This window comes from Balaenoptera acutorostrata, chromosome 18 (genome assembly GCF_949987535.1).
Source record: "Balaenoptera acutorostrata chromosome 18, mBalAcu1.1, whole genome shotgun sequence".
Taxonomy (NCBI): Eukaryota; Metazoa; Chordata; class Mammalia; order Artiodactyla; family Balaenopteridae; genus Balaenoptera; species Balaenoptera acutorostrata.
The window spans coordinates 58,226,211-58,495,675 of NC_080081.1; the positions used below are offsets into that span (position 1 = coordinate 58,226,211).

The 269,465-nt window shown below is 44.1% G+C and overlaps 2 protein-coding genes and 1 long non-coding RNA gene across 7 annotated transcripts; 2 read left to right on the plus strand and 1 right to left on the minus strand.

The window, feature by feature from the left end:
* The first annotated feature begins 527 nt into the window (after positions 1 to 527).
* On the plus strand, positions 528 to 8,753 carry LOC130705635 (uncharacterized). 2 transcript variants are annotated; one of them, XR_009005970.1, is made up of 4 exons: positions 528 to 897; positions 1,308 to 1,429; positions 3,538 to 3,613; positions 8,630 to 8,753. It is a non-coding gene; the product is annotated as an uncharacterized LOC130705635 (long non-coding RNA). The 2 variants fall into 2 exon arrangements; XR_009005971.1 differs by lacking the exon at positions 8,630 to 8,753 and adding an exon at positions 3,705 to 3,921.
* Positions 8,754 to 17,085: 8,332 nt separating this feature from the next.
* Positions 17,086 to 201,814, minus strand: SMIM2 (small integral membrane protein 2). Its single transcript, XM_007187056.1, is given in 5 exon segments — positions 17,086 to 17,103; positions 17,512 to 17,615; positions 17,925 to 18,144; positions 18,146 to 18,179; positions 201,702 to 201,814. Coding segments are annotated over 5 exon segments (489 nt in total).
* A 22,809-nt stretch (positions 201,815 to 224,623) lies between these two features.
* On the plus strand, positions 224,624 to 250,712 carry SERP2 (stress associated endoplasmic reticulum protein family member 2). 4 transcript variants are annotated; one of them, XM_057532516.1, is made up of 4 exons: positions 224,624 to 224,848; positions 229,504 to 229,648; positions 243,403 to 243,807; positions 250,275 to 250,712. In XM_057532516.1, exons 1-2 carry the CDS (start codon positions 224,765 to 224,767, stop codon positions 229,624 to 229,626), a joined length of 207 nt encoding a protein of 68 aa, XP_057388499.1. In that variant the 5' UTR covers positions 224,624 to 224,764; the 3' UTR covers positions 229,627 to 229,648; positions 243,403 to 243,807; positions 250,275 to 250,712. The 4 variants fall into 4 exon arrangements, with proteins under 4 accessions (XP_057388499.1, XP_057388497.1, XP_057388498.1 ...); XM_057532514.1 differs by having other exon boundaries at positions 229,504 to 229,576; XM_057532515.1 differs by having other exon boundaries at positions 229,504 to 229,576; positions 243,566 to 243,807.
* Positions 250,713 to 269,465: the final 18,753 nt, after the last annotated feature.

Here is a 269,465-nt window from a genome sequence, read left to right on the forward strand (position 1 = left end):
CTCCTTGTTTAAAAAGCTATAAGTTGTTGGAGCGGAAATTTATACCCAGGCAATCTAGCTCTTGGAGTCACACACATTAATATTTGTCCTATATACAAGAGCTCTCTTTGATAATGAATACTTTTGTCACTATCTCCAAGGTGCTTTTAACTTTTTAAAACTCCCAAAAGGCAGGAGGTAAAAAGCAAAAACAATGCAGTGAGAGGAACCTACGTCCTGAATTGTGGAGAGACTATGTGCAGACTGATTATTAGAAACCCATGTGTGGGTGCTGTGTTTGGAATTGCATTTCAGCTGAGTCCTCTGGACTCTCACATCCTTCGGTGTCTCTGTGGACATGCCCACTGTGGAAAAATGGCTGAATGACCTGATTGGAATGGAATGCAGTGGTCATCTTAACCGACCACATAGATACCTGCCAGAAGAGGAATGCCTCACTTCCTCGTGATATCTTTGAAGACTTTCTGAGAAGGTGATAATATCATCCAGTTACCTCACAATCACAAGTCGTACTGCAGTGACTGCAAATCCTGTGTGTCTCATTCAACAGGTGTCACAGAACAAGGAAGGAGGTGGGAGCTGGTAGACCTGAGGGGACCAAGGACTCAAACTGAAGGTTAAATGCTGTAAGATGGGAGCAGAAATTTATATGCCTGGCAGACAAAAAGGGATAACATCTACAGGGAAAAGCTGGAGGCAGTTCTCCCTGGGAACCAGGTCAGAGTTCCTGCTAAAGTGACTTTGGCCTCTGTAGCTCTGGTGGCCTTGAACTATACAGCACACTTCCATACACAACGTCTGTTTATCTAGAGCAGTCCTGATTCTTGATCAAGAAAAATACCCAGGTTCTTGGGCTTCACCTTTCTTCTTCTGCCTTCTCTTCCTCCATCTTTCCAGGTAAGCTTGGGAAATATGGAGTGTGAGGAGGGAGTAGGGATAGTGCTGGGGGTTAGGACCCAAGTGTTCCCTCAACATCCAGAGATGATATTTTGAGTGACCAGAGAAAATGCAGCCTCCATCAAAGAGGGAAATACAGGGCAATTTTGGTAGAGAAATATTGGTTGTGAGATTCTAGTGGTGAACATACAGACATAGATGAGAGATAAGGCAAAAGGCTGGGAGCCAGTGATGCCATTTGCTTGGGAAATGGAGTAAAGCATGGTATGAGCAATAAAGTCTTAGGCAGAGGCTGTGGATTAGATGTTTCAGAGGACATCTGGGTGGGTGTTAGCCACATGGGACAGGGGCAGGGCAGTGGAGTTAAAGGCCCAGGAACAAATAATCAAAAAGTGTGACTCTCGTTCCAGAAAAGAAGAGGCTTCACCAAAAGCATTATCCCTCATCCCTCCATCCCAACCACCTGGAGAGTCTCATCATGATATAAGTAATATCCACTGTGCTGCTTAGTATTCATTCAGAGACATTTATTGTACGTACACTTTGTGTTGGGCTTTTGCTAATTGGCTATGAATGCTGACCTTTCATAAATGATCCTAAAAAAGATTATTTCTGCGCTGTGCTCCAAACATTTCTGATTTCAGGGAAAATGGAAGAAGCAGTGGGCTTAGAAGACACTCCTGAATAGCTTTGGAGACATAGGCCAGGGAGAAGATCCAGAATGAGATAAGGAAAACAGTCCTCTCTTTTGGAATCTGAAACATTTAAATGTAGACTTTGATGTTCACCTTGGCACCGTCATTAATGAGCGGATAAGCATTAGGTTGAGCCACATGAAGTACCGATATTCAATTGTTTTTGATGCACAGAAATGGTAGCTTCATATGACTGAATCTTACAGACTCCTGAGATAAATAAGATATACTAAGGGATGTTTAACTTACTTGATTGCAGGGGAAGAAATACTGAGGAATTTTGTCTAGGTCTTTGTAGGAGTGAGTACCTAATTGTAAACAATCCATTAAAAATAGTCTTGCAACAGTTCTATGACACAATTTCATTAATGTGATGCAGAAAGATATCACATTTTAATTGGATAAATGCTTGGATGTAAAGTAGAGCTAAAAGGTGTAAAATTGTTTTTCAGTTATTTTGGATGAGAAATTAAAGATGTTGCATAGTAAAAAAAAAAAAAAAGTCTTGCACTATCTCTAGCTAAAAACACGAGTTTTATTCATTTATTCATTCATTGTAAAAACAACAAAAATCATTGAGCATCTCCTATATCTCAGTCACTGTGCTAGAGACAGAATGAAATGATGGTCCCTGCCCTGTGGGCACACACAGAATAGGAGTAAAGGAGGGAAGATGATGCAGTGGATGGCGTTATGGGGACCAGTCCTGGGAGAATAGCAAAGCAGTGCAGAGGAGGAGCAATGAAGATTCCGGGGAGGGAGTGGTGTGATCTTAATCAAAGGGTTTGCTGTAGGAGAGAGAAATAATGATTAACCAAATGGTTAAGACAGGAAAGAACATTCCAGACAGAACTGGGGAGAGATGACCACATGATTTAAAGAAACAGGATGTGCTTAGAGTGAATTAAAATTTAGTAAATCTGGGCTTCCCTGGTGGCACAGTGGTTAAGAATCTGCCTGCCAATGCAGGGGACAAGGGTTCGAGCCCTTGTCTGGGAAGATCCCACATGCCGCGGAGCGACTAGGCCCATCAGCCACAATTGCTGAGCCTGCGCGTCTGGAGCCTGTGCTCCGCAACAAGAGAGGCCGCGATAGTGAGAGGCCCGCGCACCGCAATGAAGGGTGGCCCCCGCTTACCGCAACTAGAGGAAGCCCTCGCACAGAAACGAAGACCCAACACAGCCAAAACAAAAATAATAATAATAATAATAATAATAATAATAATAATAATAATAATAATAATTAAAGGTGCTAATAATTTAAAAAAAATTTGGTAAATCTACAGAGAGGCATTTCTCAAAGGGCTTTTAAGCATCAGAGAGTCAGAGAGCCTGTCATATTCTTGTTCATATACCCAGTGTTGAGTCCAAGGTAGTGCCTAGCACATAGTAGATGCTCAGGAGATGTTGAACTAAACTGACCTGGAAAAAAGCCTGAGATTGAAATTGATCGCATACTCAAAAGAACCTATCTTCTCCCCTATTCTTCTTAGTCCAAACTGATGGAAATTCAATGTTGCTTGAAATGTTATGCAAGACAACACGCACTTCAGCCTACCTCTGGAAAGAGATGTAGTTATGTAACCCTGTTAATCTGTTCATAAAGTAGATGTCAAAAGAATGTCTTGCCTTGGAAACTTTTTCAGTTCCTTATTTTGAATATGTATTATATACTCTGTATAGGCAAGGTGATATGCCAGGCCCAGGAACACAGTGGTGAATAAGACTATTAGCCCCTGCCTTCAAGGAACTTAATATTTAATAGATAAAACAGTTATTTAACTAATATTTTCTAATAATAATTGGGGTAAGTAAAATGGAAAGCCAATATTCAGATGCCATGGGAACATATAACTGGGGGCCTAGCCTAGACTGATGGGGGTTGGAAGGGTGCTCAGTATAAGCTTGTTTAAAGAATACACATTTAAGCTGAAATCATATGACAGGGAAGGAAGAGTGTTCCAAGAAGATGGAACAGCACGTGTGAGGACCATGAAGAAGGGGAGGCTGGCCTTCTAACAGGTATGAGTGTGTGACTATAACTCTAAATTGATAAAAACATCTCATATGATCCTTCTAAAGAGTAATTGTTTTGTCTGTCATTTTAATCCAGAAGATCCTAGTTCATAAGGAGGAAAACCACTTCATTCATTTGTTCAGCATATGTTAAATAATTTCCACGTACCTGAAACTGTGCCAAGTACTGAAAATTAAGGACAGAAAAACCTCATGAACCTCTAGACACTCACAGTCTCGTGAGGAAACAGATGAGCCCACACACCATTACAGTGCAGTGTGGTCGTTTCTGTGCTGGAGGTGTCATCTGCAGGACACAGGAGAGGTATGGTCATATTTGCCTTGGCGAGGCAGGGAGGGGTCTCAGACAAAGTAGCTTCTGAAGGATGAGGGCATTCCAGGAAGCAAGAGAGGCATTGGAGGAGACAGCATGATGTACTCAGGGAAGAGAAAGTCATGAGTCATACACAGGGCTGCTGGGAAGAAGAAGGAAATGTGAAAGGAGGTAAAGTTAGAAAGGTGGGCAGGGGTTAGATGTTGAAGCATCTTGGAAAGGACTTTTTATTTTATCCAGTAGTCAATGGGGAGAATTTTGAATAAGGAACCGGCATGATTGGTGGACTGGAATAGTTGCGACTCGAGGTAGGAGACCAGTAAGGTGGCAGTTGTCAATCAAGAGTCCAAGAAGAGATAAATGCCCAGGCCCCCTACCAGAGCCATATCAGGACCAGAGAGGAGGCGACAAAGGCGACAGAAGTGGGATGCTCAAGAGATACAACTGATGGGCTTTGAGAGTGACTGGAGCTGGGCACAGGAGAATAGGAGAGATGGGGGAATCTAGATCGACTCCAAGGCTTATAACTCAGGAAGCTAAGTGATAGGAGGCATCCAGAGAGACGAGGAGACTCCTTATTGTTCAGACCGCAGCACAGAATCACCAACAGAGCTGACTTATGAATAAGATGTTCGGGTTCTTGAATCACCAAATTTTTTGGAGTTTTAGGATTTTACATAGAGATTTTGCAAAGAGAACTCTGCAAAAACTAAAAAAAAAAGTCTCAAGAGGAATGAAGTCTTTATTTCTTAAGTCCCAGCCTCTCAAACACCTCCTCCTATCTCCCCCCAGTTGTAGAGCTGAAGCAACAATAGCCCCGGTGCATTGTGCCATTACCATGTATAGCCAAACAACTACATACCCACCAGAGAGCAATGAACATGGCCATAAAGGCACAGAGTAGTAATTGTTTTCCCATTAGCACCAGCCACACTAATATCAGCATAGAACAATTAACATTCCTAACCTCACGGTTAGGCTATAACCTCCACATGTCTTGCAGGAATAGATTGATGAATGGCTTAGGAGGAATAAGCAACAATAAGGCAGCTGTGCAGTGAGACCTCTGCATCCTGGCCATGCCTGTGGGAGATCAGCCATGCCATCAGGTGGAAAGGCAGTGGGAGAACTCAGTTTTGATTGCCACTGATCTAGCCAGTCCCCAGACAGAAAACATCTAATTCAGCTGCCCTTTCTTTGGGTCCCCAGGAAGGAAGCATTTGAGTGGGAAAAAAGCTATAGCAGTAATGACACAGCAGACAGAGTCCTTTGCATTTATATCTCTTTATTCTGTCCATCACTAGGCAACTATTCTTTGTGTTTAAAACTACACATCATTCTACATTGTAACACCTTATTCTCTGAAGTAACCACCTTGGTTTGCAGCGTGCTAGGGGATATCCATTCTATTTATTTCTGTTTAGGTCAATCACAATGAAGACCAAGTCATTTTGAACCAATAGCCTGATTTAGGAATCTCTTCTCTGTGTTCTTGTAGTATCATGTTATAGTGGACCATAAACTCCATCGCAATTGCATATTTGTCCATTTTTCCCTCCAGACTACGACATCCTGGAGGGTAGGTCCTATGTCTTGTCTATGTTTGTAGCCCAGCACCTAACACAGCTCTCAGCTACATGGACAGTATTCCATAATTGTTGGTTGGATGGATGGATGGATGGATGGATGGATGAGTGAATGTCTTCCCTGAAATTCAAGCTTTAGTGATTGAAAGTATGATTATTTGGTTTAAAGAACAGGCAACGCTAATTGAATAGACTTGGCCAGGAAGAATTAGGCAAAATGTAAGCTAAGGAGGACTCACTGCACCAGCCTAGAGAGGTCTGATATGGATGAGCCAGGTGCCAGCTGCAGAGGCAAGGCCATTTTTCTCTTCTGGCTAGGAACAGCATGTGGCAGAGACTCACCCGGGGATCCGAACAGCAGAATCACATGAGTGCAATGGCTCATTACTGCACAGGCAAAGAAGGGGCACTCTCTCCAAGTAAATGTTTATGTCTTACGTTGGGTTCCCTAGAAGCAGAGCCTGAGGCAAGGATTCTTGTCCAAGTGATTTTTTTAGTGAGGGCATGCTCTCAGGAGAAAGGGAGTGAGAGGAGCAGAAGAGGGCGGGGGAAATGCCAGTACGTGAGCTCAGCTGGAGACTAGCTGCAGCTTTATCACCGTGAGCTTTGGGGTTGGTCCCACCTTAAGGCAAGGAGGCTAACTCTTTGTCTCTCTATATGGGTCGGTCATTGGCTGTGGGCTATCCCTTGAAGGCAGGGAACCATATCTGCCTAGTGAGCAAAGATCTTGTTTTATTGGAGGGTGATTCTCTCCATGGGCAGCTGTGGGTCATTGGCGCTCAATGCCCAGAGGTGGTAGTTTTGCCATACACGCCATGGCTGGTAAAAGTAGTCTGGGCATGGCACCAACAGCATCTACTGGAAATGGATAGTGTGAAATAACGTGGATTATAGTAATCTCTCTCAGTTATTGAGCACCTACTATATGCCAAGTGCTGTGCTAAACGCTATATATATATAGAATATAAAATATAAAGTATAAAATATAAATATATACCTACGCTCATATAATCCTTGGAATATAGCTATTAGATAGGTAATATACTGCCATTTCCATTGGACTGATGAGGAAACTCAGAAAACACCATACTTCATGCTTAGAATATTTCCTTTCTGTGTCTGCATTTTTATGGGTAGAATCAGGATATTGCACATCCAACTGGCCTGAATTCCATGCATTCATTCAATTCATGAATCTCACCAATGCTTTGGAGCACCTATTACGTGCCATGACTAGGCTAGGCCCTAGGGACATATCAGTGAACTGATGGTCTTGAACCCTGCTCTCAAAGGGTAGGACTAAACCTCAGGCCCAGTTCCAATACCCATGTGACACAACTAAAAAATATTTTTGGACACCTGTTGTGTACATTCTGCTCCATTAGGCCTTAATCAAGAAAGAATCTCAACCCCAGGCCTCTATAACAATCCCCTTGAATTCCTCACATACAACATGCTACTAGATTAGAAAAATCAGTTTTCAAGATTATGTACAAACCAAGCATCCCTGTGCATGGAAGAGATTGAACTTGGTGAGCTCTAAATCCCCTTCCAGCTCTCGCATCCTGGGATTCCTTCTTCTGATTTACACCCTTTGTAGGGGACCGTGATGGTCAGCTTGACGTGTCAGCTTGGCCAGGCTATAGCCCAGTGATTCAAACACTAATCTAGGTGTCACTGGGGAGGTATTTTGTATACGTAATTAACATTTACTTGAATTGATTTAAAGTAAATATTATCTTTGATAATCTGGGTGGCCTTCATCCAGTCAGTTGAAAGGCCTTTAGAGCAAAACTGAAGTTGCCCTGAGGAGGAAGAGATTCCATCTGTGGACTGTAGCATCAGCTCCTATCTGAGAGTTTCCAGCCTGCTGCTGGCCTGCCTTACAGATTCCAGACTTGCCAGCTGCCCCCATAATCACTTAAGCCAGTTCCCTGAAATAATTCTACATGTGTGTGTGTGTATGTGTCTCTGTGTCTCTGTCTCTGTACACATGCACACACACACACACACACACATATACAATCCACTGGTTGTTTCTCTTGAGAACCCTAAATGACACAGGGACCCACCACGTCCTTTTTTTTCTTGTAATATTGTCTGGTGTGTATAGTCTTGCATCTTGCGTGTGTAGTTATGGCCCCCATTTAGATTACTAGTAGGCAGATGAAGCCTGTGCTTAAAGAACCAGTAAAATAAGAGCACAAAAACATGAGAAAAGTTCATCTTGAATTCACTTAACTTGTCCAGAATTTTGCAATCAGAAAATCCAGAACTTTTACACACATGTAATAAGCTCTGTGTTTTACACTATAGGTTTGTTTTTTTATTTTGACCTGTAAACGGGTGGGAGGGATCGTATCTTTTCATGTCAGAGCCTCTAAAGGTTTTCATGCAGCTCTGTATGTTCCCAAGTAGAATGTAAACTCCACGAGGTCAGAGGCCAAGTCCTAGTTTTTTTGTGACCCTATAGTACCTGTATGGTGCTTAACAGAGGCTCATAGATACAGGAGGTGTTGACTCAATCTATTTATTTTCCTTTTGTTTCATTTCTCCAGAATATGTTACCTTTGGGAAATGAGAAACAGGCTCAGAGAAATGTCGGTTGGTTGGTTGGTTTTTAGGCAAATCGATTTACCATCTCCAAGGGAGAGGCTGCTTCCTCAATATAGTTGGGAGATTTATGATCTGAAGAGCATTCCAGAGACTAGCCCTTCTCTTGTTTCTGTGTCGTTGGTAGGGAGCTGGGGGTCCAGATGACTGATGTGCATCAGGCTTTGCAAGCATTTTACAGAGATTAGTTTTCACAACAGCACAGGGGAAGGCTGCCCCAAGCCAGCAACAAGCACTGTTGGTTGTGGGAGGGATTACAAGGGACTGTTGCTGAGACTCAGAGTCTGGACTCTTTCGTGGACACAATCTGGAATAGCTGTGTGATGTGTAAACAGCAAGCGTCCAATAAATCTTTGATCATAGGTTGGCTGACTCTTGACCCTCGGATTATTTACACTCTTGGTGGAGAAAGTGAGGAGAGGTGCAGGTTCAGAGCAGAGCTCTTTTCAAGGCCACCTAGAGAGTACTTTCATTTATCACCTTTCACAGTAATGATCTGGAAACAACCATGGCAATTACCCCGGAGGCAGATGTTTGCGTGTATGGCGTCTGAGGATGCTGAGTCATCAGAGTTACACCAGGCAAATGAGCAGTTCTCTGGAGAAGGACAGACATTCACCGTTAGCCTGAGGTTGGTGAGTTCAGCACCAGGCGGAGGCTGCTTATTGCTACGAACGCCTGGCCTGAACCTTCGTCAATGTCCTGAACCTTCCTTTGGCTGTTGAACGATATTCAGACTCTTTCTTGAACACACCCTGGAATAGTGATGTGAAGTATAAACAGCAAGTGTCCAATAAATTTGTGTTCATAAGCTGGCTGAGACCTGAGCCCTGGATTACTAACACCCCCGATAGAGAAAGTAGGGAAAGATCCAAGTCCTCACACAGATAACTCTGGCTTCAGCTGAGAATTTATGAACTTGAAAAGAGAAAACGTAAATTAATTATTTAGATCATAAAGGAAGGACTTCAAGTTGAGTCCAACCCATGATGTGAAACTTCCATTAACCAGAGTGTGCGCCCTGGGGTCTCTCACCCCCAACCAAGGACAGAAAATATTGTACACCTGGACACTGCAGAAATAGAGGCAGATCTCAGGGCCCAAGAAAAATGTGGGGAAAGACTTCCAGAATAAGCAGATTAAGACAGTCAAATTATAAAACAGCTGTGTGTAGTTATGCCCCAAAAAGCACTGAAAAGAGGAAAGAAATGTGAGGGTGGAATACACCACATCTCATGTGTCTCTGAAAGCGTCTCTTCCAACCCCATTAATTCCACCACTTCCTCACTTGTCTCTGCTTCCTGCCTTCCCGCTTCCATCCACTCCCCTCCACACTGGCCAGTGACTCTCTTCCTGTCCTCTCCCCTCTTAAAGCGTTCAGTGTAAAAGCCCACATCCTTCACAGGACACTCAGAAGCTTCCTGAACTAGCCCCGGCCTCTCTCCAGCCACATCTGTCACTCCACCTCCCTCCCCCTATTCTTTGTTCACACAACTACTGCACGTTCCTTTAACTGCTCCCTGCTCTTCCGGCTTCCAGGCCTGAAATACCCTCAGCAAACCTTTCAGAAGCTCACCAACCCTGCCAGGTCCATTCAAATCTGGGTCCCGTCTCCTCAGGCTGAGTCCATCCATCCTTCCTTGATGCTTCCCCAATAATTCCCACTCTCCATGTGCCACTGTACTCTAATTACTTATCTAGTGTATTCATACTTTAATTCTCTCTAGCATATGAACTCCTCAAAGCCACAGGCAGGGGTTTATTCTTTTCTTTAAATTCTCGGTGCCTCATTTGGTACCTGTTACTTAATAGGTCCTCAATACATGGAGTTGGACAAATGAATTAAGTAATCAGTTAAGCCACTTAGATCTCTAGGCCTGATGTCCAGCTTGCACTCAGGTATTTCTCTCATGCATTCTTTATGCGCTGCTGCTCTGAGAATCTGTGCTCATTGCTATGTCCAACTCACACCACTGCCTCATAGTTCCATGTATTCCATATATTCACGGTGACTTCTGTGCATAATCTGTACTCATGTTGTAGGAAGTAAGCTTCCCAAAGACTGTAAAGCACCAAGCAATGAATATGGGATGGCTAATAAATACTATTTAATTATGTCAACAAGTTGTCCTATTTTCCTGCCATTCAGTTCTGTGCTTTGAAAAAAGAGAGACTCATACGCAGGGTCCAAGGCTGGTCTGAATTCCAGGGAAATCCACTTGTTAGTGGGGTCGGGACCTGCATGCACTTACTGCCTTCCTTCGGTTATTCTCCATCCGCTGCCGGATCATGGCCCCCAGATACACAAGGACCCCCCTTCCAGGCCCCGTTTGGGGAGGGGCTGATTAGTGATCTCCTGGAAATCAGGTACAGCCTTTGGGCCAAGAGAGAAGCCTCGCTGGGGCCAGTGCGGGGCAGGGAGCTGCTCTTCAGAATGGAATCATGCCTAAACTGAGGCATAATTTGGCTTAATTCAGCGTTCTGAGCAAACAATGACAAATGAGAGCTTTTCGTTGTTACTGTAGCTCCATGAGCAAGCTGAACTAAGCAGTTAGAGAATGATGATTGTCTACAATCAGAAGGGGAGAAGTGTCAGAACGAGGCCAGCAGAAGCAGTGACACGATAGATAATTTATTAGATGTTGAATGGCTGTTTTTCTCTGTCCAGGCCTTTGTGAGAGAAACATCCAAATGCCACAGGTACATCCCCAGGGAGGCTCAGGGTGGCAGGAGCCCAGGCTGTGGGGACATAATTGCCTTTTATCTGCTCTGACTTGGGCTTTATCAAATCCTCTGGCTTCCAGGGCATTCTGTAGCAGAAGCGCTCGTGGTGGGCCCACTTCTGCTGGAACTACCAGGGGCCTGAGAACCTGAGGGACCGCAGGCTTCCAGCCCACGCTCTTCCTCCCAGGCCTCGGGGCTTGTGCTGGCCACTCTTCTGATAAGCCCTGATCTGGCTTCTTGCTAAGTTCTTTGGGGGCTCCAGCCTTGTCTCTTTTCATCCCAGACTGGTTTTGGTCTGGGCTCTGTGCCCATGGGAGACTTGCAATGTTAATAATAAACAAGTAGTCACGGTAAATGTGACTTTTGCCCCCTTAGGGAAGTGTGGTGGGGCTTAAAGGCTTTTGTAGGACTCAGGACCCACTTGTCCATCTGTCCATCCGTCCATCCTTCCAGTAAAGCTCTGTTGCATTCAGTCTGCTTAGAGAACAGGGAGATTTTGCCCTGAGGTAGCTCACAGCAGAGAGGAAATTAGACCAGACACCACATAAGCACCATGAGGTGCTTAGAAGGTCAGAGATCATACCCCTCTACCGTTAGCTTGGAGGCCCTAAGGAGGCGTGGAGACACCCCACACTCCCCAGTGACCAAGCAGCAGTTGATCCATGGGGTTTCAGCTTCCCAGGAAGATTTGAATAAGTGAAACCTACTGTGGCCAGTGGTTGGTCATATAGAAGACACTCTGAAATCTTTGGTGACCAGCAAAAGCTGGCGGTTGTCAGAGACATTCAGGGCTCTCTATCCTTCCCCTGCCTTCCCTCACCCCCCATCCTTCTCTCCCTCTCTCTCTCTCTCTCTCTCTCTCTCACACACACACACACACACACCCCTTCCATTTGCCCCAGGCATATGCAGGTATTGCTGCTCTCTGACACACTAGGCTGTTTCATCCCTTTGTCTTCACGTTCTGTCTTCCAAGTGGTCTGCCTGGTGAGACCTCCTGGGTAGCCTCAGGACCTGCATATGTAGACACCTCTGCAGAAACCCCTGGGCGGTGTCAACCATCCCCCTCACTGCACCCTGTCCACACCTACTCCAGTGTGTGCGTGTGATCACAGGCCGACTAGTGAATACACGTGTGGAACACTCACTCATCCTTGCCTCCTTGGGACCCAGAAGGAATGCCATGAAATGTGTTGAAAAGGAATCAGTGTTGAATATTCAGGTATCTTCTTGTTAAAATATTCTTCTTTGTATCTCTCATATTCATTCATTCCCTGATTCAATTTCAGACATTTGTTGAGCACCTACTGTGTGCCAGGCACTTGGTTCAACCCAACTGTCATGGTCTCTTCCTTTAAGAATCTTCTAAGTATTCTTAAATTAACCTTGAGACTTGTGCAAATAGTGTGTGTTCAAGTCTTGAAGTGAGTTGGAGAAAAAAAAAATACCATCTTATATTTACACAAGTGATTTAGTATTTCATGAAGCATTTGAAAGTCCTTCGATGAAGACCTCTCGCGGTTGAGTAAGGAGGTTCACACTCATCCCTACTCCAGGGGACCGTGGGAGGCAACATGTTTCTAAAATCTGAGCGGTGTGTTTTCTGTGGAGCTAGCACGTGTTCACCAGCTCCTGATGCCACTTTGAAGCAGAGATGGGTGACAGATGGCATCGGTGCCACTCAGAGGCTTGTGGGTGGCACTCAGCCACTCCTCTGCATCACTATTATTTTGTGGACTCATTTTCTTCCTTTCCTGTCTTTCTCTCTCCCATCTCTCTCCTGCTCTCTGTCCCTTTCTCTCCCCTTTCCCTCTGTCTTGAAAATTTTTTTTTTAATTTTTTTATACAATTTTTAAAGGTTACTTTCCATTGGCAGTTACTACAAAATATTGGCTGTATTCCCTGTGTTGTACAACATATCCTTGTAGCCTATCTGATGACTTTATCATTCCGTACATATGTACCCTTAGGCATTGCTTAGTATCTGACACTTGGCGCTAAAAAGGCTTACGTCCCTTCGCTCCCAAGCTGAATCAAACCCCAACTCCTAAACGTGGGCTGGGGAGATTGGGGGTGGGGGGAGGGGATGGACAGAAATGGCCCAGCCTCTGTGTTCCTTCGGCTGTTAAGGACTCTGCTCCATACCAGACCCCCTGAGGTGAATGAACTCAGCCAGCAGCTCAGCCTGGGCTACAAACTAGGAAAAACCCAGGCAAGGGACGGCATTGCTTTGTCTGGTTTAAGCAAAAGAACTTGGAAGATACGCTCAGCTTTGTGCAGGTCAGACAAGGGCCTGGAAATGGAACCTGGGCTTTCTGCTTAGGGTTTCACACCGTTGCAAAGCCAGGCAATAGGAGCAGAAAGACAATGCTTGCTTTTTACCCAGTGCTTGCAGAAAAGCCCCCTTATCCCAGCATCAGCTTCCCCAAACCCTGCCAAGCGTACCGTGAATCTTGCCTGGCGCTGATTTATTACAGGAGAAGAGGAAAAGAAACAGCAGGCCCTAAATGTCAAGGTGAGGAGGAGGGTAGCCTGCGCAGAAAGGGAACGTAGAGTGTTCTCTGGGGTGTAGCACGTGACTGGGATCTCAGGCCTGGAGGGACCAGGAGCCAATTCAAGTGGGAGGTGTCGGGAATGCAAAGTCGGCTGTAGACTCAGCACATTAAAAATGTCAAGAACAAGGCAGGGAATAACACAAGGAAAAGAGTACCTTCTGTTTTGTGGGAGGCGGGTTACAGAATGTCAGAAGCGCACGTTTGCTTTCATGTGTCTGCTTGGTTGCAAGTCGAATCTGCTGTCTGCTGGAACCCAGGAGGACTGATGGGCAGATGGCATCCAGGAACCTGCTCCCGCCTCGGGGAGTGCTGGCTCTGCCTTCCCAGGCTCCCAAGATTTCCTCGGCCGCATTAAGAGGAATTTAGAGAGCAAGGCGATGCAGGCCTCCCCTGGGAAAGGGAGCATTTATGGTGCCGCTCACCAGGGCTTAAAGGAGTGAAGGAGTAGCTGAGGCCACACCTGCACGGAGTCCATGTCGTTGGCAAAACAGAAGATAAAACAGCAAAAAAAACCCTCCAGGCTTGCTTCAACTTGGCATCGTTTTTAAAGACACTGAGCTCAGTTCTCTATTTCTTACCCATGCAGCCCTGATGCAGGGCCTCCCCTGGATACACAGGAAAAAAGATTCTTCCAGCATGTAGAACTCCATCATTATTTGTACCAGAGCCACAGGCTTCCTGTCCGATGGCTGAAAAGGAGCAGTGCTCGCCAGGAAATGCACACTTGCCACTCTCAGCAGGAACCTGGCTGTGTTGAAAGCCCACCACGTACAAGGTGCTCCTGGGAGGCAGGAGTTAGTTAGGAAGCCACTGTCTTAGTTTTCATGCCTGAAACAGAAATCTGGTTGCACAGAGCTTATGGGAGAGGTGATCCCAAGAAACGCAGTGAGGGATGGGGGAAGCAAGACAGAGAGGGGAAAGCAAAAAGGGGGATGTTATGAACAGGCTGCTGCTGAGAGCATTGGGGTTCACTCCCACTGGGGTCCCTCTCAAAGACCCCATAGAAAACACCTCAATTGTCTTATCGAGGGGCAAGGAACCTGAGACATTTATGCCCAGCTCCATCCCCCACTGGTCTTAACCAATCCCCCACTGGTCTTAACCAATGCCAGAGGACCATTAGCTCTGGGGCTCTTCTGGGCCGCCCCAGCCCCACCCAGGGGCTCAGCAAATTCCTGTGGCCAGAGAAAGCCTGCAGGATGCAGAAGCTTGAAATAAGAAGCCACAGTGCGTCCGGAAGCTGCAGGTGACCTCGAAGGGGATCTGCTCCATCCACCTTCAACAGCCATTGTGGCAGACGGTAGTCACGGCTGTTCACCTGTGAACCCAGGCTTGTGTGTGTGTGACTGCATATGTGTGTGTGTGAGTGTGCATACACAAGTGCACACACAGATACTCGCAGCATTGCTCCCCTCCTCTCCCTCTCGGTTGCATTGCCCTCACTGCAGCCTCATAAGCAGCGAGCCCCCAGATGGTCTCAGCCCTGCCGAGCCACGCAGCCTCACCTTGCTGTACAAGCAAGTGGAAACAGCGCCTGCAGCCTCCTGGGCCCCAGACACACCAATGGAAACCCATGCCAGCTTCCAGCTCCTGCCCAGCTGGAAGGGCTAGCGCTTGCATCTGATGTTTTGCATAAGCCCTGCTGAAGTGCAGCATGGAGTAATGGAAAAAACTGGAGCAGATGTCAGGAATTTGAGGTTTCTCGTCTCACGTCCACCAGTAACTTGCTTAGTTGACTCTAAGGAAGTGAACTAAACTTTCTGGAACTTAGTTTCCCCATTGGTAAAATTGGAGTAATAACACCTGCCCTGTTTACCTCCAAGAGTTGTGGTCGGACTCAAAGGAGGCCACTGTCTTAGTTTTCGCACCTGAATCAGGGGTGGTACCTGGAAGCACCTTCAAACTTCAGATTGCTCTTGTTCAGCCTTGGCCTGATTACTTGATTTTAGCCCCTAAAGCAGGGGTCTTGTTGGATGACTCTCTTGGTCCAGGCAGACCAAGTCCAGGACTCGGCCACTCCTGGAGGCACTCTCCCCTGTCTGGGGACAGGCCGGGCAGGCTTGCTTGCTGCCTGCGTGGGGCCTGACCCCTACTGTCTCTAAGTTTAGTTCCATGTCCAACAACGGATTCCTGAATCACTATACAAAGTGACAGATGGGGCAACGCAACCTCCCCAAACCACGATGGGGACGAGGGAGAACAGCAGCTACTGTGCTTAGCATGTATCATTAAGTCTGACGCAGTGACAACAGAGAAGCAAATGTCAGTTGGACCTGACCCCTCCAGCTAAACCTGGGAATGCTTGTCAGTCGCTCAGGGAGGGCTGCCCCATGGGGTGAACACCACGCCAGGGCTGGAGAAACCGACTATTCAGGAAGAAGTCTTAAGGTTTATCTCACAAATATTGGGGACAAGGCTTGGGGCTGTAACAATGGTAACAAAGCACATTGTACTGTTCAGTGTGGGCCCCGCCAACGTGCTGGGGCAGTAATAGTGTGTGTGGCGGGAGCTTGCTGAGCCCTTCTACCCGGGCTCTGGAGGAAAAGCTCGTATCATCCTCCAGTTACGAACAATGAAAGCAGAGTGACTCTCTGCGACAGAAACATGCTGTTGGCGGTGGGGGGAGACTTGCGGGAGACTGTAAACAGTTCCCAGAATAAATCCCCACATAAATCCAAAGAATGCTCATGCGGAGAAGCTACCACTCCCACCCTCTTTTAAGCCAAATGATATCCTCCTGCCGGAACAGAGTTGTTCTTGGCACTTGGGAGTACATGTGAGGAGGGAATCAAAACACGACACCTGAGAAAGGAATCCATAAGGAATCTGCGGCCAGAGGCATGGTGAGAAGTAACAAAGAAAGATGAGTTGGTGGCAGGAACGAAGATTAACTGTACCCGGGAGATGGCATCTTGGCTCCTAGAGCAGGGATTGGGGCGGCCAGCACTCGGAGGCGCGGCTGGGTCAGCGAGCTGCAGAGACACGCGTGCCCTTCCTGCCCTCTGCCTTTGCTCTGAGGGCTCAGAGGAGGGTTCCTGCCCAGCTGCATGGCAGCCCCAGGGCAGGCTTCTGGAAGCTGAGGCCCCAGGCCCTGCTGCCTCCTTGTACCAGTTCTGGAAGGACATTCCATACCCAAATCAGTGAGGCTTCACCATGTGATGCAAAAGATCAACAGAGAAAGTAGTGAAACCTGGTGGAGAAAGTCCTCCCTTCCCTCCACCTTCAGTTACACAGAAACTGCCTCCGGGGACTTTGGCAAGTTTGACAAATGGCAGAAGAATCTGGAAGAATTGCTTTGCTGGCCAAGGGGAGTCGATGATTGGGCATAAACATGCTGCCATAGTTGTTTGTACAGTGGAGCTCTGCATGGCAGGCACAAGTGCCAGATTCCTTTCAACTCTTTCCGCATCTAATCCCCGCACACTCCTCGTGTCGATAGCATTCGGGTAAAGATGAAGTGCTCTGCCATGGCCAGAACAAATTCATCACCAACACTGTACGTTCCAGCTAAAGGCATCACTGTGTCCACATGAATCATCAGGCAGAGACGGCTACACTTGCCCGACTCGGAAACTCTTGACTCATGGAGCACTTGTACCGACTAATGCCCACTAGTTACGCAAGCACCTTCTCCAAGTGGCTCGAAGCAGTTTACGAGCTGCTGGCTCATTCTGCGTCCTGTCGCTTGGAGGGAAAACACAGGTGGGGAAAGAGGAAGGGTCGACATGATCATCTGCATTGTATATGGAGAAACTGAGGCTCAAGCCCTCAAGTGAAATGCCTAGACATGTATGAGTCAGACACTGCCCCTGGAGGAGCCAACATGAGCTGTCTGAATCCTAAGTGGATTATTTTCCTGCCCAACAATGTCATGCAGCTGTTCTGACACAGCCTCGGAACAGGCGAGCCAAAATGCAGGCTCACAGGATTTTATGTTTATAACCAATTCCCCACCCCTCACTCCGTCTCTGAGTCTTGCTCTATCTCTATTGGATTGACATTAGAGGCCTCCCAGCCCTCCTCTCCTCCTGACCTGCTCCCAGTTCTTACGGGCCCCTTATTCCTGACATTTACTCCGTCCTTAACTGTTACCTGATCCCCGATATCTCTTCCATGTTGAACCTCTACCATACCTTTCCCCGATCCATACACCTTGACGCCCGGAGGTAGGATTGGCAATAGGACAAAGCTCGGGGCTAGGGTGAAACTCAAAGGTGGAGTATAAAGTGCCCATTTTACTCATCATTTAATTAAAATTCTCTTTTATTGAAGTATAGTTGTTTTACAGTGTTATATTAGTTTCAGGTATACAAACATAGTGATTCAATATCTTTATAGATTACACTCCATTGAAAGTTATTATAAAATATTCCCTGTGCCGAAAAACTAACATTTATCAGCTTAATTTTTAGGCCAAATCGAAATATCCTCATGTCTAAATAGCCACAAAAAAAGTGGCTCTATTAAAATAGCTGCCTCCAGCGAACTGAGAGTTTGGATGTCACCTGCTTCTGGCACCTGACTTCGGGCCTCGATTGTGCAGCTTTGCCTTCTGCTTCGCTGTATGCCGAGGTGTGGTTAATCAGAAGAGGAGCTAGCACCAGGGCCTCTTTTAATCCTCTTGTTCCAAGTGAGGACTATGTAGGTGTCATAGATGAAACTCAACCGAAAGCCGAACAGGATGCTAATGGCATGGTCACGTGTCTCCACCTCCCCGGGAGGCAGCCTGGCTGGCATCAGTCCTCTCCCCAGCCTCTTTCCTGCCCCCACTCACCCATGAGCTCTTATTGGGTCAGAAATGCAATTCTTTGATGGTGCCAGACAGCCAGATGATGCTGGAACAAAGGAAAGAAGAAGCAAAAGCAGATTTCTAAATTAAGCACAAGCCTCGTTTATAAAAATAAATAGCCACAGCCTAGCAACATGCTCACAGCTCAGCTTCCCTCTGCGATGAAGCCTCTGTGGCTAGAGGCAGGGATGACACAGCCTTCAGGGGGCCCCAGGCCTGGCCCCTCCCCATGCATAGTACTCATCTGGAAAGTGCCGACAGTGGCACATTGAGCGCCTGGCCCAACCAAGTGCCAGGCTCCAAAGGAGCAGAGAGGATCCAGAGCTTCCAAACCTCAATGAGGTCCCTAAACACCTACAGACTCTTGGCAGTAAGAAACATACCCGAAATAATAGCAGGTGAAGTTCCTTGGGCTGCTCTATTGGAACAGAAGCTGCTCCTTGAGATCGGGTCTTCTGTGTTCACCACTGAATGCACAGCACCCAGCTTGGCACACAGTGAGCAGTCAGACACTGTGTAAGGGAAGACTGGATGGAGGTGTGAATGGATGGACGGAGGGATGCTGTCATCCCCTCATCCCTGCTTCCCAAACTCTCCACCCTAAATGGAGTGAAGTCCAGAATCTGAAGAGAACCATAATCCCCTGATTATGCCATGCACCAAAGAGGCAATGTTCCCTGGGCTGGATGTTTAAAGCTGAGTCAACAGCTGGGGTGAGCACCTGGGAGGCGGTTAAAGGGTGCAGGCTTTTACTGCCCCAGGTGCAGGTGGTGTGGCCATCACACATGGGGAGGGGCAGAGCACGTGAGAAGTGCCCTTGGTAACAACTGTCAGTGTTCCTGAACCTTCTTTTATTTTTAAGCAACATCAGCACCAAAGGCGAGGTATTGCTAAACAGAGAAGCCACAGGACAAAATAGTACACGAGTTTCCGGTCTTAGTCCTTTGGGAACAGAAAAAGTAGAGCCCACGTTGCCCTTTGAGGCTCCACAGGCCAACACATCAGAAATGGACCACAGCACAGAAGATTTAATCCCATCACCAACCCTCCCAAGTCATGAGATGATTAGGTAAAGCTGGGGTGATCCCAATACCATCCTCTGAATACTGAAAATTAAGTAATCCTCTGAATCCCACGAGGATCCTGGTGAGGTTGCAGGGGACAACCTTGACTCCTGGGAGCAGTTGCTTCTGCATACTCCTTAGTGACCAGAGCATGGTTGAAGACAGCATGTCAAAGCCATAAATCTCTGTCTCAGAACAGGGGCCTTGGGTTTAAAAGATCAGGGAAATTGGCCCACAATTCAGAAATCTGTCTTCTAACATCTTTGTCTGGCCTGGCCAGAAACAGTAAAACCACGTTCACGTCAGCGAGAAAAAGGTTCTTAATTAAATACAGATGTACAAGAATACATTACAGGTCTACTCGTGGGATAATAATCTATAGTGGACGGGCCATCTAAACAGCATCAAAAGTGGTACCGTAGCATCCCGCTTCACTTGACAGCACGCAGCAGAGAAGCATGAGTCCTCGCAGACTCCTAGATCATTTCAGTCCCACAGCCTCCCAGAACACCAAAGCCATGGTCCTGGAACAATCAGAATGAGGGAGCCCAGCAGTGACCAGATTGGAGATGTGACCACAAGGACACAACCCCAGCAGAGAGTAAGGACACAGACTGGTCAGGCTACCCTTGAATCTAGTGTATCTCTGGTGACCCGACAGTCATGGCATTCACAACCGCAGGCCTCTGCTCCGTCCTGTGTTCAGGGATCCCGAAGACTCCACACCCAGGGCTCCTACTTCTGAGATGGCTGCTCAGTGGTAAGACCCCACTGACCCCCATTCCCTATAGAGGTTACAGAGATTCATGGGAACAGAGTCCAAGACTCAGCTCTGTGACCTTAACTACTTGCAAACTCAGTTTTCTCACCTATAGAATGGAGAGAATAGAAACTCTGATGCCTGCCTCCCAAGATTGTGTGAAGATCAAATGCAACACTATTATGTTCAAATGCTTCTCAGTCTGCAAGCTATCGTTCTATGTGAAAATGTTTTCTCAACTGTGAAAGTCCATAATGAGAAGTTTGCTTCTGATGCGGGGAGTGAGACTTCCTTTGTCACAAACTTTCACGGAGCTGCCTGGATCTCGGTGTCCTAGGGCTTGATCCATCCTAGTCATAATGCTAATTTTTTGCAGAGCTCTCTGGCCTGTCCCCTTGGCTTCACATACCAAAGACTTCTAACGTGTGTGTGTGTGTGTGTGTGTGTGTGTGTGTATGTGCACGCGTGTGTGTTTGTAACTGCTTCTCTCCCCTTACAGTCCTTCAAAAAGTGCTAGAATTCTAGAACACACGAGGGACCATAGGGGCTTATGTAATCCATCCCTTCACTTTGCAAAGGGAGACATCAGGGCACAGAAAGGTTAAGTGCTTGTCCAAGGTCATGTTGTTACAGGTCATGCCCTGTCCTTGGCTCCTCTCCATACAGCACCTACAATCCAGTGGATCTTTGAGGGCCACATATCAAATCAGGTACTTCCCTCCCTCTGCTATAGCCGCTTTTCCCCCATTTTTGAGTTACTAACTATTACTTAAGCCAGGTGTGTTCTTTAGGATGTGGGGATGGGGAGCAGGAGCATGGTAGCCAGTTGAGGGCATGTGGTTATTAAAGAATGGCAGTTACAGGAACAGGTACATCTAATGATCTAGATGATGCCTCAGCGTAATAGATTAGTATTTTGCACTTGCCTTTTATTTTTGAAAGATATAGAATCATTTCCCTTTTTTAGTTATTTGTATTAATTTGCATTAAGGAAATGACCAATTACATCCAGGCAAAGCATAGATGCACCTAACATAAGTTTCTGTTGTTTTAGAAGCACATGGTATGAAGGGAACTAGGGTTCATTGATTGACACTTCCTCTACCATCTGCTCACCTTCCTCTCAGCAGATGACTTTACACCTGTGTAGTAAAAAATTAAGGCTATTTTGTGTGAAATCCTCCCCTGTCCCCTGTCTTCTCCATACCTACCCACCTGTGACAGCAGCTCTACCTGTTAGGTAGGCCTAGGGGGACCAGCCATCCCAGTTAGCCCAGGGCTGAGGGTCCCTGGGACATTCAGTGCTAAAACTGGAAATGTCCCAGGAAGACCAAGACAGAATGATTGCTCTCTTAAGCCTCACACTCCTTCCCCAGGGACCTTTCCAAACAGATAACAAATCCTTATTGAATGAATTGATAGCAGATAGTACCAAATTGCTGTGTAAAATTGAAAGTCAGGAAGAGAACTGAAATGAATGAATAAGTGACGTAAATGATTTGTTTTTAATGAAAAGATCCATGAATAATGAGCAGGGTAAGAACCAGGAGGAGGATGTCCTACCATCCAGGTGAGCAGAAGAGAAAAGTTTCATTAAAGGATTCATATAAAAATGGAGATTCCATTCATTAAAAGGAAAAAAGCTGATGGTAAGTTAGGGCAACATATTACATGAGAAATAGACCACAACAGTACTTCCCAACTGTTTTAACTTCATGGCACACATTTTTTAAAAATTATAATATTTGCAACATGGGGTAAACTGAAAAGAGGAGCTACTTGTGGCCAGAGGTGACCATCTAAGGGACCTCTAGACCACAGAAACTCCCCAGTCCCCTGAGGGCTGAGAGGGTCAGTATCACAGCTTTCACTGACCTCTTTGAACGGGATCAATGGCACTCTGGTCTAAACACACAGGTCTAGACTCTATTCCATTGCAAATCTGAAATCCACATTTTCCCTAGGTTTCTGGTGAAACTAGCAAAGCCTAGGTGGACAAACTCCCTCTGATGACCCAATGCTACAAAGCTTCCTCAAAGGGCATTTCCTGCAATGGGACGAGTTCCTGTTTATATTTCTGCTTCCTTGGTGCAGGTTTCCCCAGCATGTGCATAGGGTTGCAGGTTGAGCAGTGACCTAATGACTTTGAGCAGGAAGTAATCCTAGATCACATTCAGTCTGCATCCAATTGCTGACCTGAAATGAGTCTTATGAAAACATTAAAAAAAAAAAAAGATATTTCCAATGGTTTAAAAATTCAGAAATTTCTCATTGATAAATTCAGATAAACTTCTTGAAAAACGGAAAGATCTGACAGCTGAGGGCCACAATTCCCACCACAGTCACAATTATCTGAGAACTGAGGGCCTAGGTAGTGCAGTGGATAGAAATGTTGGTGGCCAGAGTTCAAATCCCATCCCTGCTACTTACAAGTAACCAAATTCACGAACTTAACCTCTCAAGTCTTGGCTTCTCATCTTTAAAGACAATGTTAAACTAATAGCAATTGTTTTTATGTACCAAAAATGCTTAAAACAGTGGCTAGCACATAATCTTTTTTTTTTCTTTTATAGCCACCTTTATTACATATTTTTTTAATGCAACACTTCTCTACATGCATTACAAAATGGCTATCACATCCATTTTCTTCTTTTTCCCATTATACATTTTTTGTTTTGATATAAACAGATTTTGAAACAATGAGGGCATGATAAATTATTTAACAAATTATCTAGGAACATCTAGTGATTCCTTTTTTTTTGAATTTTTGAATTTTATTTTATTTATTTATTTTATATAGCAGGTTCTTATTAGTCATCGATTTTATACATATTAGTGTACACATGTCAATCCCAATCTCCCAGTTCATCACACCGCCCTCCGCCCCCCTGCCGCTTTCCCCCATTGGTGTCCATACGTTTGTTCTCTATATGTCTGTCTCAATTTCTGCCCTGCAAACCAGTTCATCTGTACCATTCTTCTAGGTTCCACATATATGCGTTAATATACGATATTTGTTTTTCTCTTTCTGACTTCACTCTGTATGACAGTCTCTAGATCCATCCACGTCTCAACAAATGACCCAATTTCGTTCCTTTTTATGGCTGAGTAATATTCCATTGTATATATGTACCACTACTTCTTTATCCATTTGTCTGTCGATGGGCATTTAGGTTGCTTCCATGACCTGGCTATTGTAAATAGTGCTGCAATGAATATTGGGGTGCATGTGTCTTTTTGAATCATCATTGTCTCTGGGTATATATCCAGTAGTGGGATTGCTGGGTCATATGGTAATTCTATTTTTAGTTTTTTAAGGAACTTCCATACTGTTCTCCATAGTGGCTGTATCAATTTACATTCCCACCAACAGTGCAAGAGGGTTCCCTTTTCTCCACACCCTCTCCAGCATTTGTTGTTTGTAGATTTTCTGAGGATGCCCATTCTAACTGGTGTGAGGTGATACCTCATTGTAGTTTTGATTTGCATTTCTCTAATAATTAGTGATGTTGAGCAGCTTTTCATGTGCTTCTTGGCCATATGTATGTCTTCTTTGGAGAAATGTCTATTTAGGTCTTCTACCCAGTTTGGGATTGGGTTGTTTGTTTTTTTAATATTGAGCTTCATGGGCTGTTTATATATTTTGGAGATTAATCCTTTGTCCGTTGATTTGTTTGCAAATATTTTCTCCCATTCTGAGGGTTGTCTTTTCATCTTGTTTATGGTTTCCTTTGCTGTGCAAAACCTTTGAAGTTTCATTAGGTCCCATTTGTTTTTATTTCCATTACTCTAGGAGGTGGATCAGAAAAGAGCTTGCTGTGATTTATGTCAAAGAGTGTTCTTCCTATGTTTTCCTCTGAGAGATTTATAGTGTCCGGTCTTACATTTAGGTATCTAATCCATTTTGACTTTATTTTTGTGTATGGTGTTAGGGAGTGTTTCATTCTTTTACATGTTGCTGTCCAGTTTTCCCAGCACCACTTATTGAAGAGACTGTCTTTTCTCCATTGTATATCCTTGCCTCCTTTGTCATAGATTAGTTGACCATAGGTACGTGGGTTTATTTCTGGGCTTTCTATCTTGTTCCATTGATCTATGTTTCTGTTTTTGTGCCAGTACCATATTGTCTTGATTACTGTAGCTTTGTAGTATAGTCTGAAGTCAGGGAGTCTGATTCCTCCAGCTCCGCTTTTTTCCCTCAAGAGTGCTTTGGCTCTTCGGGGTCTTTTTTGTCTCTATACAAATTTTAAGATTCTTTTGTTCTAGTTTTGTGAAAAATGCCGTTGGTAATTTGATAGGGATTACATTGAATCTGTAGATTGCTTTGGGTAGTATAGTCTTTTTCACAGTATTGATTCTTCCAATCCAAGAACATGGTAAATCTCTCCATCTGTTGGTATCATCTTTAATTTCTTTCATCAGTGTCTTATAGTTTTCTGCATACAGGTCTTTTGTCTCCCTAGGTAGGTTTATTCCTAGGTATTTTATTCATTTTGTTGCAATGGTAAATGGGAGTGTTTCCTTAATTTCTCTTTCAGATTTTTCATCCTTAGTATATAGGAATGAAGAGATTTCTGTGCATTAATTTTGTATCGTGCTATTCTACCAAATTCATTGATTAGCTCTAGTAGTTTTCTGGTGGCATCTTTAGGATCCTTTATGTATAGTATCATGTCATCTACAAACAGTGACAATTTTACTTCTTCTTTTCCAACTTGTATTCCTTTTATTTCTTTTTCTTCTCTGATTGCTGTGGCTAGGACTTCCAAAACTATGTTGAATAATAATGGTGAGAGTGGACATCCTTGTCTCGTTCCTGATCTTAGAGGAAATGCTTTCAGTTTTTCACCATTGAGAATGATGTTTGCTGTGGGTTTGTCATATATGGCCTTTATTATGTTGAGGTAAGTTCCCTGTATTCCTACTTTCTGGAGAGTTTTTATCATAAATGGGTGTTGAATTTTGTCAAAAGCTTTTTTTGCATCTATTGGGATGATCATACGGTTTTTCTTCTTCAATTTGTTAATATGGTGTATCCCATTGATTGATTTGCGTATATTGAAGAATCCTTGCATCCCTGGGATAAATCCCACTTGATCGTGGTGTATGATCCTTTTAATGTGTTGTTGGATTCTGTTTGCTGGTATTTTGTTGAGGATTTTTGCATCTATATTCATCAGTGATATTGGTCTGTAATTTTCTCTTTTTTTTGTAATATCTTTGTCTGCTTTGGGTATCAGGGTGATGGTGGCCTCATAAAATGAGTTTGGGAGTGTTCCTTCCTCTGCAATTTTTTGGAAGAGTTTGAGAAGGATGGGTGTTAGCTCTTCTCTAAATGTTTGATAGAATTCACCTGTGAAGCCATCTGGTCCAGGACTTCTGTTTGTTGGAAGATTTTTAATCACAGTTTCAATTTCAATACCTGTGATTGGTCTGTTCATATTTTCTATTTCTTCCTGGTTCAGTCTTGGAAGGTTATACCTTTCTAGGAATTTGTCCATTTCTTCCAGTTTGTCCATTTTATTGGCATAGAGTTGCTTGTAGTAGTCTCTTAGGATGCTTTGTATTTCTGCGGAGTCTGTTGTAACTGTTTTCTCATTTCTAATTTTATTGATTTGAGTCCTCTCCCTCTTTTTCTTGATGAGTCTGGCTAATGGTTTCTCAATTTTGCTTATCTTCTCAAAGAATCAGCTTTTAGTTTTATTGATCTTTGCTATTGTTTTCTTTGTTTCTATTTCATTTATTTCTACTCTGATCTTTATGATTTCTTTCCTTCTGCTAACTTTGGGTTTTGTTCATTCTTCTTTCTCTAGTTCCTTTAGGTGTAAGGTTAGATTGTTTATTTGAGATTTTTCTTGTTTCTTGAGGTAGGCTTGTATAGCTATAAACTTCCCTCTTAGAACTGCTTTTGCTGCATCCCATAGGTTTTGGGTCATCGTGTCTTCACTGTCATTTGTCTCTAGGTATTTTTTGATTTCTTCAGTGTTCTCTTGGTTATTTAGTAATGTATTGTTTAGCCTCCATGTGTCTGTGTATTTTTCATTTTTTTCCCTGTAATTGATTTCTAATCTCATAGCGCTGTGGTCAGAAAAGATGCTTGATATGATTTCAATTTTCTGAAATTTCCCGAGGCTTGATTTGTGACCCAGATGTGATCTATCCTGGAGAATGTTCTGTGTGCACTTGAGAAGAAAGTAGCACATAATAATCATTCAATAAAGGTCAATGATTCTCCTTCCCACCCCCCTTACACAGGTAGCTTTACTAGTTTCCCTACCTTCCTGGCCCCATAATCATTACCGTTAATCTAAAAAATTCAATAAAATGAGTTTGGCAACTGTGGTGCTTCAGGTCACTAGATAACAACTCATGTCTACATCCTTTCCAGAGATGATTGTCCTCATCCCCAGTTTGACACCTGTCCCTTCTCCCTCTCTGAGCTTCTCACTCGTCTTGCTTGAGATCACATGAAACCCCACAGCTGGGCAGGGGACACACAGCTGCTCTGAGTCCTCCGACTTTCTAGACAGAAGAAATATGGTCCACCTAGTTGCTTCAAGGCATCTAGTCTTCTTTCTAATATCGAGTCTTTCCCAGCCAGTTTGCTCTCCAGGTCCCCCCAGCACATTATAAGGAGAAAATCTTTTGAGCAATTCAGTTAGCAATTAAATCAACCAGAAGACACGAATCCATAGGAAAATGAGGGGGTGATTTCCTCACAGACAGTTGTTTTTAATAAACCAATGTCTACTGCTAAGCAACCTTAATGATGCCTCTTCCACAAGTACAGCTAAATAGAATACTTTATTATTACCGTGGATTAAGTTGATGCTCTCATGAGTCAGAGGAAGGTACCAGAGAAAGTGTTACTCAGGCTGCAGATGAGTGTAAAACGCTGCCTAAGAAGCAAAATAGGAGCGGCATGCCTGGTCTGTGTTATTTAAGGCACATAGTTATTTTACTCACACTTTGGGTTTGACGCTTACTTGGGGAGTTAGCTGTAAAGAGCTGGATTGTTCATTCACGGCTGAGTGGATGGAGTCTTGGTGTGGGAGACAGTCTCCCTGGTTCTCTCAAGAAGACTAATAATTAAGGTTGCGGTTAGATCTTACACCAGACTAAGGGAGGTCCTGTGGAACTCCCTGGACGTGAGGAGAGTCTTTGAGGCAGATTAGATGTTGCAACTGTCAAATCCCACAGCACAGGCATTATGCCAAGGGTATGAGGTGAACTCCGAGCCAGCCAATAAGAGCAGTGGGAGAATGGTACCATTTCCAACTGCTCCCGTCTCCTGACTCTGTTTGCAGAGGTAGGGCATTGGCGAAGCCAGCTGCACAGTTCCTTTTGCAAAATTTAACACACTGGGTGGCTACCCCTCCCACTGCCCAAAGCATGGAAAAATCCTTTGGTGTAATTTCCTAAGCCTCTAAATATATATGTCCTTTAATACCTAAATGTGGCTATTTCCACAAAGCCAATCAGTTAAGGTAAAGAGCAACATTTGGAGGGAGGAATGTTTGGAGTGGGGAACGGGAATTTCCCAGAAAATTCAATATCTTCTTTATAACTTCTTCATCATCATCTTTTTGATACTGCAAAGAGTCAAACTAAATTTTCCTTTTGCCTCCAGTTAAATGAAACTATTAAGCTGCTGAAGGTGACACTGCAGGAAGTGTGCAGGTAACTACAAGAAGTGTGAAGGACTACCGCTTTGACTAATTTTTGTGTGTCCATCTTTGACCCTTTGCTCCCTCTTTCTTGTTACTAATCTCTAAAAACATGACCAAGACCTGAGGCTTCTCACACCAAATCTCCCTGTGTCTCTTCCTACTGCTGTGTCTCCTTCCAGGTCACTGTTTCCTCATACTTGGACCATGGAATAGCCTCTCAAGTAGAGGTGAGAAAAATTGAGAGGCTTGAAGAGAGAACTGTCTCAGGAACTCCACCATACTCTCCTTCCTGCTTGAGGGAGAAAAAAAAACAAAAACAAACATGGTACAAACTGGGTCATATAATTCTGAGTTAGTGTCAGAGTCATTGCAGGAAGCCATTTAACCTCACTTTGCTTTGAGGTTTCCATCTATAAAAACAAAGCATATGACTTGTTCCCTATTCATTACTCAGGACTGTACTGGGAAGATTTATGAACAAACTTTTGGAAAGCTCCTGAAGGAGTGAAGAAATCTGATCACTGTGTGTGTTCATCGTGAGGAAAGATCATTTGAAACTAGTAAGCCAACAACAGACTATTAGAAAGGAAAAGGTGGAAACAGCCACCACCTGGGAAAATGAAAGAACTCACCTCCAATCTGATGAAAACTGTGTGCAGTGAGGACCAGTAGAGGAAAGATGCAGTGGACACCAAGGGAAGCTGCAAGAAGCAGTGGAGATGAGAAAAGGATCAAAGCAGACACCGGGATTCAGGAGTTGACAAGCTATCTTGGGAAACCAAGCACACTACTGGGGAAAGCCAAAAATCCAAGATCTTCCCACATGATCCCTGCTTTGGAGATGTTGTATATCTTGTCGGTTACATAAGTATATACCGTTTTGAATATTCATCAAACTCTACACCTAATGTACAGTATATGTAAATTTTATCTTACTTTAAAAATCTATCTATCTAAGCCCATTCAAATCAATGAGTTCCCTGCTGTGCCCATGAGCAGCTATACTCCAATTACCAATTTTTATAACAACAGTTCTCATAATTATATTCAACAAGATGAATGTATGCAAATATGGATATTCATGTATATCATAATTGATACAGTTAGATTAAAACTGACTTTGTCATTCTCTAGTAACTGTAATTTCTGCACACTTATAACACACTGCTAATCATTCAAATGCCAAATGCCTTTGGAATTACCAAAAATAAAATTAAATTGTGTGCAGCAGACTTTTAGTGTTCAATATGTTTTACTGATTTCTAATTCATTAAAAATTGGTAAAGCATGTGTGGAAATGTGAAAATTCTGTTTATCAGAATATTGGTTTGCCCAAATGATACTATACTCTTACAAAACCTGATAATAGAGTTTACTATATGTATGATTTAGACTTTGGGGAAAAAATAGGTAATGACAGTTATAACTGAATTCATGAATTAGCTGTTGTTTGGTTTGCAGTTCTAACACAAAAGATAAATATTGCTTAACCCAGACTAGTGACTTACTGAGAATAATCAGTGTCTGAAAGGAGCCTGAAGCTGGGTTCTTGCTAAAGAAATATCACACTTTTGTAAATCACACATACTTGTGAAATTCAAGTTTGTGTATTTTCTTTCTAATAGAAACTTCAGATAAACAAAGAAAGAACTTATTTGAGAATAGGCAATAAATATAAGCCAATCAATTAATTTGCCGCCATTTCTTGTCAATATCAGCACAGGCTTGATCTTTAAAGGCAGTGAGGTGCAATCACCAAGTCATCTTCCTCATCATCATTATAGCATGGGTCCTCTGAGACTCTGAGATCTGCATGCAGGAAATTTATCCAGGACTGCCCTAGGGCATAATACCTGTAGGATAGCAGAAGAAACATGACTAGAAGGAAAAGTTGAACCCCACTGCAATGGCGACAAATATCTAAGCTGATCTCAGGAGAGACCCTGAAGATGAAAGGGGACTCTATTGATGACCCTTCTGGGGCAAAGGGGGCCAGAACTTGTATTCTCACATGAACCCGTCAATGAATATGGGACGCCCCAGAAAAGGGACATGACCTTGAGCAAGAGAGCTTCCTTTGGCTTACAGAGCTATTGGCAGCCAGGAAAATGAATGTCTCAGACCTGGGGGGGGAATCTGGTGTTGTATCACAACATCCACTACAATCTTCATGATATAAGTCTTTACTAAATGGCTGGCCATGTGCTAAGCTTTTTACACACATTTTCTAATTCTCACTGTAGTCCTGTGAGGGAGATAAATTATCACCCTTTTTTACAGTGGGGGAAACCAAGGCTTAGGAAAGCTAAGTAACTTGCCCCAAGATCACCCACCAACTGCTTAGCAGTACAACCTGTGTTCAAACACAGGCTACATGTCTCCAAAGTATTTGCACTTGACCAAAACCCTGGATGTAGAGTCAGGAGGCCAGGATCCCCTCAGTGACAAGCTGTGTAGGCTGTACCAAATGCAGCTCTGAATCTCTTCTTAACCTGCAGAGGGTACACATCTTTCTGAAACGTTCAGGGACCCGATAAGGCACCAGAAAGTGGGGGGCAAGGGGCAGATTGGTCAGGGCTAGCGGAATAACTCTCCTGTGGATGTGCTCTCCAGGGCTCGTGGTGTCCAACCATCGATTTGGAGGTATCTACAGGGGACGGTGAACTTGAGTGCCATTAAGGCCAGTTTCAGTATCCAAGGAGCTTTTGGGCAGTAGTGGTGCCTGCAGTCAGAGGGGTGGGAGGGCTGTAGTTCTGGGTTGTCCATTCACCCAGAAGCAGGACTCTAGGAAGTGGACAGGGGACAGGGAATTCAGCAACAGCGGAAAGATGTTACATGTCTCAGCTGACAGGCGCTGTTAGACTCCAGTCCGGCTGGACCAGTAATCCTTTATCATGGCTTCCAAGGCTAAGATGATGTTTACTTGCAGACATACTTCTCCCTCCACATCCATCTTTTTCTCCCACCTCCTGCTCTGCCCCGTTACAGTGAGTTGCTTTCTTTTTCTACAGCATGTACTCTGTGCCTTCTCAGCTTCAGGCTTCTGTCTAGAAGACCATTCTCCCTGGTTCCCTTTCTTTACCTGGTTAACTCCTACTCATCCCCCATGTGTCTACCAGGACTCTTCCAGGAAGCCTTCCTTGACCTCCCAAGACTGAGTAGGTGACCCTCCTGTGTTCTCCCAGAGCATCCTGTGTTGGGAGGATTATATAATGACCGGCACATAACAGCACTCTGCAAACAGTGGCCATTATTATTATTCTTCCTTGATGGCACCTATCATTCTGAATTGGAGACTGTGCATGCTTTGCCTGGGCCTAGGCCTTTACTCTGTCTCTACCACCTGCCACATTGCAGAGCATACAATAAATGCCTGATAAATAGTTGTTGAAACAATAAAAACCTCAGTTACACAACTGGGTAAACATAGGCAGGACAGCATGGGGGAGGGGGAAGGGAAGGAGGTGGCTAGGGCTCTCTTGCAATCTCCCAGAGACTGGCCCACAAAGCCAGGGCCAGTCTCTGCCAGGAAGTAGGTCTGAGCTTCCATCTACATTGGCTGTTGTGCTCAGGGTTGTGTAAGCAACGGGGAGGAATTCCTTTCTGGCTTCAGAGCCTGTAACTGAGAGGGCAGACAGGGATGGTCACATGGGCAGGACCGCTGTTCACAATGTGATTCCACCATTTTTTTTAAGAGACAGTGCAGCGTATGGAATATACATGGAATCTTGGGTCAGATACACCCTGCATTCAAATCCCTATTCCTTTACCTATGGCTATGAGGTAGCTTTAGGTAAGGGCAGAATCTTTGGGGCAAGACTTCCTGGATTTGAATTCTAGCTCCTCCACTTCCTCACTGTGTGACATTAGACATGTTACTTCACCTCTCTGTGCCTTGGTTTTCCTCATCTGTAAAACGGAAATAATAATTTCTCCTTCACAGGGTTATTATTAGGATTGAATGAGTTCATAATTGTAAAATTCTTAGAACAGGGTTTGGCGTATAGTAAGTACAATGTAAAGGTTTACCTGATCGTTCTGAGCCTCAATTTTCTCATCAGAAAAAAATGGATATATGTAGAACACTTGGTTCAGTGCCTGACATATGGCATACTCCCAGTAATTATTATTATTATTTCTATTACTATCACTTCCTTTGTAAGTGAAAGATACTTTCTTAGGGTGAGCTAAATTGAATAATAGAAACTTTCTTCCGGTGGATACTATTGGTCTCTACTGATGATTGAGCTCTTTCTGTGTGGTTCTGAGCCAGCGTCTTCCCCTGTGCCTTGTCTTCTTTCCCTAATGCTCTGAAAACCTTCCTCATAGACCCAAACACTCAAATGCATACCTACTTCTCTGATAAATGAGCAAAGGAGGGGTGTATTAATTTTCTTGGGCTGCCATACAAGGTACCACAAACTTGGTGGCTTAACACGACCGAAATTTATTCTCTCACAGCTTTGGAATCAGAAGTCTGAAACCAAGGTATTGGCAGGGCCACCTCCCTCTGAAAGCTCTGGTGGAGAATTCCTTGCCTCTTCCAGCTTCGGTGGCTCCAGGCATTCCTTGGCTTGTGGTGGCATCACTCCAATCTCTATATTTGTCTTCACATGGCCTTCTCCCTCTGTGCATCTCTGTCAAAATCTTCCTCTGCCTGTCTCTATTAAGGACACCTGTCATTGGATTTAGGGTTCACCCTAAATTCTGGAAGACCTCATCTTGAGATCCTTAACTTAATTATATCTGCAAAGATAATTTTTCCAAATAGGTTCACATTCACATGAGTTGGGAGGTGAACATATCTTTTGGGGCCACCTATTCAACCCACTAGAAGGAATAAAAGGGCCCTAACTGGTTCCAAATAGAATCCATCCCTTTACCTTGTTTGAACCTACATATATTTCCTTTTCCCTTTTCCTTTCCCCTGCACACCTGTTCCAGTCTCGTCCATACTTCTTTTATGGGATGTTCACAGCCAGAGGGGCAAGCAAGACATCCTGACCGACTAATCTGCTGCTTCCTGGCTCCACTCTGGTCCACGTCTGTACCTGCTTCCTACCTTAGGATTCACTGTCAGCCCGTTGTATACTTGAGCCCATGAAAGCTTATTCTGGTTGGCCCACTCAGTTGCCTTGCAGATAGCCGGGAGAGTTGGATGTCACCCTGGGACCTTGAGGTACCAGCTTGCCCCACCTGGCTCTTCACCAGGGTTGCCTTAGTCGCACATCAGATTTCATAGATGAGGCCAAAGCAGGAGACCCTGGTGAGCTGGAACAAGTAGGGGCAGTGGATCTGGGTGAGAGCAGGAATTATGTTTGCACTTGGACCAGGCAGATAGGCTCAGAGAAGGAATCTGGGTCAAAAGCTTGGCAGACTAGTAGGAAACATGAAGCCTGATACACAAATTAAATTGGAGACTAGCTCTTCATCTGCACAGTCCAGTTCTTGGTTCTCCAAAGTCTGATTGAGGTGGGTCTGTGACATGTGGCATATGTTGTAAGGGCCAACTAAACTTAATGTGTATTCATCGAGCATTTGCTGTCATGCCAGGATCTAGGGATACAGAGTTAGAACATAGCAGGTGACACATACACATAAAAAACTAATGTCATAAAATGTGATAACTATGTGCAAGTGTTGTAAGAGGTCCAGTTCTGCCTTGGGTTAGGGAACGGGTCATGATGGGGGCACAGAGGAGGTAATATCTGAGTGGGCTCTTAAAGAATTCAGTAAGGAGAGTGTGAAAGGACAGCCCAGAAAGTATACTATCCAGCTGACCAAGTGGGTGCCTCTTTCTCTCCTCTTGCGTTGTGTTGATCTCATCCAAAGCCTAGACCTTGCATAAAAAGAACCATCTTTTGCACAAGATGTATTTCTGATCGGCAATCTAAAGACAGATATCAAACGTGTTCTACAGATGGGTCGTGGCCCAGAGAAACAACCAACCAGAAGGGCCTCCAGTTGTCAGGAACTGGTTTGGTGGCTACTGGCTGGATAGCAGAGGCCCCACCTCCACACCTACTACTATCCACGCAGTGGGAAACTTTAGTGTATCAGCGTGTTTCAGTGATACATCACTATTGAGATTATCACGTGGCCTGTTTGGATGCCTTTCTTATGAAACTTTTTTTCTATTTATTTTACATATAGAATATGTTGTCTCTCAAACCCCAAGAAGCCATTTCTAATCGCAGTCTCTGATAAAAGGGAAGGAGGCTATTGCTCATTACTCCCTGTCCCATATTTTTTCAGAATTTAATGAATATCTCTTTGAACTTTCTTGGAGGTATCTTGTAACCCAACATCTTTATAATTAAGTGATATTTTAAAATTAGGAAATGGGGCATCTTCATGGAATATTAATTTTATCTAATTATTATTAAGTCACATTTAAGTAACCTAATTGGGTACATAGGTTTAAATGTTTCCCAATATTAAAACAAACATAGACATATTATTCAGCATTTAAAATATATATATATATGTTATATATGTATATATCATATATATCAGTGTTGAATATAAAATTCAAATAAATTTTAGAATCTAAAAGTTGACCTCAAAATAATGAGAGAAGCCAGACATGTGAATCCATTTATATGATATTCTGAAAAAGGCAAGATTATAGGGATAAAATTCATCTCAGTGCTTGCCAGGGGCTAGGAGTGGAAGAAAGAAATTATAGAGGAACACAAGGAAATTTGGAGATGATGAAAAATGTTCTACATCTTGATTGTGTTGGTGGTTACATGACTGTGTATACTTGTAAAAATTTAATTAACTATACAATTTTAAAGGGTGAATTTTACTTTATGTAAATTGTATCTCAATAAACCTGACTTTTTAGAAAAAAATCAGGTTACTTCAGGCTCCCTTTTCAGGCTAATTCACTGCTGCATCTACTCTTTCTTACTTGCTTTTGGGAATACCCGGATAGAAGAGTTTGAGAATTACCCATTTAACACCTCTTCTCTTTAAAAGAAGGAGTTTTGAGTATGATTCTGAGTAAGATGGATCCCAAGATCTTGAACAATTTAAACATGAGCAAGCATTTCAGGAGTAGGAGGTATAGGACAACTTCAAATGTATATAAAATACCAACATACCTACACACAATGTTTTAGAGATACGTAATCATTTATCTCAGTCTTCCTAAACTTCTTTACTTGTGAAATGCTCACTTGCTGCTCTATATCAATAAGGCAAGTCTATCAGTTTCTTGTAGTGCAAAGTACCACAGATTAGGTGGCTGAAACAAGGGAAATTTATTTTCTCACAGTTCTGGATGCTAGAAGTTTGAGACCAAGGTGTCTCGTCTTGGGTTGTAGAGGACCGTCTTCCTTGTGTCTTCACATTGTTTCCCTTCTCTGTGTGTCTGTGTCCTAATCTCCTCTTCTTATAAGGACACCAGTCATATTGGGTTAGGGCCCACCCTAATGACCTCATTTTAACTTGATTAACCCTTTAAAGACCCTATCTCCAAATACGGTCACCTTCTCAGGGGTTAGGACTGCAATATATGACTTTGGGTGGAACACAATTCAGTCCAGAACAGCATGCTTCCCACTCCTGACCTCTCCAGCCATATGACGTCTCCCAAGATGTACCTTCCTCCTTTATTTTTTTTCACCTTGGTTTCCTCCCTGCTCTGTCAACGTTTGCAAAAGGTGGCAGGAAACCCAAACACTCTGACACCCTTAGGTGCTCTAACACTGGACGCGGGCCCAGATGGAAAAGAGTGCCATTTAACGTGTTTGTTTTGTTTGGGTAAATCCTTTCCTCAGAAGGTTTCGTGGAGCTTCTTTGAACTCTCAAACTACATCCGGAATGCATCAGACATGTCGAACAGAAACTTAAGTACTTCCTACGGTGCACATAGCCTTGAACTTGTTGCCACCACGCATATAAATGGCGAGAAATGCTTGAATAGCAAACCTGCAGTAAGGCAACGATAGTGCAGTTTTTAACCCCAGCTTCTGCTGCTAGTGTGGATAATTAATGGTCAGACAAAAGTCAGATCCAAAAGTAATTAATCTCTGAGCAGTACAATCATTTCAAGCTGAAAAGATTCCTCTTCTCACTGAAAGGCAGGGAGACTTACTGAACTTCTGGCAGAAGGAGCATCAGTGCTGGCTCTGCTTCCTCTACCACAAGACGATGTTCCCAGGCAGCTCTTGGAGAACTGGGAGCAAGTCCAGTGGTCTTTGCGTGGTCTCATAGAGCAGCAAATGGAAGCATAAGTAGCTCAGACTCTCCGTATAAAAGCAGTTGATGCAAACTCTGTACTCTTAGGTTCAACTTTTATGCAGATAAGATACTGACAAGTCTTTACAATTAATACTGGGACTAGGGAGTGATGAGCCCTCAAGGTTGTGTGTGATGCGTGTATAAAGATCAGCGAATGACACAAGAGCAGGAAGATAAAACGCGAAGCGTACCTATAGATAAGAAAAAAGGCAGAAACAATTCCAGTTATAACATCATACGTCATAAGCGAGGAAACTGAGTGATAATCATGTATTGGCTGCCCTTTATTGAGTGCCTCTTCTTGTGCAAGGCCTGCGCTAGGTGCTCTGCATGGGCCCAGGCCTAGAACAGCACTGCCTTTGCCTCTTAAGATCCCTCGTTTGCAGATGAAGATAGTGAAGCTCTGTAACGTGCAGTAGATTAGAACCCAAGCACCACGTTCCCCCTGATGCTCAAGCCCATTCTCTTCTGCTCTCCGTTGTAACAGCCACTTTACTCATTAGTAGTTCATCGTACTGAGTCAACAGAACACGGAACGTACTTTTCTCCTAAGTGTGGTTTCAATTCTCAACTGATTGCTTCAAGTCTCTTCATAAAGTTCAAAGAAGCCATATACCAGTAGCTTCTGCTAAGAGGGTGATGCTTCAGACAGGGGAACGCAATTGATTTTTGCATTCAAGGCTCTGATGTCCGGAGAGGAGGGCCAACGTTATTAAAGAGAGCGGCTCACTTATTTGAAGGGGGTGAAGTTTGCCCCTTTCTGCTCAATTCACAGCAGTTGGGAAGGTGCGGTCCCTCCACGGGCGAAGTTGCTGTCCAGTGGAAGACAAGACAGGCTGGAGAACAAGTGCACAGATACATTTGACCACAATATCCGCCGAGCGATGAGGAGTTGGCTGTAATGCTTGGTGCAAATTAGCAAGGTTGATAGGAGCGGCCGGCAGGCATCCAGAAGGGAAGCCACCTGATGAAGGGAAGTGAGTAGAAGAGAAGAAGGGGCACTGGGGGATGGCAGCAGTGGCGGTTTTAAGTGCTGTTTGGCCCAAACACTTAACAGAGCACCTAAGCATGGGTGGGTAGAGCTAGGAAGGCTTTAGTCCCTGGGTTGGAGTCTGAAACTTCCAGCCACATCTGCCCTCACTCTGGTGCCTTGGCTTTTGAGTTTCCACAGGCTGTGACTCAAACCTGGTGTTTCCTTGGGTGGGGAAGGGGTAGAACAAATGACTAGGTCAGCAGGGAAAAAAAGGGATGACTGGCAACCGTTATCCCTGCAACCCTGGAGAAGGGGATCCTGCCTGCCTGGCCTTGACTTCTGCTCTGACTCATGCTGTGGCTGTCGCAGTGCCTCTGACTCACCCAGGCGAGAAGCCCAAGAACCAACATTGACACCTCCGACTCCCTCGGGCATCCTATCTGGTCTCCAACACGGAGGGATTTTACCCCCAGGCTATTTTTAGAACACATTCCCTTGCTTTGGGCCAGGCCCTCATCCTCCTAAACCAGTCTTCCTGCCTCCAGTCTACTCACTGGAACCCGTTCTCTGAACTCCCACCTGTATGATCTATCTAAGAAAGAAAACAATCCGATCATGCTCCTGTTTCCTTTTGCCAGAGCTGTGGTTCTCAGCTGGAGGCGCCTCTGAACTCCACAGACCCAGGAGCAAATTTACACATGTATGACACATGGCACAGGTTGTTAATGATGAACAAACGCTGCATCTCCACATATTCTCCCCTCCCCTGTAGTTAGATTGGGGCATGTGACTAGTTTTGTCCAATGATTGGTGAGCGAAAGTGACAAGGTCACTTCCAGGCGGAGATAGGGTGCCTCCTCCGTGCTCTCTCGTCCCCTGATGCGGGGACCTTGGAAGATAATGTTCTCAGGGGCTTTACTGCAACATGACGGGGGGCTACTGTATAGTGTAGACATAACTTTTATATGCACTGGACCTGACTTGAGCAGGAATAAACCTTCATGTCTTAAACCATGTCTCAAACCATTGGGATTTGGGGGGTTTGTCTAAGGCAGCAGCTAATGTTCTATATCCTTTCTCCGCAGTTTAATAACATGCTTTATCTCATGCTTATCCATTGCAAGTTATGGAGGTTGGATGACTTTTTTGAAATGGGAAACAAATTACTTCTTAATAATTGCAGGATTGGGGGAGGTTAAAAAGAAATCTATAAAGACACGATCCACTGGAAAGAAAGTATAAAAAGTGAGTCCTTAAGAGTGAATATTGGGGACAGCTGGCCTCCAGAATAAAGCCCAAACATGAAGCTCATGTCAAAGCAGAGAAGACATGAAAGTCTTTGTAGTTTTGTTGGCAATGGCTTCTTGTTGCCCTGTGTTGCGATCAGCTTGGACTTCATTATTCCGCAACTGCACATTGCCCTTCCATGTGACCTTGCCCTTGCAAACACTAGTCTGTCATCTTCAGCCTTTACAACTCTGCCCCATCCTTCAAGACCCAACTGAAATGTCACCATCTCCACTGAGCTCCCAGCTCCCTAAGCCATGACCTCAGTCACAACATCTCTTTCATGATATTGGGGTTTTATCTATGCATGTCTGCCTCTTCACTAAAACACGAACTTCTCCTGCACAAGTCGTGGTTCGTTTTCATCTCTGTGTCCCTGAACCCCTAGAATAGTGCCTGGCACACAAGAGGTGTTCACCAACTGCTTTGGGGTACCCTTCTAGACACTTCAGATGGGTTGGCCACATGTGGCAATGAATAAACTACATCGTTTTATTAAACTTCATAGATACTACGTTTTTTACGAATTGAAGGTTTGTGGCAACCCTGCACGGAGCAAGTCCATTGGTGCCGTTTTCCAATAGCACTCACTTTGTTTCTGTGTGTCACGTTTTGGTAATTCTCACAATATTTAAAACTTTTTCATTATTATTACATTTGTTATGGAGATCTGTGATTGGTGATCTCTCATGTTACTACTACGTCTCACTGAAGTCTCAGATGATGGTTAGCATTTTTTTAGCAATAAAGTAAATTAATTTAAATGATTATTTTAATTTAATGTATGTACATTGTTTTATAGACATAATGCTCTTGCACACTTAACAGACTACAGTATAGCCTAGACATAACTTTTATATGCACTGGGAAACCAAACAATTCACGTGACTTGCTTTATCACGATATTTGCTTTATTGCGGTCGTCTGGTTATCTCTGAGGTCTGCCTGTAGTGAAATTGTCTAGACCTTCACTTGTAAAATAATTCTATAGTTAAGAATAATCAGTGCCTCAGCACCAAGTTCTTGGCATATGTTCAAGGACTATAAGCCCTAAATTATATATGCTAGTGTGTAAACTGCCAATCAAACACCACCTTCCACAATGGAGGGACAAACATAACGAAACCTGAGTTTGGTAGAACCTAACAAAACTGCTCATGTTACTTCTTCATCTCTCCTTAACATGGAAAACCGTCACCTTTTCTACGTGTTCTATGCACATTTCAGCTCCTGCCCTCAGACAGTCAGGAGTACAGTTTCTTAAACAAATCTGGAGATTTGATAGCCTGACATAAGGTTGTCTAATGCAGACCCAGGTACCACCAGTCCCCTCACCTGCAGCCACAACAGACAATCTCAAGGACCACAAGGTCCCAACCATGAGTCTGGAGCCCACCTCACAACCCCACACCATCCCGAGAGCTTCTGCTAGTCAGTTGGAGCTGGCACTTGAAATGAATGATTCATATTCTAGGTTTTAGTTGTATAAAGTCAGGACCCCAATGCATAAACTGTTCTAAATCTTGTGTCTATCTCTGGGTCATTTATTTCTGGATGAAAGACAGTTGCCTGCCTTGCAGGATTTGTGTTCTTTATCTCTCTCTTTCTTTTTTTTTTCTCTAAACATACAAGGCAGAATACAAAATTCAACCATCATTTCTCAGTGAACTGAACATTAAACTACTATAAATTTTCAAGGCCTCCATGATCTGGTATCTCTTCCTCTCTCTTTTCCTGTTAAACAAAACCAGGCTGTGTATGGCATAGTCCCCTTAAGCTGTTTCCTCAATCTATAGGATTGTGCAAGATGCAACGTTTTGGTGAGTCACTAGGTGGCATCTACGGGAGGCACTTGGTGAAGTCTCCCTGAAAGCGCTTTTTTAGGGCACTCCACCGTTCTCCATGTTGGCTGCCATTGTCTGGTGGGCGTGTTGGAGTTAATCCATTGCCATCTGTCTTTATTTTGCTAACTTACTCAGTCGGACGCCACGCAATTGAGCTCTGCAAAGGTCGGCTCTCCAGTACAGCAATTACCAAGTCTTTCTAAACAACATCACCACACAGCATTCTTCCTGCCTTGAAGCATTCAGGCTCATTTTGCCTTGCTTTTGCTTATAGGGCTCTTCATCTTCAAAGATTAAGAAAAACTGGTCTGAACTCAAAGCCACAACAAGGCATGGCTCCTCTTTCCAAACTGAGAACATGCCAATCGACCTGTTCCTATTACATAAAAACCCCAGGCAGCGCAGCAGAGGACGTGGGCTGTGTCCGTACAGCCCACATCGGCACAACCACATCCTCCAGGATGCAGGTACTCAGAGTGCATTTTGTGGTCATTGATGATGTTATTTTCATATTTGAGGGGCTGGTAGGAGGGGTGAGGAGTGAAGCAGAGGAGAGGCAGAAAGAAAGGAGGAAAGAGAAGGGAGGGGAGAGTGAGCTGATATTTGAATGGCATTCTTCCATCGCTATTCCAAAAGAAGGATGAATTAATCATTTCAATGACCTAGAAGTGGTATTTGTCCTTCCATTGCTTGTTTATTCATTCATTCATTCATTCATAATGTATTGAAGACCTACTGTCTGTGTCAGGCACTATACTAGATGCTCCAGATATAGATGGGATCCACTCACCAAGAGTCACTGCCCTATTGGGGCTTATAATTTGCAGGGAGACAGATATTCATCAAGTAAACACAAGAGCGAGTGAGACAGTCGAGGTGTTGTACATGCACGTAATAGTGGCCCCCACCTAGACCGTGGTCAGAGTCATCTCTGAGACAGATGAAGATGAAGAGGGTTTTAAAATATCATTCTTCTTTCCACGCTCCCATGTGCTAAGTACTCTGCTTAGCAATTAGCACATGCTAGATTAGTATTTGGTGACCATATGGCAAGTTTTTACTGGGCATGGAGAGAGGAAGGTCCAGCAGAATGAGAAGCACAGTGAGAGCACAGCCCACTCCCTGATGAAGAGGCAAGAGATTTTCTTACACAAGCAGAGATTTCAGCTCTCCCTGTTCTGTTTACCAACCCCTGGATATGGCTTGTTTTTCCTTACAAATTACTTCCTCCGTAACCACTTGCTTTCGCCCTATTTCTCCACCAAAATTATATTAAAATCTTCTTCCATCTTCTATCTTTATTGAAGTCCATTTTGTTCAAAGTTTTAAAGTCCTGATCAAGCAAAAGTGAATTAAACATTAACCTGGTAGTTTACCCTGCTATCTTAAGGTAGTTCTTCAGATTTGATTCACACTCCGAGTTTTAAAAAATGTAAAGCAAAGAAGAGGCAAGAAAAAAGGAAATCTCCTACCATGTTTATTTGTCTTCTCCATTGTATTACTGTACTTTCAGGAGAAAGTACTATTTTATTCCACTCTACAGGGTTTCACCTATAAAGAAAGCAAAGGGAGTCCATATCCTGATGCATTGGCATACGAATCAAGCAAAGGCAGGCCTACTAATCTGTAGCTTTTAGGAACTGCAAGTTCCCTGAGTTTTGTTATAGGTGCTGGAATAGATGGACCTTGGTTGGAGTTTAATGTGGCCTCCCTGCTTACCAGTGCATTTGTGAATGACCCAGTCTAAAAGGACTTTATCTTGACAACCATACTTGTTTGTCATTAAATATTTGCGGTCTGAGTCCTTTAAGGTCATCTCTGGGAGAACTGCACCAACAGGTAGTTCGCAGACCAGTCCCAGCTGCAGCAATAACACAGGAAGACTTTGTTTTGCTTTGTCTCGGTTTTACCAAATTCCTCCTGGATGCTGACTCCAGGTTGGCAGGCAGCTGCCCTTCATGATGGCGGGGTTCTCCTGCGTGGGCACCAACCATAACCATCGGAAAGTTGGGGTGGGTGGGGCTGTCCTGGGAGAGTGGCTTGGTGTGTGGAGTGGCCATGAGTACGGCCACGTGCCCTTCTGCTGCCACCTCACTGGCATCTGCATACCCCGTGCACCTGGTGGGGTGGTGGGTGCAGAGGGCAATGGGGACTCCAGGGGAAGAAGAAACATTTCTGGAGCTGTGGGCAGACATTGGAGAGCCAGCCCTTTACAGTGGCTGCAGCAGTTACCATGGAAAACTCTGAGAAGGTTGCTGAAGGCCACTGGAAGCAGCCCTGGCGATGCTCTTCCTTTATTGACCTCTCATTACAGGCCACATAAGTGAGTGCTCATTCTTAAGACTTTCCCCTCTTCAGCTTATGTGACATGAACCCTGTTGTTTTTGCTCCTTTTACCCTGAGTAACCTCTGTTGGCCTCCTTTGTAGACACTTGTTTTACTCTCTCCATTTACTCATTAACCAGTGTCATAAAAGCCTTGGTTAGAACTCCTGCCTTCCTTCTCCTCTCTTTTCTGAGATGTTCCTCCATTTTCTTGGTTTGAGCTACAAGTTGTCTAGAGAAGATACAGCTGGGATTCAGCAAAGGCAGAGACAAAGCTAGCGTTTGTTGATATGTTGAGTTTTGCTATGACCTCGAAGGCCCTGATGCCAGGCATATAGGGTGCCTCAGTCCATCCTACAGTAACCCTGCAAGGGAGGTGTGGCATTCCCTTTTGTTCTTTTGTACATTCGTTCCTTTTGTCTGAAGATCTTTTTCTTCCTCCCTCCTCTCATCTTCCAAATTTCTACTCATTTTCAAAACCCAGTTAAATTACCATTTCCTCTGCGGCATCTCTCTTAACTCCCCAGGCCCCTTTAATCTCTTTGTCTCAATTCCATGGCCCTAACATCATCCTTCTGTTAGATCAGTTACCACATTACATGCACAGCACAATTTTCAAACTTCCCTACTCCCCAAAGTTGTCTTTGGGGTGCTAGAGAACAAGACGGGGTCCTATCTGGCTCGATATCCTAATATCACGATACCTAACACATAGGCAGGTGCTTAAGAAATATGCATTTATCGTCTGCTAGCTAGCCTTTGTTAGCTCCGTGCATCATCTCAAGCAACCCTCACAATAACCCTATGAGGTAGGTCATTATCCCCACTTCACAGATGAGGAGAGTGAGGTTTAGTGAAGTTGAGTAAATTGCTAAGATCCACACAGGCAGAATCGGGACATGAACCAATGGGAACTGAAGCCAGGGTCCACACTCTGCCACGCAGTCACTCCCTGGCTGTGGTGACACCTGCAGCTGTCGCTTGACGGTGAAGAGAGAGGAGCGCTCAGCAAGGGCACCGGCACAACCCAATGCTGAATAAAGCGTGCATGAGTTTATGAATTAATGGACAACAGAGCAAATGAATGAGTCCATGCCTATCTGTCTTTCATATGGTCCAGCCTAATTCCAGCCCATCCAACCTCCCCCGTTGCTCTGCCCTTTCTTCCCATAAATGAGCCTTCACTTCCTCCCTCCCCGGTTTCATACTGACTACCTGCAACACCTGCTTGGTGAGCCCCTCAGCCCACAGCCTCCTTCCTCCTCTGCCCCGACCCCAGCCATTCTACACACAACTCCTGAAAATTAATTCTCAAACCTTGTTGTTGGATGCACACTCAAGGATTGATTTCAGCTTCTGACCCACGGTTAAGTAAAACCGAGGTCCTCAAGGATGACTATAAGAGTCATTTCCCTTCATGTATCCATCATTTCAAAAATTAAATTTTATCTTATCGAAGTATAGTCGATTTACAAAATATCCATCATTTTAAACCAAGCAATTTCGTTTACTGCCCCTGGTCCACAATGTGCCTCCTTCGCTTCCAGATCTTTGCCCGAGCCATACTTCTGGGAATACAGAGATTAAAGCTTCAGTCTCTGAAGTTCACAGATTCGTGGAAAGACGGCTGAAAGAGCAATTACAAGGCACTATAATTGTGGGAGGCCGTTCAGAGGAAAGCCCGGTTGCTATGGAAGCACATAGGACATCCTCTCGCCACATCTGCAGTAATCCCATCTCTCAGCTCCCTCACGGGCTCCACTCACCTCTCCCAGGGCGCTTCCTATGCCTGCCCTTTCGCTTGGTCCCTCCAGGTCTTCCTCCTCTCGTTTGCAATCAGATTGTTCTACTTTTATCTGTACTTTTATTTTTAAAGATTGTTTTGATGTGGACCATTTTTAAGTCTTTATTGAATTTGTTACAATATTGCTTCTGTATTATGTTTTGGTTTTTTGGCCGCAAGGCATGTGGCATCTTAGCTCCCTGACCAAGGATTTAACCCACACCCCCTGCATTGGAAGGCGAAGTCTTAACCGCTGGACTGCCAGGGGAGTCCCTATCTGTACTTTTTGATTCATTCATCTGCAATATATATATATATATATATATTTCTTTGAACTTTGCCTCCTCAACTGATGAACTATAATGAGAGAGGCGAGGATAAAGGAAGGCAAGCCACAGGAAGGGGGGCTGCCTTCTCAGGGAGAACATCTCCCAGTGATGAAGAACAGTGTAAGTGAAAGGCATGGATGACTTCTGCTGCCTCACCCCAGCCGTCTCCTTTGGTGGTAGGGGGTGTGCCCTGGAGTGAAAGGGTCAAGATGTAACTCAACCCTGATCTACTAGACTTCCAGCAGCTTTTTGGGGACCCCCTAAAACGGCAGCTTGCAGATGACAGGCCGCTGTTTCCATACAGCTGAACTGATGGTGGAGGATATAAGACACGCCCTTGGAACTCTCAGAGAGGCTTGAGGGGTGAGGACTGAAAGAAGCCCCAAGGCCCCACGGGGGACACAGCTGAGCAAACAAAATTTGATCCTAGCGGTCGACAGCCTCATTTGTGTCCAAGGCTAATGAACCTGGGGAACATTCACACATACTCCAGTCGTGGCTCTGTAATGATTTACCAATCGACTAAGGGGAAACAGGCTCTCCACGAGACGATCCCAGGAAAAACAGAACAGCCAGCAAGGCTCAGCCTGGCCTGGCTGGCGCCACAAGCTTCCCCACCATCCTGCCAGGAAAACTCTGTCAGTCCAGCATCTGGATCCGAACCACTTGGTTGACATGGAAACATGTCAACAACATCTACGGGAATTCCCTGGTGATCCAGTGGTTAGGACTCCATGCTTGCCCTGTGGGGGGCACAGGTTCGATCCCTGGTCGGGGCACTAAGATCCCACAAGCTGCGCGGCGTGGCCAAAAAAGAAAAAATCTATGTTTCAGCTTTCTCGCTCTCAGGCCTGGCGTGTTCCTCTCTGGCTCCAACCCCCTTTGCCTCCAGCCTTCCAAAATCCCATTTCTCCACTTCAGTCACCTGTCCTTTGAACCAGCCAGTCATTGGGTTGAGGAAGTCTCTGCTTCCCTCCCAGTCCTGAGGAGTGGGTGCTGGGAGTTGGGCTGCGATGGTCACCTCGCCCGGCTCTGCCGTCCTCGGGGCTCAACGCCATCAGGCTTGGGAGCCTGGCAAAGCTCCCTTGCCACAGGTGATTTCATTTTATGTCAGCATTTTCACCGGCTGAGGGGGTGGCAGAGAGAAGAGAACCATGGAAAGAAAAGAACACACCACAAATCACTGAACTCAACAAAGCTTTGAAGTAAAGATGCAGAGATTTGGTAAAAATCCAGAAATCTAAATACTGGGCTGTGCTTATGATGTTTGCTTATGCGTAGACTTAAGCAAACAGATCCCCCATCTCCTTGACAACCAGAACACAAGCATGTTTTACCTGCATTATCTACTCTTTTTGCCGAAGCCAGGGCATAATTAATGGAGAAAAAAACCCCGAAAGCATAGGTGCTCGGTGAAAGAGTTCACGTCTCTTAGACAATGTTTGTCTCTCATTCCTCTCTGGCTGGGAGTTCACCTACACAAACTTATTAACATCTCACCTGTCGAATTGATCAGCCATGCCTTCTACTTGCTGGTGGAAAGCTAATATACCTTCGCCTCTCCCTATCAGTCAACACTATTTAGGGGACGGATAAGAAAATTTGCTTGAAAGGTTGTCTGGAAAGTTCTATTTATAGAGACACACCTAGGTGGCCACAGACACTATCTATAAATAGCCTCCTTTGTGTGGGAGGGGTAGGGCCATGTTGTCACCATCCTGAACAAAGAGGAGAGGGCTTCCTCCTCCTTGGGAGGACGGACCCCACACACATGTTTGCTCTCTTGGTATGCAAGGCAAGCCATGTCAGTTCCAGGGTGTTTGATGTGAACCGAACCCAGGGATTTGCCTAATAAATTGGACCATCTCAAGGATATGGGTGGCAACAGCCTCTAAATGCTTCCGGGTTCCAGGGGCACAGTCTCACGAGAGAAGCAGCAACCAAAATAAAGCAGTCAGCCCTGGGAAGATGGTATCTCAGCCCTCGAGTCTGGAATGCTCATTTCCCCATGACTGTTCTCACCACCACAGTCCCAAGGCCAGCGGGGAGGATGGTCAGGGCAGCAGGACAAAGTCCTGACTTCCTCCTGATTGGACATGAAGGGACCTAAAGGTGGCGTTTAGAGCAAGTCATCGCCTTGAGCACAGCACACGTTCACACATCTAGGCCTTATCTACCCAGCTGGAGTCTTCTCGGGGTGGAGGCAGCAGGGACAGGAGCCCAGTGGGCAGAGATGGAGGGAATAAATGTGAGTATAGGGTCCCCACTGTTCAAAACAAGTTTACAGCAAACATGATGAGAGGATGAAAGTGGATTGCTTTTCCTCCTTCTCTCCCTAGGCCAGGTCGTTTCAGGATAAGTTGGGAATCTGTGTGAAGAGGGGGAGGGGTTTGTGAACACCTGTATGTGAACACAGGGTGTGTGCACCACCCCACGTGGATCTGTATTAGAGTGAGTGCTGGTGCCTCTGGGCACGCACGTGGAAACTCATGTGATACTGCGAACAATACAAGCGCTACACATGTTAGCCTAACCACAGAACAGTTGCCAAACCCAACTCTGATGGGAAAAGCCATTATTTTCCAAGAGTCGACAAGTACCCTGTTCTCATTCCAGTTCACCCTCTGGGAATCACTTAGCATCAGTGGGGGAAAGGAGAAGCATGAAGTAATGAGATGGAATGAGCCAAGGAGGAGATCTACCAATTATCAAATTCAGCATCCTAATGGGACGGTCACTCAGTGTGGGAAAAAATAGGATCCATTAGGGATGAGTGCCCAGGTGGCCCTCTCAGAAAAGTGTTCTGCTGGCTTATGCCGAGAAGCAGGAAGGGGCAATGGAGGGGCTGGCTGTGTGGCCTGCCTCCAGCCCCACTGGGGTGGCTTCAAGTGCCGTGCAGGTGGATTCGTTGATGGATGTTTCTTGGAACCAGTAGCAGATTTATGGCAACTGATTACACAATCATAGCTGGCCTGGACAGAGCTCTTGTGCAATTACCAGAACCCTGAACTACTACTCCTAATTCACATAACAAACATTTTCCACCTTCTTAATGAGAAGAGCTAATGTTTATTGAAAAGCAAGCGTTGTTCTGAACTCTTCATATCTATTACCTTAATCTGCACAGACCCCTACAAAGTGGGTGTCATTGTCACCATTTCCATTTTACAGAAGAGGAAACTGAGGCATAGTGAGCTTAAATAACTTCCCCAAATTCTCTCAATGTATGCAAGTGGCAGGATTTGAACATAGGAAGCTTTATTCCAAATAAACGTATCTGCTTCCTACATTACTTTTGCACAAAGCACTACACAAGGCATCTGAAAGAGGCTCACAGAAATGGCATGCATGGTCCCTACCTTAAAGGAGTTTGTGGTCTGGGGGAGAGAGACAATGACATTGCCTTCTGACTTAAGCAAACTTGGCGATTTGGAAAACATCAGTTTCTTTTGGTAACTATTGGTAACCTCTTACGGTTAGAGGCACATGGGGAATTATAAATCCCCTCTCCCATAACCTCAGAAATGTTGGACTGAACCCCATCAGACAAACAAGCATGCATTGGCAAGCAAGTGCAAAAACAGGCATTCAAACTCACTCAGTGGTTTGGGAGAAGACCCACTATGGCCCTGGCAGTCGAGCAAGCATCGTGCATGAAAGGCTGGCACTGGGGCAGACACGGTGATGTTCTTAGGAGAGCACTGGGCAGTTCTGGTTCAGATCAGGCAACAGGGTCCCCCGTGAAATAGAGGACAGAGGACCAAGTGGCTGATGGCAGGCCTACATCTGCCAGTTTCTTATGTCTTGTTCATAAAAGGGCGGGTGACGAGTGGGGCCTGTACAATATTCCTAACCAACCACCAGTGTTGACACTATTCATTGTACCAAAGAAAAGATTTCACTAAAGATATGGTGAGTGCTAGATAACCCCTCTGCAGATGCTGACTCGTGATCGGGCACGTCATGTGCTGGTTAACCGTCCTAGAATGTTGCTTCCTGATTTGACAGATTATGTCCGGTGACCTCTGTGTCCAAAACCAGCATCCATTGAGTCATTTTGATCTAAGTCAGTATCTCTCAAATGGTACTGTGCTGTTCAAAAATAAAATAACCAAGAGAACATCCCATAATACAGGAAACATTGTAAGGACTTGAACACAAGGCCAAGCTCTTATATCAAAGGGTGATTTGGGGGGGACTATGCCTTATATTTATTTATTGTCATATAAAAAGCATGTACTGTGTGCATGACACGTAGCAGATGCTCAATAACTGTGTTTCCCTCCCTCACTATCTCATTTAATTCTCATAAAAAACGCTATAAGGAAGTTATTATAATTTTTGTTTTATAGATGATGAAACAAAAGATTAAAGAGTTTAAGTAACATGACTACAGGTGGCCACTCTGGGTTCACACTACAAAACCGATGCATTCCTGGTATCAGTACTGCCTCTGCAACACATATAACTGAGCTTTGCAGAATATTGTATTTACAAAGCACTTTCACGTGCCCTATTACACTGGATCTTCAGAACACTCCTGTGACATGAGAATTATTATTTTCTTCACTTCTAAGTGGAGGAAACAGGTAGTGGAATTACAGCAATTTCCCCAGGTTTTCTAAGGTGAATGAGTCCGCAGAATTTGAACCCGTGTCTTATGACGCCCGAACCTTTGCTCTGGGCTCCACACCATGTGACATCTCAGCGCAGAGCCCACAGCTGGCCAAAGGGCTGAATGTGAGCTGAACACCAGCGTGCTATTCATGGGCTCCCAGGATCCAGCTGGCTCATTGGTGTTCCAGAACTGCCCTCAAATCCCACCTCAGCAGCGTGGAGGGACCACTTGTGATGAGAGTGATACCCAACATTTTTGTGGCGTTTTATAGTTTATAAAGTACCTATCTCATATGTCCTAATTGTGAAGGAGGCACTCTACAAACAGAATAGCAAGGTGATCATATTTCTCAGGCTGGTAGGTAGGACCAGCCCTAATGTTATTCTTGGACGCTAGAATCAATTCCCACATCCCATAGAGGGCACTTTCCTAAGTGACACTCTGCGTTCTTATTGCTTCACTTAATCTCCTTGAGGCTACCTTGATCTTCTAGGTATACTTTTCTCAGGATCCTTTTAAAATAGATTTGCTGTATTAAGATTATAAAAATAGTATGTGACTTTTGTCACTAGTTTAGTATAAAAGAGCAAATTAGCATTAACAAGTAACCCACTTACCAAGATATGCTAATTTTACTATCTTTAGACATGTATATAATATATATTTATATGTATATATATATAATATTCCATTACATCTACCTGTATGTATGTACCATTATTTATGTATTAATGAACATTTGCTATTTGGATTGTCTTCAATGTCTAAACAACATTTCAATGAAAATTCTTGAATATCCATCTATGTATACTTGTCTAATTTTCTAGAAATGGAATTGCTGTTCATAAGAATGTACTTTTTAAAGGGTTTTAGTACATATTGACAAATGACCCTCCAGAGAACTGAACCAATTTATACTCTCACCAACAGAACATAAGATCCACCTTTCCCACGCCTCTGCCCACAGTGAGAATTAGCAAAATTTATTCTTTAACAAGCTGATAGGGGAAAACAATAACTTGGTTTTTCACTTTTCTTTCACTATTTGTGACGGTAAACGCCTTTTTAGCGGTTTATCAGTGAGATGATCATATAACTTACGGTGCAATTTAGAGTGTTTTGAGTGGAAAGGAGTGCTAACCAGAAGGGAAGCAAATGAAACTCATGTCACACTACTTACTGGCCATTGCATTTCTTAGTTTGAGAATCGCTTGCTTATAGCTTTTGCTTATTTTTCTATTATGTTGTCTGTTCTTAATGATTACCTGAAGATCATGTTACAGTAATAATATTAACACTTTGTAATTTATGTTAAATATATTTTCCCGGTATGTTGTTTATTTTTATTTTTAATTATAAATTAAATAATACATGAACATTGTTTTAGTTTGTTTCACATTTCTTTTTAATTGAAGTATGGTTTTTTCATTAAACTTTTTGAGACAGCTGTAGATTCACATGCAATTCTAAGAAGTAATATAGAGAAATACCCTTTACCCTTTACCCAGTTTCCTCCAATCATAGTACAATATCACAACCAGGATATCTGGCATCGAGACAGTCAAGTTATGGAACATTTCCATTATCACAAGGATCCCTCATGTTGCCCTTTTATAGCTATATCCCCACCCTCCCCATAATCCCTTGCAACTGCTAATCTATTCTACATTTCTGTAATTTTGTCATTTCAAAAGTATTACATAAATGGAATCACACAGTATATAACCTTTAGGGACTGGCTTTTTTCATTCAGCATAATTCTCTGGCGATTCATCCAGATTCTTGTGTGTATCGATAGTTTGTTCTGTCTTATTGTTGCTTGGTGTTCCAAGGTATGGCTGTATCACCGTTTGTTTAATCATTCACCCATTTAAGTACACCTGGGTTGCTTCCTATTTGGGGCTGTTACAAATAAAGCTGCGATAAACATTCATGTACAGCTTTTTGTGTAAACATAAGTCTTCATTGCTCTAGGATAAATTCCTAGAGATGCAATTCGTGCATCATTTGATGGTTGCGTGTTTCGTTTTTTAAGAAATTGACAAACTGTTTTCCATGGCTGTACCATTTTACAGTCCCACAGCAATGTATGAGTCATCCAGTTTCTCTACATTCTTGCCATCATTTGGTGTTGTCACTATTTTTTATTTTAGCCATTCTCATAGGTGAGTAGAAATATCTCATCACGGTTATAATTTTCATTTTCCTTATGACTAATGATGTTGAAAATTTTTTCATGTGCTTATTGATATTTGTATATTCTCCTTGGTGAAATGTCTCTTCATATGTTTTGCCCATTTTCTAACCAGACTGTTTATTTTGTTCACTTTTGGTTTTTGAGCATTCTTTGTATATACTAGATATTAGTCCTTTGTCAGATATGAGGTTTGTAAATATTTTCCCCCAATATGTACCTTGCCTTTTCTTCCTCTTAACAGAGTCTTTCACAGATCAAATTTTTAAAATTTCTAATTTATCAATTTTTCCTTTTATAGATTGTACTTTTATTGTCAAGTCTAATTAAACTCTTTGCCCTAGATCCTGAAAATATTCTATTGTTTTTTCTAGCAATTTTATAGTTATACATTTTACATGTTCATAATCCATTTTGAGTTAATTTTGTATGAAATGTGAGACTTAGGTTGAGTTTCATGTATTTGCCTATAGGTGTCCAATTACTCCAGAACCACAATCCTTCCTTTTTCTTTTCTTTTCTTTCCTTTTTTTTGGGGGGGAGGGCACTTTTTGTCAAAAACCAGTAGTGCATATTTGTGTGAGTCTATTTCTAGGCTCTTTGTTGTGTTCTACTGATCCATGTGTCTGTTCCCCCACCAATATCACACAATCTTGATTTCTGTAGCTATATAACGTCTTGAAATCCAGTAGACTGATTTCTTTCATTTCATTCTTATTTTTCAAAATTGTTTTAGCTATTCTAAATTCTTTTCCTTTCCATATAATTTTTAGAATAATCTTGTCTATGTCTACAGAAAATCTTGCTGAGATTTTTGATAGAATTGATCTAAACCTTAGAGTGGGTTGAATGGTATTTCCCCCAAAAGATATGTCCATGCCATGATCCCTGGAATGAATCAATGTGACCTTATTTGGAAAAAGGTTCTTTGCAGATGTAATGAAGTTAAGGATCTTGAGATGAGGAGACCATCCTGGATTATCCAGGTGGGACCTAAATTTAATGACAAGCGTCTTTGTAAGAGACACACAGAGGAGATAGATAGAAAAGGAGGATGCAATGTAACCACAGAGAAAGAGATTGGAGTGGCCACAAGCTGAAGAATGCCAACTACCACAAGACTCTCAATGAGGCAAAAAAACAGATCTTCCCTAAGGCCTCCAGAGGGAAAGCTGCCCTGCCAGCACCTTTCTTTCTAACTTCTGGCCTTCAGAAATGTGAGAGAATAAATTTCTGTTTTTTAAACCACAAAGTTTGTGGTAATTTTTTGCTGCAGACACAGGAAACCGATAGAAAGCTGTATATCAAAATATGTTACAAGGTTCTGGATCTTATTTAAACCTCCTGTTTTTAAGTGGCTTTTTCTGATACTGCTGTGGCAGGAGGTTGGGGTAGGGGAGAGAATGGACCACCGTGTAACTGCCGGGAGGAAGAGAAATCCAGGTTGCTGGTATTGATGGAAATAATCAGTAAACAATCTATAATAGGAATAGAAAAGTTTTATTCAAGCCAAAATAGCCCAGGAAACACAGATTCAAGAAGCACTCGAATTGTGTTTCACTGTATTACAAAATGCGGGAGGCTATGTAGGCAAAAGCTGCAAGGTTACAGTTAGTTACACGAGTTGTTTATCAAGGATCATAACTGGAGCTGCAAGAAGTAAGGGTGCTGTTAAACAGTAAGAATTGGTTGGGGTCCGAAATGGTTGCATAGTTATAAAGGGAGACCTAGAGACCATAAGGTTGCAGCTGGCAGCTGCTAGCAGACATTGTTTTGAGAACAATATCTCAAGGTGGTGTCCTTGAGTTTGATATAGTTAGAAAATTCAAGTTCTCAGTGATGCAGGAACATATCTGAACAACATCCACAATGTCCACCCGGCTCCATTTTGAATGCTCAAACCACAGTTACCCCATTTTGATTTTTTTTTTAAATAAATTTATTTATTTTCATTTTTTGCTGTGTTGGGTCTTCGTTTCTGTGCGAGGGCTTTCTCTAGTTGCGGCGAGCGGAGGCCACTCTTCATCGCGTTGCGCGGGCCTCTCACTGTCGCGGCCTCTCTTGTTGCGGAGCACAGGCTCCAGACGCGCAGGCTCAGTAGTTGTGGCTCACGGGCCCAGTTGCTCCGCGGCATGTGGGATCTTCCCAGACCAGGGCTCGAACCCGTGTCCCCTGCATTGGCAGGCAGATTCTCAACCAGTGCGCCACCAGGGAAGCCCCCATTTTAATTTTTTAAATACATTCTTTTCTTTAATGGTTAAAGCAACTGTACAATGCATGTTTGATAGGCCAAAAGACAGGCTGTTCTGGCTAGCATGAAGTTCAAGCCAAATCACATATAAGCCAGAACAATTCCTCATACTTCAATATGTGAAAATTTCTTCCGTCACTGGCTTCTTCATCTCCAAGTCTGGGCTGTATGAGGCAAAAAGAGAACTCAGGGAACTCATGACCATGTCATTTCTCAGGTCCCCAGGTGCCTAGCTGGTCTGTCTTCTTCTCTCTATCTTTCAGTAACATCTAATGTTTGTTTTAAATATAATGTCCAGGGACTTTAGTTGTCCCTGGTGAAGAAATAGGGAAAAGTACATCTACTCCATCTTGCTGGAAGCAGAAGTTTGTTTTATTTTAAATAGTAACTAACAGGACCTAAACAAAACATCTAAGCCTCTCACTCCTCACGCCTTACCCTCACTCCATTCTCCATAAATAACTAGTGGTTCTCCAAGTATCTCCCTAGTAATGATATATTTCAAAATAGAAGGCTCACACCCCCTCCCCCACTTTAAATTTTAATTTCAAGTAGGTATTTTTAATACTTACTTATAGAAGTAAATACTTCTATATTTAATTAGATCTCATTTAAAATATTCAAAAGGCATATAGTGAAAAATCTCCCTCCCATGCTTATTCCTCAGACACCCAGGTTTCTTCCTCCAGAAGTAACCAATGTTATCATTATTCTGAATATGCTTCCAGAGATATTTTAGTTGTATGTTATCAAATACATTATGCCTCTTGGAATCAAATGTATTATAATTCCCAATTATTGATTATTGATGTCCTTTTTCCCAGTAGGAGAATTATTCATCTCTGCCTATTATAATGCCTTTTTGTGGAAGGAATATACCTACATACCCTAAAGAGACTCAGCCATGTCCTTGCTTTAACCAGTGAAATGTGAGCAGCAGTCACGTATGCCAGTTCTAAGCAGACGGTTTAATGCCCTTGTGAGCTTCCACTCCCCTTTGGCTCTTCTCTGCCATGAGAACAGATGTCCCAGGGGCTACTCATTCCCCCTGAGTCTCATAATGAGACGTTTTGCAGTGCAGACACTCAGCAAACCGACAGCCACTGTATTCGTTATCTACTGCTGCATAACAAATTATCCTAAATTTCAGAAGTTATACGTCATTACTTCTCTAGTATTATATTGGTCACATAGACCAGTTCTTGGTGCCATGTGAGAGGGGACTACACAAGAGTGTGCAATCCAAGAGGCAAGGATCATCGGAAGCCATCTTGGAGACTGGCAGCCACAGCCATGAGATACAAGCAGAACAAGAACCATTGTTTTAGTTTTTAGCTGATACACTTATATGTCTTTATTTATAAACTTTTAACAGTTTTTTTCTTTTTACTTCCTATTCTAAAAGAAGAGTGAATACCTCTTCACTCTCTTTGCCTTTCTTACACTACTTCCCATTTCTTGAGTTTGGTTAGTTTTATTACTCTTTTTTAAGTTTTCTTGTTGATTATGTGTATAACTCTAAATTATGTACTTGTGTCTTATTCCACCAGCTTTCAACAGCACTGGTTTACTCCCCACTATATACGATTAAGAAATTTGTGCATTGGGACTTCCCTGGTGGTCCAGGGGTTGAGTCTGCCTTCCAATGCAGGGGGCTCAGGTTCGATCCCTGGTCTGGGAACTAAGATCCCACATGCCTCGGGGCAACTAAGCCCACACATCACAACTACTGAGCTTGCGTGCCTCAATGAGAGAGCCCTCGTGCTGCAACTACAGGGCCCATATGCTCTGGAGCCCACGTGCCACAACTAGAGAGAAGTCCGCATGCTGCAACGAAGAGCCCACGCACTGCAACAAAAAGATCCCACGTGCCACAACTAAGACCCAATGCGGGCAAAAAAAAAAAAAAAGAAAGAAAATGAAACAACCTTATTAAAAAAAAAAGAAATTGGTGCTTTTACATTCTTCTAACATCACCTCCCTCCAGACTTCTGTCAGTGATATCTTATTTTTACATTTTCAAGTTCCTCTTTTCCTCCTCAGATCTTTCTCTTCAAGCTGTGTTGTTATCCTAAGAATTTACTAAGCTCCATCTCCTCAGATCACAGGACCAATGAAAGGTCCCCGTATTCATCAGGAAAGCATAAAAATGATGGGCACTGAGAAGAGCAGTGGATTTGATGCTCTAAGGCTTGACTCTGAGGCGGAGGACTGATTGGAATCTAGAGAAACCCTGGCCTAAGGTCACATAATTTCTTTCAGATCCTTAACCAAGGCAGGAAGCATTCTCCCTCTGGGGCTGAATTCCCAAAGCTACACAGTCCAGGGGCATCAATCTTGGTGCTCATTCAAGGAGTGTCCCTGATCCAAAGAGGAGAGTTGAAGAGAGGGGAGGTGATAGAGCTTTTTGACAACAGAAGTCCTTTGTATCCTTCAGCACTGTCCTCATGATTTTTCCTGAATCTATCCAACCACCCAGGGTGTAGTTAATTTCTCTTCCCCAAGAGGTCAGTGTGGAGTATCCTGCTGAGTTCTGCCCTTGGCCCCTTGAGATTTGGGGGTGACAGGGGTAGAGTCTCCAAATACGATACAGGACAATCAGTTCAATTTCAATCTCAGATAAACGATGGATTTTTTAAAAATATAAGTACATTGCAAATATGGCATAGGACATACTTATACTAAACAATTATTTACCGTTTATTTGAAATTCAAATTTAACTGAGCATTCTGTGGTCTGACTTCTAAATCTTGAGACCCTGCACAGGTGGGGCTGAGCTCCTTCTTATCAGCGAGAACAGAAGCAGAACCAAGAGCTGCACATGGAAGCCTTGACCAAACCTACATGACCGTGAAGAACCCAAAAAGCCTGGCCATGCTAAGAGATGTGTCCTATAGAGAGACATCCACGTGGAAGTTTCTCAGAGTCTCCCTGGATAGCTTTATCTGCTGGTCCACAAATTACCTCATCTCCACACCACTCCACACCTATTTCTCAGCCTGTATATAGCTTGCATTCAATGTATTTGTACTTGTTTATACTTTTGTACATGCTCTCTCTTCCTCTAACAGATCCAAATTCGGTATTTACTGAATGTCAGCTCTGGGACAGCGCATCATGTTAGGTGCTTTCTCAGACTCCATCCCCTTATCTTCACGACAACCCCATGAGGGGAGTGTCATTTGTTACTATCATTGTTCCCATTTTCCAGATGTGGAAACAGATTCAAAGGGTCCAGGCCAGCCGAGAGACTCATCAAGGTGTTGCCTGAGGCTCCAGGACTAATAAGTGCCACGGCGAAGATTTAAGCTCCTTCCTAAAGATGAACTGCTCCCTGAGTGTCCCGGAGGCCTCTCGGATTTTCCAGCTTCACCCAAGTCCCCTACCACTCAATACTCCCATCAGTGGTCAGGTACCATCACCCCCCCCCCCCCCCCCCCGCTACTGGAACCCTTAAGAAAACAGAATCCCAGTAAAAGGAGAGAGGAGGGGACACTCTCTCCAGCAGGGTGAAGACATAAAGCTTCTGAAATTTACTATCAGGACCATGGAGATCAATAAGTTAGTCCATAGAAACAATGTTACAAAAGGTGGACAAATCCTACGGTTGTCTGAAGAAGCAAATGGGCTGTGATTTGCCAGCCCAAGAACTTAGCCTTTATGGTATAATTTATATTGGCAAATGCAATCTGAATTCAAGCCATTGATTTAGACATGAACTTGCACACCCATGCACACCTTGGAGACTGTGCTATCTACTGCGGGTGTGTGCATGTGTGTGCCCGGGGGTGCCCTGCTCTTGCGTTCCTGTAATTTCAGTGGGGGCAGAGATCACGTCTTTGGTGACTCATTGTTTCCCTGCAGCACTAGAGCATGGCTTTGGCCAGAGTTGAGCTTAATCCGTGCTTTTCGCCAGTGGGGAAAGCATTGAAACCCTCATTTATTTCTGTTTGTAGCGTTTGTGCAACTCAAGAGATTTGCAATCACTTACAATCATGATTAACTACTAGTTAACTGCAACCATTATTTTTCTTAATGGCATAAATGCCTATTAGCTTTCAGTTTTCCCTGTTGAGAAAACACGGAGAAAACAGCCTCCCAATTCTCTGAAAGAATCCAGAAAAGCGTGAAGAAAAGAAAACCATTTGGTAGTTACCAGCCCAGGGCCTAAAAATGTCAGCTGGCTTGGGTCAAGCTTCAGGACTTAGTTTCTGCTGTGAATTACAGAAATAACAGTGGTATTGTACCCCTTGGACCGAGACAATATTCAGTTTCAATCTGGTGGTTAGGAAAGAGGAACATCTTAGTCTGAAATCCTACCCATGAAAAGACCGAAGAGACGTTCCTTCAAAACAAAATAAAATATGTATTGTTTAGGCAAGTGTTATGGCTAGATGACATTTCAGTTCGAATCCTCCCTGCTTAATGCTTTCATTTCCTAGTCTGGAGGATGAAATCAGCTCTCCCATCCCACAGGTTCAGAAGAAATCTCCCCTTTGCAGGCTGAGATGCCATGTGCGGCTTTGGAAGGGAAACAAATCATGTTATTGTCGAGGCTATTATAGAGAACATCGTGCTCTCAGCCCTACTGGCTTGGCCATAGTCAAAAGAATCAAGCAAAGCTGTTGGCTATGAATTTCATCACTCTGACTTGCCCAGCTGAGACCTTCCCCACCCCTACCCCAATTCTACTCCCAATTCAAATGCCCCAGAATTTGTTCCAGGAACAAGTTAAAATTCCTGCTACTTTCAGACCTACAAACAATGCAAATCTTTTCTTTCCTTTTCTCTCTTTAAGAAAAGAAATTCTGGTTGCTGGAAGATCTGGTTGCTGGAATATCCAGCTCCAGAGGCAAAGGCCCCGAGGAGAAACGGGAAATGGAATGATCAGTTTGTGGGACTGGAGCGTATACATGAAGTATATGCCACTGAGCAAATGCCTAATTGCCTTCCAGGACACAGAGGCCCTAGGGTCCTATGCTTGGCGCTGACACCTGTCACAACTGCTGAGTGGACACAAGGGAGTTGGTCTACTCAATAAAGGCATTAGGGTCCTACCTGTTAATCTCTTGCCTAAGGGCCTGTGCATAGGCCCCTTATCCATTATACTATCAACTCCTGCCCCTCTGAGGCAGAATAGGATTGCAGTCTGTATGATATTGCTTATATGTGGAATCTAAAAAAATACAACAAACTAGTGAATATAACATAACAGAAGCAGACTCACAGATACTGTGTAGAGAACAAACTAGTGGTTACCAGTGGGAAAGGGGGGAGGGGAAATATAGAGATGGGGAAGTTGGAGGTACAAACTATTGGCTATAAGACAGGCTCAAGGATGTAATGTACAATACAGGGAATATAGCCAATGTTTTGTAATAAGTGTAAATGGAAAGTAACCTTTAAAAATTGTATAAAATTAAAAAAAAGATTTAAAGAATAGGATTGCAGTGGTTGTCCTGAGGAATTGGGAAAATACAAAGAATAATGTATTCTCTCAAATAATGTTATTTAAGAGTCCATTGGATTGAGGGTGGGGTGAGGAGGGGGAATGTTCTGGCACCTTTCGTTACTTTTGTTTTGAATGTGTGTGTGTGTTTAAGTGTGGAGGTTGAAGAGGAAGAGGCTGTTTTTTCCTTTTTGGAGTTTGTTTTATTACTAAAATTTTTCTTGCGAAAGTACCATCAGCTGGAACATTCTTTCTAGAAACCTCTAAAATAAAATATGAGTCAGTACAGGGTAAGAGAGACTTTTTAAAAAGCAATACCTTTGGAGGCCGAAATAATGAGATTTGAAGGCTTGCTCAGACTTGGTGTGTGTGATTTGAGGCAAGTGATTTCTTATCTCTGAGCCTTTCTTTCCACCCCACCTCTGGAAAATGGGTATGTTGTAATAAAGCCAACTTGACTGCATGGCTGTGAGCATAAAATAAAATAGAATATATAAAGTGCACAGCACAGTTTTACATACCAGTTACTGTCGTCTGTGCTTTGCCTAAAAGATGCATTTATTCCTCACTACTACCCTGAGAGGTAGATCCTAAAATTGTCCCCATCGTATGGAGAAGTGAGGCTTAGAAGGGCTCCGTGGGTCAAGTGGCAGAGACAGGATTTGAGCCCCACCAGCTCTTATCCGCTGCCCCCTGTACAGAGGCTGCAAGCTGAGTCCCAGGAGCCAGATCTAGCCTATGGGTGTGTTTTGTTTGGCTTATAGTATTTATAGAAAAATATTTAGCTTAGTTGTCAACACTTAAAAATTGGGAGATTTCACAATTCTGGATCCCTGGCTTCTCTTTCAAAATCTGCAGCTCTGGCCGTTCTGCCCCTGTGTTCCCACTTAACCATGTACGGTGGCGGCTGTCACTGGGGATGGTCCTGAGCTCTCGATGGTCCCCACCACTCCTCATCCTCACACATTCCGGCACCTGGAAGCATCTGAGGGCGTGTCCTCTCCCCCTGCCACCTTTTCTGTCCATCACCCTCACTATAGCCGACGAGTTGCTAGGCTACAGCCTGACAGCTGTATGTGGTTCCTTTGTGGAGTAAGTGCCCCTGTTCACTCTGATCTCCGTTGAGCTCATTCCTGCCTACTGCAGCTCCCAGGACAATGTCACTGACACATGAGTGTTCCAGATTCCTCCAGGGCTCCCCGACGCCTCTCCTTGCTCTAAGTCTGGAAAGACCCTGAAGCGTCCCTGCCTCTGAGCACACATCACCTCCTGGATTTGCCTTTTTCTTCCCTTAGCACTGCCATGAAACCACCTTAGCCCACGGTCTCCTCACCTCTGCCTTCCTGGGTTATTGCAGTAGCCCCTTACCTTGTGCCCCTGACTACCCTCCTACCCATTCAGCCCATTTCACAAAACAACGTCATATCCATTTTCAGCACATCTTTCTATTGTGATCAGGGTCGGCTTCGTGCAATTAACTACACAGGAGTCCACACTTGGTTTAATGCTCTTCTATGGCCATCTTGAAATTCTTCATGATTTTTGAATCAGAGGCCTGCATTTTTGTTTTGCACTGGGGTCCACAAATTATGTAGATAGTCCTATTCATGTTTCAAATTCAAGAAGCTTTAGTGACTCCTAACCTTAGCAGTATTTGCCAGCCTTTTTTAATCCATGGTACACGAAGAACATGCTAATATATGGATGCTGTAGTGGGCTGCTCTGAAGCCCCAGGTCCCAACCAGCCATTCTGGGGAGAACAGATGTCATGGCAAACTGTAATCCTTTCTCAGCACACAAAGATGCTGAGTTCACCTGCTGGGAAAATTCAGTCCTGCAGGAGAAGTTTCTATTAGTTCGCCTTAGTGCTCACCCAGCTTTATTTTTGGAACCCCAGCCTGCGATTAGGTCAATCTCTACTGCCTTCATGAGACTTTGCAAGTCAGGAAGGCAAACAAATATTGATAAAAAGGCCACTTTGAAGCACTGTGATAAGAGGTCTCATAGAAGAAGGGGGGGGGGATGCCTTAGTTTCCTGTGGCTGATGAAACAAATTGCCACAAACTTGGTGGCTTATTAGCAACAGAAGTTTCCTCTCTCACAGTTCTGGAGGCTAGAAGTCTGAAATCATGGTGTCAGCAGAGCCGTGCTTCCTCTGAAGGCTCGGGGGGAGAATCTTTCTTGCCTCTTCCAGCTTCTAGTGGCTCCAGGTGTTCCTCGGCTTGCGGCTGCATCACTCCAACCTTTGTCTCCTTCCTCACGTGGCCTTTTCCTCTTTTCTCTGTGTCTCTTATAAAGACATGTGTCATTGTATTTAAGGTCTACCTGGATAATCCAGAATGATCTCATCTCAAGATCCTTAAGTACATCTGCAAAGACACTTTTTTTCTGATGAAAGTATAACATTCACAGGTTCTGGGAATTAGGATGTGAGGGGCCATCATTCAACCCACTACAGAGGGTATATGACAGGGGCAGCTAACCCTGGGGAATTGGGGTGAGCTGCCTTAAAAAAAGTAAAGTTTAAGCTGAATAAGCCAGGAAAAGAAGAAAAGAAGGGGGTGACGGTGGTGAAAGTGTTTCTGGAAATAGCATGTGCAAAGATCCCAATACAAAGTTAAGCCTGCTGGATTCCTAGCACTAAATGAAGCTAAGTGTGTTTGCAGAGGAATGTACAAGGAGAATGGGTAGGAGAAGCAGCTGGAGAAGTAATCGAGGCCAAATCAAGATGAGCCTTGTAACTACAGAAAGTCATGTGAACCAGTGTAATGAGGAGGCCCTGAAAGGTTTTAAGCAATGGAAGGACATGATCAAATTTCAAGAGACGGCTATGGCTGTAATGTGGAGCGTGGTCTGCAGGCAGCCAAGACTGGACCAAGGGGAATGGTTAGGAAATGGTTACATAATTCAGGCAGTGAATGAAAAACTAGGATGGTGCAGAAGGGAAGGCAGATAAGTCAACAAATTCAAGAGGTTATTTGGGAGGCAGAATCAACAGATTTGGTGGCTGGTGGGATTTCAGTACAGAAGTCAAGGATGACACCCAGGCTTCTGGCTTCTGGTTCAGAAAGTGTCGCCATTGTTGATGTTGGGGCAGTTTGGGTGGACACAGTTGGAGGGGCAGTTTGGGTGGACACAGTTGGGGTGAGTTTGCAGTGTCTGTGGGACAGCGTATTAGAGCTTATTAGTGGACATTGAGTGGTCTGAAGCACAGCAGAGAGCCTGGGGCTAGAAATAGAGACTTGGGAACTGTCAGAATGTGGGTCGTATGTGAAGTCAGGGAGGGAATGCTCGCACTCAAGGGAAGGTGCAAAGTGAAAAGAAAATGGGGCCCAAGAACTCTCAGGAGCACTGATACTTACTCTGTGTGTTACCGATCAGGGTTCTTGGCCTTCCTTAATCAGTAGAAATTGATAAGATGCCAGACAAGAAATTCAGGTAAGGCTTTATTGGGGCCCCTGCTGCAGCAGAGGGGGAAGCAAAAACAAGCAACAGGTTCCCTTGCTCGCTCCCGGGGGGTGGAGGGTGGAGGGTGCATGAGCTTGTTCCTTATATGGCGTGAGGGTAGGGGTGTGTCCAGGGGTCGGGCCGGAGGCGTGGCCTAGGTATTTTGCCCACCCCTTTGGTGGTGTTGAGTGCAGGGGGCATGTGCAGTACCCTATTTTTGCTCCTGGCTCTTCAGAAGTGACAGTTGGGTTTTTTTTGGTCTTTTTGTATCTTGTTATCCATAATTTGCCCCAACCGTACATGCACACGGTTATTTTTTTGTACCTTATAGTTTCTTTGTATTCTGTTGCTTGAGGAGAGAAGACGTTTGTCCAGGCGCAAGCACAGCAGCAAAGGGTCCCAGGTCCCAGCCTGTCTCACATGGTCTGAGGACAAGGGCCTGTGGCAAATGGCAGACAACTCAGAGGGCAGTGACTACCAATATTTAGTTATGTGTAGTTTCTACAATATAATTCGAAATGTGCTGCCAGTTGTCTTCTTATGTCACTCATTTTATATTTTGCTGAACAATTCAAGCACAATATTGTTCTCCTTTCTCCTGTCTTGGTCCTAACTATTTCATATACCCAGGAACCAAGGCAAGGGTCCGGAACAGGGGGCCCATGTGGGAATAAGCCCCGAATGATTGGCTGGATATTATCTGTCCAAGGCTGAGTTACAAAACAAGAGGAGGGAATATTTCCCATCTCCTCTGATCCTTCACCAAAACCCATCATCCAGTGTCATCATCCACAGAATATTCTAAAAACATTATTTCTCTTAGAGTATAACCAATGTCCTCTAAGTTCAGGAGTATATTTTTTTGGCTCAAGTTATTTCCTTTCCCCTCCCCTGGGCTCCTTCCCAGCTAGTGAAATCCTATGTAACAACACTGCTCAATAGAAATTTCTGCAACAATGGAGACATTCTATGTCTGTGTTTTATAATATGGTAGTCACTTACTGAAGGTGGCTATTGAGTACTGGAATGTAGTTAGTGTGACTGAGGAACTGAACTTCTAATTTTATTTAATTTAAGCCATTTAAATGTAAATACCCACATGTGGCTAGTGGCTACCATATTGGACAGAATAACTCTACAACCTTTAGTGAATTCAAAATTCACTTCCTCAAGAGGCATTCCCTGAATCCCCCACCCATAGCCAGGCCTATCTCCCTACTATATGCTGTTTAGAAACTTGTACTTTCATAAAGCTAATGGAGATTATAATTTTGAATAATCATGTGTGTATTTGCTAGTCTGAAGTGTCTCCCAGGATAGAACAAGGTCTAGAAGGGCAGGGTCTATGTTTATCTCATTTACTACTGTATTTCCAGCACCTAGCAGAGTGTACAGTACTTGCTATTTGCTCAATAACTATATATGAAAAGAATTAATTAATGGGACTTCCCTGGTGGTGGAGTGGTTAAGAATCCACCTGCCAATGCAGGGGACACGGTTCAAGCCCTGCTCTGGGAAGATCCCACATACCGCGGAGCAACTAAGCCTGTGCACCACAACTACTGAGCCAGCACTCTAGAGCCCACGAGCCACAGCTACTGAGCCCACGCACCACAGCTACTGAACCCACGCACCACAACTACTGAAGCCTGCGCACCTAGAGCCTATGCTCTGCAACAGGAGAAGCCACCGCAATGAGAAGCCCGGGCACTGCAATAAAGAGTAACCCCAACTCGCCGCAACTAGAGAAAGCCCATGCGCAGCAATGAAGACCCAATGCAGCCAGAAATAAATAAAAAATAAATTGAAAAAAGAATAAATTAATGATCAAATGATTCACTAAAACATGTTATGGGATTATGTGCCAAATATATGTATATTAAACAATTGGGGGGATTGGTTCAAGATGGCAGAGTAGAAGGACGTGCACTCACTCCCTCTTGTGAGAACACTGCAGTCACAACTAACTGCTGAACAGTCATCGACAGGAAGACACTGGAACTCACAAAAAAGATACCCCATATCCAAAGACAAAGGATAAGCCACAATGAGATGGTAGGAGGGGCGCAATCACAATAAAATCAAATCCTATAACTGCTGGGTGGGTGACTCACAAACTGGAGAACACTTATACCACAGAAGTCCACTCACTGGAGTGAAGGTTCTGAGCCCCACATCAGGCTTTCCAACCTGGGGGTCTGGCAGTGGGACGAGGAATTCCTAGAGAATCAGACTTTGAAGGCTAGTGGGATTTGATTGCAGGACTTCAACAGGACTGGGGGAAACAGAGACTCCACTCTTGGAGGGCACACACAAAGTAGTGTGCACATTGGGACCCAGGGGAAGGAGCAGTGACCCCATAGGAGACTGAACCAGACCTACCTGCTAGTGTTGGAGGCTCTCCTGCAGAGGCGGGGGGTGGCTGTGTCTCACCGTGAGGACAAGGACACTGGCAGCAGAAGTTCTGGGAAGTACTCCTTGGAGTGAGCCCTCCCAGAGTCCGCCATTAGCCCCACCAAAGAGCCCAGGTAGGCTCCAGTGTTGGGTTGCCTCAGGCCAAACAACCAACAGGGAGGGAACCCAGCCCCACCCATCAACAGAGAAGAGGATTAAAGTTTTACTGAGCTCTGCCCACCAGAGCAACAGCCAGCTCTACCCACCACTAATCCCTCATATCAGGAAACTTGCACAAGCCTCTTAGATAGTCTAATCCACCAGAGGGCAGACAGCAGAAGCAAGAAGAACTACAATCCTGCAGGCTGTAGAACAAAAACCACATTCACAGAAAGATAGACAAGATGAAAAGGCAGAGAGCTATGTACCAGATGAAGGAACAAGATAAAACCCCAGAAAAACAACTAAATGAAGTGGAGATAGGCAACCTTCCAGAAAAAGAATTCAGAATAATGATAGTGAACATGATCTAGGACCCCGGAAAAAGAATGGAGGCAAAGATCGAGAAGATGCAAGAAATGTTTAACAAAGACCTAGAAGACTTAAAGAACAAACACCTAGAAGAATTAAAGAACAAACAAACAGAGATTAACAATACAATAACTGAAATGAAAAATACACTAGAAGGAATCAATAGCAGAATAACTGATGCAGAAGAATGGATAAGTGACCTGGAAGACAGAATGGTGGAATTCACTGCCATGGAACAGAATAAAGAAAAAAGAATGAAAAGAAATGAAGACAGCCTAAGAGACCTCTGGGACAACATTAAACGCAACAACATTCGCATTATAGGGGTCCCAGAAGGAGAAGAGAAAGAGAAAGGACCCGAGAAAATATTTGAAGAGATTGTAGTCGAAAACTTCACTGACATGGGAAAGGAAATAGCCACCCAAGTCCAGGAAGTGCAGAGAGTGCCAGGCAGGATAAACCCAAGGAGAAACACGCCGAGACACATAGTAATCAAATTGAGAAAAATTAAAGACAAAGAAAAATTATTGAAAGCAACAAGGGAAAAACGACAAATAACATACAAGGGAACTCCCATAAGGTTAACGGCTGATTTCTCAGCAGAAACTCTACAAGCCAGAAGGGAGTGGCATGATATATTTAAAGTGATGAAAGGGAAGAACATACAACCAAGATTACTCGACCCCACAAGGATCTCATTCAGATTCGATGGAGAAATCAAAAGCTTTACATACAAGCAAAAGCTAAGAGAACTCAGTACCACCAAACCAGCTCTACAACAAATGCTGAAGGAACTTCTCTAAGTGGGAAACACAAGAGAAGAAAAGGACCTACAAAAACAAACCCATAACAATTAAGAAAATGGTAATAGGAACATACCTATTGATAATTACCTTAAACGTGAATGGATTGAATGTTCCAACCAAAAGACACAGGCTCACTAAATGGATACAAAAACAAGACCCATATATATGCTGTCTACAAGAGACCACTTCAGACCTAGGGAAACATACAGACTGAAAGTGAGGGGATGGAAAAAGATATTCCATGCAAATGGAAATCAAAAGAAAGCTGGAGTAGCAATACTCATATCAGATAAAATAGACTTTAAAATAAAGAATGTTACAAGAGACAAGGAAGGACACTACATGATGATCAAGGGATCAATCCAAGAAGATATAACAATTATAAATATATATGCCCCCAACATAGGAACACCTCAATACATAAGGCAACTGCTAACAGCTATAAAAGAAGAAACTGACAATAACACAATAATAGTGGGGGACTTTAATGCCTCACTTACACCAATGAACAGATCATCCAGTCAGAAAATTAATAAGGAAACACAAGCTTTAGATGACACAATAGACCAGAGAGATTTAATTGATATTTATAGGACATGCCATCCAAAAACAGCAGATTACACTTTCTTCTCAAGTGCACACAGAACATTCTCCAGGATAGATCACATCTTGGGTCACAAATCAAGCCTCAGTAAATTTAAGAAAATTGAAATCATATCAAGCATCTTTTCGGACCACAGCACTATGAGATTAGAAATCAATTACAGGGGGAAAAAAACGTAAAAAATACAAACACATAGAGGCTAAACAATACACTACTTAATAACCAAGAGATCACTGAAGAAATCAAAGAGGAAATAAAAAAATACCTAGAGACAAATGACAATGAAGACACGATGATCCAAAACCTATGGGATGCAGCAAAAGCAGTTCTAAGAGGGAAGTTTATAGCAATACAAGCCTACCTCCAGAAACAAAGTTCAAATAAACAATCTAACCTTACACCTAAAGGAACTAGAGAAAGAAGAACAAACAAAACCCAAAGTTAGCAGAAGGAAAGAAATCATAAAGATCAGAGCAGAAATAAATGAAATAGAAACAAAGAAAACAATAGCAAAGATCAATAAAACTAAAAGCTGGTTCTTTGAGAAGATAAACAAAATTGATAACCCATTAGCCAGACTCATCAAGAAAAAGAGGAAGAGGACTCAATAAAATTAGAAATGAAAAAGGAGAAGTTACAACAGACACCACAGAATACAAAGCATCCTAAGTGACTACTACAAGCAACTCTATGCCAATAAATGGACAACCTGGAAGAAGTGGACAAATTCTTAGAAAGGTATAACCTTCCAAGACTGAACCAGGAAGAAATAGAAAATATGAACAGACCAATCACAAGTATTGAAATTGAAACTGTGATTAAAAATCTTCCAACAAACAAAAGTCCAGGACCAGATGGCTTCACAGGTGAATTCCATCAAACATTTAGAGAGGTGCTAACACCCATCCTTCTCAAACTCTTCCAAAAAATTGAAGAGGGAGGAGCACTCCCAAACTCATTCTATGAGGCCACCATCACCCTGATACCAAAACCAGACAAAGATACTCCAAAAAAAGAAAATTACAGACCAATATCACTGATGAATATAGATGCAAAAATCCTCAACAAAATAGTAGCAAACAGAATCCAACAACACATTAAAAGGATCATACACCATGATCAAGTGGGATTTATCCCAGGTATGCAGGGATTCTTCAATATATGCAAATCAATCAATGTGATACACCATATTAACAAATTGAAGGAGAAAATCCATATGATCATCTCAATACATGCAGAAAAAGCTTTTGAAAAAATTCAACACCTATTTATGATAAAAACTCTCCAGAAAATGGGCATAGAGGGAACCTACCTCAACATAATAATGGCCATATATGACAAACCCACAGCAAACATCATTCTCAATGGTGAAAAACTGAAAGCATTTCCTCTAAGATCAGGAACAAGACAAGGATGTCCACTCTCGCCACTATTATTCAACATAATTTTGGAAGTCCTAGCCATGGCAATCAGAGAAGAAAAAGAAATAAAGTAATACAAGGAAAAGAAGAAGTAAAACTGTCACTGTTTGCAGATGACATGATACTATGCATAGAAAATCCTTGAGATGCATGGGGGGTGGTGGTGGTGGAATGAATTGGGAGACTGGGATTGACATATATACATAATATGTATAAAATGGATAACTAATAAGAACCTGCTGTATAAATAAATAAAATTTAAAAATTCAATTAAAAAAAACAATTGGCTACAAATTACAATGATATATTAAATCATTCAAACCATATAATAGATAATTCTAGCAGACTAATAGCTCTGATCAACAGATATTGGGACCATCAAGGGAAGGACAAATTTGACATGCTCAGTTCAGTGTATTTAAAATTTGAGGTACTGGATCTTGTGTTTTATATTCCCTTATCTTATTGGTCATTAAAAATCCTGAAGGCTCTTCAACTCATGACAATATGCCGTATCTCCTCTCTCTTGCACCATGCAGTTCATAGAAAATCCATTCACACTTCTCACTAACATTTCTCAGTTTTCCCTGAATCTTATAACACTGCTCAGCCCCTCAAAGTTGCTCTCAATCCAGAGTTTGTCACGGTGCACTGGTCTCCACTCCCAGGTTTGCATTCTCTGTGTTTATTTAACATATTCCCAAAGCTCCTCATCCAGTTAATTTTTAAACAGGGACCATGTCAGGCACTGTGGTACCCCACCAAAGACCTCCCTCCAGACACCAAAATGCATGAGTCAGCACTCTTTGGATACATCCTTTCAATAGATAGGTAGCCCCTGCCTGGGACGGAGCTTGAGCCAGGTCAGAAGCTCTGGCGCCCTGGGAGCATCTGGGAGCTCCCTAGCAAGCTCCTTAATCATCTCCAGCTCTGGCTCCCTCAGCACGATTGCTTCCACCTTCTAACAAGTAAGTGGAATCTGGAAGGTTCTGTAGGCCCAGCTGAATCCAATTCCTAGACCCTGGGCGGACATAGGACCAGGGCCCTTGCCCAGTTTCAGTGCAAATCCATGAAGGGCAGTGTGTGAAAGGCATTCTATGTCAGAGCCAAGGGAAACGCTGAGACCCACTTGTCAGTAGAGTTGGGGTTCGGCAGAGCGGAAGAAGACAAATGAAGCTGAGATGGGGAAGCCCAAGGGAGGGGACATTAAAAGGGATGGTTGGGAGGGAGACTTTGGCAGTTCTTGATTTCTGCTGCCGTTATGATGGGCTTCTGGAAGGGCCTATAAGGGATGTGCTGCGATAAAGAGGAGTGCTAAGGAGGTGGCCCACAGTGGATTTGACCCAGAATAGACAAAACAGCGTTAATCTTTACCTCGAAACCATCTTATCAAATGCAGCAAGTGTGCTCTGCATAAAGATGAAAGGAATGGGTTTCAACCTAGATCACAGGGTCCCAGGCAGTGGACAGACAGCTCCCTGTCCGCCCCAAGGCCTTGTCGGGCAGCTCTTTGGGGTAGAAGTGACACCAGCACAGAGAGAAGTGGCACCACCAGCAGCCGCTGCCCTCCCTGGCCCACCTCCCTGGATCCTTCCCTGGCTTCCGGGCATGGCAAACAGTCCTCCAATGCCGAAAGGCCACTAACCCCCCTGCTCCACGTGATAGAAAAGCCACTCACACATTAATGTGCCTCATTTTCCCTACGTGTTACATCACTGCCACTTTCTTTTACTTTCTTCATAATCCTAGAAGTTACTAACAGATAGGAAATGAATAGCTTTCTGTTGGCTAATCCATAAGCAGCCTAATTTATTGTGAACTAGAGACAAACGGGAGAGTGTGCTCATCTCTCAGGGGTCTTGGTAGCAGATCAGGCGATGCCCAGAAGAGGGCGGAGCAGGCAGAAGGGGCGGGGCGTGCAGCATCTGATGGCGTCAGTGGGTTCAGATCGGCTGGAGCTGAGCGGCAAGGGAGCATTTGAAGTCAACGTGCAATGCCTGCACGGGTCTAGGACCGCCCGCAGCCCGTGCTGTCCTGTCGTGACACTTACAATTTCAGGAGTCATTCAGCTCAGGGGGCAGCACCCAGCCCGTGTGGTCCCCTCGCAGCCCACTGGCTAGGTTTACTCTGCCCAGTTTCACCTCAGAGGAAAACATTGATTTAACAGATATCAAACCTCAGGCCACTGAGAGATGTAAGGCAGTCAGGTTCTGAGGCCTCTGGGAAGCGTCTGCAGTGCCAAGTCGCCAAATGGTCCCAAAGGCTGAGTTTCAGCGATAAGCCCTTTCACCACTTACCGACAGCATGCCAGGTGCTGTCACAGAAACTGCCTCACTTAATCCTGTCTCCAAAATCTCCTTCCCTCCTCTCTCATCCTCACGGGCACCTGCTCTCGTTCAAGTCCTCACGATTCCTGGCTTTCAGATTCTCTAACAGTCTCTGACCTGGTTTCCCTGCCTCATCTACACAGAAGCGACCTTGTACATGTATGACTCTCATCAAGTCAGTCCCCTTCTTAAGGACTTCCTGGGTCCCTGGTGTCTCGGGGTAAGGTCTGCTCTCGGGCTCAGCGTTTAAGGCCCTGCACTGCTGCCCCTGGGCCTCCCCACCTTTACCCATCCAGAGTGGGCACACTGCCTCACCCCCCCTTGTGACAAAAGCCGCAAGGACCACCCTTCTCCATTGCTGCCGGACAGTCCTGATTCGTCCTTTGTGATCTCCAGCACCTCCCTTACTCCCTGAAGTCTTCCCTGACATCACCTGTCACAGGTGGTCTCCTCCATCCATGGGTGGGTGCTGGGGGCGCTCTACAGCCGGTACCTCTTCTCCTACTGCACTCGTCACGCTCCCATGTAAACATTTGTTTCCTTCATGGTCAATGGAAGGGATATTCCCCCCAGGGGGTGAGTTCTTGGAGCCGGGGAATTGGGGGGTTGGAAAAATCGTATTCTTTGTATTATAAAGCACAGATATGCATACATATTTATACAGTATATCTGTGGTGTTAACATTTCATGGTGGGAGAGTTAGGAACAATGTGTCTAAGAAGGCCCTTTAGAGGCCAATAATGAAAAATCGGTTGAGAAGTACTGAACTGATTTGGTCATACGTTTTTCTTACCAACTAGACTATGAATCTTTTGTGGGTCCCTGGAGCTGATGGAATGGTTGACACTCTATAGTGTTGGGAATAAATGCTGAATGTTGAAAACTGAATGCATGTATGCAAGAATGAATCCTCCCAATAATCTTGTGGGGTGGCATTACTGTCCCATTGGGGGAAGATACGGAAACAGGTGCTAAGTTCCCCTCCCCCTCCCCACTACCAAAGTTCCAGAGTGCTAAAGTAAAAACACTTTAAATTCAGGACTTCTAAAGTCCAAAGTTCTCTTACCTCACTTTAGTATAATTGATAGAATTTACACAAAAGCAGGAGAGTATGTTTTCTAATTTGCCTCCAACATTCAAGAATGTTCTGGTTGGGGGCTTCCCTGGTGGCACAGTGGTTGAGAATCTGCCTGCCAATGCAGGGGACACAGGTTCGAGCCCTGGTCTGGGAAGATCCCACATGCCGTGGAGCAGCTAGGCCCGTGAGCCACAACTACTGAGCCTGCGCGTCTGGAGCCTGTGCTGCGCAACAAGAGAGGCCACGACAGTGAGAGGCCCGCGCACTGCGATGAGGAGTGGCCCCCGCCTGCCGCAACTAGAGAAAGTCCTAGCACAGAAACGAAGACCCAACATAGCAATCAATCAATCAATCAATCCTTAAAAAAAAAAAAAAGAATGTTCTGGTTGGAATATCCTAAACCAATCCGAGTGCTCACGAATAACCTCGGAAAATGAAGCCCGTGGTCATGCAGACTGGAGCAAAGATGCCTCAGCACCCGGCTGGGTTTTGGTGGGAATGGTGACCTTTTTACTCAATTCACAACAAGGAGAATTTGAAGCATAACCAGGTATAGCCAAACCCACCCACTTAGCTTGTAACCCTGAACCTTGCAGTTAATTCAATTCAATTAAAATTTTTTTGGGAAGTCCAGCCTCAAGCCTCTCCTGTGTATCGAACTGAGCAGGGATGCTGGAATAAGAAAAGAATACACACAATTATAAATGCAAGATTCAACAAGATCATAGTCATGAGAGAGACTTCGGCAATTCCAAGCCAGGAGAGGAGCTACAATGGGGAGATAATGAGGATGTGAATATTATTAATAAAAATGCTTTCCTGGTTGAAAGCAAAGCAGCATCCGTGAAATGGTTTTATGAGTAAACTTGTTGAAGCAGGAGGAGCTGAGTAGCTCAAACCAGCTTATCCTTTTCAAGGTCAAGATGAGATTTAAAATCAGATTTATGGGTCTGTTTAATCAATCAAACTTTCCTCATTTTCCTCATTTTCCACCCCTAAGCTTATGAGCAGTGAGTAAAAATCCCTGATGAATGACAGTTCATCCTCCTAGGACAAAACCTTCTGCTTTTAAACATAAATACTTCTTAAAAACAGAAAAAATGTACTAATCATAAGTATACAGTTCAGTGAATTGGCACAGAAAGAACTTGTAACTACCATCCAGATGAAGAAATAGAACATCATTGCATCCTGAAAGCCCTCCTGGTTACCATAGATTAGTTTTGCCTCTTTTTGAACTTTCAAGAAATGCAATTATGGAATATATCCTTTTTGTGTATGACTTTGTCTGCTCAATAATACGTTCGTGAGATTCATTCAGATGGCTGCATGTAGCAATAGTTTGCTCATTCTCGTTGCTGAAAGAACTCCACTGTATACACATTTATCTACCCATTCTACTGTTGATGAACATTTGGGCTGTTTGGTGATTATGCACAGAGCGTATTATGACTCTTCTTCCTACATGTCTTTTGGTGAGCATATGTACTAATATATATACATAGGATGGAAGTGCTGGATCATGTGCTATATATACACTCAGATTTAGTAGATCCTGCTAAATAGATTTGAAAAGTGGTTGTGTCAGCTGTATCCTACCATTGTATAATAACAGCGTGCAAGAGTTCTGAATAGTCCAAATCCTCTCCAACACTTGGTATTCAATGTTCTTTTCATTTTAGCCTCTCTGGTCACTGTGCTTTTTTAAGCACATGTATTTATTTTGTATTGTCCTGATGACTCATGAAGTTAGGCATCTTTTCATGTTTATTAGCCATTTGGATTTCCTCTTTTGTAAACTACCTCTTTAGGTCTTTTGGACATTTTTCTGTTGAGATGTCCATCTTTTTTCTTATTAATTTGTAGGAGATCTTTACATATTTTGGATATAAGTCCTTTGTCAGATATATAATTTGCTGATATTTTCTTCCAACCCATGGTTTAATTTTTCCCTCTTTTAATGGTATATTGGATAAACAGAAATTCTCATTTTTACTGTTATCTAACTTATCAATTTTATTTTTAGTATGCCATAAAATTCATAAATGCTAATTATGAAATCTTTGCCTTTCTCATGCTCATGAAAATATTCTTCTGCATTAAAATATTTAGGCTTCCAATCCATAAGCATGGTCTATGCCTTCTTTTATTTAGATCTTTAATTTATCTGAGTAATGATCCATGGTTTTCAGTCTAAAGATTTTGCTCATCTTTTGTTAGATTCACATTCAACTTTGAGCAGATCTCAAGTACCTATGTTTCAAGTTGCAAGAGATATAAGAAAGAAAGTCTGAAATATGTGCCCTGACTTCAAAATGCTTTGGTACAGTTGTGGGACACAACTGCAGAAAAATAAATGGCTGAATATTAATGAAGTAGTAATTGTATGATAGAGGCAATGAGAAAATAGAGAGGCAAGCAACCAAAGTGGGCTGAAATTGTTGGCAGGGGTGCCTCACACAGGATGTAAGAAGATTTGAGATGAGCTTGGGAAGTGAATGGCATTTGTAGAATGGAGTGGAAGGAAGCATTCCAAGAGGGAAACTGGAATGAATGAAATCTTGAGGTTACCATGAACACAACACCTTAAGGGGCTAAGAGGACGCTGGCTGACAAAAGTGCTACACTCCGATTCATGAGTAGTGGGAGATAGGATGAAGTCTTGTGCTGCAAGGCCCCACAAACAAAAGAGGGAAGAGCCTCAGGTCCATTTTGGTAATGAAGTTTGGCATCCTGGCCCCTGGAAGTTAACTCAGCAAGTACTGAAACTTGTCTAACTGGCAACCATATGGCTGTCTTTAATTAAGAACTTCCTGATAGGAACTCCCATACTCTCACACTTGAACCAGATTACCTACCCAAGAAGGCCTCTAATCTAGAAATGAACTACCTCTTACAGAATGTATAATCCAAAGAGACTTTCATAGGAACCTAGAGCCCAGCCAAAAGGCTTAGATCCAGCACCTACCACCAGGTACATCTGAGAGGACTGCAGCTGTGAGACCAAGTAGGATAACTACTCAGTGCATAAACTCAGCAGCAACAGCCGGACTTCCTAGAAGAAATGGAACTGGAAGTGGGTATCACTGGTTGGGTTTTTGAGGCTCTATTTCCATCCTAACTGAGGCAAAGTTAAAACTAGCAGGCCCAGGGCAGCTCCAGAACACATGGAGTCAGGTCCTCAGGCCTCCTGGGAGCTACTGGAATGAGTAAGGCATGGAGCAGCCAGCACTGAGTTCAAATGATAAAATTCCTAATGGGACATGTGTATGCATTTTGCCAAGATTTATTCTAATTTTGGAAGTCAATTGGAAACTTCTGGACTTCATGTTCCATTTGGCTCTGGCAAAGCCCATCTCTGCATTGCTTTGTGTTTATTTTATCCTTCAAGATCAGAGCATAATTTACTCATAGCTAGATTTTTGTGTTTAGCACAAACCTCCATTTAGATAGAAAAATAAGCTGATTTTTTTTTTCTTATATGTCCCTAGGGGAGGAAAAAAAGAGGCACACAATGGAGAAAGTTTCCATTGAAAAAACATGCATACCAAATATAGAAAATTTACGCAAACAGAAGCACCCAGAGGAGAAATATTTTATAAACCCTAAAGTATGATGAGTCTCCAAATTCTCAGGAGTCTCTTACATTTAGGCAGGACGGCATCTTCCCTAGTACCTCCTCCTTATGAAAATTTCTTACCATATTTAAAAAAGTATTTTGAGAAGAAATATTATAACTTCCCTTGGCACTATGTCCTCAAACACCTACAATGAGAGTGTATCCCTATCGGTGCCCATTCCCCATCTTTATCTCATTTTTCATTTACTCTCAAATGAACTTCTTGGTCTTTACTGGTACAAAACTGAATTCCCCAGTATACTGGGGCCTACAATAAAACAAAAATTGAAAATAGCTGGGGATAAGGTTATATTAATCAAGACTCTTTCAGAAACTCAACATGAAATAAGATCACCCAAAAGGTGATATATTGGCTCATGTAATAAAGAGGCTTCTTACCTCTTGGTAAGAAAGGTCTCAGGGAAGAATTCTGATTGGCCCAGCTGAATCACCAGCCTAAGTCTGGACCAATTGCTGGCACTTGACTGGGCTTGACATAGCCAAGTGGCATGTGGTCATGGGAAGTGCATTTATTTCCAGAAGAAAGAAGGATTGTAGAAGGTCACTTAGGGAACATTATAAACTGACAAATGTGAAAGGAGCAAAAAAATGTTTTTACAGTGCCTCAGATCTAGTACATTAGGATTTTGGAGAAAGCATTATCTCTTTTAAAAAAAAGACAAATTTATCAACAGAAGAGGATGCCATCACCATTAGTGGTGCATTAGCACTGATTACCCATGAAACCCTCTCTAGAATTCATAGCTACTTTCACTGGGGATATCTTATGGGTATCAAGAAAGTAGTATAGCTTAATGGCTACGAGCATGAACTTTGGATTCTAACTGACTCAAGTTCAAATCCTCACAGGGTCAATTGTTAGCTTTGGTATTTGGGCAAGTTACTAAAAGTAAAACTGGTATAATAATGGAATTATTAGAATGGAATTATCCTTAAGCAAAATTGGTATAATCATGGAATTTACCTCTTGGGTTACTGTGAGGATTAAATGAAATGATAATGTGCTTGGTACAGTATCCAGCCCTTAGTTATAAAAATCACTAAATGTTTACTAGAGTTATTATTATTTTCACTACAACCTTCATAATAATTATTATTAACAAGAGTGCCCAGGAATTTCAAGGCTAGAGAGTTTTAGGAAAGTTGATAGTGATAATGTTCCATTCTATGATTCTCAAGTAAGAAATATCTCACTATACATACTCTCCATTGGTATCCAACCCCATCCTTTGCCTTAAGTCTCTTTAAAATCTCCCTCTTTCACCTTCCATAATTTCTCCTTTTATGCACTGAGGCATGAAACACTAAGGTACCTTGATAGAAAAAGCAAGAAAATGGTGCCCTTGATACTTGTTTTAACCTTTCCAAAGGAGACTTCACAGGTAATTGAAGTCCAGGAAACTGCAATCTTAGGAAGAATCTGTGCTCTGAGCAACAAAAGTTAACTCCTTGGAGAGATATCAAAGCAGATGACCAACTTCTGAAACCAGTTGGCAAAGTAATGAATAACCCCACTAGACTATGTTGCAAAGGAAGGAACTGTGAGGCCCTCTAGGAGAAATTGGAGTCTTTAAGATTGTCCTTCTACCTTCTTATGAATTCTATTATATCTTATTTTTCATAAAACTTTCCACGAAGGCTCCAGAAAGGTGGCCATCTCAACAGAGACTGGTTCCTTCCCTTCCACTGCAGCTGTAGTCTGTAGATTTAGGACAGAGTATTTTCAACCAAGGAAAAGAGTTTGAGACAGGGAAATAGGTTATTACCCTTTGAGTTTGACTTCCGTGCTCTAGTGAATGTCTATGGTAGCAATTAATCAGGATTTAAAGTCTTATTTTTTAAAATTAAAGGTTTCATAATATTTTTTCTTGCTAGTTATGACAACAGAGAGAACAACACCTTATGTTTACATAGGACTGGTCCTTGGAAAGTGCTACAAATAATGTCATTCTCTCTCCCACCAGAATTCCTGGTGGAAGCAACATATTTTCCTCACACCACTTTTATAGATTATATAGTCTGTTAGAAGCACTGTAGAGGCCAAAACTCAGGTTTTCTTTGGATTTGAAATGTAGTATTGGGTTTCCTTTCTATTAGGAAAACAACATTTCTACACAAAAATGGGTTTTTATGCATAGTGTTTGGGGTAATAGCCCTGGGAAAGAGCTCAGTTAAAATTTCTTACTTTTTGACACAGTAAAATCATCATTTTCCCATTTTCCTACAAACTTTTTATAGCCATAATGATAGCTTTTTATAGCTTTAATGATGGTGCAGTATCCCAACTATATTAAAGCTATTTGCTCATAGTAATGGTAAGTATTGCTCTCTGAAACTCTTACGTGTGTCCTGGACCACGATGTATTTTTGCCTGTGAGTTGCAGTCTTAAGTGTTTGGAAGGCATGTGTCTAATCCAACGTTACCTTATTTTCAGATGAGAAAAAACTAAGGCTCAGAGAAGTTGAATGCTTTACGTGGAGTCACACAGCTCATTAGCGGCATTGGAGAGACAGAAAGGTTGTCGTTTTTAGTTGCTTTTGTTTTTGTTTTTTGCTTATGGCATTATTCTAGTTGGACTGGTTAGAGTACCAAAGAAACCCCTAACTGTGCAGGAGTGGCTTTAACACAATAAACATTTATTTTACTCACAGGACAGTACAACATGGGTTTTCCTGGTCAGTGGGTGACGGATATTCTCCATGCAGAGGTTCAGGGATTCCGGCCTCTTTCATTTTGTGGCTTCACCATCCTCTAGGGTAGTGGTTTTCAACCAGAAGTGATTTTTGCCCCCGGAAGACATTTGGCAATATCTGGAGATATTTTTGATCGTCACTACTGGGGCGATACTACTGGCATCAGTGAGTAGAGGCCAGGAATTCTCTTAAACATCCTACAAGGCACAGGACAGATCCTGCAACAAAGAATTTTCTGGTCCAAAATGTCAATAGTGCCAAGGTTGAGAAATACTGCCCAAGAGACATATAATCTTTTGTAACTGGCCAGCTAAACAGGGAAGAGAAAGACTCAATAAGACACAGCTGCTCACTATTCTGTGACTCTGTTTCCTTGACCTGGGAACATTAATCACTGATTTCTTCCTAAATGTAAGAGGGGCAAAGAAATGAGTCCTGGTGGGCAGCTGCTTCCAGGAACAACTCTTCTTTGTTCATTTTTGATGAAAAACTGTCAACTTGTCACAGGTGGCAATGGCAAGATCTGAACTGTACGTTTGCCTGGCTGCTCGCAACACTGTTGAAGAATCAATAGGAGCTAATAAAACCAATAATATATAAATCCAGCCCCACCTTCTCCTTGGGCTCCATGTCTTCCATTCGTTGTCCTAGTCAACGTATCATTAGATATCGCAAGCACAACACAGCATGATTTTCCCACTAAAATTCTTTCTCATCTTCCCTTTTTCAGCAGTTGATGAAACCATCCTCCCCCTCACTTTCGTATATCCCCTTCCAATTGTTTAGCAAGTCTTCTCAGCTCTACCTCCAAGATATGTGCCTGCAAATATTACTGTAACAGAAGAGAACAAACCTGATTCCATATTGAATCTATTCCTTTAGCGCTAACCTTTGTGCTCTGCTGCCTGCGCGTAGTCATGTAGGCTCTGCACTATTTGTAAAAGAATATTTGCTATAGCCTGAAATATTACAGATAGCCCATTCTCAAGGCTCTGGCCTTTAAAGGTATGACACTTTCCCATTCACATAGAGGTAAAAAGTTGCAGAACAGAGGATAACATTTGCTTTGTTGGAGGTTTATAGGAACATTGTGACCAGACCTAGTGGACAGCTGCAAGAACGAAGATAGCAACAAGCGGCCACACCCCCTCCCCTTTTAGTATAAAAGAAGCCTGAATTCTAACTTGGGTAAGATGGTTCTTTGGGACACGAGTCCACCATCTTCTCGGCCTGCTGGTTTTCCAAATAGAGTTGCTATTCCTTGTCCCAACAGCCCATCTCGATTTACTGGCTGGTTGTGTGGCAAGCAATAGGAGCTTAGACTCGGTAACATTACCATGGGCCCGAACTACCACAAAAATCCCATTTTAATTGGCTTCTCTGCGACCTCTCTTATCTCACTATAGCCTGTGTATTCAAAGTAGTCTTTTTAAACTGTGAAGATTATTTCTGCACACCTGGTGCCAGCTCACTCTCTTGGGTACCTTGAAGCAGGCCCTACTGAGGGCCACGTGAAACCCATTTACTCCCCCACCATTGTTCATTGTTCTCCTGGGGTCTGTAGACCCCTCTCATCACTCTCATAGTTCCCTGAGCCCACTCCTGGCCCTGGTCTGGTGGCCTTTACATTCACCATAGTCGTTTTCTACATACCCTTCTAGGCTCACAGGGTAGAATTGTACAATGGGAATCTGTTTGTCTGAATGGATAGGCTAATTTGTCCAAATCCACGATCCTAACCATAGGCTACAAAGCTCATCACCACCTGGGCCATTTCCCCCTGATCTCATCCCCTGCCTTTCTCCACCTCCTCACTGCAGATACACTGGTGTACTCTCTGTCCCTCTAATGTGCCAGCTCCTCCTGGTCTTGGGGGCCTTCACGACTGGTGTTCCCTTTCCTTTCGGAACTCTTTTCCCAGATGCTTGCATACCTCCCTCTTTCTCACCATTCCAGTGCCGGTGTCACCTCTTCAAAAGTGAGCACACACGCGACACTGCCGTTGTCTCCCCCCCACACACACTTCTCTCTAAACCCATATCCCATCCTCCTGTTTCATTTTCTCAAGACTTATTGCTACTGGAGCTGATACAGAATATTCATTGGCTTATATACCATTTGTCCCCCCGCTAGAATGGAAGCTCCATGAGGGCAGGGGCTTTACCCGTCTTGTCCTCCACTGTATCCCCAGTTCTAGAAAAGTACCTGGCATGTAAGGCTATCAGTATATAGTCAATACACAGTCGTCGACCCAATTAATGAACAGGAGAATACTGAAGCCCTAGAAGACTAGGAGATGGAGAATATGAGGTTTTGCTCTAGCTCTGCGATGGGTCTCACCCGTTTCACGAGAGTCTCACAAGTCACTCTCCCTCCCCCATAAAACTGTTTTCTTATCCATAAAAAGAACCAACCACAAAGGCCTCCTACAAACACAGACAGGAAAATCCTCAGACTTAGCAAAGGATTCTCTCCAGGGCCAGCAGACCACTGTCCTTTGTGGGTCACTTCTGAAAGGTTTATGTACCCACAAGTGACCTCTGACATACTCTCCTTCCAGGCTACACACAGAATTGCCATCGCTAGGAAGAAGAGTTGGAGGACTAATGAGGAAAATTCCTTTATCATCATTATTTTTTGTCCTTCCTTTCCCACTCCCTTCTTAATCTCTCTTCCCTTTTTCTCTGGCACATTCAGGATGTCTTCTCACCTTCAGTAACAGCCAAGACTTCTCTGTGCTTTTGGAAACTATCATGGTCCAGAAACCAGATCCCCAGCCTAGAGCGTCCCTTGAAGGTTCCGGGGGCATCCCAGGCTGGCAACCTGGCCGCTTCCCTGGACCCATGTCAGGCTGACGTGCTGCTCAGCACCTGCGTGGCTGCCAGCAGCCTCACATTTCATGTCCTCTTGCCTCTCTTTTCACTGTGTTTTTGAGATTAATTTCTCCATTTCTCAATTCAGAGCTATTTATTAAGCACTGAACTGAGCTTTAAAATGGATACAAGCAGAGGCAGATTGACTGTGATGTTAATGAAGCTACAAGGTTCACGGTCACAGGAGTTCTGTAAAATTTGCAAAAGTAAAATATTTTAACTGAAATCAATTAAGACTATTTCTTCTGCTCTGACTTCTGCTTCACCACACTCACTCTTGTGCGGGTTGGCTTGGAGTGGCCAGAGCATTTGGGAATTCTGCTAAGGCAAAGGTGAGTTGGAGATCAATTTGGTTTGGATTTAACGGGATATATTTTTATGGTTCACAGTCACCTCTGCGTATTATGATTAAGTTCTTGCAAGTTACTGTGGTGTAGGAATTTCTTCTATAAATACTCCTGGAACCTATTGTGCCAACTCATCCATCATCGTGATGTGAAGGCACACAGCCAGGTGTTATATCATGATACAAATGTGCCGTGCAGAGTCTTGCCTGTGAAATCTGTGGAAAATGGAGAGTCACGGAGGTGTGAGATTATGGGAGCAGAAGCAGGTCTGTGGGAATCCCACCAATCATCAAACATGTAAAATTGTAAGCAGAGATTTCAATTCTCATGGATGTCTCATCAAAAAGGAAGTTCTCGTTGTGTCTGTAGGGCACAAACTTCTAGTAGTACTATAAATAGCAAGTGTGTCTCTCCCTGTGTGAGTTGATACGTTGTTTATACGTTCCAACTATTTAATTTAAAGTTGAAAAAAATGTTTTTGATCAACCGTGTTAAGAGGAAAGACTGAATTATCCTCCTATTGTTTTTCTATAAAATTATTGTCATGTGAAGAGATGATCAAATAGAGTGTAGGCAAAAAAAGGGTGGGGAAAACAGTATAATAGAGGTATGCCAGGCAGTTAGTTAATAAAAACAGCATGGGATTTTTCTGGATTTTTGTCCATGTTTGTGGTATTTGTCAGTATTTTTTAAATTATCATTTATTTTTATTTCTATCCTAATTCTGAATATTCAGTTTCCTTAAATGAGGCCCCCAGAGTTGCTAAGCTTCAAGTCCCAGGAAACTGGGCCAGCTCTTAGGTACCAGTACAGATGATGTGCTTCTGCTTATTCAGAAGCTTACGACAGACATTAAATGAGTCCCACGTAGAAAAAAATGGTAGGGAAAGAGGTGAAGAAATGATTAGAACACATTTGACACTCCCTCCATCTACTGATCCCCCCCCACGCCCCTCTTCGATCCAAAAAATAATCTCCAACAAATTGGACTGTTGACAATTATGCTCTTGAGGGAAGTGAAGGGGCTGAGTTGTGATGAAAAGTTGTAGGTCAAATTCCATAGCTCTCTGCCTGCGCCTTTGCCATCACTGTAGCAAAGAAAGCCAGCACGCATGACAGGTGCTCAGCGTGACTCTTGACCACGGTGTCGTCTCAGGAATAGTGCTGACAGGTCCTAAGAGGGGACCGCTGATCTTCCTGGGCCCTTCGCTCCAAGGGCTGAGGACAGCATGTTGGGGGGCTGGAGGACCCTGAGTGCAGTCCCGGTGGCACGTGAATGAACATTCTCTCTGGAAACCCCGCATCCTTCCTTCCTGCCCTGCTCAGACCACAGTGATTATTCAACTTGTTTCCAACCTTTCAGTGAACCTTAGACTTGGGTGAAACAATGTACGCCAGAATTTGAACTACAGATCGAGTCCCATGCCACCCACGCCCACCCTTCAATCCTCCACAGCGCTGTTTGCAAAGGATCCATCAAACGGAAGCAGCTCACTAACTGACCATTGACTGTGGTTGCCATCCCATAAAACAACATGAATCACATCCTGGTTTTCCTACAAAAATTAACCAGAAATGTAAAGGGATTAGAATCGGAACGGTATGTTCGGCAGCCAGCAATTAATCATTTACTACAGGGTGGGTGACCTTTTCATTGAAGGTAACAGATGTAATTAAACAGCCTCTTGCAGAGGGGTGTTGAAACTGAAATTCTCTAGCCCTGACTCAGGGCTGTTCCACCTGGTTCCAGGCCACTCCCAACCTGGTGGGGAGAGCAGCTTGCCTCTCGTAACAAATTCTGGGAAATCCCTGCCTCAGGCCTGCCTTGGAACCTGCTGCCAGTGTTTTCCTTTGTCACTTATTGTTTGCATGTTGGGCCAGGGAAGCCTGCAAGCAGGTACTTGAACTGGATGGAAGGAAAGCTGTAGGGATCAAATACTACGCTGGACCCCAGGGGCGGGGCAGAGGCCTAAAAAAAAAAAAAAAAAAGTGGCTGCAGCCGCTCTCTAAAGCTGTCATTATGGTCTTGCTGGAGCCCCTGGAATCTTGTTTCTTTCCTGTTTCAAATTTCTGGAGGTGTACCACCCAGGACAATTATTAAGGGCAATAATGTCACAGTGAGGTGGGCCAGCCTTATGTTTTATGTTTCATTTGGGCTGCACTATCGTCAGTATCCTAAAGTCCACAGCAAGTTTGGCTTTGCAAATGCCTTTTTATACGTAGATATCTTCAGAGCCCCTGCTTTTCGGAGCCACTGCCCCTGCATCTCCCTATTCCCAGGCTTCCCCGGTGAAACGAGAGACTTAAAGATGATCAGGTTAATGAGTCAGCTTAATTCAGACCCAATGTTTCTCTTAAGTCTAAAATCCTTTGAATCTGATGGGAGAGGAGAAGGAAGTGAAATGGGATAGTCTAAATAATTTGTAGTTAAAGGCAAGATTTATGTGGGGGATGACTACACAGAGCTTGGTTTTGAGTGTCTTTGGATCCTGGGAGCCAAATTCTCCCCCGACTGCACACGTGTGTCTCGCATGGCTGTGTGGGCACCAGGAGGTGGAGCCGTCTCCAGCCTCCCAGGGTGCAGGGAAGCCAAGCATACAGGGTCCCAAGAGACTGGGGCCTTGGCCCTGAGAGCCAGAGGAGGGTGAGGCTGTTGGCATACAAGGTAACTAGCACATGGCTCTTCACCATCAAAAGAAAGACTCTGTGATGGCGGGGGAAGAAGCAAAATAAGAGGAAGCCGAACAGGAATCACAGATTCTGATAACACCTCCGGAGGGGTCAGGCCTGGGGGACTCCAGGGTGCGCCTCAGACCCTTGTGTCTTGTCTGGCCCCTCCCTTTGCCAAACAGGCAGCCTGTAGAGTGGGACCCTTTGGGGGAGCCACAAGTAAGAATTAGATTCTACTTAGGTCCAGCCCGGCTAAAATTAATTCTGAGAAGTTCAAAGATGGGAGCAGGAGAAAATTGAAATTCTAGCATCCTTTGCCACACACACATACATACCACACACACACAGACAGGCAAATACACACACACACAAACTGCTTTATGAAGCCAGGGGCAAACTGAATTCATGGAACACACCAGTAACAGTACCTGCCACATAGTAGATGCTATAGAAGCACTGTTTGATTCCCTACTTTAACTATAAACACTTATTATTATTGCATCTTGACTTTGTTTTCAAAGAGCTGATTTGAACATTAAAAAGTAGCTAAGAGGCTTCCCTGGTGGCACAGTGGTTGAGAGTCTGCCTGCCAATGCAGGGGACACGGGTTCGAGCCCTGGTCTGGGAGGATCCCACATGCCGCGGAGCAACTAAGCCCGTGAGCCACAACCACTGAGCCTGCGCGTCTGGAGCCTGTGCTCTGCAACAAGAGAGGCCGCGATAGTGAGAGGCCCGCGCACTGCGGTGAAGAGTGGCCCCCACTTGCCGCAACTGGAGAAAGCCCTTGCACAGAGGCGAAGACCCAACACAGCCAAAAATAAATTAAAAAAAAAAAAAAAAAAGTAGCTAAGAAAATCACAGTCATATTCTTGTTTTTCTCAGTTACCACACCTGAGTAGGCAAAGCAATGAGCTAAAGGAGACCACCATGTACCTGAGGTTAGACCCTGGTGGGCGGGGCGGGGCAGGGGGTGGGGTGTCCGGTGGCAGGGCAGCTGCAGACAGGGCAGTGGGAGGCATGCCGAAGACAGGAATAAGCCTGGTTGACTGCTCCTATCCGAGGATTGCTGTTTGCCTGATTCTCCACGGAAGGGGAAAGAGCCAGAGAGATCTGAGACCCAGATCTGAACCACTCACCTGTGAACTACCTCACTGTGAAAATTACTGAGTTCCTCCAAGCCACTATTTCCTCTTTTACAAATGGATATGGTGAAACCACCTCCCGGGAAGAAAGAGAAGGCTAAGTGACTATGTGCTGGTCAGCTGGCTTCTGCTTCTCACAATATTGGAAGTGTTCCATTAACTGGAGTTTCTAATGAAGCAAAAGAGATTAGGAAAGAAAGCCAAATCCATACCATGGAATGACATCCTACCAATCTACTCACAGTTAACTTGAGCATAAATGAACACGTATATAATCAGTTACAATTAATATTCATACCTAACTAGAGACTAGATGGTCCTGCTGGTCTTTCTGGCCCCTTCTCAGTGAGGGATCTCAGGAGAATTTTATCCAGGTGGACCTAACCCAAAGAAATACCTGCCCTGGTGCTTTCTCTGCCCTAGTCCTTTTAGGACCCTCTTCCATCTTCATCACATGGCTATTTTAGTCTCTCGTCCGTCCTCATGTGTCCCACCAGTATCCAGCCCACACTCGTCTGCCGGGAACCATCCCTTCCATCTAAGACAAGTTTCCAATTGCAGCCAATTCTTAATGCTTTTAGTTCAGAGTTTAAGAATCATCACCTTTATCTCTATTACAATTGCTGGTCCAAAATCCATTTTCTCTTAGTAAAATGAGAATAATCTCATAGTGTTGTTAGAAAATACTTATTTTTACTCAGCAAATTCTTGCCACCTATATAGTAAAAATATTTTTAATGTTAGCTATCATCATCATCATTATTATCATCTTCATAATCCAATCGTGCTATTCTGAATTGGCCCCCAGAAGATGCCCTTCAAAATCACCTGCTGCAGTTTCTCTGTACATCAGAAGATGGGTCCTCTGAATCATCCTGACTTTTGGCAGGGAGAAGACAACTTTCAAGTGAGGTTTACAAACAAACAAAACAAAACAAAAACTAATTCCCTGATGATGCAAAAGTCATTTATTTCACGACTACTTCCTCAGTCCCACTTGAAACCTGTCCAAGTGTAGTTTTGTTGTTTATTTATTCAGTGCTACTCAGGTAGGAGCTTTTAGGGAGTTAATTTACCTCCGAGGGGCCAGCTTGGCATCTTTATCCTGCATTCATGATGGAACCGACACAATCTCGTTTTAACACGTTAACATTCTGCTTCTCTTTGGAATTACTTAAGTGCTAAGTTTAGGCAGCACATAGAGGGCCAGATTCAGTTTGTCCTTGGAAATGGAAACTGGTAGAAATCAACAGGGCTTCTGCGGATTGGGCAGCCTCAGAGTTGGTTTGTAAATAAACTACTGCCGGGATTGTGATGTTTGGGATCAAATCCCAGACCTGATTGCAACAATGTAAAGAAAGGGACACCCCCCTGGGTTGTAATGTGACTGGCCTGGCATGAGGCGGTGGGAGTGACTCTATGCGCAGGACAGAGCCGCTGTGCTCAGCAGATGGGGGGCTCCACCCACCAGGAAGAAGTGCGTTAAGAACAAGCAGAATCGTTTCCCGGATTCTGCGCTAGTCTGGTCAAGGTCTCCCCTGAGATTTTGCAGTTAGCTTTGTTTTGATTCTGTGCTCACTGAGAAACCTTCTGACTTTAGTCACCCCAGGCACCTTAATACCCAAAGGGGTGCCCTGGATCATGGAACTGAATTACTGGAATGGTAGCGCCTATCACTGTAGAGGAATACATGTGTTTTTGCAGCATAGAAATCAATTATCCATGAGTTCAGCATGATTCAGTCCCTTCAGGTCTGGAAAGGTCCCGGTAGACTTGAAAAACAGAGGTTCTGTATCAGAAAGCTGAGAAGCAAACTCTCAATGTTTTCTTAAATGCTGTTGTGCCTCAGTTTCCTCAACTGTAAAGCAGGGGAAAATAAGAGTACTTGCTTGGTATGGTTGCTGTGAGACTTCATGATGTAATAGATGTAAATTATATGCGTGTATGTATATGAAATGACTTAACATATGGAAGTACTGAGAATGGTGCCTTCTGGTCAGGGTGTCCCCAGAAGACCTCCCCCTCTTAGAGCACGCTGCTAGAAGCAGCCAGCTGATGCCTCGCTCTCACAGAATTTCTTACATGGTCTTCAGAGTACTTACCTCTTCCAGTCACTCCACTCAGAAAACTGGCAATTTCAAATAAAACTACACAGGCTCCATGGGTGTGTAACCTGTGTAGTTATATAGGAGGGCCTATGCTTGGCTTAACGCTTGACTGTTACCATCATGAAGTTCTTAATAACTTTTCAGAACGGGACTTCACATTTTAATTTTGCACTGGGCCCTGCAAATTATGTAGCCGATCTTAGCTCCAGGTGACCAAGGACGAGCCAAGTGGCCTGCATGAGCCTCTTCCTTTTCAAGTTACCTTATCCCTGTCCTATGGATGTTATGGAGATGATAGTGAGCGAGGTAGGGTGAATACAGACACAGACCCAGCCTTGACAGTGAGCAGAGTGGAGGCTTCTCAAGTGTGTAGTGACGTGTCCAGGCTACAGGCAATGAGTCCTCTCTCAGGGGGCTCAGGAGGCTCAAGGAAAACTAAAAGAGACTCTGGGCGTGCATCCCACCCCCATCACCACCACCCCCCAAGAAAAATAACAAATGCACTTCGTAATTCATTGTGAGATGACTTGAGTTACTCAGAGAGACAGAGAAATCAACCTGGCTTTCAGCACAGAGAGTACCCCCAGAGCAGCTGGCCACTGCTGGAAAAGTGGGGACACGATCATTTTGGTGGGGGCCTCCCAATGGAGACCACTAAGGCGGGGCAGGGGCGTGGGTGGCGGGAGGAGGAAATGACTGCTTCAGACAAGCAGCTGAAGCCAGGTAGCCTCGCAGGTGACGTCGTGTCAACCACAGGAAGCCCAGGGATACCCCCCAGTGAACCAGGAGCCGGCTGAGTGTCCCCACAAGATTCTCCCAGGAACTGCCTACTTGGGTGGGATTTTCACTAAATTCAGTAATGGGAGTTAGAGACAGCGTATTTTCAGGCAGTATTGGACACCGTCCCTCCTCTGAGTTTCCAAGATGGAGTGGTTCAAGGAAAAATGGAGAGTCTGCAAATAGTCCCATTTTTCTCGTACTTGTGCAATCTGTTCATGCAGTGAGTCTGACTTTGACACTGGAGGACAGGACCTGGTAGCCGTGAAATCACTTCTCCATTCCCAGGTTAGTTCCTATCGTCTTCTGGTTTCCCCACCTGTGGCTCTGAAGGACCATGTAATTTACCAACAGTCACCAGCAGCACAGATGAGTGGACAAGCTTTCTGAAATGCTGCCTCAAATCCCCTTGCAAAGAAATCCATCTAAATATCCCCGTGCTCAATAAGTTCTTTGAACACTGCGGCTCACTTCGTTCTGATTTTAGAATCTAGAAATGCAGCGCAAGACATTTCTAAGCTGGGAATCTTCCGTCCTGGGGCAGGAGAACAGCAGCAGCCCCAGAGAAAATAATTTTCAAGACTGCAGAGAAAACAATGGCTGGAAATATGTTTGTTTATTGCCAACTCTTCCCATAGCCACTTACATAAGAGCTCGTGCTGAGACAGGCTGTCCTGCCCAGACTCAGGATCAGGAATTATGCTCTTTGGGATGATGACAGAAACAATGTGGGAACCACAGGGCTAAGGCCAGTGACGCAGTCCAGGAAGGAAAACTGAGTGGTATGTGGCGATTAGTCTGCTCACAATGCCGGGATGGTTTCCTTGGGTGTTTTCAAGCTTGCGGGTGGTGGCACAGTCTGCAGGAGGGGAAAGGCTCTGTGAGCAAGATATGGCCAAAGAATAGTTTCTCGTTTTCCCGTTTTGAAGATAAAACAATGGACCGAACAGTGTGTGAGCTGAAGGGCAGAGTCAAAAGTTCGGGTATCTTCTGACCTTTCAGATCCATTCGGACTTTCTGAAAGCTACATAAATAAACACTGCATCCAAATCTGGGAGCACTTAAGAAGTTTAGACAACACTGTGTACATTTTGTTCAACTGTTTACTGCAAAAGAAAATTATATATAAAAAATATATATATAAAGCCATTCTTGACAAAATAAACATGGAAAACTAACTCTGCCAGAAAAAAAATGCAAAAGCCTTAGATTATGTTTAAGAGTCCAAAGGGACAAATTGCCCTCCCCCACGGTGATACTGAAAAGCAGATGTGACGGCCAAGTTGCAGACCTATAATCAAGCCTGAGAAGCGGTCATGAGGCAGTCTAAACTATCCTCAATAGCCTCCCTCTGAAGGATACGCCACAGCCTCTTTGTATAGACCGTTACAGGCTTTAAATATATATCAAAAATTTTTTCCCATATGTTTTAACTTAATGTGTAGTTTAAACATGGGCCCTTTCATCCTTGTTCCTTCCTTAATAGCCTTCATGAGTAATTGTCCACTTTGCTGCCTGCCATTCCTACCTGGGTGTGCATTTTTCTTCTACCAGACACACCTAATTCTTAGCGTCTGTCATCACGAATAAGGTTTCTGCTTGGTGCTTTGGAATGACAAGTTGAAACGAGCACAGACTAACACTCATAGGAGATATTCAATCAGCATCTTGTTGGTGGAGTCATGTTTCTCTCTCCTTACTTCAAGACTTTTCTCTTGCTTCCCTCCCCTTTCCCTTGGGCTTAACAGTGAACCTATTGAGTACTCTCTAAAGCTCTGATTTACACCAAACAAATAGTACCATTTCCATAAAGTAGAAAAACACTCCCTTTGGGAACCCAAGGTTGGCTTGAATCTATGTGAGTTTAGGGCTATGATTTATTTTAAGCAAGTTGACGTCCAAAAGGACCAAAGGGAGAGGGACCCCATGAATCACCCATGGATCCCATCTCACTGGGCTTCACACAAGAACCTTTATTTCTCACCTGCATGATTTTCCACTCTTTCTTTCTACTCATTCTTCCCCAAACCCTCATGGACACGTTGGACTCTGAGACGAATCATTTCTGATCTTTAGTTTACTTTCCAGAGTCTCTAAAAAACAGGAAAACTGAGAAAAGTCCTAAATGATTTAGGACTCATGGGTTACAGATGGAAGAAACACATCTTGAGCCAGTTTAAGCCTAAAAGAGAAATTTATTTGTTCATATAACCAAACCATAAAAAAGGATTGTTGGATTGAGGGACCTGAAAACACCCTGAGGATACTCACTCTCTCTTCTTTTCACTCCTGGATGATGCCATTTCCCCACATGAGCTTCTCCAGGAGGTGGAGATGTGGCCATGGGCAAATCTCACCTCCTCACAGCTCAGGATCTGAGCAGATGGGCATTTCCTCCCCCTCCTCCCATGGATTAGAAAACAATCCCTGAGTGATGATGCTGATTGGCCCAGCCACAATGACTAAGCAAGTGAGGTATGTGATTGGCTCTCCTGGGTCATGTGTCCCATGTGACCAGGAGACAGGGTCGGTTACCAAAAGAGGTGGAGGAAGGGTGCTAGGCAGATTAAACAACAGCCACTACAGCATATGAGGACAAGAGAGCTCTGTGAAACCAAATCCACTGGCAGATGACTCCTCCCTGGGCTCTTCCTCCCTTTCTCACAGTCCCATCAGTGAAGGTTAAATACTACACGTGGTCTAGGGAGGTGTCAGACTCTCCATGTGAAGACAGAACAACAGTCAACATCCTACCATCCTGATAGAAAAAAGATCAGGAGGGATAGTTTGCCTGATTTTCCCACCAACTCCAAGAATTAATTAGAAATAAAATTTGAGGTTCACAGAAAATCATAAACACAGAGAATTGGAGAATACCTAAGGGAATCTAGATGATTTTCTACCTCTGGCCAGAGCTCCACAAAGCAGAGTGATGGTGGGTGGTCAAAAGTCTTACAGAGGACTTTGCATTAGGTGTGAGGTCAGACAAGGAACCTCTTAAGGCCCTTTGTTTCGACTCTGAGAGGCCAGGAGTCTATGAAAACATCCTGACCCAAAATTCTTTGATTCCATCCTTAAATTGTCCAAGACATTCCCTTCCTTGCCTTACTCTTACTTACTGATTTTAATGACCAACAGGCCTTGAAGTCAGGGATTCCATCTACATGTCTCATGTAAACTCCCTCCTCTGGTAAATTAAGCCCACACCCTTGAAGCCTAGAAATTCTCCTTAGAAACTAGAGAGGTCTTCCCTTGGTTCTCATCCTGTTTTTGCCAACATTTGGAGGCTTCTTTTCTATAAATTCTGGCATTTTCCTTTCCTTTGTGTCTTGACTGAATTAACCAGATCACGGCTCAGAAGAGAAGCCTAATCTAGGATATCTTCAAACTAACTTTTTCTGGTCACAGAGAATTAGAGAAATTAAGAAAACAAGACAGAGAGTTGGCCTTTGTTCTCATTTCTCTGTTCCTTTCCTGGGGTTGGCAGAATAAGGACCTCCCCCAAAGATATTCACCTCCTAATCCAGGGAACGTGAGAATATCTTGCTTTACATGGCAAAGAGGTATTAAGGTTGCTATTAAACTGAACTTAGGATAGGAAGAGTATCCCGGTGGGCCCACTGTAACCACAAGGGTCCTTAATAGTGGAAGAGGGAGGCAGGAGAGGAGGCGGGAGTGATGCAGCGCAAGAAAGACTCAACACACCGTTGCTGGCTTGAAAGATGGATGAAAGGGCCCATGAGCCAAGGAATGCAGGCAACCTGTAGAAACTGGAAAAAGCAAGAAAACAGATTCTCCTTTGGAGCCTCCAGAAAGGAATGAAGCCGTGTAAACACTTGGATTTTAGCAGTGAGACTACTAAGCCCATGTCAGACTTCTGACCTACAGAACTGTAAGATAATAAATTTGTGTTGCCTAAGCCACTAAATGTGCGGTTCTTTGTTGAAGCCATAATAAGAAACCAATGCATTTCCTATTTCTTTCATGTGTGTCCTGAAATGGTAGGTTCTTTAGGATTCCAGCTGCTGGACTGTATAGAGACAGGTTAGTTTAGTGGACAAGGAGAACAGATTTGACTCTGTTATGACTTCACCTAGTGGCTTTGGGTAAACCAGTTTCCCTGGTCCTCAGTTTCCACATCTGGAAGATGAGGTAGTTTTACTAAACGATCACAAAAGCCTTTCTCCCGTTAAGTTCAGAGATTTGATATAATTGCCCTTTTCTTAATAGTGTAAAATGCTCCGGAAGCACCTGCCAACACCTGAGCTGTCCCCCAACCCCCAGCTATCTTCACTGCTCACAGCAGAGCTTTGGATACGGAGAGAAGGTCCATGTGATCACAGCTCTCTGGGGTCTCGTGCACAGTGAGTGAGGGCAGCAGTGGTCATAGCAGGCCCAGCAGCTGCCCAGTTTGCAATCTGCCCTCAGGCAGGAAATATGTAGTGCCAAGGAAGCACCGTTGGGGCTTAGGTGCTGGAATTCTCAAAACCCAAGTGGCCTCAGAAGTCCTGCTAACGGAGGGGAGACTTGTGTTGGTTTCGAAGGAGAGATGGGCTTTGGCTAAGGCTAGTCCATGCACCAGTAGTGGTGAGAGGAAAGGCCCAGAGTGAGCTGGGCATGGTGAATAGACCAGGCTGGTGGAGGGGGAGGTTTCATAGTTGGCATAAAGTCAGAAAGACATGTCAAAACCAAACAGTGGGGGCCTTGAAAAATTCCAGGACAAGGACACGAAGACTGAGAGACCTCCTTGAGGCCCTATTGCACTTTGTACCACACTGTATGCACAAAGTTTAGTACAGTATTGGGCTCAACACAATAGGTGCTCAATATTTGTTGCATGAATGAATGAAGCATCAACACTTTTTGAGCAGGACACTGCTATAACCCAAGATGAATTTAAGGACGATAAGTAGGACCTCACTATGCAAAACAGGTTGGAGGAGGTAGAGATGGAATGTCTGGATACCAGCCAAGAGTCTGACAAACTGATTCAGACACAAGGGCCAAGCTGGGCTGTTGGGTGGTGTGAACTGAACGGAGGAGACCAATGGGCCATTAGGACTTTCCCTAAACCATTCCAGCTGGGAGGATGTCATTTTCATTCACGCACATCTCCACGGAAGAAGCCCCACCACCTCATGAATAAGAACAATGTAACAGCCCAGACGGGCCAGCACGCACTGCACAAAATCCTCAGGCTACAATTTAAGCATCACTAACCCACATCATGTTTTCAGTGGAAATGACCACTAATCTCCTCACAATTATTCTCCCTGTAATCAAAGCTGGTTCTTAGTACACCCTTGCCTTCCCTAGACTCAACAACTCTAATTCCCCTAACTGCTTTCAGAGGTCCATTCACCGGATCTTCTAATTATTTATATTTTTTCTCGTCTGAGTCCTCTCCAATTTCCCTCTCCCTGAAGCCATTTACCTAAATCTTGCTTGAGTCTCACTCATCTGATGGGCCTGCTTTTCCTCTAAGTAGTTGACAAGAGGGAGACTTGCTCTCATGGGAGCATCACAGTTAAGTTCCAAGTCCAGCCAGCCAAGGACTCAGACTGTCCTTGCCTGGAGGATTTCCCACAGGAATCAGCAAGGAGCGCACCTCCAGACAGTGTCTGGCCTCAGATCCCGGGGCGGGGTGGGATCTCGCCATCCTCTTCCTCTTCATCGTCCTCCCTAAGCTTCCCTATCTTTGTATTAGCCGAAGTCCATGCTGGCGGGGACAGAAGTGTAATTGATGGCCTTGAGGGATATCAAAGTGCCATTGAGCAAACCCACAGCTCGACAGCCGCGCAGGTGCTTCCTGCAGCAGGGAGGGAAAGAAGTGTCTTTAGAAAGCCCTAAATAACTCTAGGCACGGATGTCAACTTGACAAATGACTCTTAAGAAACAGCCCCGTTGTTCTCTGTTGTGTGATTCATCCCAGGCAGTGCCGGGGTGGGCGGTGAGGCCCAGCCGTGAGTCCCACGTTGTCACTGGGGGCCACTCTTCGGCTCACTTCTCAGGAGGGATAGGAAAGCACTTGTATCGGTTCTCTTGGCCTCGGTCACTTTCACCTTGTTTTCCAGTGGTTTTATTTAGTGAATCCCGGATTTGTGCTGATTTGGTTTGAGGCGCATTCAGTGGAGAACGGGAACCGTGGGGTTGCTCTCTCTCAGCTTCCGGCCATCTCTCTCTCTTTGATGTTGGGACCCAGCGCTTCTTGCAATCAGAGTATCAGAGACCACAGCCTCCTCAGGACAAGACCCCCTTTCGTTTCCAAATCCTCAGTTCCTCAAAGAACTGGCTTGAGTGCTTGTCAAATGTTGCGTGGATGAGTGAAAAGATCCCAAGACCAAAAGGCATGATAGGTAGATTCTGGTCTTGACTCTAAGAATATGTAGCGGGGACCTTGGCCATGTGCTCAAGGTCTCTGAGCCTTCACATCTTCATCTGTAAAATGAGAAGGCAAGCTCTTAGTTACCCTCAAACTCAGACCTGCAGAGGCTGATTGGGGCTTGCACTTGGCTCAGGGGAACAAAGGCAAGGCAAACGTGAAGTAACGACAATTGTTTTGCACACCCAGCAGCAAGAGTAAACAACAGCATGTTGAAATCCAGGTAAAATGTGCATAATAATTTCAATTAGTAGGTAGGCCTGGAGGGCCTCTCCAATGATACTAAATGCAGGTATTGTAAGTAGCGAGTGGGCTGGTGTGTGGCCTTGGGCCTTTGCCCAACAAAACACAGCATGGTCAGCCCCCCTGAATTTATTGGGTGCTCTTTACCAAGGTGTCCCAGCCACCAGACTGTGACATGTACATCAATTCTTCGTCTTATGGTGTTTCTTCTGTGAAACCACACAGCAAACCCATTGTCTGGGGAAGGACGTCCCACCAACAGAGGCAATTTTGTGCATGTGAGTTGTGCAGAGGAGCCTACACAAGATGGGGTGGGTGGTTTGTAATGAGATCCTGGGTGTGCCCTAAGGAGACTGGCCAGTGTGTCCCGACACAGAGCCTGTGTCTCAAAGCGGTTATCATCTGATTGATTTCCCCAGGCCAGTAGATGTGCTCTGGGTTTTAATGCCCTTGGTTTCTATCAGTGACAGCTTTGTTAGTATTAACAGAAAGCAAGACAAATTCGTTTGAAATCAAGGACTCATAGATGCCTGAATATTCGTCTCTGAGTTGAAAATGGTTACAACCTTGAGAAAGAAGAGTTGAGTGAAATTGGCTTACTTATGGAAAGGCATTTTAGCAACTGGAATTAATGATCACAAAAGTTTTCAGAAGTTTTAATAACCCCAGTTTCCCCTGGGAGTCATTTTTGGTTCTTATATACAGATTGCTGTTGCCCCTGACCACCGAGGTGCTTGGGGCTGGTAGAAGTTGGTTAGTTAGGATTCTGGCTTACCCTTCATTTTGCCCTTCCTTTGTGTAAAGCATCTAGTTACTGTCACACCTCGTCTTGGCTTGGCTTAGGCAGGGGCTATGGTCTGAATGTGTCCCTGCCAAAATTCATATGTTGAAATCCTAAATCCCGAGGATGATGGTATTAGGAGGTAGGGCTTTGGGGAGGTGCTTAGGTCACAAGGGTGGAGCCCTCATGAATGGGATTAGTGTTCTTGTAAAAGAGACCCCACAGCACTCCCGAACCCCCTCCACCACATGAGGATGCAATGAGAAGTCTGCGACTCAGAAGAGAGCCTTCACGGGATCCTGCCCATGTTGGCACCTGATCTCGGATGGCCAGCCTCCAGAACTGTGAGCCATAAATATTTGTTGTTTATAAGCCACTCAATCTGTGGTATTTTGTCATAGCAGCCCGAACAGACTCAGACAGCAGGTCGGACAGGAAGGGGCTTTGTTTCAGCTGTGGATCTTTGCCAGAGTCTGGTATCCTCTGGGGGACAGACAGACCTTCCCGCAGAATTGAGAAAAATACAAGGAAAAAGAGATGCTCTTACACCAAGACGTCAACACCTGCACACACCTGCACAAATACATAGACACACACAAGTGCACACACGAGTGCGCCTCCATCACTTATTAGCTGGGGAGCCTGCTTAAGTTAATTAACCTTTTCTGAGCCTTGGTTTTCTTGTTTATGAAATGAGGAAAATAAAAGGATCAAATCATAGTGTCGTTGCTAGGATTAATAGAAATAATATCTGTAAAGCACTTAGCACAATGCCTGGAATATTCTAAGGGCTCAATAACTGATAGATAACAGTAATACTACTACTAATAAAAATCTCCTCTTTCCTAACACAAAATCTTCAGCCCCTCAGCACCCTGTAGAAAATCAGAGGTGATTTCGTTTGGGGTTTTCCGTAGGGTTCACTATGAAACAGAAGAACAATGTAAGTTAGAGGCTATCCATATCTATTGTTGCAAATAAGAATTCCTGGAATAGAAACCATCTACAGCTACCTAAGTTTGAGGGGACTTGCCTTCTCATTTTATAGATGAGGATATGGGGGCAGGGACATGGACACCCTGGCCTAAGTTTCTAAGACCCAAAACTAGCTATCATGACTCTTGGACTTGGGATCTTTTCACTTAGCCATTCATTGTTTGGCAAGCACTTAAATAAGCCAGTTCTTTGAGGAACCGGGCATAGGAAGAGGAAAGGCACCTCTGCCCTCAGGAGCTCACAGTCTTTGTTGCTATGATTGCTGGAAGCATGGGGAGCTGACATCAAAGGGAGAGCGACCTCCAGATGCTTAGAGAGAGCATCCACACGGTTCCCATCCTCTGCTGAATGCAGCTTAAACCAGATCAGCACAAATCCAGAAAAGCAACCTGCACTGTGCATAGGACTGAACCAAGGCATTCACACTGAGAGCTTGGCTTCAGGCCTTCGTCCCTTCTGAGTCCCTATGTGTCTCTCTGATTATAATGAAGTTTTTGCTCTATGGGGCAAAGAGTCTTAATTAGCAAGTGACCAAGAGTTTCATAATCTTAAAAAAGAGCCAATATTTCTCAAACACCCTCTCACTCATACCTGTTCGAGGGGAAACAAGAGAGAGGTCAATAACTGTTACTCTGGAACTCACAGTGTAAAATCAGTTTACTAAAACAAACTCCCACCACAAAGATCCAGCCGCCAGTCTAGAGGTGTGAATTTTCACGCCTGGGGCTTCTGAAGGTAAGGATGCCCTGCTGAACATGAGATCTGCAGCTTGGGAGTCACCCCCCCACCGTCTCAAACACCAGCTCCCTGGCCACAGGGATCTGTATTGGGTTTGTTCACTACTGCACCTCCAGTGCCTAGAAGAGTGGCCAGGCTTTGTAATGAATAAATAGTTATTGAAGAAATTTATTGAACGTATAAATATCTACTGAATGAGTTTGGGTGAGTTACTTGCCTCCTCTGTGCCCAGGTTCTTCATCTTGAAAAGGATATAGAATTGTTGTGAGAATGATTGGTTTCATCGTGTAAACCTCTTGAAAACAGTGCTGATTAATGTTAAATATTTCTGGGCATACGTCTTCCCATCAATGGTGCTTTTCCTATGTTCTCATAGAGGATTGTCAGATATTCAGCAATTTAACAGCTTTATCTTATAATTATTTCAGTCAAATGATGCTATCAGGAAAGTCCTGAAAGGTTGGGGTTGTTGGTGTTTGTTTATTGTTTGGCTTGATTTTTGTTGTTGTTGTTGTTAAAAAGTCAGATATGCACAGGGTGCCTTGGTTTTTTTTTTTTTTTTTTAAAGGATTTTCTTATTTATTTATTTATTTATTTATTTTTTTGGCTGTGTTGGGTCTTCGGTTCGTGCGAGGGCTTTCTCCAGTTGCGGCAAGCGGGGGCCACTCTTCATCGCGGTGCGGGGACCGCTCTTCATCGCGGTGCGCGGGCCTTTCTCTATCGCGGCCCCTCCCGTCGCGGGGCACAGGCTCCAGACGCGCAGGCTCAGCAATTGTGGCTCACGGGCCCAGCTGCTCCGTGGCATGTGGGATCTTCCCAGACCAGGGCTCGAACCCGTGTCCCCTGCATCAGCAGGCAGATTCTCAACCACTGCGCCACCAGGGAAGCCCGGTTTTTTTTTTTTTTTAATTTTATTATTATTTATTTATTTATTTATTTATTTATTTATTTATTTATTTATGGCTGTGTTGGGTCTTCGTTTCTGTGCGAGGGCTTTCTCTAGTTGTGGCAAGCGGGGGCCACTCTTCATCGTGGTGCGCGGGCCTCTCACTGTCACGGCCTCTCTTGTTGCGGAGCACAGGCTCCAGACGCACAGGCTCAGCAGTTGTGGCTCACGGACCCAGTCGCTCCGCGGCATGTGGGATCTTCCCAGACCAGGGTTCGAACCCGTGTCCCCTGCATTGGCAGGCAGATTCTCAACCACTGCGCCACCAAGGAAGCCCTGCCTTGGTTTTAATCCCATTATTTTACATGAAGTATGATATTGTGTTCAGATTCAGTTGTGATACCAAAGGAGCCAGTTACATTTGGACACTTGATCCCCTTCCTACAAAACGAGGACATGCCACCTCCTAGACACTAATGATCCCCTAGAAGCAAGCACTTCATGGAAAGAAGGCCTCCAAGAGCCTTCCAGATGGTGAACGGATCACACCAATCTCCTGAGGTCATAGATCAGGCCTCTCACCTACACCCCTCCAGAAACTTCAGCTCGGACACAAATGAAGTAAATATGGTCTAACTTTAATAAAAAACAAGCAAACAAATCCACCTGAAACTAACAAACATTGTAAATCAACTATACTTCAATTAAAAATTAACTTAAAAAAGAAAACAAACAAACAAGCAAAACAACTAGCAAAATGTGTGAATACCTTAAAACTAAGATATTGGAGCAACTTACGGACATGAGTTCATCAAGTCTTACAAAATAGTGTAAAGGCAAGTGGCATCATATTTATTTTATCAAAAAGAAGAATAGAAAAAGTAATTGAGAGCCAGAAATGGAATCCAGGCCCTGGCTCCTGGATCCCTGGCTGGGGTAACAGCACACCCACCCAAAGTTTCCTGTAAAAACCCAATACATTGAGAAAATAGTCATTCCCATATCCTACTGCTGAATAGTGCTATGGCTTGAGACATTGTGTTAATAATAATAAATATTTGCACATAGAGAAGTAAGCAGAAATGGTGTGGATTTTGGAGTCTGAAAGACTTAAATTTAAATACCAGCAGTGTGATCTTTAACAAATCACTTATGCAATCTGAGCAGCAGTTGTGTCCTCTGTAAAATAAGGTCAAGGAGAGCAACCCAGCAGCGTTGTTACAAAAGTGATAAACGATATCAGTGAGCTTCCAGCAGATTGCTTGTTTATAAACTGTGCTTAACAAAAGATGGTGATGACGATGGCATGGAGTTGATGATGCGGGTGATAATCTTCCCCGTTCAGAAAACACGGTCTCAAGCTAAACAAACACTTTGCCTTTCCCCCAGGAATGTGAGTACTTAAGAAAACTTGAGGCGCTAAGATTTTACAGCTTATCAGGTCAGCTTTTCAGAGGGACCAATGTATAGAAACTTAATTTGCTGTATTCACTTGACCATACCTTTAAATGGTCCAAACTGAATATTCCCATCTAAAACAGGGCTTTCCTTTCCCACCAGCTTGAGACCACAGACACACACATACACACACACAGACAACCCCCAGCAATTCATTTCTCATTTTGGTTTGGGATGGAGCCAGTTGGTAAAAGGGTTCGGAGCGTGTTTCTTGCCTCTTTGTTCTCAAGCATTTTCCGGGGCTTCCTGGCAGCTCTTGGGTCTGCAGCAAGGAGCAAAGCCCTCCAGGATTGCAAAACCAAGACAAATCCTGGACTCCGACCATTGCCTTGGGCTGGTGTAGAGCAGCTGAAAGCCTGTCCCCTCCCACCCCAAACTCCTGCCCAGAACTCTGAGCAAACGCAGGGCAGGAGGCAAGCATTTGGCCTCCTAGGGCTTGTTCTTACTGGTGTTGTTTTGGAGACGGCTGTGCGGCCTCTCGCCACACCCCACACAGGACCTTTCCCCTTGATACTGACTGGGAAAGACTGTGGAGGCTTGGTTGCCTGGTCTCCAACAAGCGTTTTCTTTGGGGGAATGCGCGCGCGCGTGTGTGTGTGTGTGTGTGTGTGTGTGAAACCCCTCATACTTGGTCTTCAATAATGCCACGTCTGATTATAGACACTGCAGATGTCCTGGTTCTGGGAGGCCCATGGGTGTCTTTCCAAACAGATGACCTAAGCACCAGTCCAGCCCCCAGGCCTGATCCACCTTCCCCAGCCCTCCCCACCCCCTGCCAGCATTGTACCCTTGAACGCACGTGGTGATGGATGTGTTAAAAGGCAATAAATACAACCCAGTGGTCCACAGTATCACCTTTAGCCTTTAGCCGACAAGCTCCAAATCTGGCTTTGCCATTTTGGGGAACCCTGTGACCTTGAGCCTCATGGGTAACCTCTCTTTGCCCCAGTTTCCTCAAATGTAAAGTAAGGATATTAACGCCTACTTTGCAGTGCTGATATGAAGATTCAATGAGATGGCAGGTGTAGAACCTGATTGTGAAATGCTGGTGCTCTGCGCTCCTTCTGCACACACCCAGTGGCTGGGGTTTGTCTCGGTGAGCTCCCAGCAACTCCCCCAAGAGTTTAGATGTAACAAGAGTGAATTAATATGGGTTTCTGTGGGAGTTGTGATTCCACTGGTACATTTTCAGCTTTGAGCACGGTGAGATTGATCCAATAATTAATCAATTAAAAACTGTATCCTAAATGCCAGGCATGGTTGAGGTGTTAAGTCTACAGAAATGAAAGTTGTAGACACAGGACAGGGAGAGAGGGAGATACGTTGCCCGGGTGTGGACAGCATTCAGGGTGATTGGAGTTGGAAAGATAAAGTGGCTGAAGCATCTGAGAAGGGGTGACCATGGAGAAGGGGCTTGAAGAATGAAGAGGGACTTACCCAGAAGAGAAAATGAGCAAGGGATTCTAGATGGAGTGAATATGCAAAGGTACAAAAAACAGCCAAGCAGACGCCATGTTTGGAGAAGTGTAACTAGTTCTCTGTGTTTGGAACACAATGGGGAGGAATTCTTCTGGAAAGACAGGATGGTGGTTGATCTATTCTGCTGCTGTGGCAGTCTGGCCTCAGCCACTCAGAGACCCACCAATGAGATGGTCCACTTGGTGTGTCACCCACCCTCAAAGCCTCCCTCACCCCCAGCTCCAGAGGCAAGAAGACAGTCATGGGGCAATGATCAAGTCTTAACTCGATGTAAATCATTCTCTCAGCTCCTGTTCTGCTATGTAAACTTCGAGTTCAGTTTCTTTACCTAAAAATGAAATTGGGGTGTTGGTGACTATTCTTCCTTTTGAAAGAACTTCATGCAAATCTCAGCTTCTCATCACCCACTGGTGATGAGAAAAATATTTGTGGGCATTGTTTAGCTAAGCGGCTGTTTAACCTACCCTTCTAGAAGATCATGTAAAGCCATTTGGTAGAAATCAATTCGACTTTTCACACGTGGTAATGAACATCTTGAGTGGATTTTTCCCACTGTCCTCGTGGCCCCATGTGATTTTTCCATGTCACGCTCTGCTCCCTTCTGTAGGCTGATCAGCTCTCGAATGTGAACGATTGCTTCCACTTCTGATTCCTCCGAGAAGGGATCTTGCATTACAGCTCAGCCCAGCCCTCGTCCCCCATCCTTCTCTCCCGAACCCCACCAAAAAAACAGAAACAAAAAAGAAAAACAGCAGCTGAAATCTATCAGAGCCTTAAGTGAAGAGTTGACGGAGCTATTACATCATATGACCCATCAACGAGAGTGGCCTGACACAGGTGGCTTCTCTCCATTCTGGTCCTAGAAAGACATTATCTATGTTCGGTCAGCAGTGAAATTCCCTTAGTGCCCAATCTGATCTCTGCACCTTCCAAAATCACATCTCGACTTCCTGAAGTCTTAGTAGCCCAGCAGTGTTTCCTACACAAGCTGGCTGAAAATTGCCCATCAGAAAGTCTTCAGGGCATTGAGGAATCCATGGAATTGAAATGACAATTCCACTCTTCACATAAGGAAACAGCCACAGTAAATACGCAGACATGTTTCAGGCCCAAAGACACTCCCAAGCAGAAAAGAAAAAAACATTTAGCACCCTTATTTACGGCCCAAGATCCTGGAGCTTCTTTCTCCAAGGCAACCTCAGAAATGCAGCACACGTAGAGTCTGCAAAGAATCCTGGTAAGTGGGTAGGTGGTGGGAAAAGATAACATAAGTTACAGGAAAATATTTTGAACTACATGTACAGGAATTTTTTTATCATCAAAGTGCCACTGACACCCTGGCAGTTTCACACCGAAACCTAGTCCTTCCACCAAGATAACAGTAAGAACGTTTTTCACATGAGAAAGTGAAAGGTTCAAGAAGAAAATGCCTTTTTAAATACTGACCAGCCGAAAGAGGTTTTTCCGCTTCCGATTCTCCAAACTTTCGCAAAAGTTCTCCCATACTTGAGTGGTTGCTTCCTGACTCATGATTGTCCTCCCTGCTTTTATTTAAGTAATTTATTAAACACCCACCCTGCTCTGGGAACCCACTATCACATAAACAATGGCATAGACAGCTCTTTAGAAAACAGACCCAGCCTGCCCTAAAGGGGAAAACGCAATGAAAAGAATTCAGACTAAACTGTTGTAGAAACAATGGTGCAACCAATTCGCTTTCTTCCATGGAATTTTCCTTGGCTTTGATGTCAGTGGACCCGACTCTAAACTCACTTCTGAGTAAAATGCACACATCTGGAACCCCAGGAAGGTTGGTGGAAAGAAAAAGTCTTTGAGATCCACATCTGGGTCAACTGCGGGGAAACAGGGGACAGCGCCCACAGGCAGCGATGTGGTCCTGCCGCTGACACGGAGCTGCAAGCCAGAGGTGACCATGAGAATACACGCCTCCTTCTAATAAGAAGACATCCTGGAGACAACCTGGGGAGTACCAAGAAATGGAGACTTGAACCAAGTCTACCTGGTTCTTAAAAATAAGGAGTAGGAAACCCGCTGCCCTGGGTTACACATAAGGCTGAGCCAACGACTGTGTCCCATGTCCCTCCTCCTGGAAATCCAGGGTGGGCCCTGACGCAGACACTGTGGATGGACCCCCAGGAGCCCTGTCCCATCCCCTGCCCCCTCGCTGCCTTCCACTGCAGAGGCCACAGCTTAGGGTTCCCTCTCCCTTGCAGCTAGACAGCCAGAGCACCCAGTTCTGGCCCATAGAATGAAGGAGAATATTCCTGGATGCGGCTTCCAGAATCAGTTTTCCTTTCCTGAGTGGAAGGGAGAGTCTTGGCCAGCAGGAGCCTACCGTTCTGCCTTCTTTCTGCCTTGAACCTGCCTCTTGAAGTGTGGGTGAGGGGAGCAGGCTGGTAAGACAGAGTCCTTGACTTGTGGGGTCTGACGCTCTCTCCAGGTCCCTAGTGCCAGGGCTGAGTTCAATTGGACGACCCCCAGCTGGTGTCTGAGAACGGCTTGGTATGGGGAAAAAAATCCCACTCTTTGGAACTGGGTACAGAATTTTAGATTCTCATTTTCCTCATTTGTGAGAACAAACCTGGGAAACCTCTGATGTCCCTTCCAGTGTTCAGATCGTTATGAGTCTATAATATGGGCATACTCCTGCCCTCCTGATAAGCCACACTTATTTCCAAAGCCCTGCTGAACTTATCTGCAGCTCCGACCCCATGGAGGCAGCAAGCTGGTGACCCAAAACATCTGCCCCTCCATCCTCCTTTCTGCCGGACAACACCTTCCCGGTGCACCGGGAGCTTGAGTCCCGGCATCTCAGGGAGGCTTGGGGAGAACTCCCAACCACTAGGGAAAGGGCTTGAGGGTGTGGTGGGATTGGTTTCCAAAGACGAGAAGTTTGAGTCCTTCCCCGACCACAAGTCATTTAGCTCCCCCGAGTCCAGGGTTCCTCTGTAAAAACGGGGACAACACTAAAATCTCCCTTATCCTACTTATGGCCAAGGTGACTGAAATCATGTGAGATAGGGTACCAGGAAATCACTTGTAAAATGGTAAACTTCTCATTAGCTAGGGCTCAGCAATGTTCAGAGAGGCCTAAGTAAGCAGCTGATTCTATGCCTGGCATGTCAAAAATTCACATGCAACTCATCACATGCAATGCAGAGACTCATTTCAAGGCAGGCCTATGGCACTCCACTATCTAAACTTTCTGGCCCATTCTTGTGAGGGCTCATCCTTTATTCAAACAAGTAAACAAAATCCAAAGGCAACAAAAAAACAACAAAGGGGCCAGGGGATGTGCAGGGGAATTTACCTCCTCCAAGTGCAGTTGTTTCAACACCTGCATGTTCCCTACCCACCACCTTCCAGCCAACCTCACGGACTCTGGTGCGATAGCATTTAAAAAAGAAAGAAAGAAAGAAAAATGCTGTGTCCTCATCAATTACCTTTCCAGTGTGGTTTGTGGTTCATCTGTTTCTTTAAATGGAGTGTATATCAATACAGGCACTGATGTCTGCACCCCCATCCAAGAATCAAATTGAAATTGCTTCAACTCAGGACTGCCCGCAGAGCCGTGTCCCATTCACTGCCCCATTCTTCAGTGTCCCATTCTGATCTCCTCTCTCCCTTGTTTGGCTGGGATCTCAGACTAAAAGGTGCTTTAGCTCCTGAGCCCCACAGGGCACCTACTGTTTGGATGTTGCAGCCTATGTCTGTTGGTTACAATTGTTCAATGCAACTGAGTAGTCCTTTCAGAAGCCAAAGGAAAGCTGGCCATTTCCCCCTGCAAAACACTGCTCTGTCTTCTTTCTGTTAGAAAGGCTGTGCCCAGGGAGAATATTAAAATGATTTCATGCTGCTGGCTTCCAATACTGAGCTTTTCACCTGGAAAATAGTCTAACAGTTGGAGGCAGGAAACGTGAATCCCACCTCTCTGAGGGCAGGCTCCTTGCATAGGGAGCCGGGAGCCGTAACCACACGGAGGCTGGCTAAGCTTACAGTGTTGGAAGGAAACCCTTCTGTGGGATATAGCTTGATATATAGTGGGGGGCGTTACTGCCCCCCACTCCCTCACGTGACCTTGCTCTCCGGCTGTGCCACCTTCTCAGACAGGACACAGCTCCTGCCCCACAGAGGAACCCACCGTCCTCCACCCACACGCCTGTGCTTATTCAGGTCGCCCCTTGTCGAACGTCTGTTGCCTAATAGGAAGCTTTGGTCCTAGCTGATTATGAACCCATTTCCCGGAGGGGCACATCGTGAGTAGGAGAAAATACACGTGGTGGTCAGTGCCCAGGCTCTACACCAACCGCCTGGATTCGATCTTAATTCTGCCTCTCACTATCTCTGGAATCTTAGACAAATTTACTTTCCTTGTTCATTGCTTCAGCTCTGAATGCACACGATGTTAGTACAGACCTCACTGAGCTGTTGTGAGGGGTTAGATGAGTTCATTTGTATTACGCACTTAGAGCTGTGCCAGGCATATAGGGAGCCCTCAATAAATGTCAGCTATTATTATTTTTTAAATGTGGAGAAAAGAGAAAACTACCATTTTTTGCGCACCCCTCTAGGTCGGGCATAGCGCTAAGCACTTTACATTCGTAATTTAATCCTCATAGTTACTCAAGGAGATGCAAATTATTATGTGCATTTTTACTGAGTGAGGAGGTTAAGAAACTCACCCAGGGCACAACTCAAGTGAGTAGTACCCCTGGGGTAGGATTTGAACCCAGGTCTGTCTGATGTGAAATCCTATGTGTAGGCCTGTGTGAAGAAGGCAGTATTGTTTCGAGAGGATTGTCGTTGAAGAATTCCTGCGGTGACCAGCAGCAAAGCAAACGGCAGAGAAGGGTACTTATGTGAGGGGCATCGACTGGGAGTTGTAAGAAGGCAGCTCAGTAACTAATGTAAGACAGGTAGCCTTTTTCTCAAATACACCCGAGGAAAGCATGGCAGACATCATACATTGGCCAACCCAGTTGCCCTTTCAGTCCCCTTCCCCTATCTCACAGAATCTCAATTTTACTAGAATGACAATGCATCCATCCCTAGGAGATGAATCATGGCCCTCTCATTCTCCTTTGCTAGATACTCACATTCCTGTTCTTCCTTATAGCCAGCTACCCAGTTCAGACCATGGGGATATAAGAAAACTTTTCTTGGGGGCTATAGGAAAAACTTTTCTTTCTAGAGCCTAATAAAGAGAAGGCCTTTTGCCCTTGCTGCTTCCTTTAAGCTTGGGATGCTCATGTGATATCTGGACTGCAGCAGCCATCTTAAGGCCATGAGGCAGGAGAACAAAAAGCCATAAACACTGAGGATGGCAAAGAAGGATGGAAAAAGCATAGAAGGATAACCAAGTAACTAAACAAACTCTGAGACCAGCTCCAGACTTCTTAAGTAAATAATAAATGTAATTATGAGTTCATTCACTCATAATATTTAATCAAGTATTCTGTTCCTAACTGAAACAGAAGGTAGCCTTCAAGGAAAGAAGCTAAAGCTTTGTCTGATCAGAATTAAAACGCCTCCATCTGCCCTCTCATGACATGTGGTCTTTACCTCATTCTGCCTGATGTTTTCAAGCCTAGCTGCTTGCATAATTTGCCTCTTCCCCTTTTCATAACCACTCCCACCCCCAATATCACCCATGATAAAGCTATTTGAAGGCAAGAAGTTTGAATAATTTTTTTTATCCACTGCCTCCTGCCCCCACCCTTACACTACTCTGTCCTGAATTGTCATGTCCATTGCAGGCAGAAAGACCAAAACACATGCACACACATGCACACACATGTGTACACGCACATACACATACACAGGACCATACATGTTCATCTATCTGAAGCAGGAATCAGTGGGCTACCAGTGCTGAACCCTTATTCAAGGTCTAAACATGCCAGAAAGAAGAGGGAGAGATGAAATTAAGTGGAAAGAGACCAAATGAAAGAAACTAAGAAGCAAAAGAAGTGGAAGAGAGAGAAAAGAAACCGACACAGTAGCTCAAGGGCTTGACATCAGTGAGATTTACTACACTAATATGCCAGGCTGCCTGCCGTAATTAGTTTCTGTAAAGCCATATCTCCTAGCTCAGATTCAATTAAATCATACAGTATTTATTTGAGAGCTTTCTTATTACGTGATGGGAGGGCTGGCAGGCCCCCAAGCTCAGCTAACACACCTGTCCTTTGCCTGGCACAATTTATGTGCCAGTCACATGGTTTTTGGGTGGTCACGCGGTGAGGGGACAAAGGGGTGAGTGTTTGTGCTGACAGAGATACAGAAAGATGCCACAGGAGACAGGTATGGCGCTGAATGATGTCATGCCCTTCATGACTTGAAAGGAAAACACGCACCAGAAATAGTTAACCCAGTGTTTGATCCTAACATTGGTTATTTTTAAATCCTTTTGTGTGGAGGAGGCAAAACCAGAGTGATGGTTTGTTTCTTAAAAATCATTTGTAAGAACAGACTCTCAGTTTGTTAGAGAAGATACTAATGGTATTGAAAAGAAAAGCATCTTATTCAGGAAACTCGTCTATTTCCTGGTCACTGTACAGAGGTGCTTTTGATGGAATGCACTTAATATGCCCCTCTCCATCGGCTTAGAATGAATGAACAGCCCTGCAAAATGCTCTCAGTGTAAGACACGTGCATGTGGGGAGGCTTCTGGGAGGAGCGGGGAGCGTTGGTCAGAATGAGAAAACAGTGATTTCTGCATGACAGCACGCCCAGCTGCAAGGGAAATTTCTTCCTCCTGAAACTGAAATCAATATTAAATTAAATCTGTGTGCTTCATCTCCACGGGTAACTTCCCAACCTCCTTTCTTGGCCAATCACGATCCTTTATCAATCCACTTGTGTGGCTTTTCTTTTTTCCTGTGTTTTCTGCCAGCAAAGTGCATGTTCCCCTAGGAGAAAAACAGCATAATGCATCAGCTGCTCCCTGTTACTAAAGAATTAGCAAGAAAATCATCTTTGAAAGCTAAGATCTGCAGGGAAGGAGAGTAAATGATAATGTTTTAACTCTTAAACCATCCATCTCCTGCTAGCCAGTTCTGTTGCCTGGGGCAGGACTGTTAAGCGAACCTTGACCTCAAGCAGAATCTGGTCTGAAATATTACTCTGAGTTTGTGAGGATGCTTCTCTCTCCTTGTTCTTGTTCTGATGACTGATTATTTGCTATCGTCTTGATCTTCCAGTTCCCTAATTTCACTTGCTTGAATCTTTCTAGGAGACAGTGATATTTTGTGGCGCTTGTATTTGAGAACATGACATAAAATAACAATTTTAAAAGCCCTCCAAGACTTGAAACAATGGAATGAAATTCAGTGCAATTTTCCCCCCAGGATTTTCTTTTTTGCTTTTTAAATCATTGTTATTTTTCTGCCAATGGGTGATCCTTACATTTCCATAACTATCCTGAAACCCCAGCTTTGCTTCTTCCTTGGCTTAACATCTGCTTCTTTACCCAGAAGCACGAATGCATCTCAGTTATAAAAAGATTCATAGTCAAAGGCAAACAAACAACCCGCTGAAGAAATATGACATCACTTAAACTCTAGCAGAAGAATTTTGTTAAGTAAAAATGCACAACCTATAGCACCCGAGGGAAAAACCCTTAACATTACTGAGCCCCAACTAGAAGGCAGACACCTTAAATTAACCCAGACAACAACCTGCAATGCAGTTGTTGTACTTTCTAAGTGAAGAAGCTGGGATTTGGGAAGGTGAAGTCATTTGTCCAAAGTAACCCAGGGACAAGCCAAGACTGAACCCTTGTCAATGTAACTCCCAGATCTGACACATAGACATATTGTGGGCCATCCAACCAGAGCAACAGCTGATGATAAGAGCCCTGGGAGGGACTGACATGAATCAATGTCGAGATGTAAATTTCAACAGCACAGGACTTATGTCTAGGCTGTGCGCACCCAGCACAATGAACATCCTTGGTGACTATTGAATGTCATCCAGAAGAAGAAGGGGAGATTACCACCCCTAGGGGATAGACCAGCACTTACTATTTAATACTAAAATGGCATCTTGCTTCATGTGGTCCTGTCCAATGGCACCAAAAGGTCTCAGGTGACTTAATAGTCCTTGACTAGTCCTTTGAGTCTGTGATCCTAGGTCAAGAAAACCTTGACCTATATCCTCCTAGAAAACAAGAAATTGGGCCTATGACTAGAATAAGTCTGTCTACTTCATTATTTGACTTTGGAAGAAGCAGAAAATTCAAGTCCATGCCTGGTTCTCAGTTTGGGAAACAACCATATGTCAATTACACTTTGATTTTTCTCAAAATCAGCCTCACATGTCATTCCAGCGCTGACCAGGGGACAGTCGATGTATTCCAGCACACTTAGCCCAGGGGAGGGTGACTCTTGCCCATCTCCTGATTATGGTATTCTCTATTCCATCCCAAAGGGTGGTGCTGATTAAGAGCACAGAGTCTGGAGCCAGACACCTGGGTTCCATTCCTGGCTGTGTGACTTTGCACGATCATGTAGTACCTCTGTACTCCGGCTGTGAAATGAAGAAGAGATAAGAATGCCTTATCCTAGGTTGTTGTGAGGGTTCAATTAGGTACTATCTGTGAACTTCTTAGAACAGTTAGTCAAGGCCCTAGCCCTATATATGATAGCTATTTCTAATATAATTGTTAACATTGTTCCTGATGAGATTTGGAAAAGTCAGCCTCCAGAAATCCTTCCTTAAACCCACCCAGCCCTTAAAAGGGCAGAAGGGATTGAGGAAGTCCAGACCCTAGGGCAGTTGCTCTGGAAGTCTAGGCTGTGCAGAAGAAAATGAGGAGCCCTGGACTGGACATCGTCACCTGAGAACAACTCCCTCCATCACAGAACCTCCCTAGACCTCTGCTTTCACACCTGCTATGGGCTAAATTGTGTCCCACTAAAATCCATATGATAAAGCCCTAACCCCCAAAGTGATGGTATATGGACATAAGACTTTGGGGAGGTAATCGAGGTTAGATGAGGTCATGAGAGTGGGGCCCTCATGATAGGATTAGTGTCCTTGTAAGAAGAGATCTCTCTGATCTCTCTGTCTCTCTCCCTTCCATGTGAAAATACAGCCAGAAGATAGCCATCTACAAGCCAGAAAGAGAGTTCTCACTAGAAACCAAACATGCTAGCACCTTGATCTTGGACTTGTAGCGTCCAGAACTGTGAGAAAGTAAATTTCTGTTGTTCAAGCCACCCGCTCTGTGGTATTTTGTTATGGCAGCTGAGCAGACTAAGACAGCACCTGAATCTGAAAGCAGCAGATTTACAGCTCAGCTCCTTCCTCACATGCTGGCAGAGAGATGGGTTTCCACATAAGGTGAGCCTCCTGCATAAGATTCCATTGCAGAAAGGGTTCCAAGGCTGATAATTATTTTAAAGCCACCATAATATATGATTGCAAATATCCCAGCCACACTAGCAGTGTTTCTGTGAAATCCATATATAAGAACTCTTAATTCCACTGGTCTTATAACAGAAAGTAGTTCTTATCACATAGAATTACACATAGTAGTTCACATAACTTAATTTTCCATAAAACTGATGTTTTTCCCTTTCTTATGTTATCAATTTGGTAGTAAATCTTCCTGAAACACACTACATACTTCACCTCCTTAAAAAACATATGTGTCTATATACAAATATACTTAGATTTTCTTGATGATGTTTTGGTGTCATTCTGAACACCAGTAGAGCAAGATCTTTGGTGGCTTCCAGGATATGCAATATTCTTTGCCTCCAGAATCACTTGGGGGTGGTAAATGACCCCGAGCTACGGGTATTTCTCAAACTGAGAACACAGGCACAGACGTGAAGTTTCTGTTTCTTCCAATTTCCTATTAGATGTTATTCTCCGTGTTGAATGCGATCCGTTGCCCCAGAATCTTGCATATTGCTTTAGTTCACATGGTTTTCAGGGAGAAGCCCTCAGAATGGCTTCCTGTCAGTTACATAGAATAAAATGCACAGGCCCTAGGAGACTAGCTGTCTGTCCCCAGTGGCTCTTAAACCTGTCCTTGGCTCTAGTCTTGTACCTGGAGGGTTCCCCTCCCCGCCGTGATGGGGTGCTGGCCGTCTAACTGCAGGCTCTGGGCACTACTGCAGAGGGACCTGCTCAGAGGGCCCGCAGCACTCAGAGATCTCACAACTGATGACACAGTGAGTAAGAAGCAACTGACTGCCCACACTCTAAACATGAAACACTTGTGATGGACGTGACCGGGGTGAACCCCTGGGAGTGTGATGACTCAGTGCGGGAACCCAGCACAAAAGAGGGTCCTGACGATCAGAGCGGTCAGAAACGTCTCTGCTGAAGTCACACATCGAGGGCACGTAAAGAGCAATAAACAAACGTGTTCTGAGGAGATGGAGAGATGAAGGGACGACCCGAGGAGGCTCTGGGAAGCCTTGTGACAACACGCCGTGGCTGCTACCCAAGCAGTGACGCAGCGCTCCTGACTGGGACCCTTCCCGCACCAAAGTGGGTACTGCGGCGGATCCCTTTCGCCCACTTAACAAGGCCCTGTTCAGAAGAACTGTCTAAACGGTGGTCTCCATGACAACGGGCTGACTCGCAGAATGCCAGAGTCAGGAGGCAACAGCCACGCCGGAAACAGACCTGTAATTTGTTCCTGATGCACACGAAATGCGGCGCCCCAGGCAGGACAGCGAAGGAGAGGCGAGGGGCAATCCTTCAGAGCAGCTCTGTTTCCCCGCAGCCCTTTGCAGGGAAATCCCGTCACCGTATTCCTTCACACACCTCCCGGGGCTGATGGCTTTTCGCAGTTGGCCTTGGAGATGGCTTATACTTAGGGTTCCGACTTGATGTTTCTTCCCTGCTGTAAACGTCAGAAAGATGGCCCTGCTGTGTCTCAACAGAGTCGAACGCTCATAAAATGTCCATTGTTTCACCATCTCCTTCTCCGCCTCCAAGAGAACATTATGAATAGGGAAACTACCTTATCTCCTTTTATTTTCATTTTGATTCCTATACTTCTGTTTGGGGAAAAAAAATTTTTTTAAGTGACTTTCGGTTGGAACAGCGAATTCATTCGGTGAGACTCTGTCTCAATTTCTCTCCTTCTCTCTCTAAAATTATTCACTTTGTTGCCCCGGAGACATGAAATGCACAGCTCTCTCATGGCAGCGTTTCTTTTTTTCCTCTCTGTGGGCAAAATTGCATGGGGTTTTTAAAACTTTAAACATTGAGAAAATGACCATTTCTTAAATCCAGTATTTTGTCATTCATCTTCTGTTTACTCAGCCTAGAGCCTCAAGGTCAGGTTAAAATTAAAATCACACTAAATTGCTCTGGTTTGTTTTCCCAGTTCCAGGAATATCTTCTTAGTCAGTCCTTCATCAGGATGTGATTTTGAAAATACATTAAAACCAATCATTTATTTATCCATTCATTTAGTACATTCTATTGAGGGTCTTCCCCTTGCAGACAGTGTGCTAGGTGCTACATGCAGAGATGAACAGACACCATCTTTGCCCTTTCGGGGATCAAAATAAGGGGGCTGACCGAGAAAGCAATTATAGTACCTGGAAAATGCTGTGATATTTGCAACAGGTTCTGAGGGAGCAGAGGAGAAGCCCCTAATTCAGGGCTGGAAGGAAAGGGAGAAAGGGATGTAAAAGGGAGAGGGAATAATCCAGGTAGTCCCCCAAGAGATGGAATTGCATGCCAAGCCAAGACCTAAGGGACAAATGGGACTTAGAGAAGTTTGGTACCCAGAGACGTGCCCACCTAGTTCAGTGAATGTTTTACTGTCAAGAACTATGAGTACAAAGTATTCTAAGAAGGAATAATATACGCAGAGGCACAGAGGCATGACAGAGCACAGAACGTTTGAATCCTCGAGCCATAATGATGAGGAAGAACTTAGGAAGAGCTGCCCGCAAGGTCACGGTTAGACCCTCCACCTAAGATGCCTGGGGGGGTCCACAATGCCAGACAAAGGAGAAGGTCATAGCCACAAGCCATGGCCAAGAACTGTCCTTGAGGCAGACTTGTCATCCAGACTCCCAAAAAGCTGTCTTTCAGCTGCCTACATTTTGAGAGGGCGCTTGCATTTGATGCCAGTCAAAATCCAAGGAGTGTAAGTTGAGAGACGTCCACTGGAGAAACTTCTGTACTTTGCTGGTCTGACAGATGGTGACACCCCGGGGCTGCTGTTTTTGGACATGGGGCCAAGCTGCCTGAGGGCAGTGGGAAAGAGACAATGTGGTGTGACTGCTGAGTGCAGGGCAGAAGCTGTCCGTACACACGGGGCGGGGGTGGGGGTGGGGGCTCCCAGGTGACGAGCTGCAGTTCAAGTTTGAGCTTCAAGATAGTCACATAAATTAGAACCCAATATAAGGAAGAAGGCGTTTTCTCTATGTCACGTGAAAGAACACCATTCAGGGCAATGTCAGTAGAAGGTGAGGGCCACTTGAGGGTGGGGCTCACACCCTTGGCCCACGTGTCCAAGGATGCTTCGAACTATCACCCACTGTATTTTCCCAGTGACTGTTTGTTGCCCCCAACTCCACAGCTCATCTGCCATTAAAACTGGACCATGCTGTTGAGACAGACATCCCAGGAAGGGGATACGCCAACTGGAGTAAAGACACCATTGCTTCTGCTGTGAATTTCAAACTGTATTTCACTCTAAAGGCAACAGAATTTGTAAGACTGTTAAGAAAAAATGGTTTCATCAGGACTCTCAAAGTTTTTTGGTTTTTTTGTGTTTTTTCTATTGGTTTATTTTTTTTGTTTTTAACATACAAAGAACCAAAAGCTTTGTGAGCTTGCCATACACAGAAAGGCATGAAGGAAGGAAGAGTGTGATGTGAGGGTGATTCCAACCGCACAGGAAGAAGAGGAGTCCAGATGGGACTATGGCTTCCCTCCCCCCAAGCCTCCCATCCTCCCACACCAGACCTGTGGGCTCAGAACCATGTCAGGTGGTATTGGACCGAAACTGCAGACCAGTTAAGCTGGCTCAACGGTGGACTCATGCTGCCCATAGAGGGGTCCATGAGGGGGGCCTCCCAGCGCCCTGCATTGCCCTGCAGGGGGTCGCCAAGCCCTCCAAGGAGAGCACGATCATCTGGGGTGCTGAGGGAAGCCCATCCCGGAGAAGGCAGGTAATGGGTAATACTTGAATAGATGAATAAATGGACGGATGGATGGATGGATGAATAAATGGATAGATGGATAGACGGATGGACAGATGGACAGATGGCTTTGCATCAGAGTCAGAAACACAAGTCCAAAGAGAAAGCTGGGTCAGAAATAAAAGGTAATTGCGAGGTACTAAGGAGAAAAAGGTTGTCAGATGACTTTCGTTCAATGCTTTGCTCATTGCTGAGACCTAGAGTTATTGAAGCAGACAGCCCTATGGTAGCTCCCCTTGGAGAGGCAGGGGAGTGGGGAAGGGGTGGTCTAAAGGCATCTAACAAAGGAAGCTTCTAGTCACTTGACCGTGATTCTCTCCTAGTGAGGATAAAATTAATAGAGTATAAATGTATCTATTTTTATGTGACCCCTCTGCCATAATAACCATGGGTTGAGAGGACCATGAGAAGTATCATCTTCGGTGCTTCCCTGGTGGTGCAGTGGTTGAGAATCTGCCTGCCAATGCAGGGGACACGGGTTCGAGCCCTGGTCTGGGAAGATCCCACATGCCGCGGAGCAACTGGGCCTGTGAGCCACAATTGCTGAGCCTGCGCGTCTGGAGCCTGTGCCCCGCAACAAGAGAGGCCGCGATAGTGAGAGGCCCACGCACGGCGATGAAGAGTGGCCCCCGCTTGCTGCAACTGAAGAAAGCCCTCACACAGAAACGAAGACCCAACACAGCAATAAAAAAAAAAAAAGTATCATCTTCAAATCCAGAAAGCAGTGTCACATGGAAAGTACCCAAACATAAAGTTCTTTTTAAAAAGGCTATTGTTGTTGTATCCTCCAAACCCTTACCTGTTATGACCTTTTGGGTGTTTGTTTACCTAAGAACAAATACTAAGCTCTATTTACATCCACCCAGGAATTCCCCATTGTAAAGGTTGTAATAATGCTCTCCAAATCCCTAGTCAGATTTCATTTAAATGGAATGATCCGAATGACACCATCCTCTCTGTGTTTACCCCACACACACTGCCAAATTTCAGTATTCTTGCCAGAAGGCTAATAGACTGTTTTCGTGATTTCATCCTGAGGTTCTCATGGCATTCCTCATATTCCAGTGTTTCCAAAGAACAGCCCCACACACCGGACCAGATTTGGTTGAAGAGTAGCACAGGAAGAAATTGGCCTCATCCACTTCAAGATGGCCTCAGGTACCCAAAGTCATTCATTGAAGTAAAATCCAGGGTAACCAAAATTGTGCTCAGAAGAGAATTGTTTAGTACAGCTGAAATGAAACAAACAAGGCTTGCCCAGACATCCCTTTTATTTTTCAGTACACGTAAAATTTCGTCCTAAAAAAATAAAAATACAAAAATTAAAATAGCTTATCTCTTAATAGCCACCAAGAATATGCACATTTGACCTTCCCTTGATGATTTAGAGTCTTGCTGGACAAGCACCCATGAGCACTGTCCAGTAACAACATCCCACCTGATCAGTTATGAGTCAAGGTCGACTGGCAGAAGAGTGTGGTTGCCAAGAACACACATTCTGAAGCCAGATAGCTTGGTTCACTCCTGGATTTGCCCCTCACTAGCTATGTGATCATGAGTCTCTCTCTACCTCAGTTTTTCTATCTGTAAAATGGAAGACTAAGAGCAGTGCCCACCTCCCAAAGCTGTTACGAGGTTTAAATGAGTTGATGTATGCAACATGCTTAGCACAGTACCTGGCTACCTGGTTTGCCATTGTCATAACCTCTAAGGGTTTCAGGGATTCCCTGTGAGAGAGAGATGAGGGACACTTCCACCCCTGGCTCAGGTGAATCCCAGTCTCCTCCACATCCCTTCACCCTGAGCTCTGAAGCTTGGCTGTCAGCTTTCCTCTTGCTCCACCCCCAGCTCTCCAAGCCCCTACGGTCCTGAAGATGTAGATGCTGGAACCTGGACTGGATATCACTTGACCTCATAGCAAGCCCTGGAAATTGCATTTCTAAAATAAATCCTGCCAACCAAGTAGCCAAGGGTAGGTTTGCAAACATATTCCGCTACCCGAGAAATATCACGTGTATTTATTTGCCTTCAACCCAGTTCTAAGCAATAATTCCAAAATTTAATCTCAGTACCTATCAGGGCTTCCGAATCTACCAGCATCATACAAAGAGTGAACATGGTCTCTTGAAGTCCTAGGGACTGGTACTCCTCGCCTGTGCTGGGGCTGAGCAAGCCAATTGCTGCTGGGGCCAGGAGCCCCATTTCCTGGGCTTTAGCCCCCTGGGAACTCTACGCAACCATTTCTGTCCAAGCTGTCAATGCTGATCTGGGGTGTGGGCGGAGAAGGGGTGAGGGCGCCGTGATGTAGCAGACCCAGCAATCTCCACCAGCTCCCCAGCCTCGGGATAGCTCCCCTTTCCTCTCACATTCACACACCCCACAGATCTTCACCTCTCTCTTCTGCCCTGGAAACTCACAATCAAGTGACCCTAAAAGACCTGTCTCTCTTCTCAGAATGAGAAAGGTGGGATAAAATGAATAAAACACAACAGTGTCCCATTTAACTACATTCTTCCATCCCCGCACAAACAAAGCACAAATTAATATCTTCATACCCTACCCTGACACACAGGCTTCGTGTGTTGCTTGCTAATCTTTCTCATGAATACTAAATGCAGCGACGTAATTCTGGTGAATTGAGGGTCCTGGTTAGAAAGGTTCTACTAATCATGATTTCCAGTGCTTGGTGCACGGGTAAGAACACCAACTGCTTATATGGTTTGGCTGGTGGAAAAAGCTGATCCTGTTCATTAAAGGACGATAAACATCATCGATGTCCTGTTTGGGAGCAGATATACCAGAAATGTACGTGTTTGTTTGTACACCTGGATGCAACGCCCCCAGATGTGCAATTTCATCAGAGCAGCTTTTGCTGACCTCACCCCTCCTGTCCTAGTAGCAGACTGTGAAGAATCCAGCCCCCCTGGGTCATTGCTCAGCAAGGACAGGGGCCACTCTGCTGGCATTCAGAGTCAGAGGGGCTCTTGCCCCCTGCCCTGACACTACACACACACACACGTACATATGTCCTGATTCAATGGTGGGGAGACCAGGGCAGAGAGGAGGAGAACAGGGAACATGAGCAGAGGGAGATCTGGACGTGTTCATCCCACCTTATCTAATAATATTAGGGCTCCAGTTCACAGACCTTAATAATCATCCAAAATATTCATGTGTATTTTGATCCTCCTAATGACCCTGGGAAACAGAATTGAGTTTCCTGACTGGTGAGGAATCCACAAAAGGCTAAGTGATTTCCTTGCCCCAGATCACTCAGATAGAAAGTGAGAGCACCGCCCAGACACATGGCTATCTCAGCTCCCAGGTCCAGATGATTCTTTCCACTAATGACTGTGCTTCTCCCGCATAGAACTCATCCCAGTTGAGAAAACACATTCCTGTCTGTTACATCATTTAAACTTCTCCCAAAAACCTAGAAGGAAAGCAGTATTATCACTTCCTGGGTAACGAAATGTCAAACTGGTGATTTGCTCAAGGTAATAGAAACAGTAAACAAAAGAAGCATCTTTGGTCTTCAAACCCTTGGCTCCTTCTCCTACCTCCTTGCTGTCTTTTCATGAGGCTTTGGCTCTATTCTTTTGTCATTTGGCAGCCAAAAGCATAATCCCCCAGAATCAGGATGACCACTTAGCATCAAATATGGGTTTACTATGTGCCAGGCCCTGTGCGCACATTGAGGATACAAACGTCAACCAGAGATGGTCCACACTGGGGTTCTAGAACCAGCAGGGGAAACGGACTCACGAACCAATAATACACTACAAGCCATGGGTGCTGTAATAGAGGCGTGCACGGGTGCTCTGGGTATTCAAGGTGGAAGAGATTCATTCTACCCGCCCAGGAAGAGGGCGGAGGTGATACCGAAAGCTCTCCACGGTATTATCCAAACACGAGAAGCAACGTACACACAACGTAAAAGCTGATAGGACAAAAACAGTTCTACCTCCAGCAGTTCATTGAGAGTAATGAAAATTGTAAGGGTAGAAAAGAAAAAAGAGAGACAGATAAGCTAGACTGCTGATTTTTTTCTATTCTTGACACTTTAATTGAAATTGTCCTGAGTCACGCTTATAACCCTTGACATTTCTTGGTTCCGTGACAGGTAAAAATCCTCCACCACCACGTTGTTTATCTAAATACGTCCCGGAATTTGTGCCTTGGTTGCCACTGTATCCTGTGCAAGGAAAATGAAAAGGCCAAATTTAGTAGCAGATGACAAGCATCAGGTCCAGGCGTTTCCGAGAAGCTTATGAAATCCTCTCTCTTGTTTATTCTAACTCTAAATCTCCCTTCCCAAAGCCCGTCTTTCTCACGAGGCTGAGATGTGTGCTTATCCTGGGGCTGCTACTTCCTGCAGCTTTGAAAGGAGGAAATCAGACGTGCCTGCCTCGGGGTGCCCACTGGGAGGCTTCCCAGCCCAGGGCGGTTTGAAAGGCTGGCAGCATCATTTCCCTGAACTGAGTTCCCGAAACAACACAGTGATGAGAAAAGAAAACCAAAACGGCATAGGCGTTGCGTGTTTACACAGCACCCTGGTCTTCCCGGGTAGGTGGCCTTCTGCATAAAGACCAGAGACAGATGCCTACAAGGTCACAGAACAGCCCCTTTCTAAAGGCCAGGTGCATTTTCCAAACAGGACACCACATGCCTAGAGACAGTAACCTAAGGAGAATGGCTGAATGCTTCCCAGCTCAGGAAGAAAGATTAGTGAAAACAAATTACAAAATTAAAAAAAAAAAAAAAAAGAAAGATTAGAAAGCTGCCTCCAGATCGTTACTTCTCAAACGTGTCCAGATATTAATATTTTTAAACATAAGGCCAGTAATCTTTTTGATACTCATCTATTAATAAAATAATATTTTTCCTATGGCACTTGAAAATCCTTTGCATTTTGAATTTCTTTTAAAGATATGGATTTTTTGGGTAATATTCTTTTGTACCATTTGCTGAGCTGGGACCCAGGCAGCAACATTTTCTCCCCCACTCTCTAGAAGTGATCACTCCCTTTTTCTCACCCTTTTACTGGCCTCTGCAGGGTTATACCCACACAGGCCAGCAATCCAATATCCATCTTGTCAACCCCCAGGAGCTATTTTGGGTTTGGCCTTCTGTTAATCCACTTTTCCTGCCAATGCAGCCTCAGCCCCTCGACTCTCCTGGGACTATTCTCTAAGGAAACTTTTGAAAAATACAGGCTTCCCATAGGGCAGGAGTCAGTGCCCATCTGAGCTCAGAGGGCTCCCAGGAGGTGCTAAGTACCATCCTAGTGTCTCTGGGGAGAGACGGGAAAGACAGAGCTGGCCTCCTCAACCTCACCTCTCACTGCTCTCCACTCCCTCCCCCTCTCTTCCCCCAGCCTTTGGTCCAATCCTGCAATATCTTGAGTGCATGAAGCTGTATCTTATCTTTCGCTGGAACTCTTCTGCATTTGTCTAATTCCTGCAGGTCCTTCCAGCCTCTTCCTCATCCCCAAGATGGCTCAGCTTCTCCTCTTTGATGCCGGATAGACTCCACCCCAGCAGGCCCATTCCCCACCAAGCAGAGCTGACCTCTCTACTTGTCTGTCCTCCACCCCCTCGGGCCAGACGATGAACCCCTTGAGGGTAACCACTGTGCTTTGTCAGCCTAAGTGGCAGGCACGTGGTTGATGTGCCTTTGCTGAATTGAATTTAATTGAGCTAGAAAACAAACATGCTGGCAGAGCAAGAGAAGAGACTGGGAGAAGGACTAGAGGCAAAGAAAAAGAAGCACTGGTTGGAAAGTGAGAAGGCACCTCCAGACACCACCTCCATGATCATGCTTGACTCTGGATAGGGACAAACGCCAAGCTGATAATGAATCAGATGGAAACGAGGATGGCATCTCTCACTTCTGCCGCCCAGACATGGGGTTCCCAAGTCCAGTGCCTCCAGGGACCAAGTGAGGCAGCATCAAAGTGAGGAAGTGGGCCAGGTATTAAACAGCAGGGAGTGATGGAACCATGGAAGCACTGTGACGAGAGCCTCACAGGACCAAACACTCAAATCCAAATACCGTTAAGGCAGACAGAGAAAGACAAATATCATATGATATCGCATATATATGGAATCTTTAATAAATGATACAAATGAACTTACATATAAAGCATAAATAGACCCACAGGCGTAGAAAACAAACTTATGGTTACCGAAGGGGAGGGATAAATTAGGAGTTTGAAATTAACATATACACACTATATATAAAAGACTTAAACAACAAGGACCTACTGTATAGCACAGGGATTTTATAATAGCCTATAAGGGGAAAGAATATTAAAAAGTTATATATATAATATATATATGAATATATATATCCACATATATATATTCATATATATAACATATATATGAATGTATATGCTATATATATATAAGAATCACTTTGCTGTATACCTGAAACTTCGTCAATCAATTATACTTCAATTTAAAATAAAATTGGTAAAAAAAAAAAAAAAAAGAATCCAAATACATGGGCCAAACAGAGTCAACCTTCAGATCTGATCTGGGCTCAGGTGGCCAGAGCAAGAAGCCCAGTGTTCTGCATTGCAAAGGACCCCTAGCCAAGAAACAGGACCTATCCCCCGCCCCTTTTCTTGGTATTTTACTTGTTTAAATTAAAATCCACTTGAAGTTGTTACTTATAACACTATCCTAACTACATAGAACTACCAGTTAACACGTTGCCTCTGTACAAATTGTATTTCAAGTTCTAACTCTGAATGTCAGGAATGCCCTAGCATCCTATCTTTCGGATGACAGCATGCATGGTATCAACATCGGAGGTATGGAACTCCATCGGGGAGGCAAGGAGCAAACTCCTGGGCACAGGAAGCTTGTGTTCTCTCTATATCTCCGTATTTATCTATTTCCCCTCACACTTGACACTCCATATATGCCAAAATATCTACAGGAGCCCCGTTATCCCCATGTCTTTGCCCACTGTGTGTCATTCTCTGCTCTTTGCCTCACCTTCACCTGGCTACCTCCTTTTCATCTTTGGGGCCTCCGCTTTCCTGGACCCCTCCCCAGCTAGGTTAACTGAGAAAATACATCAATGAAAGGACTGATTCATGAAACCAAGTGGATAAAGCAACTTTCCAGCTAAATCTCTGGTCAGGTATTCTCCAAGGAATCACATACCACACTGTCCTATTAAGGGACAGAGACAAATCTTGACTCTGAAATTCCCAAACCAGTCATCTTCCATGCATATTTCTTCTTCACAATAACTTCCATGGTTACTGATGTGATCATATTTCTTTTACAAAAAAAGTAAATAGAAGATCAGAGATATTGAACAGCTTGTCCAACATCACAGAGCCAGTAAGTGGCTGAGCCCCAAACTCCATCCCATGTCCATGGAGTGTAACACCTGCGCTTTCTCAGCACATCAGGCCCCCAAGAGGGTTGGAGATCATTGATACCTGAGGATAAGTGTGGGGCTGCCACCACTCCTGGCTTTGGGGCTCCAGGCTCACATGGCTGAGCTCTTAGAAGACATCAACTCCCAGATCAGATTTTGGGTCACAGCTGTTCTGATGAGGCGAGTTGGTCTTTAACCTCAGGTGGAAGCTTTGCATTGCTAGGCTGGGATTCCGGGGAGCGCTAGGCGTTCCCTCCCCCCAGCTGCCCCACACCTGCCTCTCCCATTCCCCATTCTCACTGAGCACTTGTAAAACCATTCAAGGACAACAAGAAGCCACATGCCCAAATCGTCCCAATGAAAATATTAGAGGAATATTTGGAATCATATTTTGGTAAATATAAGTATGAATGAGAGAGAGACAGAGACAGAAAGAAACAGAAAGAGAAAGCAGAGTTATACACAGCAGGCTCTTAAGACATACTACTTGGAATAATAATGACGCACATCGCCAAAGAAGAGAACAAGATGGATGGAACTCTCTGGCGTCTATGTACCTTATAAAAATACTATTGATTAAAACAATCCTTAAAGTTGTGTAGTATTAAGTGACAAGTAGTTTAACTACAATACTGTGAGTCAACTACCGCATATTCTGTTCTATTTTAACATTGAAAACTAAGATGATTCAGGCTGACCATGTTGTCATTTTCCAAAAGGATTTAAAATCAAATCTTCATGTAGGAAAAGAGAGAGAATCACTAGACTGCAACTCAAAATGGCAGCTAGACTTTACGAGATTCCGTCTCAGGGTCTATAAAACCCTGAGGCAGCTGCGTGGAAAGGACCCAGGGCTGCTCTCACTGACTGATGTGGTCTTTGAAAATGTGCCAGCAAGAGAGAGAAGCCAGACCTTTTATAGAACTCAGCAGTTCTGCACAGCGACATACGAAATGGACGAGGGCTGTCCTGTTGAATTTGCAAATGTGAAATTTACCGCACTTGTGAGAACAGTTCTGGGTACAGCGTATGCCACTTCCCAGTTCATCAAGTTTGTTCTGGAGAAGAAGCAATTTTGTGTTGACCCGATATCGGGCAGAAGGCTCACAGTGAAGCAAGTAGCATAAATGCCAAATTCGGTGGCGTTTTCATGGAAGCGATGGCAACACAGCAGTGGGAAAGAGAGGGATTGTCTCCACCAAGCTGTCCACAAAGACATAAACTGTAAACCATGGGTTTCCAGATACACTACCATGGCTCAAAACAAGAAGTCTTTTGTAAGAGAAATATTTACACCTGCGAAGCCATGGTCCCAGAAAGAAATGCCTTAAATGAAACTTTATGCCTTTTTAGTGTTGCTGTTTCAGAGTCCCCAAATACTCCATCACTGTTTTCTTTTTTTTTTTTTCTCTCTCCCGTGAACTCACCAACCCTTTGCAAGTTTAGGGGAAATTGAATTGCTGCCCATTCTGCAGCTGCTAAGGAAAATACCCCACGCTGAGTGAAAGAAGCCAGCCACAAAAGACCACATGTTGTATGATTCCATCTATATGAAATGTCCAGGATAGGCAGATCCATTGAGACAGAAAGTAGATTATTGATTAATTAGAGCTGAGGTGGAGGGGATGAGGGTAGGAGGGTGACAGCTAAAGGGTCTGGGTTTTCTTTTGGGAGTGATGAAAATGTGCTAAAATTAATTGTGGTGATGGTTACACAACTCTGTGAACATACTAAAAACCACTGAATTTTATGCTTTTAATAGGTGAATTGTATGGTATGTGAATTATAAAGCTGTTGAAAGGAAGGAAGGAAGGGAGGAAAGGAGGGAGGAGGGAGGGAAGAAGGAAGGGAGGGAGGGAGGGAGGGAGGGTGGGACAGGGAGGGGAAAAAACAGCAACCCCAGGCAGGAGTGGTATACACTGTGGAATGCAGTAAGGCATGGTACCCCATTGCCTCTGCTTGGCTTGGAGTATAAGCCTCTTGCAAATCTATACCCTGCACCCTCACTCTCCTACAACACATGTATACACACACCAAAACGTACACTCCAGCCATCCCAAACAATTTACATTTCCACCCAAACTCCATGAAGCTTTGAGCTTTTTCACAACCTCTTCTCTACCTTGAATGCTCACCCACCCCCATGGAACTTTCCCACCAAAGGAACTCCCATTCATCCTTCAAGAGGGGTTTCAGTGTCACGCCCTCCGGATGTCTCCCCTGACCTCCCCTGGTGGTCAGGGGGCTCCTCCTCTTTGCCTCTGGAGGGCTAGTATATAGTATGGCATTTGTATTATATGGTTGGGCATTTGTCACAATGCACTGCAACCTATGTATTTATTTATTTATTTTTAACATCTTTATTGGAGTATAATTGCTTTACAATGGTGTGTTAGTTGCTGCTGTATAACAAAGTGAATCAGCTATACATATACATATATCCCCATATCTCCTCCCTCTTGTGTCTCCCTCTCACCCTCCCTATCCCACCCCTCTAGGTGGTCACAAAGCACCAAGCTGATCTCCCTGTGCTATGCAGCTGCTTCCCACTAGCTTTCTATTTTACATTTGGTAGTGTATATATATCCATGCCACTCTCTCACTTCGTCCCAGCTTACCCTTCCCCCTCCCCGTGTCCTCAAGTCCATTCTCTACATCTGCATCTTTATTCCTGTCCTGCCCCTAGGTTCTTCAGAACCTTTTTTTTTTTTTTTTTTTTTTAGATTACATATATATATGTTAGCATACGGTATTTATTTTTCTCTTTCTGGCTTGCTTCACTCTGTATGACAGTCTCTAGCTCTATCCACCTCACTACAAATAACTCAATTTCGTGTTTTTTTATGGCTGAGTAATATTCCATTGTATATATGTGCCACATCTCCTTTAGCCATTCATCTGTCAATGGACACTTAGGCTCCTTCCATGTCCTGGCTATTGTAAATAGAGCTGCAATGAACATTGTGGTACATGACTCTTTTTGAATTATGGTTTTCTCTGGGTATATGTCCAGTAGTGGGATTGCTGGGTTGTATGGTAGTTCTATTTTTAGTTTTCTAAGGAACCTCCATACTGTTCTCCATAGTGGCTGTATCAATTTACATTCCCACCAACAGTGCAAGAGCGTTCCCTTTTCTCCACACCCTCTTCAGGGTTTATTGTTTGTAGATATTTTGGTGATGGCCATTCTGACTGGTGTGAGGTGATACCTCATTGCAGTTTTGATTTGCTTTTCTCTAATGATTAGTGATGTTGAGCATACTTTCATGTGTTTGTTGGCAATCTGTATATCTTCTTTGGAGACATGTCTATTTAGGTCTTCTGCCCATTTTTGGATTGGGTTGTTTGTTTTTTGATACTGAGCTGCATGAGCTGCTTGTAAATTTTGGAGATTAATCCTTTGTCAGTTGCTTCATTTGCAAATATTTTCTCCCATTCTGAGGGTTGTCTTTTCCTCTTGTTTATGGTTTCCTTTGCTGTGCAAAAGCTTTTAAGTTTCATTAGGTCCCATTTGTTTATTTTTTTTTTATTTCCATTTCTCTAGGAGGTGGGTCAAAAAGGATCTTACTGTGCTTTATGTCATAGAGTGTTCTGCCTGTGCTTTCCTCTAAGAGTTTTATAGTGTCTGACCTTACATTTTGAGGTCTTTATCCATTTGGAGTTTATTTTTGTGTATGGTGTTAAGGAGTGTTCTAATTTCATTCTTTTACATGTAGCTGTCCAGTTTTCCCAGCACCACTTATTGAAGAGGCTGTCTTTTCTCCATTGTATACTCTTGCCTCATTTATCAAAGATAAGGTGACCATATGTGCATGGGTTTATCTCTGGGCTTTCTATCCTGTTCCGTGGATCTATATTTCTGGTTTTGTACTGCAACTTATTTAGATGCGTGTGGCATCCCCAGTGAGACCACCAGCCCATGAAGGACAAATACTACTTATTCATCTTGGCATGGCCCAAACCTGGAACAGTGACTGTCATATAGAAGGTGTCTGGTAAATATTTGTCAAGTGAATGAATAACATGGAGACCTCCATGAGGCAGGTCATGGAAAGTTAATCAGAAGTAGCTCCTAACTCCTGTTGACAGCAGAAACATTCATGGTTTCTCAAAGAAAGCATCTGGGTGCCCAAGTCCTCTCCTAAGTGGGAATCCATTTTCAACTTGGCTTCTGTTCAGGAAGTGACTTCCTGTACAGAGAACCCCTCCTACTGTCAGACAGGGTCTGTATCTCATGGGAGAGAGCAAAGGTAGGGCAGAGTGTCTGGTTAGAGAGAGACGGGGAGAGATGTGAAAGCAAGAAGAACGCCAAGCACGTCTTGGGGGTATCAGCACAGTAAGAAAGCAGCAGTTTGCAGTCCTAGGGAAGCCAAACCGCTTGATGAGAATGGTGCTTAAGGTGAAATCTGAGCCTTCACTAACGTTAAGTGTCGAAGTTTCTGTACATAAAACAAGCATCCTGAACAAAAGAAGCAGCTAAACCTAGCTTCCAACGAGAAAGGACAAGAAGGGTGTGAAACATAAAAGAGAGTCAACTAAGCCCGAGAGAAGAGGCTAGGCAATCATAGCCCCCGGTTTCTTTGTGAACACAAACTGGAAGCTATCAATTATATTCTAGAGTTGTATGTATCGATGTTGGAGATAATGGGTAGAACTCCTAAACACAAGTTAGTCCATCCTCAATAAGTCACTGTATTGACCTCATAAAGTCTTGAGTTAGACCTCCCTCTAGGTCTGATCAAACACAGGTAGGGCCGGTTTACCCTCCATGTAACGGGCTTCTCACGCCAGGAGCTGTAGGAGCTTCTACAGAGAAGAAAGCATCTTGGACCCTAAGGGTTAACTTAAGCTTCTTATAAATTAACCTTTTTATACAGCTATTTGTAAGTATACCAACATTAGCATAGATATAAATACTTTACAGTTAGAGCTCAAATATAACTGAAAAGCAATAGAAGTTTACAAATTAAATGGAAACAAAACCTCAGAGGTCGACAAAATGAAAATTAACCACATTACATTAATGACACCAGTAATGTTTTGCTGAAACTGATTCACAGCACAAATAGGAGGTTGGTGTTGTTATGATATTGGCATTTTTGAGTGTGGCAGGCCCGTGCTACCCAGTGCTGTGGGATGACTCAATTCTCCCACCCCTTTCCTCAGTTTAATTTGGTGCTACAGCTCCATCCATGCCAAGCTTCAAGATGTCACTTGCCTTTCACTGGAGTGATGACAATCCGAAATGTGGGTGCTGGAATTACGCCAGCAAACTAGTGAGAAGTTGATCGTCTTGATGCTCCAACTATTCAATTAAATGTATACTTTTAAATTATATTTATATCATAAAAGTTAGACTACTATAAATTACAAAATTTACATAGAGAACCTGTGGATTCTGGTTTGAGAAACATTCTGTTAGATCAACCACCAACCCAGGCGACATTTCCCTATCTGTCCGACCAGTCTGATCACACTTTGTGTCCGAGGAAAGATAAACCCACCCCGGTCTCCAGGAATCTTGATGAGATAGCAGTTCCCTGCCCAGGACATTGTCACTATTTAGAGTAAAATACAGAGATTGGAGGTGGATACCTTCACACTGAGTTCTCCTCCGGAAGTCATGGATGCAGGGAAGAACTCCCAGGAAGGCAAAGGGCAGAGAACATTCATTCCAACTCTCTCTCCTCAAAAAATCCTCCCCCGGGGCAGCTTCCCTCCCAGCTGAGATCATCACCTCTTTTGACCCCATTCCCTGGCTAGCCACACGTGGCTGCGTCTCCAGGAAGTTCAAGCAACCAGTTAACAAAGCTCCATTGTTATACAACTGGCTCATCTTGCCTTATTTTTGTTTGTTTCTTCTGTTGTTGTTGTTTTGTTTTTTTTTTTAATAAGTTTATTTATTTATTTTTGGCTGTGCTGGGTCTTCATTTCTGTGCCAGGTCTTTCTCCAGTTGCGGCGAGCGGGGGCCACTCTTCATCGCGGTGCGTGGGCCTCTCACTGTCGCGGCCTCTCTTGTTGCGGAGCACAGGCTCCAGACGCGCAGGCTCAGTAATTTGTGGCTCACGGGCCTAGTTGCTCCGTGGCATGTGGGATCTTCCCAGACCAGGGCTCGAACCCGTGTCCCCTGCATTGGCAGGCAGATTCTCAACCACTGCGCCACCAGGGAAGCCCTGTTGTTGTTTTATTTGTGGTAAAATACACATAACAAAATCGAGCATCTTAACCATTTTTCGGTCTACCATTCAGATGTGTTAAGTACCTTCACATTGTTGTGCAATGTCTCCAGAATCTCATCTTGCAAAACTGAAACTCTGTTCCCATTAAACAACTTTCCATTTCCCCCTCCTCCCAGTCTCTGGCGACCACTGTTCTACTTTCTGTCTCTATGAGTTTGACTACACTAGGTACCTCACGTAAGTGGGCTCATACGCATTTGTCCTTTTGTGACTGGCTTATTTCACTTAGCATAATGTCTTCAAGGTTCGTCCACACTGTAGTATATGTCATAATGTCCTTCCTTTTCATAGTTGAATAACACATATACACACTACATTTTGTTTATCTATTCATTCATGTCCACGGGTGGGCATTTGAGTGGCTTCCACCTTTTGGCTAGTGTGCAAGTGTGAATTTGTGAATAGTACTGCCACGAACATGGCTGTGCCTTATTTTGTTTTTTTTTACTGCATTGCCTGGGCCTTTTGGTTCTACCATACTAACCTCTAAATTGTTTAGATTTCCCAATCTCCTTTTGAGCCTGAAGAGAACGCGCCTCTGAGATTTGGTGCTTTTTTTCCTCCAGTGTACAATTTCATATGCTTTCTGCTTCCAGGCGTGGACACAAAGCTTCATGGATGACAGATTGTAATGGGCTGGACGCCAGAACATCCTGCAAGAACGTGTAAACATGTGCGTAGACAATGATGTTTGATTCAGCTCCGAGAGGAGGAGAATTAGGTGGGGTGGGTCCTAATGTGTCATCCTCAGCCACCAGCCACTTTACTGTGGAAATATCCTGGTGTGACCTTAGAAGGGCCCCGCCATGGGGCTGCAGCTCTTTCCTCACCAGCCTCCCAGTTCAGGGATTTCACAAAGACTTCAGTGGAAGCTACCTCCCTTGTAAGTGACCAAGTCACCCCAAAGTTAGCTGAAATTGTAGGAGGATATGTCATCCCATCATGACATCTTTCCTGTGAGTGACACATGAAATGTGCTATCACTTATGGATGATCACTTAGAGTGCTACCCCCCAATAGCTGCCTGAGTGGGGACACACACACACATACACACATAAACACACACACAAGCACACACCCCACAGAAATCTGGCAGGTAGTGTCTACAGCCTGCTGACCTGAAATCCATCACCCCAGACTCAGAGGCCAGGCAGAAGCTCACCTTAATAGGGATCTATGTCCTATTGGTCACATTTACGGGGCATATTCATTCCACCCAAGCGGTCTCATGAGAAGATAGGGTGCGTCTCTCCCACATCACATGAGGACTTACGTTTCACAAGAGGGGAAAACCTCAGAGGCGACTTCTTCCCTCGGGGTCAACAGCTGCCCAAGGAGGCCTGGGCTTTTCCCTGCTGCCAAGTGAGGTCACGTCTCCATGCAGACCTGGTACCAAGTGGAAGAAAGAACTCATAGGAGGCTGAAGGGTGAAAGCTGGAGGAGTCAGCTCTCTTAGCAAACATCTTAGATGGTACCCACCTGCTGAGAGGAGGAAGCAAAGGGCAGAGGATTGAACACTGGGCTGAGAGCCCTAACAGAAACCCCAGATTCCAGGACGGGCTGCTTCCTCATTTTACCTACATTGTGAAACTGATGTGAGGGTCACACACGATTTGTGAAAATATTTTGTAATTGGTAAAATGCTTTACAAGTAGAAGGCATCATTGCTTTATTTAAAAAAAAAATTCAATAAAAAATAATTTGCTGCTTTGAAGCATTTTGTTCACCATTTTAATGGCCGCAAGGTAGGATTTGGTCTTAGGAATGAACACATGATTACCCAAACCACCAGCTACATCCCCCCTGGCCTGAATGATGTCTGGGATCAAAGGGCTGCTTTAAGATCAAAAGGCTCTGCAATCCAGAAACCAAGCCCGGCTCTGCCTCCCCCTGGTGATCCCAGAGAGGACCAGCTCCACGAAACAGCGAGTATTCCCTCCTCTTTGTTCCCCAACGAGCCTGGTCTCCATTTTTATTTCCTTCCAAATCCGGGAAGCAACGAATGCATGCAGCACTCCCAGTAAAATGTCAGAAGGAAGGAGGGCAGACAGATGACCTGGTGGGCGCAGAAGGGCATGCTCTTTGCCTCCTACATGTCTCTCAAAATGGTGAATGGAAATCTCAGGAACAGGAAATCTGTCTTCTAGAAGGAAATACAAGTGCGCCTTTCCTGTTTTGTCCTGAACCTCTAATGACAAAAATTCTCCTAAAAATAAGTTCGCCTAGGATCTCTGACTGTAATACATTTCCAGCCCTTCCTCCACCACAGTGGTCCCTTCTTCTCTCAGGAAAATGAAAATCTTAGTACTTTCTTCCAATTATTCATTCGTTTCCCATCTGCTAAGTCGTACCTTCTCCTCCTTTGCAGATTATAAACCACTACATTCACTTGACAATTGAATTCTACCCCACTATTGAATCAGGAAGGGTAGCAACAATCCAGAAACCTCCACTCTGAAGAACACCAGTCCCAAGTTTCTGGAACCCCAGGGGAGCCTTGTACATTTTACAGATGCATCCACTTCAAGGGTGCTTCTGCTGTCTGGTAAGCACCTCCACTCCCCTTCTAAGCCTCTTGCCAGGCTCTTGAAGTCCCTGACACCTGCTCCAAGCCACCGTCCCCGGGTCTGCTCTGTGCCGCTGACCCTGGTCACATCCAGACTGCAGAGCTCTGGCACCAACAGCCATACCAAGGCTGCTTTGTTCTCAGGTTGCTGGAGGCAGGCTGAGATGTACCTGACCAGGAAGAGCTCCCTTGCCCAGGCCAGGTGACCCTGACTCGGGAGCTCAAAAACCAGTCTGACCCAAGTGCCTAACCGGAACCTAACCATGAGGAAACAATCAGGAAAATCCACACTGAGGATTTGTAAAACACCAGGCCTGGACCCTTCAAAAATCTCCACGTGATGGAAAACCATAAAAGGTTTGGGAAACTGTTCTAGACTAAATGGGACCAAAGAGACATGACAACCAAAGACAATGGATGGTCCTGCATTAGGTCCTAGGATTTAAAAAAGGATGAAAAAGCCGTAAAAGACCTTAGTGGGAACATTGAGGAAATCTGAATGTGAGCTACATATTATATAATAGTGTTGTATGAACTTTAAATTTCTGAATGTGAAGGTTGTATGGTACTTACAAAGAACGATAAGTATTTGGAGACGAAAGTTCATGATGTCTACAACTAACTCTCAAGGGGTTTAGCAAAAAGTAAAACACCTGTGTATGCTACACACACACATAGAGAGAGAGAGGAAGGAAATGTTATGTTAATATTAGTGAATCTAAGTGAAGGGCAGGTATACGGTGCACCATTCTTGAAACTTTTTGACGATTTCAAATTGTTCATAATAACAAATTGAGGTTCATAATGCCAAGCAGAAGAGACAGACATTGTTGCATTTCTCTACCATTCATATATCTCTCATCGCTCTCTAAGAAGTGCACGCACTAAACTTCCTCCAGTTTAGTGAGGGGAAAAAAAAACTCATACAAAACAAATCATGAAACAGATATGGGGGGTGGGGTGTTGGCTGGCCAGTAAGCCATTTATTCTGCAGATAAACAAACTCTGAATTCCACTTTGAACATAACTAAGACCCTACCACACTGGTAAAGAATGGAATTCATTCATTGTCTCCATTTAGGTATGTCTTCATTGATTGACACAGGGTGAAAAAAGATGGTGCTGTACAAATTACCAGAACCCAGAAGTCCAAAAGAGAACCCAGGGCCCAAACATATCTTCTCTAAAGACTGTGGCCAGTCCATGCTTGCTGCAGGATGCAATTTATTCTTCCACTGGGGCCAACCCTTTTCTTGGTGGATCTGGGGTGACACAATATCCGAAGAAAACAACTTTCAGTATAGGTAGAGCTGAGATTTCCCAAGTCCACTCTCAGGGATTAACTCAGATTCCTCTTTCTGCATAAATTTCTTCTTACTCTGCACTTTATTATTTTTTTAATTGAACTATAGTTGCTGTACAATATTATGTAAGTTACAGGTGTACAATAGAGTGTTTCACCATTTTTAAAGGTTATGCTCCATTTATAGTTATTATAAAATATTGGCTACATTCCCCGTGTTGTACAATATATCCTTGTAGCTTATTTTATACGTAATAGCTTGTACTTTTTACTCCCCTACCCCTACATTTCCCCTCCCCCCCTTCCCTGTCCCCACTGGTAACCACTAGTTTGTTCTCTGTATGTGGGGGTCTGCTTCTTCTTTTGTTATAGTCACTAGTTTGTTGTATTTTTTAGATTCCACGTACAAGTGATATCCTACAGTGTTTGTCATTCTCTGTCTTAGCATAACGCCCTCCAAGTCCATCCATGTTACTGCAAATGGCGGCATTTTGTTCTTTTTTTATGGCTGCTTACTCTGCTCTTTAAAAGCACTTCTGTTTGTACCTCTATTACAACTAAGGCAACTGGACCTTCTGACACAGCTCTCCTTCAAAATCTGTGTCTGTGGTCAGACCTTGGTGAGACCACATGGTCCCACATTTGACCTGGAAAATGCAGTCGCTGTAATGGCAGGAATTATTACATGGTTCCTTGTATTCTAGTTATTTGTGTGCAAGTCTTTCTCCCCCAGTAGAATGTAGACTCCTTCCGGGGAAAGGAAAATGTGTTGGTCTTCTTTCTAGCCCCTGTTTTTCTCTTCACGGGTGATTCCAGTCGCTGTCACGGTGGCCTTCCTCGCCCATATGTTGACGATGTTCACAAGTCACTCCACCTCTCCTAGGAGTTTCAGATTATAGGGCCAACTCCCTTTTTCAGGCCCTCCAAGCCCTCCATATTCAAGGAATCGCAGCTGAACTCACAGCCTTTCCCCACTTCCTCGAAATTCTGTTCTCCCTCTTGTATAATCTTCATGCACCCATTCAGCCAAGCCTCAACCTAATTCACCATGCCTCCTCCTTTATCCCCACCCCCCCCCCACCCTTTAGCCAATCCATCACTAAATCCAATTGCTTCTTTTGTTTCCTGAATGGCCCTTAGGCTTGTCCCCTCCTCCCCACCTCATCTACCACCCCTTTCCTAGCTCGGGAGCTTAGCATCTCTTGCCTGGACTATTGAACAAGACTCCCAACTGACTCCCTGCTCCCAGTCTTGAAACCTCTTGCCTGGATCCGTCTTCTACTCTGCAGTTCAACATCTAATCACGTTCACCTGCAATGTGAAACCACCCTACGGCTTCCCAACGTGACAGAATAGAGTTCTTTGCTTGGCCTCCTGGGTCCCGTATGAAGCAGCCTCTACCCTCTTATTTCCTCTTCTGCTCCTCCCTGCCTCACACTTTATGCTCTAATTGTACTAAAGCATTTGTAGCTCCCAATATGCGTTCTGTTGTTTCAAGTTTCTGTGCTGTTGCTCTTTCCTCAGCCTGGAATTTTTGGCCCATCTTTTTCTTTGACATAACTACCCTTTACACATCTTTCAACACTCAGCCTCAACCACTTCTTGAAGCCTTCCCAGAAGCTCCAGATTGGGCAAAGTACTCCCTTGGCCATGACTATATTATATGAAAATCCATGTTTAAGTCTGACTCCCCAACAAAAATTGCAAGCTCTTCATGGAAGGGACTGTGCCCTATTTTTTTTTTTGCCTTCGAAGCAGCTAGCACGGTGCTTGGAAAACAGTAAATGTTTTTCAAAAAGCACTAGCTACTCCCCTCCCCATGGTGACTAGCGTGAAATCAGGTTGCAATAGATACCCAGGGGATGTTTTTAGGACTTGTTTTCTGGGATGGAAGGCGAGGAGGAGCACAGTAGACTTTTCATCAGAATCCCAGCTGGTAAGAGAGGTATGAAGCCTGATTGCATCTTCTAAACACTTTTTTCAAATGTGGCTCCCTTCCAAGAATCATGACATGACAGTGGATAAGTCTGTGGCAAACAGACATTAAGGAGACAGTGCCAAACACCTGATCGAAATATCAGGGACCAGGCTGTGAGGTGTGAAACAAAGGTGGCTCAAGCAAGAATCCTCTAAAAAAAAAAATCAAGGACCCTTTATCCTTTGCTGTCTGCCAAACTGTCCCCTTCACCACTAGCCTGGCCTTTCTCCTTCTCAATCCTCTGAAGTTAGAACCTGCCATGCGTATGTATTTTGAGACCTCACCATTTTGTTTGCCCATCCTCTCTTTTGCCGTAGTGCCTGCGATCCCCTTTTCCTCACTCTCCAAATTCCGATTCCCTACAATTAATAGCACTGTACTTCTACCCATTTTGAAGTATCTATGAAACTTTTTCTCATCACGTCTTTGTTAGAATGCCCACACCCTCTTCGTGTTTCATCATCCTAGGACCCAAAATCATTGCGCATTTAATATACACTTTGTTCACCTGTCTGTGTCTCCTACTGAGACTATAAACTCCTTGAGGCCAAGATCTAGGGTTCAGGTGTGCCTTTGTGTCAACAGGCCTGGCCCAGTGTCTGGTGCTATACATGGTTTATACAGCTGACTGATGGAATGTTCTCATATAAAGAAAGCAGGGTCCTGAGAGAGAAAGGATGATACACTGGTGGTGGAGGAGGGGAATTAATTGGGAGCCAAGTGGATGCATGGAGCCTTTTGTGAGTTGAGGTGATGAGGGCTAGCAGCGGTATCAGGGCACTGGGGTCAGCTGGAGGTGGGTAGGAATAGAGAATGGGATTAATAATTTCCACTAGACTCTGAAAAATACTTTTCAGTGGTGGTTCCTATGCCCCAGGCCCTGCACCTGCCAGCTCAGGAATCTTCCTGGGAGTTCCAGAAAATGCTAAAATCTAGAGGAATCACACATGCAAATGTTATATTTGTGTTTGGACCTCTCAGTTTGGTCTCCCCCATTATACTGGAAACCCCACACCAGCTAAGATCACAGTTTTCATTCGCCTTTAATTCTGGCAACCCCTCCAGAATGCTGCCTTACCTACAGCAGGTGGCCAGAGAATGTTTGGTGGTTTGCAGACCTTCTTCTTTGACATTGAAATAGTCTTTAAACTTGGGAGTGGCTTCAAATGAGTTTTGACTAAGTCTTACGCAAACAGTCCGGGTCAGATTTTATTCATTTAATTTTTAATTCACATTCTGCCACCCCCAGGAATGTCACAGCCTCTTACTGGACGGGCTTCTAAAAGTAAGGAGCACATCCACATAAGAAAGAGTATTGAGTGAACCGTGGTGAGTACCAGGCTATCAAAGTGTCCCAGTGGCGCTTCCCAACAGGGGGCTTGTTTTTCATCCTAATTCGTTGCACAATTTAAATCCAACTCTTTTCACACTCACAACTATCACTTCCTCATTCTTAAATCAGTTGGGGATCAAGCTAATTAATACAACAGAACTGCAGTCTTCTCATCTAAAACAAACACCCTAAATGAACCAAGAGAGCTGAAGTAAGAGAGTCCAGACTTGCCCAGAGGAGCTCATATGCTCAACAGTAAAAAGCAAAGGAACCTGTAAGAGATATACAGATGCAAAGATATATTTCTAACACATATAACATGATAGCCAACATTTCTTGAATATCTGTTAGGTGCCAGGCACTTTTTAGACATTATCTCATTCAATTATACATAACCCGACAAGATAAACATGATTAACCCCATTTCACAAATAAGAAAATTGGACTCTCAAAGAAGCCAAGTATTTTGGCCAAGATGTCTCAGCTGGAAAGTAAAGGAGCCAGGATGTGAAACTAAGTCTTTCTGGTTTCAATTCAGTGCTGGGTCAGCTGTACCAACCCTTTCCTACACATAACAGCAAACCGAGAAACCCACAAAGAGTGCTGTATCCCCCAGGTGCAATCAGAAAACAGAAACTTCACCAGTGATTTTAACAGAGGGAAATTAATATGGAGAATTGGTGAAACAGGTGTTGAGGAACTAGAAAGGCAAACAGGGAACCCTACGTAACAAAAGCTTGTAAATGTAGGAAGTAGCTAAGGAAACATCTAGGGCTAGAGGATCAGAGAGGAGGCTGGGGTCCACAGACCCTAGAAGCTTGGAGAAGGGGCCCTGGGAGCTATGGCTCAGGCTTCTGAAGAGGGGGCACTGCCCCACTGGTGCTGGTACCTCAGAGCACAAGTGATGGGGCTGCTTCCAAAAGTACTGAAAGAGGCTGGAAACAGCAACCAATTGGAACCAAATCTGCTTCCGGTTGAAAGGTCACTGCTGGGGCAATACTGACAGAAAAAGGGAGCAAACACAAAGGGCAAGTCCTTCTCCCTTCCTTGCAACACCAGATCTCCCTGTAGTGTCATTAATTGGCAGAGGAGACGTCTGGTTAGCAGAGGCCCAGACCCAGCCCAACACAGCAGAAGACAGGAGTGTGTGTTTGGAGCTGAGAGAGAATGGCATCCTAACCAGCCTAAGTGGGTTATGTGTCAGCACCAGTGCAAGAGGTTTGGAGTAAGGAAGGTATTCATCACTGTAATAATATCAGCTGCCATTACTGAGCATCTACTATATGACATCCCCTGTGTTCCAGCCTTTCCGCACATTGATTCCCTTTCTCCCCACAACCTATCAGGTAGATACTATTGCCTTACCAATTTCACAGGTGCTGAAGCTCTATTTAGAGAAGGGCCTTTCAAAAGGTTAGGAAGAGGAGGGACCACAATTCAAAACCAGGTCTGCCTCGATGCTAAGACCCTGCCATAACCACCCATATTTGTTTGCTGGCGCTGCCATAACAGATTGCCACAAACTCGGTGGCTTACAACGAAAAACTTTATTCCCTTGTAGTTCTGGAGGCCAGAAGACCAAAATCAAGAGCATGCTCCCTCTGAAATCTTGCAGGGAAAATCCTTCCTTTGCCTCTTCCGGCTTCTGATGGCTCCAGGCGTTCATCAGCTTGTGGACGCATCACTCCAATCTCTGCTTCCATCTTCACGAGGACTTCTTCCCTCTGTGTGTCTGTGTCTTCTCTTTTGTCTCTTATGAGGACAATTGTCACTGGATTTAGGGCCCACACAGGTAATCTAGGATAATCTCATTGAAAGATCTTTAACTTAATTAAACATCTGCAAAGATGCTTTTTCCAAATAAGTTCTCATCCACAGGTTCCGGGTACTAAGATGTGGACATATCTTTTTTGAAGGGGCCACAATTCAACCACTATACCATGTAAAATTACTTCTTTACTTTTGAAAATCATGTCAGCAAATCCATTTAAAATGAAATCTGTATTCTTGCAGTATTTTCAGATTTATTTATTTATTTATTTATTTTGGCTGCACAACATGACATATGGGATCTTAGTTCCCTGACCAGGGGTTGAACTCGCACCCCCTGCAGTGGAAGCGTGGAATCTTAACCACTGGACTGCTAGGGAAGTCCTCAGATTTTAAAACAATGTTCTGTGTTGCATGTTGTACTTTTAATACTTGGTGTTCCTGCCCCTTTAAGCTTTCTCTCTTCCTAAAGACAAACATGCGGTGACATCTTCTGCAGCTCCTGTCATCTGGAACAGCCATCCTGACTGTCTTTGCCACATCAACTCATGATCTCATTTCAAGTCTCATCTGGAAATATCCTCCCTCCTCTCGTTTCTCCTTGACTGCTGTCTTTGACTTGACTCCCATTAGCGCTCACACTGTGCAATCCCAGAATTCAGCACATCTGGCCAAAGGAGTATTATCTCAGATGAGGGGGGTTTCATCAATCACAGAGTGGAAGACTCCCAAAGCTTCCATCACTTGTCCCAACAGAAGCCCACCCTCCTTTCCCATCCAGGTCTGCCTCAATGCTAAGACCCAGCCTTGGGAATGGAACTTTCCAATGACAATTTCTCTTCGTGGTTGGAAGGACTGACTGATCGATTTTGCAATTCACCTGGTTGAAAACACAGTCTGGAAATTTATGTACCTTGGAGATGTGCTTCTTAGGTGTGCATGAAGGGCAAAAAGATTTCTCAAAGCAAACAGACATTAGGAGAGAAAGGTATATTGTGCCTTCTTGTTAAATAAAATATGTGAGCTGAGGGCCCCCTAATGCATCACGTTTAATGAAATGCATTTCACGTGCCTGATTTGAAAGAATAGAAAAGACGTGATGTTTTTCCCATGGAAATATGTCAGACCCATCTATGTTAGGGTTTGACCTATTTGCCAGTGAATATTTCCAGCATACCAAGTACTATACCCTTTGAATTTAATTCTGAAGCTCATAAATTTTTCCTTCCTAGAAGAAAAGGAGATGAATGTTAGAAAACAAAATTTTGAAACTCATCAGAGTTTTCTGTGTTCAAGTGTCTCAATATCAACCTCATCACTATCTGTTTGAAATTTAATTTTCAAAAAATATTTCCTGTCTCCACAGACATGGATATTGACATTACTGCATTGCTCCTTCCTCTTTCCTCACAAAATTCTTGGGCATATTTCTTCTTCCGGTGGAATGTGTTTTGGGCATTCATCAGGATAATGCCTCAGCATTTCATTTGTTTTCCTCAAGCTCTTCCTTATCTGTAGGTTAATATTTTGATTTTTGTAAAGGCAGTAGATGGAAAAAATGAATTATTTCATACATATCACCTCTCTCCTTCCTTTTAACCAAGAAAGGACCAAACTCTGTCCCATCCCTCACTCTTCTTCTTGGTATATTGATGGAAAATCATTATGCCTTCAGTTCCTCTTCTCAAGTCATTTGGGATAATAAGAATACGTAATACTTACCAGGTATGTCTGCCTGATGACGTTACTCTATAACTGGGTCTATTTTGGGTTGGGGTAGGGAGGGAAGATGAAGGTTTACATACAAGAAAGTCACAAAGAGGAGGGCCTTCATGAGGAATCCTAGCCCAACAGGGGACCATGGCTCCAAATAGTTCCTTGCTTCATCACGCAAAGCTAGAACACATCCCAAGCTCCATCAATATATTCACCTGAGATGTTAATTCATAAAGTAAGCCATGAGCTCTACAGTTTGTTAAAAGTAGGGGAAGGATATTTTTCTAGTTTCGTTTTTCAGAGATCATAGACCACGGGGGCATCTGGTCCTCTTACAAGGACCTCAGATCCTGTATGAAGTAGCAGTTGACCAGATAAGAACTTCTGCTCTCAACTTACCCCCAGAGGAAGCACAGTCTAGAGCAGAACTAAAGTTCCCAATCGAATTTACATTCAGCCTTCCTTTTTTCAAGGACAGCAACTATCCAAGATTTCACAGTCCTCATATAGTTCATTCAAGAGGCAATTTCCCAGACTGAAGGTAGAAATTCTAGGCCTTCTTTGTTAACTGCCCCTGTTTCCTGCTCACAACCTAACTGCCTCTTCCACAGGAAGTGTCTTGTCTACAGCTCCAGCCAAACCAACCTGGCACTTCTGGAGCTGAGGACAAGTTGTATGAATGTACAGTTTGTGAATTCTGTGGCTTGGTGGTACAAGGAAAGTGAAAAAATACGAAAGAAGAGAGAGAGCGAAAATACTCTGTCTTCCTCACCTGGACCAAACTTCCTTTCCTTATGGTTTTGCTACCTGAAATGCCTCTCTGTCTTCTCCACCTGCGGAAATCTTACCACCCCTTCAAGGCTGTCCAACAAACTCCTGTTGACAGAATTAATGATGGTAAGATGTGTAAGCCCCAAGTTTTTAGAAAACATCGAAGGTTTCTGAGAAAAGGCAGGAGGGTGTGGGTGTATATTTGTTGGCGGGAAAGTAGGGCAGGGTGGTACAAAAATACGTTTTATTTAGGCTTTTGTTATGTTTGAAGGATTCCAATGGTTCATACAGGCATCTCTGATCAGACACACAGAGATAAAAAGGTCATGTGAAGATGTAGACAGAGATTGGAGTGATGCAGCTACAAGTCAAGGAACACCAAGGATTGCCAGGAGCCACCAGAAGTCAGGAGAGCGGCACAGAACAGATTCTCCCTCAGACCCTCCAGGAGGAACCAACCTTGGCTTGATTTCAGACTTCTAGCCTCCAGAACTGTGAGAGAGTAAGTTTCTGTTATTTTAAGCCATGAAGTGTGTGGTTATTTATTGTGGAAGCCCTAGGAATCTAATACAGATTTTTGCCTAGAGGGTAAAGGCGTGTCTCGTATAATGAGTTTCAAGGAATGTGAATTTATCATGATCTCTAATGGATTTAATAAAATTTTTTGGCAAAAATTTATAGAACACTAATTGTGTGCCGGTCCCTGTTCTCTTGCTGTTTTTAGGCCTGTGGAAGCCATAAACCAATGCTAGTGAATGCCTAGTTACAAAAGAGATGAGTTCTCTGAAGGAAAGAGCAGGTGCTATGAGAATATAGAAGGAGACCAACCTCTAGAGAGGAGTCAGCAAGAATTCTTTGAGGACGTGACTCAATGAGCAGGACTCAGGGACGATAGTCCTATGGCCCTTTGCTTCCTGCTAAACACTGCATATGGTGCTGGGGGGTTTTCCAGTCAAAGTGAATGCACCTCCCCATGCTTTAAATAATGTTTTGTGAGCTTCCTGATACCTTGAAGATTTACTAAATGGAGTTTGGGATTTACTAATTTGAGCAACAGACAATGGAAAGAGGGCTCATACATTCTTTTAGGCAGTAGATTCGTCTTCTCCTGTATCTTCATCTTCTTTCAATGCTAAGTGCTTTCCTGGGATATTAAGAGATGTGTTGGCCACAGGGGGTGGAGAGATGGGGTTCCCCACTCCAGTAAATTTTAGAAGAACTGTATTAAATGAAAAGAAATGAATTTCTTTTCTGTAAGGCTTTTTGTAGGCTTTAATATGTCAGTTTGAATTGTGAAGCTCCACATGGTGATATAATAGGCCACATCCCTGAAACCTTTGGCTCAGAATCCTTTTATCACAGAGCAGCTCCCAGAACTAGTGTTTGTGTAACCCATTTTGTAGAACGCTGCCTCAGGGCAACTATCACTTGCTCTGATTGATTTCCATTTTCCTTCTCTTCTCTTTCTTCCAGGGTGCCTTCCAACAACTCCCAGAACAGAGCTGGGCACCCCACACCTAGAAGACCCTGTCCAGGACCACTAGACCCCCAGGTCGGTCCTCACTGGAACATGAAGGAATGTGACTACATCTACAAATGAAAGACATCACCTAAGTGGTAAATGTAAAAGGAAAAGTCCAGGAAGGACCTTGGTTGAAAGACTCCCCCTGCCTCTTTCTGACTGCTCACTCCTCCACACACCCTGAACCATGTAGAGACTCTTGTAAGTAGAACATCCACAAAGGTATTAGTAGAATCATCTGTAACAAATAGGGTCTGATGACCGGACACTCCCTTTGCATAAGACAAACCAACCTCCAAGCAGAATGGCCTGTGAATGACACTTGTGTTCTATGTGGTCCACAGTCTTTGGCATTATTTTGTTGCATTCTGGAATATACAATTAAAAGCATTGAGGTTGAAGAAGCAAAAAGCAATTCCATAACTTAGCAATAGATACATACGATGATGTGTCACAGATCCATTTCAGTTCCCTGAACAGTCTCCTGAATGTCCTCATTTCCATATACACTCCATCAGTGACTTGCTCTCTTAGGCTCTCGCACAAGTCATATAACTTCCTGGTGCTGCAGGTTCTCCATTTTCAACTGAGAGAAATAACTTCACCGCTGTTGTATGTTCAAAGCACAGATGGTAAAGTGCTGTGAAATACTCGAGTAAATGGTATGTCTACCAACATAGCCAAACCAAAGAGAGCATTAGTCAGAAGTCCACCTGAAGAGTAGAGATTGTTGTGACTTTTTGCATTAAAGCTCGGACAACTCAGGCCTCCTCAGAGAGAACACGTTACCTGTTTAAGAGTAATTTGACTTTGCAGGAAAGAAGTGGCCTTTAGGTTTGAATCTCGGATGCTCACACAAAGCCAGGTGACTCTGGGCAACTCAGTCTTCTTTAAGATGGGAATAAAGACATGTACCTTGCAGAGTATTTGCAAGGAATAGAGATAAACATGCAGAACCCTTGGAACATAGTAGACGGCCAGTAAATAGAGGCTGTTATACTTCCCCTGTATTTACTGCATCCTATTTGCAAGCGAATCCCACCCTCCACTGCTCCCCCTCCTCCATTAACTCAAGGCTTTATACCTATGGGGAAACCATCACAGAAGCCAGCCAGGGTCACCAGAAGCTGCCTGTTGGCCTTTACCTTCTGTGTGCTTTGTTCATTCATTCCGCAAGTATTTCTTGAGCACCTACCACATGCCAAGCCCTAGATCTTGTCCCCTGTTGCTTTCCAGCGTCACCAATGTCCACTGTTAACCAGACCTGCTTGACCCCTCAGATTCTCCTTTGTTCATTGTTCCCAGGTGCATGCTCAACCCTGAACCTCCCTCAGGCCACCTGGGACAGTCGTGCTTTACACAAGTCCTGCGGCAGGATCCTCAGCCTAGTTCTTCCTTCCTGCTCATCCTCCGTGCCTACATGCACCTCGGGGATCTTTCTGAGCTTATGATAATAAGCAAAACTAATACAGTAAGATCCTAGAACCAGACTGGAGACCATAGTGAGGGGAGAAAATGTTCCTCCTGAGTATATAAGGCTCAGCTCTGCCCCTCGTGCAGGACAACATTCTGCCTGGGGGGCAACATTATTAATCACTATAGGGCCAATATGTTTGTCTTTTCCTTTAATGCTCAAGGGAATCTTGTGGAAAATGTTATCATTTCCATTTCATCAATAAAGAAAGAGAGCCAGAGGAATTAAATAATTTGCCCAAGGTCACAGAGCCAATGAATGGCCGCGTTAGGACCAAAACTCAGTTCTCCTGACTCCCATGCCTGTTTCCTCATGAGGCAGGTGGTCCAGCAGCACGGCCTAATAGAACTTTCTGTGATGATGGAAATGTTCCATATCTGCAGTGTCTAATATGGTAGCTTCCAGCTAAAGTGGCTATTGAGCACGTGAAATGTGGCTAGTGCAACTGAGGACTTAGATTTGATTTGATTTGATTTGATTTTAATTAATTTAAATTTAAATAGCTATGTGTGACTAGTGGCTACCATATTGCACAATGCAGGTAGGGCCTTAGTGCTAAACCTGAGCTGCAAAGAGAGGAGTTCCGAGTCGCCCTTGTCTTTCCATAGGTACCATGCCCTAGAGCCATCCTTCTCCATTCCAAGCCCCAGACCCAAGTGAACCTACTCATAAAGAATCATGGAGTGTCCCCAGAACCCTTGAAGAGGGCACTGACCCTAGACATGGTCAGAGCCCACAGACTTCCCAAATGGTTTGATGAGATCTGGGACAAAAAAGGGCCCGCCCACCTACTGATCACTTGCACCTCCCATGAAGCCACAATTTTCCCCATCAGTTCAGTACCTCCAGGTCATGCCTTTGAAGATGAAAGGAAATTGATTGCTATTAAGCCATTATCACCCTTGGAAATTAATTAGTTGAGCAGTAACCTCCCAGGACTGAGAGACAGGCTTAGAGAGAGAAAGAAAAAGGAACGTGTCGTCTCCTAGGACAGAAGCACAGACGAGAGGCCCCCAGTGGAATCCAGTCTAAACTCTTATTTTATTTTGGCCAATGTAAACTGTAACACAAAAGGTTAAATTAACTGGATGTCCAATATAAACATACTAAAATTTCAGATGAAAACTGGTTTTCCCATACTCCTGGAACCTTGGGCCATCTTGCAATGCCCTGTTTCATTAGTGTGACTAGCACCGATCACCCGGAGCAGTAGCAGGTGCACTGTTGAGACGCACAAGAAGCTGTCCAGTTCTCTGCAGCCCCTACCACTGGCTCCCCACGACATCTTTCTTCACTCACTAGGTTGACCTGGCTGATATCTGTAGGCGTTTGCGGTTTGATCCCAAAGTAGGTGTGCAGGCCTGGGCAAGGTGCCTCTGCAAAGGGCTGGGATAACAAAACAGGGCTCGCTTGGTGTCTGGAGGCCCAGGCGGTGCATGTTGGGAGAGGATATAGAAAAGGGGCCCCCAGAGGGAGAGAGGGAGGGAGCTGGAGCACACGCAAATGAAACACCACCACCTCCGCACTCCACCTCCTACCTCACCTGCATTGCTTTGTGCCAGACGTTTCCTGGAACGTCTTGATCTCCAGCCCCCAGAGCTTTTCACTTCTACTTTCTTCCAGTACCTAGAACAATGCCAACCACGCAGAAAGAACTCAAGAAATGTGAGTCATTCACAATAAAATGCACTCAAGTCAGATGCCTCTGTCAGACTCCCCCGTTACTGCTGCAACCTGTCATTCTCCCCACTGAGTGCTTCTGTATACTCTCTCCTTCTTAAACTCACGCTGAATATCTGTAGTTAATCCTCACTGAGGTGGGTCTCTTCATTCCAGACCTCCACCCACGTGACTGGTCCAACCAAGTAACAGCACAACAGAAGATGCAATTCCCTCGTGTCTCTTGACATGGTCCTGGAAGCTGGGTCAAAAATGAGTACCTGAGCTGTGACCCATTATATGACTTTAACACTTTTTCTCTTTCTCCTTTTGTCGTTCAGTCTGTTCACTTGAGATTTTCTCCAGATAGAGAGGAAGGAATCTGGAAATGTCACTAGCCCATAAGCTGTGTGGAAACAGGAACTATGCGTTTTCATTGTACTCCTAACGCTAGAGGAGTCTACGGCACAGAATAGGGGTTCTCCAGATAAAGTTCTGAGTTAGCACAAGTGTGAACAGAAAAATAAGGAAACCCAAGGCTACGGAGGGATCAAGGACACAGGCTCAAAACACTGCTGTACCTTTTTCCACCTATGTTAGCTAATTCACATAATCTATCTGAGTTTCTCTTTCCTGATCTATGAAAATTAACTAGTAATATATAACCTGTTGTTGACTGGTATAATCCTTAGTCAGTCAGAATGTCACTTAGCAGCAAAAAGCATAAAGATTTTTAAGAATATTGACTCAGTGATCCTGATCCTAGGAGCTCATTTTAAGGAATGAATTCAGCAGAAACAACACTTATGTTTATTAGGAATTATAGTCAATAATGAAATATTTAATGTTACCTAACTATTCACACTAAGGAAATGATTACCCACGTATAGTATTAAAACATGACAGATGATTTTTCATCAATAAAAATTAATGTATGTGAAGACTATTTAAACACACAGAATCTATCATCCTTAATGCCACTAGAGTATTCCTTTAAATATAAAATCTCTTCATATTGCTACCCTGCTTAAAATGATTCAATGGTTGAGAACTCAGGGATGGGACTGCTTAGTTAATGTTTATGTATAAAAGAAACTGCCAAACCATTTTTCAAAGTGGACGTACCATTTTATTTTCATGTCAGCAGTGTCTGAGAGGTCCAGTTCCTCCACATCCTCGCCAGCACTTGTTATGGTCAGTCTTTTTAATTTTAGACAAGCTAATAGGTATTTACTAGTATCCTGTTGTGGTTTTAATTTACATTTCTTTATGATTAATGATGCTAAACATCTTTTCATGTGCTTATCATATATTTGTGTAGTTATTTACCCAAGAGAAATAGAAACTCATGTCTACAAAAAGATTTGTACATGAATGATTATAGCAACCTTACAATAGTTCAAAGCTGGAAACCCAAATACCTGTCAACAGATGAATGGATAAACAAATTGTGATATACTCATACAATGGAATACTACCTAGCAATAAAAAGGAATGAACTTCTGATACACCCAAGAACATGGATGAATTTCAAAGACATACTGAGATAAAAGAGATCATACTGTATGATTCTATCAATATGAAATTTTAGCATAGGCAGAATTTATCTATTATGACTGAAAACAGATAAGTGGCTACCTGGAGCTGGGAATGGAAGAGGGGACTGCAGAGGAGCACAGGAAACTTTTGGGGTAGATGGAAATATGTACTATATCTTTATTGGGGCAGTAGTTACACAGGTATATATGTCTGTCAAAACTCACCAAACTATACACTTAAATTGGGTGTATTTTAGAAAGGGAAAAACCTACAACTAAGAATGCTCTACTCAGCAAGGCTTTCATTCAGATCTGATGGAGTGACCAAAAGTTTTACAGACAAGCAAAAGATAAAAGAGTTCAGCACCACCACTTTACAAGAAATGTTAAAGGGACTTCTCTAAGCGAAAAGAAAAGGCCACAAATAGAAACATGAAAATTACAAAAGGAAAAAGCTCATTGGTAAAGGCAAATATACAGTTAAGTAGTGAATCAACCATGTTTAAAGCTAGTAGGAAGGTTAAAAGACAAAAGTAGTAAAATCATCTACATCCACAGTAAGTAGTTAAGGGATACACAAAACAAAAAGATGGAAAATATCATGTCAGAAACCGTAAACATGGAGTGGGAGCAGGGGTGTAAAAATGCAGGATTATCAAAATGTGTTTGAACTTAAGAGATCAGCAACTTAAAATAATCATATGTATGGCTATATATAAATCTTACAGTAACCACAAACCAAAAATCTGTAGTACATATATACACAGAAAAAAGAAAGGAATCCAAACATAACACTAAAGGTAGTCTTCAAATCACAAGGGAAGAGGACAAAAGAAGAAAAACATTCCCAAAACAATTAACAAAATGGCAATAAGTACATACCTATCAATAATTACTTTAAATGTAAATGGACTATATGCTCCAATCAAAAGACACAGAGTGGCTGAATGGATACAAAAACAAGACCCATATATATGCTGCCAACAAGACACTCACTTCAGATCTAAAGACACACAACCTGAAAGTAAGAGGATGGAAAAAGGTATTCCATGCAAATGGAAATTAAAAGAAAACCAGGTTAGCAATACTTATGTCAGACAAAACCCGTAAGACTTTAAAACAAAGACTGTAACGAGAGACAAAGACATTACATAATGATTAAATGATCAATCCAAAAAGAAGGTATAACAATTGTAAACATACAAGCACCCAACATAGGAGCACCTAAATACATAAAACAAATATTAACAGACATAAAGGGAGAAACTGACAGTAATACGATAATAGTAGGGGTCTTTAACACCCCACTTACATCAATGGACAGGTCGTCCAGACAGAAAAGCAACAAAGTAACACAGGACTTAAATGACACATTAAAACAAAATGGCTTAATATTAATAGAACATTCTATCCAAAAGCAACAGAATACACATTCTTTTCAAATATACGTGGAACATTCTCCAGGATAGATCACATACTAGGCCAAATGCCCATCAATAGATGAATGGATAAAGATATATAATGGAATATTACTCAGCCATAAAAAAAGAATGAAATCTTGCCATTTGTGACAACATGAATGAACCTAGAAGGTATTATGCTAGGTAAAATAAGTCAGACAGAGAAAGACAAATACTGTATGATTTCACTTATATGTGGAATCTAAAAAACAAATGAACAAACAACAAAACAGAAACAGAGTTATAGATACAGAATACAAACAGATGGTTGCCAGAAGGGAGGGGGTTAGGGGGAGGAAAGAAATAGGTGAAGGAGATTAAGAGGTAGAAACTTCCAGTTGCACAATAAATGAGTTACGTGTATGAAATGTACAGTGTGGGGAATATAGTCAATAGCCATGTAATATCTTTGTATGGTGACATATCGTAACTAGACTTATTGCGCTGATCATTTTGAAATGTGTAGAAATACCAAATCACTGTGCTGTGTAAAAGGAAGTAACATAGTGTTGTAGGTCAATTATGCTTCAGAAACAAACAAACAAACAAACTCATTGAAACAGACATCAGGGAGTTCCCTGGTGGCCTAGTGGTTAGGATTCCGGGCTTTCACTGCCATGGCCCAGGGTTCAATCTCTAGTCAGAAATCTGAGATCCCGTAAGCCAGGCAGCCAAAAATAAATAAATATATAAATAAATAAAATTAAAATTAAAAAGAGAGATCAGATTTGTGGTTACCAGAGGTGGGGATGGTGGGAGGGGGGATTGGATGAAGGCAGTCAAAAGGCACAAGCTTCCAGTTCTAAGCTAAATAAGTACTAGGGATGTAATGTACAGCATGATAAATATAATTAACACTGTTGTATGTTATATATGAACATTGTCAAGAGGGTAAATCCTAATGGTTCTCATAACAGGGAAAACTTTTTTATTTCTGTTTCTTTAATTTGGTAACTATATGAGATGATGGATGTTTACTAAATTTATTGTGATCATCATTTTCTGATGTATGTAAGTCAGATCATTATGCTGTACACCTCAAATTTTTACAGTGCCGCATGTCAATTGTATCTCAATAAAATGGAGGAAAAAAATAAAATGGGTGTGTCTTATTGTATTTTAAATGTACCTTAATAAAGTTCATTTAAAAAGAAAAAAGTATTCAATTGCTCCTCGTTACTTCGGAATAAAGTAAAAAAAAATATTAGTATTACACACAAGGTCTTTGATGCTATGACCCCTTTCTATTTCTCCAACTTTATTTCCTACTAGAATCCCACCCATTTTGTTCCTGTCATACTGAAATACCTGTTGCTTCCCTGTCACTGTATTTTTTTTCATGCCTCTATATCTTTATAAATGTTATTCCCACTTCCTGGAATCCAAACCCCACACCCTGCCACCTTGTAATTTGACTAACTCCTATCCATCCTTCAAGATCAACTCAAGCCTGCCTGAATTTCTCTCCAAGGCTGAATCCAGTACCTCTCTGACGTGTTCTCATAGTGTCCTGCGTATACCTCTAGCCCCATGTTTTCACACTGTGGTATCATGGCTAACATTCTTCCTATGCTCTGAGCATCTTAAAGCCAGGGTCTGTCTTCTTACATTCTTAATCTCTAACACAGAGCTTGACACATGTTGCTTAGCAAATGTTGAATGAATGAATGAATGAACAACGCCCTGCCTACCCTCAAAAGGACCCAGTGAGTATCAACTGAGATAAGGGATGTGACTTCCTGTACTCCATTATGTGGGTGTTTGATTTGGCCCCATAATACAGTTGTGTCTTTTGAGAACTTCCACCTCCATCCCAGGGTAGAGCCAGGAAAGAGAACTTGCCCGTTCCTGTCTTGGGATCAAGGTGACAAACCTCCCAAGATGGCATGAGTTTCCGAGCTCCTCAAGAAGCAGTCTAAAGAAGTTTGATTCCACTGACTGACTGAGTTGACAGGCGGTAGGTAGCTGCTACCCCCGTCTGTGGGGTAGCATACCCCAAACCACAGCTGTTCATTCCTACAACATTTTTCTCTGTTCTATATAATAATCGTTAATTGATTTATGTAACTAAATTGGATGTGCACTTCTAAGAACAGCTGTTTTAGCTTAACGTACACTCTTTAATTCCTGGAGTCTGACAAGTGGCTGTCACCAATATCTGCCCAGGCAGACACGAGGACCTCATTCTCCGAGACTCCCTTGGCTAGCTACTTGATGACATGGAGTTGGAGCAGCTCCTTTCCACGACTGTGATTTATTTTCTTCACCTTTGCCGGAGCCGGAACTCCGCCAAACCCCTCCCCCTTTCACCACCTTGCTGTTTCCCCAGCATCTCGCCAGCACCCAGTTCATTCTGTCAACATCTCCTCCAGTACACACACCCGGCCGATGAAGAGTGACAGCCAACCTAGATGTCATTTTCTCCAATGAAGGGAATGAAGGTATTTTATACCATCATTCCTTGACCTTTTCCTCCTACTTTTGTTTCAGAAGCCTTCCGGCTAGAATTCAGCCTCTGGTCCTGTACAATGGTCACTGGTGGTCTTTTTTACTGTCTGACACTGGAGGTCAATCTGGCAAAGTAAATATTGGTGAGTGACTTCACCAAGTCTGTGCTCAAAAGCAAGGGGGTGAACCTCTAGAGGGGAGAGTAGGGAGAAGGTTGATGAGAAGGGAAAATACCATTAAATATAGAGTTGGGTTTTCAAATCCTCTTTTCAAATTATGAGGAAGGATTCCTTTGTTCATTCATTCATTCATGCATTCATTTGTTCTTTCAATCTGGCTAGATCTCCCAGAAAAAGGCCAAGTGTGGCCTTATCTCTAATGTGGGCCCAGGGCTCTGGTTCTGTCAGGGGCTCCAAAGTCCCCCAACCTCACTTCCAGGCTTACCCTGGAGAGTGATGTTTTGTGGACCTTCAAATCCACAGAGCACTTAAACATGGTCCTTTCGGGAGAGGGCCAGGAGATGGAATGGCCATTATCAGCAATCTCTTCTCTGAAAAATCTCAGCCATATGAACAAACAACCTAAGCCTCACATAGTGTCAGGCAGGGTATTCGGGGACTGGAATGTTTGCTCATATTTTCCTAAAATATCCAGTGAACCATGAACCTAAACTCCACACCTGAGGCAAACTGGGAACTGCTATTTTAACAAAACACAGTTTAGAAAACAAGCTGCACACGATTTGCAATTTGGGCCGGCCCCAGAGAGACTTCCGGCAGCATTTTACGGGTGACTAACACTCAAGTTAAAAATCAACACGGGTTTTCCAAGCACAGCCTCTCTGAGGGTGAAAGGTAGACTTTTCCCATGTCTGCTAGAGCTTGCTTCAATGTGCTTTGCCACATGGGTTCTGGAAGGAAGCTTTTCCTGGACATACAACAGAGCTTTTGAGATGTTTGTGAGTACTGTTGTCTAATCTAGGTAGGCTCTCTCCTCTCGGTCTCTTGGCATATCTCTGGCAGAGAACGACAAGAGAGAGCACGTGTAACGTGAGACAGGAAATGCGCTCACTAATTTCACAAACGTGTAGAGCTCCTCCTTCCCATGGGGCCATGGGGGAATACCACGATGACTAAGCCACCTTTGAATGAAGGCAGATAGGAAAACAATTGAAGCAATGCAGCCAAGTGCTGAATAAGGTTTGTACCAAGGGCCGTGGAACACAGAGAAGGAATAATTAATTTTGTCAGGGGCAGTTAAGGAAGGTTGTGTAGCTGGTACCCTGACAAGTGAGTTGGGATGTCCAGGTGAGAAAGGAGAAGAAAGGCTTTCCAGGGGAGGGGACAGCAGACACAAAGCATGGAGGTAGGGGCGGAGTCAAGATGGCGAGCTGGAGGACATGGAATTTGCGTCTTCTCACAACTAGGGCACCTACCAGGTACCAGTGGGGGACCATGGACACCTAAGGGGATGGGAGGAGCCCCCAGCGACCAGGTAGGACGGTAGCGTGTGGGGGGAGTGAAGGGGGAGGACAAGTGGAGGTGGGACCGGACTGGCGCCCCTGAGGGGCTGCTGGGGGAGGGGAGGAGTTCCCACAGCCAGCGGGACCCACCCACAGTTAGGGGTCCAGCAGCAATGGGGGAGACCCTGGGAGAGATGGTGGGAGAGGGGAACAAAGGAACGGAAGGGAACAGGGCCAGTGCTTTCCCTGTCCACTTATGCACTGGGGAGCCTGTTGGGCTCATAGGCCTAATCCTCTGCCCTCAGAGCCTCCCTCCTGCCACGCAGAGCCCAAGTCCCACCCCTACGCTCCCCCCCCAGGGCCCCACCTCTACACTCGGAGACCCCCTCTGAGACCCCCTCCAAGGCGCTGGGGCTAAGCCCCACCCACACACCCTCAGGCAGGGCCCTACCCCCAAACTCCGGAACTTCACACTCCAGAGGCCCTCCTTTCCACGTGCTGCCTCTCCCCTTCCCCTGGCAAGTCCTAAGCAGAGGCCCCGCCCCAGACTCAAATGTCACCCCCCCCAGCAGCCTAGGTCCCACCCCACCCAAAACCCTGCCCCTGACTAAGTTCCACCCCCCGCCTAAACTCTGCGCCCATATCCAAGGCTTTTTTTTTTCTTTTTTCTTTTTTCCTCTTTTAGATTGGGGTTCTGTTTTACCTTGTAGATTCATTATTGTTGAATTTTTAATATTTTTATTTTTCCTAATAAATCTTTTATTTTTCTAATTTTATTTTATTCTTTATACTTTGTTATTGTTCTATCCTTTTGGCTTGTTCCCCCCCACCCTGCTTTTTTTTTCTTTTTTTTCTGTGGTGGTTTTATTTTACCTTGTTGCAGTTGTTTCAATTATAGTTTTATTTTTCCTAATACATTTTTTATCTTTCTAATTTTATTTTGTTTTTTATTCTTTGATATTGTACTGCTCCTTTTTTTCTTTCTTTCTTCCTTTTTTTTTTTTCCTTTACCACGCCAGAAAGCTTGCGGGATCTTGGTTCCCAGGCTGGAGGTTGGGCAAAAGCTCCTGTGGTGGGAGCTCCAAGTCCAAACCTCCGGACTAACAAAGAACCTCAGATCCCAGGGAATATCAATTGGCGTGAGGCCTCCTGGAGGTCCTCATCTCAGCACCAAGACCCAGCTCTATCCAACTGCCTGCAAACTCCATTCCTGCAAACGTCTCAGGCCAAACAACCAATAAGAGAGGAATACAGCACCACCCATCAAAAAAAAAAATGAAACGACAAAAAAATATGTTACAGACAAAGGAGCAAGGTAAAAACCTACAAGACCAAATAAATGAAGATGAAATAGGCAACCTACCTGAAAAAGAATTCAGAGTGATGACAGTAAAGATGATCCAAAATCTTGGAAACAGAATGGAAAAAATACAGAAACTTTAACAAGGATCTAGAAGAACTAAACAGCAAACAAACAGTGATAAACAACTGAATTACTGAAATTAAAATTACTCCAGAAGGAATCAATAACAGAATAACTGAGGCAGAAGAACGGATAAGTGAGCTGGAAGATAAAATGGTGGAAATAACTACCAGGGAGCAGAATAAAGAAAAAAGACTGAAAAGAATTGAGGACAGTCTCAGAGACCTCTGGGACAACATTAAATGCACCAACATTCGAATTATAAGGGTCCCAGAAGAAAAAGAGAAAAAGAAAGCATCTGAGGAAATATTTGAAGAGATTAGAGTCAAAAACTTTCCTAACATGGGAAAGGAAAAATAGTCAATCAAGTCCAGGAAGCACAGAGAGTACCACATAGGACAAACCCAAAGAGAAACACACCGAGACATATTAATCAAATTATTGAAAATTAAATACAAAGAAAAAATATTAAAAGCAACAAGGGAAAAGCAACAAATAACATACAAGGGAATCCCCATAAGGTTAACAGCTGATTGTTCAGCAGACACTCTGCAAGCCAGAAGGGAGTGGCAGGACCTATTTAAAATGATGAAAGGGAAAAACCTACAACCAAGATTACTCTACCCAGCAAGGATCTCATTCAGATTTGATGGACAAATTAAAATCTTTACAGATAAACAAAAGTTAAGAGAATTCAGCACCACCAAACCAGCTTTACAACAAATGCTAAAGGAACTTCTCTAGGCAGGAAACACAAGAGAAGGAAAAGACCTACAAAAACAAACCCGAAACAATTAAGAAAATGGTAATAAGAACATATATATCAATAATTACCTTAAATATAAATGGATTTAATGCTCCAACCAAAAGACATAGACTGGCTGAATGGATACAAAAACAAGACCTGTACATATGCTGTCTACAAGACACCCACTTCAGACCTAGGAACACATACAGACTGAAAGTGAGGGGATGGAAAAAGATATTCCATGCAAATGGAAATCAAAAGAAACCTGGAGTAGAAATTCTCATATCAGACAAAATAGACTTTAAAATAAAGACTATTACAAGAGACAAAGAAGGACACTACATAATGATCAAGGGATCAATCCAAGAAGAAGATATAACAATTGTAAATATTTATGCACCCAACATAGGAGCACCTCAATACATAAGGCAAATGCTAACAGCCATAAAAGGGGAAATCAACAGTAACACAATAATAGTAGGAGACTTTAACACCCCACTTTAACCAATGCACAGATCATCCAAAATGAAAATAAATAAACACAAGCTTTAAATGACACATTAAACAAGTTGGACTTAATTGATATTTATAGGACATTCCATCCAAAAACAGCAGATTACACTTTCTTCTCAAGTGCTCATGGAACATGCTCCAGGATAGACCGTATATTGGGTCACAAATCAAGCCTTGGTAAATTTAAGAAAATTGAAATCATATCAAGTATCTTTTCCAACCACAACGCTATGAGACTAGATATCAATTACAGAAAAAAAAACTTTAAAAAATACAAACACACAAGGCTAAACAATATGCTACTAAATAACCAAGAGATCACTGAAGAAATCAAAGAGGAAATCAAAAAATACCTAGAAAAAAAATGACAATGAAAACATGATGACCCAAAACCTATGGGACGCAGCAAAAGCAGTTCTAAAAGGGAAGTATATAGCAATACAATCCTACCTCAAGAAACAAGAAAAATCTCAAATAAACAACCTAACCTTACACCTAAAGCAATTAGAGAAAGAAGAACAAAAAACCCCAAACTTAGTAGAAGGAAAGAAATCATAAAGATGAGATCAGATATAAATGACAAAGAAATGAAGAAAACACTAGCAAAGATCAGTAAAACTAAAAGCTGGTTCTTTCTAGTGGCAAGATGGGAATAAAGACACAGACCTACTAAAGAATGGACTTGAGGATATGGGGAGGGGGAGGGGTGAGATGTGACAGGGTGAGAGAGGGTCATGGACATATATACACTACCAAATGTAAAATAGATAGCTAGTGGGAAGCAGCCGCATAGCACAGGGAGATCAGCTCAGTGCTTTGTGACCGCCTGGCGGGGGTGGGATGGGGAGGGTGGGAGGGAGGGAGATGCAGGAGGGAGGAGATATGGGAACGTGTGTATATGTGTAGCTGATTCACTTTGTTATAAAGCAGAAACTAACACACCATTGTGAAGCAATTATACTTCAATAAAGATGTTTAAAAAAAAAACAAAAACAAAAAAAACAAAACTAAAAGCTGGTTCTTTGAGAAGATAAACAAAATTGATAAACCATTAGCCAGACACATCAAGAAAAAGAGGAAGAAGACTCAAATTGATAGAATTAGAAATGAAAAAGGAGAAGTAACAACTGACACTGCAGAAACACAAAGGATCATGAGAGATTACTACAAGCAACTCTATGTCAATAAAATGGACACCCTGGAAGAAATGGACAAATTATTAGAAAAGAACAACCTTCCAAGACTGAACCAGGGAGAAATATAAAATATAAACAGACCAATCACAAGCACTGAAATTGAGACTGTGATTAAAAATCTTCCAACAAACAAAAGCCCAGGACCAGATGGTTTCACAGGCGAATTCTACCAAACATTTAGAGAAGAGCTAACACCCATCCTTCTCAAACTCTTCCAAAATGTAGCAGAGGGAGGAACCCCCCAAAACTCATTCTACGAGGCCACCATCACCCTGATACCAAAACCAAACAAAGATGTCACAAAAAAAGAAAACTACAGACCAATATTACTGATGAACTTAGATGCAAAAATCCTCAACACAATACTAGCAAACAGAATCCAACAGCACATGAAAAGGATCATACATCATGATCAAGTGGGATTTATCCCAGGAATGCAAGGATTCTTCAATATATGCAAATCAATCAATGTGATACACCATATTAACAAATTGAAGGAGAAAAACCATATGATCATCTCAATAGATGCAGAAAAAGCTTTCAGCAAAATTCAACACCCATTTATGATAAAAACCCTCCAGAAAGTAGGCATAGAGGGAACTTACCTCAACATGATAAAGGCCATATATGACAAACCCATAGCCAACATTGTTCTCAATGGTGAAAAACCGAAAACGTTTCGTCTAAGGTCAGGAACAAGACAAGGTTGTTAACTCTCACCACTATTATTCAACATAGTTTTGGAAGTTTTAGCCACAGCAATCAGAGAAAAAAAAGAAATAAAAGGAATCCAAATGGGAAAAGAAGTAAAGCTGTCACTGTTTGCGGATGACAAGATACTATACATAGAGAATCCTAAAGATGCTACCAGAAAACTACTAGAGCTCATCAATGAATTTGGTAGAGTAGCAGGATACAAAATTAATGCACAGAAATATCTTGCATTCCTATACACTAATGATGAAAAATCTGAAAGAGAAATTAAGGAAACACTCCCATTTACCACTGCAACGAAAAGAATAAAATACCTAGGAATAAACCTACCTAAGGAGACAAAAGACCTGTATGCAGAAAACTATAAGACGCTGATGAAAGAAATTAAAGATGATACAAACAGATAGAAAGATATACCATGTTCTTGGATTGGAAGAATCAACATTGTGAAAATGACTATACTACCCAAAGCAATCTACAGATTCAGTGCAATCCCTATCAAATTACCAGTGACATTTTTCACAGAACTAGAACAAAAAAATCTTAAAATTTGTATGGAGACACAAAAGACCCTGAATAGCCAAAGCAGTCTTGAGGGGAAAAAAATGGAGCTGGAGGAATCAGACTCCCTGACTTCAGACTATTATACAAAGCTACAGTAATCAAGATAATATGGTACTGGCACAAAAACAGAAACATAGATCAATGGAACAGGATAGAAAGCCCAGAGATAAACCCACACACATATGGTCAACTAATCTATGACAAAGGAGGCAAGCATATACAATGGAGAAAAGACAGTCTCTTCAATAAATGGTGCTGGGAAAACTGGACAGCTCCATGTAAAAGAATGAAATTAGAACAGTTCCTAACACCATACACAAAAATAAACTCAAAATGGATTAAAGACCTAAATGTAAGGCCAGACACTATAAAACTCTTAGAGGAAAACATAGGCAAAATACTCTATGACATAAATCACAGCAAGAACCTTTTTGACCCATCTCCTAGAGAAATGGAAATGAAAACAAAAATTAACATATGGGACCTAATGAAACTTAAAAGCTTTTGCACAGCAAAGGAAACCCTAAACAAGGTGAAAAGACAACCCTCAGAATGGGAGAAAATATTTGCAAATGAATCAATGGACAAAAGATTAATCTCCAAAATATATAAACAGCTCATGAAGCTCAATATTAAAAAACCAAACAACCCAGTCCAAAAATGGGCAGAAGACCTAAATAGACATTTCTCCAAAGAAGACATACAGATGGCCAAAAAGCACATGAAAAGCTGCTCAACATCACTAATTATTAGAGAAATGCAAATCAAAACTACAATGAGGTATCACCTCACACCAGTTAGAATGGGCATCCTCAGAAAATCTACAAACAACAAATGCTGGAGAGGGTGTGGAGAAAAGGGAACCCTCTTGCACTGTTGGTGGGAATGTAAATTGATACAGCCACTATGGAGAACAGTATGGAAGTTCCTTAAAAAACTAAAACTAGGATTACCATATGACCCAGAAATCCCACTACTGGGCATATGCCCTGAGAAAACCATGATTCAAAAAGACACATGCACCCCATTGTTCATGGCAGCACTATTTACAATAGCCAGGTCATGGAAACAACCTAAATGCCCATCAACAGACGAATGGATAAAGAAGTTGTGGTACATATATACAATGGAATATTACTCAGCCATAAAACGGAAGCAAATTTGGTCATTTGTAGAGACGTGGTTGGATCTAGAGACTGTCCTACAGAGTGAAGTAAGTCAGAAAGAGAAAAACAAATATCGTATATTAATGCATATATGTGGAACCTAGAAAAATGGTACAGATGAACAGGTTTGCAGGGCAGAAATAGAGACACAGATGTAGAGAACAAATGTATGGACACCAAGGGGGGAAAGTGGCGGTGGGGTGGTGGTGGTGTAATGAACTGGGAGATCGGGATTGACATGTATACACTAATATGTATAAAATAGATAACTAATAAGGCTGCAGAATTGTAGTTCTCGCTTCTGCTGTCTGCCCTCTGGTGGATGAGGCTACCTAACCTTACGGTTTTTAACTTGGATAAAGTCAGAAACGGATGCTAGTGTGGAAACGAGGAATTTATTTTCAGAGCCCTTTACCCTTCAGGTGTGATGTCCAGGTGGAAACACCCAACAGATACTCGGCAAAGTGAGCCAGAGGCTCCAGGGGCATGAGAGTCAAGACCACACCAAACCCAGCACCTCAGTGTGCCGGTACAGTGGTGTGGCAGGGCCAGCTCAGCCCAGCATGGGAGAGGCAGTGGATAAATTTTCTGAAATTTTGCAAACTGGCAGTGAATACAACCATCATTAAAAATCGAGTCACAGAAACTTACACGTAAATGATTTTAAAAACAAGCATAATAAATTCTCAAAGCTCTCCACTTCCTAATTACTTTACTATACTTTACTATGATCTGTGCTTTTGAGGTGATTTATATCTATTTTATAAGCCTGGTGGGAAAATCATATAAAGGTGTCCTAGGTGGGTCTCTGCCCAACTCCTATCGACATCAGCCATGTTGTTGGCTTGAAATCAGCCATGGGGAGGAGTGTTTACATCGTGAAAACTGATATCGCAAAAACTGCAAATTCGGACTACCCCCATCCCCAAAGAGCCAGCACACCACTACCTGAAACTGTATCATGATGCATACAGAAAAGTCTTTGTGTGAGTATGGGTCTGGAGCCTCATTAAGGTAAAACAAAGAGAATAAGGCAGAAACTAAGACTCCACAAATGAGGGGAAGAAATTAATGCTAAAAACAGTTTCTAATATTGACTGATATTTCCCCAAACACAAGCTTTTTGCACTACTCAGGTCCTCTGGGGTTGCTGCTATTCGAAATAAACCTGTTTCATTTAGCTCCATGAATAAGAAACTCCTAGCCAGGGAAGACATATTTTATATGCACACATAAAAATGCTCTGTATGTATATAGCACTTTCCTTTTAAGGCACTCACAGCAATTACACATGTGCTCATTATTCCTATGAACATCCTAGGGAGGTAGCTAGGTGGCAGAGGAAATAGGAATAAAAAAAAAAAAAACACCTGTTAAATTAGGAATCAAGGCATTACCTAGCCTCAGTGCTATAAACAATCTTTCTTCTCCCAGTATAGGAAACCCTGACGTCAGAATGTTAAAGTGTCCTGCTTAAGAAGGTTCTAGAATTGGACTCCTGTCACTGGCATTGTTCCAGGAGCATGGCCATGGAAACCTCCCACTCTCTCCCTTCTTTCGTCCTTGTTCTCCTGCTAGTTTGTCCCTACCTCCTACTTGGGCCAGGGCTGGAGTCTGCAGTCCAAGCTTGCCTGGCTTCGGAACCCCAAGGAATTCACCACACGGCCTCAGGGAGGGAGCGGCAACCCCCTGTGTCAGGCGTTGTTCTCACGTGACTTGCTGCTTTTGTGATGACCATTCCCAGATACCAATGACACCATCGTCCCCTCTGCACCAGCTGCCTCATCCCATTGCGGATCCCAATGGCTCCTCTGACTTTCCTAGGCCCCACCTGCGAGGCCCTGGACAATTCCGAATCGGCCCTTTGGAGTACAAGTCAGCGTAATGTTAATGCTGGTATCATCTCCACGCACCCAGGATTTAACTGTCCATCAGGCAGAGTGTTCACAGTTGCTGGTGATGACAACTGGAGGAAAGATGAACTAAAGTGTGTGTGTGTGTGTGTGTGTGTGCGCGCACGTGTCAGAAACAAAGGCGAAGAGAGAAACAGAGACAGAGAAAGGAGAGAGGCAAAGATTTACTGAAGCTGTGGGAATTCCTGAACACAAGAATTATTTTCTTTGAAGGTGTTTTGTTTTTGACTCAGAATTTTATTGTTTGTTTGTAACTGGTGGGAGGGCAGATTTATAAGATAAATCTTCCTGATGGCGAACCCTGGGCTCCACCCAAACCAGACCACGTGTCGCAGTGTCCCCTTAACAGCTGCCTCTGGAGGCAGCCCTGAGTGGGGCTGGGGGGGAGACCTTTGGCTGGAGAGCACTGTCTCTGAGAGCATTTGTCTCTGGCCAGATATATCTGGATCTTCAGATGGTCGGGACCCGGTCAAGTCTGAAAGAGACTCCCTCAGATTCCCAACCAGGGCTTCCTACTGGCCCCAACGATGGCAGCGGGTCTCCCGCTGGCGCCCTGCTGGGCTCTCCTTCTCACCAAGGAGTGGGCTTCTGAGGAGCTTCCTGAGACAGGAGGGCCCTCAGACCCAGCTTGAGTGGCCAACACCAGGCACACAACAGAAACAAGCCAGTTAGGCAGCTCTAGCGTGAGGGGGCAGGAGACAGGTTTTCACCTTCCTGACTCCATCACGGCTTCTGTGGAGCAAGTCTGTTCCTCTGAGATGTCAGGGTGTGGGCAGTTGAAGTCCTTGATTCAACAGTCATTTCCTGAGACTCTGTTGGATGTCAGGGACAGCCTTGGGTTATAGAGACACAAAGCAAAACAGCCCACATGGACCCAGGCAACAACAGGCTTGTAAGATATACCCTCCAAGGGCCTTTTCCATCCAACAGTCTCTAAATATTTCCTTAGTGGCCAGAGGGCTTCCTTATATCTCCCAAGCTAAAGAATTCAGCCCCTACTAAGTAAAAGGAATCATGTTTTGCTTGTCTATTTGTTTACATTTGCGTTCCCAGACTTGACCACTTGGCCCTCACGGCGTGGGTGTCTGAGCTGGTCATGGAACCTCGCCAGAGCCCCTGGGGAGAGGTGAGTGTGACAACGTCTGCCGCACTCATAAGCACTCATTAGGCTCCTGTGTGCTTGGGGCATCTTGTGCTCTAAGTCAAAGAGGCACAGCCCAGCTGTCCAGAAGCTTCTAGAAACCCTGGAGCTTGCCCATAGACAGGACAAACAACAACAAGAGCAAGCTCTGATAAAATGGTGCTGTCAGACCAACAAAGGGAATGCAAATGCAGAGCTGGTGAAGGTGGAGGGAGAGAGGGGCTTATAGAACATGCAACAGGGTGGGGAAGTCTCTAGCTGTGTCTTCTTGTTAGTCCAGGGTTGCCAGGCTTTCCGCCCCCCCTCCCCTGGCACACAGGATCTTAGTTCCCCAACCAGGGATCAGACCCGTGACCCCTGCATCGGTAGCACAGAGTCTTAACCACTGGACCACCAGGGAAGTCCCAGGATTGCCAGGTCCTTTTGAATGGTGGAGAAAAGGAGGGTAGCGAGAACTGGGATGGGGACCCAGGACCCAGGACAAGGGCCCTCCATGACTGCCCCCCAAAGGCTTGGGACATCAGTGCAAAGTCATAAAGCTGGGGTAAAACCCCTCCAACTCTTCACTCCAACAATGACGGCCTCCTTCCACACTCCCTCCAGGGCCCTCCTTACCCCTTCTAACATCTTACATAAGAGCCTCCTATTGTGTTAATATCAGGGGGAAAGGTGACTAAGGGTGAGTGTGTGACTAAAGGGAAAGAAAACTAGGAAAGGAGTCTCAAATGCTTGCCCCCATCCCCAGGTTATCTTGGCTCATTCCCTGATTCCATCAGTTCACAGGCTCTGACATAAAAGGCAGGAAGTTACACACACTAAACAAAGCTCCTTAGATGTCAGGAAATTAACCTGGGAAATCGGAGCCAAGAACGATTAAAGGCATTGCACTCTGAGTTCAAAAACCACGATGGCGCTAGATCAAAAGCTGTTTGCTGGGCACCCCAGGCTTGGCTCTGCCAAACTGCATATCCCCATCCCGGGGAACCCCGGCCACAGGGTCTGCATGCCTGTGTGCTGTGCATTTATTTCCTGCCATGTGACTTAATCCTCACTCAGATCTATAGCTTTTGACTCTTCTTGCCGTCGGAGTTTGGATGCCCGCCCTTGGCAAGTCTGCCCCCAGAAGAGCAGCTGGTCTGCCCAGGCTTCCTGATTAAGGAAGAAGATCACACACCTGACCTCAGAGGGGGTCCAACAAGTGGCCCCAGAGGAAACAAAGAAAGCCCTTAAAAGGGGAAGGAGGGAAGGCAGCCTGGGGATCTTAACCTTCCCAGCTATGAAAACAAATGTCTCCTGGAGGGTGGAAAGGTTGGACCAGAACAAGCCCAGAATTATGAGGATGATTAATTGTGTTCACAGCAATAATAACATCTCTTTGAGCCTCGGTTTCATACTCTTTACAATTAAGGGGTTGGACTAAGTGTTCTTTATGATACCTTCTAGCTAGGATATCCTGGAATACTTAAATGTTGTTCATCATAATGAAATGGTCAAGGGGGTTTGCACCACAGCACCTCATTGTTATCTCCAGTGATGGGTATTAACCCCATTTTACAGAGGAGTAAACTGAGGCCCCATGAGGAGAAGTAGCTTGCCTAATGCCACACAGCTGGTAGATAGCAGAGCCTGTAACAAACCCTCATCCAGCACCTCCTGTTCCAGTGCTCTGGAAGGGCAATCATGGACAATAGCCTTGTCCCCAGAATGACAAAAGTACATTTGCAATCACAAGCTCAAAGTGTTGCTATGCCTTTCTTTTTCTTTTTTTTTTTTTTTTTTTGTATTGGGAAGCAATACAAAAGGGCTAAGGGGGAACCATTTAACATGTCAGGCTTCTGAGAAGTGGAACACTCAGAGATGTCAACCCCATGATGACCTCATGATAGTGTAAAACCCTCTTCTTGAGTCTACAGAGGTGAGGTTAGTTGCATTCGCAGGAGAGGAAAACAGTGAGAGAAACGTGATTCATTCAAGAATAACAGCACCTTCAAGAACCTGCTGTGTCCCTACTCTGAATGCCCTGGGTCTATGACCCACACACCCCTCATCCAGAGCTGATTGGACCAGGGAGTCTCCACTGAGAGTAAGTCAGAGGTGCTCTCCCACAGGACTGGATTTGACACATAGGAAGGACAATTAAAGCATCTGTGAGCCTGCAGCTGTACAATCACTGCATTGGTCAGGGTGCTCCGAGAAAACAGAACCAATGGGACGCATATAGATATAGAAAGAGATTTATTATAGGGAATTGGCTCATGCAGTTATGGAGGCCAGCAAGCCCCAAGATTGACAAAGTGAGTAGGCAAGTCTGGCAGGCTTGACACCCAGGAAGAGCCAATGTCTCAATCTGAGGGCTGTCAGGCAGGAGGAATTCTCTCTTACTCAGGGGAGGGTCAAGGTTTTTCGTTCCATTCAGGACTTCAACTGATTGGATGAGGCCCACCCACACTGGGGAAGGGGAGCTGCTTCACTCAATCTACCAATTTAAATGTTAATCTCCTCCAAAAACACCTTCACAGAAATGCCCAGAATAATGTTTGACCAAACATCTGGGCTCCAGTCAAGTTGGGAAATGGGGTGCCCAGATGTTTGATCAAACATTATTCATAAAATACCAGTTTTCTTAGAGTCATAAAATTAACCGTCACATAGAGAGGGGCCAGAATCCAGGCAAGACTGAATGAGGAAACCCAGGGTTGTAAGAGAAGAAACTGGGCATTCTCAGCGAGGAATCAAGATGAGGAGTGGAGAAGGTACCGCCTGGCGGACTTGCGGAGCCCATGAGACTCCCCTGGATCCTTCCAATCCCCCTCCTTCGCTCAAATGGCTTGAGCGGGTTTCTCTTTCTGGCAACCGAACCCCCTCTGATTATAACAAACACATTGTGGCTTTTACTAAGTTGCCCCATTCTCTAAGCCATTTACCAAGTGATAAACATATTGGGTATCAAGTACTGCCATGTTACATACCATGTATACTGGGTTCTTGAATGATTTACTCTTATAATTTTGACTACATACAAGTAACCACATGCAACTGAAATAAAATATTTTCATGAGACTTGGTACTTTGATCTATAGCGCTTCAATGCAAAAGAAATGAGTAACTCAATGAGTGAGGGATCTCACACAGCTGCCCAGCATGCATATCAGGGCGCACTATTGCTGTGCTCAACTCACTGTTCTGCAAGCATTTTCTGAGGAAAATCATCTGTTAAGAGGTTTTCTTACACTACCAAATGTAAAATAGATAGCTAGTGGGAAGCAGCCGCATAGCACAGGGAGATCAGCTCAGTGCTTTGTGACCACCTAGAGGGGTGGGATAGGGAGGGTGGGAGGGAGATGCAAGAGGGAGCGGATATGGGGATATATGTATACGTATAGCTGATTCACTTTGTGATACAGCAGAAATTAACACAGCATTGTAAAGCAATTATACTCCAATAAAGATGTTAAATTTAAAATTTAAAAAAATAAAAAAAAAGAGGTTTTCTTGAATTGGGGGATTTGTGACAGCCCAGGCTGAATCCCTTACAAACGCTGTAGGTCTACTACACGTTGTTACTAACATATTTTTTAGAAACCTCTGTCTCTTCTCCTATGAGCTCTTTGGAGGATGAGCTCCCTGCCTTACGCACCTTTGTCACTCTTCCACCCAGAACACAGTACCTGGTACCCGGTAAGCACACATACATTTCTGAGTTAATTCTCTTACTTGATTCTCACAAGAAGCCCGTCCGATATATCATATTATTCTCAATTGTATTAGTCAGCTTAAGCTAAGTTATGCTGCAATAACATACAACCTGGAAATCTGTGTTTACTGTGACACAGGTTTGATTCTCACCAATGTCACCGTCACACATGCTCTATGGGTCAGCTAGAGCCCATCTTCATGTCTTCTTCATTCCAGGCCCCAATGACAGAGAGAAAGAGAGGTGGCAGACCACAAAATGGCCCTTAAGGTATCTATACAATAGTGACACAATGATTCATACTCGCTCTTGCCAGCCAAGGCAAATCCCATAGTCAAGCCTGATGTCAACAGGGCAGGGATGCCTACTCTTCGACAGGATGGGTGCCAAAAATCACATGGCCACGCCTGGCACCGTGGGACTCGGATGCAAAAATCCTCCACCAGAGAGAGACAGCAAAATTACAAACACTAATACTATGTATCACACCGTTGCACAACGAAACTAAGGTGAAGCCATTGCCTGACCCAGTATCTTGTGAGTGGCAGATTCAGTATTTGAAGGAAGTCTTCAGACCCCAGGAGGAAGATGCGGTCCACTACAGCACAGCTGTTTTCACGTCTTCCTCTGGGAGAGAAGCATCTCCAGGACCTGATCTGTACCTTATGCCACTCTCCAGTAACGTTCACATCAAGTTTGTAATGTTCACATCAGTAACGTTCACTACAACATTTGGCCCTTGAATGCTTTATTCATCAGGATCATGTGTCTAGGAGAATCCAAGTGAGCCAAGGCAGACGAAATTAACAAGTGCCCATCAAGAAATATAGACAGAGCCAACACTTTAAATCTCAATAAGTGGAGTCATTTTAAAATTTTCTTGGTTTAACCAGACTGAAGATAGAAAGGAGTGGTGGCCCCTGAGAAGGACAAGAAGTTGTCACCCTCTAGGGTGCCGTCCGTTTTCATCACTTCCGGATGGTGTCAGCTGGGTCCCTCTGGCCACTGGTTGATTGCATCCTGCAGTAGCTGGATTGAGGGGTCTGGGAAGCACCGGGACTGATGCTTGAGAAGAGCCTGGCATCAATAATTTACAAAAGGCCTTAACTGTGACCTGGTCAGCATCCCCAGAGTTAATTATTCCCATGACCACAAACAGCACCCATCCCAAATGGGCATCCTGGTCGCCTATGGTTAATGATCCCTCTGGCCAGTAAGTAATTTTGCTCAAGGAAAGAACCTGACTGCATGCAGGTCTCCAAGTATAGAAAACAAGTCAGAATTCACTGGGGGGTTTTTTCTGGATTACTTCATTTCCTTTGTTACATGGGTAACATGTTTGGTCTTTGGATGGTGCAGGTTATGAAAAGTTCAGCGCTCCCACACTTAGCAACAGAAGCTCTGTGGAATACCTGTTCCCGCAGCTCTGCCAATAACATTTTTCAGGAGATCGGGCTTGATTAAAAAACACATGGTAAGCCATGAATCCAACCCGTCCAGGATGTATCAGGTTGCACAGTGTTATGAAACACACACCATCCTGGATGTTCTTCCAAAAGAATGTGCACAGAAAAGGCTGCCCTTCTGCTAGAATAAAAGCTCCTTTCCAGCCCCCGTGGCTCTCCACCTTCAGTCCAAACACCCAACAAGCTGGAGCGTGCAGGCAGCCTTGACTGAGCCCTGTACTGCCTCGGGATGCTCTATACCATCTCTCCTGCATTCTCCTGCATGCGTGAGAGCAGTGCCAACACCAGGGGGCTTTGAAGGACAAAAGTAAGAAGCCTCCATGGAACAACTTCCACCGCATCTCACTGCTCCGTCCTGCTGGTACGCAATCAGCAGAACTTCCTATAGAAAATTCAAGAAAATCAGAAGGCAGGCTCAGAATTGCAGCCTGGTTGCAGACCACAGTGTAACAGATATTATGTATTGATGGGCATGTCAAAACCAGCATGTCTATGCTCCATTCATAGGCCCGACGTGGGTCTGTGAAATTGAACACTGGGTAGCTCAAAGCCAAGTCTCTGAAAACATCCTCCAAAAAACACCCAAGGTTGCAATTCCAAAGTTACTATAATTTCACTACTTTGCTGTTCATGCTAATAGCACACAGGCAGAAGGATATTAAAAAGATGATATTAACGTTCAGGGGGGTGGGATTATGAAGGACTTTGCAGAGCTATGGTCTGATGATAAACCAAGAGCATCTAGCAGTCAACCCAGAAAAAATAGATTTACAGCTGAAGTTCTTTCCCAATTTGGGCAGCAACAGCATTCTCTGAACACTCGTTTTACACGCATTTGTTGTGAAGCCCATGTGCCAACCACCATGCTGGGGTCAACGTAATACAGAGCTGGATGAGCCGTGATTCCTGGCACGGGGAGGCTGACAGGCTAGTAGGTGAGATAGATAGGACCACACACCAGCGAGTGAAACGACACCCATTAAGTGGAAAGTGCCACAAAAGAGGTGCAGATGAAGTGTTTCAGGAAGTGCGAAGAGAGAGATTACTCTCCTACACTGGAGAGACCATGGCTTTATTGAGGACAGGCATTCAGCTAAGTCTTTCAAAGGGGTAAGGATACAGGCACGCGGAGCTGGGGAGGACGAGAATTCATCAGCTGCCTCCACGGATGTAATGGAGGTGCTGAGGTCTCGCGCGGATCCCCTCAGTGGGTAGGGCAGCTGGGGCTTCTGTTGTTCCTGGCTCCAAGCTGTTCCCCATCTCTGAGGTTTGCCTTTGGCTGACCACAGCACCCCACCAGAGAGAGACCCACCCCTGCCTCTCAGAGTGGCTGACAGCCAGGGACTGACTGATACAGGGGCACAAAAGGCCAGCCCCCCTGGCCCAGCATGGGGACAATTCTGCACCCCATGCCCCAGAGGATCAGCCTAAGGCTACTCTCTGCTAGGTTCGTTCCCCTTTCCTAACCTGCTTCCTTGCTCTCTGGGGTATTTTTCCTGAGAACAACTCTTCAGTAAATCAGAGGCATCCTAATCTCTATCTCAGGCTTTGCTTCTAGGGAACCCAGCATAAGCCTCTGACTCTCCCTCTTGCAGCTGCGCAGATGCACCAAGGAATCCTTGGGGTAGCCTTCCAGCTCCCAGTACGCCACCTGTTACACCCCCACTCCTTAGCTGCCTTTGTTCCATCCAGAACTGCGCCCCCTCTGTTTCCACACCGCATGTCTTATTATTGTTCTTTCTCCTGCTAAGAGAGCTTCCTCTCTACTTATTCCTTTCTTTCAAGACCTAACTCAAGTTTTACTTATTCCAAGGTTTGCCAACCAGACTCTGCCTATACCCCTTACGTGTGTATTTTTTAGCACTTAAGTGATACGTCAAAACATGTACCTACTTTTATTTTGTAGACAATTAGATCAGAACTTAATCATCCAAATAGATGTTGTCACTTTCAAAGTACTCATCTTGGGCGATTAATCACTTCCTCCAATAAGGCCACTCCCCATCCTAATTTGGGGATTCTTCTTTTGGGTTTGACTTCAGAGTATGTATCATACACCACTGAACACAATAAACAGCCTACAGCAATTCTCTTTTCTTTGAGGTCTTAGGGAATCATTCAGGTGATTGATTGCAGGTTAGTGAGAGTACATATACATTTTGTAATTCCACAATTTACACATCCAGAGCAGTCCCTTGGAAGATAAAACCCTTTCTCCCACAAGGACTGCCCTAAATCTAACCAATCCCGGTGATGGCAAATATTTGTCCTGTGAAAGTGATTTCCTTTCCTCTATTGGACATTTGAATCCACACCTGATGAGTAATGCAGGTATTGATTCATTCATTCAACAAATATTTGTTGAGTGCTTTCCACACACCAAGGATTGTGCTACAAGTGAAGCTGTAAAATCAAATAAAACATAGTTTTTACTCACATGGGGCTTAGAGTCTATTAGAGAAAAGTTACAAGTAAATTGACTTTATAGAATAGTGTGGTAAATGCTGTGATGGGGACAGGCATGGGGGTCTCTGAAAGGAAGAGGAGTAAAGTTAGATTGGAGGGTCAGAGAAACTTCTGGAAGATGTTTTGAAGGATGATTAGGAGTTTGCTAGATGCAGAAGGTTGATGAGGGCATGATGGGAGGAGCTGCTTGTAGGAAAGCATAGGTAGAATTCTGAAACAACAAAGACACATTCAAGACACTCCCTGTGAAGAGTGGATTGGGAGAATGAACAGAGATGAGAGAGGCACTCAGGCTGCTGGGAAGCCTAGGAGGGCTTATCCTGAGAGCATTGGGAAGCCACTGAAGGCTCAGTCTGAGATAGAAACCAACCAACAAACCAAAAGCATACTGTGTGACTAAAAACTCATGAAATGATTTTAATGTGTGTGCTCAGTACTTCTTCACATGTGCTAGCCTGGTTCATCCTCTAACAACTCTGTGAGAGACACATTGTTATGCTCACTTTACAGGTGAGGACACGGAGACCAGGGAGGTTAAGTAACTTGCCCAGGGTCACACAGCTAGTAAGTGGCAGAGCTGGAATTCAAACTCTCTCTCTACCTGTCTCAACTCCAAAGCCCAAAAGGACCCCCTAAAAGAAACCCAGCAAAGGATATGAACAGATAACATCACTTAAAAGGAAACTTTGAATTCTAAATATATTTATAGTGTTCAACCTGGGCACAAATCAAAGCATCAGAAAGTAAAACAATAATATTGAACCATTTTATACCCATTTAACCAGCAAAACATTACTAACCATGCACGATGCCATCTGTTTTGTATCACTCAATGGACATCAATACATTTGTAACAGAGAAGAACAAACATGACTCCATATTGGATCTATTCCTTTAGCTCTAACCTTTGTGCTCTGTTGCCTGTGCTTAGTCATGCTGGCTCTGCACCTCTTGTAGAAGACTGTTGCCTATAGCCTGAAATATACAGGATAGCCCATTCTCAAGGCTCTGACCTTTAAAGGTATAGCACTTTTCCATTTGTATAGAGATAAAAAGTTGCAGAATAGAGAATACCATTTGTCTTGTTGGAGGTTTATAGGAACATTGTGACCAGACCTAGTGGACAGCTGCAAGAACAAAGGAGTCATCAACAAGCGGCCACACCCCCTCCCCTTTTAGTATAAAAGAAGCCTGAATTCTAACTCAGGTAAGATGGTTCTTTGGGACACGAGTCCACCATCTTCTAGGTCTGCTGGCTTTCCAAATGAAGTCTCTGTTCCTTGCCTCAATAACTCATCTCTCAGCGTATTGGCCTGTTGTGTGGTGCGCAGTGTGAGCTTGGACTCGGTAATACTTTCATGGTCATATTGTCAATTTACATAAATTTTTTGGAAAACAATGTAGTAATTTATCCAAAGAAAATATTTCAAAAATAGACTCAAAGTTTGTCATTGCAACATTAACAGTGCAAAACTGAGAACAAACTAAATGTGGAGTGACAGGACAATGGTTTGGTAAACAATCATACAACAACTCAATGGAATATTGTGTGGTCATTTTTTTTTTAATTTTATTTAATTAATTAATTAATTTATTTATTTATTTATTTTTGCTGTGTTGGGCCTTCGTTTCTGTGCGTGGGCTTTCTCTAGTTGTGGCGAGTGGGGGCCACTCTTCATAGCGGTGCGCAGGCCTCTCACTGCCGCGGCCTCTCTTGTTGCGGAGCACAGGCTCCAGACGCGCAGGCTCAGTAGTTGTGGCTCACGGGCCCAGTTGCTCCGCGGCATGTGGGATCTTCCCAGACCAGGGCTCGAACCCGTGTCCCCTGCATTGGCAGGCGGATTCTCAACCACTGCGCCACCAGGGAAGCCCCTGTGTGGTCATTTAACATGATCTTTATGAGGATTATGTAACACCATGGGAAAATATTTATAGGAAGTAAACTGTCACGTGAAAAGGTAGATTAGAGTACACTATTTACATTCATGAGGAATATAGCCTAATATCTTTGCAAAGTCCCAGATAAGTGAAAACCACTGTAGCATACAACTGCCCCCTTTAAAATGCAATAACTAAAAATGTTAAGGAACCCCCTGAGACTCTTAATGAATCTATGAGCTAAGGATTTGCTTATAAAGCTATAAAAATAAATTATGCCAATAAAATAAATTCTAGATTGCATTATATCACATCATTAGTGTACTTACTAAATTTACCTAAATCTGCAAAGAAACAACATCTTTATCACTTTATGAGAGTTCCGTACAAGCTCCATAGGCAAGCACAAAAGCAAGCTGTATTAAAATGCTGCTCCAAGCAATGGTGGGTGGGCTTGTTCACCATATGTGGTCTCTTCCTTTCTTGCACACCAGTTTTTAAACCCAGCCATTTCAAAGTCAATCCCCTGCAAAATTACAAACTATTGGGACCTTTGGCGTCCCAGGCAAATAATTGAAAGTGAGAATGTCAAATTCAAGAATGTCAACAGTCTACTACTATTCATAATATATAAAATTATATTACATATGTATACATATTATATATACACATGCATTACATATAGTATATATAATATTACATATACATTATGCTTATAACTATTTGAAAATGTAGACATATGGCTAATGCTGCCTAGAAATACAAAATAAAGACAGTAGTGTTGGGCAAAGGAATTCTAAGTAACATTTTCCTTTTAAAATATTTATTAAGTATTGTATTGTCATTTTATAATAAAGTTCACACAAACGATTTACTACTCTACAGGCACATTCTTTTTTTTTTTTTTTTAATTAATAGCAACTGTATTTATTTATTTATTTTTTAGCTGTGTTGGGTCTTCGTTTCATGCGAGGGCTTTCTCTAGTTGTGGCAAGCGGGGGCCACTCTTCATCGTGGTGCGGGGGCCACTCTTCATCGCGGTGCGCGGGGCTCTCACTATCGCGGCCCCTCCCGCTGCGGGGCCCAGGCTCCAGACGCGCAGGCTCAGCAGTTGTGGCTCACAGGCCCAGTTGCTCCGCGGCATGTGGGATCCTCCCAGACCAGGGCTCGAACCCGTGTCCCCTGCATTGGCAGGCAGACTCCCAACCACTGCGCCACCAGGGAAGCCCTACAGGCACATTCTTATAGGTTGAACTCGATTGCCTTTAGCCCATTGGTTTTATAGTTTTTAATGTGTGTGCAGGGCTTTTGGGTTGCAATAAATGGGTAAAACCTGGGGAATTAAGCAGGAACTCGGTACAGAGCTAACCACATCATACTTTCTATGGCATTCAACTAGACATGCCAAAATCAGTATGTCTTTCTATCCATATACACTGGGAAACTACACCAGGACTTGGGCTTCAAAGTGGGGCTGACAGTCACTCAGATAAGGAGACGTGCCTCTGATTTCTGAAACCCCACTGACTAATTTGACAGGAACTGCAACTTACATCCAGGGGCTCAGTCCACGTGACACCAGGAGAGGGGGAGGAAGGAAGGGAGGAAGAAACACAGAAAGAGGGGAGGAATCATGTATTCATGCTAACAAGCACCGCCAATTATTTTCTTTTTTTCTTTACTTATAGCTCCTGTGTTGACCCCCAGGGGTCATTCTATCTGTCACACGCATGTCACCAGAGATGGGGGGTGGGGGGGCAGACAGAGCAGAAGAGAGCTGCTCAGCCTGTACATGAGTATGTGAAACAGTCAGAGCCGGGGCTCTCTGATAGTCCTCCAGGGGACTGGGGCACCCAGAAACATTTCACTGAGAAAGTGGATGCCCTCTGCCTTTGCAGGAGGGGACCAGGGAGAGAAGAGCCACAAATGTTAAGGCCCATGAATTTTACAATTTGTAAAACTCATTGTCTTTTCATTTAGTATAAATAAAAACTGAGTAATAACACAGAGCAAGAAATTCTGTTGTTCAAGGATAAACTGAAACAGCCTGGGAGAAACACCAGTAACAAAGACTAGCAGAGTGGAGGAGAACAGCAAAAATTACAGTTTAGCTTGGATCTTGAAAATGGTGAATTTTCTCTGAAATCTCATTTCCACTTTTTAAATAATGGAACTTCATAACATCTTAAAACTCTGGGTGTATGCACGTTTCTTATCAACTATAGAAATTCAAGGGACTTCCCTGGTGGCGCAGTGGTTAAGAATCTGCCTGCCAACGCAGGGGACGTGGGTTCAAGCCCTGGTCTGGGAAGATCGCACATGCCACAGAGCAACTAAGCCCATGCGCCACAACTACTGAGCCCGCGTGCCACAGCTACTGAAGCCCACGCGCCTAGAGCCCGTGCTCCACAACAAGAGAAGCCACTGCAATGAGAAGCCCGTGCACCGCAACTAGAGAAAGCCCATGCACAGTAACAAAGACCCAACGTAGCCAAAAATAAATAAATAAATAAACTAATTAAAAAAAAAATTCAATAGAGAAGTAGGATGATGGCCCAGGACAAGAAGAGAGGAGAAAATTCAAGTATGCAGGATGAATACGTTCTGGAGATCTAATGTACAGCACGTGATGACAGTTAACAATACAGTGTCATATACTTGAAATTTGCTAGGAGGCTAGATCTTAAATCTTCTCAACACACGTGTGTGTGCACACATACACAGTAACTATGTAGAGGTGATAGATGTTAACTATCTTGATTGTGGTGATATTTTAACAATGTATATGTATAGCAAAGCATTGCCTTAAATATACACAATTTTTATATGTTGATAATGTCTCAATAAAGCTGCTTTAAAAAAAAAGGAGAAAAAAATTTTTTTTTAATTTTAGGACTATTAGCACCTCATTTTTTATCAAACTATCCCTTTACTGCTGCTAGAGTAAAGGGTGGTAAAGAAAAAGAATTCAGCGCACTCACTAAGATTGCATCTCAAGCTTATACAACCGGTACTCACTGCCCTCCCTCCCCAAACTAATAAAAACTCAACTAAATACTGAATGTCCCCATTGACCAGGCACATCCAACCTTCATCCCATTGAATCCTCCCTCGGCTCCACCCTCTTACAGACAGAGAAATGGCAATGCAAGCAAGTTAGGTGACTGAGAGAAGAGAGCAGTGAACCTCGTGTTCACTGCTGATGTCCACGCCTCCACACCAGTGCAAACCAATCAGACCATCCCCAGCCAGGAACTAGCTCAGGAATGATCCTGGGACACTTTTCTGCTGGAAGTCTTCTGAGGAAAGCTTCCCTCTCCTGAGACAGTGTCCTAGATGGGGTGCTCTCTCTTCTTCCTCAGATAAGGCTGTGATGCATCCTTTTCCCAGCAAAGATCACTCCAAGGATGGCGGAGGAGCAACAGGGAAAGACAGCAAGGGTCCTGGGTGGCATCACTGAGCAGCCAACCCCGCCCACCCCAAAGCCACCTCAACCTCTGGACTCCAAGTTACATGAGATAATAAATTTCCTAACCCCACCCACCCTACAGCCAGCTCAACCTCTGGACTCCAGGTTACACGAGATAATAAATTTCTTAAGTGTCTACCTCAGGATAATCAGATTCTATTTCCCTTTCATCAAAAGCAGCCTGGCTGATGCAAAAAGCGGAATCCAAACTCAGGTCTGTCTGATGATCAAGTACCTATTCATTCCAAGAGTCTTCTAGTCTGAGAGTCTGTCTCCCTGGGCATAAAGTCTTGAAGGGTTTCCAACTCAACAGCTGCACTGGCCCTCAAGTCAGACTTGGATTAAATCCCAGCTCTGCCACTGATTATCTGTATGATCACGGGCCAATCTCCTCCCTTCTTTACTCCTATTGCCTCATCTGAAAAATGGGAATAGTATTAGTGCTGGCTGCAAAGGATGTTTAAAGACTCAAGTACATTTCCACACAGTAAGTGCCACTTCCCATTAGCTCCCACAAGAGTCGCATGACTTTTAGTGCCTAGATTCTTTTCAGAAACCTTATGATGTTTTGAATAACGTGATTTTATTTTCTCCTGGTATATCAAATCTATGTCAAAATTAAAATGTGGTGTTTCTTTCATGTTTGCCCTTACCTGAGCTTTTGGCTTTTTAATTAGTGACTGTCCTAATTCTTTTTTGAAAAAACACAACATCATTAAACAAACTACTTAAAATGTCACCGTTAGTATCACACTACCTAATTAAACTATTTTCATTCTTTGATATTACCTCTTGCATGTAATATTTACATGTCCACAATTACAGTGAACATTCTATTTTGTTTACTGTTATTTTTACTTAAATTATAGCACTTTTCTCCATATTTCTACATGTTCTTTATAATTATTCATTTTAAGAGTTTTACAATATTGATACAGCATAATTGACTAAACATTCTCCTAGCATTGATATTTTTACATAAATGTTTCTATTTTTTATCTTAAAGATGATGCAGCAGTGAACATTTTTGTTTACACATTCTTTGGCTTCTGTGCATTATTTCCTTAAGAAAAATACCTAGGGGTAGAATTACTGGGTCTAGAGGTATTTATTATCTTTCTGTCTCCTACTATATATAACTCTTTCCCAAAGGATTATTCCCATTTGCAATTGTAAATTTTATCTTACTAGTCAAGACTGAAATTGAGTTCCTGTAAGCAGTTACTTTTGAAATACCACAAAAGTCTTTTACTTTGGGGAAATCAGTATTTTGATTGCCTTATCATGGCTTTCAAGCTTTATAAGTCAAGTTCTGCTTTCTTGCTTTGAAAGTTCCCCCTCAAACCAGTCAGGCTTATCTTTCATAGACCGTGAACTTTTAAAAGGCTGTCTGCTTTTATCTCCTTGTCTCTCCTCATGGATCTGATTGGATTGATGTAGACCCCCAAGGATGCATAAACGGCTCAAGAACACCATTTTAATTGGATGATCAAGTCCAACTTTATACTTCCTGCAAGAGGCACATTTTTAGCCTGGGAGCAAAGTGGTACAATCATTCCATCCAGATGGAGTAACACAGGTTTCCCCTGGCAAAAGGCCAGGTCCTTGGAAACCTACTGACCACTTCATGAATATCTGGAAACTTCGTAGGTCAAGTAACTAAGAAAAATGCACCCCATGCAAAGTTTAATGTAGACCCTCCTTACACTCCTCCATATAGCAAAACTAACTACCTTCCTTTTCCATATGGCAAAAATAACTACTCCCTTGGAGCTGGGAAAGCGTGTTTGGCTATGCCAGGATGTGTCTCTTGCAGGTAGAGAAAGCTTGTGTATTTTTCTCTGGCTCTGAGTTGACTTGACTTGTGGGCAGATGCTTCTAAGTCATAGGCAAAGTGGTTAGAACAGCCCTGGATGCTCCTAAAAGGAGTTTGTCTAGCCTGCTGTGAGGTCTTTCCAGGTTCTCATGTTTCTAACAACCATAAACCCAAATCCAAATGCAGGCACTAAAACACAAGGCACTGTGACAGGTTCTGGCGAAGCCGTGTGGAAGACACAGCGCATGCTCATGTCCACTTTAACTCCGGATTATCATAGACATGAAACACAACATTTAAAAGTTCCTGTATAGGGCTTCCATGGTGGGGCAGTGGTTAAGAATCCGCCTGCCAATGCAGGGGACATGGGTTCAAGCCCTGGTCTGGGAAGATCCTACATGCCGCGGAGCAACTAAGCCCATGCGCCACAACTACTGAGCCTGCGCTCTAGAGCCCGTGAGCCACAACTACTGAAGCCCATGCACCTAGAGCCTGTGCTCTGCAACAAGAGAAGCCACCGCAATGAGAAGCCCGCGCACAGCAACAAAGAGTAGCCCCTGCTCCCCACAACTAGAGAAAGCCCACGCACAGCAACGAAGACCCAACGCAGCCAAAAATAAAGAAATAAAATTATATATATATATATATATATATATTTTTTTTTTTTTTTTAAGTTCTGGTATAATTCTAGAAGTATGTCTACAGATCCTACTGGAGTGACAAACTGCCAGATGAAGAAACACATCGAGGTCAAGGGTCTAGAGGTTTTTTTCTGTAAAAGGCCAGATAATAAAGATTTTAGGCTTTGTGGGCCATAGGGTCTTTGTCACAATTATTCAACTCTTCCAGCACAAATGCAGCCACAGACAATTTTTAAACAATTGGATATGGTCGTATTTCAATAAAATTTTATTAACAAAAAGTAGTAATAGATTTGACCCAAGGGCCATAGTTTGCCAACCCCTGATGTAGTGTGTGAACAGTGAAATGGAAGACCCCCTAAACTGTCAGCTCTGTACTCTCACTACCTGCAATTTGTGCTTGCAAGCGCTTATGTTCATTTCATTCGTGTCTGGATTTATAATGTCATGAGATTTAGGATATGGAGTGTTGGTTCATTCATTCTAACATAAAAGTTTTGGGGGGTGCATACTGTATGCTGCATACACTACAGTTCTGTCGTTAATTCTCCTTGTCTCTGTTAATATGACCCAAGACTTCATTTTTTGGTGATGTAGATAGACTTGGTTAAGAAAATTAAAAGTTGGATAGTAGCAGGCAGTATAAATCAATGTTCCAGAAGTTCTACTGAGCAATGAGATCGAGCGTATTTTTTGAGTCCAGAGCAGGCTGTTTTGAATGGCTTCTCTAGGGATCAGTGCAGCGTTGAAGGCAGGGGAGCTGCCTGATGAAGCAGAGCTGCTGAGGTCTGAGCTAATACTGGTCCTGCAAACATTTAGCTGTGTGACCTCTCCTTGGGCAAGTCGTTTCATTTCTCCGAGACTCGGTTTCGTCCTCTATAAAGCAAGAGATTTGGATGAGATGGATTGGGTGAGAGGAGGCCTAAATCTGCTCAGGTTTTGAATATTTCAAGTTTTCTGCCAACCGACCTATGCTGAGAGGCTGCCATTATGTCAGAAAGCAAGCAATTTGAGTTCTGCTTCTTGTGGAGCTCAAGTGTATATCCTACGAAGGTCCCTCACTTTGGTTTCCCCCTAAATTAGGACCTTTCATTAGTATTGGGGACCGCAAAGATTATGAAAATGTATCTGGCTTAAAAGTTTTCCACCCAGTGTAGAAACCAGGCGACTGCTAAGTGTAACCCAAGGCAGGGTGAAATCACAGAGATAAACTGTGGGATTGTGGGGAGAGGAGGTACTAATTCTTACAAGAAGAGGAAGCATCTGAATCAGCCCTGTGGATTGAACAGGTTTGAATAAACATTGAAGGGGGGGCGCCGCACAGGGAGGTATTAGAATGCTTTGCTAACAGGGGGTAATTGAAATGGAGAAATATGGTGGAAGAATGGAGGCCTCATCCCAGAGTCATCATTCAGAGTGATATCACTTTGTGAGTAAATGTTTTCATTGGATCCTGTTTCTGTTTGTACCGATCTCCAATGGTTCATCAACAGTATTACAGCAAATATGCAATGAGGATTTTTCATTAAATACTAACTCTTTAAACTTTGAGTAAGGCATCTTGATTTACAACTTTCAATTGGTTTGTCCTTCACAACCATGGATGCATGGTTTAAAATAAGGTCAGGTTAAAATGGGAGAGTGGTGACTATGATAAATACTGTGACTCAAACTGATAAAAGGAATTATGTTGACAAGTATGAAAAATGTAGATACATGGGTCTACTAGTAAGCCCAATATTAGCAATTTACTTTCAGCAAAACATCAGCTAACATACCAAACAAATATTATTAATTTAAAAGCTATCAATATTTTTGTCTTGTTTATATTTAATTAGTAGATTTTCAATGATTGTGTAATGAATATAAGCATGTAGAATATTTGTACAGGGACTTCCCTGGTGGGAAGGGTAAGCTGTGACAAAGTGAGAGAGTGGCATGGACATATATACACTACCAAACGTAAAATAGATAGCTAGTGGGAAGCAGCCGCATAGCACAGGGAGATCAGCTTGGTGCTTTGTGACCACATAGAGGGGTGGGATAGGGAGGATGGGAGGGAGGGAGATGCAAGAGGGAAGAGATATGGGAACATATGTATATGTAAAACTGATTCACTTTGTTATAAAGCAGAAACTAACACATCATTGTAAAGCAATTATACTCCAATAAAGATGTTAAAAAAAAAAAAAAAAAAGAATCTGCCTGCCCACTATTTACAATAGATAGGTCACGGAAACCACCTACATGCCCATCGACAGATGAATGGATAAAGAAGATGTGGTACATATATACAATGGAATATTACTCAGCCATAAAAAGGAACGAAATTGGGTCATTTGTAGAGACATTGATGGATCTAGAGACTATCATTCAGAGTGAAGTCAGAAAGAGAAAAACAAATATCATATATTAACGCATATATGTGGAATCTAGAAAAATGATACAGATGAACCGGTTTGCAAGGCAGAAATAGAGACACAGATGTAGAGGACAAACGTATGGACACCAAGGGGGAAAGCAGGGGGAGAAGGGGCTGATGGTGGGATGAATTGGAAGATTGGGATTGACATATATACACTAACATGTATAAAATAGATAACTAATAAGAACCTGTTGTATAAAAAAATAAAATAAAATAAAATTTCAAAAATAAATAAATAAAAAATAAAATGGTGCTGGACCAAAAAAAAAAAAGAATCCGCCTGCCAATGCAGGGGACATGTGTTTGAACACTGTTCCAGGAAGATCCCACATGCCACAGAGCAACTAAGCCCATGAGCCACAACTACTGAGCCCGCATGCCACAACTACTGAAGCCTGAGTGTGCCTAGAGCCTGTGCTCCGCAACAAGATAAGCCACCACAATGAGAAGCCCGCACACCGCAACAAAGAGTAGCCCCCAGGGCTTCCCTGGTGGCGCAGTGGTTGAGAATCCGCCTGCCAATGCAGGGGACACGGGTTCGAGCCCTGGTCTGGGAAGATCCCACATGCCACGGAGCAACTGCGCCCGTGAGCCACAACTACTGAGCCTGCGTGTCTGGAGCCTGTGCTCCGCAGCAAGAGAGGCCGCGATAGTGAGAGGCCCGCGCACCGCGATGAAGAGTGGCCCCCGCTCGCTGCAACTAGAGAAAGCCTGCATGCAGCAACGAAGACCCAACACAACCAAAAATAAATAAATAAATAAACAAATTTTTTAAAAAAAGAATATTTGTACATTTTTATATAACTCTATAGAAACATAATTTGTCAACACTTAGAGTCTATGAGAACTTTATTTAAAGATATTCATTACTCAAGTTTTCTAAACATCACATTCAATGAACTTGAAGTTTATTTCTTCATATATCAAATGGAGATGATAATTGTTTATTTTGCAGGGTTATTTAAGAGGGTGAAATGAGATAACAGTTGAAAGAGGTCTGGAAGACACAAAGTGCTACATAAAATCAAGGAGATAAAACAGTATTTATTATAAAACAGACACAAGGAAAAGCCAAAACAGCTGCCCAATATCTACCTCTGGGCCTCCACACCCAGGGCTCTTGGCAGAGCTGTTCTTATAGGTAAAGAGCAATGACTCACAACTTAGATGTGTTCCTTGGGGATCCCTACACACACAGCAGAACTCCACCCGCCTGACTGCATCATTATCTCTGTAAATATGTGGACACTCAAGTTTACCCAGGGCTCCTCTCGTTTCACTGCAACAAAACTCAGCCCAGGGTAAATGCAGATGCCAATTAATGAAGCTGAAGCTTCGTTGAACGGTTTGTTAGCAGCTGACGACAGAACACATCTTGAAATCCAAGCTGGATAGTCTTTGGACTGAGGCAGATGGGAAGATTTTCTATAATATGTTCTTTAGCATCAAGGGATCCAAATGGTATGTATCTCATAAAACACTCAACCCAGCCTGGGTTCAGGGAGGTGGGTGCAGGCAGGACTCACTAGGCAGTTGTCTTTCCAGCTCAAAGAGTGGAAGACAGCAATGGGGAATCAGGATTTCTGCATGAAGCTGCTTACTGATACCCAGGCATTGGTATTTACCAAAGAGAGGGTGGATCACCTCTACCCATGAAAATTAAATTTGAATAAGCTAAGCATTAACTAGTAATTTCAGGAGTTAAAATTTTGATCTCTAGTACCAGTTTTTCAATTCTTTATTCAAAGTGAGTCAATTCAACTTATATACAAATGAGAAACGGGCTCACAGACTTCGAAACAAGCTTATGGTTACCAAAGGGGAAAGGTTGGGGGAGGGATAAATTAGAAGCTTGGAATAAACATATACACACTACTATATATAAAATAGATAATCAACAAGGACCTACTTTATAGCCCAGGGAACTCTACTCAACCTGTAATAACCTATATGAGAAAAGAATCTGAAAAAAATGGATATAGGTATGTGCATAACTGAATCACTTTGCTGTACACCTGAAACTAACACGACATTGTAAATCCACTCTAGTATAAAATAAAAATTAATTTTTAAAAAAAGTGAGTCAATTCATATTTCTTGGGCATCCAGAGGATGCCTAGATATTGAAGTTCTTAACTTTCAGTTGCATTATTTCAATGACAGTGACATTTTCCTGGCTGATAAAAGTTCTTATAGCCTCCAAGAATTTTTTTGAACTTCATAATAAGATAGTATTATGATTTTTGACATAGATACCTCTGAACCATTATGCTGAGGATTTTATGCAAAGTCACTGAGCAAAATCAGTCCTTATAATGACTCTTTCCTTCTCTTCTCAAGTGCCTGACAAATTGCTCTAGTCAATGCATTCTCTTCACACAATGTACTCTCCCAATTCACCGTTGGTGAGAGTTTAAGCAACTGGACCACCACATTGTGTGAGGAGCTCTCTGCTCTCCAGCTCCCACTAATGATGGAGTCCTCTTCGCTAGGTGGATGGCAAGTGATGCAGCTTCAAAACTCCATCTTATTGCCTGCTTTCTTGGACCCCTCCCAGCACCAACTGTTGCAGGTTGGTAGTGATTCTGGATTCTCTAGAAGCAGACTCTGAGATGAAGTTTGCCATACGGGATATTAATTAGGGATCAACAGCTGTGGGAGAGAGGGGGAGGGGGTAGGATTGGCCAGAGAGAGAAGTCAAACCAATACAGGCACAAGAAAACCTTGTCCAATCCCACAATGAGCTCAGGAGCATATGTGACCCACAAGGGTTGTCCCCCACAGGGCTGAAATGGTTAGGTTTTTATACCCACCTCAATCAGGAAATTTAATTTATAGCTCCCTACCCTGCGTCTGTTTTCAGGGTCATGGCCGTTACTCAGCAACTCTCTCTTCTGCTTCCTCTATTTGATTGATTCCTCTTATCTTCAGCCATCACATGGCTGGCCCTAGTGGCTTACCTAGGGTCATGACCCAGACTAGCCTCTCTAAGGAGTATGAGTCCCTGACCCCCATGACCTTCTCGGGCCAGGATGTGTGTAAGTGGAGGGAAGCGGAAGGGAGAAAGGAGAATCCATTTTCCTATTTCTCTTTCACCCATTAGAAGGTCCATCCCACTTTAGTCGGTAAAATTAAGAAGAATTTATTTATCACCTTCCATAAGACATTATTATGCTAAGTGCTCTGAGGAAACAAAAAGTTATAATATATAGAGCTGGCCTCTGAGGAGCCTTGAAACAAACCAGTACAGAAAAGTTAAAGCCTCCAGTGGTCCTGGACAGTGCTTCGCAAGCATTAATATTTGTGAGAATCTTGTAGAGATCTTATGAAAATGCAGCTCCGATTCAGTAGGTCGGGGTGGAACCTGAGATTCTGTGTTTCTAACCAGTTTCCAGATCACACAGTGCTGGTGGTCAGTGGGCTACATTGTGAATACTGATGGTCTCGAGGCTGAGAGAAGGGAGTGCTGAGAGCTAAGGTGACCAGGGAGGCTACAAGGAACTGGTGAGGTTGGGGCGGACACCGAAATATGTCCAGAGAGGAGATGATGATATTGTGATTTGTAATATGAAATATATGTTGGGTCTTTGTCCCCATTCCTGGCACAGAACCCTTAAACCCTTGATATCTCCTGAGTGATGAGAGCCATAAAGATGTCTTTTATTATGCTAATGAGGGGGTTTCGGAAAGCCCCTCGGTCGCCTAAGGATGGGGGCTGGTTGCCAGGGAAACCAACCACTTGATTAGAAGATTGGAATTTTCAATGCCCTGACTTCCAAGGAGGGCAGAGGGGCTGGAGGCTGAATCCATCTCCAATAGCCAATGATTTCATCAAAATCATGCCTACATAATGAAGCCTCCCTCCGTAAAAACCCCAAAGGATGGTGTTTGGAGAGCTTCCAGGTTGGTAAACATGTGGAGATTTGGGGAGAGGGGGGCGTCCAGAGAGAGCATGGAAGCTCCGCCCTTTCCCATACCTGGCCTTATGCATCTCTGCCATCTGGCTGTTCCCGTGTTATATCCTTTTATAATAAACCAGTAATCTAATAATTAAAATGTTTCTCTGAGTTGTGTGAGCTGCTCTAGTAAACTAATCAAACCCAAGGATGGCGTCATTGGAACCTCCGATCTATAGAAGCACAGGTGACAACTTGGACTTGGGATTGGCGTCTCAGGGAAAGGGTGTGGGTCAGTGGTCTGAGCCCTTAGCCTGTGGGATCAGGCACTATCTCCAGATAGAGAGTATCAGCATTGAGTTGCGTTGTAGGACACCAGCAGATGTCGGAGAATTGCTTGGATATGTCAGGGGGAAACACACGTATTATAGTTGGGAGCAGAACTTCAGGGACATACTTGAAAAAGTGAACTCCTTCAGCAAAGGCTTGGAGAAGGGTCAGACCAAGAGCGTTTTGGGAGCAGGAGACCGCATTAGAAAGTCCTGTGGCCTGAGGAAGAGGAGACGTTGGAAAGGGCAGCTGGGCCTGGCAGGGGGATGGCTGGGTGGTGATTTGGTGCTTGTGATGAGGGGGAGCTGTGGACGGTTTTTATTGTGAGTATGGTTGCCATTGGTGATGGCAAAAGCAGATTAACATGGCAGCGTTAAGCAGGGCGCCTTTGAGCAGGAGAGATGGAAACAAGCTGTGTTAGGCATCGCGAAGGAAGTGGGTGACAGAAACATGGAACTCAGGAGTTATTCTGGAGAGTGGTTAATAAAAGGCACTGACACCTGTGCTGCAGAGGACTCTTCCTCTTCAGTTGAGAATATATATTTTAAAATCCAAAATTCAAATATTCCACGATGGTGACATGCGAAAGAAAACAGGCAGGCCCTACACCCTCTCTTTGAGTTGGGCCCTCTTGGAATAAAAATTTGGGAGCTGAAAGGTGCTTTGGGATAATCTAATCCACCTACTTCATTTCACAGCTAGGTCCTGGGGTCCAAGAAGTGGAACACAGAACAGACTTTCTTCAGGACAAAGTGCACATCGATGGTGAGGCGAGGGCAAGATTTGGGGTCTCTCAACTTTGAATGTAGTGGGTCTAACTCTTCTTTTTGCCTCTTAGGTCTCTTAAAGTTTCTCATCACTCAGGGATTGTTTGTATGTGCTTTGCAGACTTCCTCTCTTTACCAGCCCACCCGTCTCCCATCCTGGCCAGGAGGCTGAGGCCCTTTGGAGGAAGGTTCTGGTGTGCTGGGGGCATCTGCCTCCGTGGCCTCTGGTGCAGTGGCCCTGCCCCTGCTGTTGCCAGCAGCACGCTTGACTTGGTTTCCCTGCGGGTCAGAAGCAGATTAGCAAAGCTGGTGTGTAGGCCAGCCACATCCTGGCCCTATTCTGTATCTCACACAAACCCCACCTCTGCCACCCCAAGCCGCTGGCAGTGAGGGCAGAGACTCCCTGCCACCTGCTGCCCAGGGCTACTCCGACCTGCTCTTCACCACTGGGAGCCCTCACCTCATGAGAGGTTTCCCCCAGTTGGTACTAGCCCTGGGCCCCGGGCCATCTTCCCTAACTGGTGCATTGGGTTTGTGTCTGCAGCTACTGTAAGAAGCAGTGTTCCTTCTCACACGTCTATCCCTGTGGCCAGTGACTTTACCACGTATTTAACACCTGTATTTGGGTATCCAATTTGTCCCCATTACCCGGGACTATCCTGGTTTTAAAACTGCGAGTCCCACACCCCTGGAATCCCTCAGTCCTGGGCAAACCAGGACAGCTGGTCACCCTACTTCCATGCTTTCTGTGTAATTTCAGGCCCTTACATGCATTTCCACAAACTCTCACAACCTATGAGGTTGGTGCTATCATGGTCCCTATTGAACAGATGAGAAAAACGATGTTCCTGGGGAATAATAACGTATCCAAGCTCACACAGCTTGCACCTGTCAGTCACGATTCAAACCCCCAGATCCGCTCCCCACCGATCACGGCTCCAAAGAGGTGCACAGGCTGGGCGCCTGGCGTCTTGAGGCTTGTAGCCCCCAAAGCAACCTCTTGCATTAAGGATCCAGAGTCAGGATTCTCTTGATCCACTTGGCTGGACTCGTTGCCCACGAGCCCTCCCAGCGAGGGTGCAGAGCCCTGGAAAGATAGAGGGCAAAGCCTGGCCATTCTAAGAGGAAACTCAAAACTCTGCTCCACTGTGGAGACACTCTACTATCAGGCTTTTACTCCAAGCATTCACACTTAGCCATCACATCATACTTTCCTAAGTGACATTCCAGTTTTTAAATCCTTGTAAAAAAAAAAAAATCATCTCTTAAGGCAACATCCTTCCCTTGAAGCCTTTCAAAGTCCTCTCATAGTTCTATAGGTGTGAGCGCTCGGTGCTCTCCTCTAAGGGTTTATGCCCTGGCAGCCTCAGACCCTTTCTTCCCACCGAGGGGTCAGAGGGCAGAAGGAGACCCAGCCGAATAGGACAAGTACGGTTATCACTCTGGGGAACTGGAGAAACGAAAAGCTACCTACACAGAAACTCAGAAGAGACCGTGTAGAGGAAGCTGCCTTATCATGAAAAAGTCTCATTCATTTTAGTATTAGAATAATATCACATCAGAAAGATATACGTGAACAGTTCTTTACTATTTTTTAAATGCTTTCTAGAGCATTATTATCTCCTAGAGGCCTCTCAAACAGCTCTTTGAGGTAGATGTCATTATTTTGTCTGTTTCTCAGAAAAAGAAACTGAAGTTCAGAGTGGTTCAGTCACTTTTGCGTGACCAGCGTGTGAAGGGAGTCTGAATACAGAGGCCTTAAAATCCTCTGGTGATGAATAGTGTCCTGCAGAGAAATCTCCTTTTCTGGTCTCCCCACCTGCCCCGCTTCAGGACTGGGGTCTCATCAATGGCCTCATCAAACTGGATTTGCCTCTTGGTGGGTATCGAGACAAAAGACACAACCAAGCCAAAGATTGGGAGAAGGAAGAATTTATTACTTGCAGCAAGGAAGGAGAACACTGGGGATCTTTCCCAAAGCACTGTCTCCCCAAATAGTAAAACTGAGAAAGTTTTAAGCTAAGGGTACATGCATATTCCCCAGGGGGCTTGAACAGAGGAGAATTCAGCGCAGAACTGGGGCAGAGGTTGACAGAGTCCAAACTTTAGTCGATTGAAGTCCTGAGGGTCAGAAAAGGTCAACATCATCATTCCATCTTCCACCTGGATGGGGGCCTTAGTTCCTGCAGAACTCAAGATATACTGTTCTGTATATCCTTTGAGGAGGAACTAGGTCTGTGTTTTTTCACTTAACTATTGTTTCTTGACTGCTTTACCTTTGTCCTACATTCTCTCACTTCCCTCAGAATCATTATATATTAAGAACTGTTCAAGGGCAAGCATTCTGGCCAGGCTTAGATCACAAAATGGCTTAGGGCAAAAATGGCTTCTCTTATGTCAAGAAAGCCATGCTTGGTTCTCTTTCTCTGGGGAGCCCCCTACCCTGTCTGCTTACAAGTGCAGTGGAGCTAAGTCCACCTCCTTCGTTAGAGGCTAGACAAGCCCTGACAGCAGATGTGGGAACGCTCAGAGGTTCCCACATTTCTGCAGAGGTCCTGGCTGGGGGTCTAATGTGGGCCTGCTCGGGTCATATCCACAGGACCCCTGGAGGATAATCTCCTTTTCTAAGACCCCTCCTAAGTCTCCCTGGAGCCTAGTTTCCTCAGATGGCTCAAGCCTTTGCCTTTAGGCTTGGCCTGTTAAATTGCGAATTCCCCTGGGGAGAGGTCTAGTTAAAGTTCTCATCAGCCTTTTCACTTTAAGATAAACACATTTCAGAATCTTTCCTGGGGGTAGTTTTGTTGGGAAAATGCATGGCAATTGGAGCTTGCACACTCCCTAGGAATGGAGAAACGTGTCCAAGGGGAAAGGGGAGTGGAGAGGAGAAAACAGAGCAGGGGGTCTCCCATTCATTGAGCGGGCATCCTCACTCCTGTTTGCTGCAGGTCTGGAATTATCTCTAGGAGGGCGGAGCTGTCAGAGTTCTTGGTTTGCAAGTAACAGAAAGCTGCCCAGCTAAGCTCAGCAGGGAAGGTGTATTGGAAAGGCTTTTGGGGGGAAGACCGGAGGATAGTTAGTCTGGGGAGCTGAGTACACAGCCAAGAAGCTCAGCTATGCAGAGTCACAGGAAGCCCTCAGAACCCTGAACACATCCCTCCGCCACTGCTGCCTCCACCCAGGACAGGGTGCCGGGGAGACTTCTCCCCAAGGAGGATGGCGTGCTGAGTGTCAGTCAGTCTCCCAGTGGCAAAGGCCCATTGAGAGGAAGAGCTTCACTGGAAAAACGTTTCGCCCTTCAACCAGATCGGATGGATTCTAACCTCCCAACTCCAGTATGAGGCAGAGATGCCGTAGATTTTGAATCAGGCAGACCTGAGCTCAAATCTTGGCTTGGCCACTTACTGGCTGCATGACCTTAGGCAAATGATTCCACCAGTCACGGCCTCAGTTTTCTCATCCATGAAATGGGAGTGACATTTTGTCTCTCACAAAATGGTTTGGGGGAGTTTTCAGGAAGTACAAACATAAAATAGCTGGCCCAGAGCAGGAGTTCAATAAATGCTCTTTTCCTCTCTCCTTCCATCCCAGGTTTCTGAATGTCCTTGACCCATCACATCTCCAGCTTGGAGCCCCGTGAGCGCTGGCCACAGTGGCGGGAATGTCTTTGTTCGATGAAGGGAGGGAGGCTGAGACCACATCAGCATTTCTGCAGCAAGGGAGCACCGGGAGCTTAGATCTGGGCCCAAACAGCACACGAGTGGACTGTATGACAGCCCAGCACACGCACATAGCCCAGCAGCCTGCTGGAGCCAGAAACACCGCGCTCCTGGCTGACTCTGCCCACCTGAGCTGAGGGGACACCAGGCCAAGGGACGTGGCTCTGTGGAGCTGACCACGTGAAGCTGACAGTACGAGAGCAAAAAAACAGAAGCAAGAAAGGGCAAGAGACTTTTCCCAGGCCAGCATTTCTAACTATTTAAACCAAACCAAATATTTATTTAAGTTTGTAATCCAGAAAATGTATTCTCTTCTAAATGCAAAGAAATCAGGGCATCTTAGAAAAAGAAAAAAGGCTCCCCTTCACATTTTCTCTATAGGATTAAAGTCAGAACATTAGCAAACCCAGCAAATATAACCTCGAATAAGCCCCTCAAAATCCTTCCCAGGTAGAGCATGCTTGGAGAGAAAATTGTGTCCAAGACCATCTTCTACTTGCCTCATGTTTAAGAACGTGGTGGTTGAACGCCAGCACCGGAGTTGGACAAAATATTTATACCTCTGCAGTTTTGAACAACAGACGTGATTTCAAATATTCCGTGCCGTTGCCCCCCAAACAAATACTTGCCCAGGTTATAAATTTGAATTTAGAAAGATGCGGCTGGGCAGACATAGGTCCACTGTGTTAAGAGGCCCCATCAGTCCTGGGTTTGACGGCTGGGCCTGGAAAGAGCCTTGCAGAGCCTTAGAGTGTGTCCTGGAGGCGCTAACAGGAAGCCAACACTTGCCTTGAAGGATGTCACTGGACGTCGCTTTCTTTGCAGAAGTCTAAGCCCAGGCCTTTTTAAAAAGACACACATGCAGTCCATGGGAATGCCAGTAGTTATGAGGTCCCTGGAAAATGTTTCCAAAAGAGTAAGTCTCTTGGAACATTTAGTAGCAGTTTTCCCCTTGGTTTTGATATTTTGTTGTGTTTTTCAATTCTCATACCAGCCTGCTGGGGCCTGTCATGGAAATAAGAGTGAGACAGCAAGGGTGGGTATATTGGAGCCATATATTGGAGCAGCATGGAAACCCCCCTGTACACTCTGAGAAACAGAGGTTCAAATGTTCAAATCCCAGCAGGGCTGACGGTGTTCAATCCCCACAGGGCTGATGAGGATCCGCCTTTGGGGCAGCCTACTGACTAAACCGCTCCCTTACAAGGTTTCGTTACCTTCACGGCAATACCGTTGCCCATTTCTATGAGAAACCGGTCCTTTAGCAAAACTTCACACACAAGTACAAATTACTCAATTTTTAAACTCAAAAGTTTACTCAGTTCCCCTTCACTGAGAACTATTTCCTTAACTCTTGTATAAATTACTTACTTTTCATTTGAAATATCATTTAGAATTTCTTTAAGTATTTGACAAGGATGCTGTCTTCAGATGTATTGACCAGCAATAAGAAAAAGCCAAATATAGGGAGGATGGGAGGGAGGTGCAAGAGGGAGGGGATATATGTATATGTATAGCTGATTCACTTTGTTATACAGCAGAAACTAACACAGCATTGTAAAGCAATTATACGCCAATAAAGATGAAAAAAAGAAAAAGAAAGAAAGAAAGAAAGGAAGAAAGGGAGAAAGAAAGGAAGAAAGAAAGAAAGCCAAATAAAGTGCAGAACAGTTCTTTCCCTGGAGCCTAAAGCTCCCTCTCCCCAGGCCTCAAATTTTGTTTTGTTTTGTTTTGTTTTGTTAACTTTTTATTTTATATTGGAGCATAGTTGGTTAACAATGTTGTGTTAGTTTCAGGTGTACAACAAAGTGATTCAGTTATACATATACATGTATCTATTCTTCTTCAAATTCTTTTCCCAATTAGGTTGTTACAGAATATTGAGCAGAGTTTTTATTTTGAAGTATTTTTATCATCCTGGCCGCAAGTGGTTGCTTAGCAACTGTTCTAATCAACAATTCAGGTTTTCTCCTGATTGCCTAGTAAGAGGATAGTACCTTTGGTACCTTCTATTTCTTCTCCTCCAGACGTAATAAGAAACGATTTTTATAAAAGGTAACCCACAAGAAACATAGTTTCCTTTATAAGCACAGCATCTTACAATCACGCAACTACATTGGAAGATGTATAATAATTAGCGCTGTGCTTCCAACAGTGGTTCTTAAACATTGATCTGCATCAGAATCTCGTGGGGAACCTCCTAAAAGCACAAAGATCCAGGCCCCGTCCTATTTCAAAGAGCTAGAGGCTCTATATTCTTTTGGAACACACCAATGTTGGAGAATCACTACCAGACCCTGTATCCACTTGCAACAGAATAACCAAAGCCCTGACTCCCAAGGGTCCACCTGCTGGTGCCCATGAAATCAGATCAATGCTTGACTTTTCACAAGGGTACTAAGGAGATTTCTCCAATGCTTAATTACAACAGTGGACCAGAGCAAACAAGCTCTTAGAGTTTCTGCATCAGCTCATGTATCTGTGTGCTGTGCACTCAGATGGGCTCAGGGATAATGTTTGGGTCATGGCTCCCAACAGACGCAATCTACAAGAACATCAGAGAGAGAAAGGCAAGCCACACCAAGGGGAAAACAAGGTCCAAGTCTGGCTTTCTCTGAAGCTGAGATTTCTGTTAGCTAGTAAAACTCACTCTGCAATCGCAGTGCTGTGAGACACTGAAATTCATTGCAAAAAATGCTGTTGGCATTTCCTTCCCTGGAGACTTCAGGAGTTCATTAAGCCCTCTTTCTGGAGGAGTTTAAAGTGCAGCTCTGGCTACACATATGTGACTTGAAATTCTGTGACCTTCAGAGAGAATCAGGCTGTTTCCTGGAAGGGCTTAGAACATTTTCTCCATCCTACAGCACTGGGTCAAACAGGCCGGTACAATTGAAATGCAACTTCTTCAGACACAAGCAAAAAGAAATAGAAAATGTAGAGAAAGACCATGAAGGCAGAAAATACTCTGGACCTTGACAGAATTTCTGCTCCCAAGTTAATTCCCCCCACACCCTGACATAAAGAACAAACTGATAAACTTTTTTGCTTTAAAAAAAAAAAGAAGAAGATGTTTACTAGTGTTTACCAGTGGGGAGACCCAAGGGAGGAGCAAAATGGGGATGGGGATTAAGAGGTACAAACTACTGTGTATAAAATAAATAAACTACAAGGATATATCATACAGCACAGGGAATACAGCCAATACTTTATAAGAACTACAAATGGAGTATAACATTTAAAAATTGTGGGACTTCCTTGGTGGTCCAGTGGTTAAGCCTTCACCTTCCAATACAGGGGGTACAAATTTGATCCCTGGTTGGGGTGTTAAGATCCCACATGCCTCAGGGCCAAAAACCCAAAATATAAAACAGGAGCAATATTGTAACAAATTCAATAAAGACTTTAAAAAATGGTCCACATCAAAAAAAAATCTAAAAAAATAAAAAATTAGAATTAAAAACAAAATTGTGAATCACTATGCTGTACACCTGAAACTTATATAAGATTGTACATCAACTATACCTCAATTAAAATAATTGAGGTTCCTCAAAAAACTAAAAATAGAGTTACCATATGATCCAGCAATCCCATTCCTGGGCATATATCTGGACAAACTATAATTCAGAAAGATACATGCACCCCAAAGTTCATAGCAGCACTATTTACAATACCCAGGAGATGGAAGCAACCTAAATGTCCATTGACAGATGAATGGATAAAGAAGATGTGGTATATATACACAATGGAATATTACTCAGCCATAAAAAGAATGAAATAATGCCATTTGCAGCAACAAGGATGGATCTGGAGATTATCATACTAAGTGAAGTAAGTCAGACAGAGAAAGACAAATATGATATGATATCGTTTATATGCAGAATCTTTAAAAAATTTATACAAATGAACGTATTTACAAAACAGAAACAGACTCAACAGATTTAGAAAATAAACTTACGGTTACCAAAGCGGAGGAGGGTAGGGATAAATGGAGAGTTTGGAATTGACATATACACACTACTATATTTAAAATAGATAACCAACAAGGACCTACTGTAGAGCACAGGGAACTATACTCAATATTCTATAATAACCTAAATGGGAAAGGAATCTGAAAAAGAATAAATATGTGTATAACTGAATCATTTTGTTGTGCAACTGAAATTAACACAACACTATAAATCAACTATGCTCTAATATAAAATAAAATTTTTTAAAAATTGTACAAGCACACCTAAATTAAAATAATTACTTAATTTTTTTTAAGTTTAATAAACAATAGCTTTAAATGACGTGCTTAGAAAACATGTGTCATTCTTCCCTCAGTTGGAAAGACCTGTGGAGCAGACACCGACCATAAGGCTTATGTCCCTGGTAGCAGCATTTCTCAACCTCACTGCCATGTTCACAAATCACAGGAAGCAGAGTTCTCTAGAGCAGATCAGAAAGAATGCTGGAGCTCCTGGAAAGTCAGAGAAGATCTACTCTAGACTTCATTTCCACATGTCCAGAAGCCCCTTGGCTACACACCCATCCTGAAGTCATAGCAAGAACTGGACTCTGGAGGTTTATATTTTGCACAACAAAAATTAAGTTTTACAGTAAAGTCTAAAAGCAGTCATCTTGCGCAAGTAACACTTTTCTAAGCACTATTGTTTGCTGTTTCATGATTAAAGAAGAAAGGATGACTGACAAATGGAAGGCTGACCGTCAAAAGGTAGAAGGAATGGACTCTGGGTTCCACCCACCTTTCAGCTGTGTGGCCTCAGGAACAGTTGCTTAACTGGTCCAGACCTTAGTTTCCTCATCTGTAAAATGAGGAGAGTAAACGTATCCCCCTCATCGGGTTGCTGGGAGGATTAAATTCAATGAGATGGTGCTTGGAGCACAGCAGCCCAACAAAGAAAGTGCTCAGAAAGTGTCAGCTGTCATTTTGCATCTGGAAGGAAACAAGATCACTCTACACTTCAAGCAAAATTCTCAAGTCATTGGAAAGTTGGGCGCTGTAAGAAAGAAAATGGAGGGGGCTTCCCTGGTGGCGCAGTGGTTGGGAATCTGCCTACCAATGCAGGGTACACGGGTTCGAGCCCTGGTCTGGGAAGATCCCACATGCCACGGAGCAACTGGGCCCGTGAGCCACAATTACTGAGCCTGCGTGTCTGGAGCCTGTGCTCTGCAATAAGAGAGGCCGCGATAGTGAGAGGCCCGCGCACCGCGATGAAGAGTGGCCCCCATTTGCCGCAACTAGAGAAAGCCCTAGCACAGAAACGAAGACCCAACACAGCCAAAATAAATAAATAAATAAATATTAAAAAAAAAATTCTGCACCAATCTGGAAAAAGAGAATAAGAATAAACATAAGATTAAAAAAAAAAAAAGAAAGAAAGAAAGAAAATGGAGGCATGGAAGATGGTGGAAGTATCCTGCCTGTTCTCTCTTCTAAAAATAAAATGCACAGGGAACTTAATCAATTATTTATTGAACATCTGAACTACAAGCCCAGGACTATCCTTGGCATTAGTTGGGGTATCAAATAGGGCCCCTGCCCTAGAAGAGGCTGTGGTCAAATTGTATAGACAAACCATAACTGTTGTCTAACAGTATAGACAAAGAAAAACTAAGTACAAACCCAAATGCTATCTTCCGTGAAGAAACTGAGAGGAATGAGATTAGTGCGAGCTTGGGAAAGGCCTTTGGAAGGTCCCTGACGACGTCTCTGTTTACATCAGTCACCAAGGGAAACCCAAGCCTCCCAGACCAGGTCCTGTCCCCTGAACAGCTTTGCATCCTTCTACGCAGACCAAATCTCACTCTCTTCCTAACCTACCTCACCCTTCCCCATACCCTCTGATCTTCTTTCTCTAAGAGCTCTTGTCACCTTCCTGCCCTAAATAACCCTGGCTCCACGGGAAAGAAGCTGATTCTCCTGCAGCCCCTTCAAACAGCAGTCCTTTCGAACACATACCCCCAGTGACCCGTGGCCAGGCTCCTCATTTCTCCTCCAGCCTCTCCTTCCAAACCTCCAGCGACCCTCACGCACATACTCTCAGACCAGAACTCCTGGTGGGTATCTCCTACACACATCCTGAGCACATCCCCACTCTTGGAAGGTTTCAGCACTGGGAAGATGGCTAATCTCTTCAACATTTCTCCCATGATAGACAGAAGAATGCCTGCCCCCCACCCCACCCTATCCCCCCAAAAAAGATGTCTGTGTCCCAGTCCCTGGAACCTGCGAATATGTGACATGGTGATATGGACTGAATTGCATCTCACCAACATTTGTATATTAAAGCTCCAACCCCTAGCACCTCAGCATCTGGCTGCATTTGCAGACAGGACCTTTAAAGAGGTGACTCAGTTAAAATGAGGCCCTTAAGTTAGGCTCTAATCCAAACCGATGGAAGCCTTTATAAGAAAAGGAAGTTTGGACACACAGAGACATCAGGGATGCACACACTGAAGAAAGACCACGTGAGGGCACAGTGAGAAGGCAGCTGTCTGCAAGGCAAGGAGAGAGTCCTCGGGAGAAACCAAACCTGCCAACACCTTGATCTTGGACTTTTAGCCCAAGAGGCAGAGGTCAAAGTGATATGATGAGAGAAGGACTTGACGCACTGTTGCTGGCTTTGAAGTCGCAGGAAGGGGCCACAATCCAAGGAATGCAGGCAGCCTCTAGAAGCTGGAAAAGAAAAGGAAACAGATTCTCCTCTGGAGCCTCCAGAAAGGAACACAGCTTTGCCGACACCTTGATTTTTAGCCCATGAGACCTGTGCTGTTCTTCTACCCTACAGAAAAGTAAGATAATCAACTTGTGTTGCTTAAACCGCTAAATTTGTAGTCATTTGTTACAGCAACAATAGAAACGAATACAACCCTTGTCGTAAGCCTTGGCGACTTTAACATTGCATGGGGTAGACAATCCATCCAATACCCTCCAATCCCTCAGTTCCTTGAGTTTCCCTCCTCCAAAGGCCCCATTCCCGTGATCTTGTCTTTTCCTCAAACCACAGCCTTTCCATAATCTCACTCTCAAGTATCCCCCTCTCCAATCTCCACTCCTCTTATTTTTCCACCTCACTCCCTTAAGTCCAGAACTCAAATTCCAAAAGTCCTCCAGTTTCATTTTCTCTTACCCTCATTCTCTTCCCAGTTCTTGTGTCATTGTCCATAAATACAGTCATTCCTTACATGCACCCTTAAATCTTTATTCCTCTTTCCCTTCTTTGTACTCATTGAAAAAACCAAGCCCTGGATAATTCAACCCCCCACCTACTCTGTACCTGTACCCAAGCATCTGAACTTGGCTGGAGGAAAACATTCTGTCAGGCTCCTCAGTCTCAGTTTAAATTCATGACTAATAAACTCAAAAGGACCCTCAGTGCTGCCAGGCAATCCTATCGCATGCCTCTCCATTCATTCTCTCATTCTCCTGGATGCGTATTTCATACCTGAACACTGGCCTTGAGGCATCACCTCTTACAGGAAGCCCTCCTGACTTCTTCCCTAGCCACCCCAAGACTGGATGAGGAGCCTCTTCTCAGGACTCTTAAAATATTTTGTGCATATTATTGCACTTACCACCTTGGATTGTAATTATCCGTACACTTACTGGATGATGAGATGCCAGAGGGCAGAGACCAGGTGCTTTTCCATGCCCTGCAGTAATCCAGCACAGAGCAGGTACTCAGTACATGCTTGATGAATGGATAAAGAAATGAATGAATGAACTGACAAATGAAGTGGAAGGAAAAAGGTGTAAAAGCCAGATGACTCACAATGTTACATGGCGGGGTTTTTTTAGCCTCTGAATCACTTTTCCCAAAAAAATAGAAGCCAGAGTGGCTGACTGACCACCCAAGGCCATTAGTGCACTGGGCAAACATCCTGAGACAGCCGTTGGAAAGTGGGTTGGATATATTTGTTAAAATTAGGATAGATTTCATTTGGAGATGTTCTCTACTGTGGAGTCATGGAATCTTAAAAGACGATGGGTCCTGTGAGGTTATTTAATTTGATGCTCTGAACTTATCCAGCCCAACCTGACAACTGACCTTGGCTTCAGAGCAATATTGTTTGCCATTTTGGTGGATTTGTTACTATATTAATTATTTTGAACCCAAGTTATTTAGAAATTATTTTGAACCCAAGTTATTTAATTTGATGCTCTGAACTTATCCAGCCCAACCTGACAACTGACCTTGGCTTCAGAGCAATATTGTTTGCCATTTTGGTGGATTTGTTACTATATTAATTATTTTGAACCCAAGTTATTTAGAAGATGAAAAAGACACTAGAAAAGGAAAATAATCCCTTAAAAGGAGGCCAAGTAAAATTGGCCACTTTTGTACATTTTTTGGATTTGAAAAATTAAGGCAGAACCGGAGGAAATGGAGACACGTTTCAACCAAAGTCAGGAAATGAAGATCTGCAGACTCCCATGTGTACCTGTGTAAATCACCAGACCTTACTGAGTTTGCATCCCAGACAACGGAGGTTATTATACCTCCATTCCCCTCCCCAGACCTGCCTGCATTAGGTAATGCCTGTAACTACATTGTGCTCTCTGGAGAGAGGGTATGAGCAAAAATCGTACTGTTATAAATATTCCAACAACAGTGAGAAACTAACAGTGCTTTTCTGTAATTTTTGAAAATCGTAAACCACATGATTTGACCCAGCCAAGTTGTGAGAAATGTCCCTTATGATTTGACTCAGCCAAGTGGTGAGAAATGCAGCTGATCATCCTTTGATTTATGGGATAACAAATGGAAACTTGAGGATTTGGGGCTGCTTTTTTTTTTTTTTTAATTGAAGTATAGTTGATTTACAATGTTGTGTTAGTTTCAGGTATACAGCAAAGTGATTCAGTTTTATATATATATATACTCTTTTTCAGATTCTTTTCCATTACAGATTATTACAAGATATTGAATATAGTTCTCTGTGCTATACAGTAGGTCCTTCTTGATTATCTATTTTATATATGGTAGTGTGTACCTGTTAATCCCAAACTCCTAATTTATCCCTTCCCCCCTTTGCCCTTTGGTAACCATAAATTTGTTTTCTGTGTCTGTGAGTCTATTTCTGTTTTGTAAATAAGTTCATTTGTATCATTTTTTTAGATTCCACATTTAAGTGATATCATATGATATTTGTCTTTCTCTTTCTGACTTATTTCACTTGGTAAGATAACCTCTAGGTCCATCCATGTTGCTGTAAATGGCATTATTTCATTCTTTTTTTGTGTCTGAGTAATATTGTGTGTGTGTATATTGCGTGCATGGGTATATGTATAATATATATATATATATACATATATCTCACATCTTTACTCATTCATCTGATAATGGTTAGGTTGCTTCCATGTCTTAGCTATTGTAAATAGTGCTGCTATGCACCCTGGGATAGCTGTATCTTTTTGGTTTGTTTATTTTTTTTAACATCTTTATTGGAGTATAATTCCTTTACAATGGTGTGTTAGTTTCTGCTGTATAACAAAGTGAATCAGCTATACATATACATATATCCCCACATCTCTTCCCTCTTGTGTCTCCCTCCCACCCTCCCTATCCCACCCCTCTAGGTGGTCACAAAGCACAGAGCTGATCTCCCTGTGCTCTGCGGCTGCTTCCCACTAGCTATCTATTTTACCTTTGGTAGTGTATATATGTCCATGCCATTCTCTCACTTAGTCCCAGCTTACCCTTCCCCTTCCCCGTGTCCTCAAGTCCATTCTCTATGTCTGCGTCTTTACTGGGGCTGCTTTTTACTAGAAAGAAAATAAAATGCAAAAATGCAGAAAGCACAGTTTCTCTGAGCCACACCTGTGAGCTTTTCATAAAGAACATATATTTTTGTTTTAAAACAAAACATTTATTCAGCACCTACTACATGCCAGGTGCAGTGCTGGGCTAGGCCAAGATAAATCAAGATGATGAATTGTGATACTTTCGAGACAGACACTCATATGTGATAGGGTGGGGGAGACACACATATAAACAAATCAACACAAGCCTGACAAGCACACCTAAAGAGGATCTATGGTAACCGGGATGCCATCCATCGATATTTCTAGTTACCCTTCCAGGCAGGGGCGAGTTGCTCTAGTCAATAAATGTTAGAGAAAATGTTATGGGCAGAAGCATTTAGCTGCCAGTGTGAGACGCCACAGAGTTTTCATCTGGTATCTTAGTGATTGTGGAAGGATGAGTTGCCATCAAGTGCAACGCTAAGTCAACGCATGAGGTCAGCGACCCAAGAGAGGCCCCCAAACCACAGCCAACTCTGCGTCAACTAGAAGTACATCGCTGTTCTTCTAGACCTGTAAGATTTAGGGAGTGTTTGTTATCCACCTCTCCTGACTAATTCAGGTGTCTACTAAGTTCACTGAGAGTAGAGAGGGAATTTGATGAAATGAAGGGAACATTCGTAGTGGAAGTGCCATTTGAGCCAAGTGAAAGCGCCTGGGGAGTGGAATGCGGTCTGGTGTATGTGTACATGTACAATGTATACACCTGGAGGGCGTATATACACAATGTGAAGAGTTCTAATTTTTAAAGAGATTTAGGCTACAGAGCATTAGAGGTCCTGGTAAGGAGTTTGAACTGATTCCTATGAACTAGTTTTTTCCAAAAGGTACTGAGGATCAGTGTGCTTATGCCAAGGGTCTTTGGGTGGTTCTCCAACAGAGAGAAATAGTATCTAATCGCATAGTGAAAAACATTAATTATTCTCTTAGAATTTTTCTTTTAAAACTTCTAATTCCATCAAGTGTGATGCTCTTCACCTCACTAGAAAGAACAGCCCAAGTCCTTTTGATGGGCTGCAAGACCTACGACAACCTGAGCCATGAGCCCTCTTCCCTCATGTGCTCTCCTGGAGCCACACAAGCCTCCTTGCTACTCCTTGTACCCCAGGACCTTTGCACTTTCCATTCTCTCTGCCTGGAATGCTCTTCCCAGGGTAACTTGTGTCTCACTCTCTCACTTCCTTCAAGTCTTTGTTCACATTTTATCTTCCCAATGGTGCCCTGCAGACAGCAGTTATAAAAATTATAACCCCTTGGGACTTCCCTGATGGCGCAGTGGTTAAGAGTCCACCCGCCAGTGCCGGGGACACGGGTTCGAGCCCTGGTCCGGGAAGATCCCACATGCCGCAGAGCAACTGAGCCTGCGCCCCACAACTATTGAAGCCCGCACGCCCTAGGGCCCGTGCTCCGCAACAAGAGAAGCCACCGCAGTGAGAAGCCCAAGCACCGCAACGAAGAGCAGCCCCCGCTCACCACAGCTAGAGAAAGCCCACGCGCAGCAAGGAAGAACCAACTCGGCCAAAAAAAAAAAAAAATTATAACCCCTTTACCATCTCTTCCCTGATTTGTTTTTTTCAATAGCTCTTATCACCAACTAATATACGATATAATTTTAAACTTATTTTGTTTAGTAACTGTCTATCCCCACTAGGATGGAAGCCCATCAGTGGAAGGAGTTTTCGACACTTTATTCACTACTAAATTCTCAGCTCTTAAGATGAACAGCAGGTTTCAAAAAAATTTTTTTTAATTTATAGTTTGGGCTCTTATATTTCGATTTATGGTGTACTTTGACTTATTTTTTGTGTATAGTGTGAGCTAAGGGTCTAAGTATTTTATTGTTGTTGCTGTTGTGTGTTTGTTTTTGCGAATAGATATCCGATTTTTCCAGCACCATTTTTGAAAAGACTATCCTTTCATCTTTTGCCCCCCTTTTCAAAAATCAATTGACCACAAATGTATACGTTTACTTCTGGAATCAAATCTCTACCATTGACCTATATGTCTATCCTTATGCAAACACCACATGTATTTGATTACTGTAGCTTTATTATAAGTTGAAATCAGGTACTGTAGGTCCTCCAACTTTATTCTTTCACAAAATTGTTTTGGCAATTTATGTCCTTTGCATTTCCAAATAAGTTTAAGGAAGAGCAAACAATTTTTTTTGAGGTTATGGAAACAGTTTTTATCTTATGGAAACAATTCTGTATTTCTTCCATTTTTTTTTTTTCCTGAAAGGTCAGAATTCAATCTGACAAACAACAAAGATTGTTAGTAGTTTAAAGCGCATACAGTTATGCCTGGGGTATAATAAGCACTGAAGAATAATTAGTTCTCCTCTCCCTTCTGCACCCCAGCTTGCATCTCCCCTAGGAGCTGGGAGTCAGAACAACATATGCTTAGACTCTGCCTCTGTAATGCACCAAGTGGGTGATCTTAGGCAAATTATTTAACTTCACTGAGCTTCATTTCTGTATCTGTAAAATCGAGATAATAACATCTACCTCATAGGGTTGTTCAACTATTAAATATTATGTGCCTGGTACATAAAAAGATTTTATGAATATTTCATGGATGAATGAATAAATAAATGAAGAGTTGAGGATTATTCAAGCTTTACGACAGAATGAACCAATAACATTCCATGGCTTCATGATTAAAGAAACATTTGGGAGAGAAGAACTCATCTCCTGGTTTCCCACAGACATTCCTGGTAGGAAATTAACCTCTCTGATTCTGCCTACCTCTGCGATAGCTAGAAAGGATATTTAACATTCCTCCCACAGGAGTCTCGGCTAAGATTTTCAGAACTCAGGGATCTGCTTTTCTCTTTTTTGTGTTCCATATAAAGCCCTTGGAGCCCAGGACTGCATTTAGTCCTGGGCAAGAGAGAGCATGTTCTTTGCCCTGAGGGTTGCCAGATTAAGCAAATACAAATACTGCACGCTCAGTTACCTTGGAATTTCAGATAAACAATGAACAATTTTTTAGTATAAGTATGGAATTATACTAAATCAGTATATAGCCGTACATGTAGGATATCTTAGTATATCCTATGCAATTGGGGTGTACACTTACACTAAAAAATTAGTCCTAGTTTATCTGAAGTCAAGCTTAATTGTGTGTCGTGTATTTTACTTTTCCCTGCTTTAGAGGGCCTACATAACACAAACAGTCAAGAAATGTAGTAAAGAAATACATGGGGACTTCCCTGGTGGCGCAGTGGTTAAGAATCCCCCTGCCAATGCAGGGGACACGGGTTCGAGCCCTGGTGGGAAGATCCCACATGCCGCGGAGCAACTAAGCCCGTGTGCCACAACTACTGAGCCCGCGTGCTGCAACTACTGAAGTCCGTGAGCCTAGAGCCCGTGCTCCACAACAAGAGAAGCCACCGCAGTGAGAAGCCCGTGCACCGCAACAAAGAGTAGCCGCAACCAGAGAAAGCGCGCGTGCAGCAAAGAAAACCCAACGCAGCCAAAAATAAATAAATAAATTTATTTTTAAAAAAAAGAAGAAATACATGGGCACCTCTGTCACTTGTTACTAAGATCTGGCTTTCATCGGTGGCACAGCATAACCTGTAACCATAAACGTTCCCTCTGATAATGAAACCATTCTCACAGCAAGCACCGTTCAGGCCCCAGGGAATCACCTGTCCACTCCTCTTGCTCTCCTGTCCTTGAAACAATAGACAACTGTATCTAAATGCTGTGAAGGTTTGTGGGTTGGGCCACTGCCAAGGTCAGTGGTGAACACTGGGAACATTTGAATGACAGAAGCATGAAGGTAAAGACAAATTAATTAACTTGCCAAGACCTTCCTTTCAGATAGCCTGGAAGACACAGACCCTTGCAAAATTAAATACTGTTTCACAGTAGTGCCGGGTAACTCATTTGTGCTCCAGGGCGTGGTTCTGCAGGTACTCTCAGATTAGCGGGGCATCACAACATGATGACAGAGAACCATTCTGCAGTATTCAACAACTCATATTACTCTTAAAATTGTGTATTTATAAATATACACACGACATGCGATTATGCTGGCAACTAAAGAGACATTTAATGCTAGAAAGACAAATAGATTTATTTTTATAAAATATTTAATAGGATTCAAATATTCAAAGAATTAAATTAAAAACACAACTCTTTAAATCATTTTGATTAAAAGTTTTATATTTCTTAATTATAAACTATAATTTGCCTCAATTTTAAAAGGTAATTTTGACTACTTTAGGAGAAAATAACTATTTGAAAGTGTATATAAAATAATTATAAATTTTCATATTTAATTTGCTTTATAAATAAAATATATTTATACTTCATTACCTTCAAATAATTACAAAGTAATTTTAATACTTAATATCACTGTTATCAAGTGAGCATAAATGATGTGAAAATCTTGATTATAACATAACTAGTAATTAAGCTGAAATAAGGCAAGAAAAATAAAATGTATGTAACAATTATATAATAATTTATTATTATTTAGGCTTTTAAAAATTATTCATTGTCAGCTCATGAAAAGATCACTCAGATATGTACAATGATAATTAAATTCAGTTGTCTTTAATATTCTGTCATCTATTACTCAAGTAAAAACTATAACCTTTCATATATTTTTAAATTTTAATGCTGTTTTGCACGGTGGACATAATATATTTCATTTAGCCATTAATATTAGCCCCACTGATGAGTTTTCAGTACATGGATGTGTTGGCTGTGGTTCTCCATTGAAACTCTTGCTCTCGCCTAAGCAGTCCAGTTATCCAAGGTGGGCAGAGCACTGGACACGATGCCTTATCGCCCTTAAAGGAAAAACAGAGAGAAGGACCAGAGGGCTCTTTCCGCAGTTGGTTGTTGGGGAAGTCTGGCTCTCCACCCTTTCCGACCAAAGACCTCTCCTCTCGCGGTTGTGCTGGAGGCAACGTCAAGGCAGATGGGGAGGCCACAGAATCGCAGGGATGGAGACCGGGGGGTGCTGGGATTCAAGGGGCAGCCTTGGCTGGGGGCTGGGAACTCTCGTGGGAACAAGGTAGAGGGACATATGCACTCGGCACACTCGACAGTGAGGTCCAGCGCATCAGGGATCCTGGCGCAGGACAGGTCCAAGGCCAGGCGAGGGCACGTGATGGGAAGGACAGATGGAAGGCTGCGAGAAATCGCTTCAGATAGGTCCCTGACTGTATAAAAGGGCAGACTCGGGAGTGATCAAGGGCCAGAGGAGGTTTGCTCTACGTAGCCGACTGGGGAGCCGTCGTCTGGCTCCGTAGTACCTGATGAGGGCGAACCACGACAGCCTCCGCGGTCCCTTGCTCTCCCTGCTAACAGCTGCCGATATCCCTTCCTCCAGTGCCGGCTGGCCCGTTGTCTCCAGCAGGGAGCCCATGCGAGTCACCGGCAGCGGGCCTGGCCCAGCCTGGCCTGCACTCCCACCTCCTCAGCTTCATCTCCCCCCCCACCCCCACCCGGTCCTGTGTCCCACGTAACTCTGAGCGACACCAGAGGGCTTGTGGGCGCTCCCCACGCTGCTTCACACTCGCCTGCGGTTCTCCTCCTGGTCGTCCCCCTTCTGTTTCCAGGGGACCCTACACACCTTCAAGACCCAGCATGGTGCTGCCTCCCACGTGCTGTCCTTCCAGAGTGATGGCCGTGGCCTTCCTTGGGCTCCTGTCACACAGAACAGACTGGGGCATCCACGGGCATCCCTTAGTATGGAACAGGTCTCTGGTTGAAGGGTCTGTCCCCACTCCCCTGGGAGTGCTTGAGGCTCAAGGGCCCTTTCATCTTTTTTTCCCAGCATCTGGCACATAACCAATACTCAATGTTTGTTGCCGAATGGAACATAATCCCTCTTGAATTCACAGCATCCAGGAGAAAAGGACATATTATTATCTCATTTATATAGGTGAAAACAAAGGCTTAAAGTAATTAAGTTCCCTGGCCAAAGATCTGAGTGTTAAGTCTTCTGGCTTCAAAGGTCACACACAGGACTTTCTACTACATTGTGAGTGTTAAATTAAATGGCTTTTTTTTTTTTTTTTTAATTTAAGGAGGTTTCTGTAGCTGTGAATTCTGTTTGAAGAATAAAGGAACAAGTGGTTCTCACCTCTGAAGCTGTGGGGCAATAGTTACACACTTGGGAATGGTCCTTGGACAATAAGGATTGTTTTTGAACCTTTCCTTTGCATAAAGTCAAGCTGGTATCATTAGTTGGGAAATAATTACAGAGCACTCAGCCCTCAAGAGTATTTGTTTTTTTTTTAATCGGCCTTTTACAGGAAGCTGGTTTTCACCCAGATAACTGCTGTAAAATATTTACCCACGAAAGAGAAACAGTCCTCAGCCAATCGAAGGCATCTCTGTTGTGTGACTTCAACTACCTCATTACCCTTTACGACACCGGCCGTGGAATTATCTTCAGTATGGACCACATACTGCTTCCGCTTGCTCAAGTGCTCCAACTGACATTTTCTCTGACTTTCCAGAGCTGTGCTGGGAAGTCTCAGTCAGACGAGGCCTGACTGGGTGAGCCCCAAACCTCTGCCTTCCTAGCCTGTTGGGACGCAGCCAAACGTAAAGCCTTACCTGAAGATAGACACACACCTCACCTGGGGAGGTCCCTTGGTCCTTGAGGGAGACGGTTGCTGAAGGAGGAGGTAGCTCCAATCAGGGCACAGGAAATAACGCCCTGGGGTTCACACATGTGCATGTCCTCCGGGTGATCCCGGCTCACCTCTCCCCAAGAACACACCTGAAAACCAGTAACAACTGCCAGAACATTTAGGTGGAGCCTGAATATTGATGGTCACCACAAATCTCTGATAAGCTTATTTTCTATCCTTTGGCACAGTATCATGAGTAGAAGCGGGTTAGGTGTGCTAAAGGGCCAGCATCTAGCAATCCTTGGCACTCTTTAGGTTGTGGGTGCATCACTATAATCTTTGCTTCTATCTTCACATGCGGTTCTCCCTATGTGTCTGTGTGTCTGTGTATCTAAAAATCTCCCTCTCTCTCATAAAGACACCAGTCATTGGATTTAGGACCTACTGAAACCCAGAATGATCTAATCTAAAATAGATTACATCTGCAAAGACTGTATTTCCAAATAAGGTCACGTTCATAGATGCCAGGGGTTAGAACTTGAACATATCTTGTTGGAGGGCAACAGTTCAACCAACAATGGTCTGCTCTCTGGTCCTCCGAAATTCATGTCTTTCTCACCTGCAAAATGCATTCACCCACTCCTAACATTCTCAAAGGTCTTATCCCGTTCCGACATCAACAATAAATCCAAAATCTCATCTAAATATGATAAACTCAAGAAGTCCCAAGTCTCATCTTCTAATTCATCTAAATCAGGTATAGGTGAGATTCCGAATATGGCCCAACCTGGGGCAAATTTCTCTCCAGGGCAAACTTCTCATCTTTAACAATATGGATAGGCTGAGGATTTTCCAAATCATCAATTTCTGGTTCCTATTAGTTTAACAGTTCCTTCCTCACTTTATCTCATCTCTTTCATTCTATCGTAAGCACCAAAGAGAAACTAGGCCATACCTTCAACTCTTTGCTTAGATACCTTCTTACCTAAATATCCAAATTCAGCACTTTACAAGTTCTACTTTCCACCCAAAGTTAGAACACAATTCAGCCAAGTTTTCCGTCACTTTATAATAGAAAGGAGGTGAGCGGCGGCGAGCAAGCAAAGCTTCATTGGCCGCTCCCCATCGCTCACATTACCGCCTGAGCCACCCTCCCCCACCCCCGGTCCATGGAAAAATTGTCTTCCACGAAACCTGTCCCTGGTGCCAAGAGATTGGGGACCACTACTTTATAACAAGGATCATCTTTTTTTTTCCAGTGTCCAATAACACTTTTTAAATTTCTGTCTGAGAAACTCACCAAAAGCACTTATAATACTCATATGCTTTAAGTAACCTGGTTTGTGGTAAGTTGTACAGCAGCCCTAGGAAATGAATACATACCCCCCTTTAAAATCCATTCTTCTCCCTACCTCCAGCCCTTGCCAACCACAGATCTGTTTTCTGCAACTATAGTTTTGTCTCTTTCCCAAATGTCACACATAGAATCCTACAGTATGTAACCTTTTGAGTCTGGCTGCTTTCACTACACAGAAAACTGTACCCAAATGTCCTTCAATTGGTGAATATATAAACAATCTCTGGTACATCTGCACAACTGAATTCTACTCAGTATAAGAAGGAATGAACTACTTATATACATAACAACATGGCTGAATCTCAAATGCATTGTCCAAACTGTTTGCAATGAATAATTTTTCAAGAAATGCAATAGGTAGACATCCTAATTTATACTGTTATATTTGATATTGTTTCATAATTTTTTATGTTTTTCCATAGTTTCAATAATTATTTTATGAGGAGCTTCAGAATATTATTTTATTTATTCAAATTTACCAACTCATTTCTACTATTTTGGATAAAAAATAATTAAATAGAAATAAGAAATTAAGAAGTGTTCTCTTAGTTGAAATTAAAGATTGTACTGTAATGAAAATCCTCCATCAAATATTATTTTGCTTTTTAAAAATTATATTATTAACTAATGGTTAGAATTACTACTCATTCAGTAGTACGCCCATGTTTATGGTTCATGCTATCTATCTATTGTCATATTGCTTTCCAAAAAATTGTCAACTATAATAGCATTAGCACTAGAAATTATATCCACTAATTGCAAACTGGATATGTACTTCATAACAGGCTTTTTAAGAAAAGATTTTATATAATTTAGTGTGATTAAAATTGTAATTTAACTCAATTATTTGATTACTGAAGAGAATGAACATTTCTTATCTGTTTCTTTACTTTTTCTTCTGCAAATCTTTTTCAGAATAGGGTAGGATAAAAATAAAAGTACATACATGAACAAAAATAGATAAATAAATAAAGGGCCAGCATCAAACCCCAGCTCTGCCTCTTTGTAGCGGCATGTCCTGGAGCAGGTTATTCAACTCACCCAGCTTGCTTCACCATTTGTCATATGTATTTTGTAATTTGTATTTGAGGGTAATAGTATTTACCTCACAGCTATTGTGAAGATTAAATAATACAGGGGTGTAAAGTACAGAGCATAAATGTCTGGCACAGAACCAGCCCGTCACTAAATATTACTTCTCTTCCTTCTTTATCCTCTGTCCCTGGAAGCTGTAGACAGGGATTCTAAGGGCCTGCTCAGAGAACAATAGCTTAATCATCGTGAAGGAACCGTGAAGACTGGAAATCACAAGAGCAAAAGCTGCAAATTCAGATTCCTCCTAAGGCCAGGCAGGAGATATAAATAAGTACATCCCATGTGTAGGCACGGGGCCCGTGACAAATAAAAGAAAGCATGCCCATCGAGAGGGCCTCTTGGGATTATCTTAAATACATAGGAATCTGGCCCAGTGTTACCAGAGCTTCAATTTTTTTTTAAGAAAAGCAAGAAATCAAGATATTTATTTGAGAGTTCCCAGTTTTTAAAAGTTGAGTCAAATTAAAATAAATCAGAGAGTTATTACCACAAATAGCTGACATCTAATGAGCCCTTACCATGTGCCTGCATTACCTCGTCTAATCCTAACAACCCTCTAGGGTAGGTGTTAAGATCACCATTTTGCAGATGAGAAGAATAAAGCTTTGAGATGTTTCCCAAAATCATCTATTTGTTGAGGTGGAGCCGAGATCAGCTAATAAGTACTCCAAGTCCCAGTTTCCTTAACACTACACAAGGTCTAATGCGTAAGTGGACTTGAAGAGTTCAAGGACAGAGGCCCAGGGAGAATCCTATTACCTGCATGTCTAGTTGGCATAGATTCTTTTTTTAATTTTTGGCCACACCTCGTGGCATGTGGGATCTCAGTTCCCTGACCAGGGGTGGAACCCATGCCCCCTGCAGTGGAAGCCCAGAGTCTTAACCACTGGACCGCCAGGGAAGTCCCAAGTTGGCATAGATTCTTAAGAAACATCGCTTTTATCTGGAAGCAGGACATTTTCTTCCAGGGGCCTTTGTCTGGAGGTGTTTTCTACTCCACAAGCTCATCAGGAAGATTGGTTCCTAAATGTACCCAACCAATAAACACAGAGAAACCTACACTTAAGAAAATTGGGGTCAATATTTGTTATGGCCTTGCAGTCCTGTAGACTAACAGGATGTGGGAACAGAGGCAGTCATCAGCCTCAGGACATGACACATCTCCCACACACATTGCTGGCCACACCCTGGCCTGCCCACCACCTCTCTGTCTGCTGCAAACTCTCAGGTGAGAATAGAGGGTAGATGCCATGATAACTCCTGGGAGGCCGAGTCTTTTGGGACTGTGGGCACAGGCCATTTGGATGAGCCTTAGAGCTTGTAGGAACTAAAACCTCACCAGTAAATTAAAACAACAGTTACCATTTCCCACTCATTGGATTTGCAAAATTCAAAAAGTTGGATGATACCAAGTGTTATTGAAGATGTGGGGGAAATGGGAATTCTCACACTCGGCTGGTAGGAGTAGAAACCAATTCAAACATTGGAGAACATTTGGTAATATGGAAAATGCACACGGTCTATGACCCAGCTCATCCATTCTAGGTGTACACCCTAGAGGGAATGCCCGTTGTGTGCAGAAGGGGGTTGACTATAACATTCTATATGATAGCCCAAAATAGGGGAATTAATAGATTTTGTGGTATATTCACACTATGGAACAGTACACAGAAATTGAAATGAATGAACTGGATTCATATAAATCAATATGGTGACATCTTAGGAACATAATGTGAAGGGAACAAAGAAAGTCATAGCATGATAAATATAACATGCCGCCATCTCTGCCAATGTTTTAAAAATATACTATTATGTTAAGTAGGGAGAGCAAAGAGACACACTAAATTCATGATGGTGGCGACTGATGTCCAGGGAAGGAGGGAATGGAACGGGACTGGGAAAGGGAACAGAAGGGACTTTGGCTTTCTCCGAAGCAAGTATGGTAAAACGTGTACATCTGTTCCGCCTGGCTAGTGGGCACAGGGTGTTTGTTATATTCTCTGTTGTTTCTGACTTACAAACTTTTCGTCCAAAATAAAAATGGCATCATGGAAAGCACTGCCCCGGGAAGCTGTCCGCCTCCACCCCTTGGCTGCGCCAGCCGGGCGTCTCATCACCATCACGTCTCTGGCGTGGCTTCCTCTCTGTCGAGGGCAGCAAGGGCTGCACGTGCAGCCCGTCTGCAGGAAGAGGCCTGAGCAAGTTGGTCTCTTGGGTCTAGTCTAATTATGGGGGCAGGCATCACGGGCAAGTCAGATGTGGCTCGTGATTTTAAAAGGAGGATCGGGATTTCCCTGGCGGGCCAGTGGTTAAGACCCCCCGCAGGGCGAGTAGGTTCGCTGGTCGAGGAGCTAAGATCCCACATGCCCAGCGATGCGGCCAAAACGACAACGAAGAAAATAAATAAAATAAAACAAAAGGAGGATCGTCTAGGGGTACACACAATATTGCCAGCCAAACGTTTTCTAGCCTTAAATACAGTCCGAGAAAAAGTGAAACTTCCTGACAGGTCAACGTACAATAAAACCCAATGTGGCATAATAGGCTTGGGAATCAGGCAGACCTGGCTCGAAGTTCCAGGATCATTATTTACTGGTTCTGAATCATTTGGCAGGGTAACCTATCTGCGTCTTGGTTTTCTCATCTGTGGAAGTGTCAAAAAGAATACTTTTCTCCTGGGTCTGTTGAGGGAACTAAATGAATAAAGAAGACATGTCCTTATTCATTCCTCAGGCACAACAGACACTCATAGTAGCTATGTGTAGATCAAGATGTATCAGTAACATTATTAGGCTATTTCCAAATATATATTGCCAAACCTAAAGGAAAGTGCTAGTAAAAACTTGGCTCATTCTAATCCGTCATCTTAGCCTCCTTAGGAAAAAAAAATAGGGCTCCCTCCCGGCCCTAGGAGGTTGTATCCCTAAAATCAATCAGCGTAACCTTCAATGTGCTTTCTGTTTCTCCTGCAGGGATTCCGGGAGGAGAGACGAGCAGCTCAGAAGAAAGTATTAAGTGCACAGTAACAGCTGTAAACAAGCCCCAAGCTCATCTTTTTAATAAGCAACAGAAATATTTGCTGAGCATTTTTGATAAGGGGAAATTTGGGAATTTTGAAATATAAAAAAAAATTGTGATAGGGAAATAAGGTGGAAATCCTGGGGAAATGTATATAATAAGAACACATATTATAGTTTATATTTTTCAACGATTTTTCACCTATTTTATTTTAGGGGATCGTCACAACCACTCCACGAATTAAGAGACTAAATATTATTATATTATTCTTGTTTTACAAATCAGACAAATGAGGCCTGGGAATAAGTAGTGTGTTGAGATCACATAGCTAGAGGAAATAGGAGAAGAACCCAAATGTTCAAATTCTCAATCTAACTTTGCTTTTTTTTAAAAAATTTTTAATTTTTACCTATGTTTTTAAATTGAAGTAGAGTTAATCCACAATGTTGTGTTTCAGGTGAACAGCAAAGTGACTCAGCTGTGTGTGTGTATCCATTCTCTTTCAGATTCTTCTCCCTTAATTGTTACTGCAAGATACCGAATATAGTTCCCTGTGCTACACAGCGGGTCCTTGTTGTTTATTTTATATATAGTAGTGTGTATATGTTAATCCCATCCTCCTAATTTATCGCTCCCCTCCCACCTTTCCCCTTTGGTAACCATAAGTTTGTTCTCTATGTCTGTGAGTCTGTTTCTGTTTTGTAAATAAATTCATTTTTATCATATTTTAGATTCCACATGTAAGTGATATCATATGATACTTGTCTTTCTCTGTCAATCTAACTTTCTTCTCAGAGTGACCCAGAAGAAATCACTTTACAAAGCTTTTATTCTGTGGTCTGTTACAATGAGCTCGAGTGCCAGATGATTTATTAGATTTCTTGCTCTTCTGATCACTCTTTCAAACTATTTCATAAACAACAGCAACTGAGTTACTATCTTTTTCTTTCATTCCAACTATGAACCCATACAATCATTTTTTCCAGAACATTTGACGATTTGTCGTGACAGCAGAAGCCAATGTATTCACTGCCATCCTATCCCAGCCTGGCAATTTTCCCGTGTCTTCTGGCATATTCTGATAAAATTACTGCTCAACTTATGGTGTACTTCCTCACAGCCCTGAGTGAATTCCCCTGCCCCATTAATCTGCAGTTGCATCTATCCAAGATGTCAACTTGATATCTTATTTTCCATCCTGCCTAACTCACGAGTAACACAATCTGGGAAACAACACATCAAAATGGAAATTGCTCCTAGAAAAATGCAGCCATAAACACGTGTGAAGTTTATCATATGGCAGAATTTTTTTTTAATACAGTTCAGATAGGATTAGGATATACAAAATCAAGAATGCATCTGTGTTTTTATTTTCAAACCCAGAAAGTGACATCTCAGAGTTCTTCAAAGTGTGATTTTGATCTTCAGAAAGTTTGTTGTTACGGCCCATTGCTGATCAATCATCCACTCTTTCCATGTTCTGGAATGACACAAGAAGATTAATTTGTATTCTATGGAAACTCTAGCCAAAACAGTTGGTTAATAATCATAATATTCTCTGAGAGCAAAGGACATTGTCTCCAGCTGAACCTACATATGTTTGAAATAGCACATGCTGTTGATGACTTGGACCTAGAGCACGATGGGGGGAACAGAGTCAAGGATAACCATGAGACTATAAACATGCGTAACTAAGAACGGAGCCCTTCACCAGCAGTGGTAGACCTGAACAGCAGCCAAGGTTTGGGGGGGGGGGGTCACTTGGGTTGCGATTATATATTCCATTTTAGGCATTAGAGATCTAAGTGATGATAAACTATCCAAGTGGAAACACCTTGCCGATTGGGGGGACAAAAAGATAAGAACAAAATGTAAAACTGGGGCTAAGACTGGAATTTACCTGCATTCAGTAATCGCAACTCTTTATGATCACATAATAATCATCGTCTTCCACATGGTCCTTACCACGTGTCTGCCAGCATATTTAATTGAAGTCTTAGAACAAGCCTGCAAGGTGGGTGTCATAAACATCCCCATTTTTCAGATCAGGAATCTGAGACAGAGTTTAAGTGACGTGGCCAATGTAATAACGCTGAACCAGGTTCAAACCCAGGTAAGCTGGTCCCCAAGGCCGCATCCCTAACCACACTAACACCTCCCTACGTAGCATTACAGATCAAAATGCACTTGGACATCCTAGCCCATGCTTAATCTCCATGGCAAACCTGCAGAGGAAGTACTGTTATGCTTATTTTTATGGATGAGAACACCAAGGCCTTTCCCGGTCATAGATTTCCAGAACTCAACCCCACATCTTCTGGTTCCAAATGCCGTATTCTTTCTGCTCCACCACAGCTGCCCCTGAAAGCTCGTGAGCCGCTGCTTTAGGTAGCACAGACCACAGATAGAAGAAAGGAAACTCCCACAGGTGTTGAGGAGAAAAGAAGGGGAGGAGAAGGTAAAAGATGAGAAGTCAGAAAAACAAAAACAAAAAAAGTCCAGAGAGCCCAAACCAGATATTTTCCCTTCTGGGAACAGTCTCTCCAAATTATGATTGACCCACTTCTGTGGGCAAAGTGCTATGTTCGGTGTTTAATAAAAGCTAGCCCAAGGGCAGATGCAATGGTAAACACCTCAGAGAAGACCTGATTCTTGTCCTTGATGATGAGCTTACGATCTTATTGGGGAGTAAATCAGACATTAAACGCAGACAATGGATGGTCTCCATCAGATGAATGACTCAGAAAAGCACAGGAGGATTGCAGAGGAAGCAAAAGGTACAGGTCAAATTGTCAGAAAATGCTTTCTGAGGGAAGGTGGGGCCTGAGTATTCTGCTGGAGAATCATTTTGCATCTGTTCTTCTTTTTATCTTTAGGCACATCTGCACATTTACCTTGATCCTTCTGGACCAAGATGGAAGAAAACTAATTCAAATCAAAACATTGAGATGGTCTACTTGAGTGGCCTGCTTCAGTTCTAGTAGCTATCCTACCCGGGCCACAAGAATATATGTTATTTACACTCCCACCCCAAAGGCGATTGAAAGTGCTCTGAATGTGCCCAAGGGCCCACCCTCCAGCTGTTAACTATTTCCTCAAAAGTCCCTCGAGGAAATAATCGTCCTTTTAGAAATCAGCAAGCCCTGCCTATAGTTAAAGAAACATAGCCCATGTGATTCCTGTTTCCTAGAAGCAACTAACCCAGTGCGAGCATTTGTAAAAATGGGTCCCTTATCACCGTAAAGGAATCTCAAAAATGTGATCTATAACCATGTACCCAGAGTTGTACATCTCTGTAAGTCCAGCCATGTCAAAAGAGAAGCCTGAAATAAACTCTAGAAGTTTAACAAGTCCCTTTCCTCTTGATGTGGCATCCCATCTCTGCTGTTGAATGGGATTTATAGACATTGAGTCGATTAAAGGGAATTATATGAGGCACATAGAATAGGCAGATTTATAAAGACAGGAAGTAGACTGGGAGTTACCAGAGGCTGGAGGAGGGGCAAATGGGGAATTAGTGTTTAATGGGTACGTATGGAGTTTCAGTTTGGGATGATGTGAATATTCTGGAGATGAATAGTGATGATGGTCACACAACAGTGTGAATTTACTTAATGCCACAGAACTGTGCACTTAAAAATGGTTTAAATGGGGGACTTCCCTGATGGCGCAGTGGTTAAGAATCCGCCTGCCAGTGCAGGGGACACGGGTTTGATCCCTGGTCTGGGAAGATCCCACATGCTGTGGAGCAACAAAGCCCGTGCACCACAACTGTTGAACCTGTGCTCTAGAGCCCGCAAACCACAACTGCTGAAGCCCGCACGCCTAGAGCCCGTGCTCCGCAACAAGAGAAGCCACCGCAATGAGAAGCACGTGCACTGCAACAAAGAGTAGCCCCGCTGGTCGCAACTAGAGAAATCCCATGCCCAGCAACGAAGACCCAACGACTCAATGCAGCCAAAAATAAATAATCATAAAATAATTTTTTTAAATGGTTAAAATGGTAAATTTTATACTATGTATATTTTATCACAATTTGAAAAAAGGAATATAGGGAATTTGTTTCAAAAACATTATTATGTCATTTGCAGCAACATGGATGGACCTAGAGATTATCATACTAAGCAAGGTAAGTCAGACAAAGACAAATATCATATGACATCACCTATATGTGGAATCTAAAATATGATACAAATGAACTTATTTACAAAACAAAAACAGACTCATAGACATAGGAAACAAACTTATGGTTACCAAAGGGGAAGAGGAGGGAATAAATTAGGAGTTTGGGATTAGCAGATACAAACTACTACATATAAAATACATAGACAACAAGGTCTTACTGTATAGCACAGGGAATATTCAATATCTTGTAATAACCTATAATGAAAAAGAATCTAAAAAAGAATATATGTATGTGTGTGTGTGTGTGTGTGTGTGTGTGTAACTGAATCATTTTGCTGTACACCAGAAACTAACACAACATTGTAAATCAACTATACTTTAATTTTTAAAAATGTTCTTAAAAAGAAATCTAAACCCATTATTAGAATCACCTAGGGGCAGTAACCAGGGCAATTGCCACCTTTCAATGACAAACCAGTTTTTTGCAAACTATTTGAGAAGTACCACGAATGAAGGGAAAGGAGAAAATAAGGATTTGAAGAGCATTATACGACGGAAAGTCAAACTGTTTGCTAAGAGCCATAGGATGAGTAATTCAGGTAAACTGTGGTTGTTTCCTGGATTATTTAAGGAAAGATTCAGTCCACCAGATGGTTTGTTCCACAATCTGATAGAAGTACACTGGGGCTTTGAGCCAACTGTTACCCGTTTAAGGACGCTAAGACTTCATAACTGTATTTCAATACCTAAAAGAGGCAAATTCATAGAGACAGAAATAGAATAGAGGTTACCACGGGCTGGAGAAAGGGGGGGATGGCTTAGTGGGTATAGAGTTTCTGTTTGGGTTCATGAGAAAATTCTAGAAACAGTGGTGATGGTTAATGCCACTAAATTGTACACTTTAAAAGGGTTAAGTTTTATGTTATGTGTCTTTTACCACACATACACACACACAAAGGTAGAACATCTCAGCCACTTGAAGTAACAATGAAATGAAGATATTTTCCAGGAAAAAAAAAAAAAAAAGGCGAATGCTAAGGAAAAGGTTAACAATTGGTAGACACTAGAAATGGGGGAGGAGGGGAATGACACTGCATTTCACCAAAAGGGCTATTGTGGTCACAAGGCAGCATTTAGCCAGTCGACTCTGCATGCATCTATCCTGGATCCTTGGCTGGTAAGGTCTTATTCAGCCAGAAGTTTTCCAAATGGTCCATCCCTCTTTCTCTGGCCTCCTGTCCCCTTCCTCCCCCTCCTTCTAAACTATTCAGAGATCTAACTGGTCATTTTCTTTCTTTTATATTGGCAACCTCCCACGTTGGATAAACACAATACACAGGATGGAGGGGGTGGGTGAGGCGGAAGCACATTTCAGAGTTAAGAAAACAAATAGCCAATGAAGCAGGAGAGACCACAATTTGACTGAGGCAAGTTCAGCTGTGGAAAGAAGTGTCAGACAACACAATTGTTTCCAGATCTCGGCAGGCCGGGGATGGAGAAAGCAAACCGCACCATTTATGGGAGTGAGTTCACGTGGGGTGCAAAGTCAAGGGAATGGAGGGAGAGAAACAAGACCGGGAGTGAAGGTCCCTTTTCATTAAGTTGTCACTGAGAAAGCCAAGTCTGTAATAAAGCTTGTTGGGTACTGATTAGACTCTGTGGGTTTGGACAGGAGAGGAAAAAGGAGAAAATACCAGTCATGACATGACACCTTCTCCTTGACTCTCACTGGGGTTGTACAGAAAGAGCTGGACCGAACCAAGCACAGAGGCCGCAGAGATGCCCGGTTCCCATGGGCCACCCGGGTTCGAGCATCTCAAGAAGGATGAAGGAAGCAGGGAGAGATAGGGACCATGGGAAGGTGAATTGGCTCCTGCTTGGTACTCATGGCCGTCGGGAGACAGAGAGAGACCCAGATGGACCTGGTCTTTCTGTGAGCTCTTCACAAAGTCAGAAGCACAAAGGCAACTAGAGCCTTAAAAAAAAATCTGTTGTTTGCTATAGTTGAAGTTCATTAAGGCCCTGTTTTCTCAGATTAGGAGAGCTGCAGAATGAGCCAGATAAATTGTTTGCAAGCCGAGGCTTCCCTTTTGGGAGATAACAGTATAAATATTCAGCGCTTTCCTACTGTGCGGAGTCAAAATGTTGAATGTGCATTCAGGCAATACCATATTTAATATAGGACTACTTTGCCCATCCAAAGTCCATGGGCCTGGATGTCAGTGCCTTTGGCATGGCGACTGTGCAGTAGAGCACCGTGGAAAGCACTGAATGGAAGGTGACCAGAGAAAGAGAAAACAGATCATGCAAATATGAACCAAGTGAACACACTCATGGAATATCAATTATGACAAAGGAGTAATGCAGAAAAGGAGCGCCACGCCACTAAACGAAAAAACAACGTCTAGATGGAATCAATCAGGGGAGCGTCCCAGAGAACGGCTTGCCAGTACAATAGGGAACTTTTGTTATTAAACCAGCAATGCTAACACTAACCCGAATGAATCTGAAAGAAGAATGTTTCTGTTCCTTCAGAGCAAAGAAACAAAAAACCCTCAGTGGAACCAGTCATATTTCCGTTCCTTCTAGACTTTGATCCTTTAACTGCCAAACTCTGTTTATGGCTTTTACTCGTGAATGAGAATTAGCTGTGTTAAAATGAAGAAATGCATTTTAACTACACGTCCTACATATTACCGAAACGATAGAGAAAGCAAAAAAAAAATAAGCCCCCCCTCTTTCTACACACTCACACACACTCAGATTCGTTGAGAACAGTTTTTACATATGAAAATGATCACTCTCAGTTACCAAGCAACCGTCATGAATTTTTCTGCATCACCTTTAAATGAGGAGTTGGACTGAGTAGCTTCCAAGGTCCTTTTCAACCCTGAAGTCCCATGAGTCTGTTCAGGAGGTGGGCTCAGGGATTGTTAAATGGGGAGCCCTAGCAAAGAGCAGAGGGGCTAGCAACCTGAACCCTCACCAAGTGCCACCACTGGTATATATGTGACAACCCCCTGGCAAAGTCACATCTGTCACTGTGGGCCATGGTGGTGCCGAGGAGACAGTGCCAGGCATAGAGGCTGGGTATGCTTGAGGTTTTCTTAATTTTATATAGAATGCTATACAAACATGACTTCAAGACACATTCCTATAATTCAAAAGATACATGCACCCCTATGTTCATAGCAGCACTATTCACAATAGCCAAGAAATGGAAACAACCTAAATGTCCATTGACAGATGAATGGATAAAGAAGATGTAGTACATATATATGATGGAATACTACTCAGCCATAAAAAAGGATGAAATAATGCCATTTGCAGCCACATGCATTGACCTGGAGATTATCATACTAAGTGAAGAAAGTCAGACAGAGAAAGACAAATACCATAGGATATCACTTATATGTGGAATCTAAAATATGACACAAATGAACATATCTGTGAAACAGAAACAGACTCACAGACATAGAGAACAGACCTGTTGCCAAGTGGGAGAGAGGGGCAGGGGAGGGATGGGTTGGGAGTTTGGGATTAGCAGATGCAAACTATCGATATTATATATAGAATGGATAAACAATAAGGTCCTACTGTATAGCACAGGGAACTTTATTCAATATCCTGTGACAAACCATAATGGAAAAGAATATGAAAAAGAATGTATTATATATGTATAACTGAATCCCTTCACTGTACAGCAGAAATTAACACAACATTGTAAATCAACTATACTTCAATAAAATAAATTTAAAAAAAAAAGACACATTCCTACCACTGCCCACTCCATCCCCTTTCTAACCAGATTGTTGGCCCTCAGGTCCTCCTTTTTGGGAATTCTGTCACAGTCACCATCTGTGTGCTAGTATCTCAGCTGTAAACCTGGGATAATAATAACATTGACCTATCTCCCAGTAGTGGTGTGGGGATTGGCTAATCAAGCCCTGTAAATGTCTTGGGAAATGGACAAATGAACACTCTCTGCCTATCTCTCAGAAAGAATTCACAACGTTTCCGTGGGCCTGACCCACAGTGGATGCTGCAACACTTGTCACTCTTTGCCGGTATTTTGTCACTCTTGGACAAAGGTCTCTGGGGTAAAAGGGCAGCTTAAATCACATACCCTCCCAATATCATGCTCAGAGGAATTCCTGGGAATCCATTTATTGCCGACGATTGCCAGCTGCTCTAAATCACTTCCTTTCCTCCCATAGATTGGCTCTTTCCTGATTTCTGCTTCTAGATGAAATGGGTGTGTATGTGGGTATGGGAGAGGGGCCATGGCTCTAGTCCCAGGCTTATATTTCCAGGTGACATGGGGGTCTAATGTTTCTATGGTGACCGGAAGGGACCCCCTTCAAAGCTTCCTCTTCTTCTTCCCTCACCTATTTTTCCTCATCCAGGCTCAGATCTCATTGTGATATTGAACAACCTTAGGGCAGCCCCTGCCTAGTACACAATTCCACCCAGATGAATGTGGGAAGCCCGAATGGCCCAGAGCTTTCCACATACGAAGTCACCCAGGGATGTTGTGTGATTCAAAAGCTACTGCGGTTTCGGTGAAAACAGTTTCGTGCAAACGTCTGAGCTTTCTGCAGATGGTTTACTAATCCGTACATATCATTGCCAATAAGCTCTTTATGAAATCCTTTTAAAGTACATTAGATGTGACAAGTTTCCAGAAGCTGGGATCATCGGTTTAATATGCTGACATTCAGAAAGACCAATAGCATTCTTGATCATCCACAAAGCTCCTTTCAAGCAACTTTGTGCTTATGTTATTGAAAGGACTGGATTTTTAAAAAAATTGACGTGACAGAGATAAAAATAACAACTATAATTAGGAATAAGTGAATCGGATCAGTAAAACATACATGTTATTTAAAATGGTGATGTAACTGAATTTAAATCAGAGGAAACTAACATAGGCAATGAAATTGGGGCATAAGGTGTTATCTATTATAGATGACTGGGTTACAACTTGGAGTACGAACTTCCTCTGTGTACCTAACACGAGTTGACATGTACTCTGAATGAATGAAATACAAACTATATAAAACACTAAATAGATATTTATTGTAGTTAATATCCAAATCCCCCAAATCCTTTCAGTTTTCACTATTCTTTCATTCAATATTCACTCAATACATAACACATGTCATCAGACAGCCTCTGGGGATACCATAAAGAACATCCAAGGTCTGTATCTTGAAGGAGCTGACAATCTACTAAAAGCAATTTCTGTACAATAAGGATTGTTCATAAATATAAGACCTCTTTCTCTAAATTGTTTAGAGCTCTATACTAGATATAAATGTCTTGCAACAGCAAAGAACAATATTATTTATTTTTTTAAAGTTTAAATTTTTGATAATTCCCTATTATTAGAAAAGTAGACTCTAAGGAAATCCAGAAATGGTCAGGAATGTTGCCTATCTGTCCATTTTCTCCTCTGGTCCCTATTGTGACTCACGGACCAAGGAAAGATCTAACCTTGATTAAGGAGACAACAAAGCTAATTGACTACTTAGTGGACAAATTCATGACCTTGGCCTCATTACAGCACTCAGTCTCGCTAGGAAAGACTATAAAGAAACAAAAAGAAGTAATGCTACTCACCCAGGAGTGCTTGTCCAATGCCATATAACTAAGAAAAAAATAGCCTGAACCCACTCATATACATTATGGAGGGAGTATATAAATTGATACATCTCTGGAGGATAATTTGGCAATATCCATACACTTTTACACACATAACTTTTGGCCCAGTAATTACACTTCTAGGAAGTCCTCCAATAAATATATGCATGCATTTTTGCAAAAATATATATGCATGGCTATTCATTGATCTTTGTAACAATAAACTGGAAACCATCTAAATGTCTAGCAATAGGGGATTGGTTAAGTCAGTTATGGTATAGCCATACACAAAATACCATGCAGCCATTTTAAAAGAATGAAATAGATTTAGATATAATGATATGGATCAATCTCCATCATATGGTATCAAGTGAAAAAAAAAAAACAAAATAAGGTACAAATCATGTTGAATAATGGGATACTATCTGAGATTTTTAAAGGGGAATTAAAAGGATTTTGTAAAGAGCTTATTTAAATATATTATACATAAATAAGCATGTATAATATATGTACATATATAAAAATGTATTATGCATACATGCTTGAATATCCATAGAAAGACAGGTAGGGGTTGTTTTGAACTCATTGGGGTCAGAGATGAGAAAGGCTGACTTTTCTCTACATCCCTTTGGTATGGTTAATGCATGATTTTTTTTTTCAGATTTTAAAAATAATTTAAAAGAAAAAAATGACCTGGAAAGGTTGTCCACATGTTCTGTCCCTCAATGCAATGGCTCCTTGAGTTCATCTGGGCTTAAAATGTTTGGCAGTGTTTAAGCACCTCAAGTAGACTCCAAACTACTTGAGGGCAATGACCATGGCTCATTGTCTTGATCTTCCTTGGGCAAGATACTTAACTTCTCTAAACCAATTTCCTCAGTGGTTTATGGAGATAATAGTAGGGGCCAACATTTACTAAGTAATGACCAGGGATCCATGCTCTGCGTTTAGTGTTTTTAACATGAATAATTTCATCTAATCTCAAAACAACTCTGTCTATTAAGCATTATCGCTATAGCCTCACTTTATAGATGGGGAGAGAGACTTATCACCCAACTAATAAGTGGAGGGGCTGGAATCTGTTTCTAGAATCCATGTACTTAGAGGGTTGTTTAAGAAGTGAGAAAGTGCAGGCAAAGCATTTAGCAATGTCTGGCCCTCAGGAAGTGCTTAGGAAATGTTAGATATTATTACTGATGTTATTTCTTCCCTACCAGGAAACTCTTCCAGCCATTAAAAACATGCACCCAACTGAACAGAAACAAGGTGGCTTTGTCCTGAAAGCACGGTTGAAATTTTAGCAGGGGCATGGTCAGGAGTGTGATACACAGCTTGAGTTCAAACATGAGGAAACACCTCGCATCTCTTCAGCCGTGAGTGCATTGCCATGGGAGGTCATTAGGGAAAGCACTGTGACAGGGGATGATTCTTTTCCCCCCCTCGGGATATGATGGTTTTACTGCTATTAATAACAGCTGTGGCCAGGCAATTACAGACTGGAGATGGGTAATCACATCTTGCATTTTAAAGCTTAGTCTGATCACCTCTAGGGTCAGGGAATGCCATGGTTACCGTAATGGTTAAAGTCTGTTTTGTGCCACCATTTATGGACCAAAGTTCAAGCCTGGAGGTCTGGAACGTAGTTTATCTTTCTTCTGCAGTATGCATGTGTGTGTGCACGTTTGTGTGTGTGTGATTTATTTTCTGTGCATGTAGAGGCTGCTCCAAATCTCCCAAAGCTGCACCCTGGCTCCCACTCAAGTTTACCTAGTAAATGTTTCTTTTGAGGAAACAGGAAGCCAAGAGGCCTCAATTCTGCTTTCAGCTCTGCTACAACTCCCTTTGCAATTCCAAGGCTTTTGCTCATTTGTGAAATGAGGGCCGTCTCCCAAGGTTACTCCTTTGCCACAACCAGGAGCTTTCTAAAGGCAGAAACTCTTGTATCAATCACTGAATTCTCAGTGTCTAAAATAGTGTCTGGCATATAGTAGACACTCAATAAACACAAAAGGAATGACTGAGTTTCCTTCCAGTTACAAGGTGACATGATTCTGTAAAGTCATAACTGAATGCATTGAGTTGATTCTAACGCGTGCAGCAGGTAACACTGGCTGTGAGCTCTCTTATTTTTCTCTGCCTGCAGTTCAGACATCGTCATGAATGTTTCCACTGGAACATAATATGTGCAAAAGGAGATGATCTGCCAAATTTGCCTCTTCTCCAGCAGTATTGGAAGTGGTTTGGATGAAGAAGAAACTGAAAATATTAATTTGAAGTGTCAGTGATCTGCTGGTTTTACTTATGTAGAGTGTACCTGTCAATCAGTCTCATTCATAATCAATAACTGGCCACCACAGCACCTGTCATCAAGGCCTCTACACTCAGGTCCCCTTGATGAATTAGGCTGAAGAGAGGCCACTAGCTGACAATGTCTGAAAACTTCAAGTGAGATGGCCATCATTCCAGATCTGGAAAGGGAAATGACCAAGGAGGACATTCTGGGTTTTTTTCTGTTTTCATGTACATTAATCAGTGTTCTTGGTTGTGAACAACGCATATAAACTGTGGCCAAGAGAAGCAGGAGAAGAATTTTTTTTTTTAATAAATTTATTTATTTATTTATTTATTTTTTGGGCTGCATTGGGTCTTCGTTGCTGCGCACCGGCTTTCTCTAGTTGCGGTGAGCGGGGGCTACTCTTCGTTGTGGGGTGCAGGCTTCTCATTGCAGTGGCTTCTCCTGTTGCGGAGCATGGGCTCTAGGCGCGTGGGCTTCAGTAGCTGTGGCACGTGGGCTCAGTAGTTGTGACACGTGGGCTCTAGAGTGCAGGCTCAGTAGCTGTGGAGCACGGGCTTAGTTGCTCCGCGGCATGTGGGATCTTCCCGGACCAGGGCTCGAACCCGTGTCCCCTACATTGGCAGGTGGATTCTTAACCACTGCGCCACCAGGGAAGTCCAAAGCAGGAGAAGAATTTATTCTAAGGATTGCCGGTACTACATAATAAGTGAGACACCACCCCTGGGTCCACCACCACCACCTCCACTACTAGATACTGCCGGTGTCTTAAAGACCCCACCACCAGGGTGAAGCTTAACCTGTCCCTTTATCCTTGCACTGCCTGCTCAAGCTTCAAAGTTCCAAACAGGAGCATCTGACTGGCCAAGCTGGGTCACACACCCCGGCCCTAGCTGCCAGGGGTTCGGAGACCAAGTCCCCAGTGAGCTCCCATAGTGGGAGAAATGGTCCTGAGACTCACACAGTACAGGAGTCCCCCCAAAAGAAGTGAGGTCTGCATGCTGGTCAGCCACAGAAAAATGACAGGTGTCCACTACATCACAGCCCAATAGAGTCACATCTGTAAGCTTTGATTTTACATCATTTATAAGGAGGGGTAAAACTCAGTCTCTATAGTCATAAAAACCCAGGGCCCTAAATGGAGCAGACTTATGATTAATGGACACAGGCTTGTTATGAATTCCTGCTCTAAAAGTTGACAAACTTACCAGCCTAAATTACATTTTAATCAGTTAGCAGTTTCCTGCTTCTTTACCCAAGGCAATTTTAGAAGTTGCGGTTGAGCACTGCACGCTAAAGGTATGTCATAAAATTTCTGCCGCCAGCACGATTAACCCAAAGGAACTTTCTACTCTTGATCAAGTTTCCATTCCCCTCCTCAATCCTCCCACCTCAAAAAAGCAAGATGACTCCAGGCATTGCTACTTCTTAGCCCAGCGGTTATTCTTGAACTCTAGGGACACAGCTTCAGACCTTGGACCCCGCTTCCTTGCAGAAGGACTTCTAGCATGAGCCAGCTCAACCTCTGGTTTATGGCAGGCAGGGGAGCTAAGGAGAGGAAGGGCCAAGACCCATACTGGAAGGGAAAACTCTTCTTAGTAAATAATGATGATCCTCCAGGCAATATACTGGTCTGAGACTTGCAGAGGGCAAAGTGGGGTACAGGTGGGTAAAGTGGAGTTCCCAACAGGAGACTGCCTCACCCAAAACAGAAGCAGTAACTCCACCGAAGCCATGAAAAAGTACAGCACATTCACCTCCAGCAATCTATTCCACATATATAGCTGCAAAGTACGTAAAGATATATGTACAGGAATGTTCACTAAAGCATTGTCGGCAAACACACACACACACACACACACACACACACACAAAACAAAAACTGTCCACCTATAGTTCAATATATTACTATATAACCATACTATGGAGTGCTATGTGCCTATTAAAAAAAGAAGTGATATATAAGTAGATGCAATCATATTGTAATAAATTGAGAAAAGCAAGTGGCAGAACAGTTGGCATAGTACGATTCTGTTTGTTTTTTAAAAAGGGATACATAAGTAGGCTTATATATGAGTAAAAACTACTGCAAGGGTAACCTAGAAACAGTGGGAATTAGTGGGAGGGGGCTGGGAATGAGACCTTTGCTTTTCACTTTATACCCTATTTCTGTTTAAATGTTTACTGTGAGTACACAGTCTATAATTAAAACAAACTTATTTAAAATGTTGTAAAAGTGAAGCATAGCAAGAAAAAAAGAGTAAAATCGGCCAGTATCAAGCAGGAGTCAGGGGTCAAAAAATAATTTTTTCCTAAACAAGGCAGCACACCTAAGCCTGAGGGAAGGCAGGCTTCTGACCCTGAGGAACACTTCTCTGCTTGCAGGCCCAAATGGAAAACCATCTCTGTCTGTATCTTTTCCTTAATGTTCCTCAGAGCCAGGTCTGTGGTCAGCTCAGGCGGGCTCCTACCTTCTGCCACTTCTCCAGAAATCTGGATGAGCTCTTAGGAAGCTGAGTCTTGGAGAGGCACGCCCTGGGTCTAACACCACAGCCAGATTCAGCAAGCATAACTGAGGGAGGGATGGCCCTCTCTCCCTTCCCCACCAAGAATTCAAGTGTTATAAAAGCAACACACTAGTTGGGCCTGCTTGGTTTGAGGTCCTGTAATTACAGGGTGGTGTTGGTGGTAATGGTTAAGCCGATGGAAACTAGTTTGGAAATGACTGATCTTTAGAAGAGAAAAAGAATGACCAGACTTTACTAATGATGCTAGGTAGCTTCTATGTTACCAAAAGCAGGCCCTAAACAGTCCCTATTGTAGTTTGCATGATGAGGAATGGGGAGGGGCATGAGGATGAGCTTGGTAAAGGGCCCCCCCCAAAGAAAGAAGGAGCTTTCCCTCACCCTCCCACTGCCACAGGGGATCTCACTCCATAAAACCTGGTAGAAACGTATCCACGGATGCCCAAAGGGGAAGGATTGGGGTGCATTAGCCAAAGCTGGTCTAACTAACTCATAGCTCTTCTTCCCAGCACTTCCTGAAGCCCCAGATCTTCCAGGCTGAATTCTCCCCTCTTCTTCTCAACTCTTCTGGTCTTCTAAGAGCTAACTCCAATCCCTTCAGCACGGAAAAGTGAGGGACGGAACCACTATTCCCCCTTCCGCCCGACACTAGACAATCTGTAGGGCCTGGTACCAATGTTTGTGAGTCAGGAAAACTTCCACTTTTATCCCGGTACCGCAGGGAAACTCCCAGTTCAAACTCCCAGGGACAAGGGTGGCTGGAGGAAATCCAAGCTGCGCCAGGGGGTCAAAGCGACCCACCTCCGGTCAGCAATCACCAAATCCCGCCTGGGCGACAGGCCTGAGGTCTTCCTCCACTTTTCACTCAGATGTGGCGCTGGACCGTCTTCCGTGTAACCCACGCAATCACCCAGGCAGGAAGGCCTATCCCAGCTCCATCCCCACACCCCCTTTATCCCCATCCCCGGGGAGATCCGGCCCTTTTCGCAGCACTTGAGAAAGCTCCTGCAGTGGCCTTCCCTCGCGCAGGCCCTTCCCCAGACCCCTTAAGGGGAGGCTCCTTCGGACTGTCCCCCAACAGCGCGGGCCCAGCCCTGTCCTTGTTCAGCTTGTCTTTGGAGGACCCCGGGCCGCCACCTCCAGCCCAGCCCTCGGCCAGGGGGCCGCGGTGCGGGGGAAACAGCGCGACGGCCACCCCAATCTCTTCCCCGGGATCTAGTGGGTCCCGGCCCGAGGAGCCCCCCGCCGCTATGAGCGCACAAAGCCCGCGGCCGCCGGAACCCTCGGCCCCGCCGCGTTCGGCAGCTGGATCCTGACACCCCTGGGGCCCCGGGGCCCGAGCCGCTCGGCGCGCCGCGCTCCGGCCGCCAGGTGCGGGGAGGACGCGCCGCAGCGCCCGCCTCGGGGCTGCGCTGGTTAGGTAGCTGGGGGGACCGGAAGGATGGCGAGGAAGTAGGAGAGGGTTTCCTGAGATGAAAGATTACTTCCGTCCGGGCTCTGGCCTCTCTCTGGAGCCGGCTCGTTGGGGGCTGGGGAGCGGGGTGCGCGGGGCTCGGGGGCCGCGCGTTGCCACCTGCAGCGCCCGGGGCCGGCGGGACGCGCTTGGCCCTGTCGGGGGCTTACGCTGGGGGGGGATCCTTGCAGGTGGGAGTCGAGAGCGTTTCCTAGCGCCCGAGCCATGGTGGCCAAACAGCGCATCCGGATGGCTAACGAGAAGCACAGCAAAAATATCACCCAGAGGGGGAATGTAGCCAAAACCCTGGTAAGGCGTGGGCGGCGCTGACCGGGCGGCGCGGGGCCGGACCGGGCCGGGCTGGGCGGGCGCGGGGCCAGCCTCCCCCTCCCCAGCGCCCCGGGCTGCCCCTCCCGCGGGGTCCCGCGCGGTGGGCGCTGAGGGCCGGGCTCCCCGCGGCGCGGACTCGTGCTCGCCGGAGCGGAGGGGGCCCTGGTTGGCCGTGGTCCCTCTGGGAGCGGCTGCTGGGGCCACCGCGGAGGCGCAGAAGGGCCTCCCCAGGAGAGAACTGGGCCTTTGTCTCGGGGAAAGACGAAACTCACATCCTTCAGGGAACAGTTAAACCAACTGCTTGACGCCGGGGCCTGGAACCTAGGAGGTGCTAGCTCGGTTTTGTTGAATGAATGAATGAATGAATGAATGAGTAAAGGGAGGCCCTTTGCCACGTCTCCCTCCTAGGCTTCATCCCCTGCCCTCCATCCCCAACAAACACACCAAGATAAGGTTTTCTTTCCTGTCCCTTTGTAATGGTCTCCCTATATAAATTGGGAATTAGGAATGCTATTCAGCCCGTTATTTCCCTCCATCCTCCTCTTTTGCCTCTTCTCCAGTGAGGTCCCGCACCACTCGGCGAAAGTTTAAAAGCAACATTCCCCTTGTTCACCTCGTCAATTCCGGCTCATCCTGATAGTATGTTCCAGAACTTTAGAGACTAGCTTATTGCCAGGCATTCTGCACCTCCAAAACTGTAGACTAAAGCTTTATAACAATGCTTACGTAAAATCTGTGCCTTAAGTACAGGGTTTTGTGTGTGTGTGTGTGTGTTGTTTGTTTGTTTTTAGGAAAGCAAATGATCTTCAACAGAAATTGCCAGGCCCATAATCCCGGACATTCAGAGGCAGCCCTCGGAAGAGTTGTTGAGTAGTGCTGGTCTCCAAGTGTATGAGCAAAGGCGCATGGAATCTATTATCCCAGACACTTCAGTGGAAGTTCAGCTGAAACTTGAGGTTTGGCTGGAAGAGCTTGCAGACTTGATGAGGCAGTTGCTTTTAGCCAAAGGCATGAAGCTGGTTTGATTAACTGAGCACAAAGCTGGATCTGCAATCTCTACACCAGAATTCTTGCAGAACCAAGCAGTACTATGGCAGAGAAACCTTAGCATCAAATTTGGATCTTTATAGGCAGCTACAAGCTTAAGTTGTGCTGGAAGTTCTCTCATTTGGGAGTTAGATCATTTAGTTGTTATTGGGCAGCAAAATGCCAATATGCCATTGAATTGGAACTATTTTTCACGTAGATCTCTGTTTTCCCTATTTTTACTCAGGAAAAAAAAAACTTGCTGTCCAAATTGACATTGAAAAACAATTTTTAATGGATGTTAAAGTATTCAGGGTTTATATCCCTAGGAGATCAATTCTTCCCAGGATATCATACAGACTAGCTGATTTACTGAAAATTTCTAGTTGTGTGGTTCCTTTTAGTGAACTAAAAAAACAGAGGTCACTTAATTCTTCTCAGTTGACAACTGATCTGACTGCAGAAGCAACGACAAAACAGAAACTGCTTTGCAGAGCTGTTTTACCCATTAGGCTTGGTAAAGTCAGTGTCTGCCACTTCTGGCTTCTCAAGACCACTAGAAAATGTTTGGTACCTGAAACAAAAATGATTGGCTCCAAAATAAGAAAAGAAAATGGAAAAACTGGAGAAAAAGCTGTTTAAATATCTAGGAAATGTAGTCAACTTGACTGCAGTTCAACTTAACTTTCAGAGATATTTTCAAATTATGTTTAATGTATGGTCTGAGTGGATTTTTAATAGGTTCTGATATACCATGGAGTGGGCCCTTCAGAAGTGCCTGGCACCTATGAGTGTTTCTAAATGGTCCTACTAACTTTGTAATGAAAGGTTTCCAAACCAAGCCACAATGTATGTTTATTTTCCCTTGGTTAGAAAGGCTTTTTGGTTAACTTTATTGTAAATGGATCAGCTTCCAAAAAGAAAAATGAAATTCTCTTTCAAAAAGAAACACTTTAAATCTTAAATCTCCTTTTCCTAATTAGAGATCAAACATGATTATACTTTGAAAGAAGTAACTTGTAAGGGGTAACTTGTTCAGAATGAAATTCAATAAATGCAGACACATGAACAGATTCTAACAGAAAATTCAGACTAATTGTTCAGAAATAAACTCCTTTAATTGTATATAGATGCTTGGGTATTTCATTATCAGCTTACAGCTATGGAGTGAATCAGTACTGTTCTCCCAGATAACAGAAATGGAATAATCATTTCATGATTATACAGTAGTAACTCCTTCAGAATGAAAGGGCAATTTAAATTTCAGAATTCTGAGTTACCCTGCTGGTATCTTATCACAGGGAAAGCCATCCATTTTTTGGAGCCCAGGGAGTGACAAATTCCTGCTGGTAATGAACCGTGTCATTTGCAGGATTCTACTGCTTTTCTTACCTTTCCCAGCAATAGATTCAGGCTTAGGTGAATTGTCCCAACAGATTTGTGCTGGGCACTGCTTCCCCAAAAAAGTAACTCAAAGCTCTCAAAAAAGGATATATTGGTATTATGACCAGCCAAGGAGTTCTTGAGCTCTGAAAGTCCCCAAATAATATTGATTCACTGTGGAATGTCATCAAAAAGGATTTTGTGTTATCAGGATGCAAGCTCTGTATCCTGATAATTTGAGTTTTTCTGCAAAGGAAAAAATAAATGACTCCATTTGGTATCTGCATGAGACCAAAAATCCATCTACAGGCTCCTGGATTCACTTGTTGAGTCTGCTGGAGATAGAACTAAATGAATTTTTTCGTTTAGCATCAGTGGGATGACAGCAACAGAATTTGTTTCTGGTCAACTATCACAAGTGATTAGGAAGTTGGCAAAGGGGCAGAGGGGTGAATGTCACACTCTGTTCAGGTAACTTTATTTAATACCTCTATTATTTACTTGCTCTGATCTTGACCTGGTCTTAAGTGCCAAAGAATGACACAGTACAAATGCTGATTAAAGTTATCCTATGCAATTATTTAAGACTGATCTTGTCTTTCTTCTAGTCAAAAGAAACCATCTATTCCCTTGCAGTGTGATTTGCCACCATACAAGAGTGTTGGTAGATACAAGTGGTCAAGGTCGGAGAAGTGAGTGGTTTTAATCCTTAGATTTTACCTGCCACCGACACTAATCCATACTTCTCTAGTAAGAGAAATGCTGGAATAACCCTATCACCAATTAGGAAGTATTAAAATAGCCAATATCCTTCCTAGACCCTTTCTTTACTCTAGCTGACCTAAGACATCATATTTAGTGGGGCTTGTATGCTTGTTCATTCTTCGAAGAACATTTATTAATCATCTATTGTGTTTAAGTTCTGGGCCAGACGTTGCTATACATTGATATACGAAAGAGACACAGTGCCTGCCCTTGCAGGGCTTACAGTCTAGTGGAATGACAGACATCAAACACAGTATCACAAGAATAAACATCGAGATACAAACTGTGATAAATGCTATCTAAAAAAAGTACTTGGTGATTTAAGTGCCAAGTGAACTCAACTGAGGTAGAAGAGAGAAGGTTCTCTAAGAATGGAACAGGTAAGCTGAGAACCAAAGAACTGTTGCCTTGTCTATGATAAAATAAGTTCTCTAACCTATGTTGGCCACAGCCTATTTTTGGCTCATGCCAATGAGGGAATATTTAGTGAGTTCTTCATTTTTCTTCACTCTACCATCTCCCTTTTCACTTGAGAAATTCCCCACATTTTCAGATGCCTTTCTCAGAAAATATTGGTTTTCCATTGATTGATTTGCTTGTAAGGACCAAGCCTTACCTGCACACAGACCCAGAGGAGTTGCAGAGGGACCTTCCTCTGATGTCTGTGCTTTTGGCTTGAGAAGAGCAGGAGGTACGCAGGGCTGGTCCGTGTGGGGACCCCAGTCCCCTTGTGCTTCCCGGGGATGCTGAGATTTCTCCCAAGCATAAGCTTCACTAAGAATTAGGAGGTTTATTACAAAACGCCGCTCCCCTCATCTCCATACACAGCTGCTGTGGTGCGTCTACTGTCCCCAGGCTTTCCACTGCAGTGGCTTCCCAGGTTTTTAGCACTTAGAAAGTTTTGAGAAAATGGCGGTGCTCTGTGACCCTGCTTGGAAGCCACGGATGCAGGAATTCAAGATGAATCTGTTGGAGGAAAATCCCCTGGCTCTGTAAAAAGACAGACCTAAATGTGCCTCTTGTTCCAGTTAGCAAAGCTTGAGCCTCAGTTTCTCAAGTACAGGATGGAGATGATAATACTGGCCTTGCGTGGAGTTGTGAGTGCTAGAGATCGCGGATGTTGGCTGCCTTCTAGGGTGCCTGGCATGAAGTGTGCTTTCAGCCAATATCATTTTTGGCTTCCCAAGTCACTGTATTGGTTTGTGTTTTTATACCTCATCTGTCCCCAGAATATTTAAGAACCACCAAGTTCATTGAGTTACAGGCGTGTAAGTAAGGTTATTGATGAATTTTCCCAAACCAATCTTGATCCCTTAAAATTGACTTTGTTCGTCTAGATCTGCCCGCTGGCATTGAGACTGGGTCTGTCTCATTCACAGAGGTGTCTAGTGACTAGCCATACTCAGTAAATGTTTCTTGAATGAATGAAGCTAATCTTACTTTCTCCCATTCCCTTTCAGAGGCCGCAAGAAGAGAAATATCCTGTGGGCCCATGGCTGTTGGCACTGTTTGTTTTTGTTGTCTGCGGCTCAGGTATGGGTTTCTCGCTGCCCTTATATCCCGTGGTCTCCTTTGTCCTGTAAAAACACATGTTTTATTCTCAAGGTAAATAGACAAAAACTATATTGGTCTGGGATTCAAGTTAATTGCTGCCCGAAGTCTTCATCTTAATAGGTTTTGATTTCATTTCCATTCCAGCAAACAGAGTAGAGACAGAACTGATATGCTATCAAATCATAATCATAAAATGATTACAGTGAGCAATTAAACTGGCTGGCTACACTTCAGAGTTCAGTTAAAGCTTTCTCTGAAGACCTAACCTAAAAAGGGCATTTGGAACAGAAAGTGGAGCACCTGTCTGCCTGAGATAAATCCACATTCCAGAGAGAAGGAGAGGCCATAGGCCTTAAGGGAAGCTCTGCAGAGATGCTGAGTAAAACAGAGCCTTTGACCTGAGCCTCGAGGTGCAGTCACCTGATGCTGGAAGGTGGCAAGTTAAGAGAGCTTTACTTACATACACATACACACACACACACACACACACACACAGTGCAGACTTGACCAGAAGGATCATGCAGTTGTTTCTAGTCGACTTCTGTAATTGGGAGCCTTGACTTAATTCCTGGTCCCCATGGGTTGGGTCTCTGAAGTACTGGTGAGTGGAGGTCACTTCTATCAACAAGGTAGGTCTTTAGATGTTCCCATCCTCCATCTCCTCACTGTTGCTGAGGGCAGGGAAGGCGAGGAGTCCACATCTTCCTGCAAAGATCTAGACCTCCCAGGAAGACATCATTCCTCCCCAATGGCAAGAGATGCCCATGACTGAAGGTGCCTCTGATCTTTAGGAGACCACTCTTACAAGGAAACGAAAGCTCTTAGGAGGAAGGAGGGATCCGATAGTCTTGGCACTATTGCCAAACAAGCCTTTGTGTGAGGCTCAATTTTTTAAAAGATGATTCCAAGATGAGAGAAGATCTTCCACTCCAAGAAACGAAAGTGTATGCCATCCCTAAAGATGTGTCCTCAAAGGGAGTCTTTTGTCCAATACAGGGATCCCTCATCTTTAATAGAGTTTACCCGGCCACTGCTGGAATACTTCAGGAGTGCTCACTCCTTCAAAAAGCCTATCCCATTTCTGTGCAGCTCTGATTCTATTGGAAACATCTCCCCTCTTTTGAACCACACTGTGCTGTCTTCTCGGTAGTTCAGGTGTGGACGCCGAAAACCACACATCTTGGACTCTTTTGCTTCTGAACGTCTTGACTCTTTGGATATTTTCAAGATGACTGCCTAGTGACTCCTTCTACAAACTCAACTTCCCTAGTTCTCTCAACCTTGTCCTCATAAGTTGTAGTTTCTAGATCCTTCTATACATGCCATGACTCTCTTAAAGTATTGCATTTGCAACTGCAGAAGTTGGTCTAGAAATGGTGCAACTGCTACAGAGATAGTAGGTCTGTCCCTGCTTTTTGTCTCATAACCCTGCTTTTATTAATATGCCCCAAACAGTTTATTTATTTATTTATTTAACATCTTTATTGGAGTATAATTGCTTTACAATCTATGTTAGTTTCTGCTGTATAACAATGTGAATCAGCTATATGTATACATATATCCCTATATCCCTTCCCTCTTGCATCTCCCTCCCACCCTCCCAACCCACCCCTCTAGGTGGTCACAAAACACTGAGCTGATCTCCCTGTGCTATGCAGCTGCTTCCCACTAGCTAGCTATTTTGCATTTAGTAGTGTATATATGTCAATGCCACTCTCTCACTTCATCCCAGCTTACCCTTCCCCCTCCCCGTGTCCTCAAGTCCATTCTCTACATCTGTGTCTTTATTCCTGTCCTGCCCCTAGGTTCCTCAGAACCAATTTTATTTTGGATTCCATATATATGTGTTAGCATATGGTATTTGTTTTTCTCTTTCTGACTTACTTCACTTGTATGACAGACTCTAGGTCCACCCACTTCACTACAAATAACTCAATTTCATTTCTTTTTATGGCTGAGTTATATATTCCGTATATTCTATATATGTGCCACATCTTCTTTAACCATTCATCTGTCTATGGACATTTAGGCTGCTTCCATGTCCTGGCTATTGTAAACAGAGCTGCAATGAACAATGTGGTACATGACTCTTTTTGAATTATGGTTTTCTCAGGGTGTATGCCCAGTAGTGGGATTGCTGGGTCGTATGGTAGTTCTATTTTTAGTTTTTTAAGGAACCTCCATACTGTTCTCCATAGTGACTGTATCAATTTACATTCCCACCAACAGTGCAAGAGGGTTCCCTTTTCTCCACACCCTCTCCAGCATTTATTGCTTGTAGATTTTTTGATGATGGCCATTCTGACTAGTGTGAGGTGGTACCTCATTGTAGTTTTGATTTGCTTTTCTCTAATGATTAGTGATGTTGAGCATACTTTCATGTGTTTGTTGGCAATCTGTGTATCTTCTTTGGAGAAATGTCTGTTTAGGTCTTCTGCCCATTTTTGGATTGGGTTGTTTGTTTTTTTGATACTGAGCTGCATGAGCTGCTTGTATATTTTGGAGATTAATCCTTTGTCTTGCAGTTTATTTTTAACAATCACAGCACCTCCTAGACTTACAGAGAGCTAATGGCCAGCCAGGCCCCACCAAGCTCTTCTTCACGTCAACTTCCTGCAAGCTTCAGAGATGCATCTCTATACCCTCCCATCTAAAGTTGTCCCCTATCTGCATCACACATTGTTTTATTTTATTCATGGCCCTCATCAACATTTTGAAATTATTTAATTTGCTTACTTATTATCCATTTCTCTCTACTAGGATATAAGCTTAGGGAAGACAGTATTTGTCTTCCACTAAATTTTTAGATACTAGCACAGTTTTTACCACATAGGGAGTGCTTAATCTTGTTGGCTAGATGGATGGATGGATGGATGGATGGATGAAACCAAATATTCCCCATGCTGTAGATATTAAATAGACTTTTTTTTAGACCTAATATAAAGCTCCATGAACATTTCTATTTTAATTTCATTGTTGGTTGGAAGCTGTTTTTCTACAGAGTAGCCATAAAGTATGGAAACATAGAAGAACATAAATAATAAATGGCTTACTGATATTACATAATAATGTACAGTATGGTTAGTGACGTTACATGATGTATTCAGTGTATTGCCCTGCATTAGCAATGCATAGTTCAGAGCACTGTGAAAAATTGCAATGAATGTGGTGCATCAATGCAGCATTTCCCTCAGTGCCTGCATAGTCACCTGTGATGCGTTGCCTCAGACGATCGCTCTCTGATTTTCTCCCCAAAACAAAACAAACCAAAAAACAAACAAACCAAAAAAATGCCATTAGCAGGCCACAGAAAATCAAGAGGAAAAATCCATCTGTATAAAAAAGTTATCTATGTTTTCACCATATGATAATCTCAATAGATGCAGAAAAAGCTTTTGACAAAATTCAACACCCATTTATGATAAAAACTCTCCAGAAGGTAGGCATAGAGGGAACCTACCTCAACATAATAAAGGCCATATATGACAAACCCACAGCCAACATTGTTCTCAATGGTGAAAAACTGAAACCATTTCCTCTAAGATCAGGAACAAGACAAGGTTGTCCACTCTCACCACTAGTATTCAACATAGTTTTGGAAGTTTTTAGCTGTAGCAATCAGAGAAGAAAAAGAAATAAAAGGAATCCAAATCAGAAAAGAAGATGTAAAGCTGTCACTGTTTGCAGATGACATGATACTATACATAGAGAATCCTAAAGATGTTACCAGAAAACTACTAAAGCTAATCAGTGAATTTGGTAGAGTAGCAGGATACAAAATTAATGCACAGAAATCTCTTGCATTCCTATACACTAATGATGCAAAATCTGAACAAGAAATTAAGGAAACACTCCCATTTACCACTGCAACAAAAAGAATAAAATACCTAGGAATAAACCTACCTAAGGAGACAAAAGACCTGTATTCAGAAAACTATAAGACACTGATGAAAGAAATTAAGGATGATACAGATGGAAAGGTATACTATGTTCTTGGATTGGAAGAATCAACTTTGTGAAAATGACTATACTACCCAAAGCAATCTACAGATTCAGTGCAATCCCTATCAAACAACCAGTGGCATTTTTCACAGAACTAGAACAAAAAATTGCACAATTTGTATGGAAACACAAAAGACCCTGAATAGCCAAAGCCATCTTGAGAAAGAAAAACGGAGCTGGAGGAATCAGGCTCCCAGACTTCAGACTATACTACAAAGCTACAGTAATCAAGACAGTATGGTACTGGCACAAAAACAGAAATATAGGTCAATGGAACAGGATAGAAAACCCAGAGATAAACCCACGCACATATGGTCACCTTATCTTTGATAAAGGAGGCAAGAGTATACAATGGAGAAAAGACAGCCTCTTCAGTAAGTGGTGCTGGGAAAACTGGACAGCTACATGTAAAAGAATGAAATTAGAACACTCCCTAACACCATACACAAAAATAAACTCAAACTGGATTAAAGACCTAAATGTAAGACCGGACACTATAAAACTCTTAGGGGAAAACATAGGCAGAACACTCTATGACATAAATCACAACAAGATCCTTTTTGACCCACTTCCTAGAGAAATGGAAATAAAAACAAAAATAAACAAATTGGACCTAATGAAACTTCAAAACTTTTGCAAAGCAAAGGAAACCATAAACAAGATGAAAAGACAACCCTCAGAATGGGAGAAAATATTTGCAAACGAAGCAGCTGACAAAGGATTAATCTCCAAAATATACAAGCAGCTTATGCAGCTCAATATCAAAAAAACAAACAACCCAATCCAAAAATGGGCAGAAGACCTAAATAGACATTTCTCCAAAGAAGATATACAGATTGCCAACAAACACATGAAAAGATGCTCAACATCACTAAGCATTTTGAAATGCAAATCAAAACTACAATGAGGTATCACCTCACACTGGTCAGAATGGCCATCATCAAAAAATCTACAAACAATAAATGCTGGAGAGGGTGTGGAGAAAAGGGAACCCTCTTGCACTGTTGGTGGGAATGTAAATTGGTGCAGCCACTATGGAGAACAGTATGGAGGTTCCTTAACTAAAAATAGAACTACCATGCGACCCAGCAATCCCACTACTGGGCATACACCCTGAGAAAACCATAATTCAAAAAGAGTCATGTACCACAATATTCATTGCAGCACTATTTACAATAGCCAGGACATGGAAGCAACCTAAGTGTCCATCGACAGATGAATGGATAAAGAAGATGTGGCACGTATATACAATGGAATATTACTCGGTCAAATAAAGAAATGAAATTGAGTCATTTGTAGTGAGGTGGATGGACCTAGAGACTGTCATACACAGTGAAGTAAGTCAGAAAGAGAAAAACAAATACCGTATGCTAACACATATATATGGAATCTAAAAAAAAAAAAAAATGGTTCTGAAGAACCTAGGGGCAGGACAGGAATAAAGACACAGACTTAGAGAATTGACTTGAGGACACAGGGAAGGGGAAGAGTAAGCTGGGACAAATGCACTACCAAATGTAAAATAGATAGCTAGTGGGAAGCAGCCACATAGCATGGGGAGATCAGCTCCATGCTTTGCAACCACCTAGAGGGATGGGATAAGGAGGGTGGGAGGGAGATGCAAGAGGGAAAGGATATGGGGATATACAGGGATATACGTATGCATATAGCTGATTCACTTTGTTATACAGCAGAAACTAACACAACACTGTAAAGCAGTTTTCCAATAAAGATGTTAAAAAAAAAAAGTGATCTATGTTTTCAGGCTTTATGGCCAACCTGTAGATTGTTAGATCTTGAACCTTGAGCCTTTTATCTAATTATCTCTCTCTCCCAGCTTTATGGTTTCTTGAAAGTATGTTATTCGTCCTAGGCACTGATAAAAGTCTAGATTTGGCGAAGCCCACAGAAAACAATTAGAGACAACTCCCCTCAGGTTGACTTGGAACCTCTCAGCAAAACTCCTGCAAGCAGTCCTTGTGTCTTGAGGGTCCCTGGTGTGCCTGGCACAGTGCGGGCTTTGGAGATACAAACTCCTTCAGGGGGCAGCTGGCACTGGGGAGACAGATAAGGAACATGTCGTTGCTCCCAGGAAAAGAGCACTCTGACAGCAGAGCACCCGGAGAGCTTGGCAAGCGTGGACAAGGGACTGTCTTAGTGCGTTCGGGCTGCTATAACAAACTACCAGAGACTGGGTGGCTTATAAACAGCAGAAATTGATTGCTCACAGTTCTGGAGCCTGGAAGTCCCATTCGGGTCCCAGTGTGGTCGGTTGGGTGCCCCTTTCCCAATCACAGACTTCTCCTTGTATCCTCACATGGCATCCACACGTGGTAGAAGGGGCTAGGGAGCTCAGTAGGGTCTCTCTTACAAGGGCACTAATCCAATTCATGAGGACTCCACCCTCAGGACCTAATCACCTCCCAAAGGCCCCACCTTCTACCACCATCACATTGGGCATTAGGATTCCAACATGTGGATCTCAGAAAACACAGTCAGACTATATCAGGGCCTTCTAACTCCTACTGAGCAGAAGAGAAAGTTTCCCAGAGAAGGTGCCATTTGAGCTGAGTTTTGAAGGACAAACAGCCAGACAAAGGGAAGGTTATTCCACATGAGGGAACACTGCATGACAAAGGCGCAGAGGCCTGAGATAGTACGACAGGCTCAAGACTGGCCAAAGCCCAACCACAGGGATCTGTGAGCCTCCGTCATCATGTAACCCTTGTTGTCAAGAACTAAATAGATACAGAGCTGGTGGGTTTTTTTGTTTTTTGGGTTTTTTTCTTTTTTGGCTTCAAGATACACAGTAACCGGGGCCCTGTCCGGTCTGTGCCCTTGGGTAGCATGTAGGAGAGGGGAAAAAGCCAATAAGTCATTTAGTCTGGCTTATTTTTCTCCAACCTGTGCTAGTTCTCAAAATCCATCCTTTCCAAAGGGATTAAAAACCTTCTCTAAATTACATGTTAATTAAAATTTTGCCAGGCTTATTGATTCACATAGTAGGAACTGTATCTTTCCCCCCGTTTGGGTAAATTGGGACATTTGCTGACAACAATCTTTTGGAACCTTCCCCGTCTCCATTAGTTTTTTCAGGGATCAAGTACATTGTCTCTGCTATCCTCTCTGCTGGTTTGTCCAGGGGCCTGGGATGGGAGCCTGCAGGGCGTGGAAATTTGGACTTAAAGTGGCCAAGAGAACACACCACTTACTGGCATACTACATCCCCTGCCTGCATGTCTGGCGCTCTTCTAAGGATGCTTCTTTAAATCTAGTTAAAAGACCACTAGCTTCTATGGAAAGGCTAGACATCAAACAGGGAGTTGGGTCCTCTTAACTTTATCCTCTGTTAACATGCCATCATGATCCCCAAGCAATGGACCTCCTCCTTTTTAAAATCATATCTAAAAATAATCCACCACCATCTCCCTTTTTTTTCTTATTTTCTTTCCTTTCTTTTTTTTTGCCAACTTTAGCATTTTTTTTGCAAGCTTCAGCTCAGGCCAAGCTCTGTTCTCACAGAAATGTGTCACTCTTCTCAGTTCGTCCTTGGTACTGTGCCCTTCCTTCTATCTTTGTCCGTGTCCTTTTCTAAACCAAACACGTCACGAAAAACACAATAGCTCCTTTAGATTCATACCCGTTGCCACGTCTCTGGGATTAGTCACAATTCAGTTCTTCTTGCAGCTCCTACTCTCCCTCCTGAGTTCCTCCCTTTTCAGAGTCGCAGACCATAGGCTCCTACCTATCTTTTTTATTTAATTTATTTTATTGAAGTATAGTTGATTTACAGTGTTGTGTTCATTTCCACTGTACAGCTAAGTGATTCAGTTATCTGCCTATCTCTTCTCTTCGTTTAAAAGAATGCGATTATGACCACCTAGAGGGGTGGGATAGGGAGGGTGGGAGGGAGACACAAGAGGGAGGGGATGTGCGGATATATGTATAGGTATAGCTGATTCACTTTGTGATACAGCAGAAACTAACACACCACTGTAAAGCAATGATACTCCAATCAAGATGTTAAAAAAAAAATGCAATTTCCTCAAATCTAGCTCTTCCCTTTATCCGTTCCTCTGCTTTACGTAATGAGCCTTCTCGGTGCCTGGATGATTGAAGCCCCTTATCACTGCTCTCGCTTGCTTCTGTTCCCCTTTTGTAGCACAAAGTAGGAGAGACCCGCCCCATCTAGCGTCCTGCCATCATCTGTAGTGTGCACAACAGCACCTTCAGCCCTGCCCTTGCCTGTCACGCTTGCACAAAATGCAGTGGAGTTTGCGGCGGGATTTCCATGCCTCTGCAGACACACCCCTTCCTGTGTCTGTCCAGCGGGTCCCTTCCCTTTGAACAGGATACACCCGTGTGCCAGGCTGAAGTTCCATTTCACCAAGTCCCTGGGATACCTCTGAGGTCATTCACCCTCTCTGAGTTCATGTGGTTAATTATTCATATTTTGTAGATCCTTATACAGATAAAAAAAATATGAAATCTTCTAATAGTAGTGAAGATGTTGATCATTGATCTGATTCTCTTGCTTTCGTTACCTCACTCTATTAAACCCACTTTTCTAATTGACGGTGGGCTGGGCAAAGGGCTCTTTTTTAGAAATAGTGTCACATAGAAAACAAACTTACGGTACACCAAAGGGGAGTGGGGAGAGGGGGAAGGGACAAATTAGGAGTTTGGGATTAACAGATACACACTACTGTATATAAGAAAGATAAACAACGAGGACCTACTATATAGCACAGGGAACTATATTCAGTATCTTGTAATAACCTATAATGGAAGAGAATCTGAAAAAGAATATATATATATACTGAATCACTTTGCTGTACACACCTGAAACATTGTAAATCAACTACACTTCAGTTTAAAAAATTATAGAGGGCTCCCCTGGTGGTGCAGTGGTTAAGAATCTGCCTGCCAATAAAGGGGACACGGGTTCAAGCCCTGGTCCGGGAAGATCCCACATGCCGCGGAGCAACTAAGCCCGTGCACCACAACTACTGAGCCTGCGTTCTAGAGTCCGTGAGCCACAACTACTGAGCCCACATGCTACAACTGCTAAAGCCCACGCGCCTAGAGCCGGTGCTCTGCAACAAGAGAAGCCACGAAAATGAGAAGCCCGCACACCGCAACGAAGAGTAGCCCCCACTCGCCGCAACTAGAGAAAGTCCGCACGCAGCAACAGAGACCCAACGCAGCCAAAAATTAATTAATTAATTAATTAATTTTAAAAAATAAAAATCATAGAAATACTGTCAGTGTACCTAGGGTAAATAAATTTTCAGGTCAGGCAAGTCACAAGGAATGCAGGTTTTATCTGTTTTCCTAGTATCTTTTGGGAAAAAATGAAGAATGGTAAAAATGTTGACCTTTAAGTATAGGCTCACTTATTGGTCACCTTTACTCCATTTTACGTGGCAAAACAAGTTAACAAACCTCCAAGAGGTTACGGGACCCCATTATTATGGGGAGTGATGTGTCACAGCAGACTCTTGACCCCTTCCTCCTCGGCTCCTTTCCTTGGCCTTCCTTGTTCTCCACACATGCCTTTCGTGCCAGCAGTGCTGGTGCTGATAAGAGCCAGATAACGAAAAGGAAGGAAGAGGAACCGGGGGAGCGGTGAGGGCACAGCGCACAGGCACCCGGAGACCCCTGGCACAAAAACACGTGCCCAGGGAATGCCCACCCCTCACCAGGGAGGCCCCAGTCCAGCCCAAGTCCATGGTTGTAACCAGTCAGAGGACATTATCCAAATACTAAATACACCCCTCTTCAGAGGAAGGAAATTTCCACTTTCCAGGATTGCAAAAGGTCTCTTCTTTGAAAACTGACCAACTGGCAGTAAATGGATAAGAGGCTTCAGAGGGGAGGATAGTTTGGGGCTCCGCCAGATGTGGGTTCAAAGCCTGGATTCGCTATGTTTCTGCTGAATAACCTTGGACAAGTTCATTACTCTCTCTGTATTGATTTCCTTATCCATCAAACGGGGATAGGAGGAGCCCCTCCAGAGGTTGTCCCGGTACTGAATGGTTCCAGGGACGTAAGTGCTGGCCCACAGCACACTTGAAACCTGCAGCTTCAGTCACCACCACCTCTGTCCCCATCGCCCTCATGTAAAGTAGTGCACCATGAATGGGGCAGGTGTGTGAAGGACACTGCAGGCTCCCATTGCCTTCCATCCTCCCAGGCCACGCCTTCACCTGGCAGGCTCAGCCACTCACGTTGGTCTTGACCTTCCAGAGAGCTGTAGACCCCTCCTCTTCACTCCAAGGACGAGTGTGAGCAATTTCAGTGATAGCACTCCCAGTGGGTGAGACTATGTTCCCACGATAAAGCATCAGAATCTTTCAGACCGACCCAGGCAGAAAAAAGGAAGCGCCCAGAGCTACACTAAAATCAATGAATAGGGGTTTGTACTTTAAGTTGAATATCAGAAATAAACTAAGTTTTATTCCCTTAAAGCAACCCAAATGCACCACCGTTTTGCTATTTAAAAAAAAAAAAAGAAAGTTTTCTTTGTGAGCTGCAAAAGCTTGGCGAACAGCGTTCCTTTGAGACATGGAATTGTCCAGATAGGACATCTCAGGGCCATATCTTGCTTTGTCTGGTTTAATTTGGAAACTAGCCTTATTGTTGTTAGTATGATATACATTCCATCAGAAATCTAAAACCTGTTTCTTAGTCAGATACCTCTTCCGGGTCCCCTCAGGTGATTATTCCAAACAGGCCAGAAACTTTTCTTGTTCAGATCTTGACCCAGGACTTTTGCTTGGGCCTTTTTAACTGGTTGCATTTGTCTTTATTTGATCTCCTAGGACCCCAGATTCACACTGAAGCCCCAAGGGTTTAAACACCCCCCTCTTAGAGACTTGGCCGTTTTTTCGCTCCCGTTTTTATAAAAATATTATCTTCCATTTCTGCAGGCGGTGGGGCCTCTTTCCAGATAAGCAGCTCGTCCTGACTCTCAGTCCCCGGTTTCAAAGCCTGCCTCTTTAGAGAACTGTTTGATAGCTTCTGAAGAGTACTTGTTTTTATCTCGAGACTCAGAGACAAGCGTGACCCGGAATGTCCGTCTGAGGCGGCAGAGATGCCGTCACACAGATACACCAACTGCTATCTGCGCGAGACACTTGCTGTCTGCGTGTGCTTCCCCGGACCATGGATGAAGCCCGTCCTGCTGATTGTGCCCACGGCCCTTGCCCCTGGGTCTTCCTCTCCCTTTTGTCCTCATCTCTTTCAGGAGCCTTGTGGAGAAGGGTTCTGAGGCCTCCCCAGAGCTCTGTGGCAAGTATGCTGCTGTGTATCAGTGATGTCTGGCCTGAACACGGCAGTGACAAGCAGGGTCCCAACCCCGGCCTACCCACCTATAGTGTCAGTGCCGCAGTGTTCACAGGACAACTGTCTTCAGCATTTTTGACTTTCCTCTTGGGCTAGAAGTTTCACCTGGACTCAGTGACAGTAGGTCTTTCCCTTCCCATGCAGTTGACCAGACAGTATGTTAGCGCTTATGTGTGTCTTGTGATCCTGTTGTATCGTTCACCTCTCCTGAGCCCAGGTGTGTCCCTGGGTGTGAACAGGAAGCAGCAAGCTGAGAGCAGTCTTCTCTGTCCTCCTCCCTCACTGAGGTTCCAACCGGGGTCATTGGAACCACTATTTAATCCCCACTGTGCTGTGATTCTCAGAGGGAAACTTACATACCAGCCACACCCCACCTCCCTCCCTCAGACTACTTCTCCCTCATCTATCCCTCTGTTTCAATTGCATTTCTCTCTCTCTGGCCGAACCTGATACTCACTTCCTAATTAGAGATTACGTGAATTTTAGTCGTTCTTGAAGTCTGGGTTTTCTTGAAACTGATGAGCTTATATCCCCCATCAAAGGGAAACCTCTAGGGTAATAGGATTAACCAGTGACTTATTTCCTTCCTAATTTTCTATATTTTCCAATTTTGTCAATGAACATATATTACTTGTATAATCAGAAAAAAAATAAGTGTATTTTGAGAGCAAAATGGTTAAACTCTTGGTTTTAGCCTCTTTTTTTTTTTTTTTAAAGCAGTAGACCTTTTTTTTTTTTTTTTAAAGTAGTAGACCTCTTTGTTCAAATCTTAGAGGGAAACAAAAGAAAAGCTGTTCTGGTTGAAGCAGGATCTGTTATGTGTCTGTGTTTATGTCTGTGTCTGTTTGTGTATGTGTATGTTTGTGTGTGTCTGTGTGTGTGTTCGTGTGTCTCTGTGTGTTTGCGTGTGTGTTTCTGTGTGTATTTTTGTATGTGTGTTTGTGTGTATCTGTGTAGTGTGTGTGTGTGTATAGGGGTGCCTCCTGTGTTACTGGATATACTGATTTTTTATCATCCCCAGAAGGGAATACACATCTGGACCCTCTTTGCCCATCAAATAGCAAATTGTGTCCGGCCCGGCGCTGGCCTCTGTGATTCCAGAGTTAAGGCCTTTCCCAAAGAGCCTACTAGGTTCATTTGGCACCGTCAGTTGTGAGTAGCTGCACTGTTTCTGGGCAGGGACGTTCCCTTTGTCTGGCAGTTAACAGACTGTACTCTTCTCCTGTATCTGGTAGGCACTCTGCCTGCCGGGGCAGGACTGGGGAGAGATAACGTGTCACGGGCTGGACCGTTTTTCAGGACAACCTATTCAGAACAGATAAGGAAAGTGATTCCCTGAGATGTTCTAAGCTGCGCCTGAATGCCTCCTGTCCTCCCGGCCTCCTGTTTCAGGTGGTCCAGTGGTCTCCCTTTATGCATGCGCTGGAGGCCCCTCCGTTTCTGGAAGAGCCCACAGCCCCACCCTCCCTAGAACTGGCTGTTTTGTTAAGGACGCTGTGGCGAGGGAAAGGACTCAGTCCTGTGTGAACCAGCTCCGGGGCCAGCCTCCTTGGGTTGCAAACCCGGCTCTGCCACCTACTAGCCGTGCGGGCTTGTCCAAGCTACTCACCCACACGCCCACTCCAAGCCTCAGTTTCTTCCATTCTTAAAAGGGATAGGATCCTATCTGAAAACTCCTAGGATCCTCATGGAAATCAATCCTGAGGATTAAATGAGACAACGCATGCCACACGTTTGGTGGAGTCCTGGTAATAGTTGTACAAACGTTTCTTGTTATTGTCATTATGTTGACGGCCCTTAGTTGCACTGTCTCCTTGCCTCTCAACCCCCCTGGCAAGGTGCCGGCCAAGATTCTGAATGCTTGCAAGGAAAGAAAGATAACATCTTGACCTTTGTGATGGGGAGAAAACTTGGGGGAGCAGAGCTCTGAGATACTGGGGAAGCTGCAGGAACCCCAGCTCCCACCTGGATAGGTAGAGAGAAGGGTTTGCCGGCCAGAGGTCAGTGGTGTCACCTCTACAGGGACAGCTAGAGCTGGAGCCTCTTCTCTCCTTCTAGAAAGAACTCTTTAAAAACTAGCCAATGGGGGTGAGCAGAATCTATTCATACAACTATTTTGGCTACCGTTTCTTGAGTACTGATTATAATGCCAGGTCCTACACTTATATTTTCTTTTCTCATCACACAGTCCCTACAAAGAAGCTATGGTACTCATTTTTCCAAATCACAAAACAGAGGTTCAAAGAGGAAATCCACCAGCATCCCGTAGCTAAAAAGAGAGCTAGTACCCAAACCTAAACTCCAAACCCATCTGCTTTCTATTATCCTGCATCCTTCTCTCTTACCATTTCCCCCAAAATACCATGGAGCAGATTTTCCACCAACTTTAGGCCTTTAGCATATGACTGTGTATTGAAAAGAACTCCTGTTAAAACATCTCCTACTTTCCCTGCCAGAAAATGTGTGCCGTCCAGAGGTTCCAGATGGATGGCCATTCTCGGTCTGCTCCCAGGTGGATAAAGCCCTGACCCAGCCATGGGCTGCTTCTTGACTGGGCCATCACCTTGCTCTGTCCTGGACACTTGCTCCAGGGCAAATTTGAATTCACCGTGTTTGCAGGTCGACCACATAAGCACTGGCCTTTCCTGGAGACTGCCCAATCTATCTTGAAATTGTGACACCCAGAGGGAGTCACAGCCCCGAGACTGGCAAGTTTGAGGAACTGAGCAGCCCTGGGAGAAACCTTTCTGTTTCACCACAAAGGAAAGCTTGAGGACATGCGTCTGCTCTGGAACTCCTGCCTCAGGATCTGAGATGGACGGTCTGGAAAAGATGTCTCATCAGCCACTGGCTCCCTCAAGGTGACCTACAGCCTCGCTTGTCATGTGCTTCACTCTGCCCTGTGGCCCTGTGCCCCTAGGGCCCTTTGGGTCTGTGTATGGTTTCCTTCTCGGAAGAGTGCTTCTACTGTCTGCCATTTTAATGTGGAGAGAGCATCCCATTCTTTGCTAATACGATCTCTCTTTTAATAGTGCCCTCCTGCCCTCACCTATCCCTGGCTTCCCTCTCTTTCCCGTCTTCTCCATCTCTGGAGAAGCCATGGGGAAGTGGCATCTTGCCTTTGACTATCTTTGTGCTAATTCTTTCAGGGAGCTTAATGACCCACCTTGGCGATGTCTTGTCTCCTAACATCTCTGCTTATCTTTCTCAAGGCCCATACTTTTCTTACCAATGCTTTCATTTTTTAAATTTTTTAAATGAAAAATAATCAAAGTTGTGTGAATTCTAGAGTCGGCTTATCCTCCTAAAGGGTGTTCCTCTGGCCTGTCTTGATCTCTCTTCTCAGCAACTCCCTTGATCTCGCTTATCGTCAACCATTTACTTTCAATAAATGTCGTTTTCGGGAGGCCCCATTGTCTGGCAGGGTTCCAGCTTTCTGACAGTCTCCTAGGGGATCCACTTGTGTCATCTCTGTGTCCTTTGGGCACTCCCAGTTAGCTGGGGTGGGGCAGTGCCCAGGGAAGAGTGGATTGGGCTGGCCCAGCTCCCGGCTTTAAGGGGTTTATGTTCTTGACTTGTGACTTGACTTCCCCTCAAGAACTGAGCTCTTGGAGCAATTGAATCTCAAGGTCGCCATTTGATGCTGATTCTTTAGGTCTGAAGAGTAATCAGTTGAGGTTTTTAAAATGTATTTTCCTCCACACTGTTTGCAATTTTTCACCGTTCAGTCCTTCAGTAAATTTTTACTGAGGACCTACTATGTGCCCGGTGCTGAGCTTAGGCCCAGGGGTAGAGCTGGGAGCAAAACCATCCCTGCTCTCCTGGAGCTTGTGGTCTAGTGGGGAAGAAAGATGAGTCAAACAAATAATTATGCTGAAACATGTAAAATGTCAGGCATGAAAATGTTCGAAGGAGAGGAACATAGGGCTGTGAAAGCATATACAGGCCAACCTTGGAAACATTGCAGGTTCGGGTCCAGACCACTGTAATAAAGCTAATATCGCAATAAAGCAAGTCACATGAGTCTTCTGTTTCCCAGTGCACATAAAAGTTTTGTTTACATTATACTGTAGTCTATTAAGCATGCAATAAATAGCATTATGTCTAAAAAAAAAGTATACATACCTTAATTAAAAAATGCTTTATGGCTGAAAAATGCTAACCATCATCTGAGCCTTTCAGTGAGTCCATCAACAACAGCAACATCAAAGGTCACTGATCACAGATCACATAACAAATATAAGAATAATGAAAATGTTTGAAGTATTGTGAGAATTACCAGAATGTGACACAGAGGCATGAAGTGAGCAAATACTGTTGGAAAAAGTGTTGCCCATAGACTTGTTACACACAGGGTTGCCACAAACCTTCAATTTGTAAAAAAAAAAAAAACACAAATCGCAATATCGGCAAAGCGCAATCAAACGAGGTGTGCCTGTAATGCAAAGGGCTGGTGTGCTCTAGGGAAGTGGTTCTCAAAGTGTGGTCCCTGGACCGGCAGCCTTAGCATCACCTATGAACTTGTTAGAAATATACATTCTCAGTTCCCACCCCAGACCCACTGGATTAGAAACTCTAGGGATGGGGTCCAGTGTCTGTTTTCAAACATTTTCAGGAGATTGTGAGACCTAAGTTTGAGAACTCCTGCTCCAGATGGTCAAAGACGGCTTCTCTGAAGAAATAACTTCTGAATTTTGAAGTAAAAACTAGGGAATAGGGTAGAGTGGGGAAAGTATTTCAGACAGAAAGATTGGCATGTGTAAAAGCCCAGTAGTAAGAGAAGGGAGCTTTTAAAAACAGGAGGGCTTACCGTAAGAGAGGAGGAGAGTGGAGAAGGTGAATCTGGACAGGTTGCCGGGGGCCAGGAGATGCAGGTCATGGAGGTTTCACCAAGGATTGGGCAATAGAATGCTTCTGGTGTGTTAGAAACTCAAGGAGGGCACGATCTCACTTGTTTTTATTTAAAGAATAATTCTAGCTAGCGTACGGAGAAAGGATTGAAGGAGGAGCAAGAGTAGACCAGTGGAGGTCACCGCAGGAATCAGGGGAAAGATGATGGTAACTTGGACTAGGGTGGTTTCTGGAAGGATGGAGCGAAAGACGCACAATCACAAGATTATTAGGTAATGCCCACAGGTCTTGGTCATCAATCGGAGGTGTCAAGGATGACTCTGGCATTTTTGGTGTACGTGCAAGATGGAAGATGATGACGCCAAGCTTGGCAACGGGAAGAGATCATGAGAAGGTCCTGTTGCATTTGACGTGCCTTTGAGCCACTTGTGTGTAGGTATCAATTAGATGGTGGAAGGTGTGGATCTGGAGCTCCGAGGAGAGGTCGGGGCTGGCAACACACATGGGTGAGTCATCAAAAGCTAAGTGGCAACTGAAACTGTGGGCCGGGATGAGATCACCTGGGAGAAGGAATGTAATGAAGAGAAGAAAGCCAGCATGCTCACTGCAGAACTTCAACATTCTTGTTTACTGGTCAGGAGGAGTTAGGATGACCTCCATAAACCACGTTTAGTGTAAAGAGCCAAAGAGGAGGCGGAAAACTAGAAACTAGGAGAATGGTGTGTCACAGAGGCCAAGGGAAGAGAGTTTCCAGGAGGGAGCGCTCAGCGATGGTAAGTAGGGGTGTATGACAAAAGGCAGCTGAAGGGTGCTAGTTGGATTAAGTGACATGGAAGGTCATTTGTATCTTTAGCAAGAGCTGTTTCACTGGAGTGAAGAGAGAAGCTAGAATGCAGTGGAATGAGGTGGAACCCAAAGGTAAGGAAATGGAGAAAGTGAGGACTTAGACAGCTTTTTGGAAATGGTTGTAAAGAGGAAAAGGACACCTGTGGATGGGAGATGTGGAGTCAGGAGGATTGTTCTGGTTGATTTTTGAGTTGCAAGTGCTTCTTGCATGTTAAACCCTAAGAATTTCATTGAAAGGGAATGGTTGAATAAAAGAGAGACGTGATCGTCCGAGGTTACCAAGGACCAGGATCCTGTACAGGTGGGAGAGTGTGGAGGCTCTCAGATTCTGTAGTTCCCACTCTAGCCTGGATCTTCCTGAACCTCTGACCTGCCCAAGGCCAGATCCCCTGACCTCGAATGCCTGCCATCCTTCCCTTTCTTGGCATCCGTCCTCCCTGCTGGCTCGCCTGCCCACAGCGCCTTTCCTGCAGCCCGCTTGGCTGTTTTCTCTGCTTTGTTCACCCTCTGTTAAGTTATTAACTTGTCAGGGTCTAGACTCCCCACTTCCTTTCCCACTTTGAACCCACTCTTGGCTCCCTTCCCGTTCACCGCCTCAGAAAGTCAGCATCGGGGAGGCCAGGGCTGTAGGGCGGGTCATTACTGGCGGGCACACAGAAGTACAGTTAATATAATTGGTACAGGATGGTGAAGCCTTCTTAAAGACATTGACATTGATACAAGCCTTCTTAAAGACAGGGATACAATTCATAAAGACATTGAAAAAGGAATCATAAAACACAACCATCTCTCCATTATCTTAGAGGTGGAGGCAAATGGTGAACTTAAAATAGACTTTATTCAAAGTAATTTCTCCAAGAGGGTTCAATTTTAAAGGGTCGCCTGTACACATGTTAAAGCCCATCAGATTTTTACCTGTTAATTCATGGATTCAATTAGGGTCAGGAATGATCTTTTATTAGTTTTTAAAGCAGACTCAGAAACAGGTAAGTTGTTTTAATATGTGTTGCTACTCTGAGGCCAGCAAACTTTGTCTGAGATTCTTAAGAGAAATTTGCAGCAGTTCCTTAAAAAGAATTGAGTGGTTTTATCGTTACCCAGCACTTTTGAAGTCATGAATTAACTTAATAGGGTCTGATGGACTAAGGGACAGCCTGTTTCGTATTCATTGACCTATATCCTGCTAATAATGATTCCTTGTCTACGAATAAATCTCAGGGAGAAATAACATTTTGGAGCATCTATTATGGGCAGATATTTTACTTATGTCCTCATATTTATTCCTTCCAATCCTTTGAGGTACATATTATCTACAGTTTTATAAATAGAGAAATCAGGGCTCAGAACTAGTTAGTGAATTCTGAAAATTCACACCTCTAGAGGGTGGCAGGTAGCACCTGAGCTCTGGTATGCATGTTCATACATGGAAGCAACAGCCATCATTGTAGTAATAGTAACAGTAATAATAGCAATGACTCCCATGCACCAAAACCTTGATGTGTGAGGAACCTCATCTATGTCAGACCATTTAATCCCTGTATTAACGCTGCAAGCAGCATGGTCCTCATTTCACAGCAGAGGAGACAGAATTGAAGAGGTTAAATTATTCATGCAGACACAGAGATATTCACAAGAGCTGGGATTCAAACCCAGTTCCCTCTGACCCTAACATTCCCCTCTAAAGTAAGCCTGTTTGTCCAAATTAGGGATGTTTTCCTGATCCCAAGAACAAAGCCTGAGGCACGGCAGATGTAAATATTTTTTTCCTGATGTGCTTGAATATACAGCTGTCTTCCAGCACTCCTGCGGAGCCAGAACACAGAAATGTTTATTTGATTTTTATTCCTTGTTAGCTTTGGTAGAGGAGGGTGGAAACATCCGTGTTCCGGCAGGCTTATACATTTGGGTAAGGTACTTTCTCATCCATCTAGCAACTTCTCCTGTTAAGGGCCACCCCCCAGATGAGAATAAGCCAAGAAAACCTCTGAGCACAACCAGAGTTAAATATCACAACCTGTTGAATTAACTCCTTTATCTAGAGAAGAGTCTTTCCAACCTTCACACACAACTGGTTGACTCTAACTTTATACATAGTTCTAACAGCCTTTGTTTTCGGCTTAGTCTACAGTAGCATAATAATAGAAGAGGGCCCACTGCAGATTGGTGTTGTAGCACCAGAGATGTGACCAGAGATAAGAATCATCGAGACCAAATAACCGCTAAGAAGCAGAAATGCGAGCCCAAGAAGTACAGCCAACCGGAGCTATTTTGGGATCAGATCAAACACTGTGCATCCTCTATAACCATATTACAGCAGGGTCTTATTAGTTATCACTTCTTATTATGGTCACACTGGACATTCATGAAAACTTAATATTAAATCATGTTGGGTGTATATCCAATTTAGGAAAGTCGTGATGATGCACACAGTGATTTTTTTAGTTTATAAAAAACCAACTACATTAGTGCTTTATCTACCCTTCAAATCTAGCTGTCCAAGAAAAGAGTCCCCGGGGCCCTCGGTGTGAACTATCTTTGGATCCCCAAAGCACAATGCCTGGCACATGGTATGTGCTCACTAACGTTACTTGATAAAATGTCAACCAGTTTTTGTTTCTCGAGGGTTCTGGGTAGCATATTTCACTATGGTTACTTAGGAAGCAGCATTCCTGGGTATATTCCAGGATGACTTTATGAAGGAGAGAAGGGGTAAGCCCCCTGAATGTTCTGTGCTTGTTCTGTTTTTACACATGATTACATGATACCCAGCTGCCCCTCAAAAAAAAAAATCATTCTATATGTGTTCATTGCTATTATTATCATGACTGTCTTCATCACGATGGACCAGTATTGTGTATGTCACATCTGGGGAGGATGTGAAAAAGAAGTTGGACCTTCGTCCCCTGGAACACATTTAAACCCTATAAACCAAACCAGGCTGGGTGCTATCCAACCAGCTCTTACCAGAATAAGGGGAGGGAGTCCCAGGAATTGTCTGTGGACGTTCAGGCTACCCAACCCTTCAGGAAGGAGTTCGGTCCACTTAGTGAAGACGGTGCCCTGAATAAATCAGTGTTGCTCTCGGTGCATTTCAAGTCGAATTTCAGAAAGTTCCAGGCCGCCTGAAGATGCACTTGTATCAAAGGTTATCAGCAGCCGGGGGCCCAGCTCCACGTGTCTGCTCCCAGCACCTGGCCTTCCTTCCAGTTCAAGGGCAGCTTCTTTTCCAGGTCACAGCCATTTTGAAGAGGCAGCGTCGCTGACCTGTTAAATGAGTGCCCTGCCTGCACGAAAGCGCTGTCCCCCCGCTTCCCAGCAGCATCAGAACATTCTGGGGAAGAGGGCCAAACCTCTCAGGGCCTGAGGGATTTCTGGCCTTCACTCCTGGTGGAATTAGCAGGAGTTATCCATAAATCCCCAAGGCATCCATCAGCAGACAGAGCAAGACTGCCTTTTTAAAGAAGTTCACTGACCTCTTGTTAACTTAACTCCTTGTTAGGAAATATCTAATCAGCTGTGTGCTAACAGGTCCAGGGCCCGGGGTCAGCAGAAGCAGGGCTGGCGGTGGGGCTGGGTTTCCAGCTGTGTGCTGTCTGGTGTCTGAGCCGTCTGTTTTGTTTCCCTCCTTCAGCCATCTTCCAGATCATTCAGAGCATAAGGATGGGCATGTGAGCGGGCTGGGCTGTGACACGGCCCCCTGCCGCTGGAGGGTGGAGGCCACTTCAGCTCTTAGCCGGGTATCTGTGGGAAGCTGACAAGCCACCCAGAAGAGAAAAAAAGGCTCCCTCAACTGTTCCCTGATCACTTCATCGTGGATGTCAGACCAAATTTCTTTCTCACAGGACATCTCGGTACATCTGTGTTCTCAAGCGGAAAGGACATTTTGCTTTGCAGTTGGCAGGATTGGTAGCTCTCCGGGTGTCTGCAGCAGAGCTGTCTGTCTGCTTTTGCGCTGGGTTTCACTGATGTCTGCATGTGGGCTTCTGAATGATCACCGCTTTACTTTCTATGGATACAAGCTCTGCTCCATTGGGAATTGCTTTTACAAATAAATGTCTTTGTTCAACCTTATACACTGTGTGGGTTCCAGTGAGAAAACCAAAGTGAAGATGATGTTAGGAAAGCTCCAGAGGGATGGGTAGGGTAGGGGACTTGATTATGTAACTGGAGAAGGTCAGGGAATCTGTGGCCTGGGAACCAAGGCTAGGTTTGCCCAGCCGGGCGCTGGCCACCCTCAAGGTCTTTGCCTGAAATGAAGTCCTGGGCAGCTCTAAGGACCTTGGGTTTTCCACACATTTCACAATGTGTGGATCTTTTGGGGTTCTTTCTTTTTTTGGTTCGCTCTTTGTTGTTCTTTTTTTTCAATCCGGAAAAGGTACCTACAATGTGTGTTAAAGTCCACTTAGCCATTATCTCCTCTGTGGGCTGCATCAGGGCTTGGTGCATCCCAGAGGCCTCTTTGGGAAAATCATCCGACCTCAGGCCCAGCCCCCCCCTAACACAGAGCACCGGGCAGGCAGGAGTCCTGCCGGCTGGGTGCGTGAGGTTCAAGGTTGGTGGGCGAGACCCTCCTCTCCCCGGCCAGCCTTCCCCACAGCGTCTCAAAGTGTGGACGGCCTGCATCCTGTCTCCATGTGTGTGTGTGGGGGGGGGGTGGTAGGAGGATGCACCTCAAAATGCAGACTCCTGGGTTCCACCTCAAGCCTGCTAAATCCAAATCCCCACCACTGGGGCTAAGAAGAAGTGTTTGGTACCAGCTCCCTGGGTGAGGCCCGTGTCCTCTACGCCGAGATCCTGAGAAAGCCCCGCTGAGGAAGGAGTGGAGTTCTGCCCCGTTCTGATGAAGCAAAGGCAGCCGAGCTTGCTCTTAAGCAAAGCCTCTCCTGGCAAGGACTGGGTGACATCTGGCCTGCCCCCTGGTTGGGACTTCTCATCTTGCCTAAGGAAGTCATAGGGACAACCACCCAGACGACCTGAAGGATTAAAGATGCTCTCACTGTGCAACTTCAAACAGGCCTTCACGATTGTTTTTTAAATTCCATCTTTGCGTCCTTAGCCATTTTTTTACATCCCTTAAAACTGTTGAGAGCTTTAAAAACAGAAGTGGCAGAAGGGGCCAGGACCTCTCTCTGCCACTTCAGGGGCGTTGTTGTAAGTGGCCCTTTGGAATGGGGGGGGGGACGCTTTTCGTCCCCAAGAGTCTTTCACCCCAGACCTTTTAGTGATATTCTTGAAAGCTTTCTTTTCTCCCATACTCTGTCTGAGTTCCCCTCCTTCCTCTTTCTTTCCCACTGAGAAGAGGGTGACAGGGCTGTTCTGAAATTAGCCGCCCCAGGGACAGGCTACCATCCTTATGCTTCCCCACCCCCCAATTCCAACCCCAAACCCCTCCTGAGCCGGCAGGAGATATTCCCCACCACTTGAGGGCTGCACTGAGTAGATGCTTTGTGAGCTGGTCTGCTCACTGTCTTGGCTCTGTCTGGCCATCCTCTTCTTGGTGACTAAGATCCGTGTAAGATCAGACCCCACTGCTGCTGCCAAGAAGCCAGCATAAGGAGGCCCCCTTGATATAAAGTTTCCCTGGCCTGTGCTCCCACAAACACCCTCTCTGACACCCGCGGGGCCTGGACTTGATCTAAGGGCCTTCCTCTTCCTTTCCTAGTGCCAATAAAAGTACACCTACCAGACCACCATGAAAAGCCATCACTGGGCCTGAGCTTTGAAATTCATCCTTTATTGGAGAGAGTCTTTTCCCTCCCTAATTTGGTCTTTCCCACAACAGTAATAGCCAATGGGGTGATATCCCCATTTCAAGCAAAGGGAAACTGAAATTTGGCCAGACTGGGCTCCAGATAAACCCAGCTGTCGCCAGGTGACAGGTGTGGTGGGCTGAGTCGGTTGTCATCTGTAAAACTTCCCATGATGGATTTATCTCCCCAGAAGATGCAATCATCCACAAATTGGTTTTCTATTAGTTTCCAGGTAGCCTCCCCCGAAGCACTTGTATAGGACAGTCTGCCCTCCCTGGTGACTTCTTCCATCAGCCCTCTGCAAGCGGAGATGGGAGCTGCCCTAAGTAAATTAGGTTCATGGCTGATTTATACTGTACAGTGGAGATTTTTGCCACGACACATAGTAAGAAACACATGGCAACCCGATGCACAACACACCCACCAAAGCAACTATAACAGAACAACACTTATCCTTAACACATGTGATGCACCCTGATTTTTTTTTCCCTAGTCCTTTTTTTTTTTTTTTTTAATGCTGGTTACACCCTCCTTAAATGACTTTATAACCCACGAGTAGATTGCAACCTACAGTGTGAAAACACTGCTCTTCTCGAGAAAAATCAAGCCCTTCATGGGAGACAGATAAGCAGGGCTCACGAGGTAAGAAAGTCTGAATCCCACTTTGAGTTCTGATGAGAACCTGACCTCACATCTCAATCACAGACAATCAGTACCTCCAGGGGCGCATTAAGCAGCTTCTTTGGGGACTCAAGGTGCAGATCCTGCAGAGAAAGAACTAGCACCTCCCGAATCCTTTGAAACATTGTGAGATAAACACCAGATTCCGTTTGTCAGCATTCACTTGCAGTGCGTCACAGTTATTGGGGGGATGGGGGTTTTTAAAAGCAGGAATCCACCCCAGGCCTATTGAAAATCAAACTCACCGAGGAAGATGTTCAGCATATTTTTTTTAATATCCAGATGATTTCGATGCTGCCCATCCACTAATTAGTCTTTGGGAACAAGTTCACCAGCAGACGTGCTTTAATTAAATGAAACAGGGACCCAGAGGTAATACCCCTAAACCTAACACTGCATCAACCCTGATGCACGAGAGTTCCTCCCTCCTCTGACATTTTAAGCACCAGGGGGTGCTCTGCCGAGCTTAGCGAACATGAGACACTGTGTCTTGTTTTGCTCCGGGTCTTGTGTGTCTTTGTCAAGAACAGCACAGACCGGGGCACAGAGTGCTTAATACCTGGCCCGCAAAAGTTCTGTAAGAGGGAAGCCACCTGCAGTGGGAAGGCAGAGAGCTCTTTCCAGGTCCTCGCCCTCCAGGGCATCATTACAGATGAAACACTCTTTCTGAGAAGGCTGTGCACAGGGAACGTGCTCGCTGCTTCAGAAGGGGGGGAACACACACACAGATGTGTAGACACTTTGCTGTAAGACAATTCTCATCCCATCCAGACACAAGGACATCCTGACGTAACATCCCTGCTGTTACTCCACACTTGGTCCCCACACGTGGTCCCATTTGCTTTGGAGGCAAAATATCATTGGGGCGATATCCTTTATCGTACACAAGTCATCATCAGGCTTCAGCTGCAAATTGTGAACACGTAGCGATAGCTCTCAGCCATGGGCCCCTCTCTTTGAAAATCTTTAAATCTTCAGGCTTCCATCTGCCGGCTGTGGGTCTGCCTTCCTCCCTGGGGATCAGCACACTTTCTCAGTAGAGGCCAGAGAGTAAATATTTTAGGCTTGGTGGACCACAGGGCCTTGAGACAACTCAGCTATGCTGTTGTAGCTTGGAAGCAGCCATAGGTAATACATTACACAAGTGGACAGGCTTTGTTCCAATAAAACTTTATTTAACAAACAAGCGGGCCCTGCCAAGCCCTGCTCTCGAGTGGCAGTTCTCAGATCGTGATGCACAAGCCCTCACTCAAGAAGCACTGGATTAAGTTGGAAGGTTCTGCACATCCACCAGCCCCTTGTTCATGACAGAAGGCGCACGCTACTAAGAAGGAATTTAGAATTTAAATAATAAAAGTGAAACAGGCAATGATCTGCCTTGGCAGAGCTGTGAGGAAATCTCTCAGGATGAATACAAAGGATTTTAATTCTATCGGTGCCAAGGCATGAGTGGGAAGTCGGGGTGGGAGGCTGGGACCTTGAAGGCAAAGCAGAATTGAAGGTTGGGCTGGGAAGTCAAGCTCTTTCTGAGAAGTAACTGGAGAGTCTCAGCCCTGAATGTTCAAAACAGAAGTACAGACTGTTACATCATGAAAGCCCCCAAGACACAAGCCTGTACACAGAGACTTCTATTTTATCTCACTGTGACAGATACAAACTTTAAATATTGCATTAGGAACACAGAGAGATCTGAGCAAAGTTGCACAGAGCTCTGGAAGAGAAGTCCAAATGAATAGTTTAAAAATTGGCCCCGAGGGCTTCCCTGGTGGCGCAGTGGTTAAGAATCCGCCTGCCAACGCAGGGGACACGGGTACGAGCCCTGGTCCGAGAAGATCCCACGTGCCACGGAGCAACTAAGCCTGTGCGCCACAACTACTGAGCCTGCGCTCTAGAGCCCATGAGCCACAACTACTGAAACCCGTGCACCTAGAGCCCGTGCTCCGCAACAAGAGAAGCCACCGCAATGAGAAGCCTGAACACCGCAACAATGAGTAGCCCCAACTTGCCGCACCTAGAGAAAGCCCACGTACAGCAACGAAGACCCAAAGCAGCCAAAAATTTAAAAAAAAAAAAAAAAAAAATGGCCCTGAGACGTTTATAACTCATCCGTTACTTCTTGGTGGGAGCAAGATGGAGGTTGCATATGAGGGGGAGAAAATACGTTACTACTTAAGAAGAAAGGGCCAGAAAGAAATCGGCATTTGCAGTCATCACCCCAAATTTGCTGCAAAGCATTCTTAAGCATTTAACAATCTTGCGCACACATTTGTTGTTGTTTTTTTTTTCAGTCTCCTCATAAGGTAGGTTACACTCGCTACTAACACTTATGGCAGGCTTACTCTGGGCCAGATCCTATTCTAGTACCTATGAGTATCTGCTCATTGAAGCCTCATAAAATGCCCCTCGGGGGTGGGGCCATAATTACCTCTGCCCTACCGATGAAGAAACAGACCAGAAGGTTTGAAATGCCAGAGGTCATGCTGCAAGTAGACAGATGAGCTGGGATGCAGACCCAAGCAGGCTGGCCCTGCCTCTGTGCTTTTCAACACTGCACTGACCTTAGCCAGCGCCTGACCCTACGCTACAGGAAGGGCTGATTTTGTTTTGATTTTGTTTTGGTTTTCACTGCTATACCGCCAACACCTAGAACAGTGCCTGGAGCTCAATACCTATTCATGAAATGAATGAATAAATAAGTCAGCAAACAATAGCCTCTTGGTGAAGACATAGCTTGGGCAAGGCTGAAAGGCAGAACTGAATCATAGAAACAGCCCAGGACCGGAAGTCAGACCCCTGGGTTCCTGGCCTCTGCTCGTCACTTTGTTCTCTGGTTTGATTTCCTCCTTCATCCATTTGAAGATATCCTGCCCTTCCACATCACAGGGCTGTTGTGGGAAGAAAATGATACGAAGTATGTGACATCGCTTTGAAAAAATTGTAGAATGCTGTACAAATTATATATATAATTATATATATGTATGCAACTATATATGGAATTATTGTTGGCAATCATACAATAATATAATAGTAATTGCTACTCAGGACATGTGGGGACTACACAGAGAACTGTTGCTATGTATTCAAAATCCTACCTCTGCCAGGGCCCTATCTTACAACAACCTGCTCTCAACAGCAAGAATGCCCAGAAGGGGAAGTGTGGATGGATCAACACAATCCATCCCAGATGATGAAGAAAGAATTCAAACTGTATACACTACTGTCAGTGCCATGGTTTTCTCTATTATTACTGTTACTTGTAGTAATTCCTGAAGGTGGAGTTTTAGGCAAGATTCTAAATTAATCTGGGCTAGAGAAGACAACTGGTATCTGTGAAGAGGCTGACCTACGGCTAGTTTCGTTCTGATTACACGTTTGTTATCTTCAAACCTCCAAATATGTTAGAATGGAGATAAGACATGCAGTCAATTCCCACAGCACTGGAGAACTGGAATTCCAAACAGATGGGGAATGGCAGGAGGCGAGGGGGTGGGTAGATGGAGGGAGGGAGAGATGGAGGGAGGGAGAGAAGGAGGAAGGAAGGAAGGAAAGAAGGGAGGAAGGGAGGAAGGGAGGAAGGAAGAAGAAAATGGAGGAAGGAAAGGGACTTTCTGACATTTTAGTGATTCACTTTATCATTCACACAAAGTCACCAGATCTGTTGTGCCCAGGCCAGGTGACAGAGTCCTGCATGTGACCCCTCCCACACTCCCAGTCTCCACTCTCAGAACCACATCCCACAAGGGAATTTGTTTTAGGAGGGATGGTAGAAATTGGTCCAATTCCAAGACCTGTATTACTTTTATATGAGAAAAGGGTTAACTTTTTCCCTGTTTTTCATCTGACTAGTGTTATTTTGATAAACCATCTTCAGACTGGATAGCTGGGGGTGGCAGGGGACGGGCGAGAGTAGAATAAAGATACATTTCCGGTGACAAGGTGTGAATAGGATAGTCAGGGAGCAAGACACACACAGGAGAAGCGCCCTTGGTCTCGTGGACCGGCTACGTCTTGGGAGCCCAGGAAGAGCAGACAGCAGGGTGGGTTGGGGGCTGCCAGATCCTTCCTGGGCTCCCAGCCTCCTAAAGGCTCAGGGGCAAGAAAACACCTTTGGTGTTCTCGGCCCCCTTCCTTTCACATGGGGGCTTGATGCACAATCTAATTTTCCTCCTGAGGATGCAAGGTGGCTGCCAGAACACGACAACGTCCACTGTGACAGTGACACAGAAAGTATCTGTATATTGGAGATACGTCCACAAAACTGACGTTTGCGCTCTCTTCTGGAAGGTAATTTGGGGAAATAAAAGAAAGATGAAAGGTTGATGACATTGATCCGTGCTCTGCATGTGGGAAAATGTGAGCTCTTTACACAATAGGAAAACATTTCATTTGTTCCCTGCCTTTAGGGCAGGAGATCCTGGCTGGGTGTTTCTATTTTACAGCAAATACTGCAAATTGGCAAAGATGGCAAAGAAGTAGGAACGTTCCCCCCGTGGATTAAGGCCACTTACTGTCAGAAGTCACCAAACCTGTATTTCAAGGGCCATCTCTGCAGCTCTCCGCCGCCCAGATTGGCCCACAGCCCTGAAACGGATTGAGCTGGGCTCCAATCCCTTTCCATCTGAGTGAAACCCATAAGACGTCTCTCCCCATTTTCTAATATCAGCGCTGCTACCTGAGATCATCATGTATTTGTGTTGGAAAAGGTTCCTGCTGCTTTCCAACCTGGCCGGGCTCCCCAGGGGCCGAGGAGGGGAGAAGTCGTTGATGTAATAACCCAGCTTGGGTTTTGCTGCCAGTGGCAACGGAGACCTGGGGGAAACCAGCGCATAGCCTTGCTGCCCAGCATTGTCGCACAGGGAGGGTGGGCACGGCCCTCTGAGGACCAGCCTTTAAAATAGCCTTGAGCCTTCTCAGGGAGGGCTCAGGCTTTTCCCTAGGAAGCTACCCTTGACAACACACCCCTAGGGGATGTCGGGCTGCCTCTTTCCGCCCTAATGTCTGTGTCTCCATCAAAAGAGCAGCAATTTCTACTCTGTATCTAACAAAACGGCATATTCTATGCACTGGCTTTGGGGTGTTTCATAGCATTGCCTCTTCACGCTTCTTTAGCTGTGCCCCCGTGTCCTGCCCTCAGTCCTGCCCTGGGCTGCACGCCTCCTTCCCCTGGCCAGGCCAGCCCTTTCATTCTCTCACCAGAGAAGCCCCTTCCCTTTTCCCTCTCCCTGGATGCAGCCCAGTGATGTCTGCCCAGCGGCTGAGAGGGTGTGGGCAAATGCAAACAATCATTGGGTCTGGCTCTTTGCTCTTTTCTTGGCGCAAAGGTGAAGGAGAAGTGTGATTAGTGCACCACCACTGATACAAGGCAGGAGGCCGGGTCCGTGGACAGAGCCCAGCCTGCCAGCCCTGGGAGGGAACTCTCCTGCAGGCTTCTTGTCAGTCTCCATGGAGAAACAAGATGGCATTTTTTAAACGTGAACCAAAAAAAGTCCCCCTGTGATGACCTGGATTGTAAATCAACGTAGACATCCTGGGGGTCCCACCAGCCTTGTCCGCTCTAAGCCATTCACAAGGGAGTGGGTGCTTTCAAGTCACAGGTGGGAGATGGTCTCAGCAGAGTTGCACTGGGGAAGCCTTCCCAGGGCTTGGAGGGACCCAGGACCTATCCCAATCCAGGGCCTGGAGGCTCTGGGACCCACCTTTAATGCTACACGTCCGGGAAGCACTTTCTTCCAGCCAAAGGTGGGTTGAAGCCCAAACAGTTTGTGGAGGGGAGGGGCAGGCAGCGAGGGCTGAGGCCCAGGGGTGTTCTTAGAGCCCAGGGAGCCGGGGACCAGGGCTGCGACGGACCCCACTGCCCTGTCCCCACCACCTCTGTGCCAGGCAGGCTTTCCCTGCACCATGCGCTGAGGTACTGCAGGGAATCCAGAAAAATGTTTTCCTTTACACCATGGAGGCTGTGCTATTTAAGTTTTAAAATACAAAGGGAAGGGAGGTGAGCATAGCCAGCGTTATGGGACTTTTGTTAGATTTCAAGGACCTGTTCTTCCTCCCCGCCTCCCACCTTCCCTTCCTCTCCCCACCTCTCTCTCTCTCTGGCCTTCTGTGATAATGAAAATCACCCATAGAGCCCTTGCTGTTCGCCAGGTCCTGTTCCAAGTGCTTTTCAGATCATTTAACCCCCAAAGCTCTATGAGGGAGGTTCCGATTCTCGGTTGAGCTACCTCTGCCAGGGTGGCCCCGAGGTGCCTTGGTGCTGAGACCCTCTCCCTGAACTTGATTACAGCTCTTGGGAGAGGAAAGCTCACTTCCCCGCATATGGGGGCCCTGCTCACTCCATGTTGGGCTGCCCAACCCGGCAGCGGACCAGGGCCAAGGCTGGGTCTAGTGAGAGGTGTGTCCTCTCTTCTGTGCTGGGCACGGCTCTGCCCTTTGAAGTGAGGGACAGAGTCAGGCAGAGGGCAAGGGAGAAAGCAACAGAAGGCAATTGCCTTTCCTGGCAAAGGCCATGGTGGCAGTAGCTCTGAACAGAGAACAGGAGAGCATGGAGTTGGGTCCTGGCCAAGCCACTAACTGCACCTGGATGCCTGGCTGGTCACTTACCCTCTGTGGGTTTCCACTTCTCCCACAGGAAGTTGATTTATACCCGTTTTTATTTTAGGGGTAGTGCCCTCCTTTCAAACAAAATCAGAGAAACCCGATATATTAAAATACATGCTCAGTCCAACCCACCCTTCGCCCTCTTCCCGGCTGCAGCCCTGTCCAGATTAGTGCATTTAATAAATCCTTCTGGAGGCAGGCTGTGTGCTTTCCATGGCCTCGGGGTGTGGGAATGTTGAACACAGACTCCCAGCCACCAGGAACCTACAGTCCAGAGAGGAGAGGGACGAGAACATAGATGGAGAAGCGCTGGTGCATAATTACCAGGGGCCACGTGCAAAGAACAGTAGATCAACTCAAGGGGAAAAATGCTCTAAAATGGTAGCTCCACTTCTAGGTATATTCCCAAAAGAAATGAAAACAGGGACTGAAAGAGATCTCTGCTCACCTATGTTGAAGGCAGCATTATTCACCACAGCCAAGAGGTGGTTAAAGCAAGCCAGTGTCCATGGACGGGTGAATGGATAGATAAAATGTGTTCTCTAAGTACAATGGAATCTTATTCAGCCTTTAAAAAGGAAGGCTGATATATGCTATGACATGGATGAAAGTTGAGGACAAGCTCATGGTCAAACGGTCAAATTCCTAGAGACAGAAAGTAGAGCGGTGGTTCCCAGGGGCTGGGCAGTGGGGCACAGATGAGAATGGAGCATTGCTGAATGGATACAGAGTTTCAGTTTCGCAAGATGGAAAGAGTTCTAGAGATGGATGGTGGTGATGGTAGCACAACTGTGAATATACTTAATGCCACTGAACTGTACGCTTAAACATGGTTAAGAGGGTATATTTCGTGTTATGTATAATTTACCATAATTAAAAACAATTTTTAAAAATCCTTGAGTCTAGGTGTTAAAATAGTGGCCAAGGTTTGGCGTGGTCTGGGGTGCAGAAACTTTCCCCCTAAATATTTTCTTGGCTCAAATCCACTCGGCTCTCTCCTCAGATGTCACCTCCTCAAAGAGCCCTCACTGACACCACTAACTAAAATGATGCTCCCATGTGTGCACGCACACACACACACACACACACACACACTCACACTCACCGCCTGGCACGTGCCTTAGCTGTGCCCTCGCTTACCACCATCGCCTGTGCTGATATCTACATATCGGTTTATTTGTTTCTTTTCTGATTCCCCCCCACCCCAGGACATCAGCTTCACTAGGACAAGGATTCTGTTCACCGTTCTCTCCCTCGTGCCTGACATATCGTAGGCGCTGATAGGAATTTTTGGAAAAACTGACGATTAAGAAACAAATGAACGACAGCTCGCCTGTACAGCGGGCCAAACCTCCACTTTGGAGCTCCATCTGGGCTTGTCGTCTTTGCATTTTTCTCTCTCAAGAACCTTGCAGGGAGGCAGTGGCCGGTGGAAGATGGGGTTTAAGGATTTGATTCCGAATCACAGCTAAATAACATCTCTTGCCATCTTCTACCCTTCCAAGTTGGCTTTACAGTTCAGACACCGGGAGAATGACAGATGGTGAATTGGGAGGGGGAGAGTCAATTTTAGAGAACATAAAACTCAGTTTTTAAAATAGAATCATACAATTTTTGAGGTGGAGAGGACCACAGACTTGGGCTGAGTTTGAAACGGGGAGAAAATATCCAGTTGCAAGTAGATGGCAAGGCCTGCCATCTGGTGACACCAGCCCCTGGTGACACAGACTGGCTGGCAGTGTCGTCTTGGTCAAGCTTTACATATAACCAGGGCACTAAGACGCACTTTTGCTGAGGCAGAGACAGAGCTGCTGACAGCAGCGGGTCACGGAAGAGAGGCCCAGGGAACCGCAGGCAGACACACAAGATTAGCCTTCCTATTCACTTTGCTCTGAATTCCCAGGCCTGTGGTCCCCACGCAGACTTTTATGAACCCGATGCTTAAAATTGCTCACATACATCAGTGTGTTTTAAGAACTCTAATCTACCCCTTCCTCCAAATCAGTCTAAACCTAAAAAGGCCAACTTTGAGTAAGAGTTCTATGAAAAACGGAAGATAGAATGGCAATGTTGTTTGATTTTTCAAGGCAATGAAGGCAACTCCCACTAAATGCATCAACCCTGTGACGCTATTACATTGTGGCTCGTGGTGCGTTAGAATTCTCCGCTGGAATCCCAGACTCTTCAGCAGGGAGGAAACGTGAAAGGTCACTGGGTTGGTGCTTCTTAAGCCGTGGTTGCAACCATTTTGGGGGGCATAAGACAATTTAACAGATCAAAATGAGAATCTGAACTTGAGACAGAGCACAATTAAGTACAAAATACCACAGTGCGTTGCAAATAGTAAAATTAAGCATTGCTTCACGAAACTCCTCACTCAGTTATATATAAATATGTGTGTGTCTACTGCGCTGCAATTTGAGCTGGGTTTCTTACTGTGAGTCTTGACCAAAAAAATATTTGAAACCTATTGCCCTGGTCCATTTTCCATACAGAGCTCAACACTCCTAGATCCAGCTGATGCTCAATCATTCCTTAATTCCTGAATTTATTAAGTGCCCATGGTGTGGAAGGTTCAGTGCTGGGTCCTGGGGAAACAAAGATGAATAGAGGACTGGGTCAGGCAGGGTCTGGCAGGAACCAGGTGGCACGCTCTAATTGGGTAATATGAGGAGAGTTTAATAAAGGAGCTATTTATCTGGTGTGGAAAAGGTACAGGGAAACCTAAAGAGATAGTGCAGAACCCGCGACCGTGAACAGCAGTGCAAGGAGCCAGAGGGACAAATATCTCAGCCTCACTTTCCTCTCTCCCTCTCGTCTCCTGCTGATGAGCCCCACTGGCCAAACAAGGCCCAGGGGCCCGGTTATGCTGTCCATATGGGCAGGCAAGGGGAAGAGGGTGGAGAGTAAACATGGACGGCAGACAGAAGATGACCAGTACAAACAAAATCCCTGCTCTCCCGGAATTTACGTCTGATGGGTGAGAAGGCATATAACCCAGAAACCCACAGTGATGTAACCCATGCTGGGAGAGGGGTGTTCGTGAGGACTTCTGGATGCACCTGGGAAGAAGCACTTGACTCTTCAGGGAAGGTTAGGGAGGGTTTGAAAGAGAGAAGACATAGTGGTGCATCTCTCCAGCATCCTTTCCTTTGGGAACTCCTCTGCTTCCCTCCCTGCAGACGGTTCCCTGGTCCCAGACACTGTGCCCCGCCCCTCTCTGCTGCAGGGACCAATCAGAGTGAGCCCCTATCCCCTGGTCACAGTGATTGGCTCAGGGAAGGTCCAAAGCTCAGCCCCGAGAGTTTTCCCTGGGGATCTTCGGCAAGGGAGGAAAACTGTCTCTTGACTCTGAATTCAGGATGCTGGATGGTTGTTAAAGTTAGAACTATTAGCTGCCATCTGCCCCTTCTCCCCAGTAAGTGTAAATATTCAACATAGGGGAAAATAATCAAGTCAGGGTGGAGAATCTTCTTACTGGAAAATGTTTTATATTCAGGGTTACTTTATATTCAGGTATATATTATATTCATCAGGTAATATATTATAGTTTGTTAGCTGGAGTTGAATTTGTGTTCCAGCTTACCATGGAGAAAACATATGTGCAAAAGTGGGAGTTGAGAAAGTGCATGGCATATTGGAGGACCTGCTGGGTTTGTGGCCTGGCCAGAGCTGAGGGTGCTTGTGACAGGGAGGGAATAGGGTAAAGCTGTTAACAGTGGGCTTAAGTCAGAGGCTGGATGTATGAGTATTTATTAAGGATTTTCAGCAAGAAGTGGCACGAAATGACGTGCATTTTAGAAAGTTCACCCTGAGAGCCCTGCTCAGGCCCGGAGGAAGGGGGCTGCTGCAGAGCATGGGGGAGACCCAAGGGGCACCAGAACTCATCTGGGGACAAGGGGGAACACAGAGCAGTGCTGGGATCCAAGAGGGATTGAGGGAGGTGAAAGAGTCTAGAATTAGTACCAAGGTTCCGGTTCTTGTGAACAGGTGAATGAAAGCATAAGTGGAATCTTCCTTCGGTTGTTTCCTACATCTCATAACTTTGAGGGTCTTTTCTCTCCTGGTCACCATTTCCTGAATCTGTTCTGAGTTTATCCATCTCATTTGGCAGATATGGGCCCAGAACAGAAAACTTATTACTCCAGATGTGGTTTGACCAATGGAGGAGAGGACCATCACGCACTTATGAATGCAGCCCATGGGTCCTGAGGATTTCCTTGGAAGTCATTTCACAGTGATGACTTGCATAGAATATATTATTGTGTAAAATCCCTGAGTCTTTTTTTCATGGAGGGTCCGGGTCATTTTTAATGGGAGAGTGAATATTTTTACAAATGAGTGATCCTTTCTAAGCCATCTGAAGTACAAGCCTCTACTATTAAGCTTAGTGTGCCTTCCCTACATCTGAAAACCTTGCTCTCCAGTCCTTTGAATTCAATTTAATTCAACAAGCAAGGATGATGTGAAGATTCTAAGACAGATACTGTGGGAAATGTATGAAAAGGAAATGTTCTTACTCTTTTCAGGTAGCTGAGATTCCAGTGAGATATATAATGAGGCATCTATATATAAAGTGATTAAAGATCTTTGGACCAATGTCTACCTGTGAAATGTCGGTGTGGACTGTTCTCTATGATTTTTCCATGAAGATCACCATAGCATCTTCACAGCTCAGCAAGTCCAAAAGGTTTCACCATGTGAACTCCTCATTGCCTGGATAATTCAGATTAGTCACTGGCCTTTCACCTCTGTGACCTTTGCCCTAGAATATGTCCCCTGGGGCTGTGAGTTTGTACCATCCTCTGCCTTCTCTTTTCCGGGGTTGATCTTTTGCTTATTTTCAAAAATCTCACTAACTTCTACAGATCTGCCTTGCAAGGGGTGGTAATAGAAAGCAGGCTTCTTAAAATGTCCTTTGTAGGTTTTCTGTAAACTACCTTCAGCTCACTCCTTCCTCCTCTCCTTCCCTCCCTTGCAGGAAACTCCCACCGCGGTTCTCATCACCTGAGATTATTTTCTTTAGTGAGTCCTGCTGGAACTACCACACCATCAGCCTCTTTCCATTTCTCCTAGATCACCACTTACTCAGTCCAACCGGCCAGGCTGTGGGTCGTGCGGTGTGTCCCCTACACCACATGAGGCCCCCTTTCTGAAGATCCATCGGGGAGCCTGACACAGAGATCTCAGGACCAGAAAAGCTGTGCAACTTTCAGTAGATCCATTCATTCTGCTGATAATTACTGAGCAACTACTGCGTGTCCAGCGCTCTAGGAGGGAGGGAGGGAGCCGTGGGGAAGGAGGTGGGTAGCCGGAGAGAAGACAGACCAGCAATTACAGGCAGGAGGTGCAGGATTCTTGGGGAGCAGAGAGCAGCGCTCTCTCACCAGCCTCGGGGTCAGGAAAGCTTCCTAGAGGAAGAGACAGCGAGCTGAGCCTGGAAAGAAAGACTACGAGAGCAGGAAAATGGCTATAGCCCAAGAAAGGGAGAAGCCATAGCATGTGAGCGGCTGGTGGGAGCAGAGGAAGCTGTGAGATGCTAAAAGGCACCTGGCTTCTATCTAAGGGCAACAGGAGGCCACTGGAAAATTCTAACCACAAGTGATATGATCAGACTGATCATATTTTCTGCTTTCTTTGATAGCTTCGAAGCTCAGAACTGAATTTGCAGCCCACTGCTAGCAACTACAGGAGGCCATCCCTGCGCCATCTGGAGATTAATTTACCTTTCTTTCATCTTATCGTCCCTTCGTCCCCATGTCCTCATTTATTTACTTCTGTTATACTCTATGCATCTCTGCAAGTCCCATCGAAAATCAAGGAAAAAACCATGTTAGGGCAGTTATTCTCATACCACCCTTTGAGTGAAACGTTTGTACCCCCATCTTATGGGGAAGCTTGAAGAGATTCAGAAACTTGCCTGTGGTCTTAGCATCATTTCATTCATTATTGGGACTTGTTCACTAGCTCACTTTCCCAACAGATTGTAAATACAACGGAGGCAGAGATGGTGTCTGCCGTGGTCGCTGGAGGGGGTCGGCCTCTAGCCCACACAGGGGCCCCAGACTGGGCTGCCGAGCCTCCCCCCCGAGGCTGTGGGATTCCCAGACCTCCCTCCCACTGTCCTCTCCCCACCTGCTTTGGCCTCTCACCTACTGTGGACAAAGCCTCCCCTATCCCACATATACATGAAGATCTGCCATTGAACTTTCAAGTACATCAAGTAACTAAAACCAGCCAAATAATTCGTTGCCTTTAGAACTAAACTTTTAGGACTGGAAGAAACCTGAGTGATGATTACGATCTGAGTGACTCATTTTACAGTGAATTAACTCAGATTCATAAACGGTGGATGACTCCCCAGGGTCCCACCACTGGTTAACAGCAAGTTTGGGATCAACCGTGGTTCCCACGTACCTTAAAAATCTCCTGTATGGTATTCACTGTGTCACTTTGTTCTTTTCGAAATATAAAGAGTAAGGGTTTAATTTGGCTTGCTCATAAAACTAAATGGTTTGATATATTTAGAAGGTCCGATGAGAACTTGTTTTTAAAAGATTTTAAACCACAGCCCCGTGATTTGTTCCGGCCACCATTCTGACTCAGAGACTCAGAAACAGGGGTGGAGTGAGAAAACATCGTTACGTGCTCAGGGTCACGGCTCTCCTCAGCCTCACAACTCTCTCTCCCTGGCCATCTCGTCCATTCATAAGGGTTCAACCACCACTTAAAACCTGAGGGGTCCCAAACAGTCCTAAGGACAGTAGCTAACAAGCTTTGGGCACGTCTGTGCGGCAGGCATTGTTCTAAGCCCAATAGATAGGTTACGTCATCACATCTGCACCACCACCGCATCCAGCGCAGAGGAGGAAGCCGAGGCCCGAGAGGGAAAGGACTTGCCCATGGTCGCAGCTGGTAGCACCGGCGGCCCCCAGCTGCCTGGCTCTGCAGCAGGTCCTGTTTACCAGGACGGGACTGTGCGAAGCGAAGCTCCAGCCCAGGGTCCTCGTCTCTCCCGAGCTCCAAATTCCAGCAAACATCTGTGTCCAGGCTCCCCACCCAGCATCCCAGAACCCACTCAAAACTGAGCCTAGCTTCCTGCGGCCAAACATGCGGGTAGCCCAGCACAGCACCAGTAATTGCTGGCCCTCCCTCCCTTGGTTTCCTTCCCCACCTCCCCCCGCCTGCTACCAGCCCATTTTATTCCTAGATATTTCTCAGATCGGGCCCCTCCTCCCAGGGTCATCACCGCTGCGTGTAGCTGTAGGTTCCCAGGTGGTCTCAGTGCCACAACATCAGTCCCACCCCAGCCCAGCCCTTCACCCCCAACCTGCCCTCCCCATGAATGTCAGCTCAGGATTTCCAAAAGCGAATCTGAGTACATTGCCTGGGGCCTCAGCCCTTGGTGGCCCCGAGTGTGACGGTGATACTCCCGGCCACCTCTGGGGCCAGCAGCCTGTCTCTGGCGACAAGACCTGGTTCCGGGCCAGGAGGTCTTGCTTCACACCCTTCTGCTTTTCCTTCCTTGGAATCCCCTCTTCTCTCCTCCCCGCCCCTCCGGGCAGACCTGGTCATTTCCTCCTTTGCTCCAAGCCAGCCCCTTTCACTGACACTCACTCAGCCCTTTTCTAGATGCCAACCATTGACTTTCCCGTCTCTCTTCCCAGGCATCAGGGACTGTATTGGGTGCTCATAGCTGTATAGAACCTAGAGAAGGTACATAGGTAGAGAAGATCTCTTTAGATGTGAGTGGATGGATGGATCTGAGGAAGGAATGAACGGCGTAAAGGCTGCCAATCAGCACCGCGTATAAAGCAGCACACTGCTTCAGGGCCGCAGCCATCCCTCTCCACCGCCTCCGCCAAAGGACCCTGCGCGGGCTACTGGTCACTGGGCCCACATCAGTCCCACCAAACCCCACCCTCGTCCACCCCGGCGCCCTCTGGCCTCCCAGCGGCCCACCAGTGAGGCCCCACCAACCCAGGACGTTGGCCACTCCCCTCAGCACTCCTCATCCCCACCCCAAGGGCCTCCCTTAACCAAACTGGGAAGAATGGCTGGAACCTGCCCAGATGGCGGACAGAGGGGTCCCGCGGTCTTGGAGGGAGCACGGATGGTTTGCTCTCGCTCACATGAGCACTCAGTAAATATTTGTGGGTCAAAGGCATGAACGGACTATAAATATTCGTTACAACGGAGATGCAATCAATCTCTGAAAGAAAAAGTTTGTAAAGACAGAGCAAAGCATCAGGGATGTTCAGACATTTGAAGTTAGCAGATTCTAGAAGCCCAGGTTTTCGCCAAAGGGGTGTGTGTTCCTTGCCCAGAGTCACCTGGATCCCTGCCTCTTCTAAGTGAGAAGAGGAAGTGAGGGCTCAGGAGTGAGGAGGGGTCCACTGAGCCCAGTGGCCCGTAAGCCCGTGAGACACTCACCACTCCCAGGCCCACGTCCCAGCACGCCTGGCAGTTTGCTGGTAACACACTGGCTTTTGAGTGGCCGAGGCAGCGTGAACCCTGTCTAACCACCAGGATTACTGCTTCATGTTGGGGGTCCTCGAGGGGAGGGCCGTGAGGCCAGCTCCCTGCCAGAGATTCTCGCTTTGGATGATGAGACCGGCAAATGCTTCAGACATTTCCTTTTCCTTTTTTTCCCCTATTCTTTCCCTTCCTTTTCTTTTCTTTTTTAAGTTGACCTCATTGAACTCACACTGCTAGGAGATTTTGAGTTGCACTCTTGTTTCTGCAAGTTCTTTTTGAAACAAATGCAGTGGTCATGAAAATAAACAGGACAAAAAGAATTAATCTATCCCCTGACAGAAAAACAAAAACTAAAAACAAAACAAAAACTTTGTTCTGAGAAGGGCTCACCAGACACCAAAGAGATCCAAGGAGCAAAAAAAAAGATTAAGAACCCTGGGGGAGGAAGCTAAAATTTGGTTCCTCTGGGTAAACGAAATCTTCTGTTTTATAATCCCAGAATTTCAAAAGATGTCCCTAGTAGTGGAAGGGGAGAGGCCCTTCTGAATCTTTTCTCATCACTCTTTTCCATTTATTCAACAGATATTTATCTAGCATCTACAAAGTGCCAGACAAATTGAAGAAAAAAATGGCCCCTGGTAAGAGCATCACTGCCCCCGGCAGGTGAGAGGAAGAGGGCCGGGCAGACACGAGGGATCAGGCCTCTGAGAAAACACAGATTCCAGCTGTTCATTGCTTTGAAATCCATGGAGGCTCCTCCCTAAGGTAGAAATTCCATCGGAATCATTCACGGTTCCCCCAGTATAGCTCTCCTCACCCTATTCCTCTCCATCTACTCTGTCAAAATCTTATTCATACCTCAAGATCCTACCTCTGCTGTCCCTACCCAGCTGGAGTCAATCACCCCCTCCCCCAACACTCTCTCATGGATTTTAGCACTGTCACTTTTTATTTGTGTTATTTATGGTCGGCCTCGCCTCCAGGATCCTGGCCCTCAGCGTGGTGTCTGGTGGCTTGCGGTGCAGTGGAGCCGATCCCCGGAGCCAAGAGGTCTGCTTCTGAGCTCTGCCTTCTCCGGTTCTTAGCTGAGTGACGGGTGCAACTTACTCCCCGCTCCACTGGCCGATGTGCACTAGCCAGGCCTCCGAGGGGCAAGGCTGTAACACGTGCTACCCCGAGACCTCGCTCTCTGATGTCTCCTCCAAATTCCCCCACCGATCAAAACATGATTTCCAAGGAGAAGCACTTGCTTTTCCAACCCGAGGGCTGCTTTAGAGCACAGCTTGCTTTCTGGCCCGGTGTCCGCTTCCTCTACC

Coding starts and splice junctions, on each gene's coding strand:
- SERP2 (XM_057532514.1), top strand. CDS start 224,765: ATGGTGGCCAAACAGCGCATCCGGATGGCTAACGAGAAGCACAGCAAA. Junction 224,849..229,503: donor GGAATGTAGCCAAAACCCTG/GTAAGGCGTGGG, acceptor ATTCCCTTTCAG/AGGCCGCAAGAAGAGAAATA. Junction 229,577..243,402: donor TTTTGTTGTCTGCGGCTCAG/GTATGGGTTTCT, acceptor TTTCCCTGCCAG/AAAATGTGTGCCGTCCAGAG.